We start from the raw sequence: 288,358 nt of genomic DNA, 5'->3' as shown, positions 1-288,358 counted from the left end.
AAGCACAATTAGGTTAAATAGAACTTGGAGCACCAAAAAACAATAAAGCCCAGCAAAAAAGCAAACAAATGATGCAGTGGGACAGATCTGGATGTGTTTCTTTGCACTGAATCCAAAATTCATACAACGAGATGCTGTTCAGTATCACTGAACATTAGTGCCTCAGACCCTGTTGATGCTTGAAGAAAAGACTTTTTCAGCCTAATTCAGGTGGGATTTTTTTGATCATTCTATTTTTCCATTGGCTACATCAAAGACTAAAATTTGCTTCTCAGTCTTTCCACTCTAAAAACAAATGAGAAGCCATCTTACAAAATAGAAAAGTTCCAATTTCACTAAAAAGATATCCTGTGGTAAATGTTAACTAAGAAAAAATACAGTTCTGTAGGGCTTTTGGGTTTTTTAACCTTGGATTAAAATTATTAATATTTTAAAATATCCAGTTATGCTTTAAACATAATTACAAAAGCTCATAGTATTTCTCTTTATTACCCTTTTCTGATACTTTGCCAGAAATATGGAAACCTGTCACTACCAGCCAATGAATGTTTCTGTGTGTTTATAATGGTCTTGGTTAATGTGCTGGTACACTATAAGCCCTGGGAGATTCTAGACTTAATCATAAATAGCTTATTTTGAAATCCTGATTTTTATTTTTATTTTAAAGAACACAAGCTTTTTTGAAGTCTACATTACTTCCTGTAAGGGATGCAGTATAATCCTACACTTACAGGCTTCTAATATACTACAAGATATTTCAGAAGTCATTTGGTATTTTGAGTCCACTTTAGAAAGAATTCACATCTAAGTATCTGAGTTTCTTCTGGCCTAAACACAAAAGAATCTCTAGAGGCACAAATCTCAGAAAGCGCATAATGAATAAATGGAAAGCACTTTGCATACTAATACAATCCTATTCTTACATTTTGTCTTATGAAAAGTCAACTATTTATTGCAACCAGTTTTGGCACATGTTGGTAACTGCAGCGAATAGATGCATTGTCAGCGCTGCACAAAAGAAAGCTTATCAAGTCCTGTTTTGTTCTGAATTACTTACGTAATGCAAAACCTGAAAAGCCTTCAGAAAAGTGCCAAAGAACCACAATTTACCTAAGTGGAAATTCATCTTCCTTTTTTCCCCTGTTGCTTCTGTTCTATAATTACTTCTTAACACTGTGATACCCATTTAAGAGAACAGAAAAGAAATGATAGGACAATCTATTACATGTGAAAAACACTGCCTGGGGAAAATAAGCAATAAGCAACCGGGAAAGTGATACTCTGAACATACAAGTGTCTTTAATAATAATGTGTATGTATTTCAGTTGCTGCCTTATTCTTTAACTGCTCTCCCTATGAAGCTCTCGGTGTCAGCAGGAAGTTCCTCAGTAAATACAATACGAACTAAATAAAGGGAAAATCTCTCCATATTCTTTGCACATCACTGAGGTAAAGAGACTAAAAGATCAGCTGAAACTCTCCATTAAAATAACATTTCTAGGAAACATTTTTCACTAAGCAGGAACAGCACTGAAAATTTACAATCTCAAAATTTCCATATAAATGAAACCAAAACATCAACTGACCTGCTCTCAAGAATCTGTTGCTAGTCATAAATATATGTTTTGAGAAAATGCTTAATAAAGTAAAAGCACAATGAACATTCCTAAAACTTCTTTAAAAAACAACTGTACAAGAGATTAAAATGACACTGAAAATTCAAAGCAAGAATAGAAAAGCACTGAACATGGGGTGAAAGGGATTTGTTTAACCTGGCATCTCCAGTGGTGGAAAGTCCAGAGGTTTGGGGTTTTTTACTGCTAACTCTGCTCAGCATCACAAAGCTCTTTTAAAGCCAAACTTAAATCTCACTTGTTGGAGATTAATCCTGTTATTTCTTATACTATTCTAAATGGACATAGAAAGTAATTTATTACCGTCTCTTTGCAATAATTCTAGAATGGCTCTAATTATACCACATATGCTTTTTGATGGTTATAATTTCAACTAAGTCAGGTAATTGGAAGGTTAACTACTGACTGAAAATTATCACATCTTAAATAAAATATAGATAATGAGTTCCACTCCTGAAAATTATACTTATAAAATATGAAGCTACGTTAAGGAATTCTTTAGTTTAATTAATTATCAAGAAGGATAATCACAGTGAATTTACTTTGCAATTGCAGTATCATTCCCATGTATTTACAGTTGGGTGATTCAAAATTAGTGGGATACAAGGCAACAAATTATTAAAAATAAAATAAACATGGTTACGAAAAAAAAGGCTGTAATAACAATTCTTGAACTTATAACTACTCCATGAAAATGGAAGTAATGCTTAGTTTGCATATGTAGATGACTATTATGATTTTTAGTAAGAAAGCTACTTAAGCACATTGATTAAAATGAGGCTGGTGCCTAATTACTTCCCCGGGCTGTGCATATCTGTAAAAATTACTTTCCCTCATTTCTGAGCAGAAAGCAGTAATAGATTCATAAAGTCAGAATATTGAGAGTCTTTGGGGACCAGAAGGTAATGAAATACCTGCCTCTAACTCATGGCCTGGCCTCAGGCTGGCTTCCCAGCCTCACCAGTTGCAGCTCAGCCTCCAGATTAGCAGTGGTGGCTCAAACCTCCTTCTGCAGCTATGGGGCCAGGACCACACTCCAGCAACCATGGCTTCACCCTCCCTGATGCATCCAGGACTGGCATCAACTCCAGGATGCGGGAAGGTAGATGTGCTTCTCCCAAACTGCTCAGCTAGAAAAACCCCAGGCAACCACTCACCCACTATCCTGACATCTCTGTGTGTCCAGCCACTGGCTCAGGTGGGTTTCAGTAGACTGGGGGGTAAAGAAAAGCTCCGTTTATTCCTAAATCAGCAGCACCACCATGGTTTGGGAAGTTTCTTCCAAGTGAGGTTGTGCTACAGGAGGTTGGTGGTGAGGTGCAGGTTCTCATCCGTTAGGTTGTTGCTCATCCATTGGGTTGTTGTGTGTATGGCCATGACATCAAAATCGGGTTATTTATTCAGAAGGCTACAGGTAGCTGTAGCCACATTTAGCTTCCCTGCCTAGCCACCAGGTACCTTTTTATTTCTCACTGTCCCCAGCAGAGGAGGAATTATTCCTCCCTGAAGCCTACCTCTGGTTGCGCACTGCACTCACAGCATCTGCGTAGGAGACACTGGTGTGCACCACAGCTGCTGCAGGACTGAAACCCTGAAAAAGGATCAAATCTTGCCTCTTCTTCTTCAGACTCTCTAGTTCTCACAGATCCCTTGGGGAAAAAAAAAAAAAAAAAAAAAAAGCTGTGTTTGGAGATCCAGGGAGAGCAACTGTTTAAATCTGCTCTGGAAAATGCTATGCATTATACCTATCTAAATCAGGTTATGAAATCCAAACTTTCAAGATATATTTTGTCTTATTAAAAAGCCATTCATTTATTATTGTCCCATTAGTGCACTGGGAAAACAAATTTAATTGTCTTTTGCAATGACCTTAGATCTTTTAAGTAGGATGAACCAAAATGCATGATGTCAAAGCATGATTTTCTATCTGAGCAACAAAAATGGAAATGGAAACAAAATTTTCTCAAATTCCTCACTACCTGTAAACAAGAAGTGGCATGGCTTTTTGGGTTGATAAAGGAGAAATCTGTAATGAGAACTTAAAGAATCTGGGCCAGACTCCAGTAAAGAGCTCTGACTGCCACAGACGTACAATATATATTTTGTGCAGTTTTATCAAAATCAAGAACACATCAAAGAAAAATTGTTCAGGTTGCTATTTGCATGATAAAGGTCTGCAATTGACCTTTAGCAGTACTGTCTATAAATGCATTATCCTTATATTTCTATTGTTATAGCACATTAGGCAAATACCCAGAGTATATTTTCAGTATGAGAGACTATCTTAGAGGATTAAGAGGCTTTTGTACAAATATAAATATATAATATATATGCACATGTATGTATGCATACATACCTATAGCTCAATAAAGATTGTTTCAAGACAAATTAAGGTAACATTGTTTTCCAAGCAGAGACTGGAAGGGACTATAAGAAGGATCCAAGAATGTGAGAAGAAATGTATCCTATAAATTCAGCTGCTTAAAAGTATATGTATTGCTGAGGAGGGGGGGAAAAAAAAAAAAAAGGTGGGGGAACAGTTTCCATCTAAACAGTTAATCTTTCTTTCCTTGATATTAAAATGCATTGATTTCAGCAGTCCAGGATAATAGGCATTAAAAAAATCAACAACATTCAGATGTGATGACCGTATTTGGAGAAATAGTTAATTTCCGTACATCTCCAAACTGCAAGGCAAAGAGTTACACAAGCAAAATGCCTGGCTTCATCCGACGCCCTGAAGAACTGAAGCTCACCATTGATATTCTGCCCAGGCTGCATTCCTTCTTGGCATGATGACCCATCTTCTACATATATCACCATATGCTTTATGTAAGAAGTCAATATTTAGCTTAAGGGTTTGCACCGACCAACTCAAAGAGACATAATAAGGCTGACAGATTCCAATGTACAAAGTACTTTCTGTAGAAACACCAGGTGACAGATTTGATTTTCTCTCTTACATACAAGAAAAATATTTATTCTGCTTAAGGCTTGTGCAACATCTTTGATGCCAACTTCATTTGTGTTATGCCTGCCTGAATCTGACCTTAGTGGAAGACCAAATTGTCTCCTAGTCCCAAGACACAATAGGAACATTTCTTTTGAGCTCCCTGGCCATAGATCAGGCTCAGAGCTTGCTTTGCTGCAGTACAATAAAAGGTGACTCTCTCTAGGTTTTCTTTGTGATTAAGGTTTGATGGTATTGGGCTGGCTGGCACCAGTTTTTCCATATTTAGTGTTGCCATACAGCTATATTGGGCAGAGGAAAAATTACTGATTGCCTCATGGGCATGGTAAAAAGCCAAAACCCTGAAGCTTTTAGGCACCTATTGAGGGTAATTACGCTTTATACATTCTAAAAATAAGAGGAAAGTGAGGGCTGAAGCTGGAAATTTCTACATTCCCTTCCACTTGTCTCCCTCTCTTGAGTCACCTCCCTCTCTTTAGTCACAGTTACTGTGGTTTTCTCGCCACCTTTCCACAGGCAGAACGAGGACTACATTCGTCACGGATATTTGGAAGTAGTACTCCCTCTTTAATTTCAAGATCTGTGCTCCGATGCCTATTACTGATACATAGTGATAAATCTTTAACACATGGATGGTTTGGGTTTGTTTTTTTTTTTTTCTTTGCACAGCCTCAGATAGATTCAGTTTTGTTTTGCATTTGCTTTCACTGGAAGAAATCCTGGTACAGAGCCTTCACAGCAGAAACTCTACCATGAGCCTAGGCTGGGCTGGCAGAATTAAGGGTCCGCTTCTGCCAAGGGAGTAATGGGGGCCAGAGCAACTCATGGATAAATATATCTAAGGAATTTAAGGCCTGATAGGACTATAAAAATTACCAAAGATCACCTTCTCTGTGAGACTAACCAATACATACCAGCACAATATCTTGCTTTTGGTCAAAGTATAATCTGTTCTTGGATAATGTACATCTTCCTGGGAGTTATCCAGTTGTCATCTGAAGAGACAGAGGGCTCTGGTACCCACCATTTCCTGTAATAACTTGTTCTGATGGTTAATTCCCTCCACACACATAAAATTATTTGCCTCTTCTCTCCCTCCATCTCTGCAAATGCCCCGCAAAAAACACCCTTATGTCTAATTAAGGTTTTCATCTTTGCCTAATGTTCAATTTATGTTTCTCCTACAAACAGAGGCTCTTTTTCTGCCTTGCACTATCAAGTTAAGGGTAGTCAGTACAACAGATTGGGTTCCTTTTGTCTCTTGCTGCTAGACACTACAAATAATGTCTTTGTGGCTCTTTTGTGCCACCTCTCCATTTTTCAGCAGTGTTTAAACAAATGTGTGCTGTATGCAGAAGTATGTGCAGTTTATACTAAAAATTGAACCACTTTAGACAGAGAAAGGCTATGACCAGGCCAGCTGTCAGATGCTGCAATTCATTGCAGTTTCTCGTCTGCCTTTAAAAATGTAAATACTCATCTTCCCCCATGTAAAGCCAGCAGGGCTCTGCAGGAGCAGGAGGATGGCTTGGAGACACACTCTTAGATGTCATGGTATTGCACAGACATAAACCAGTATTACTTATATTTCCCTACAGTTCTGGAAATCAAGACAAAAAAAACCCTAGAAATGCTACCTTTTTTTTAAGAAAAAAAAAAAAAAAGAAATAAAGGTACACTTTAGCTCATGGCTGAGATGTCCAAGACCCAAAAATCTGGAATTTCTCTTCCTATTTTCCCTTAAGTAGTTGATCTGTCAGACCTTCCCTCTGCATGTCCAGCATGAATGACCCTGACATAAAGCACAGCTCTGATCGCAGCATTCAGGAAAGCGATTACTTCAGGAGAAGATCAATGTTTTAAGCACTCATCCAGGACATGGGAGGCTGCATTTCATCATTCATAAGACACATAAGGCCAGGAGAAAGGCAAGAAGGACCTTCTCTCATCCTGCATGTTTCGTTATGGCTAGCTCACCCTAATGGCTCTGGATCCCATGCTGAAGAGTGGATCCTCTCATCCACTATCCAGAGTGTAGAGCTAATTAGAACTTGTTTCTATGTTGAATAAATATCTAGAAAATAGATGCTGCAACTGTCACTGCATCAGGAAATAAATCTGTTGGGAACATAGACTAAACAGACTTAAAATCCTGATACGTATTAAATTTTTCTGCATGTAAAATCAATCATTTTGATCAATTTATATTGATTGGCTCACCAAATGGTGAAAGAGCACAGGAAAGCAATCATCTTCTGAAACGATGAAGTGTCCCAGGACAAGTACAGTCTCTTTTCTAGATCATTTCTGAGATACAGTAAGCTTATAACTGTCCCTAACACAGTCTGTGAAGTACTTGTTTTCATTCAATGCATCAAAACACGTATTTAAAGGCAGACGTGAGTCTCTGTACGCCACACTGAAGGAAAGACTTAACTCTGCCATTGAATATCTGACTGCAAAAGTGACACAAGCGGTTGTTGTTTAGTTGTCGGATTTGATTTCATCAGGATGGTTTTTGCCCAGAAGTGCATTGTTCAGACTCTCCACTACCTGCACATTGCCAATCTCATACAGAGCTCAGGACCCAACCTAAATCAGTCATCATTAGAGCACTCACCTAATACCAGCCTTTCTGCATTTTGAAAGGATTGTGCTGCCAATTCCCCTCAGATTCCTTCATCTACCTGAACTTCATTTTTAGTGCATCAAAAGTTCTTTCAATTACAGATTTAGAAGATGATGTGCTGCATTTTAATGATAATCTTCTGGAGTTTGAGGGCTAGGAACAAGAGGCTTTCTCGACTTCAGTTATACCTTAAGGGAATGAAGTGCCGTCAGCTAAAAAGGAAAAAAATATTATTTCAGTTTTATTAAAATTGTTCCTAAAGAGGCATAGTCTACTCTCAGAATAACTGAATTGATCTACAAAGAGGTTCTCTGCATTTATGGTGGTAATACCGAAAGAAGGACTTAGCCTATGGGCTGTACTATGAGATATTTGAATTTTGGAAATACCATAAGGAACAAGGGAGCCAATAGTTCTGCTTTGATGATATTTTGTCCTCAGACACACTTGATTTTTTTCTGGTTTAAAATTGCTTCTGTGTTTGCATGCCTGAACAGGTGAAAATTTCTCCACTTCCCATATCTCCAATTGTTCCCAGAAAGAAGGTGGCAGGAAGTAACATAAAAGATACCTCAAGATCACAGTCTAAGATAGGTATAACAGTAAGGAGAGAGCAGCTGGATATTTTCTCAAGAAATCCCTTCTTTTACCACAAAAATAGACAACCCTTGAAAAACTGGATTTTTTTCCTTCTTGCATCTTTCTTAAATGTAGGCTACAATATCATATTCTTAGCAATGTCTCAAGTCTCTCATCGTTCAGATGAATCAGTCTGTTTAAATTTAGAATTAAGCACTGAGAAGCGCTATGGGAAGAACTTAAGTTACCATTTGCTCTCTTGACTAACAATTCAATTGCTTTTCTCCATTATATCAGTCCAGTGAAGGCTTTTGCCACAGAAACAGTTAATTTTATGATCCAGCTTTTGAACACTTTTATCCTGGGACATCATTTTGAATTCTGGAAGTCGGGCTGATGTAGAAGCTGTGGCAGCACTTTTATTCATAATGAATTGCACCTCCCTTCACAAGCAGTGCCCTGGGGACCACAAGGCTCCTTCTGATTCACAGGGGAAGCAAACGTAACTGCATCTTTCTCTTACTGAACACCTACCACCTCCTGTCGTGGTTCACAAATCCACGATGACTTATTTGGGATTACAACCGGGGGGTTTTATGGACAAAATGTCTTTCCCTCTCTTAATTTGGTGCTCCATGCTATTAGGCAACTTATCACATGCCTTGTCAAACAGACATGTTTCCCAAATGCTTATATCAAACTGTCCAGGTAACATGGATATAAATTTAGATATGTACATATGGCTTCCTATAGTCATCAAATTCAGTTACTCTCCAAAAGTCTCTTAGGATATGAATAAGAAAATAATGCAAACTAGAAAGATTCTAAGTTATCATCCCCCAAGCTTTAAAATAACAAAATTTATTTTTTTTTTTAAGGCAATTTCTCTAACTTTTGCCACAGAACAGAATTTCTGTCTATTTTCCCATGCCTACCATGCCCTTTTCAACCTCTGCCAAGTCTTTTTCCTGTTAACATATTAAAAAAAGATGAAAAAAAAAGAAAGATTACACATAATAAAGTTTTCTCTGCAGAGGCAAAAGCACCAAATGTCTGTAAAAAAAATGCAAGTAAATAAAGATAAACGGTGGCTTGGGACATCTCCAACTGGATGATTCATCATATAGCTACTTCTCTGAGATATATTTGATGCTAACAACATTTATGCAATATACCCAGGCTCGGGCATGACACGGTCTGCCGCGAAAGGATAAGAAAAATCCTGCTGTACTTGAAAGCTCTATCTAAGCTGCATTATTAGCTGCTATTACTACATTAAATTGGCACAAAATTAGTCCTTTCTAATAAGATTATACATCAGCACCAATAATTTATTTTTGCCTATGTAAAATTTTAGCACTTCCTAATCTTTTAACTGTACCTGTCTGAGGATTTTTCTGTTATTATTCTTCCAATGCCTCACATAAAAAAAAAGATGTCAGGTCCTTAGGGAAGGGACCATGAGAAAAAATGAGGACAGTATCAAGCACTGGGAAAACAATCTGAATTAACATTTCCTCAGTTACGACAGTGATGAGTCAAGTGTAAACTGAAGCTGAAAAAAAAAATAAATAAATCTAAAAAGTACACTAAAAGGGTTTGATCCAGCATATTCCACCGGCTACAAACACAGGTTTTAGTCTTTCTTGAATGACTGCTGTGGTTTGGGCTGGGTTAGGCAATGACAAGATGACAGATGCTCTCCCCCACCTCTTGCTCCAATGTGAGGAAGAAAAGAGATAAAGAGAATTATGAGCTTAGGAAAAACTAAACTACTTTAATGAAATATTAATAATAAAATAAAAAGGAAATAATGAAATAGATACTCTCTCTATATATATAAATACATATATACAAAACCATATTAAGCTCCCAGGGAGATGCCACTGGCAGACACTAGGAAAAGTTCCAGACTGGAGGCAGCAACAGATAGGAGCTGGATTCTGGATTCAGCTTCAGGAACACACAGGGCAGGACCAAAGGTAGATTAACTGACAGGGTCGTGGTGGTGGTGGTGGTGGTGGTGGTCGTGGTGGTCGTCGTCGTCGTCGTCGTCGTCGTCGTCGTCGTCGTCCTTAGTCACCAGAGAATGAGACCCATTGACGTCAAGAGCCAACCCAACCCTTTTGGTCCCTCAGCTTTTATAGCGAGCATGGCAGATGGGGACGGAACACCCTATTGGTCAGTTTGGGTCACCTGACCTGCCCGCCCCTCCCCACAGGGGCGACCCCTCCATGGGGTAAACAACCAAGTCATCTGACCCTGGTTGCCACGGCAACAGGTATACGCAAGAGCCTCTCGCACTGAAGGGAAAGCTGGCTCTGCTCCACCCAAAACCAGGACAATGACGTAAGATTATGTGCAAGGATGATTCAAAAAATTCATATCATCTTGATGAGGCTAGATAGCTACAGTGGGATTTTCATGCATGCAAGTTCAGGATTGGGCATCTGCATCCCTTTTCGTGTCAATGATACATAAGAATGATCCTCCTGGGCCAGACCAGAAAGCCATATAGTTCAGTATCCTGTTGCTGAAAGCTGCTGTTTCATACATATCCTTCCAGTACACGCAAAAAATTAAAATTAAGTTTATCACCTATCTAAGGCTGCTTGACATTCACTTTGTGCTTAAGTACGGTTATGAAAAATGCCAAACGTAACTATTATTGCTGTGTAACTGCAGTAATGAGGAAATTTAGAGACAGAAAAGGAGTTTAAACACTAAAGGAGAAGATATTGTAGTCCACCATAATGTTAATGAAGGTCTATAGATGCAGAGGTGGTATTGTATGGAGGAGGACGCACAGATTGGGAAGCATACAAACACAGCATAATGGCTATATAGCATGGACTGAACACATGGTGCTGCTAATGACTGGAGCCATATGGAAAAAGAAATTACGCAGCCAAAAACAAAAAACCTGATAAAAGATGATAACCAGTAGGAACATATATGAAACAATATATAGGACACCAGTTAAATCTACATGAAGATAAATTTTAGCTTGAACTCTACACTCCGCCACAGTCAGGCACACTGTCAGTTAAATATTTGCCATATTTTGAATAAGTAAGTATTATACACATATATGTATCATATTGGCTATTTTTTATAGAGCTCTGAATAAAAAACCCTCCAGATTTGCTTGGGTAAAAGTTTAAATCTGGTTCCTGGATGAAAAAACTGACCTTGGAGCAGCAGACAGAGCCTGAAGGGGCAGGCGAATGTGGGTCAGGACCCCTCACCGACTGCAGCCTGCAATAGCCCCAGGATGAGCAGGAGCTGCAGACTTTGTGCAGCGTGAAGGTGTCTGAGCAAGAACCGCTCCTACATACTGACCAACTGTTAACCTGAAAATTGGCTGATAACTCGGTCAGTAGCAGGACAGGCGATGACCTCAGGAAAATTTTCTGCAAGGTGAATAGCAAACGCAAGCCAAAAAATAATAAGCTTTAGTATGAAGATCCCAGCTGCTGAACTATTTCCCCACCCAGCAGGAGAGAGAGCAGCCAGAGCAGCACTGCCGTCCAGTTTTCCTGTTAACTTTAACCAATGTGCAAAGAGCAGCACAACGGATCAAAGTTTTCCAACATATTTAGTAAAGAAGAAGAAAATTTGCTAAATTATTTCACCTGATCAGCTGTTAATGCTGCGTAGTTCCCAGTGCTTTGCTTCCAAAGCTTGATGAAATGCTGCTATCACAAAATGGACTTTCCCACTTTGATCTCTAATTCCATCTTCAAATTCTGACAGATCTGTCAGAATCTCTTCCCTGCCCATGTGAGGTCTAGCCCAGGAACTGGATCAGACAGTCATCCTTGGGCCCCAAGCCTGGTCTTCAATTATCACATAAATGCACACCCTATAATCCCCTTTCATACACTGATCAAAGTCTGTTTTTAAACTAGTTCAAATTCTCCTTGCTCATATCAGCTGTCCCAGAGCCTCACTTTTAATGGGTAGCAAGTTTCTTCTCATTTTGACTTTGTACAGATGGAAACTGCTTTTTTTTTAGATAAAAGCATCTCTGATTTTTGCACAATGAGTTTGAATTTGAACCTTGCCCTTCATATTTTAAGAAAATAAATTGCATATTTGACAGCTTTATTGTCATACTGGCTATATCTCTGTAGCACATGGCAATAAATATTGGGGGTTTTCTGCCCAATCACTGAAACCAGCAGTATACAAGCTATTTCAAACCAATAATCACATTTTCTCTTTCCTCAGGTGACACATCTGTTCTCACTATCAGCCCCACAGATACTACAGCAATGCCCCACAGGAGCCTCTGTGGTGCTTTAAACTAGATCACAGACAACCTCTGAACACAACACAATAAAATACAACAACATTTCCTGGAGAGTGGGAAAAGGTGTCTTATTTGATGGGAAGATGAATGAGCTTGTAAAGTAAACATTGAACATATTGTAACTAAAAAGTCACTGCCTGGTAGAAGCACAGCTCTTGTCTCTTCAGTTCATTAAAATGCTGTTTGCAGGCGGTGGCAATACGCTGACCTGCCTGGGGTGCTGTGGGACCTGGCCCCGTACCTTCTCCCTGCCACCCTCCTCCTCAGACCAGGTACCACAAGCAACAGAAACCGGGGTGGCACAACCGGGAGATCACTTGGGATGTACCCTCATGGTTTCCCAGACTGTGGAGGGCTGAGAGACTTGCCAAGGAAGTCCCTTCTCTCCCACAGCACAGATAAGCCAAAGCTATCACAGGAAATAAAATAATCCAGATCATTATGGTTTTGAGGCAAACAGGAGAGATCCTTTTAGGATAAGAATTCTGTTTCAGTCATCTTTTTATCCCAGCTTGACTGTTCCTCACGGTGCTCCCAGCCCAACCAGCAGCTCAAATTGAAGTCTGAGAAAGCATCAGAATTTGTGTAACAACACCCTGTTTTTATGGCACTTCAAGGAATAGTTTGTCGCTGCTCCAAGACTTTGTACAACAAAACTTTTCAACACTGTAGTGTTTTGGAACTTTTGCATGATAAACCTGCCAAGGAACGCAATTTTTACTGGTTTAGAAACAGGAGACTCAATCTTCAGCAGGAGTGGATAGGATCAGGTCTATCAATTGATATCACAATCTTCAAAATTTACCCAAGGGAGGATATAATTTTCCTTCCACATATAGACAGAATATATAATTTCATTACAAATTATAGCATTGCCTAAAATATTTTACTTTTAACAATTTGACAAAGCCCACAAGGTAGGATCTAAAGCATTGCTAGTCGAACATGATCAGATCTTATGGTATTACCGTAGCATCCCTCCGTCCAGCTTTCTTATAATCTGTTCATACTTTTTCATAGCAAGATGATTTATTTTTCTTTAAACTTGTTTGTTCCAAACAAATCTTTTTGGGCTTCTAAAGAATCTTTCCTCTGAATTTGAAAAAAAATCTTGTTTGAGTCACACTTCCTAATGTTCCTAAAGCTGCTTTTTAGCCATTTTCCTTTCAGTTACCACCTCTGTCTTCATTTGGTTTGACTGGGTTTCCTGTTAAGGCCATCAGTTCTAATGAGCATCCTTTCATCTCATTTTGTTGTGTATCAGAACATTCAAATTGAGCTCTTCGTGAACTGCCGTGTGTTAACTCCTGTCTGTTTCAGTTGGCATCAAAGCCTGATCATTTTCTACCCTCCACTAGCTCTGTTACTCAGCATTTTCTATGATTTTGTCTGAAAGACACATAGATTTGTGACTGTCCCCAAACATGAAAATTTTCAGGATCAATCTCTAATTTAGAAAGGGACAGGAAGGAAAGAAAGAGAAGATAAAAGTAGCTGCAAGCAAATAAGTCAGAGTCATAGAATCACAGAATGGTTTGGGTTGGAAGGGACCTAAAAGATCATCTTGTTCCAACCCCCCTGCCATGGGCAGGGACACCTCCCACTAGACCAGGTTCCTCAAAGCCCCATCCAACCTGAGCTTGAACACCTCCAGGGATAGGGCATCCACAAATTTTCTGGGCAACCTGTTCCAGTGCCTTACCGTAAAGAATTTCTTCCTCATATCTAATCTAAATCTCCCCTCTTTCTGTTTAAAGCCATTACCCCTCATCCTATCACTACATGCCCTTGTAAAAAGACCCTCTCCAGCTTTCCTGTAGGCCCCCTTTAGGTACTAGAAGGTTGATAGAAGGTCTCCCTGGAGCTTTTTTTTCTCCAGCTGAAAAGTCCCAACTCTCTAAGCCTGTCTTCATAGCAGAGCTGCTCCAGCCCTCTGATCATCTTTGTGGCCCTCATCCGGACCTGCTTCACTAGGTCCATGTCCTTCTTATGTTGGGGGCTACAGAACTGGATGCAGTGCACCGGGTGGGGTCTCATGAGAGCAGATTAGAGGGGCAGAATCGCCTCCCTCGACCTGCTGGCCACACTTCTTTTGATGCAGCCCAGGATGCGGTTGGCTTTCTGGGCTGCAAGCGCACATTGCTGGCTCACGTTGAGCTTCTTATCCAACAGCACCCCCCAGTCCTTCTCCTCAGGGCTGCTCTCAATCCATTCTCCACCTAGCCTGTATTTGTGCTTGGGATTGCCCCAATCCATGTGCAGGACCTTGCATTTGGCCTTGTTAAACCTCATGAGGTTTGCACAGGCCCACTTCTCAAGCCTGTCCAGGTCCCTCTGGATGGCTCCTGTCCCTCCAGCATATTGGGCACTCCACACAGCTTGGTGTCATCAGAAAAGTTGCTGAGAGTGCACTCAATCCCACTGTCCATGTCACTAACAAAGACATTAAACAACATTGGTCCCAGTACCGACCGCTGAGGAGCACCACTCATCCCTGATAACCACTTGGACATTGAGACATTGACCGCAATTCTTTGAGTGCGACCATCCAGGCAATTCCTTATCCACTGAGTGGTCCATCTGTCAAATCCATCTCTCTCCAATTTAGAGACAAGGGTGTAATGCGGGACAGCGTCAAATGCTTTGCACAAGCCCAGGTAGATGATCTTCCACAGCCTCAGCTCATTTCCTTTACTAGTCTACGAGGCACCATTCAAATGTTGTGAGAAGATGTAAGAAATGTTTTGCAGCTGTCACACCTTTGTAAGTAAAAGCCCAAGGCAGAGGTGCTGGAGTTACAGCTCCTACTTGGCTGCAGGAAACTCCTCAAACAGTTCTACTCACACGTACCAACAGATGGTTTCTCTCCCACATCTACTGCTTCCTCCTCTGAAATGAAAGTATTTTGTCCAGTGGAGCTTGAAGAGCAGTGTTTCATTACAACAGAAACATCTCTGTTTCCAAATTAATAATTCAATATTCCCCATTAATTCTCTGAAGGACCTAAGACTTCCAACAAGAGTTGGCTGTAAAATGCAGCTAAGGCACTCTGCTTGTGAGTCATTACAGCATGAGCCACAAGTCACTGAATTTGATGAGTGTTGACACCGGTCCCAGGTCTTTTCCTATTTTATCATTAAAACTATCACAAGTTTCTTATCCTAAAACAAGTAATTAGGGAAAGCAACCATTTCTGATTTATTTTCCTTAACCTTGGCAATGAGAACAACATTTCTGTTTTTTCTTGAACAATTAACTTTGTGTCTGCAAGACCATTACTATATTCTGTGTAAAATCTATGACTCTTCCTAGATGCCCCTTAATGTATTCTAAACCCAGTGTATACATGCATTAGACACTTGGGATTCATAACCGGTGTTAATCTACAGCCATTAAAAATGCAAGGTCATTTTGAAAATGGAAAAAAATCAGGCAAGCATCTTTCAAATCTGTACCTAGTTCTTTCCACTCTTCATTAAATTTCAACTGGTGAAATCTATTGGTCGTCCTTAATCTTTTATCAGGGGGGACTATACCATACACAGACCATCTGGTGGTGAGTAATGGGTTAGCCACAGTGGGCTTTTAGGGGTTCATAAGAAACTAGCCTAATATTGCCCAACAGCTGTCAGTTCTGTTTATGAAAGGCAAGCTTATGCTCGTATGATCCCATTCCTTGGACTGACCCTTTCAAACAAGTTGTATAATAATACAAAAGTGTTGGGAGGATTTTCTAGAAGAATCAATTATAAGCAGGTGCCCTGTGAGAGGAAATGAACTTGGTTGTTCATACGGTAAATCATAATACCTTTTCCCTGGCAAGCTCTGTTTTTCAGTACGTGAGCATCTATCGCTTACTTCAGAAACTCTGGGGTGATAAAGCTGTCCGGGGGAGATTCACCTCATCATCACAAAGCACAAAACAAGTAGTTCAACCGAAGATGCTAGGTGACGTTATGGAGCCCAGCTCTAAAGAAGAACATCTTTAATGTTAATGAGCCGACCTTTGAAAAATATCATTCATCACATCAATCAACAAAAACACTAAAACATTTCAGGTATTCCTGATAATTAAAATTATTACATTTGATTGATTAAATTAGCAATCAAAAAAGTGTTAAATTCAATGTCACAGATCTAGCATACGGGATGCATATATTTCACAGCATTATTTTAAGTGGTCCTCCATTTTCCATTTATAAGATATTATGTGAATAACCCTTGGTTTTGTTACCGTATTTTATGGTTTGGAGAGATAAAAGCTTCACTACTACTTTACTTACTGTCTCCTAAGGACATACATCTTTATATGCAGTTTGTGAGGCAGAAAGACCCGAATAATCAGAGGTGGAGTTATGTTAGCTTTAAAAATATTTATAGCATCCTTTCTTCTTCTAAATTACACCTGTCAGTCAGAAACAGCACTCACTGAAGATGCCTTAATCCAAAACCTGTGCAGTTTGAACTAATTTCTGTAGTTCTGGAAAAGAACATAGATTGATTGTTTTGCCTGCAGAGCAACTGATGACCTCATATTGATCACATACATTTTCTTTATTTGACTACTACTTTTTTGCTTGTCTTCCGGACATCAGCACACTTTACAGATGGGCATAGGATATTATCCATCCCATTCCACACTAGAAAATCTAAGCTCCAGGTGGCAGAAGTGACCCAAGTCACCACCAATGCCAATGGAGCCATGTAGCAAGACCACTGGCAGAGCCCAGGAGAGACTAGAACCATCACACCAGCCACTCCCCAGGATGTGTGTCAAAGCTTCCTGCCTCCCTCTTTGCAATATCTCAGCCATTCCTCCCACAGAAAAGTTTTCCACCAAGTATTGTGTGAGAAAGATGGTTCTTTCAAGCCATCATATGATACATAATGCAGTAAACTGGTTCTGGCATGCAAAAGCTTTCAGTTTGTGATCTTATCAGAATGCTAAGTTATGCTATCTCAGCCTATTTTAATATTTATACTTTTCCTACAGTGCCTATCAGTGTTATCAACCCTCAACTAATCATCCTTGCAAACAGTAAAAGCCACAGTGTGCTCTTTAACATACCGGAGAGTGACTGAGGTTTTAGATTTTACAGTCGGACACTATAAAAGAAATAACCCACTTCTAAAATCTGAGCTGATAGACAAATACTAATGATCCTTTCACCCTAACATACCCAAGGCCTAAACTGATTCTTCCAGTATCCCCAAGGTGCAGTGGCCACGTGCTTTATTGTCTCACCTGTATTGACTGCCTGTTTGGTGCCTTTTCCTTTCTCTACAGAAGGTATGCGTGGCCAGCACATATGTGCACCTATTTCAGTCACTAAAACAACTTTGTACATGGCCCAGGTACAGCACTTAAATAATTTTCCGATGGCAGCTTTTTGCCTACCCTTGGAGAACAGCTTTGCAAGATGACTATAAAAAACTGCTTTTGCTGCCCTTTGGTTGCTAAAACAGTGTTCTCCAAGTGACAAATATGTTAATATTTTTCTTCATTTCTCCTCACAGTGAAACTAGAAATAAGAAATGCTGCCTTATCATCAGTTGGCTGGAAGTAGCTCATTAAATCACAGTGGGACTGCCACAGAATTTATCTTGCCTTGGTCTTGTTGTCTGTTGGCTCTAGAAATTCACAGACCTGTCTAAGGGGATGTAAAAGACAAAAAAAAATTTCATAGCTTGTTCACCTTACACCTCTTAGATCTGATGGAAGCATAGAATAACTTTGCCTGGAAGTGACAACTGGAAGGTGTCCTGCCCAAAGCAGGAGCAGCAGAGCAGCTTTCTCAGGGCCTTCTCCAGTCCAGGGACGGAGACTCCACCAGCTCTTCGGAAAACTGTTCCTGTGTCCAACCAACCCTTGTGTGCTGGGTTGACCCTGGCTGGATGCCAAGTGCCCACCAAAGCCACTCTATCATTGCCCTCCTCAGTTGGACAGAGGAGAGAAAATATAACGAAAGGCTCATGGATCGAGATAAGGACAGGGAGGTCACTCTGCAGTTACCGTCACAGGCAAAACAGACTTGACTCAGGAAAATTAATTTAATTTGTTAACAATATGATCATAGTACAGTAATCAGAAATAAAAACTAAATCTTAAAACACCTTTCCCCTCATCCCCCCTCTTCTTCCTGGGCTCAACTTCACTCATGATTTTCTCTACCTTCTCCCCCGAGTCATGCAGGATGATAGGGAATGGGGGTTGCAGTCAGTACATCACAAGTTGTCTCTGCTGCTCCTTCCTCTTCAGGGGGAGAACTCCTCACACTCTTCCCCTGCTCCAGCATGGGGGGCCTCCCAGGGGAGACAGTTCTCCATGAACTTTTCTAACCTGAGTCCTTCCATGGGGTGCAGTCCTTCAGGAACAGACTGCTCCAGTGTGGGTCCCCCGCAGGGTCATAAGTCCTGCCAGCAAACCTGCTCCACTGTGGGCTCCTCTCTCTCCACAGATTCATAGGTCCCACCAGGAGCCTGCTCAACCACAGGGTCACAGCCTTCTTCGGGCATCCACCTGCTCAGGTGTAGGGTCCTCCACAGGCTGCAGGTGGATATCTGTTTCACCGTTAACCTTCATGGGCTGCAGGGGGACAGTCTGCTTCACCACGATCTTCACCATGAGCTGCAGGGGAATCTCTGCTCCTGTGCCTGGAGCACCTCCTCCACTTCCTTCTTCACTGACCTTGGTGTCTGCAGAGTTGTTGCTTTCACATATTCTCACTTCTCTCTCCAGCTGCAGTTGTGAAGTTTTTTCCCCGTCTTAAATATGTTATCCCATCTACCACCATCATTGATGGGCTTGGCCTTGGCCAGCAGTGGCTCCGTCTTGGAGCTGGCTGGCATTGGCTCTATCTAGATGTGGGGGAAGCCTCTAGAAGCTTCTCACAGAAGCCACCCTTGTAGCTGCCAAAACCTTGCCACACAAACCCAATACACCTTGGGATGAAAAATACTTCCTCCATGTTTTCCAGTTAGATTATTTTGCCCATTAGTAAAACAACTGAAACAGAATAACAACTTTCAAAAGTTATATCGAGGTTACCTGTTGGCTTACTGTTAGCAAGTGTATTTCAAAGGCCATATGAGCGTTCAAAATGTCTTGAGTGTCATCTACAGCACTGGGGATTTAAGGAGGTTGGTTAAGAAAGTTTTCAGCCACTCAGCTCTAAATTTCTGTTTTTAAAAAAGATGTTAGGTGGGAAGGACCAAAAAATGGAATGGCATCTTTATAAGTATAATCGTTGACAGGCTCATCAGAAACACCATTTATGCTTACAGGTGTGGCTTCTGCATTTAGCCTAGTTAAGCTAGATTCCGAGTGTGGCTGTTTCTTTAAACCTGTATGAGAAAGTCAAGGGAAGTGAACCAAAGAAAAACATCATGAAATTTTTTTTTGTTCAGAAAAAGGAAAAGAAAAGAGAGAAAATAGCTGTAGGGCTAATACTGTTTCTCTTTTTCTAATAAATTTCTTGGGTCAGTTTTATAGTAGAAAGTGATTTTCTGGGATCCTGTGCCATTGTCATAAATGACACAGTAGCAGAAGGTGATTCATTTTGAACCAGCAAAAATCAGAGGCTAAAAAAAAAATAATTGCCAAAGTTCAACTCCTGAAATGACTTTCGATTTGAGAAGGGCTCACAGCAAACCGAGCAACAGTAGTGCTCACACTCCTCCACTCCCAAGCACAGTGTAAACCAGACAGCAGCAGAGGATAAAAGTCGGTTGTTAACTTGGACATACTTTCACCATTGCATAAATTATTTGCCTTTGGAGGAACGGAAATGACAATGGCTTTGTTATTATATTTTTAAGAAAAAAAGAGGGAGAGAATTTTAGTCTGAAAACAGAAAACACAGGTGGAATTATGAAAAGAGAGAGGAAGAGCTGTATACCAGTAAAGTCTGAATTCCTATATATCCATCTCACATCACAGAAACCTCAGCCTATTCTCAGCTCAACTGGAGCACTTTGCTCAGCACAGGGCCCTGTGCTCTTGCTCTCATGTGATGGATGGTGCTTTGAATTCTCTAATCACTCCCCAGATTCAGCAACAACTTCACACAGACTTAGGAGGAAGGCTGCATCTGTCCAGCACATTCTTGCCTTTCCTATCACATTTCTATCGTGCAGCATTGTGAAATATCCGTTTGACTCCTGAGCCTGGGTTTCTCCTATTTTCCACTGGTGTGACTGGCTGCTTGTGACTGGAGACTGCCACGCTGACCTCACCACATCTTCCAGCCTTCTCTTTGCACACAACCACCTTTGAATTAGTCCTTTTTTTCCCGGAGATGAGGATGACTACCGCAGAAAAGGGAGGGGGGCTGAGGAAGGGAAAAAATTGAAAAGAGCATTTTTCCATTTTTCTTACTCAATGTGGTTAAATTTTTCCCAAAAATGAGCAGGGTTCATCATTATCCCAAGGGAAGAACGCAATGGGGTGTCATGTGGCCCCATCATCAAGCATTGCTTTTGTAACAGGAGAGCAGATGAGTTGTACAGACCCAGGGAGGCTGATTACGTTCAGGCAACCAGGATGTTGAGGGATATTTCAGGAAGAAAAGCACAAGTGGCCTTAGTCACAGAGAGAGGGCTACTCTAGACCCCCAAGGAATACATTGGGATTTTATTGCCAACACATCTGGGTGGTAATAGTGACAGCACTTATTTTTGTCTTTGTAATTTATTGTAAGCAATATTGAAGATCACGATAAAGTCCCTGGCCCTTCCCTGGCAGTATGACAGCTCTCAGACAAGCTAGGCTATATCAGGAGATCATTCCTCAAGCTTGGACCCCCATCAGTAGGGGTGTCACAAGCCATGAGTGTTTGAGTCACTGAGTGCAAGGACAGGCTCAGATGTAGAGGTGAGCTCAGATAGTGAATTCTTGCTCTGTTGAAAGAAATGGGGAAAGAATTGCATTTACTTCATGTTGCTGTGTTGGAGGAGATAACAGGTCTGCATAGAGCACCTTCTGTTACTTGTCAGGAGGGTCAGTGAGATGTTCAGGGAATTTCTGGGGTGAGAACCTGAGTTTTTCTGTCAAAGGAGGACCTCTAACTTGCACACTCCCTGCCCCTGCCTCTGCCCTTCCCCTTCCAGCCAGGTTTTGCTGTGTGCCTTCTGACAAAGTAACATTTAAATTTCTCTTAAATTAAATTTATATCTTTTAGAGATTTGAACCATGCCCAGGCAATGGATGTGCCCACATTTTTAGCATAAGTGAATTTCAATAAGGGTAAGGCAGGAAGTTTTATTTCTGTAACGTATGCACAAACACTATATTTGGTTTTCAGGCAAGAGCCCGATGTTGTGTACAAACACCACTAATGAGCCCCCATAGGCTTGCCACGCAGCTCAGCAAGGCAAGAGCACAAGGCACTTTGTGTACCACACCAAGTGTGAGCAGCACAGGGCTGTAAGTGGGACCTCCACCATGACCAGGTGAATTCCTTCCACCCCAAACATCCTCTCGTATCCTCACAGACACCAGAAGTTACATGCATGATGGAATCGTGTTGGTCAGTGAGCACTGGTGGTTTGCTTTCAGGGTGCTGCAGGTGTACTTCACTGGTCAGATCCTCCACCTGAACCACCTTGGCTTGAAGCATGGTATGGTGACTTCACTACGCTGGAGCAGATTTGCCAACGGAAACAGCCCAGGCTGCAGAAACACCTACAGCCACCTATGCCAATACTACACCTGACACTGGTCCCCATAACTAGGTTGTGCTTGTCCCCTGGGACTTATGGATGAATCGGTGAAAGCATCACTTTTAGATATGGTCGGCAGAGGAGGTGTGGGTCCATGCTGTCAGCAAGACCAGCAGAGATGTGCAGCCCTGTCCCTCCAGCTCCTGGTGTTCACAAACACAATATTAGTATCCTTGCAAGTCTTCACCACTGTTGTCCTAAACCTGGATTTGCCTACCCTGAAGCATTTCCAGCATCTCTGCTACAGCCTGCGGTCCCCCACAGGCCACCAGGGTGCCTCTTAACAAACAAGATCTTCCACTTCTGTGCTTGGTCAAGCCCCTTCACCTGGTATGTTTGCACATTCCTCTGGTCCATGATCAAGAACTTATTTCAGTGCTCACAGCTGAGCACTATACCTGCATTTTCTTTTATTTCCATTAACCACCCAGGGAGGGAAGAGAGAACCTGTTAGAAAACTGTGACCTACACTTGGATCTTCCTAAGAAACAGGGATTTATGACTGAAACTGGATTACTTATTCCTATGTCTTATTCACTCACACAGTCTCCAACAGCTGGCAGTCACCAGCAGCTAAATTATAGATGATGTTACAAAATATGAATAGCTATAAAACTTGCAGCAAACACCAAGAAGAAATGAGAGATTTTATGATTTTTTTTTTCTTGCTTGTGTGAGAATCCTCTCCTCTTTCCTCTGCTCTTTGAGCTAATATGATTTAGGAATATTTTAAAAATAAATATCCCACTGCATATCAGGCTTTAAACAGCTCTGTAAGATGTGTTAGGATAAATTAAAGATTAAGAAGTTTTCTGAAATTTGTGACCACTTAAAAAAAAAAGAAAAAAAAAAAGGCATGTGCTAGTGTTGTGCAAACCAAGCTACACCCCATCCAAATTGTATTGATAAATTGTAAATCTGCCAGATGCATTAAAATCTACCAATTCCTGAATTTTATTGTTAGGTAAACCTCAGTGCGAATAAAACAGCAGATTTGCCTGAATACTGAAATAGGAAATTTTTCAGCACCTCTGTGTGTACAAGAAGCTGAAATCTACCCAGTGAAACCTAATGCTGAACCAAACCTGCCAGCACCCCAGGCCTCGGTCTTGCCCCCTGAGCCCTATCAGCCAATTTAGAAGTCCTTTGGGCAGCCAGAGATGTTCCTCTGCACTCCCTGGCTCCCTACTGGTGCCCTTCATGACGAGCTGCAGGGACCATCTGTATGAACAAATTCCAGCTATTGCCATAAAGTTACACCAACAGACAAAAAGTAATTTAAGAGTTGGGGGAAAGAAAGGTGAATAAGGAGCAAGAGGCCATAGAACCTGGTGAGTAGAGATCCCTCAGAAAGACAGAAATCAGAGGGTTTTTTCCCATTTCTCATGCTGTTTTCATTAAATTATTGAGTGGTTGCTTTAGATATTTAGTAAATTAAAATTAAATTTCACACACACACACAAAAAAAAAAAATTCATAAGCATTCCTGTACTTCTAGGATTAATCAATCAAAGCAAGTCATGGAACATGGAGGGAACAAAGAGATCAGGTCTATTGAATGAAATCTAGGCCAACTATTAAATTTGTCCAAGTAAGAACTGGCACATACCTCCATCAGAAGCAACCTAGAAAAAGAACTGTGGTTCATATGATTTGTCTTCAATGCCTGCATAAAATGCTTACGAGAACTATAAAACACATAATGGGAAGAATGATGCTGGAGGCCAAAACCTGAAAAGGACACCTTTTTCTTTCCGTGACAGAGCCCCAGCCCTGCTGACCCAGTCCCACCTTCCAGCAGGCTGTGCAGCACACTACCTGCATGCATTTGTCCCAGTGCATCTGATTTATCAGTTATGATAAAAGAAAAGGACTAACGTGATTTGTGAATAAAGCAAATAATGGACAAAGAGAACTGCTGGACTGATCACAGACTTTTGAGATCCAAGCCATCCATCAAACTTACTCCTCTCCCTATTCTTGTTATCCATCACCTTTTCCTTTAGGTAGGCTGTCAATAAATTTTGTGTCAGCGGGTCAGAAGCAATGACACAGTTCCCAGCTTCAAAGGACAAGTAAAGCAAAAAAAAAATGAAGGCAAAGGACATCAGGAAAACTATAAAACGCTTTCTTTGCTACATCCTCAACTACAATTGTCCACATTGAACACAGATAACACTAACTAGATCGAGTAACTAGAAGACATATATATATATATATATATACACACACTATATATATTTATATATAGGAGATATATAAAGATAGATAGACATAGAGATATAAAAAAAACCCTAGGATAATAACACAACTAGGTCAAACATACCACATATTTAATGAAGTCATTTTGGTTTTTCTTTCTGAGAATGTTTCACACATCACAATTCTCAGAGACCCTTCAAACATCCAGAACTAGAAATATTGTATACCTTGGTAATGACTGACTGATCAAACTTAAGGGAAATGCGAAAGGTATATTTACAGAGGATCCTGGGTATGAATATAGTCATAAGAGTCCAATCTGATGCCAAATAAAAGTAGAAGAGCCCAGCATGATGGGCCAGATACTGACCCACAGGACTTACACATGTAAGAATCATTCAGAGAGGTAAAGCATTCACAAGCTCGATGAAATCAGAAAATAGCTTCACTGCAGTCTGACTCTATGAATTACAGGAAAAAAACAGAGTAATTCCACAGATAGATGTATACAAATATATAATCCCAAGCAAAGTCAAATCGGAATATGTTCCTTGACCTTTCCCTTTGACAATACCATCTTCCACTCAAACTGATGGTGTGTGCTGCACGAGGCACCTTTAATAAAGAAAAAAAATGTACTCTATGTGGTTTCCAAGATTAAGACATTCTATCAAAATGCAAAATGAACTAATTCAGCCATTGCAAATGAATAGATTCACAAAACAAAAGATAAACTTTCCACATCTCATTTAATTTATGCTATTATGTTTCCATTCTTCACTGCACTGAGAAAACAGCTTTGCCCATTCTCTAAAGTATTCAAACGTTATAACTTTAATAATCAAAACAAAAACAAATAAACATTATTAGCTGCTTGAGAGAATATTTTAAATGAGCATGAGAATAAAGAAAATATTCCTAATTCACAAGTGTTTGCAGTTTTTGCACTAGAAATCTCCCTAAGGGTGCATATGAAAAAAAGTGCAAGAACTGGATGCAGTGGGGACAGAGACATACTGCTGAGGACAGAATTTGATTTTCCTCACAAAATTTATTCTTACAAAGATTGCTAAGGGTATCTAAAACCTTTAAAAAAATGAAATCTTATTTACTGGGGTATGTTTTTCTTACTTGTGTTAGATGTGGGTTGAGATACAGATCTCTGAGGATGGTTCTATGCAGAAAACCAGAGGTTTGAACAATTTATTGTATCCACATCATCTTTTTGAGTTTCAGTTGCCTCTAATGCTCTCACTTTCTAGTTTTGTTAGGCAATTTCACATTTACTCCTTGCCTGCATTCCTGAGTTACACTTAAGAAATGCAATGTTTAATTTAGCTGAAGGTTCCTTAGTTGAGCACAGAGCAGGCTGACGGAGCTTCTTTAGCTGCCTTTCAAGGAAGGAGGGGACTTTGAAGCACAAATATTTCACTACAGATTGCAATACGACACTATAAGAATCATCCTAAAATTTTAAATAGTCAAGGACTTCTATTCCATGTCTGGAAAAAAAAAAAAAAAAGGCAATTTTCAATTATTTGTACAGATCTTGAGCTGGGGTGATATCTTCAGACAGCCTAATCTCAGCCATCAAACCATCATTAGATAGAAAAACCAACAACAAAACATGATGATTTTCACTGCTTTTACAGCCAGGCCTTTCCCTGAAGAGGACAAATGTCAGAGTTTTGTAATCATTCCTTGAATTTCTGTAAGAAGCCTTAGAATTCTCTCATGGCACAGATGAAGAAACTAGAACTGTTCTCCCATTTTTACATAAGATGATGTAAATGATTTTTTTTAAAATGTCTTAATCCAAGTTGTATTTTTCATTTTTGATCCATTAAAGAAAATCCTTGATTTACTATCATGTATCCAGTAGTAACAACACTACCTGGCATGTTTCTGGTTATACAGGCTACAAAATACCAAATGTTATTTTCCTTCAAGTATGTCTCATGAAATGCATTTTTATCTTTTCTGACATGTATAAATATGTATCTAAAGGTAGTAATTTCATTGCATCTTTTCCCTTTTGTGCAAGCACTTTAAGTTACCCACTCACCTAAAGGACTGTTTCTATACTCTAATGCAGGTTTCAGTCCTTTGTCCTTGAGTAAAAATCAGAAGCACACATATCCAAGATGCATTTTCTGTAAGGCCTTAGTTTGTCATCTTCTAATTAAGCAATCATGGGAGTTCTTTCAGCAAAAAGGAGGCTGGTTCTTTGTTGTGAAGATCAGGGAAAAGCCAACAGGCTACGTATATTGTAACTCTATGAGCATTTCCTGTGTCTCAAAGTCATAGAATGGTTTGGGTTGAAAGGGACCTTTAAAGATCATTGAGTTCCAACCCCCCTGCCATGGGCAGGGACACCTCCCACTAGAGCAGGTTGCTCAAAGCCCCATCCAGCCTGGCCTTGAGCACTTCCAGGGATGGACTGTCTACAGCTTCTCGGGGCAACATGTTCCAGTGTCTCACCACCCTCACAGTAAAGAATTTCTTCCCAATATCTAATCTAAATCTACTCTCTTTCAGTTTCAACAGCTAGTTGTTTTTAAATGTATATAAATATATACGTATAATATATAAAATTTTATCTTTCATCTTCAGTAATTTTCCAACTTCCTTTCTTAGGATTTATGTAAATGGCAAACTGTTCACCTCTCCATTTTGGCAGCAATATGAAATAAATTATGTGCTTTTTACCCAAAATATTTTAAAGTTATATACATTTTCAACTGGATAGACATGTCCACTCACCTAACCAAGTGTTTTCTTAATGAGAAATGGAATTCTCACTCATGTTGCACTTTCAAGTCAACCCCATCTCTCCATGACTCTGCAAGTCATGTCTCAGAGAGATACCACTAGACAAAACAGGCAATCAAATTCCTGCACACTAGAGAAGCAGCAACTGAACTGGAATGATGGAAATACCTGTGGTGTCTAGAAAACTTCAGGTACCTCATTACTTTAAGAGGTAAATAAGTCCTTAAATACATTTAAGATACTCTGATCCTAAACTGTGGAATGGAAATAACTGCTTTGTCATGAGGATTTGCTGAGCTGCTGAGGTTATAAGGGCTGTACCTGAGCTACCTGGCTGTAAGGCCACCTGGTTTGAGACATTTCCACCCAGGGTGTTAAGCAGCCTAGTCTCCCTTAGAGGATGCTGACTGGTAAGTCTTTCTTACTTCTCTGTCAGCAGAGCTTCAGTTCAGGAGTCCTAGGAGATTAATGACAATCCACATTTCTAGGTATTTTATCCAAACGCCACATACCATTTTACTTTTACTTGTTACTTGTAATATAAACTGACCTTTTATTGTTCATTTGAAAAGTCTTTGCTTCTATATCTCATTTTCCTCATTTCATTTATTGCTCCATAACAGATAGGTGCTATTCAGTAAAGTACTTGAAAAATTACCACTTTACACTAATAATGTATTAACACTGTGTAACAGCTTGATGAAAGAGGCAGTTTAGAACATGCTTTAGCATTTCTCCATTCTACTTTTATGGAATGGAAAACATTTCCAATTATTTAATCTTCTATTAACTTCCAATTTGCCTCATCTAGCTGTGATTTATCATAAGATTCCATGCCAGAACTGGGGATTCCTTAGAAATTATACCACACAAATCAATAAAAAAAAATAATAATAATCAAACAAATCACAGTATAAAACAGTGTTTCATAACCTAGATTTTTATTAGCTTATATAAACTTTAATTAAAGTTAACTAATTAATTTTAGTTAGTTAATCTGCCATTTTATAGCAAAATGACTATTCTGCTGCTTGTTTTCTATTTCTGTGTTATTTTGATATTAGTCAGACTTTTGCACAGTAGAGTGCTGAAAGGTCTGGAAATTACATGAATATAAATTAAATGAATATAAAGCACTGGGAACATCCTTGGATGTCAGTGAAGTAGTTTGACATTTACTGTGATGTTGCACAAGGGATTAGACCCTCTAACAGTGACACTCCAGGGAGCAGTATCGTTGAATCACTTGGCATGTGCCTGACATAGCAGGAGTTCAAAGACAGCATTTGTGGAAATAAACAGCAAGGAAAACAGTGCTAGGCCATTAGAAAGTAATGCAAAAATGCCACAATCTGTAGGGTACAACATCTCTCAAGCCAAGTATTTCCTTTCATCCTTAACAAATTGTTAACTCTTCATATAATGCCAGCTACGCCAGTTCTCTCCATTTATCTGTCACATATCAACTCTCTCACAGCAGACTATTCATGCCTGTTTGGTATAAAATTTTGGATAAAAATGCACAAACTGATAAATGCATTTTGGCTAAAAATGCACAAACTCTAACTGGAACAATAATCAACCTCCTTAGACCAAATTTCTCCAAATTTCCACTTGGTTTAGTAACAGTCATAACAATTTACTATTATTTACTCACAGCGTTGGCCAATTCTGATACATCTACTTTCTGGGAAATATTTCTAACAAATCTTTATTGACTAAGGTTTCAAGATTTCTATGTTGAGAACACACATATTTACTTTCTTCGTGCATCATCTTTATAAAGTAAATATTCAAAATTTCTGGCTACCAGTGTTTCTAGTTCTATCACATCTTTGAGGCAGAAATTGAGGCAGGATAACAATACACGTCATTCAAGATCTCTGGCTTTCTGAAAACCTGATTTCTACAACTGCGTAATAATGTTTTCCTCCTTATGCTTTATGCCTCCTTTATAAACCCCAGTGCTTTACTTGCCCTTCTTGCTGTTGAACTCCACGCAGTATCCAGAGAACAATCCAGAATGGCTTCATGGTTTCTCCCTTGCATAGTAATAGTGCAGTTAGAGCCTACCATGCACAAAAATAGAACAATTTCCCCCCTTTATGCATTAATTTACATTATTGCCACTGAATTTCATCTGCAATTTTATTGCCCAGTCATCCAGGATTGCAGGATCCTTCTGTATGTGTTGACAGTCAGCTTTGGATTTGTCAGAACAAAGCAATTTTGTATCATCAGCTGAGTTGTTTTCTTGGCTTCATTTTTTGTCTCTTTTTCTGATCATTTATTAATATCTTGAGCAGAACAGATCCCAACAGAGTTTTTTGTGGGATAACTAAAACCTGATAATTCATCATCACCTTTGTTTCCCACCTTTTAACTAGTTTTGTTGCTCTTCTATGACATAAAACTTCAGGTCAGTAAGAAAATTTGATGAAGGGCCTTGCTAAAAATCCATGCACGTGATGCTAGGACTGATGGAACAGTCCTGTGCACGCACCTTGACTCTTACTGCAGTAGGGTTTTCCACAAAATTCATGGCACTTCCGCACTGTATCACCCATATCCATGAGTCTTTCCATCCCTTTCTTTCCATAGCTCATGTTTCCATGTTGGATGCAGAAACTGGGTCTCCTGCAATGCAGCCACCACTCCTTACAGGCTTTTAAAGATCGGCGTTGTTTGCCGCTTTCCCCTCTGCCACTAAGATGTATTTAAACATTACATACTGCTAGTAATAGTTCATCAGTTTTACACTTAAGTTCCTCAGAGAGCTTTAGGGCAAAAGCATCTGGGCCTGGCAATTTGTAACTGTAAATTTTATTGATTTTCTTTAGAAACATTTCTACTGAGGTCTCAGCCCAGCGTGGGTCCCACCTCTGCCATGAAGCCTCATGCAGAGATCCATTGTACAGGCCCTTAACACTCCTTTGCAGCCCTTCCACCACCTCCACCCCAGCCCCACAGGCGTCCTGCGGGCTCTGTCTCACCAGGGTTTGTGAAGGTTTCCATCATCAGCTTTTAGGCCTTCAGGAAGACATGCCTTGAAATATTTTCCGATCCATCTGCTGTGGTTATGCATTTCAGCTACCAGAACTTAGGGGTTTTTTCTACTGTTCCTATTTTAATGTTTTAAAGGGTGTCTTTATTACTCCTAATGGCATCTTTTACGCTGCGGTTTTCCCCGAACAGCTTTTTTTCCCCTCCTAAACAAAGTTCTTTTTTTAACAAGGTATTTACATTTACTCCAGGCTTCTAGTCGAGCATCTTTAAAGAAACTCCATGCCCCTGCAAGCTTCTCCTTTAATTGCTTTTCTTCATTCTATGTTGTTCCCTCTACAAAAGGCAAAAGTTACTATATTGGGGTTTTACTGTGTGCATTTTTCATCTCTGAGGATGTTGAGTAGAAAAGTAGTATGTTCACTGATACTGATAGCCTCTTCTACCATTAAATCATATTTGAGGTTCAATGAAGTACTCACACCTAAATCACCAGCTGATTTTTCTCCTTCAGTTTCCCTGATTATTTGATCCAAGAAAGAAGCATTAACATCTCTAAAAACATTTTCTCTTCACCAAATCCTATCTGGTATTCCCTCTTTGCTTAGGGAAAAGTGGAACAGAAAGTGTCTCCCGATTCCTGCAAATCAAGACTGGTTTCCTTCCAGGAGCATAATCTCTATACAATCTTATCTTTAAAATAACCCCAAGTTATGTGGATTAGAGTCCACTTATTCAATAAGTGGATGTAAGATAAAGAATTGGGAATAAAAAGAAGGTCTGATTAACAGTTCCTCCTACATTAAACTTTGAGAATCTACGTTACTTGCTGGAGTGTCATAGCTGCTGCTGTGCTCTTGAAGGCTTATTCACCAAAGCAAAACCTCAGGGTACAATCAACCATGTTGCTCCTGGCTGCTGGAATGAAATGGGCATGCATGTTCAAAGTGAGATCTTCTTTCCATTATTTCTGCTGCTTTCCCAAATGGGGATTTGCATTTGCAAATCAGGGAACAAGGGAACTAAATGGGATAATTATACTAGGCAAACCAGTAACAGAATCGGTGTTGCACGTATGCATTAGCAGTGAGTAGTCTAAATTCACAAATCCACCCCAAAGCAGCAATTATCTCATGACACTGGAAAGAATTCTGCTTTTTGGGAACATCAGATTTCCTATATATTCTCTCTGAAAGCTCATTTAGATTCCTGTAAATGATAACACAACACCACTAAGCGTTGTAGACATTTTGGGTGAAGCCATTTCCTCTTTCAGGATTTTGCATCCTGAAATACCTACAGCAGATGGTGGAAAGCAGAGAATTCAATTCAGAGCCATCACAACCGTTCTATTGACTGCAAGTAACAAGATTTGTGTCACTTCATCAATCAGCGTAACTGTGCATAATGCATGGTTAGCCTTCTTACTTACCCAGTAATAACAGCCGACCTTCTCAAGACTCATACCATAAAGAGACCTTCAGGTAGTAGTTGAGCAATCGCACCGTCTAAACCAGCCCAGGAGGGACTGTTTCAGAGGGGAGGACAGCATGTGTAGAATAAGCTAGGCTGTGCATGTGACTGCCTCCTTTTGCTGGTTATAGTGCTAATTTACATCCACGCAAAACACTGAACGAGACTTTGAAAGAGGGAATCCCTAGAGCTGGTTACTAGTTTTCATAGGAGCAAATCTGTTATCCCCCTTTCTGTCAAGCCCTCAGCAGTGAGACAGAAAAACATGCATATAAAATTGTACTGTGCACGGTAGATATAGAATGAATGAGATATCAAAATCTGATAAATGGATTATTCAAAAAAGAGTGGGTGAATTTTCCCCCAAGGGCCTCTGTCGCTTTTGTTATTAAAAAAAAATAAATATTGACTTGCCATTTTATATTCTTTTTACTGCATCTTTTACCAAGTTGCATTTACACATCCCTGTTGTACAAAAGATCTCACTCACTTAAGAACCTGTGGTCCTGTGAGTAAAAGCCTAAGCAATTAAAACAGTAGGACAATTCTAGATTAACATGCAAACTACGGTGTCTTCAAGGATCTCTACTCAAAACCATTGCAGACAGAACAAAGTCTGTTACTGCCTTCCCTCCGCTGGCTCTCTGAGGACATCACTCCAAAGCAGCAGGACACAGAGCCCTGCAGGTGTTCCCAGCACAGCTGAAAATTAATGCAGCCCCACAAGTATTCTGGTTATTTTGCTTTCCTTGATCGACCTGTGTCATGAGTAGAGAGAGGGCTTACCTTGAGCCCCTGTGGCTCTGGCAAATCAACGCAGTTCATCCACCAAAGTTAAGCAGGCTTTAGGACAAGATTATAGTAGCAGCACAGTACAAAGTGACCATAATTCCCCGGGAATTTGGCTCATGGTATTGATTGCTGGGGGGGACTGTAAACGAATACAGCAGGATGCTGCAAGTTTTGAATGCCCATCAAATACAAATGAGGGAGCATTAGCATGTCTCATTAGTTTTCATCGGGATAAAGAGCTCAAAATATTTTACAAGTATGTTTCCTGAAAATAAATTTTTGGCAGGAAACAGAGCTGTCAACAGCAGGCAAAAAAAAGTGTTCATCAAGAGATGTTTCCTAAAGAGACAGCAGGGATGTCACTGAAATGTAAGGATGAACAGATCTCGAAAACCATACTTCATTTTTTATACCACTGATTACTGGTGTCAGAGAGCTTCGATCTTCTGAAGGGACAGAGTTTCAATCTCTCATATGGCTAGAATTGTCCATATAAATACCAAGGAAGGGTTTTCTTGAGTCTGGAGATGAAACACCGGTTTATCACAATTGAATCCAGAGAACTTTTATCCTACTCATTCTGAAGAAGTGTCCTTAGAAACACCAGCTAAAGCCTCCGTCCACACGGACAATAAAAAAGACTCCACATAACCAAGACTAAACAGATCAACTCTCTGATAAGTTCTCTGCCAGATCAGCAACAATCTTTCTTTTTCTAGACCAAATCAAGACCAGACTCAATGTCGATTTTGAAAGTTGGGAGCTTGATGCACAAAGACATCCAGGCTTCCAGTACCCTGAAGAGAAGGAGACATATCACGCAGGGATGCCTCACCTCTGGATCCTGCATGCCCTTCCACACCAGGTGGGTACCAGCAGCCATAACACTGCCAAGGGGTTATTTTGGTTCCATGGAGACTGTTTAAAATTAGTCACTGATTAGAAATAGCTGAAGGGAGCCAAAATCCCCGTTTACATTGCAGTGGTGCCTGCAAAATGGATTCATTTAAACAGCATATGTGATTGAGCATCAGAGATACCAACTAGAAGTCATTTTCTATCCATGGGTAATGACAGGAGTGCAGGAGCAGCTTTTCCCACAGCATTTAAGCATTTGCACTCCTGATTATTCTTCTTGGTCACCTCCCACCCAGGAGAGCTGTCAAGTACAGTCTCTTACCAAAAAAGGGGGGTTGTAGAGGACAGAGATGGAAAATCAAACAAGTTAAGAGAGAAGCTAGCGCTGTGAGTTAGCCATGTGCTACCTACCCCATCAGGATGGCAAAGGGAAATACAAAGGACATGACTCCCCAGTAGCAAGCAGGAGCAGGGAAATGTGGACAACAGCAGGAGGGGGAAAAGTTAAGGAGTTGTTTTTCAGATCCAGTGAGCCTATAGTAAAATTTCAAAACCAGGTATTAAAACTAAGAGGAACGAAACAGGCAGCAACCACAACAGACACTGAATGAAATGCTGCAGCCAGTGAAGGAAAAGGATATTTTTGTCTGAAAAGAGTTTTCTCTGGGCCACTAAATTACCATGATATCTGTTTTTCTTTTTCTTCTCATCTCTGCTGAACATTTACTATTCCACACAGTACTCAATCTTGTCAGATTGTCATCAATCTGACAGGATGGTCATCAAGTCAGGATGGCCATCAATCAGGAGAAACCCACATCAGCATGTCTAGCCTCCATCCCATAGCTCAGTCTCACCAAGCACCCACAAGGAGATGCTCAGCTGGGAGTAGTTAGGTAGTGATGAGTTTCTCCTGCTTTTTATTCCCCACCTTTTGATAAAACTAACTGCAATCAACAGTGGTAATGCACTGCATTTCTGCTGAACATAAATGCTCTAAGAATCAATACAAATAGTTATTTAACCATACATGTAATGCAGGCAATTTATTTTGCTTAATCCTTTTTTCCTTGCCCCCACAAAAACTCTGTAGGTACAGCATAAATAGGTAATATGCCAATACATTAGAGTTAAGTATTTTAGGTAAATAAATCTCTCATTTTTTTGTGCTTTTTCACAGTACTGTGTGCCTATTCCTCTGCTTCATGTATAGTCAATGAGAAGTCCTGGTAGTTAGGTCCTCCTCTTACTGTGTTATAATATAAAACATCAATAGTAAATCTGTGATACATTTGGAAATTTATGATTTATACGCTCTTTTTCCAAGCTAAGTTATCTTGGCAATTTCACTGGATACAGCAACTTGTTTTTTTCAGGCTGGAAAAGCCTTGCTTCACTATGGCCAGAGATGGATTAGGGAGACTGTTAACACAAGTCAGACAAACCTCCTAAATATTGGCTCGAACCCTAGTAACCCTTATCATTCCTCTTTAGAGACGTTATTTACAAATGGGTAAGCAAGACCTGGATTCCCACACTTTATATTTTCATTCTGTCAGAAAGAGCGTGGGCATAGTGTACAGCAAAAGAGATCTATCCACTTCCAGGAAAGAATAAGCCACATAAGAAGTTACTGTCTCACATGAAGTATCTGCAGTGAGAGGACAATATTGTGTCCAGTAATGCCCCAAATCCCCATCAGAGTTTGCACTGGCTTCACTCACGTGCAGCTCACTAAAATCCTGAACCTCCGGTCTCCTCCAGCACATTCAGATGATGGGAAAAGTACCTTAGTAAATATAATAGGCGATTTTCTTCTCTCAAAGGAAATAAAGAACTCTCTAGTATTTGCTCAGTATTTTGTAATAAGACCAGTGTGGTTCCTCCTGTGTTGCCAGGTACAATCCGCATCAGACCAGGGCGGAGACATTAGGATGAGAGAGCAGGACGGGCCTGAACCAAACGCACTGAAGGCAACTGAAAGGTACCTGCTGACTTCATGGGGCTTTGAATGCAGCCTTTTGAGAATCACTGACACTGTTACAAGACTTCTTATAAAGCCACATACCTCAGGCATAGCAGGATTTATGCTTGCTAAAACACCACCACAGAGCTCTCGGCTGCAGAGCTGATGGTGGGGTGCAGCAAGGGTGATCATCCCAGCAGAAAGCACAATCATGGCGCTAAATTGGGTTAACAGAGAGGGAACGAGAGGACAATTTCCACAATTTCTACTCCCATTAGCTGCTCTAAATTTAAGTGTCATGCTGAATGAGAGACTTGGAAAGGAAACCCAGCTATTATTAACGTACAGAAATCCAACTGCAAAGATGTCAAGACAATCAGTTAAGCAGGATAATCTTTCGCTTGAATGTGTTTTCACTGCAATTATATTGAGAAAAATTTAGCCTTAATGTTTTTGCACTTTTTTAACTATTTACTATAGAAAAAAATTAGGCTGTGAGATTATCTCTTTCCTGAATTATAACAGAATAATAAAATACAGAAAGAAAACTGAGAAAGGGGAGTGTCAGGGAGGTGAGTGGGATAAACAACTCCTGAATATTCTTCCAGCTATTTAGCAAGAGGTAATCTTGTTCCAGAGCTGCAAAACAAAACTGCACGTGATGAAAAGGGAGAAGACGAGACAGGAGCATCATGCACATTTTCACTGAGAAATCCAAGGAGCGGAGGAACCAGCATGGTTTGGATAAACAGGGCATTTGTGAAGAGTGCAGAAAACTGTGGGATCTTGGGTCCTGACCACAAGCTGCTTCCCATGGGCTGAGGTAGCATCTTCGTCTTGGTACAGAGAAGACTATCACAGGACCTGCCCAGGTCCAATCAGTGAATTTAAGGGGGCCAAGGGCAGGATGTATGCTCTGAATGAGCCCCGTGGTGTCAACATTACTATAGAAATAAACCTCTGAGCTGCAAGTTTTAAGCGACGTAGGAACCAAGTCCCTCTGGTTCCTTGGGGAAACTTTGTGCGGGGGGGCACGTAAATAATAAAAAATAATTAAGGGAAGGTTATTTGGCTTGTAGACTTGCTCCCCACCTACTTACCTGAGGGTTTTGTTGCCTTCAGGTTGCCTGACTTAGGTCCCGACTTTAAATCAAGAGATTGAGATGTTTGGAGCACCCACGCTGCATTTTTGAATCCCTGCAGCATTAAACACTGACTTTGACTTCAGATGACTTGCTGCTATTCAACAGCTTGTCATTTGAAAGCTGGGCGATAGAAGGTGAAAACAGCTGGTATAGCTGGCTTATTTGTATATTCAGTCTGGCCACTTGGCTTTTTCATCCAGGTATGAACACAGGATTTCGAATCCTTCTTTCTGATATTCAAGGCATTGTTGCCCACTCATGCACCGCTTACCTTCACTCCTCTAATCCATTTTCAGTACCAGCATTTTAGCTCTACTCGGTGCAACTGTAGAATTTCTCCTTTTCAGGCAGAAATATCATGGTTGGAAACCTAAAAGAAACCTCTTCTACAACTGTGTATTTTGGGGCTTGGTCCCTTGGAAGCAAGTACAGGGCAGGTCTTATCACTTCTCCTTCCTTTGCAAACAGCGATTAGCAGCACGCAGAACTGAACACAAATGTGTCTCATGCTCTGAAACAATGAAAAGTGCTGATGTCTTCAGAGTCACCCTCCAGAAGCTTCACTTTCCAGATTTCTGCCCTTTTCCACAAGAGATCTTTCCAGTTTCACTGCCGTTGTCTTACCCTCCTGCCCCTGATACCTGAGAGTGTTAATGTCCTTTACTTATACATCACAGGGATATATTATGCCCAGAATTTCCCAACTGGAAAATCAAGATACAGCAGATACTGTGACATGGGAGCTTCTCTGTGTTTTTATCTAAAGACATCATGATACAGTAGCAGAACTAGATCTCCATATCTCTTGCTTCTTATTAATCAACTTTGCTACAAGATCATCCAACCTTTTGGACTGCGAACTGATACTTCTTACAAATATACTATTACATCAATATAATCTTACTCTCTATACATAAACCCCTTAGGCTTGGGTTTAGATACTGCAGTAATCTGGGTTCAGCACAGATCTCCTACAGAGCAGCAACCATATAAAACCTCATTCCCTTTTTTCTTTTCTCATCCGTGTTAATCTATTCTGCATCTGGGGCACCTGCATCACCCAGTGCAGTTTATAATTCTTTGCATCTCTTAAAACGGTCATACGTGCCAGTTCATATATTATATTACAGCTAGAGATACCTAAATGAGGCATTGATAATCTGAATAATCAATTTACTTGGACAATCCAAGATCCCCCCTTCTCAAGTTGGATGTGTTCTTTTACTTTCATGACATTATTGTAATTGCTTAAACCACTTTTGTTGGGATATTTTTTCCACCGTAATTACCTTGTCATTTACTTCTAGGGATGTTAATATGGTCATTAAATGTCACAAATAGCTTTCAGTTTTACCTCTGTCTCATTCACATTCCTGCAATTCAGAAATGTCCTGCCATATGCATATTTTTATACTTTGACATGTCTTAAACTATGCTCAATACCAAGTTCATTACAGCATTAAATTGATGACCTTGCTCTAATAATCAATGTATAAATAATCAATTTAATGCTATAATAAAGAAAACATAAAACAGCCCACTCTCTGTTTTGCGTACTGAGCTGCAGTGACATTTGGTGGTCATGCACGGCAACATTTGTACAAGCTTCATTTAGAGAAGGTGGCAGGTTAATTGGGACAAAACACCAATGCAGCACAGCATCCATAATAAGCCGCCTGGACCAGTGATATAAATAAGGGAAAAAGAATTGAAAACCTGTTTCCACTCCTTCTGGACATCCCCTCACAAATATTCAGAATAAGCAGATATCTTGAATTAGTACCAAGATGTGTTTATACATTTGTGTGGAAATATAACAATATATCTCAGCAGGCATCAAGTTGTTTTTCTTTCTCTACAAACAAAATGTTGCTCCAGACTGCTATTGCAGTAGCTGGATGAAGTGCAGGTTAATGATATAGCTTGCTTGGGTTCAACAGTTAGCTCAAGAAAAATTTCAACTAATGGAAGCTGGAACCAGTACGGGAGGGGTGACACATCGTAAGTGTGTGTTACACAGTGTTCCGTGGCTCTCAGTTAACATAAACTCATGTATTTCCCCCACCACCCCCCGCCCCCAGTCTGCCACTGAGCAAAACCCAAAACAGAAGTTGATGAAGAACTGAAGGCTTCTATGGCGACAACACCAATATTTATCTGTAGAAATTACAGGCTTCAGCTAGGACTCTAGAAAAGTGCTCTTAAATCTTTCAAATTGATTGCTAGCCATATTTTATAATGCAGTTTGCATATCAATATTTCTGACATGCTCCCTTACCTTCCCAGGGTGCTATGACAGTTACAGAGTAACCAACACTGATATGCTGAAAAATGCTAATTGACAGTCAAAGTTAGCTTTGCAGATGGATTAAAGTATAAAAGATATCATTTTGTCAAAAAGTAGATGCTTATCACTCTATTTATTTTTACATTATTTTTACATTTATTTTTGCCTTCTTTTTTTTCCCCATCAAAACCATAATTGTAAATTGAGTTACCAGAAGAGGTTGGATTTGCTTTTTATTTTCCATCTTTCATGGACCGAAGGAGCTAGATATGGCAGATACTCTTAATCCATCACCTCGGGAGAGGCAAAGCACGTGAGGAGTGATTCGTCCTCTCCAGTATTGAGCAGCTGACAGACCAGCAGGATCTGAGGACTCTTTACCCTGTACCACTTCGGCTGGAAAGACCTCCTCATGCAGGACATAAGCAACAACGCTGCTTGCAGGGCAACTGCCTAGTTTATGGGGGATTTGCAATTTTACAATCCTTCAATAATAAATTTACAATTTGCATTCTCTGAAGGCACTAAAAATAAATACATGGGTAAGAGCTGTGGAATTTATATCATGTCCAACAGTGGACAACTAGAACACGCACAGTAGTATTTGCCACCCTTTGCACAACCAAGCTGGACATTGCTACCCCATAGGGCTACTGCAGACTTACATTAGCTATTAATATGCACATAAGCAGCACGCTCGGCCCAATGCAAAGTGAGATGCAGCAACACTTGGTGTTTGTGTGCAAACCACCCCGAAGGTTTACAAATTCAATTAAGGAAAAATGCGATGGGCTGTGGCAGGGAAGATAAGTGTTATATAGGCAGGAAGGCATTACTTATAGTGACTAATCCACAGGCACAGCTCAAGTGTCTGCGCTGACAGAAGTAGAGAGCGCAACAGATTCATCCCATGCGTAGTGAAGGCATCTCACGTGGCATAAACTCTGGGTGTTACACACCCTGGGGCTTTGCTGAGCCTTTGAAAGTGCCAGCAGAGGCTCTGCCCCGGGAGCGGACCCAGCATCACCGCACAAGAGGCAGGCACTGCACACCAGTCTCCAGAGAGCAAAAAAGCATGTTTGGAGCGGGTGGGAAATGGGTAGAGGCACTTAATTTGTGGCAGCCAGGATGCTGGAGGGGAAGCTGCAGCAGCCCAAGGAAGAGAAGGGGCAGAAGCAAGAGAAGCAAGAGTCCGCCCTCCCCTCGGCTCCCCACTCCTGGCACCACCAGCCCAGGCCCAGACCCCTCCACAGTCGCACCCCTCTTCCCCCGGATGATGTCCCTGTGGACAAGATTTGCTCTAGCTCTGGTTGTACCCAGGTGAGGATACCACAGTCCCCAGTGCTGAATAAGTGTTGTGATCCAGAGGAGGTGCATATCGCTACGATACGCTAACAATAAGTTCTTGTCTTTGTATACGAGATGCTTCCTCCTTGAGACTTTGCGCACAGCAGCAGTAAGGTTTCTTTGGGAAGATGGAGAGTCCAGCTGTAACGGTATGTACACAGACTTTCAACGTGATAGGAAACCAATCCTTAACAGAAAAGTTAACATTTATAAACCTGAAATATTTCTGAAATACACCATATTTATGGGAGGTATCTACAGCAATGTTTCTAGTCAAAGCACCGCATGCCATTTAAGCATGGAAGCTGTTTTTCCAAAACGCGTTTAGCTCTGACAGTTCTGCTGCCTTAAGGATCACGTGCAAAAGATGCACCGCACGTTTCTCTGCTTTGCCATCACTATATTTCAAAACCTACATATATAAATTATTGAACTGCCTATTGCAGAACATCCTTGTGAGCCTGGTAGCAGCTTTTCTCGAGGAGAAAGGAGGGGCTTCAGCCAGCAGTTAAGTGATCTACTCACCTGAACAGAAGACCACAGCACAGACCTTCCCTGCCATACCCCATCCCACCAGCAGACCCAGAATTCTTTTAAATAATGTTTTTTCAGAGGAAAAATCTAAGAATCTTCAGCTTGGTCTCCAGCACTGCATGTGTTATCAGTTATGGGTACAACCAGTAACACGCCGGGGGGGCAGCCAAGGCTGCAATACATCCACATTAGACAGCAAAAGCGAAAATATCTGCCCTGTCTGCCCGTTACCCACTTTTGGTGGGCATAATAATATTAACAGTTAACTGTAGAATAGGAACAGCCTGGAAATATCTTCCATAAGCAATCCTGACTCACAATTTAAGTCCTTATCTTTGAACAGAGATTTAGTTGTCAAACACCCCAATCAAAGCTTTGTTTTGTTTTTAAGAGGGAGGAGGGGGAAGCCCTCTGTTCAGGGATGGCTCAGCTCAGCTGTGGTTCTCTTTTGCCAGCCTCCAGGTAGGGTTTTTCAGGTTTTGAACTTTTCAGATACCCCATATGAAGGTCCCTTACGGAGAATTCACTATTGCTTAGTCTATCCAAAACAGCTTGCATTTAAGGACTGTGCTCCTCTCCTCACCAAAGCATTTCTTTGATACTTTGCCAAAGAACAGCAGGTTGGATTTGTCACAGACCAGCTTGACAGCAGATTGCTGGTCTCTTCCTGTTTTAAAACAAGTGCTGGGGAGGTGGGGGTGGAAACAACTCATAACCGCCCCTTTTTCCTTCAGGAGCATTTTCATTTTAACTCCATTTTTTGGTATTTAAAATCTTATTTAAATCAGACTTCAAGGTTTCCTGCGTTGTTTGTTTATTCTATCTTTCAGTATTGCCCTGTTTGGAATACAAGGAAAATTCAAAATTTTCTTTGTTGGAAATTTCTAAGTCTCCTCCTTCCAATCAGCCCTATTTGTTCCTAAAACTGGGTAGCAGACATCCTATTCTTCTGCTTCACACAGATTCCTGTGTGGTGCATTTACTGGGTTTCACAACCCCACCTATTGCATCTTAAATTGCTGCTACTTGTTTTCACACACACTGACCCAGTTAAAATGTAAACCTAGTTTGATATATGTAAAGTTGTGATGTTTCTTAAGACTCAGAGAAAAACCATAATTATTGAAAAAAATGAAAAGAATGAGGAAAAAACTGGAACTGATCAATGGTTAGATAAGCAGTAGCTCCCTCACAACTCTGACTCTGGCTGGTTCACAACACTGGTTCTCCGTAGTTTCCACCAAGGTTTCTTTCCCTTGCACACAGTGAGTGAAGGACTGGAGGGGTTGCCCTCTCCCACCATCAAGCACCACCACTTGCTTCCCAGACACTTCAGGGTGATGAGCGCATCCCCAGGCCCACTTCAGGAAACTCCACTCTCTTCTTTCTCCCTTTGAAGAGCAGACTTCATCACCCACCCTCCTGGGGGCACAGGAGGAGATCTGAGAACCAACTTCCTCCAACCTCAGACATTACCCCCAACCCTTCCTTTGAAATATTCCTTGTTCCCCAAGGAGGGCAAGCAGAGGAGGAAGCTCCTTTGAACCAGGCAGCTCCCTTTCTCTCCCCCCTTTCCCAAGGAGCCCTGCTCCCCCTGCCATGGGTGTTTTTTAACTCTTTCTTCTCTAATGGCCTGGGAAAGCAAGCCAACTATTAAGAGAAGACACTGACATAGTCTTCTTGTCAGATGTTGCGTTGTGCATCTACATAGCACCAGATGTGTTTGGCGCTCAGCCTCACAAATTTGGTCTCTGCTATAATTAATGAATATTCATTAACGTACGAAAGGAATTAAACCTTCTCATCCTATTCTTATTACCTCATATTAAGACAGAAAAGAGTCTTGTCCTAATGCTGTTTGTGAACCACATTTCAATTTCCTCACTCAGGGTAAAAAGCACCTTGCTCCATTTTCCCACTGTGGTCAGGCCTCTTCACGAAGCGCTGTGCTGCTCGTTGCAATTAGCTGAATCTCCCGCTCTTCGATTTGTTATTGCTAAGCTCCTATCTTACACTCTGGGCTTTGATGTTTTTAGTAAAGAAAACGTACCGATAATCACTCGGTACATTTGTTGGAAAAACCTGACCACAGCCTTGCTTCCAGCCCCGTCTCAGAAACAAGTTCTTGAACCCAAAAATATAGGATAAAGCAAAGCTACAAAATTTGATACACTCTCTCACAGTGCTCCTTTTAGGCCTGAAAATTCTGCCTAAGCCAGTTTTCCACACTGCCTTTTCTTTTGTATTGCTTAATTTTTGTTACACTGCCAAATGGTTCCAGTTATTCCTTTATTTGTGGTCCTCAGCTTCCTGGAGTAACGCATATTTTTCATATTATGTTCTCTAAAACCTCCACCCCTCCATCAAATATTTCACTGGTAATCAGATTCGCTATATTTCCATAAGAAATTCTTACAAAAACAGATAAGTCCCTCTGTCCAAGTTCAGTACCATTTCCATTCCAATTAAAAAAAAAGTCAACGCATCAGCCCAACAAATGTAGCATCTACTGCAACCCAAAAGGAAGAACAGTTAACTTGACAATGTAAATAGCTTTAAATGTACAATTTGCACTGTTTTGCAAAACAAAACATTTCACTATAACTGCTTATTTCTATTGTGGAATTATATTTAACAATTCCTGTCTTATAATGACCATGTGAAATATATGAATTAAACTTCAACACAGGACTAAAAATCCATAAGAAACCACATAATTCATCATTGTTTTTTGGTGAAAATAACTGAATGTTCTGGCTCTCTTGCTTTAGTTGAAAATTTATTGAATCAAGCATTGGCTACATCTGTCTCTAAGGTTACGGGGTTTCATGGTGCATGCTACACCACTGTATTTTAGAGAAAAGCTCTGAATAAAGCAAGATATTACAATAAAATATCTCTATGCTTGTCTCCTCACAACACTCTTCTTTTTTACCTCTCTCCTAATGGTGGTGAAAGCCATCTCAAGAATGGATCCTACATATTATTTTATTTGTCAGGAAAAGGTTGACAGGTGCTGCTGCTGGAACAAACCAATGCATTTCTCCAGGCTTGTTCTGCTCCTTGTCAAGACTTCGGAAGGATCTGCCCATTTTATTAAAGCAACTCTTCTGCAATATTGAAACAAAATAATCTGTCCATGCATATATTCCTTTTCTTCAAGGTGCTGTTGGAGCACTTGGAAACACTGCCAGAGCTGTAATTTCTGCCAGCTGGTCTTTCAGCTGGAGTGTTTTTGAGTCAATCACAGAGTGCCCTGCTCAAGCTCCCCACCTTCACCTTTGACTAACTGGAGAATAGCAAGACGACCCCACTGCTTAGTCATTTTTAAAAGGTTTTTTTTTTTCTTACTCCTGATGTAACAATTTCTTATCTTTGCCTATCAATTGCATTCCTGTTTCAGTGTTCCTTCACCATCAGAAAAGCTCAAGACTAGTGCTCAATCCAAAGACGACTGCGGTGGCCTAAAGTCACAGATTATGATTCTCCTTCACAGAGAGCTGCAAAGGCTCTGCCCTGGGTGGAGAACAGGACCATCTGCCTGTCCAGGTACCTGCTTCCCACCTGAGCCCTCTGGACATCAGCTGTACGTCAGTATCTAAATTATCTTAAAAGCACCCTGACAACCGTACTCTGAGCTCACTTATGACACAAAATGCATTTTAACAGAAAATATTTTTCTAATCACTTTCCTTAGAGAATATTTCCCGAGTATCTTCCTACCAATCAAATTCCCCCTTCTGGTCTTATCAATCAGGAGCTTTTCTTTTTTCTTTGGTCATGAAATCTAAAAATGGTCTCTCAGTGCTTTATGGGATATTTTAATTAAAAATAATTGTAGATATCATTTGTGTCCACATAGGGTAAAGACATTATTAAATCAATTTTGTTGTTGTTGAGTTGGACTTATGTAAAGGTAGGATATTGGATTTCTAAACTAATTACACAGGCAAGAAGTCTAGTCCCAAGTTTAATGGAAACTTTGGAGTGTGTGCAATCAGGTGGTTTAATTTCCTTAATTCTATCCAAATAACTGACCAGCTTCATCTAACAGCACTGTAATTTTCAGACATGAAAAAGTAATCATTTATTTTATTTACGGCTGTAAAATTTTGGTACTAGGTTTGTGGGAAGTATCTTGTGTTACCCCCTGGTGAATAAATCACCAACACTTGTCATCCACCTACCTCCTTGAAGCCAGGCTCCTTCTCAACTGTCATGTATGAAATGCAACAGCTAGAGGTTTAACTAAATCTTTTCAAAGCTCCAGGCACCTTGGAAGTTGTGACTCTCCTTAGCCACATCCCATGAGCTCCCCATCTCTGAAGCACTCTTGAAATCCTTCAAAGGAAAAAGAGGAGTGATCTTAACAGTACTGAAAGATATTTTGAAGAAGATGCACCAGTAATCAATACCGGTGAGATTCTTCCTTCCCCAGAGGCAACCGAGCTGACAGCAGGAGTTACTTGAAGTAAATATAAAATGCTAGGACCGCTGCACCTCACCTATGTGTTTTTAGGCTGTGCAAAAGAAACTTGTATTCAGTCTCTTTGGGCCAATCTTTCTTGCACTTCAGTTCCTTCAGTAACATCTAATAAACCTGCAAGGAGGGATACTAGGTCACACCTTGTATCCTCTGTGTTTTATTAAAGGAGTCAACACTCAACACTGCCAAGCTTCCGTGGAGGACCTTTGGCTTCAGACCAAATACAAGCTCTTCTGTCTTAAAAGGCACAGTTTCTCATCTAAATGTACCTAACTGACTCCATCTCCTAACAAATGCCGGAGCTCATGCAACAGAGGCAACCACCTTCATTTTCTGACACACGTAGATCCACGTATGCCAAAACCACAGGAACAATGAGCAGCTGGTTATAGCAAATCATAGCAGAGGCCGATCAAACCAGATCATAAATAATTCGGTCCTTTCTGCAAAAAGATTAAAATAAATAATTTAAAAACAATCAGCCTTTCTTTGTACTCATCAATCTGGAAAAATATTCCAATTGACACACAGTTACTCTCGATTTTGTAATATAATTGAGATTTCATGATGACCTACAGGTTTCATAGATTTTTCAAGTCCTAACAGCAGAATAAGGAGAGAGGAAACCAAGAAGGCAGAGATAAGCTATAGCAAGCAGTAAATGGATATGCTGATTCCCTAGCTTTCCGTATATTAATTGGTCTAGTCTAGTAAGTGTCATATTTTAAGGAGAGCTGATTCAAACAGTAATTTTTCAGGCCTAAAATGTTATCATAGTGCGTAACAATGGATAAGCTATAAAAAAATCTACACTTTTCACGCCATCTCTGTGCAATGTGTACTAATTCGTGATCAATACTATAGATCACATAGACTAATTAATGCGTGACTGCCATTAGTTACGTATGTAAATTCTGACAGATAACAATATTCTGTTGGGCTGGAAGTGGAAGAAATAGCTGAATTGGTCAGCAAGAGTAGAGAGAGCTCTGGGTGTCCCTATGCACCAAATTCTTTAGTCTAACTAGAATCAGAGGCTGCATCTGCAAATACTTTTGCAATGTCCGAATTTAACTCATACATAAAAATCTCAGTAAAACCAATTAATCTGGGTCTGATGCTTATCCTCATATGCATGTTTATAGAAAAATACCTGTATTTGTAGGACAGCATGAGAAACATTAAAAATATTAAAAGCATACCGCATTTCCACACACATAACTCGCATTTCAGATGACACACGTTTTAAACATACCATTCCTGGTAAAAGCATTCTTACAGAAGCCATGTCCTCATGCCACCTTCATATTCAGGTAAATTGATCAAAATTGGAGGTGAGATGCTGGGGTAGACAGAGTAGGGAATGGGTGCATGAAACGGAGATCTATGGGGAAACGAGGAGTCAGGGTGTGGGTTCCACAGATCTGAGAGAACATATTTCCTGAGCACATGCATAATCCTATTGCTGAGACATGAGCCTGGTTTGTTTTCTTTTGCAAGTAACTAAAGGCTATGTATGTGAAACATATTAAATATAAATGCATAGTTGCTGTCTCGCAGAGAAACAGCCAGTGCCTATTGAGAAGAATTAACCTTTTCATGTAGCCTCCGCATGCCGAGTCCATGCGGGATGCTCCACTTGCGCACGCAGCTTGTGGTTTCTTCATGTGCATTTGGCTCAAATCGGGAAAAATATCTCACTGAGTTAAACTGGCCTAGGACCTCATTTACCATGTTTGTTTAGGAAAAGCATTGGTATTGTCAGGTGAGCTTTTATTAAGTAATGGGTGCAATTTATAAAATCACAATCTAGAATTCCCAGCCAATATAAGACTTTAAATTGTTGCTCCTCTCTAGAAAACAGGATTTGCAAAACCTTGTTTGAATTCTTCTTTTTTTTTTTTTTGTATGGTCTTATCGTAGTGCACATAGTAGCCTCCATACATATATACTGTACCTATACTATACATATGTACTCCATACTTTGTGGTGACACTGGGACCCAGACAAGATATCATTGCACATTAAAATTGTATTAAACTAATTGAAAAATAGTTAAACATTGCTAATAAAACAAGATAAATACTAAACATTAAAAGACAGAGACTTTCCAGTGTTCCATAAAACCACACCTTTCAGACAAATTAATTATTTGCATCATAAAAAAATGCTAACCATGAAAAAAAATATTCCAGAAGAAAGTAATGAGTAAAAAGCTTCAGGTGATTTCTGATTACATTAAAAACAATTCCCATTCTCCATAAAATATGCAGAACTCTGCATTTTAAATAGTATAAGTTACCCTCAAAAAATTACTTTCTTTTTAATCTTGCAAGAAATGAAACCTTAATTGGGTAGGAAAGTATTTGGAATAGATCCAGAAAGAAAAAAACTACAGCTATTCTCATGTAAGTGGCACAGCATCTGTCAAGAGTTTTCACATACCTTCAGGAAGATACCGTAAATTAAGTCAACATTGTACTTGATTTCAGCGATCAGAGTCAATGTTCTGCAAACTCAAACAGGCTGCCTTGTTTATTTCATACTTTCAATTTCTATTGCTGTAGTTCACCTTGGCAAATAAATGGATGTATGAGGGGCTCGCCCTCTGTATAAATAATAAAATTTAACTTGTCAGGAGCTTCCTTTGCAGTGAATGAAAAACATTTCATTTCTTTGTGATGCTGTTGAATCTAAATCCTGTTGCAAGACACTTAATGAGCATCCCTGGAATAAAAACTAATGGAGTGTTCCAGCTACATGGCCACCTTGATGAACATTAGAATTACATCCGAGATCAGATGGAAGAAAAGGAAGATGCACTAAACAAAATATGTCTTCGTTTGAGGAGTAAAGTATTACTCAGTTGCATTATACATTGTTAATAAATTTTCTTTATCTGAAACTATAATTTAATATTTATGTACCTAATTTACATGTGACAAAGTAGCATGTTCTAAAATTAGAGTGTAACCAGCAAACTATTAACTACTATAAACAATACCAAAACACAACCCAAACATATTTTAAGGAAACAATAGATACGTTTTGGACTGGGGAAAGATTTCAATTGCAGATATTGTTTTAAATACAGCTGTTAATTACGTCTTGAAAAAAAAAATCTTCAAGCTCAGAAAGATTTGCTGCTTAGGGAGTCCTGGGTATACACATAAAGACCAAGAGTACACTACCAAAAAGTCCCTTATTGGTTACTAGTAGGTACGGTAATAATAGTAAATGCTGAAATTGGGAAAAAAATCATTTTCGATATCAATGTTATATGATCCACTCGACAATATATCCCCTTTGAGCAGAAACTAGAGAAAATATCGTGCCCTTTATTATCTCTGTGGTTTCTTATGTGTAATAGACAGCGAAAGAATTGCACTTATTGTAACATTACAGTAAAGTGTTAGGTTGCAGCTCACCTTTTAAAATATTAGTGGCCATAATACTTATGATAGGTTGTGCATTATGCGAAGATGAATAAAGATGTACATTTAAATTAAAAAACGAGCAACCACTTACAGAACCAACAGTGAGGCTTAACATAACAAACATGCACTAACCCTACACTTATGCAAAACTAAGTTCTTCCAGGAAACTGTAACCGACCGTTGACCTTCCACAAAGGTAAAGGTTTTGTCCCTTGGTAATATGTTTGGACTTTGTAGTAGAATTCCAGTTTATTAGCTCATTGTCTGTAAATGTGCTGTTCCACTGTGATATCCTTTAGCTGCCCTTGAGCTTCTGCAGAATCTGCAATCTTACAGTCACTTTTATTTAAGGTTTTATTGAGCCGCAAAGTAAGTCCCCTTCAGTACTGCACAAATAGGCTTCCTTATTCATCCTCTTCGGGTTCCTGTGGTAAAATTGGTGTCTCCTCCTTTAAACAAGCACTAAAAAACCCAAGGATTGTGCTGTAAAGGTGATATTTGCTTTTCTCAGAAGCAATGTTATGACCTTCATCCGGGTAGATCTAGCAGAGGAGAAAGGAAAAAAAAGTAAACAGTTTTTTAGAGGCTTTTCAAATATTTAGGGCTCTAATTTTCTTTCTCTGATCTTCAAAATGTTTTAGATGACAACAGGATGATAACATTAGTTTTATGACATCAAGGAAAGCTAATAAAACTCAAAGTAAAACTCATTCTCTTGGAATTTGAACTTACATAAAACAACCACTGCAGTGGGATCTACAGAAGTGAAAAAATTTATATTCTTACTCATTGTGCTTACAACAGTTTACTTAGCTGGCATTTTCAATAGTGTCTAGGCATCCAAATCCCATTAACATCAATGAGGATTAATTACTGCATGCTTTTAGGGACCTCTCAATATCCCAGCTTCTAAGTGTTCAGTGAAAAAACTTTTTATTCATATTTTTAACTATCTTCCTATCTTATCTAAAGCCCATCATCTCTCTCTCCTGGGGTGGATGTGGGCAATTTTCTCTCTTAATTCAAATTCCACTGGAAATTTCTCCCAAGTGAGGCTGAACAAAAATTTACAGGCTGAATGAAGAAATTCAGGCCACAGAACTTAGGACAAGAGACTTACGGTGACCTGAGGCAAAAAGCTTCAGCTGCTTCCTCAAACTCACAAGGTTGCATGAGATCAGTTCAACAGGGCTCTTCTGAGAGACCTCTGTCATTCCCTGCTTCTTCCTCTTGTCATAGGCCTTCACGTCACCTCAGCTGAAATCACAGGGACAGCAGGAACCGATCCTGCCCCACTCAGACTTCACACATGAAGTCCTTTTACATTCATAAGTGATGCAAACTCCCTTGTTACCACCTCCTCCCTGCCGTGAGCTCATGTTTCAGTGCGGGTCAACCTAAGGTGAACAGCGCTCTTGCCTTTTAGCTGCCTTTTAATAAATTTAAATGTTGAAAACAAGGGGAAATTAGTTTCATGTGACCCAATACGTTTTTAGGTAAAAAGGGACTAAACTAGTGATATCTCCATATTACAAAGAGTGCTCTAAAGCACTTTGTAGGATGAACAGCAGGAAAAAAGGAAGATGAGAAAGAGGAAAATGCCCAGAAGTACAACAAGAAGATAAGGTTCTTGAAGACCATAGTAACACTAAGGAAAATGTTATTAAACGTAGTTCCAGCTGCCAGTTGAGGTAATACCGGTGCATTGTGGTAGGGAGGGTCCTTCTCAGAGAAGACATAGCAATATGAGGTTAAATGTTGAACTATGTTTATAGGAAATGTCACAGCTGCACATACCTGCATAGTGTAATTAACTCCAGCTTTAATTAGATGTTTAATTAATTCCGCTGAATGCTGGAAGTGGACTTTAGCTGCAAGACAACACATTTGGATATTATTAGAAAAAGCTAAGCTGATATGAAATGCTTGTCTGTTGAACAGCTTGGACTGAAAAGGTTTCAAATCTCTGCAGTTATGGGATCTGAAGATGACTATCTTTGTGGCCAGAAGCACACAGCCCCACCAGTAACGGGGATGCAGGGTGTAACTGGGGAGGTTTTGGGGAAGGAGCTGGAAGCCCCAAGGGAAGCCATGCTTTCCAGGCACTCTGTGAGGACTCCTCTCTCTAGCCTTGATTTACACACACTGCGATAGTTCAGATGTGTGTAAAACCATTCTGTTTGAACATCGTGACAGTTTATAATTGTGTTAAAGGAAAGCACGTTGCCTTTTCTACTGCTTGCTCAGGGTTATTAACAGCCCATACTTCCTTAGTTAATGGACTTTCTGCAACATGCCAGTGACTTAATCTCTGTGTGGTAAAAACAGGCAACTTTATTACCATGTCCTAACCTAACCCTGCAGAGCTTACACTGCAAAGTGGGCTGGGTGGTGTCAGTAAATGTGATATTAAGCGAGGGCAGCAGGCAATCAGAGTCCTAGTCTTGAACACACTTATTGCTCAGACATCTCTCAGAATCCCAATTCCCTCTAGCGCCGAGTTCAGAGGGGTAGAAATTGCTGCTGCCTTTTGCAATCAGCAAAGCCTGAGACCCTTATGCCTGCTCAGTCACCAAGTACATCTTCTGTCCTTCTCCCCCTGCACTGAGAAGAAACGCTGGACAGTGTTTGCACCTCTCTGATTGCACTTGGGATCCATAACACGGGTTTGACAAGGGGTGACAGGCTGGCGAGTGCCATGCCAACTGTGCCAACTGTGCCTGTGGGCACCCTCACCTCAGCCTATGTCAGGGCGAGGTACGTATCCCTCCAGAATGAGGAGTAAGAAACCTTGTAGCATCCCACCTTGAGCAGGAAAATGCCAGGGAAAGAAGTATGCGTGTGAATCTGTACAGAGGAGCTTGTTGCAGCACTGTAATTTGTACCTGCATCATAGCTCGTTCTGCAGACCTACATCAGTTAAGAAAGTTCAGAAAAGTATACCACAGTTAAATTTAAATCTGTAATTACAAATGATCTCTTGATTGACACATCTTATTATTCTGTTTAAAGTACTAGAACTTACTCTGTTTTACTCATTCTCTGCTTTAAAGTACTGCTAAAAGTATTGGTGCTATTAAAAGGTTCCCTATAGTTTCAGCTTTGGCACTACCTTGTAATTAATTAGCTGAAAAGTTTAACTTCCTGTTTGGTGCTGTACTTCACCAACTGTACTGATAATTCTTTCTTCAATTGCAGAATCTCCATGAATTTAAAATACCATTAAAAATGTATGTTTTTCTATTAATAATTCATATAATACCTTTCAATAGCAAGACAATAGTCCACAGGACTTAAGCAAATTAGAACATACAGCACCTAAAAGGTACAAATATTCAGCAAAGAAAAGCGTTATCATTTTAGAGTTAGAAGTGACAATTGACATAAAATAAAAAATCCTGTTGGAGGGATAATGAAACTAAACATGTACTTGCTAGGTGTGTGCCTGATCTGTCTCTGAATGCCTGCCTGTTGAAAACTCTGACTCCAAATGTAATTGGATCTGTAAATACTTACTATCAGCTGTCCCATGAACTATTAGCAAATTCACTTCTTTTAAACCATGAAGATTGTGTAATACGCTGGATGCCTAGCAAACAAACACACACAAAGGTGTAACTGAATTGCATTTTAAGAGTAAAATTGTTATTTTGAGTTACTTGTTTGTTCGAGGTTACCTGGTAGGTATTTTCCTCTTTTGATGGAGTACCAAGGTATCTTTCTGAAAAAGCTGATGCTGTGAAAGTAAAAACAAAAACTTGTGAATTCATCAAAATTACTTCTATTTTAAAATTCATCAGTTCTGACCTAGAGTCAGGAGAAGAATTTAACCCATGAAGTCAACAAAGAGATGTTCCTGTAAAAAATGTTCCTTTAAAACCAGAATTTACCATTTTAAATGGCTGAAAAAAAACCCCACAACCCCCTCCTCCAGATCATTAAAGTAACCTGGTCTGATTTCCTGAGCATCACAGGCCACAGTCCATAGCCTGTGCCCAGTACTTCACATACAGAACCAAATATCCTGTGATTGAACGACGACACAATTGATACTGTAAGGAATTCACCACTAACCTTAAAAAATTCATTCCTATTAGAAGTCTTGATTCAGGCTGATACACCTAAAGGATTCTTAGAAAACGGGGTACCTGACTGAATTTCAGTGGGAAGTGGGAAATACAACTCCTTTGCAAAAAATAATAATGTATCTGTTGCGTGTTTTGGTAAACTGTCCCAGAGTTAGCTGCCCTTTCATTTAAAGGAGAGAATGAGATTAGACAGTGAGGTGAATTCTATTTGATATTGGTACATTATCTGCCCTTAGTTAAAATGAATAGTAGCTCCATGAATAAAAGATGTTTTGAATAGGCTACCACATGGGTGTAGGGCAGGGAATACTCACCATACAACTTCATATCTGTAATTGGTGCCACCACTGCTCCGCACTTGAAGAGCCGTTCACTGGATTTCAGGATCATTGATGTAATGTAGCCACCATATCCCTAACAATGGAAATGATACTGAGATTTTTGTTTATTCATTTCTTTTTAGGAACATTAAAGGTAAAGGCCACTGTGCTAATCTGATGGTGTCATTTTACAGTATGTATTTATATCTGCAAGAATTGCTTTTAAAGGAAACGCAAACCTACAGTTAAGAGTGAGTAATGATCTCACATCTCCTGGTCGTGATCTTTAACCATGCAATTAATAATAATAAGTATATTTCAGTTTAAGCTCCATAATTCCATCATGGCAGACTGGCCTATAGTTAGTAAAAGATTTTAAAATTACAGAGGGAAAAAAAACCCCAAACCCAAAGGTACGCCTTTTGGAATACAGCCTAGATGGGAAGATTTGTACTCAGTTTTTATTGTAGATATTTGCTAATTACCAGGATACACTGAGCATTTTTCTGACAGGACAGAGAGTATGAGAATGGGGGAAACCTGTGGACTCATTGCAGTATGTCCTCCCCCTGACACCTCAACCTTCACAGATTGAATCCTATTGCTATTAAAGATGTTTCTGCTACAGCGTAGTCAAACATCTCACAGAGAGGTACAGATTCTGCACTGCTTTGCAGAAATAAAAGCTGTATGTAGCCACACTGCTCAATATTATGCTAGTCTCTGGATGCACTTTCTGGCCACAAGAGCACCCATCAGGTGGCTGTGTTAAAAAGGGAGCACAGATGGCATGAAGAGATACGGGGCAGTAGGAGGGAAGCTCTCTCCTCGCCTCACCACATTTATCTGTCCTTATGGCACATTTCTTCATCATCTCCTCTGCAAAATCTAAAATACACCTTCTCAGGAAGAGTTGTGACAAAAAAGAGAGTCATTAAAGCTTTGCTTTGCATGAAAACATGAAAGCTTTAACTTGAGACTGCAGATTTCTTCGGAATGACACTGGCAATCCATATCTGTACACCTATAATCATTCTAGACCCACAGAAAATGAAATTCTGAATTGTGGAGTCCGGGATCAATGATTTTCTCATATATTATAGGCTCTTCAAATTTCTCTATTTGCCATCTTTGCTTTCCCTTCATCAGCGCTGGAAAATTGATTTTTAGCAGGTATTTTGTTGATGTTTTGTGTTTGGCACAACGCACTGCAGGAAGAAAAAATTGCCCCATGACAGGGCAAAGAAAAATGTAAAACATCAGCCAAGCAAAAAAAAAAAGAATATTGTGCATCAAATGCTCACACAGTTTTCGCATGGACGTTTTTGAATCCTGCCTGCTCCCATTCCTCATGCCTAAATATTTAATTAATAGATGATTTCTGTGGAGGAACAGGAATATTTGAAAATTTAAAATTACTTAAGAAATATAAGCAAAGAGGAGTAGTCTTTGGAATCAACCCACAGAAAATGCAAACGGACACACTAAAGGAAATACAGAATAAGAGCTGGATTTTCAAGGCAGCGTGAGGAACTCAGTTATCCCTTTCTCATAGAAATTCCAGCCCAGGAGGCCAAGAGCTGTCGAGAATTGTCCATGTGCAAGAGTAGATTTCGCCTAAGAAAGAATTTCTGAGTGGGCACCGACAAGTTGTATAATCCAAAGAGTTTAAGAGAATAGCAACTTTCCTCTGCCTCTGGGTTCTCTACTTTTGCTTTTGTTTAATATTCTGTTTGTGTCTTTCCCACTAGCTACACAGCACAATTTTAATCCTAGGATAGCTATTGCCAGGTTATTTATTATTTATGCCTCGTATTCATTAAAAGCTTGGTTTAGTTCTCCTGGGAATTTCTTTCCTTTGTGCTTGTGCCCTTGCTTCCAGCCAGGCTTTCCAGGACAAAAACATTACACAGCGAGATCACATTTTTAGAGGCACTTCACAATGACAATGCAGAAAATAGTTCACATGTTCTGATGCAAGGATGTATGGTGCCTCAGCCAATGGTTGGGTTTCTGTGGTTACAACCTAATTGCTGTATTCTCAAGAAGCTGGTTGGCTGGGAAGTTGCAACATATTTTCAAGCTCTCTTTCTACTTCCATGACAAAAATGCAAACTACATGGAAACACAATTCGCTGTGTAGCAGTTCAGAAAGGCCCTTAGATCATGCATCACTTGGGCTTGTACCCCTCACAAGCCCTCACATAAGCAAGGTGGCATTGGCAGATGGCCTGGCAGTCAGAAGTAGGTATTTTCCACACTCTGCCCTTCTGGACAGTCTTGTTACTCTTGTGCTTAGTTTATATTACTGATTGTGACAAGAATTTTATTTCTGTGTAGTTCTAAAACCTCTTAAACAGCTCCACGACAGTGGGCACAAGTCCAGCTTTATGGGATCAGCATTAAGCAATCCCAAAGCCATCATATTTTCAAGCATAATGTACATTCTATTTCCATCCAGTAAGCCCAATTTAATGCATAGAAATTTAAAAAAAAAAATAATTTCTATCACATTGTACATAGTAGAAAGGAAATGAGAGTTTTAAAGATTTTTAATTGACTCTAAAATAAGCAGAGTGGATGGAAATACAATTAATCCTAGGAAGCTGTTAATTAGAGGTTTTTTTTCCTAATTCTAAAACTGACTTTTAAATTTTATTATTTTTTGTTTGACAGTAGAAAACACCTCTGAGAGGTTAACTTGGAAGGCTAAATTTCCCCAAATTTAAAGCAGCATTGCAGCTTATCGAATTTCCCAGTTTTTGCTATTTGCTTTCACACATTTCCACTTTTCATTCCTCAATCTTTCCTTCAGAAAATAAACACAGGAACACCATCATTGATACTATTTTGTGAAAGAAAAAAAATGTAGCCTTTGGCAGATATGCAAAACCACATTTATACATATGGTCTATGGTAACTGTCTCATAATGTCACTGTTACAAAACAAGATGCTGCTGAATCTCCTACAGAAAACAAGTGGAAATTTTCAAGTAGCAATGAAAAGAATTTCTGGAGTCAGAAACATGTGAGCAATTCAGGGTGCTTAGTGGTTTCATTTCAGAGATAACATATTCAGTCATTTGTAGGAAGAGGATATAAAGAAGTGTAGATGCTAATATGCATCTATACTTTCATATACATTGGTAATGGGCACTAAAACCTGAATAGAAATGTGTGAGATGATCATCTGGTGGTTGGAATTAGCCTTACTTATATATCCTCGCTGAAAAATCTCTGCCTGCTGCCCTATGAACCAAATACTGGTTTTGATGCTACTGATATTCTTGCCACGACAGTTTCTTTAGCCTGAGGAATGTGACAGGATCTCAGATCTTTGATGATGACTTTCATGTGGAAAGCTAATAATAGTACTTCATTTTCGCTACACTTGACAAACATCAATTAGTCCTCAAAATGCTACCATACAGGAAGTAAATATCCATATTCTCATCTCAAATTCAGACAGAGACACGCAGGTTAAATGCCTTGGCCAGGCCATGCAGCAAGTCAGTAGCGGAGAGGGGATGGGACCTACGGGGTTTCATAGTGGAACACATGCTGCTATTACAGCTGATGACTGTGGGGCTTGTCTGGGTACTCAGTCGTGGTTTGTTGTTGCTTTGAGGTCAAAGGCACAAAACACCTCCATTTTTAAGAAACACTTTTTTTTAAAAAAAAGGTTGCACATGCTAGTTCATAGAAGAAGCAGCAATTATGTGGTATTTTTAATTGCTGGTTTTTAATAGACATGAGTAAAATGCTATTCAGTTTGTTACTAAAGGTTAAGCCTTTGCCTTGCTCTATCTCATGCTAGAGGCAACGATATGCCAAACAGTGAAGCAAGCTGACAAAATAGCAATGGTGAGATTTATAGCAGATGGCGCAAAAAAGAATTTGTTGACGGTACCATAGGGCTGTAACTCAGCTAACTTCAAGGGTCAGTAAAACATTCAGATATAAAAGTTGCGTTAGAAAGATGCTGTCAATTTAACTGCAGCACGAATGTAAAAGTGTAAGAAACAAACTTTCTCAAAATCTATGCCCATATTAAAATTTCTAATGAAAGCAGATGAATAGTTTCTTCTACAGATTCTGAAACACAAATACTGCAGTACCATAAAACTGATCTGATTCATCTCAAATACCCATTCGGAATATACAGAACATACAGTACGTTGTGGCAGGTTTTTTCCTCTTCTTTTAATAATTGAAATTTTCTTAGGAAAATAGATAAATATATTTATTTATGAACTGACAGCATGTTCTTAAAGAATCATGATGATACATCCTGCTATTTTGCACATTACCTTTCCAAATATACTCAGTCTCTTAGGATCAATGAAGGGCTGTTTCAACAGTGATCTGCAAGAAAAAAAAAAAAGTGCTTTTTTTTACTTTAATGAAGTAAAATAGTGATTTTTACTTTTTGAATCTAGTATGTAAAAAAATTATCTGCACAGTAAGAAATTGTTATACATGTGGGTGAGGTAGAAGATAAAAATTTTACCAATAAAAGTATTACCACACTGGGAAACGTGATTTGCTTTCTAATTCCTTCTCTATATGGCAAATGGTGTTGGACTCATCTCACCTAACTTCAGGTATCTGAACTTGAACATCTTCTCTAAATTGCCCATTTAGATCTGCTCGAGGAGAGGAGAGGAGAGGAGAGGAGAGGAGAGGAGAGGAGAGGAGAGGAGGACACCCTCAAAGAGCCATTCTTCCCACCCATATTGGAGACCTCTATCAGTCTGGGGAGAATCACCCCCCAGAAATGCCAGGATTTTCCACTGACCAGAGCTTAAATGACTGCCTTTCACCAGGTGCCTATTTTTTTGACAACTAAAGGAAGGTAATATGAATGCACCTTCTTGAATCTAGACAATTATCCAAATAATTAATCCTCTCAACAAGGCCATTAATCAACAACGGTGAATTTTATACAGGAAAGATAAAACAACCTGAGGGCAAAATCCAACTGCTTTTGAGGAGACAAAACCAGCTGCAGTACCTCCTCTCCCAGTCAAGGGCACACTGCCTTTTTTCCATTCAGTGCATCCAAAAAGAGGCCAGATGTAATTTAGCCTAAAACACCTTAGCATTTGAGCAGAGAGCTCAGTTCTCACAGCACAGCGTATGGCCTGCTTCTGATGTCACCTTGAATTGCTCTGCTCAGCGCAGCCCACTCCTGACCAACATGAACTCTAGGAACACTATTGCCCTGGTATGACATGTCAGGGACAGTTGCCTACTCATATCCTTTCAAAAGAAGAAAAATAATTATAAAATATCTGGCTTAAAATCTGTCTTTCCTTGAGAATCCCGAGAAAAAGTCTACCCAGACCTTAATTAATTCGCTATTTTGACATGTGCACCCTGAGTAGAGTGTTGTCAAACATGTGCGATTACTCCACAGATGGAAATTACTTTTTTCTGCAGCTGGTGGATTTATATCAGTCCGAGAATGTTAATGCAAATGAGAAATAACAGGCATTTGCCCAAATTTTGCTCTTATTTACAGCATTATAACTCCATTTGTTTTGTCTGATTACTCCAGAACATCGTGGTGGAAATGAGAGCAGTACCCTATGATATAGGCCTAAAATATTGTAACACAAATGCAGATAAACATTAACATGTGCATTACATGAAATTTTCCTAAGGAATACAGACAAATACGAATTAGCTCAGAAGCCATATTTAGATTGCACACGGAAGAACAGCTTTACCAAAGAGAAGCACCAACACAAAAAGCAAACACCTCTTCGATCTTTTACTTACTGTTTGAAATGAAAAGATTATTATTTCAAAATTTGCAACTGCATTAAAAATAAACATTAACGGTATTCACTATGCAAAGAAAACACTCTGGGCGGTTTCAGTTAAAAATGCTTATCATCAAGGTGGAAGCAGGGTAAAAGAGAAGAAAAGTTTGCACATACGTACTCTACGGCTGCTATTTGGTCCTTCACTTCCACTGATCCCAAGCATCGGTGGACCTCCTGTAGAATCTTAAGGCCTTGAAATCCACTCCCTCTGCCATCAAATCGAGCTACGATGACATTATCAGAGTTGACAAGCACTGAGTCCCAGTCAATGTGAAACTTATCTGTAACCAACTGGCTGCCTGGAGCTTCATCACTGCAAATACCAACACACCAGACACAAACGAAGACTATTGACAATGTGATGCACTTTTGCCGTTCTCCGATATTTTATTTAACCGAGCTGGAGAGTTCAGTCGGTTATGCAATACTGTTGAATTATTGTCACTTCCACCGATACCATCACATTAGCTAGTGCTGGTATCCCTGCAGCAATAGTAAGCAAAATAATCTCTTTAACTTTATAACCACTACGTTGCAGCGTTGCCAATACCTGAGTATACTTCATAGAAAGAAAAAGAAAAGTAAAACACGTAGTGCTGCTTATAGGTTAATAAAGTGAACCCAAAAAAATAACATATTCACTAACGGCAAGCTCAGTTCTGAGAAGGCTCATGTAGAATTTGTTAAGTCACACAGACAAAAAGGAAAATTCATTCAGTACCCTGATTATGATTTTGTAGGATATATATTTCTATTAAGAAAGACATCATAGAAAACAAAACCAATTGCATTATTGTATCCTTGAATGGAGTTTTTGAAATAGGGTACAAAGAAGACTTAAGTACACAGTGGAGAAAATAATTTTTTCTCCATTCAAATTCATAGCAAGAAATGGATGCAGGCAGGAGTGATAAATTTATCTTATGACTAAAAAAAAAAAAAGATGTTTTACAGCAGAAAAGGTGGAATAAAATGGGACACTGCAGTTTCTAAAGGAACAATAAGCATTTTCTACTGAAGCCTAATATACTATTTTCCTTCCAAAGAAAATAAAATGTCAGTTTTAAAAGCAAAGCTTGTCATTATTTTTCCCCCAAGATAAACAGAGTAAGAGAGCAGGCTACCATGAAGTTGTAGTAAATGCAAAATATTTCTATGCAGGCTGCATCTGCCAGTTGAATGCAAATTAAAATGTAAAAGTGTCTGTGCTGGGTGTATGGAAATTAGATTGGACAGTGTCTGTGGGAATATCCTGTCTAAGGTGAAAGAAAGATGAAGGCAGAAATTATTATGTTGCCAAAGAGACTTATATAAACCTGGGGGGAGGAAAGAGAGATAAAAATCTCCTATAATAACCACTGCCTTATACGTACAATAAGGTGCTGATTCGATATCTGGTTTTAGCTGTGAATAACGCAGACCATCTTCAAGGTAATTGCCCTATTAATTAGCCAGCATATGATGAATACATATGTTCTCAAATTTAGTCAGATGTACCAATGTAGTTGCTGTATCATGCACTGAAATCAGGGTTACTTGGTTATAGACTCAGTCACAACATGTTACGCTTGATTCACTGTTATCTTGTGCATCAAGTTTATACTTGGCTTTATAAAAAGAAAGGAAGGGCATTTTTTTTGTTTGCTTAACCAATTCAATTGTGATTACACTAACTGCTAACAATGCAGAGCAATGAATTTGGAAATACTAATTGTCAAGTGAGCTCTGCAGAACACACAATTCAGAAGTATATTATCATTATTATTTACAATAAGAGCAGGAACATAACAATTATTTCAATTTATGCCTATTGTACACACCAAGTTTTTCAGAAGCACTCTACATTGACATAGATAATTTTTTTTTAAAGTTCTTCCAGCTTTCCACAATAGTATGTCAGAAATATCCTTGCCTGTCTGGGTATCTTTCTAACAGTTTAATGTATCCCACACAAGTGAAAATACCATGAGTCACCCTGCTTCCCTCCCACTTAACATAAGAACAAAACAAATACAGTGTTTGCAATATATCTAGGTTATATATACATGTGTATATATACATATATACCTGGGCACTTGGGAATAGGGGAAGAACCATTACATTTGTAAGCCCTTCTCTATATCAGAAAGTACTTAAAAATCAAAAAGGGTTTTAAATGAAAGATGATACCTTAAGATAATTTATTCTATTAAGAAAGGAACAACAGACCAAACCTCAGCAAGATTCTCAGTGCATGAGAACTGAGAGTGATGTTTTCCCAAGCTCCTTCTGTGGAGGGCATAGCTGGGATACTTTTAGGCTCAGACTTTAAACACTACACATCTTCCACTCCTGCATGGTAGGCTGTTTGACGTATTGCTTTCAGAAGCAATTTTCCAGTGGCTAATTTATTTCAAGAATGTCCATATAAGTAGTCTGTGATGGGCATGCAAAGCCATTTCCATTGAGGTATATGTCAAAATTCCTATTAGCATCAAAAGGTCTCTTTACTCTTCAGCTGCTACTATAAAATGATACTGATTATCTGAGGTGTGCTTCTGTCCTCCACAGAGAGACAGCATATATTCTATGCACCATTTAGGCCTCACTTTTAACCTTTCAAATGGGGCTTCTGCAAGGTATTAATCCTTTATGCAAGTGTGAACATCACCCCGAGGGCTCTGTAACAAAGCAAGTTTGTTACTACATTGCAATACTAGATGCACAACCTAATTTGAGAAGTTTGTTCTGGGATTACAGCTATCTCAAAGGTCAGGTTTTGTTTTATGCTCATCATTACTTACAGCCTCATTATAATTAACTACTGTTCAGTGGTACTCTCTTCACAGAATTATTTCTTAACTCCACTAGTAAATCTGGAAGAAAGTCTGTGCCATTTATGCTTGGGTATAAAACAAACACAGAAGTCTTCTTCCCAGCTGGCTATGGATGGCCATAAGGGAACCATGGACTGGCCAAAGCACTACAGCAAAATCGAAGCCAGCACCAAAAGGGCTATGCAGAGCTACAGGATCTTAAGGTTCCTTAAGGAGCATCATCTCCAGTCAAGCCACAAGAGCAGAATGAGTCAAATGAAGACTATGCCTAATTTTTCCTGGTTAATTTTTTTTTTCCTTGTAAGTGACAGCACTTGCACTGTCCCTTTTTTTTTTTTTTTGTTCCTGACTTTCAAGATTCAGAGCTGCCATGTGTGTGTCTTCGACAGCAACTACACCTGGATTATGATTCCACTGTGACAGTGCAACTTCTGACGACTCAAGCACACTGCAGAAGTTCACCATTGAGGTACCATTTAAATAGACAGAAGCCATCAATAATACACCGATATCATTGACCTTGGTGAGTAATTTCTATGCTTCTTGCAAGGCAGTCGCATATGTCTCCGACTGCCTGGAAAAAGGGGCAGCTCATTGTAAGTTCATATATTGCTGAAAAGAGAAGAATCTGTTCTTTCAGATTTTATATCCAAAAGCTTAAACTAAAGTCTCTGTTCATGACTTGAGTTACAGCCTATGGGGAATAATATAGTGTTACCAGAGAGGCTGCGGCCGCTGTACTCTGAGCTATACTCTGCACTCTGCTATCATGACTGCAGCAAAATTTGTTCCAGGTTTTGCACCATTTAAAAACTAAGTGGCAAGATTATAAATAGGAATTTTAGAAGTTATAGGGATGATCAAGCAGCAGGGGAAATGATTTTAAGAGATACATGGCAAATAACTGCTATCATCACTGCCTAATTTCCAATACATCTCTTTCCATTTCTGCAAAACAGTGGATTCGATGCAGCATATGGAAAAGGTACCTTCATAGCAAATATGTGAGAAGACTACAACTCAGGATAAAATCTATGCAAAGAAATATCACTGATAAAGGTCATCTTTTGCTTATGGTGAAACTGAGGGGGGAAACAAGACCATTTTGCAAAAATAGTGTAATAGAAAAATCCACTTCATTTTCAAATTTCATGAGCATCTCTTTCACAAGCACTAGCTTTCAAGCACACCCATCCTTACTGGCCACAAATCAGGGAACCTGAATAGCCTCAAACATTGAGGACAGAAAATCCCAAATGTTTTCTCTCTGTTCAAATGCCCTTTTTAGCTATAGCAGACTGTAACTAAAGCCAGAGAGTTTGTTTACAACTCCTCCCTGCAGATATGGCAAAAAAAATTAAAACACATCACCAGAAATTATTTCATTACTAGGGTAGAATCATGTGATAGACAGGACTGAAGTAGACAGCATAGTACAAAAAATAAAATTGTTATTCTCAAAATCTCTTTCTGAAACCCTTGAGGCTGAAGACTTTAAAAATGCAATTTTGAGAACAAGAGATGAAACACTGTTCTGTGTCATCAGAAAAGGAGGTGGAGTTTTGAATCTCCTCTTGTCTTTTTCTAAGGAAAACTAAATGAGCATCACATAGTAAGATGTGTACTGCTGTGGGGGAAGCAGAGGTAGGGGAGGCTGAAAGAGGATGGATCTTAGCTCAACTATTTTCCAAGACTTTTTTGGGCTGAAGACAAAGGGAGTGAGCAGGTCTGTTGCTGCCCATAGCATCAGGACTGCTAGTGCAAATGAAACATCTGGAGTAACCCTCCAGTCTATTCCTCTTTTAGCCTAAGCTAAGTGAATTTTACCTCTGGGCCTTGAAAATGTAATACAAAGTTCAAAGAATGGGGAAGAAAATCTGAAAGAGTGGAAAGAAAAGACTGTCCATACTTTGATATAACAGAAACACAAATAGAGCAGTAAAATACTGCCACAGAGGCAGGATGAATACAGGCATTACATGGATGGCTTGCAAGCAATTAGTGAATCCTTCACATGACTTAGGGATCCCCAGAAAAGTAAATTTTGCAGATGTTTTGTTGCAGAGGAAGAACTGGCCAAACAGAAAGGCCTTCAGGGATGTCCTCCTGCAAAGTAGTGGAATCCACCACATATTTTTACACTTCACCATGTTGCCAAGCATTGTTCCTTCACCTGCAACAGCTGCCAGTTAGAGCAAGTAAAATCTTTTACAACAAATGAAAGGTACGCAAGACACCTATTAATACGCAAAGTATTACCAAACATCAGATCTTGAGTATTTCCCAATACTTGCATTATGCCTCTCTACATTTCTTCTAGTCTTTTAATGAGTTATTCCTGAAGCTGTAAAAAAAAATCTTCACTTCCAACCCTACTGTCTTATCTTGCTATCAGTCCCGAGAGTGTATTAACTGGAGGCATAAACAGGTTTGATTGCCTGTGCAAAGCCTAAAACTGTCATCATTTCAATAACAGGTGAGGTGATTCTTTTTTATTACCAAAATATAAGAAAACAAGTAAACAAAGAAACAAACAGAAACCTCTCGGGGACAGTTCACTGTTACTTTGGAGAATACCTGTTGGTTTTTTCCCTCTCAAAGATCAGAACAATCTCTCCATTGATTCAGTTTCACAATATCCACTTACATTTTGGACAATTTTAAATGGTGTTAAATAATAAATGCTGACATTTAAGATACATTATCTACAGATTTTGAAGGAATGAGGTTAATTATGTTCAAGAACAAATAAAGAATGATTATCACCTCTCATTTTATTATCCAGATTAAATGCTATAGTCTTTTACTTAATCATTTCCTGCGTGTTACCAAGGAGTGTATCTTCCAACTTTTTTAATGAGTAAGGTGAACCATAATGAGAAAATCAAGGATCTGAAATTTAAACTTTGATCTTAATGATATAGAAAAAAGATGATAATCACTCTTTCAGGCAATTACTGTACACCTCTCTAATCTATAGTTACACTGTGTGTATTATATCAGAATGAAACTGAGTGTGAAATGTATTAGTCGTTTTGGAGAACAAATGGAAGAAAGGAGAGTGTTATAATCTATTTAGCATTTTATGGCCTATGCAACACAATTCTGGAAAGAAAAAATACTGCTAGCTGACATAAGTGGTTTCTGCATGAGGCCTATCTGTTAGACAGTCCAGACATACAGATGAACATAAATTTTAACATAGCAATACAATGGTTATTTAAGCTTGCATCATGCTTTGCAACTGCTAATGGATGAATCTTCACAAAATCCTTATGATAAAGGTTACAGGATATTCAGGGCCTTGTCCTTAAGTTGAGCTTGTGTCTACAAGGAGCTGTACTGAGTTCACACCCAGGTTTCACACCAGGACCAGAATCCACTGGAACAGGTTCCTTTGCAGGATTCAGCCTTAACACTCAGACACCTGGGTGCCGTGTGCTGGGAGTTCAAATTTATCTGTAGGGATCCTTGCATGAATACAGGAGCCTTATTACAGTCATGCACCTTTGATATGGCTACTAGCTTTCAGTGATTTGAAAAAAATTTACCAAATAATACCAAACTGTCTCCTCTTTATCCATTTCCAACTGCTGTTATTGCAATTGTAACCTTATTGATCCAGAGAGCACATTAACACCACACAGAAGCTGCTGCTGAAAATTTACAGTAAAATTATGAACCTCAGCCATGAAAAACCCACTTTATTCTGAGCCAGTAAAGCTAGTCACCAGTGCAAAAATCCCATAGACAGAGCCGAGACCGCAGAGGCAAACCAGATCCTGGCAAAATGTATGACATGGGGAAGATCAATCTTCATCAGAGCCTTGGAGTGACTCTGAAGCAATCACCGCAGCCAAACAGACAGTCAGAGGCTGTTAGATCTTATACGCCTTATTTGCCCTCCAGCTTAGGGGACTTAGAAGCTTACATGCACTTAACTAGGCATTTAATTTGCACTGCAGAGACTGCATATTAGGTGAATTTCAGGTTTAAACTCACATTCTTTTTCCCTCATATACCTCTCTTCCTTCCTTCCCTCCCTCTCTTCTTCTTAAGTCCTTGTCAAATTGCACTGTTACTGAGATGGAAGGCAAAATCCACTTCGTATCTCCTAATACTTCACTTTTCCAGATATACATCTTCTCTTTACATACATCTAAGTGTATGTTGCCTGGATCAAGCTGTAATATAGAATCTCCTTTCCAAAAAACGGATGTAGGATTAAATCAACATTCTTACCAAGGACATTGGTAAGCATTCTTTTTCAAACTTTCAGTATCGGGAATATAATGATAATTGTGTCATGGCCGAGAACGTAAGCAAGAAAGAAGGTGCAGCTGAACAATATGAAAGGCAGCGCTTGTTATCAGCCGCTAATACAATTCTTGTCTAACACTTTGAGCAGTAGGAACAGGGTGTTTCTCAATCAGTCCCAACAGCAGCACTCTGGGACTCAGGAAAGCCAAATATCTGGCAAATGATACCACATATACAACTAATCAGTGTTTCCTCTAAGAGCTACATGTTCTTCTTGGACCGGAATACTTTTTTTTGAAAGTAACACTTATGATAACAGAATAAACTTTAAGATGTCAATTTGGAGTTGTGTAGGTCAACAAATTACCCTCTCCACACACACAGATTTCCAATTGTTCTTTCTCAAGAGCTAGGCAGAATTTATTAGGCTCAAATAATCACCCCACAAGGGAACCTCCCACAGCTTCAGTGACAGTTTTCAGTTTTATATCTCATCTGGGGACATCTTTAATGCAAAAAAAGATTGCTGGCAACCTCAGTTTAAAGTCTGTAAAAAGCTGCTGAAGAAATATAACTTCTTTTTTTTTCTTTTCTAGGGAAGAGGGGGACACAACACATGCAACATTACATGAGCCAGGATAGATTTCAAATTTTCAGTTTCATACTTTCATTAGTGTATAGGGTTTTCTAAAAATAACTCCTGTTAAAGCCAACATTGAGAATTCAGTATTGCAAAGGTAAGGATTGGACTGAAAAGAAGCAAAGCCTCCATATTATAAGTGTAGATACCACTATCTGTATTCGTAAGCAGATGAATTTCCTTTTTATACCACGTGGACATCATAGAAATATAAAACAATTATAAAACACATCCATACCTTATGACTTGGCCACATTACTCGCTCACTGGTTACTGACAACTTTGGTAAGTTTAAATTCAGACACTGCCTCAATACTGTTCTCAGTTATTTCAAGTCTTGATATCTAAAAACATTTCATAATAGTATTTCCTTAGATTTTTTTCCTTTTCCTGTCATTTTTGGCCTTGGCATTCTCCACATTTCTGATCCATCCTTCCTGCCTTCTTTAGGTTCTACATGAGCGTATAACCCCATATTCTACCATAACTTTATATAACAGATTATGTATTTACTAGAAAACTTAAAAAGGAAAGCGTTACACTGCTAACACCTTAAATGCTTCCCTACTCTCAGAAAAAGAAATAGGCGCAAGTGTTTGCAACTCTCTGGAACGCTGCTGGTGCCAATTCACAGTCGGTTTGCTTTTGGCACACTTTAAAAAGCTGCTTAAAATACAATCATGCTTCAAGATCATGCTAGCAAATATTGCAAGGATAAAATAACCCATGTGTCCTGTTTCTCCACAAGAAAAGACAAACATGTTCATGAGCCGCTTAAAAAGCAGAGAGTCTCCACAGCCGCAGATAAATGAAACTGAAAAACCTGAGTTTTAAACACACACTGGACCTAGAAATAAGCAGGTTTATGCCTCTCTGTCCTATTATCTAAGATCTGATCTGAGTTGAGGAATTTGGGACCCCTTAGCAGCTCAAGCTTGTAAATTCGACCTCACATGGAACAATAAGAATGCCTGCTGTCACTAAGGGAAGATCTACTCCAGGTGATACAGCTCCGCTAATGTGGCATTTTCATGAATTTAGCAGTGCACTTCTACATCTGCGTTAGCGAAATTCCTAGCGAATTCAATTCCTTCCAAATGGGACTGGAAGAAGATGTGTAGGTACAGGAAAGCCCTCTATACCCATGGAAGACCCGTGCTGAGCTCAGGTGGAGAGCAACGAATGATGCCCTGAGCTGGCCATCACCGGTTTTCCTAGGTAGGATGCAGGTATGGTGATGACTGCTCTCTTCCTCTGCTATGCGTTCTGTAGACATGCAACTTAAAAGCTGACTGTCTCTGAAAGAAATGCACATGCTATTTCTTTTTAAAAGAACAGTGCAGGTGGCTAGGGAGTACCTCCTTCCTCCCACAGAGGTTTTCTACAAACATCACCAGACTTTGGATCATGCCTCTAATGCCTTCAGCCATTGAAGCTCAAAAATAATTTTTTATTCTTTCCAGTGCTCCAACAATCAGTTTTGCTTTATGCATCTTAACTGAGCCTCTCTTGCAAGCTCTACCCATTTCTATCAGGGATAAAATGGAAAAAAAAAAAAAAAGAAAAAGGAGCATATGCTCTGAATGAGATCCTCTGTGGATAGGGATCAGTATGGGTCCAGGAAAGACTGCAGAACTCCGCACAGCTACACCATCAGAAGGGCCAGTGCCTCATGTACACAAAAGTACTACAAAGCAGAGCTAGGTGTGACAAGCTCAAAAAAAGCCCCAGGCATCTCTACCAGATAGCACCTATAACAAAATCTTCCCCAAAACAATCCTTTTGATTTATCAAAGCAAATCCATATGGTAGTTTTCCTACAAAAGGTAAAAAACCATTTTCCTAATACAGTTAAATGTTTTCTATGAAGTACTTTTTTTATTATTGTGAGTGATTCTACACAGATACTTACATTATTAATAGTAGGGCGTACTGGTTTCGATCCGTGAAATCTTTTGGCAGTGACAACTGTAAAGGGAGTTCTTTTAAGAAAAGAGCAAAACATTAAAGGCTGGTAGTTACACAGATGAAAAACAGTAACATTGTAAGAAAGTTTTTGGTTTGTTAAAATAACATTTTGCCAAATTTACCGTAATCCTCAATGTGAAGCATTTTAATTTCAGTCCTGGAATTTTTTTTCTTAAAAACAGCTTCTTTTAACACAGCATTATTTTCCAAAATATAAAACTCTGTGGAAAACAGGAAGAAAAGGCAAGTTGAAAGGTACAGAGAATCATCGTATCAGAGATAAATCAAGATTCCAAAAAATTAAAGAAAAAGAGATAAATGTGCAATGATAAATCTTGTCAATTAATTCCTTCTGCAAATACTTTTTATAATGCAACTGCTTTGCAATTCAGGAACTAAGCAATCAGCTTAATTCAAAACATCTACATCTATTCATCTAATTTTCTGGCTTCAGTAGTCTTTGTTTTCTCTAAGCACTAACAACAGAATTGCTGATGAACAACACAAACACTAGTATCCATGACAAATACTAATAGCAGCTGTTTAAGGAAAAGGCTAGTCTGCTGGGTGATATCCTAAGCCTCAAGCAGGCATCCTTGTCAAGCTCCATATTCCAAGTCAATACTTAGCCAGCACAGCTCTACTTGATCATTGCATGTCTTTCTCTGTCTTCTACACTTCAAACAAGACAAGACTTCAGTTTGGTTTAAAGCTGCAGACAGATTTGAAGTAATCCCTTTGCACATGAAAGAATGATTAATTAGTTTTTTTTTCTTTTTTTCCTCAAATTACCGATCTTGCTTCCAAAATGTAATTTTTTTTTATTAAACAATAAACCCTCCATGTAGGGCCAAAATGGGTAATCTAAAAAGAATGTTTGTTCTGGGCAGTCAACCAAAATGGTATAATTATAGTCTGAGGATAGAATAATTGAAGTAAACCTTAATCATTCTTTTATGAATTGAAGAGGATAATCTAATCTTGCACTGAAACATTAACGAAAAATTATCTCTTTTATTATTTGGTTTCTTGTTGTTACAACAAACAATGTCCCTCTATCCTGAATGGCTTTGTTTTGCTCCAAGATGCTGTATGTAAATCTCTTTTATAATAATTCACTATCAAATGTATTTTAGATGCAAGTAATAAAGAGTGAAAGTCTACCTTCAAAGAAATGAGTATCTCCACAGAAGTAAATTAATTTACTTTGGGTAGTAATAGCTACCCCTTATCGAGTTGGCTAAAACTCCCTCCCCTTGGTGTGCTACAGCACTCAGCTTTGCAAATACTATCAACAGCAACATTAAAAAGAACCAAAAAACACCAAACAGGACATGGAGGTGCAGGTATTAATTAACACTCGATAGCATGACACTGTTGATCAGTATGCTACTTCAACATGCAATGTTAGGTCCACTGTTATGGCTGATTAGTGGCTGGCCCACGACAACAGGGATGCAGACAAGTACAGTTCAGGACTTTTGGATTCTGGGAAAAATTCTGTGGATAATCTGTTGGATGAAATTAGAATAGGTAAGAATTGGTTTAGTCGTTTTACATGAAAAGATGTCCCCTTTCCTCTAATCCAAACCTTCACGCTACATGGAGCCACAGTGGAGTCGGAGGTAGCAAAGTTGTCACCTCTACTGAACCAGAGAAATATCTACGTCAGAAAAATTCTGCTGCTGAAGGACAGTTTTCCATTGAGAAGCACCTCAGGCAGCCAGGAAACGGCAACAGATTTGGTGGCAATATACAGAAAGCAGTGAGTAAAACTTGAAAATTAGAGGTATTAAATACCCTCCTAAAAAGCCTTTACTCTTGGATTTACCATCATTGAAAATGGCAGTGGAGTTGCTCTGATTTGAGAAATGTAAAAGAAAGACTAAGTTCATCATAGGTAGGTCAGATTTGATGATCAACTGTCCAAAGATAATTGGATTGTAACTTTAAAAACTTCTTTAAAAATACAGGTGTATCGTAATGGCTGCATAATTTACATAGAAAGTGAAATAGATGAAGACCAACCTGTCATCTAATTAACTCGAGTGCAAATAGAAGATCAATGATAAGCACTTAGCATAAAACATATCCAAAAAGCCTGGGAAAGTTTTAGTCATTTGATTAACTTCTTTCCTTATCATTTGCAGATGTGGATGTTGCTAAAAGGTAATTAATAGAACTCTATATGAACAAGCCATCTATTAGTTTTCATTTACTTCTAACTCCACCCTCGCGCTCGCCAAAACAATCAAGGACAAGAATAAAATATACCCATTCCATAAGGAACACTCACTTGCAGGATTACTTGTGCTGTGCACGCTAACAACTGGAACACCTGGACCTGTTTAGAGGAGAGAAGAAAAACAGAGGAAGCGTACAGTAAATACTTGGTATTTCAGTCAATAACAAAGAATGAGAACACCAGTTACCACATAAGGCCAGACCCTGGAAGCCCTGAAGATGTCCTTCCCTTCAAACACAGCAGTAACTCCACTAGTGTCTCTTTGGAAGGACACAGGTTAAACTAAGGCACCAAAAAAGCATGAAACGGAGACTGCCTTCTGCCTGTTCAGCAAGCAGCCTAGACCCCTGCACTTAGAAGGAGCATTTTTTTTTTTTTTAATAATCTCCATGTTTTAGCCATAAGTGAAGAATAAAAAATTATGGAGGCATTTAAAGGCACTGTCTGAAATATAGCAGTTTGACATTCAGAAACAGTAACTTCAGGTTTACTGGGAAGTGAATGAATGATAATATTCGTTTATAGTTTCTATGGAAAAGCTACCGAGGTGTTGAAAAATTATCACATATTTCACTTAATTATTTGTTCAAGAAGCTTCTTTGGCATGTCAGCTCTGCAAGACCAACAGCATCACGGTTAAATCTAGGTGTAATGCAATCTAATCTTATTTCCTGGTAATGTCAGATGCTATACTTTTACTGTACCACTAAAAAACTAAAAGCACCAGGAATAATTCTCCATGTCAGTAAGTACCATGCAAATACACAAGATGGCACGTGAAACCAGGGTGACCAAACATTCAGCATACTCAGAAGTAGAGCTGAGGTTGCTGTTCCTGCTCTGAGGACCCCCCTCATGCAAACTTGCAAAAGAAAATGTTGCGTCCCCACCCCCAGCACGGAATTTAGGCACGGGAAACTTAGTTTTGTCTCAGTTTTAATTATATGCAGGCAGTCACTATTGGGCTAGGAAGGATGATGCAGAAAAGCTGAAGTCCCTGAGGACTCCATGGCAGATGAAGGCAGGGAACCTCTGAAATTAGGAGTTAAGACTCCTCTTTTTTGGAGAAAAAAAGATTCCCTTTGAGAGCAGTTCAGAGACAGAGCTTAATTTATGTGTTTTGAGTCATCCTGAGGAGGTTGTCTCTCTCAATTAATTATGGCACGAGCTTAGGGAAACTTAAATACCTGAAATAAATAGCATGATGCCATTCACTGCCTCTGACAGCCTCCACTAAAGATTTTTATCAATTTCATTCTCTGCCTCAAGGGACACTATTGACAAAAATCTTACAGGTAGATTGCTGACAAATCACAGCTTTCTGCCGTAGCTCTTCAAAAGATAATTTCCTCAGCTGTCTCCTTTTCTTTGATTTTTGTTTTGTTGGTTTTTTTTTTTTTTTCCCCCCAGCTCTTTTTACTACTTCTGAATGTGTCATTTTGCTTTGAATTCTGATTTAAGAAAGACCATGACTGGGGCGGGGGGGAAGCACTGGCATTTTTCAGGCCAGCTCTATTTGTTGTACTAAAAGATGGAAGGATGATGGCAGATTTTAAAAAAGAGAGATTACAGTAGATTAAAAAGCTAATCAGAAAAGAGAAAGACAGGCTTGTGCTACAAGCATTGCTCATCAGAATCAAGCACAGCACCTGGATTTCCCATTGACCTCCTATAACTAACACTAAATCCACAACTTACTTCCTGCTGTATAAATTGGGAAAAAAACTTACTCCCTTTGTGAAGTATCTTATTTGAGTGGAGAGATTAACACCTGTTAGACTTTATGAAGTGCTAAAGGAAAAATTCACAAGCAGTGTGGAAAGTAAGTGTAAAGGATGTGCTCGCCAAAGCTGAGAGGTTGTAGAGCTGGTCTTCTGTCCACCGGGCTAGAAATAACTCCTCACTCACGAGGGTCTCTGGAGACAGATACAGCTTGGATATCGAGATAGATCTGGCTGAGGGTAACTAAGAAGGAAAAACTATCCTAATAAAGGTGCTCATGGGTAAACAGGAGGTGGAAGAATTGAAACTTCTATAGATCAAACCAGCCCAGAGACCCCCAAGGATTTTTTCTGGGCAAATTGCTTTTGTAACAATTCAGTCAGGTGTTTTTGTATTGGAAAATGAGTGTGTATGCACATAGGTGTGGTGTCATCTGTCTCCTTAAAGCAGTTTACCTTGTACTCGTACAACAACTCCCCACAGAAGAGTTTTAATACCTGCTCTATGGTGATGTCATAATCAACTTTGATACCGTCAAATATCTGCCCCATTTTGCAGAGCTGTGGCAGTACATGGGGGCCACGCTGCTGCCATAATTGTCAAGCTCTAACGACACACAAGAGAAGACCTCTGAATAACCCCAAGTTGACAACTGTACATTAATGTTAGAGGCAGGAAAAACTTAATGACGGTGTTTTATCATCCCTGCCCAACACCTGCAGTTTAGGGCAGTCTACTGGTTGCAACTCAGTGGAGTGTAGGTTTAATCCTGGGAGGATGATCTACAGTCTTACCAGCTCAAAGAGAGAACTGCCATCCCCAAAGTCAGTGAAAGTCATGAGCTTGTGTGAGCAATTTCATGTGCAACTTTCTGCTGGCGTCCACATTTTTATATCAAGGGAAAACGTTAAAAATTACAGGCTGAATACACTTTGCTAAAATAATAACAAGAAGCTATGGTTTTGGGCCCTAGGACATTGCTGAGTCAGGGCAAAAAATTCTTCCCAATTTACCAGCCCTCCCTCTTGCAGGAATCTGAGACTTTCCCCACAGGACTAAGCCAAGCACAAGGGAAAACTCTGCTTAAACCACGAGGAGCTCATTACTAGTGCAGTCTTTACTAAGATAAGGATTAGCTCCATAACTTCTGCCGCAGCTTTAACCATATATAAACCATACAGTTGGCATATATTTTTTTCTAATCAGCTATGTATTATAGGTGCACTTCCACAAAAAAAAAAAAACAAAACAACCGCAACCTTATTTTAGCCAATATATATTCATAGTTTGTTTGTTTGAATTGATTCAATTCTCAAGCAGGCAGATATTTTATTTTTGTGGAAAAAAAAAAAAAAAGTACAGTTGAAAAAGAAATAAAAAAAATACATGCAAATAGAATGGGCTATTCACATGTATTTCAGATGAATTGTGTTCTACTGTTTTCAATCTGATGGTAGCTGAGCAAAAATATTGGGAGCACATTGTCTGTAAAATACTGGAAGTTTCAAGGTCTACAGGTCTAGCTATACACTTTATTATTGATTGTCTCATGCCTTTCTGAACTTGTTTTTATAATCTTACTTATTTATCAGTGTTTATTTCCCAGGTGTACGTTATAAATTTCTCAGTGTGGGGTTGTTCAAAGTTTTCTGTTTATACATACCAGCTCTGAACCCAGTTGGTGCCATTTGGTGCTACTGGAATGCAGCTAACAATAAAAAAAAAGTTATTTATTGCAATTCTATTGATAAAGGGGATCTATCTATGTGGATTAAACCATACCTGTCTTTTGGTAGATAAATACACATGTATATACACATATGTGGGTATGTATAGATATACTGTACATGCACATTTATACATACACAGAGACACAGTGTTATAGAAAGCAGGCCCTCATTTTTTAAGTTGATGTAGTTGCACAAGATCAGTCCCAACACATACCATAATGAAGCGGTTATGAACCACCACACCATCAATATAAATACCACATTTTTTGGTGAAGGATTTTTATTCAGGGTAAATTTAAAAGTCAATGTCCTTTACTAGGACTGAAGGGCTAGGATTGGAGCAGCTTTCTGATATCACTTGTTATTTAGCTTTTACACAGAACGTCTTTACTTGCAGTCTTGCAATAAGCTCTGTACAGAACTTTGAGTAATCCACTACTGAGCTAAATGTTAGAATCCAGCCTAATGCACTTCTCAAGGGAATACATTAATTCAGAAGCAAACACAGAACTATTAGACACTGTGCATTTGACTCACCTTTACAGTGTAGTAAAAAATGCCTATTCATGGGGCTAAACTTAGCACTGAAGTACGTGCACTGGTCTTTCAAGAAGTTGCATGAGAGACACTGACGATTCAATGATCCCACTGTTGATACACTGGGGAAAAAATTGACCAGAAACATTTTCCATTGGAATAAAATACAATAAACCAATAATTAGCTCATCACAGTGATAAAATTTGTTTCAGTCCCTAAACTTGCCAAAATTTCACTGTCTTATTTCGTGCCTGATGCAAACTGTTTTCAGATGACTCAGTGGACTACTGTTCTGTAAACTGGGCAACGTTGACAGGATCCAAAGCCTGCCCAAAGCAGGACAGGAGTTCCAATAACTAGAGTGCTGCGGGGTAACAATGTTAGTAGGAAACCATGAAAAGCCTCATTAACTTCAGATTTAAGCACTGAGGTTTGAATAAGAAGGACGTGCTTTGCCCACACACTTTAAAATGCAAGATTAGACCCCATAAATATTATTTTTATTTAGAAGATTTTAATTACTTTTAAAAATATAGTCATATTACATGCTTGCATTTAGGTTTAGCTTTTTAGATGCTTGTAAAGGACTAGTGAAGACATAAGTGGTAAAAACATTTTGCATTAAAATCTCTTCTGTTTTTCAAGAAATGTAAAATATCATCAGCATTTTTAGTTTTGAAAAACCGATTCTTTCCTTCTTACAGCTCAAGTGTAGTAATTTTTACCTAATATAAATGATTACCCAAGCCACAAACCAGCAATTAATCTCACATTTTGTGAGTCATTACAGCACTTAGGGCTTGGGATGAAGAAGCTGTTAACACAGCCCCAGGTATTTCTTACCTATGTAGCTGTCTTCCTCTTGGGGATTCTTCAGTGCTTAAGAAATAACTGTGCTCAAAAGACGAACAAAGTTAAACTCAGTTTGGTAAACTGCCTGATTTGGATGGTGTTTAGAGAAGTGAGAGTCATCATCAATAACATTTTTTAAAATTAAAAATTCCCAAATATACATGAAGATCAAATACATAAATCTAAGCTCCACAACTAAATTTATAGCCAGTATACAGCGTAGTTATTTCAGATGCTATATGATTTCATATTAAAGCAGTGATGAACACAGTAGCTCATAGTTTCTGTTTAATTCCTGAAATACCCTGGAGCTCCAGTAGCAACTAGGACCCCTTTCTGCATATTATAAATACAGAAGACAAAGTTCCTCCTTCACTCCCAGAATTTACGATATAAATCCAAGGAGTAGAAAAAGGTCACAATGAAATCATATCAAAAATTACAACAGGCCTTATGATACTCAAAAGCCTTTTTGAGCTGTAGAACGACTTTTCTTCTATCTAGAGACAGAAGCTCGCACCTCAGGCAACAGTTTACGGACAAGGTTGCGTGGGTGGGAGAAGGCTTAGTAGAGCTGCTGCAAGAATATCCAGACAAGTCCTTGATGTGTCCCAGATGAGATCCCCACAAAATTTCTGCTTGAGAGGCAGAAGGAGGGTAAGGAAGTCCTCTCAAATGGCTGAGACAACCCACATGCAGTCTGCCACCTCTCTGCAGGCTGAGTGCATCCAGACCTCATTTTTTCACCTGAATCTTGAAGAAGTGTCAAGAAATTCTCCACAGATTTATTTTCAAAACCCATGGAAGGACTGGTCAGAAAGGGGGTTTCTCCAGTACCAGCGGAGATGATAGGCAGCTTTTGCAGCTTGAAAAACGTCCTTGCTGAAATATCATTTATTTTAAAGAAAATCAGAACTAGACACATCTGTTTATTTTTTGCCATGCGAAGACTAACCAAGATCCAATGAAGTTATGTGGAGCCTTCAGATGTTTTGCGTCAGTTCTTTACTGCTCCCAAAAAACACCAAGTGTGTGCTGCATTTTCTTCCCACTATAGTGCTAAGGAGGGCTTTGGAAAGATTTCTGTCTGAGCGATCTCTGTGAAAATCGGGGGTTTGTATAATCACTCAATATAATTTGTATTTATGAGGTTGAATCAGATCCCCAACAAAGTCCAGGGTTCTCATGCAGAAACTAAGCAAGCATGAAAACTGAAGAGGTAGGGATTTTATCGAGTGAAAATTTACTATGATTTCTTTTCTGGAATCCAGGAAAGGGCCACCAAAATGTTATTACTGCTGCATTGTGTGTTTTCTTTACTTAAAAAATACAGTGAGTCAACTGATGTCATGGTATGCTCATTTTCCCTCTGCATAAAAATACACCCAGGAATACATTGGCAGATAAATTGTCTGACAAACGCATTTTATGTACTTGGCAGTGCAAAATTTATAGTAATGCTCAAAAATGAAAGAAATATTGTTACTTAATTTTAGCTTCAGTTAAATGGATTCTGTTTTAATAACTCTGATATTTTCCTAAGTAGAAAAGAGAATAATGCTTACATCTTTTGAGTATTTTCATCATACGCCAGGATTTTGATAACTTCCCAGTTTCCTGATGTCAGGTGTCTCACACTGATTTGTTCGCTTTTAGCCTGGAGAGAGATGGAAAATAATAACTTTAACCTTACTTGTTACATTTTTCTTTGCCTAGCAGGATTTGTCTGCATGTCATTACTGATTACATCTGTTTAAACTTTAATGTGCAACATAACATCTTTAAATCACAAACCTCACCTTTTGACAGGCCTGAAGTATGCTTTCCTTCTCACATATAAGCTTTTCAAAATCATTAAAATAATCTCATTTTCCATCACCATTTTTCTTTCAGTTGCCCACGTGCCAGCAGACAATACAAGCCCTATACTTCAAGTTTTGTTTCTCTTAGTGTTTCTTTTCCTTTACAGGGCGTAGCAGGGGAATCTAACTCAGACTCCTTTAAGCAAAACCCTGCACCAGAGTGTGCTCACCAAGCTTTCATATTTATCACATAGAATCATAGAATTGTCTAGGTTGGAAGGGACCTTTAAGATCATCGAGTCCAATCATTGATCTAACACTCCCAAAACCACCACTAAACCATGTACTGAGTCAAGATAACCACAAAGATGCTGTGCCAAGACAGGACACCACCATCACCACCCTCATGTGAGGAGCCAGGCAAACCTCTACACGCAATGCAGCACACAAACTCAGACACAGAAGTTCACAGGATCTAACCCTAGTTAAAGCCCCTGCTCCACCATACACGCAGGAGAAGCCTCTCTTTATCCAGGGTCTATAAGGAGAGTCTAAGAGTAGCCTCCAAATTTTGGCAACTGAAACAAATGCTTACAAGTTGGGGAGCACCCCATGCTCCTGTGCATAAATTGTTTCTATCCCAGTGTGACTATAGGAAAATAACTGCTTCAAGGGGAAATTCAAAATCTCTCTCAAAGAAAGCAATGGCAGTTTCCTCAGCCAATGCACTGGGGACTGAATGAGGAAACATCAGGATGCAATGCATATCTACCTTGAGGCAAAACCAAACTCTTTGGCTGGAAGCTGCAGCAGACTCCTCATCAGACACACGTTAAAAACAATGAAACCTGAAGACTGAGAAGCTCATTTGAGAGTGCTTCCTAGCACAAAAGATAAAATTCTTGCTTAGACTTCTATAGATTAAAAACTTCAGCCATGAACATACTCAAAGAGGTTTTTTGAGTGTTTTTTCTGTACTAGGGCTATGATGCTCAGCCTGGATAAAAATTACTAGTTTTAAAATCCAAGACAAATGTTATAAAGAAAAGAACTGATACTTCAGCTTATATTTCAGCTTTAGTGGGTGAAACTGAGAAGCTGGAGCTACAAAGGAGGTCAGAGGGAATATTTAATGGTTCTTTCCGGCCTTGAACCATGTGAATCCAGAGCACCAGTCCATACCTAATCACAGTGGCCTCAGTGGTTCTGTGGCCTACAAAACCTCATAAAGGCAAAGAGGGTTTTTTTGAATCCCTGTATTTCTGAACTGTACCTTGTAAACTCTGAGCTCTACATCAACAGCAGCAATAACTAGAAAGCACAAAAGGACACCTATGAGGCATGTCTGGAAATGGCAAGGCAGAAACAAGTGCCTTAGAACTGATCTGTTTTGTAATAGATCCACACACACAAAAAAGAAAAGAATAATGTAGTAACTCCATGTCAAGTCTTGCAAGTACCAACTGAAATCAGGACGTTGTGCTAAGTGCTGTATATATGTTTATGACAACAGTTCCCTTGTTCAGGAAGGTTCTCAAATTCAGTGCTGTCTGCACGAATGATTAAAATACAAATTAGTGATTTATTATAAGTGACTTTTTCTTCTCTAGAGAAAGAGAAGCCGTAACTATTGAAAGAGATATTTAAATATTGAGATCACAGAATCTAACAAGAAACAGCAATAAAAAGCCCAGCCAAGCATTAATAAACATGGTTATTTTTCAAGGTTACAGCCATAATACATAATTTATGAAGCTTGCAGGAATTTCTTGCCTTGATCCATTAAAGTTATTTTCTAATTCTTATTTTGTGGTTGGAAAAAAGAGACTTTCTAGAATTGTAAAACCCCAAGTAAGAAATTTCTAGATATATCACACTATTCAATCCTATTTTGAGATTAGTTTCTTTTAAATATTTCATAATTTACTAAAAGCATTTAAAAACTTAATCCAGCCCTCTACATTCAGACAGTAAATAATATATGATAGACAGTAACCTTTTAAACAGTAACCTTCCCTTGCAAAAAGATTTAATTAGATGCTTCTGCTAACCTGCTTTGATTATAACATTGACACATGCTTTCCTAAAGTACAGTCAAAGAAATGTAGCCCAGAAAGACCATCGTTTGTCAGCACTTGTTGTAAGATTGACAAATAAACCTCAGTGATTAAGTTAATCTAAAGTGAGCCATTGAAACTTACTTCTTTGTCACGGTATTTTCACACTCATGTTGTGTTTTAACTTTTCTGGACTTGGAGGCCGATTTCTGTAATGAGCTGATTTCTGTACCGAGTAGTACCGAGAAGCAACAAGAATCTGAATGCCAAATTCCAATGTTATCTGAGCTCCATCACAAAAACCCTGTGATCATCTGGGTACCGGCAACCTGCTGACTGCTTTAAATTCTGCAGGGTACCTGTTATGCCGCTGTCGTTCTCACAAGGTGTGACAAACATCTGATGTGACAAAAGGCTTTATGTGCAACGGTTAATATAATTTTTATGCCTCCATGTTTGCTTTAGAAATAATGGACAATCAGATTAATGCAGTGTGTAAAACACATCATATAAACACATTTCCTATCCTTTATTGCTCTATATCAGCCCCATTACCACACAGAATGTTGCTTACTGATGAAAAATGGCTGATACATGGGATATCACATTTCCTCTTCTCAGGAGCAGGTATATACTTAAAGCCAAATTTGTCATTGGTGATACCATTCAGACTTGTTTATATTCATGGTGACGGTGGTCAAAATAGAAGTATTTTTGATTTTTGGAGCTGTACAGTACTCAGGACAGTACTGTAATTCTGCCTAAAAGGGACAGAATACTAAACTCTTAATTATAAGCTCGACTTTAAACGTTACTCTGGTGGGAGTAAAACATGTATTTAACAGTAGGTATATATTTAATTATCTTATTGAATAGGAGTGGGCTTAATCTTTTGCTTAAATATTGTCCTGAATTAGGATCAAACTTCCTAGGCTCTTTAGTAGTGAAAAATGTCAGATCCTACAGGTTTAAGGCAAATTTGATTGTATCTGTAACATCCTTGGGAATGTTCTGAGTTAATTTTTAGATCTACACCATTGTTATTTCATGTATTTTAAAGATGCTTATTCATATTGGGAAGGAAACCAAAATAAGACTTGATTGACTAAATGGGTTTGTTCTGGTGTGAATTTTTGTCTGGTTACTATTTTAATACATCTTTACCAGATCATCGTCTGAGTTACTGTTTTCTTTAGAAGGCAGAATTTTACATGTCTTTGATCCCTTTCTTCTTGTCTGATTCTTTCCTGTTATATTTACCCTAGTGAATGAGTATCTTGTTCTTGCTTCTTCAGGTTAAATTTTCATTAAAGATCTTTTGCTCTTTTTCCATCTACAGTCACTGCGAACATATTTCAGACTTAATAATGTTCATACCAGAGCACTGTCATAAAGGGAGATAATAGACTTGCCTCGTGCCAAGTCTGCTATTTTGATGTTTTGGGTACCTTTATAATCCCTCCTATATCATATGGCTCGCTAAAGTATCTGGATTAATGCTCTGCTGATTTAAATAGATGCCTTGGAGTGCTCCGTTCCAGGGCATAATTTCCTTTATTAGTTCATCACATCTTCATATTGGTGACCTTCAAAGTCATAGTGCAAATTTATCTTCTTTCAGATTCTGCTTTGGAAAAAGCAATGACCCTGGGAAATGAAAGCCACTGGAAAATATTGCAAAGGGTAATACAAGAGTCCTAATTTTCACAAAATTTTAAGTATTGAGTATTGCCTCACTTTACTGTTTTGTGTAAGACCACAATTATGAATATTCTGAATCAACATTTAAAATTACACTTATGCATATATAGTGTATATAAAGAGGGTAAAATGTGCATTTTTGCTGTCTCTTGAATTTCTGTGCCTATAAAACATTATTATTGACAGAAGGGTTTAACAAGAAAACATCTCTTCTTGTCTACAGAGGTACAAAGAAAACATGAAATCTTCCAGAGAGAATACTTTGGAAGTACCTTTCATTTACAGACCATACGTGCCACGACAGCAGAAGTCTAAGAAAAAAGAGAGCGCTCCACTTACTCAGCAGGAAGTTATAAATACGTCCCTCTGCACCACATGACAACCTGGACAGGACAAATGACCACGATACGAGTGTTCAGACACTACTGAAATGCAAGCCTTTGCTTGGGTCATGTGTTCTCAGTAAAAGTCCTAGATGACCACTAGGATATTAAAAACAGCCTGAACCAAAACCTTACCTGAACCATAAACATGGCTATGTGGTGAAATTCACCCCGGCCTCCCTGCTTCACTGGGACAGTCATGAAGAACTTACTGCCGTCCTTGGAGAAAACGGGTTCTTCATTCTACAAAGGTAAGATTGTGTCAGTTTGTGACACTTTCCATTAAACTTCTTAACAAAACATCAGCTTCGGTGTTTTTGTCTCCTTGGTTTTGGTAGTTGCTATGGTCATAAAACAACTGGAAAAAAATCCTTAGATTTTAAACATATTCTGCTAAGATTAACAAAAATGTCGTGGCTAAAGGTAACTGTAGTTCATACTAGTAGTTACCATTGTGCAATCTTGTCCTAAAGCATGGGTTACAGCCCTTGCAAAACTCTCCCTCCCAATGGTATTCTGGTAGCCTGATCCCTAATGCAGCAGGACTTTACAGGATACATTCCGTTACAGACATCCAATTAACGACAGAGATAAGTCCTACTAGTGATGAGGAGATCAAAGGTTTCCACGGTCTGGACTTAGCAAAATATTACAAAGTACATGCTTAACACTCATTGATTTTGATAAAGTCATATGGAAAAAATAAGCACATTGAAGTGATATTCTGAATCATGATCTTACCATAAATTGTAGCCTGATGTGATACCATCTCTCTATGTCTAATTTTACACAGAAATATTAAAGGAAAATGGCTTGCTATAAAAGCATAGATTTTTAAAAACGATTTCTCATTTGCACATTGCAAAATGAAGCTTGAAATATATTTTAAATAGAATGTGTTTCATTCATTTATTGGATAGCTCTTCTGAAGCTATGAAAATGGAATCATTTGCTGACATATTAGTTCAACACATTGTTCTGGGTATGAATTTAGAAATATTCTTATGCATTCCTATTATAGCCCATATGACCTCTAATCTTTGAACTCCTTTGTGTTTAATTTGGTAAGGTTATTTTTTAATCAGAAAAAAATCAGCAGAGTATATAGGACATGGTTGAAATGGGATTCATCTGATCCATCTTTAACCATCCAAGAGTTAGGTAGTTAATTGGCTGGTCATCTAAGTGCTTACTTAACTGAATGCAGAGATATCGGAAACTGAAGGGAATATTGCCTCTGGAACCTAGACAGATGTCTCAGTTTGAAGGGCTGAGAAGCGCGTATCTCTCCACCACGGACACGGTCAGCTAGATAGTGAAATATCTTCTGTGTGATGCTAAGTGACAGGATTCCCGCTAACAGAGCAACAAGCTGCCATCTGAATGTTTACATAGACTCTGCTATAATCTTCAGCTGTTAAATTAATTTAGGACCCTGAAAAGTATTTAACTTTAAAAGGCATGGATTTTAATAGCTTATAAAATAACATATAATTAAATGAAAATTACAATGAAGCAATTTCACATTATACACCCAGAAATAGCATTTATACTATACCTGTTTAGGAAGCCACAGGTCTGACTGCATTTCATATTTCTAAAAAACAAAAAAATTGCTTTATGGAATAGCTATAGATCAAAAATATATTCCACATTCAGCAAAAGGTCTCTTGCTATTTCATGGTTTTTTTCTACTTTGTTACAAACTTCACATCTCTTCCTTGGCACTTCTATTGAAACAAACAAACGATAATTTAATTACAAAGTCAGCTGCTTTAGTCAGAGTTTTTCGTAGAACACCACAGGGGACCTAAGAATGCTTTTTTCAGTCCTTTCTGATTAGCTATCAAGAAGCTTTACACAGGCAGTTCTATTTGTTTTTTAGCTCTAGGCATCATCTGAAAACTGGATATTTTAGGTCCTTCATCAACACTGGGCAAACAGCCAGCATCAAGCTCAAATTGTGAGACCTTTTCAAATCACAATCCCTTGCTTTAATGAATTGCAGTGTGGCATTAGTGAAGAGAAAAAAAAATAAATGCAAATGATTGTTTTTTATTGGTCACACTCGTATTTCATATCATGCCATCTAAAAAACGCCTCAAATACCACCCACACATTGTTGGAGAAAATATAGAATATATGTCAACTGTTGTAAATTGTCACAGTCACACTGAAGTAATGAAAATTTATTAGCTTTAGAAGCATCTGTACATATACGGCCTGAAAAATGAAAAATCTGTAGCTACTATAGCAGCTGCTTTTTTTACAGTACTTTTTGGAATTGAGAACACATGCAAAACGCTAAAAAAAAAATAAAAAAGGTTTACAGTTGCGATGGTGGGCCACAATGTTCAATTGTCACAATACAGCCTTTTCGCATCCATTTACGAGTTCAAAAGCATCACCTTATCCAGCAGATGCAGCGGGGGAACTTTCTGGGGCTACAAGCGTCAGCCCGGTCTGAGCTGTGCTCAGCATGGTGACGCTGCATCGCTATCCTTCACCCACCTACAAAGTCCTTCATTGCACTTTATTTCTTCTGGAGTGGGACTTCTCAATCTCTCTCTTATATTATGTCCTGGATTACAGCTCCCTGGATACCCACTTCAGAGAAGTCCAATTGACCTTGGAGCACACAAGGGTTTCCTTTCAGAAACGACTGCTCACAGTGGTTCCTGACCGACTTTCTTTATAAAGGGGCACAAGGCTTGCTGGAACCAGGTAAAAAGCAACAAATCTCCATGTTCACAATCTTAATCCATAGTTTGGGGATTTACTCCAGGTTCTGAGTCCAGAAAAGTAACCTGCACTAAGTAGCAAAAAAAGCAGAAAAGCTCGGAAATAATCCCTAACACTTCAACATGACTGACTTCCATAGTAGACACTGATTGGAGCCTTTTCACTCAGAGGCCAAACTTAGACCTACATTAATCACTCATAACCATTTACACTGCCAAATTATACCCTGTACTTCAGAGCATCTGTTGGTACTGATATTAGCATGTTTAGAAAATATTTATACTTTTAGCTAGTTCTGGGAAGAGACTGTGACTCAAAATGGGAAAGTGGCCAACTGCATTCAAGATGCAAGACTCTGAAAACGGAGAGATGTAATGCAGCAGTGTCAGAAGACAAAGTCCGGGTCAAGGGATAGGACGCAGCTGGATTCAAATAGAAAAATGTATTTCAGCTTGGCTTACGTTCAATATGAAATATCCCTATTGCCTTTCAATTTTATTTTTTCCTGAAGTTATTTAATTCTGCTATCAAATTTGCAGGAATTATCAGAATTTTACACCTTTTCCTTAAACATATGTAAGCTGTGAGGGATAGAAAGATCTGAAATGAAACTCTGGAGGGGGAGAGAAGAGAAACCAGGCAGCTGAAATTATCTGATGGAAGACAAGCTTGTCACTGCACTAGCTATATCCAAAGTACACGATGTTCAGCAACTGCAGTTTCCACTGAAGTTAATGAATGAACAAAGCTTAGTAATTCTGAAAATGTCACTCAAAGTTGCTAATTGCATGAAATCATTTCACTAGATTTGGAATTTTCTCACATCCATTTCCTCCCTGTTGACTAATTACATTCAGCTTGCAGCTACTGCATCTGCAAACTGATTTCTGAAAATCTTTTTCTGACTATGAAAGCAAAATGCAGGAAGAAACCTTGAAAAGAGAGCTTAGGAAAAAATCCAACTTACCCTGCTGCAAGCCCCAGTTGTAGTTTCACAAACTGTAAGGATGGAGATATTCTGAGGTCTGCTTAACCATCTCACCACAGCCTTGGTGTTGCTTACCCATTTCACCATGGTGATGTAATATTCCCTAAATAAACATTTGAAAACACAATGTTCATATCATTCCTATTTCAGATTAGACTCTTCTAAAAAAACATAGATACAGTTCATCAAATGCTGGATTTGTACTGCATCACAGTATCAGTACTGAGGGACGGAGGGATGGAAAAAACAACCCCAAACACCCAGCATCTGTGTTCCTACAAGTGGGAAGGCTCAGTCCTAATGCGCTGTTCCCCTGGGAAATTTGTACTCCTGTAGCACCTCCTTCTCAGCCATTTGTAATATATACACTTTACCATCTGCAAAACGCATACTTGTGAAACATGTTTGTGAATATACATGAACCATGTACTTGTTGGCCAGCTTAAAAATGAACACTAGATTTCAACAGACACTACTATTTTCCCATACCAAATACCATCAGGAGACACACATCATTGCAGAAGAATCCAGCCCTACTGCCAAACAAAAAACCAAAAAGGTCTCTGATGTTAGAGGGCAGACAAGACCCCTTTAAAATGTCACTTGTTATTTTATAACAAGTATTTTATAATGGGACTTCTGCATAAAGGGAAGTCACACTCAGTATCAGTGTGTCAGCTTCCATTTTAACAAATATCAGACAAATTGTCTGTCCCTCAATGACTTCAGCTGAGCATGGGAAGCTTCCCAGGCACAGACTCATGGTATGGAGTATGTGCCTCCCTCTTCCCTAATTCCTGTTAGGCTGTCAGATTGGGGATGTTACGGAGGAAGACCTGTTGCAGCTTGTCATCCCAGCCAGGCTATTTGCTTCACATCTCCACTCATGGCAGCTGGCAGCTTTCACAGTCCAGCTGAGTTACGTGCAACAGTGAAGCAAACTTGTCTAGAAACTCAGCCCCTCTTTAAAACAAGGGTCTTAGCTTGCATATAATTAGGCTTTTAATCTAATGCTGATGGAGATCTCATTAGTCTTTTGACAACACATTTAATTATACATTCAAAAGACTTCTTTCTAGATCAAAGATGCTAAGTAGCGCCAGCAGCAAAGTTGTGTACAACTCTAATGCTGCACGCAGGAGATGCAGGAGGCAACAATTCACCGCAGCTTCACCCAGCCTTGCTCTGGTGCTACATTTGAAGAACACAGCTGAACAACCCAATACGCACAACTTCCTTTTGGCTTTTATGTTTGACTTTTAGTAAGAGATATTTTCACATGTGGATACCAAAATGATGACTAGAAATGATGATATATTCTGAGCCTAATACTTAGTGGGTTTTTTTTGTTTGTTTAAAAAGCTTTTTAACTTACTGAGGAGCAAAAATGTATGCCAAAAGTCACACAAGATTTAACACAAGATCAGATGATGCAGCCAACAAAGCAATGATCCAACAAACAAACTGAAGAGTGCAACACCATATCTCAGTTAACTGGTTCCTCACAGCAGAACTCAAGAAACAAGAGTTCAAAACTTCTCCCTCTGCAGTCGTGCCTTCATAAGGCCGTCCAAAACCATTGCAACTGTGCATACAGAAGCCCAAAGATAGCCAAAAGGAAATGTTAAAACAGGTATATAAGGATTACCTCCCTCTAGTGGTACTTGGACATCAAGATAAGACAGCATCTGCTGACAGGAAAGCCCAAATTATCCCAGAACCAAATTCTACAAAATAGACCCTTAGCTGTTCCATTTGAAAAAGCTTCATTGAATGATGGAAATAGGAGATTCAATCCTTTGGAATCCAGCTGAAATACTAATTAATAGTCCAAATCAAACCATAACATCATCTTCCATTACTAACATAAACTCCTTGATCATGGAAGTGAAAATAAAAGATCATTTAAAAATTCCATTTTTTCCCTCTTCCATCAACTATGCATAAAAAATATGTTCAAATTTCACTACATTATGACTTGTTTATCAGGAGCGTAGTGCAGTGTGTATATAAATATATGTAGAATCACATACCCTTCTGAAATTAAATACTGTCTCCAGGTAATGTTCTTTTGTAATTCAAAGTTTTGCAGTTAGTCTATTGTTTCATATATACAGTGCACATACACACATACAGAGTAGTGTTGTTGCAGGTTCAAGTTTGTAGAAGAAAATCATATGTTTTTATTAGATTGGCTGATACAGTGGAATGAAACCAGAGAAGGCTGCAGGGCAAAAACTTTTTTAATTCTGAGGAAGCTGCTATCAGTTTGTGTCCCCAAACTTATCAGGCGTTTTTTGCAACTAACCTATTGTTCTAGTAATGAAAATGAGCACTCTCTCTTTTCCTCTAGATCCAAATAGACAAATGTACTGGAATTACTAGACCCTCTGCATCTGTACATACATTAAGTTTCCTCACAACATCACTTCAAAGAGGAAAGACTATGATCACTTTCTGGACAAAGGACTGAAGCAAGATATTACATAAAAACTTACATTCATTTTAGATCCTCAATCTGATACCCATTTAATTAGGTGCTCTACAACACTTTGTATGGTCAGGGCACAACTTTCATCCTTGTTTGGGAGCATTTCTTAAATCAGACTGTCAATTAATTTACTGCATGTCCAAAGAGTAACAAACACAATTACCAATCGCCTGTGCAATGTTAATTTAAACTCAGCGTATCACACAGGGGCTGTGTGGCAGAGACGGAATCCAGTTTTAGCATTCAATTGGCCCAATAAGAGCAGACTTTTCTCTCTTGCTGTGACTTGTTTTATTCAAGCTGTGTCTCCTCACCCCACTCCTAACTTTCTTTTTCCTACACTTTGTGTAGCCAGCTCCAGGTTTTTCCTTATCGATGCCTTTTCTCACAGCAGGGCCACTATAAGATGATCACAGGAACCATAAAAACCATTTGTTGATACCCATCTCCTGTATCCCCACCATCTCACAGATCTCAGTGTTCCCACTGGAATCCGTGATTGTCAAGAAAACTTCATTCAAACCCTGCCTCATAGACCTGCATTTTTGTTTTTTAGCACGTCCCTGTTTCATGGCCTAATCAAGTTTGTTTGGGTTTTTTTTTGAGTCTCTTGCCTCTCATCTGCCCTAGGAGTTTTTCCTTTCTGAATTCCAAAGAGATAGCTTTCCTCTTTACTCTGTATAAAAGCAGACAGAAAACAAAGAAAAAGCAGTCTCCTTCCACAGCATCCCCTGATCAGTCAATTTTGAAGGAGCTTGTACATCACTCACTTTATTCTATGATGGATTGAACCAGGCAACACATAAAAACAAGAGTTTCAAACTCCTTGGCCAGACAGAGAGCTATTTCTGATTCCACATTCGGTGTTTAAATCTGTTGCTTGGCTTCGACTTGGCCTAAGGCAATTATATAAGGTAATCAGTATGAAGAAGATACAGCTTTCCCTTAGGCCCATGAACCAGGAACATGACACGTGTACAGTCAGCTCAACGGTAGGAGCTGGAATATCTCACGTGTGCTGAGGAGGTGCTGCACACCAACAAAGGTCAGGACTTGGGTACTGAGGGGGGTGGAGGACATTCAGTGAGAAAAAAAAAATCCAACTGTAGGTGCTGAGAAAGCAAATGTCTTTCCAGAGCATATGGCAATTAACTTTTTTCCAAAGACTTGTAACTTGATCAAATCTGGATTCATTTTTCACTGCTGATAAAACACGGTAAATATCAAAGGTGTTTATCATCCTTTGCCAAGCTTGAAGACTTTTTTTTTTTAATCTTTCTCTCTTATAGAATGTTTTCCTTTATTTTGATTATCTTGATACACAGGTCTATGGAGGCAGTTCAACAGTTTGCTAATACATTTATCATCAGCCAAGAATGTCCAGCACGTTTTGTTTCACTTGTAAGTTTTGGGATGCTTGTGACTGGAGAGATATATGTGTGTATCTTGCTGGCTGTTATTGTAAGTGCTTAGCAAAGTCAACAGAGACAATAAGCTGAACAAAGGAAAGGGATTTGCACTGTGTTACAATGAAAGCATAGTTACAATCATCATTAAATTTGAACATTAGATGTTAGACTAACATCACGGGAAGATAACTCACTGTATTAAACTTAAAAATAACAAACTGTTCAAGAAAAAAAGTCGAACTTTGCAACTTCATACCATTCATTACAATGAAGAAATCTACTCTGATTTTAAGCCAATGAGCTGATTATGAAAGAAATCTGCTCATAAGAATTGCTGGAAGACATTTAACATTTATGGCAATGGAAAAAAGAGCCTTACTTTTGTTGACGGTTTTAATAGATTTGGATTTCAATAATAAATACAACAGGGTTCACCTAAAGAAAGCCAACCTATTATGCTCTACTAGCTTGCTGGCAGGTTGTTATTGAAGAAGGTAAACAACAGAAATTTGCACCATGCACAGTGCTCTAGAATATTTACTATATTCTTAAATTATTTATTTTGTTGTGTATTGAAAAGCATATGAGAATTTACAGATACTAATAGAAAATGTCATTCTCAGGAAAACATATGGAAAACAACACAAATTGAGACATGACCTGCAAGGCAGTTAAGATAACTACAGTTTGCTAGTATTTTGGTATACTATACATGACTTTATCTATGCATACACCAATTGATGTACTGCAGTTTTCTTCTGACACTAAGCCACAGGTATTTGGTTGGAAAGAGATTTTCTAGCTCCCCTTTCCATGGGTGCTGGTGGTCACCATCCTATCCAGGCTAACAAGCTCTGCTCCTCATTTCCTCGCAGCCATGCGAGGACCATCTTGGTAGCTCAGCTTGACAGGCTCTTATCATCCCCTTTGAATCCCCAAACTGGTATGGGTGATGCTCTGCCTTTACTGGAGATGGACAGAGCAACCTCCCTCAGTTTGCTGGCCATGCTTCTCCTAGAGTGGTCCAGCCTTGGTGACAATAAGCATGCCCTGTTATCTCCTATTCAGTCCCAAGCACAAATCCCTTGCAGGACGGCTGGGCAGGCAGCTGGGTCCCAGCATCTGCTGACCCAGGGGCTGGTCCTGGCCCATGTGCAGAACTCCCATTTCTTCCCATAGAACCGAGAAAGGAATAATCGATAAATACCTTGGCATTGCGTGCAAAAGCTTCAATAAAATGAAGTCTGTGAACATATTTTTATGCTGTCGGCTTTGGCTGAATAAATTACAGCCATTTGCTATAAGGTATGAATTAATCCTTTACATGAACCTTGTGAGATAGGCGTTGTTATTGACAAGTTACAGAAGAGGGGAGGGGCAGAAGTGTGAAAGAAGTGATTAGACATAGCATATCTAAGAAAAGCTGAAAGTAAACCCCAGTTTTCTTAATACCAAATTGCACACTCCCCCAGTCTTTCCAATTTCCAGTCATATCAAACAATCAAATAAGCTTTCTGTTCCAAAGCAAGGCTGACATAAACTGGCTGCCAGAAGTATAAAAGCAACCTTTCTAGATTCAAAAGGTGATTTCAAACTAGAAGTACAGAAATATCCAAATTATTTTGTTGATTTGGAAATGCAGGGATAATAAAAACATTGATGAGGCATTATTTGAATTTATGCAAACTGAATTTCTTAAGTGTTTTGGGTTCCATTACAAAAGATTAATTAAAATCAATAAAAATTACTTAAATTTGCCATACAAAGAAGAGTCTGACTGTACATTTCAGTCTCTTTAAAAGCAGGTATATATTAAATGAGAATGTGGACATCTAGCATTTTTTTCAGGCATTTAAATACTATTGGAAAAAGTAAGAAAAAAGCCTGACTGAATTTCTTACAGTGCATTTTAAAACTACCTGGTCAGCAGTGGCTGGTAACTGTGCAGAGCCAACACAGCTTGCTCACTATGGCTGAGAATGGGGAAAGCAGTAGATGACTTCCACTCAGAAACTTTCAAGAGCCAATACACAGTTCTAGCAGAAAAATCTTTTCATCATGTAAGGAAGCACAGCTCTACCCTAATAAGTGAACTGTAACTTCTTTCATGTATTATTTCACTTTTTCTCTTAATGATTTCCGCTTTGGAAAATCATTTTTTCTGCCTGACAAGCCAAAATTCAAGCATGGGTTTTGAAAAATCAGCTTGCATAATTTCTTAATATCGTATTAGTATCTTATATCTAAATATCACTAGTTACAAGGATTCTTTAGGTGTCCTAAGTCAGAGTGGTTTGAACCGACTGCTTGCACACCGTATCGCTTTTTCAGGATTTGCAGCAGGAGGAGAGTATTAGCTTTTCAGCTGGAATGTCAGGAGCTAGCGGTGTTTGAATGCGCACATATTTTATCTTACATGTATATTGGCTTTCTAGGACTAATGAGAAAAAAAGCCCTGCAGTAAAAAATCATGTTTGCCACTGAAGAAAACCTAATGTAATTGTACACATAGAATGGAAACACCAAGGGGGAAACAGTAATTGTACAGAATACAATCACATGTTTAAAGGAAGACTATCAGTCTTTTCATGGCATTAGCTGTGCACAGTAGATGGTAAATTTTTCCACAGAATAAAACTTTCAGAAGTAAATTTACAATTGATATCGCTACCTTTGTATCAGAATAACCTGAACAAAACTTAGGAAATATTACCAAGCATCTTTATAGAATCACTGCAAGAAGTAAATGAAGACAGAACATTGAATTTTCCCAATCTTACATCAAATTCCCAGATGCCCTAAAAATCTGAGAAACAATTTTCTGTCTTCAGAGGTCCTGCACTGCACGCAATCTGGGGAAAGCTGAGAATCTGAATGTTACTTTTTATGGTTATAAATAACAGAAAACCCACTCCCTACCCATTTGTGTGGTTTCTCTACGTAGGAGTGAATCTCTCCCATAGTAGCAGTTGGTTATGACTTGTACAATATGCATTTCCAAAATGTTCCTGCCTTGACAGATCCATAAACCTATATATGATAGTGTCCCATTCCATTTAATTCTGAAAGACTCCCATGACCTATTTACTAATGACTCCATAAGGAACCAATTAGATAGGCACTGAAAAAAATTGAGTGCTAAAAGTAGCTACTACTTTTACTAAAAAAGCTAATACTTTAAAAAAAAAGTTCCCAACCACTACAAACTCCAAAGATTTCCACTCTAAAAAGGCCTGTTCAAAGGTAATTCTTCATACCTGTATATATATATTGATATATGGAAAGAGGTATATATGAATTGATAACCAGTGTGATGACTGACTGCTACTCAAATCCAGAGCCAGAATGTAAGATTTACAATATAGTTGACTCACAAATATACAGTTTTCCTAAATTTTACAGCACCACATTATACCTTAATAGCTAAAATTAAGATGAAACTAACTTTTTTTCCAGATTTAAATAGTTTTACTCAGTCTTCTGATAGAGCAACAAAATGGAATTTTAAACATGACTATTATTTCAATTAAACAGCAACAATATCTTTATCAAGGACTCAAAAATCTGGCAAAGATGTGCCTTAAGTCTCACAAAAGAAATTGCACAAATTGAGCTATTGTTAGCCTTCGGCTTCAAGATGCAAAAAAGGTTTTAAGATACCACTATTCATTCGATTCACTTTTATTTTCAGTCTGCTGAATGAATCTGAAAAATATAGAGGGAAACCATAACATCTGAACAACATTTTCAATATTTTTTTTTCTTGAGGATATACACATTGCTTTCTCGTTTCACTTCTTCCCAAATTCTGACATTTAAAGGACGATTTTAATGCTGTTTAGGAGAGTTAAGATGCTAATCTTGATGGCAAGGAATGTCTTTCAGATCTTACACTATCACTTAAATTAATGAAGGGTTAGTAAGCAGCAGGAAACTTTATTAGGTTTTTCAGTGGTGGCCCATCAACAGAAAGAAAACACTTCAAAAAGCACAAATAATTCCAAATCACTCCTTTTACTAACACAATCAGTAAGCATTCCAGCTGACATAAATAATTGCAAGGCATAATTCACTATTAAATTATTCCTGCAATGAATTAGGGTACCTCAATTTGTGTAGAAGTGAGCTATGCCAACTTAAAATTGGTTGCAATGGTTGTGAAACAGTGCCCATGTTAACATCTTGATTATTTTGGGAACAATTACCCAAAAATCTTTCGGGTTTTGTAGCAACTGCAAAAATAACAACTATATTCAAAGGGCTTTTTTTAGCTAGAGGTAGCTTTATGGTTGCCAATCCTTTCCATGTCCGTCCCCATCTGGAAACGCCCTGAGTAAAGAGATGAAGTTGCCAGATCTGAGTTGTGTTGACTCTTTTTTGTTATTATTACCTATATTATATAATAATTTAGGGTTATAAGATCATTAGCATGTGCACTGAAATCACAATGGGAATCTCATCAATACAACCGCAATTCTACAAACTGGAATATTCATATGGGACGGGATGAAAATTTTCTTGCCCTTCAACAAAATTTTCAAGGCACCTCAAGTGGGGACAGGTAATCGGGACCTCAGTTTAAGGAAGTAACTTTAGCAGGAGGGTCACCAGTTGCAGCCAGGCCTCAGTTCTTCAGCCCCACAGTCAAAGGGACTGTTAAATTAGCTCAGCGGTTTTGAAGCAGTTTCTCCCAGAACATACAGCACAGCCCTTAGCCTATGTGATCTGGTGGCATCACATCTCACCTTCTGTCACCTCACTGCCTCTGCCAGCCACGAAGAGAAATGAAACTTTCTGTAACCTACTGCATTTTAAAAGTTCAGAATATTTCTCTCTAAATGCGGGAACACCCTGATTACATGTGCTGTGCATTTGTAATACACTTCAATATTCTGCAACCTCATTTCAGAAACTGAAAGCAACAAGTTGGCACACAGCAAGGAAAGGCTGGGAGTGAATGCAGTAGCAACTTCAGAACCAGGGCAATGTTCAGCCCCTTTAGGGGTTTAGGATTTAGTTTAGGATTCTTAATTTCATATATTTCAAGTAAATTGGAGCTTCTCAGGACATCAGACATGAGAAAATCCCAGATCCTTGTGATTTTTAAGAGAAGCAACAATCCAATACAGTTGTACTTTATTTTGTCTTCATTATGTTCAACCACAGGGACAAGAGATGAGGTGGATTCCAGTCAAAGACAAGTGATTTGCTGATGTAAAAAGGCAACCATCAGCCTGAGAGACAGTCAGGTTAAATTAAACATGAGTTTCACAATAATGAAATTACATACCTTGATTTAAAGTTGTCAGGTGGCATCAGTTCCAGTGTATGTGCTGGTCCATACAGATTAACTACAAACAGCTTTATTGTTGGATTAGTTTGACCTGCCTTTGAAAAAAAGAAAATAGGAGCTTCAGAGGTACTGAATCAGTGACAGCTAAACAGAATCACTCATTAACACAAATCAGTATCTTTATAATGAGAAATTATTACAATTTTAAAATCTTAAATTAAAAAAAAAATAATTTCACAGCCATATGAGTTACCCAGTTAAAAAAGTAAGCATTAATCGAGTAATTCTCTTACTGCCCTTTACTGAAGGCAGACCTGCCTGTGCAGAGCAACACTAGAAGTGGTTTGGCCCACTTCAGTCAAGTCAGCTGCAAAAATACAGCCAGTTCCTAAACCAGCAGTTAAACCCAGCCTCCAGAAAAGTCTTTTCCAGACACTATTGTTCCTTCTTCCAAAAAGCTGTCCTGTATCTGGGATAACATTCCTCCTCTTTCTTCAGTGTTTTCCCCTAGTCTTCTTTCCCTGGCTTGCCGAGATGGAAAACCTGGTTTTAGCCGTGCTCAGGACCCAGCTGCTTCGGCAGGCCAGCTCTGAGAAAAACAAAATTCTTCTTGTTGCTAAAGGGGAATAAAATGGCAGTTTGATATAGATCCACTGGGAAGAGTCTGATAAATCCTAAGGATCTACAGGAAGCCGGGCTTTGTTCTTCTCCCGGTAACATGGCTCGTTACTAAGAAAGGTTCCTGAGATGAAGAGAAAGGACTGGAGAGAGCTGGCAAGGCTCTGTAGGGTTGGCTACTAGTCCCACACCCCTGTCCTAGCCATACTGTATTCAAGCTTCTTTTTCATGTAAGTCACAGGAGTCACACAACACTACACAGCGCCCTTGGGATATGGGGGATGTCTCTTAGCGGGGCTGACTTCTGTTTAATATTGGAAGGGTAAAGTAAAATCACTGATTCTACAGATTTAATCATAATAAAGTAGAAAGCTGTATATCTGGTTTTTCACAGGAGTATTCAGAAATGCAAAATAGCTTGGCTGAAATACACCCACAAATTCCCTTTAGAAATTGGACTTATCTCAAAATATAGTCTGAATCCTGCAGCCACTCATTTCTGAGTGGTGTGGGGGACAAGAAAGTGGCATTTGTTTTTTTTACTAGTACTAAAAAAAAGTTTTGAAAATTACTTTGATTAGACTCCTGGAATTATGAATATTTTTTCATAAAAACTTTTCCATTTGCCTTAAAAGCAATGTGGTGTTTCAAAAGCATCCTCTGCATGAACACAGCTTACACAAACACAAAATTGGAAGAAAACCACTGGAAGATCAAGTCCTTAGGACACAGATGCAGCCTCCTTCTGTCCTTTGAACCTTACATTGACTGCATAGTGGTATCCAAGCATTCTCCAGGGGAGGGCAGCCATGAGTAATGACTATCCAGCACGAGCAGGAGACGTAGAGAGACACTCCGAAGCATGCCTTCAGAGCTGGCATGGCCAGATCCGTGCGGGCCGCTGAACGTGAAACCAAGAAGCTCAGCACTACCCCAGCTCCGGAATCACCAGCCCCGCTCTGGCCACGGCAGAGTCCATCACAGGCTGCCAGCCTGAGCTGCTCTGCCTTCAGGGATGTACTGCCCCAACCTACTGTCTCTGATATGAGTGTCCATGGCATGTCCTACTCTGTTGTGTGGATACATCAGAGCTAGAGCTCTACAGCGGTGGCTTCTAGTGCGATACCCTACCTCCCCTATGGCTGGGGAGGTGCCATGGTCAGTGGGGCAAACACCGAGTGCTCCAGGAGCCTCCAGTGGACTCAGGCAGCTGACGGTGGTTTTTCTACCTGAGAAGAAAACTCTCTCCCTCAATAGTGAACAGCCTCAACTCCTCCACCACTCAGGGTCCTCATGACAAGCTGAATAGCATAAATTTGTGTGTATCGAATGTAGCAAACATTCGTACAGTAGTGCAAGAGCCCTTTACATTGAAATCTTACTTTATTCTCAATGTATTTAACTAAATTTTAACTTCCATTTTTTTTTAAGAATACAGTCTCTGTTCATGACATCTACACAGATGCGCATGTTCCAGTATTCACAAATATTCACAAACACATGGGTTTCATCTTATTTATTAATCATAGATGTAATTTTCTCCAATGGTTTCATTCTATAATAAAGACCAAACTTTTTTTTATTTCATCTCTGTTCCTATATCACAAGCTTCATTACCAATTAATGATGTTTAACGGGTAGCTAAATTGGCATTAAAAGGAGACATTAAATAAAGATAATGTTTTTTCATTAATGAGATTACTGAAGGAGTATTGTGTATCACTTTACGCTGAATTGCTAATGAAATGGAATTTTTCCTTTCTTGTTTACAAAGCTGACTCTTAAAAATATTCTTATTTTTTTCTTTGCTCTGTTACTCAAGGTCTTTTGCCAAGGCAAGCATGTAAACTAGCTCTAAAAATGCTGTCAATTCATTATTTCAGAGCATGATTTCATAGCACAAATAAATTAGATATATATATCATGCATATTATTCTTTCTTAGTACCTGGTACGATCTAACTGTCCATCCCCATTAAGAACAACGGGTCATCTCCAAAAAACAGTAGCAAGAATACGGTAATAGTAACAGTTTCTAAAGTCTTCAATGAACTTCCTTTGAAATGTGAAAGGAGTACCACGTACATGGACCTACATATCCTGTCAGAAAGGAACTCAGGCTTTTTGAAACCGTACACAAGGGACGAATAAACTGGTAACTTGGAAGATAATACCAGTGCTGGAGCTCAGCACAAAAATGACAGCTAGGGAAGCACCTAATCAGGAAATCCCCAGAAAATGAGGAGTGATTTCAGACATTATCCCTGCCTGGGCTGCTCTGTCACTTTCCAACAGGAATCTAAAAACCCTTCTCTAAATCTTCTGAAACTCAGTGATAGCTCTGTTATTTTATTATTTTTTTTCTTGTTTTGATGGCCAGGAAAAGATTTTACTGTGGCTTATCTTATCCAAGGCCAGTCTTTCACATTTATTAATAACACCATAATTTACTGAGATCTATACAACTCCCTGCACTCTGCACACAGCGTGTATGACTCCAGTGCAGTTGTGACAGTATCTTTTTTTCCATGCAGTCCTTCAAACATATTACCCTTCTCTCAGAAGTGGCGGATTGATTTTACCAAGCCATATCTCAGTGATGAAATTACCACAAAACAGTCTGTCTGCTGTTCCCTCACCTGATAGTTTCTTTCCAGCACAAGGTGTTACAGTCTGCTGAAAAAAAATGTAATTAATACTTCCTGAAAAACAACATGAAAAAAATCAGCTTCTGTTACTGTCTAGAAACACTCCTTCCATATGGTCAGCTACTATCACTGAACAAGGAAGAGGAGGTGGGGGCTACACTCACACTCATCTTACCTTAGGATATGGATACTGCTTTCCCTTTGGATATAGACCTCCAGTAAACCGGGGTATAATCATGTTCGGTACCAGAGAGTCATTTATGGTCAGGAACGCCAGTCTTTCACCATCTGGAGACCACCAGTGGGCAACGTGAGAATGAAGAAGTTCCTCTGCAAAACCAGATCTCCTTAGGGTCCATAAAAACAACTATCACATAGCTTCCAGTTCATTTAGCTGGCACTGATTTGTTCTTTCCATGTCTACTAAAAATGCATTTGTTGTAATTCCAATAATTTCATATCATTTGGGGTTGAATGTTTGGATAACAAGGCATAGCAAAAGATCAAACTTTAACCATTTTCCTCACATGAACACTTTCATTGACGTCAATAAATCATTTAAACGTGAAAGATGATTGTTACTGCCATATGTTTCCTTCTATTGCATTCCATCAGATGTGCTTAACTAATTTTTAAACGATTTGGACAATTTTAATAGGTTTTTTAGGATTGTCAATTATGTTTTTTTCTTTTAATATAAAGCTTTAGTATACAAAATTTCTCTGGGCTGTGGCACCTGGTAACAAGCAGATCGTCACACAGTGATATTTATGTAATCATTTTTGGAGTGCAATATTTTGTCTTTCTTGTCTCAGTCTAATAATGGTCAACTTTAATTCTTAGAAAGTTCAGTTATTTTGCAATGTAACCTCTTGAAAATGCAAACTTTTTTTTTTATTCAAAATTTATTACATTTCCAAATGAAAGAAATTCTGCAAAATGTCACGCAATGTTTTCTTACATTTATTGTCGGAACGGACAATATTGAATTTCATATTGGAAAGAAACAAGATGGAAACAATGAGAGAAGCAGCAGCCAAACTCCTAGAATCCCAGCAAAGCAGCTCCTGACCAGCTCCAAATTCACCATGCACAGGTCTTCTGCCTTCCACTTGTGCAAAGACTTAGATTTTTTGCATTACATATTTGATATGTTGACGTGTTTGGAGAGAAATTTGTATTTAAATTTGAAGAATTTTGCCATAAACCTAATTGAGAATAGTACACTAATGGGAACAAAGGCATGATTTCATACCTAATTTAAGAGCCTACCTACAAAACTACTTAAATTTTCAATGGAGGCTCTCCAAGATGCTAATCAGATTCTGAAAGTTGTGAAATGGCTTAATGGGTTGAATTATCTAAGGTTAAGTGCAATGAAGCTGGGACCTATATTCAAAGTCATATATTCTGTGTCATGCTTCTCTCCCTGGCTGGATAACTAAAACCTTTTACACAAGAGAACAGCAGAGAATGAACAGTGAATATCAGATAGGCAAAGTCCCAATTATGTTTGTTTTAAAATATTACTGTTTGCATTCAAACAAGGTTATTCACACATAGAAAAGCTATTCCCAAATGCTAGTGTAAGGTAAAATGCTAATAAACTTATGCAAATGATAACAGAAAACAAATGAGATCAAAGGAGGAACAGTTCTCAATTCAACTGAAAATCTCTTAACTTCAGCTTGACAATATTCAGCCTGCTCAGCTTCTGATGCTGACCAAACATTACTAAAAGTAGAGGACTGCTCTAACTTAAACAAAGGTTTATAGGAAAGAAGTAGTATATTCATCCATGCCAACAGACACTGACTGTTATCCTCCAATGCATACAGAAAGAATTCCCTTTTACCTTGACTTTAATTATGTATATTGTGGAGAAGAGCTCGCCTCCTGCCTGCATCCCTGGGAGCCCAAAGGGTTCTCTGTAAGTCAGGAAATGCAACAGCTATTTGGGCCAGGGATTAAAAAACTTGGAAATATAAGATATTTAGACGAATAAGCCTGGCTTCCTTTTCAAAAAACAAGAAACAGGCACATGGCCCTTTTGAAAATCAGCCCTGTATGAGACCTATGTATTCATATGTTCACAGGCAAAAATCACCCACAGCACACACGAAGAGATGTGTGTTTTGTTGTCAGCTAATGAAGTTCTATGAAGCTTTAAAGCCTTTCAGTCCCCAAATATTAACTAATAAAGTGTGTCTGTAGGAATGATGGAAGCACACAGAGAATGAGGAGCCTCAGACAAGCATCATTTCCGTTATTGTGCTGGCTGCTCCTGTTCTTTCCAATTTACCCCATTTTCTTTTTCTGTTCCTCATGAAATATTTGAAGCTTAAAGGAAGATTCATTTGTTTTATCAACAGTGTTGTTGATCTTTAAAACAAATGAAGTTACAAAAAAATCCACATCAACCTCAGATACTGTTTCTGAGATATATAGGTAAGCTGAAACAGAAAAAAAAATTAGCATATTGACATGTTTCAAATAAGAGATCAGTTTTGATTCTCTTTAGTTCCTAAATGTAGATCTCATGAATGCAGAGGTCCAAATCATATAAACCCCACAGCATTTCTACCATTAAAATATGTCTTAAACTGTATAATTCTTAGATAGGGTCTACTCCATCCTTTCCAGACAGATCAAATAAAACACCTGGCAAATACCAGAACCAGTCAGATGCATTAGGTAACTTTCTATGGTCCCTTCTGGCATGAATTATCCTATGATATCCTTTTGATCCTTTGCAGACTAGGAAGAAGTGTTTTTTAAAGAATCTCATATTACATTTTTTTCTGTAGAGTACACCTTTATAATGATCCTCCATTATGTTGTTCGCTGCAGGTCCATGCTGCACCCAGCTGCACCCCAAAGGGAAGAGAAACACAGACTGCCCTCTTCTGAATGGGCATCCTCAAAATGGTTGCAGAATTGGAGCCAGAATTGACTTGTTTGCATCCATGATTGTGATTCCTACTAACATCACTTTGTTTTAGCAAAAACTTGATATACTATATCAACTATAATGAGCTATATGTGCTTAATTCTTCAATTTGCATGCAGTCGTGTTAGATTTGAAGACCATGAAGTGCATATAAAAATATATTCTATTCCAAAGAAGTCCTTTGTCCTTAAGTTTTGAAATATGCCACCACATTAAAACATTTCAAAACATTAATTGAAACCTTGGAAGTGGGTAATTACCAGACACAGACGTTTATATGGCTAAGGGATGCAAACTACCATTCTAATTTCAGGGTTTACTTTGGCAGAGATATGAAAAAAATCCCCATGTGAGTTATCTGCTCATAACTTCTGAAACGCCATGAGGTATGGATAGACCATTTCTAAGGGCCCCACTGAGGTTCCTTGCTCTATGGCACACCATTATTCCTAAAAAGCACTCTGTCCTGCAAAACTCTACATAAGAGAAGTTATATACTTCAGGTAACCAAGTATTTAACACTGAGCTATTTATCTATAAAATTCACAAGTCCCATAGAAAGAATAACTGAAATGTGTATTGATTTTAAGCTCTTGTACCAAGCTGAATACTCTGTTCCTTTTTAATTTTTTTTTTTATTTTATTTTATTTATTATTATGTTAAAAGCATTTTGGGTGCAGAGCAAAACATTCTGCGGTATTACAGAGAAGACGGCTTCAGAACCAGAGGACACCATGGACTACGGACTGAGCTGCCTCCAGTTCATTTTGGCACCGCTTGCCAGCAACAGCAAATTTTCCAGGGGTTGAGCCCAGGTTGATTTAAGCCAAAAGTAGGAGCCACTGTTGAGGTAACAGTATGACACTTTTAGATCTTTTCAAAACACTGAAATTGGATTCCAGCACGTTCTTAAAGTCAAGCACAATGTTACTGTGGGGCTTGAGGAGCTGGAGCCTCTCGTGAGTCATGCTAACGTACAGCACACCAACCACCACCAAGGCTGAAGGAGAGATATCGATAAAAAAAGAAGTGAGGCACCAGCTGGTGTCATCTTTGATCACCTTTTGTTATGTATCCAGCACAAAAAAGAAAATGTAGACAATTCTGTTTCTACACTACGATTCTTCTGTGCTGCTTTCTATTAGGATGTTTTAACTGTAAACAAATTGGCACAATCTGTTCACGCAAGCAACAAACTGAGTCCTTTCCCTCCTCATTTATGTTGCAAACCCAGAATAGCTCTGAAGGGATGAATGGAGTTATTCTAGATAAGCAAATCATACAGGGTGTTTAGTTTTATTTGAAATGCCAGCCCCACTGAAGTTGGCACTAAAATTCCATATCAAGATTACATACTACCTATTGTTCCTGATGCATTTGATACATTCTGGTTGAAAATAAATTCCTCTTTCTCAGAAAATATTGTTATATGTAAAAGAGCAGTCAATACAAAGTATGAATAGATACAAAGGCAATCTTGCAAGAAAATGAGAAGGCAAAGAAGCAAAACCAACCTTAGATAACATTTTCTGAAATGAATAGATTTGTGTTGTTTGGTCTGTACAAGAACCTCTCATCTGTTCTAATAAACAGATATATTTTTCCGGCTTACCTTCATACAACCAGTCTGCAATTCCATTAAAAATAACTCCTTCTTTTCCCGAAGATGTCAGGCGCAATGAGCTACTCTTTACATCAGGCTGATAGTAGATGTTATTTTCAAAAATATAAATCTGGATGAGGTAAGAAGGATGGAGAGAAAAAAGAACATTTTGGCAGATATAAATGAATGTTCAGCAATGAATACGTAATTTCCTCAGGCTCAGAACAGTCTCCAGAATAACTCAGCATGAGTTTTCACCAACACTGGTTTCATATTTCCTTTCATTATCAATTTGGATAAACTAAGCAAACTTTTAATACTTATGCCAAGCCAAATTCTTCCTTTGAAATTTTCTTCCCAGTTGGAATGTTTCTATTCACTTTAAGATATATTATTACATTCCTCAGAATCATACAGGAGACAATTTTTGCAACAGTTGAATGGATACAGAAATATACCATTAATTCCATTCTATCTAATAAAATCATCTGTTTTTCTAGCTGTAAAATTAGACACACTTCTGCAAGTACATACAGCAAAGTACACACATCATAAATGTAAGTTACAGCTTTATATCATGGTGTGAGAACTTACTGGAAAAGCAGAAATAAATAGCAGACTGCCGTTAGCTTTTCCCAGCTTGCTGACACTATTTCTGACTCTGATACACAAACACTTTACCTCGTGTGCTATATAAATGCCCTTTATTTTCAAGTCTAGGCTCCTCCTCTTTCTCCTGCGAGTAACGGACTGAATAGACTGTCCCTTCCTCCTTCGCTGTCAGTTCTCAGCCTTCTCTGTTTTTCTTTCCCTGCTCATTTTGTTGCAAAAGATTTCAAGTTAACTCATTTTGTGAGACTGGACTCCAGGCTCCATGACAAAGTGCAATGAAAGAAAGATAAAAGGGTAAAAAAAAACCAACAAACCAACTTTGGAGGAGCAGGGGGATGGCAAAAAGGGCAGGAGACAAATACAATGATGCCGAGGAAGTTTTATGACATAGAAATTCTTACATACTCAGAAGTATGCCACAATGGGCTATATGTCTGCCTTTCTCCTATCAGCTAGGAGACCTGTGAGCATTTCACTTCAACACGATTTAGGTACATGTTTTCCCAAACTTCTTCATTGGCCCTATTGTTCCCAGTCCATTTTAATAAGAAACAAACTTCAGAGATACTAACAAGTCAAATCTACAGATAGGTATGAAAAGCAGAACCACAGCTACTAGCATTTCCAGTAATAATGCTCTTAATCATTTCTGTCTGTACACCTGCATACCTCATTTTCCTGTGTTGTCAATGCCTGTGACTAGACTCTTATTTTAGCTATAAAAAGCTCAGAGTTCTAACCTTTTTCTTTCCTTTATTGCTAAATTACAATGGCCACATACATGCTTGCACAGCTTAACAAAGGAATCAAACTAATATCACTGTTATGCACCAAACTTGACTCACACTAAGAAAATGCAGCCACTAGCACTAGAGGAGCAACACAGAACAGAAATTACTGTTACATGATTTCATCAATGTACACTGATATACGGAGTGTCAGGGACTGCTAACGAAGTAAATATATTTCTACCAAAGACTATTTTAAAAGGCTAGTAATTTATCATTCTCTCATATTTCTACGATAAACGACATATGGGAAAATACTAACCAGAAAGTAAAGTATTATTATCATTATTACTGCTGTTCTCTGCTTCTAAATCACCATCTGAAATAGACTTCCCTGTAAGTCCCCAAACTAATGGCATTTCTTGACTTTTAACAGGAGCCACTTCATGATTTCTGCTGCATAAAGCAATAAAGCTGAGTTTTTTTCATACCATGAGCAATGTAATGATTTTGACCATTACTGGGAATCAAACATGACTTGGAACAGAGTTCTTTATGGTCAGAAATTCAAAACTGAGCAGTGAGTTCAAAACTGAAGTAAAAATAGTTGATCCAGTTTGAATACTCCAAAATGTACTGACCAGTAATTACATTTATAGTTTTATAAATAATATTTGTTACAGTTGAGAATTTGCAGGAAAATGATGTATGACCCAGCATTAACACCAAGAGAAAACATAGATTAGAGAAAGCTGGACACATCAAGCTTTTGAAATAATATCGATAAAAATTCCTTGCCAATGTATATTTCCACAGTAAAAATGTCCTTTTTTTTTTCCTAAGGTAAAAGAAACAAACACAAGTAATAACAAGGCATAATTAATTGCTTAACCAAGAAAACCAAAATAATTTAGCCAAGTACTTGCTACTAAAGTGAACTAAAAATATTGCTATCAGACTAAATTACAGATAGCGTAAGTAGGGGGAACCATTCTATTGACTATTGCTTAGTAAGGAGCAATTTCTTACAGCTGACAATCTCTTCTTATATAAACAACTGCTTTCAGGAGATTACGAAAACAGTCTACTTGATCAAATGATTCTATTTTATTTAAGCTTCTTTAATTAAATGAGCTCAATCTAATTCAGTTTTGAAGATCAGAAGTATCATTTTTGCTTCTCTCCCCCTTCTCAGGCCATTTGTATTTTTACTGGTGAAGATACCCATAGTGTTTAGTCTCTGCAATGAAAAACTTTCATTTAAAGCCATCATTGCCAGTCAAAGTACAGGATTAAGAACTAATTGTTTTATGACTGAATCATGAAAAGGTCTTTAATCCTGTTATTACTAGTTAGCAGGCATTGTTAATTCCATTTGACACATTTCAGATGAGTAAATATCTCAGAAGGAATACTCACTGTTGTGCCACTGACTGCTGGCTTCCTCGGCTTTATCCCCCATTCATTTCCTAAAGTGGTTTGTTCTCCCTCCTCAGCCACCCTCTGAACATCCTCACAATCCTCTTAGTCTACTCTGTCATCCAAAGTTTCCCTTCTCTCCTCATCACTTGTAACACGTGTTCTTTCAACTTTGAAAGCTACCCCAAGAACAAGTTTTTCTTGAAGATACGAGTTGGAAAATTTTTAAGTTCTTGAAAAACTTCAAAGCCACCCAGCGGCTCTCGCCCTAGAAAGCCTCAAGCTCATTGCTTTCTTGAATTTAACATTAAAATGATGAATTTATGTTCCTTTGCAAAACATTTATGAAATACAACCGTTCATGTTCCTCCATATAACTAAACAGCATGTAAATGCACATCGATGATTTAGGGTTGGCGCACCAGCAAGTATCGCTCTGCACTGCCTGCAGCGTTTCAAAAGATCAATATCCTCGTGCTTCAGGCTGTAAAAACATGTTAGAAAGATTCATCATCATGGTTAGTCATTTAATCTCATCTATAATTTTGAATATCTGTTATATTTCAGGAGGTGCTGTTTCCCACGTAAAGCCCACAAACTGCTGTTTGTACCCACAGGAATGGCTTCGGGCACATTTCCTACAATGATGCTGCCTAACCCCTGCAGTCGGGACTGCATTCCCCTCCATTCCCGACCAGGCCAAAGTGCTCATCTGTAATTAACTCCTTCATCTCTTGGAAATAAGGATTTGGGGTTAAAATGTTGATTTCTGCAGCAAAACAGCAGAGTAATTATAGGAGTGACAACATTATCATGAAGGCTACTAGCCGTGGCCCAAGAGGCTCTTTGCTTTGCTCTCCGTAAATCCAAGCTGTGGATTCAATTAAGCACAAGTACTTTGTTGTAGCTACAAAAACCAACCTCCAGTCTTACATTACTGCCAGAGCAATGCAGACAAGACAGACATTTCTAAAAGGCATGGTCATTGCGAATTCTTCTTCCCAGTATAATATTTATATTGTATAAATGTACCTCATACGTAACTCATATATAACCTCAAATGTACCACTTATGTAACATATGTAACACTGGAATTGTAATAGGTCACCACTGGAAATTACTTTTGTTCACAAGACTGTGAATAGACCTTGGCACTTTCGTCTAGTGATTGCACATACAAGACCAACAAGAAGTCAAGCAACTTGGCTTTGCGTCCCTCTGAAATAGCTGCAAATAGAGCAAGCGTGTGCACAACAACTCTGGTTTTACCAGAGAGCAGTGAAGTTGGCTTCTTGTCCCTGCAAAGCACCTAAGTTCCTTTCCTTTGGCTCATAAATTTTTTGCCTTCTTGCTCAATTTAAAAGTTGCCACCAACGCTTTCTGGTGAAAACAATATCTGTAGAAAACTCCTTGCAGTTCTACTTTATGCTACACTAAAATATATTTCCAAGCTTTTATTTGAAAAACACAAAGACTAGATGGAAATTTTTATTTTTTAGGTGGCAGCTGCTGCTGCTGATTAGTTGCAGTACAGCAATACATAGAAGCTGAATTTATGAACCACAATTTGGTCTTTAAAATTGAGTGAAAGTGAGAGCAAGGGGCTAAGAGAGAGCTCAGACTACTACTTCTCCTACAACAGAGACTTAAACTCTCAAATACTGCAAGGCAGAAAGAAAATAATAACCCTGGGACAAGAATCATTAATTAAATATATGCATATATATTTTCTTGGAGCAGAATCTTGCAAATAAATGTGACTAAAATCTTGACTCCAGTAAATAAAAATAAATAAACTAAACATGTGCTCAAAGGTTTCCAGGGTGGGGACTTCACATACTTCATCACTTTGTACATTGTGTTTTGGGCAATGTCACATAAACCAAAAATTTCCCTTGCTAGTCTATCTCCACTCGGGCATTCAGGAGCAAGTTAAAGTAAAAGGGCTTTTCTTAATATACACTTGGGTCTAATTACTACATCATGAGTACTGAAATGTTGACTGTAACTACTGAATCTTCCAAAGCTGCTAAAAGAGGAGTTGCTAACTGTGTGTCAGACAGGTATTCTCATGAATACATCAGTGGCTTTGTGCACAAAATGCTTTCACAGCTTTCAGGCATGACGATAAGAAAATAAATTGAAAAAGGCACAAGTGGAACCAGGCTATGCTATCTTATATAAAAATTATTATTAAGCTTTTTTTTAACCTCTTCTCTTCACCACATATTTCCCAAGTATTTTTAGAGTATATAAATTTATTTTTTAGCTAAGACCCGTAGGTAATAATGCTGTAAATGGGGATAAATATAAAAATCTACAACCTTCAAAATGATTTGACTTTTTGTTTTCTTACAGATTTTTGCACAGCTAATGGCATCAAGACTTAAACCAAATGAAGAAAAAACCACAGCATTTCTTTAATTATTTTAATAAGTTTTTTCCAATTAATGAAAAACATCTGCAAGAATGCTTTGGATTAGTGAGAAATTAATTCTTGATAATGATCACATTTATTTCAACTGACTGTGAAGAATTTGAGGCTCTGCTTGCTCTAATGTTCTACCTACAGCACTAATCCTTCTCCTTCTTCCACATCTGTCAGCCTCTGAACTATTTTTTCAAAAACCTTCTTCTAAATTAATTTCTTCCCAAACACTTATTTATTGTTTGCAACATGTTTCACAATTACATGATACTATTTCAGGCTGAGGTCTTAAGCAGAGCACCCAGTCCAAGCAGTTAGTTCCAGATGGCAGACAGCTGTGAAAACACAGAGACATCTAATCCCACAGCTGAACGGCAAACCCAGTGCCAATAGCTGGAGAGGCCCCCTGTGTGTCTTTAATCATTTCAAACACTACAGGCAGAGAAAAGTGGCTAAATTACAGAAAAATACTCCACTTTTTCCCTTTAGGTGCTCCACGGAAGCCTTCTGCATGGGCATATCCACACTCAATCACTCCTTTGATTGCAGGGTAGTTCATCGGCAACAGTTTAAGCTTTTTACTCACCAGTTGGGCAGCATCAGCGGTTTGTCTGGAGCTGGTGGAGGTTACCATGCGGTGGCTTCCCCTGCACAGAAGCAGTGAGTGTGTGTGGAGCAGGGCTTTGAGCTTTCCACCAAAGCAGGGGCACCTTCTCTACCAGAGGCTGCCACCAGCCAGTTAGCCCTGGCAGTTGAGACAGAGTTGCTACCAGGTATTTATTTCCACACGTCCTAGAAATTCGTCCAGTCACCATAGTTCAGACTTGTATGTACGTTCAAAGCCTGGTTTTCTTCAGGTGGAAGAGAAACAGAGCTGCAGCCCTTGCTGACAAAACCTATCTCCTTTCCTGGAATCAGTTATCAGTCTCACTTGCAGAGAAAAGCTACCAGAGAGGCAAATTTCTCTCAAACCTGAATTACAGAGGTAGACTTAGCAATCTAGCATGGGTCCTTTCTCTAACTTACGCATGGATAAACGAGTTTGCTTACCATGCAAGAAGTTCTTAAAATAGATGACACAAACACTAACCATACAGGTATAACGTATTGCCACTGCTATTCTCCAATACGAGAAGGAACCATCTCAGGTCTAGAAGCAACATTACTCACTCACGTCACGTTTGCCCAAGCTGAAGGTATGTCTCCCCACTCTGTACCACAATCAGGTACTTTTTGGCTTGTGTCACACTTTTTAGAGTAGTGTGGCCACCGTTTAAAAGCCATGAGAAGGTACAGTTGTCCTACAAGGCACAAGTTTGCAGATCCCCAGTCTAATATTTCCACATTGCCAAATATGAAACGATAGCAGAGATAACTAACAACTAACAAATAAAACAGAAGAAAATCAGTTAGCACAGCCTTTTAAATTGTCTTGATATTTATCATAGGGAAAACTTGGACATCTATCCCATAATGGTTAATATATCAGGGACTTATTTTCCTAACTTAATGAGTGAATCTTTCTAATTAATCCTCCAGAGTTTGAGCATGGCAGATCTGTTTGACTTCCTGATTGATACCATCAGCACAAATGCATTTTGCCATCAATAGTAATATGTAATGCAAACTGCAAGTGTCAGTGGAGTTTGCAGCCACGATTTACCCTTAGATAAGTTTTAAGAGCTCCTGAAATTAATTTTTCAAGATAAAAATAAAATACCCAGAATCCAGCACCTTGTCTTGAAGGAAAGAAATGGTGGAGTGTGACTAATGGCCTGGCTTGTCATTACATAGCTTCATCAGGACAAACACCTAGTTTAAGGAAGGTGCCGACCAAACTCTAAAGCTACTGAGCAGATACAGCTGGAAAGGAAACAAAGAAGGCATCTGTATCAATGCACCTTTGGTTAAAAAGAATATCTGAACAAGAAGCACCGGTCTCTTCCTGTGCAGGTGAATGTCGTACCTGTGAACCAAGGAAGTCATCAGATTCATCCACAGACTTCCTGACAAACAAATATATAAATAACTATTCCAACTTGGAACAATTTCAGCACTCCCACTTAATACCCCAGAGAACATAACAGTCTTTATTAGCTTTCACATAGGGAGTGTGAGCTATGACAAGACTGAGATATTTTTGATTATGCCCAGAAGGTGACCTTCAGGCATTCAAGAAATGCTGCTGCTGCAGAAATCCAGCAGTTGCTAATGACAGTGCTAAAGATGTCTACCTAAAGCATCTTCAGGCAGCCCATCTCTGGCTATATTTCCATGTGACCTTGGCAAGGACACACAGTTCACCACTCTTTAGACTGGCACAGGTGTCTTCAGAGCCCAACATTCTATGTAACAGACCACTCAACTGCGTTTTTTGCTCTATGCAGAGGGGTAAGTATTTTTACTGACGCAGAAACAAGTGTCATCCTGTGCACCCACACAGACAGTCTGGCTAACTGACTGACTCCACCATCACCACGGCCAATAGCTACATCTCAGCACAGGATCTATCAGACTTCTTCATTTCCTAAGCATACGGCAAAATTCCATCCCTTCTTCTTGTGAGACTGCCAGCTAATTAGTTGGATAATTAATTCTTCAAAAGCTTCAAGATGTTTTTTCCATCTGGGCTTGCCTCTTACCATTTGTTCTGTCTCCTGTCTTACCATGCATTAACCAGGGCCAAATCCAACTGCCCCCAGTTACACCAGTCAATAAAATTTCCAGATGAAATACGTTCTCCTGCTAACAACTGTCAATACAAATAATATCAGCTATTCATTAGACAGAATAAAGTCAAATAAAGAAGACTTTCTTAGTCGCTCAGCAAATTTCGTACTTTGCTCTTCAGAGATCAAACCAGCTTCAGGTTTGATCTACTGAGTTGGCACATACTAAGTTGGCACAGCACTATTTTGCAGTTGAACCTCATACTGGGAAGAGAAAGATCATCCCATGACACACGCAGCAGCTGTCTTTCTACTAGTCCTGAGTTCATGTTGGAGCATGAGGCGGAACACAACACACAGCAATGGGGGAATCATAGAATAGAATCACAGAATCACTTCAGTCGGAAACGACCCTTAAAATCATTGAGTCCATTAACCATTAACCCAACACTGCCAAGTCCACCACTAAACCACCTCCCTAAGAATGAGAGTAACTTGTTATGCTACCTAGATGACAGCTAAAGGAGCACCATATGTAAGTACAGTTTAAATAGCTTTAATAAAGCCAGTTTAACCGGCAGTTAACTAGCAGTTAAATCCCAGAGTGAAAGATACTGGCACAGAGCCCTCACACATAAACATTATGAGGAAAAATTAGTTCGAAGCTAAACAGATTGATCGAAAACTTGCTTGGTGGTGTTTATGCTTCATGATAAAATGTATGCATACATACATATTATATATATGCAAAGAGTTGACGTTCTTCATTTCTTGAACATTGTGCTGCTCCATATGCAAAGTTCAGCACAAACACATGATCTTAAATAAACAAATAAATAAGTGGTATCTTAAATGACATAATTCATTTTAAAATTATTTTTGAGTGATTTTTAGAAAAAAAAAAAAGTGGTTCCAATTCCTACTGCTGTTTCCAACACATTATAGAAAATGCAAATATCTGTGCACTTCTGTTGATTTGTAAATAATATTGGAACTATGTTTGGATTGTAGGAAGAAATTAAAATCAAATCCCTGCATCCACATGGAAACCATTTGGTTGTGGTTTTTCAACACTTGCTGTCAAGATTACAAGTTTAGTTTTCATTTAAGTACTTAACATATTTGTTACCACTTTCTGTCTCACAGATCTGAAAAATTTTACAAATAGCTCCACTTCAGCAACTTACAATTCATTTTCAGCAATTTAAAAAAAATATTGCAAATCAGCCACAGTATCTGTCTATGAATTACTGTTGCCAAGAAAGACCTGGGTCGGCATCTTCTCTACCGCCATTCAACATCGTCTAAAGCCCCGATAGACACATTTTTTCCAGTGGAGCCGCTGATTATATTACTCGTAATCACAGTGTAATGGTCTTTCTCCAGGTCCAAACTGAACAAAGATTTCCTTGTTATCTATGATTTCCCTTACGATATCCCTCACTTACAGACTTAAATTGCAATTATCAGACCATTATACCCACTGCTACAGAAGATGAGTACCCCTTTCTGCCCTTTTCCCTTGCCGAAATCTCATTACTTGAAGCAGCTTTCCACTGAGGAACAAGGTGCACTGCTGATGCAATGCTGATTTTTGGAAGAAAACTCTTTCTAACATCATCCATAAAAAATGGACATACAGCATTATATAGGTACAGTTGTTTATTATACCCAGTTAGAAGTTCTGTGACGGCAATCCAAACCTCCTGGTCTGTATCAAAGCTCCTCTATCCAAGAGCTGCAGTGAGCCATGGAAACCGTCCACGTCTCCATTTCATTGCAGGAAAGAGGTGGCTTTTCCTGTGTTCTATGATGAACTGGTGTTGTGATGCCATTTGGCTTTATTCTACCTAAAGCTTCAGACTCAACATTCATATTCAACACAACTCTACTTAATAAAGTGCTGGGCAGAGGGATCACTCAAACTGCTCATTGGCTGCACACACCAATCTTCCTGTGACAATGCTCTATACATGGGCGTTTCCGAGTTAGGTGCTGATTTACTATTCCGTACATGTGAATGTGAGATCTATTGTATATGAAATCACACAGACAAATCAGATTTCTAGGGGGTACTTTGCACATGTTGGAAAAGTAGCAAGATAAAGGGTCAGTATCTTCCATTCTTGCCCATGGTAATAAGCTGTGGAAGAAGCTCCATGGTAATGAATTGGGACACTCACACGTTGAGAGTCAAGTAAAATGCAAGGTGGCAAACTATTACCCGAACCAGTTAGAATGCATTTCACTGGTGCGACAGATTATTCTGCTGGTATCTTTCTTACAGGTCCTGGAGCGATCTCCAGAACCAAAGAGAATTACTTTGGATAATATAAAACACAAGAAAGTGGCTTATAAAGTTTTTATAAGTGTAATTTTTGGATGGTTAGAGTATTTATTTGTGACTTTGTCAGTTAAAATTATGCAGACTTTTTCCAATATCCTTCTTTTTTTTTTTTCCACATCTTACAAATTTTCTATCCAGATCACATATGTCACAGAATGACAAATTCAAGGAAAGTTTTATGGAATTGTATTGCAAAGCAGCTCTATGTCATATCCCTTTCCCCTGCACTATATCCGTAGCCTGTTTAGATTGTGAGCTCCCATGGACAGGGACTGCAGGTGAAAATGTCTGATAGAATTTGCAGCACAAATTTTTTGCAGGTCTCCAATAGTGCAGAATGGCTCTGATCTCCTCTTTATGATTTTTTTTCTTTTGCAGGTCAATCTCAACTGGTATAAAATTTTCAGAGGTGTTCAGCTCTGACTTGCTCCAGCTCTTACTCCATAGTTCCACGTGCACCACAGACCACTAAATTATGCAGACACTGGTCACAGCAGGTACCATCAGCTACCTAAGAAAAGCATGGCAGTAGATAAAAATCTACCCTTATATGATCTATGTTTCAAAATCATAGACACATTGCAAATGAGGCAGAAAAAAATAATAGATAATAACAAAATTATTATAATTGTAAGCAATAATAACTATATTCACTCTTAAAGGTACCAATTTTCTAAGATTGTGATTGACCTAGACAAGAATTTTCCCAGGGGAAGCTTTCAAACCTTTTGATTATGTTGTAATTATGGCAGAGAGGAAATAGCTGTTGATCAGTATGAAATATGGACACCTCAAAACACATCCCAATGTCACATACCGCCTTTTTTATTTTTTGTCAGTTCCAATATGTTAATTTTATTTTTGCAGTCATCAGGCTGCCAGACATAGCACGAACAACAGAACAGAACACCACTTTTCTGCGGTCTAGATTAATGCCACTGCATCACAGTAATGTGTTAGCACAATCGTTTCTGAACAACTGCAAACAATCTACAAGGCTATTATATTTAATTGCTATTTAGATAGTTTATAAATCTACTGTAAACAATAGCGAGGATGCACTCATAATGCAGCTACAAGATTAGTTAGTAATGTCATGGAATAAACCAGGTCATGAACTCACAGAGTATCAGCAACCCCACAGTAACTCTGATGGTTTTGTCCTTGATTTCCAATAAAAGTGAAGTAGCGTCGCCCTCTCGCTTAGAGACACACTAATTGTGTTGCCTTTCCAATGATATTGGATCATGACATTCACTAAATTCACACCCTGCCTAATCCCAAAATAACTTATTCCTGAGTCCAAACATTGAGCTACATGTTGTATAAACAAAATCACATAGCTGAACTATGACCTATGCAAAAAGCAACTTCTTTATAAATCTTTGTGATTGCACAGAAGATTACGGTAAGACTGTCTTGCCCCTGAGCTGATAGTCTGGATCTACTGCTTCCTCCCCACGGAGCTGCCTGAAGAACCATGCTGGCTGCAGCACTCTGCCAATGTCTTTGAGGGATTGGACTGCTGAGCCCTTTAGTCTTCGTCTGTGTAAGTGATGTGTATAACAGACTTATCTATAAACAGCGTACACTCAGGAACTCACACTTCTTGTTCCTCGCATTTACTCATAGCTTCTGACTAATGAACCAGCATGGAAGAGCATGGACAGAAATGTCACTCTTACATGCCTGGGTTGCTCCTACAGACTTACAATAAAATCATAATCTGCCCTTACCATAAAATCTTTTAAAATGACGTCTGATATTTTGAAGGCTCATCTCACACTGATATCAAGCCTTCAATTATGTCCAGATTGATCAATCTATAACATAAAAATTTTTTAGCCTAGTTACACTGGAAGAAAAAAGGCAATGTTGGGAGATGGGATAATATCTAAGATTACTGTCTAGACTTGGCACCAAAGGAAGAATTTTCTGTTTCCTTTGACAAAATGTAAGAAAGTAGCAACCTAACAGCAAGGACCAAAGCTGAAAAAGACAAAATTGAAAATGCTGTGCTATTAAGTCATATTTATGTTTTCTATTATTCCTACAGTGGTAGATGATCCCTGAGAACTTTGTACATTATTCAAACGCAGAAGAATACCAGGATGCCTCTAAGCATCTTCTATATGAGAAACCCAGGCAGGATTTAACACAAAGCTTTGTCCTTTAGGCTGCTATTGATGACCCAGCCCATCTTGTCGTACGGTACGTGTGCCTTGGTCTCCCCACTGTGCACACTGTTCAAGTTGCCCGTTGTCTTTATGGTGGGCCAACATTTTAGTGGATGACATCGATCTGTACAGACTCCACAGCCATTTACCACTTCACACAGGAAGGGCATTCAATGTGAGAAAGCCAGTTTGTCTTAAAATATCTCATTAGGAATGAGACAAATAGGAAGGAGAAAATTCTGACTAACTCTTAAAATAGCATGTCTGTTTGGGACAGTTCAGGGTCTGAGAAGTAACACTTGAAAAGAACTGCTTGCTTTCCTTCCACACAAAACTTCCCTCTTCTATTTCTGTAAATGCACTGGCATCTGCCATAGACGGTGAAATAAAAATGTGTAGTGTTCTGCAATACTATCTGGTATGATCAAGTAATACCTATTAGTCACTACGGATCAAACCCTGCTAATATATATAAAACGTTTATATAAACACATGAGTATTATTAGTGCATGAGTTCACCACACCCTGACCCTCAGATGAAGCAATAAATACTTTGGTCTGCACAGATTTCCATTTTCTTCATTAATGCTGCTTCCACCAGCTTAAAACAGACCTTTCAAACACCAGTTTGTGTCCACAAAAGTAAGAGTTTTAAGTGTTGGCTGATTGTCAGGTCCTTCAGCCTTCTTTCATCCCTGCCAATCAATGCTTCTCTTAGAAATCAACAGTACACCTGAAAGGAGGTTGTAGAGAGGTGGGTGTTGGCCTCTTCTCCCAAGTGAATAATGACACGACCAGAGGAAATGGTATGAAGTTGTGGCAGAGGAGGTTTAGATTAGATATTAGGAAGAATTACTTTACTAAGAGGGTGGTCAGGCACTGGAACGGCCTGCCCAGGGAGGTGGTGGAGTCACCATCCCTGGAGGTATTTAAGAAACGTGTAGACGTGGCACTTCAGGGCATGCTCTAGTGCCCGAGATTGTTGGGGGGTTTTTTTGTGTGTGTATGGTTGGACTCGATGATCTCAAAGGTCCCTTCCAACCATGAAGATTCTGTGAAACTTCTGTGAAACCTGACTTTTTAATCCTCATTCTCCAGAGCCATCCTGGCCTTGAAGCTGTCTGTGAATATACACTGCCCACAATTGCACATCTGCAAGCAGTTCACTGCGTTCCACGATCCGGCTCAGGCTGAGTCAGCATGAGAGCCCAAGTCACTTCAACTCAGTGCGGCAAGAGTTTAATCTGCTCTGATACTTCAGTGGGGAAGTCATAACCCCTTTGGAGGGAAAAAAAACCAAACAACCCATGATGGAATTTAATGTCTCCTTTTCAAGAAGGACTTAGCCAAAATAGAGCGAAAGAACCTACAAGAGTGTTGAACATGACCAAAGCTGTGTGGTCAAAACCTGTTTTTTTTTTTCTTCTCATCACAGCTGTCTTGCTGATAGAGATTAAATGGGGAGTCATGACATCATCATCTATGAAGTATATACAGCTTTTACCTTTTTTTTTTATTTATTTTTTTTAATCAATAACAAGGACCATTTTTACCATTCCATTTTTACCCATATGCAATGGGTAAAATCCTGGCTTACTGACATAAAAAGCTCATTGATCTAAACTGGGCCAGGATGTCACCTCTTGACCACTGGAACAACTGAACTAACTTTCAAGGACACATATCATAGGGGCAAAGGAGGTTCAACCTCACTGAAGAGGGGTCACTGTCACTTCCACTGACAGAAACCTGTCTATATTTTTGCTGGACACTATGTGTCAAATAGAAAACAAAAGTTATCATACAGTAAACTAAAGCTATCAAATAGAAGAGCCAGAGGAACCCTGCCACACAGCAACAGCTCAGGGAATTTTGCTGCCAAGTTGATTTTATCCCCCTAGCTTGTTCCTAGCCCAAACTTGTAGGCACTGGTACCATCACAGAAACTCAGAACTCTTCTGCAAGTCTTCTGCAAAAATTTTACAAAAGATAAATAAAATTTGTATTCACCATTGGCTAAAACAACCTCTGGCTTAAAACCTGAACGACAAAGGCACTAGAAATGTCAGTTCCTCAAACTCACCTCTTTTGACATTTTAGTGCCTTACTATAGTGAATCTTCCCCTTCCGTTTGCCTAGGTGGTTAGGAGGTAATACAGAATAGAATATATCTGATTTTCTTATCTCACAGATAAAACTGACATTTATACCATGTTACTTTACCAAAAGATGATTAAGTAATTATATGATCCATGGACATAGGTAAGGCTGCAATGTTTTTGGGCAAGATTTGGGGGTTATATGAAAATACAGGCCATACTAAAACTTGTTACCTAATCTTTCCCAACTCTGATTTAGCAAAAGGTTCAATCAGATTTTGACCTCTCTTCTCATTGACTGTGTATTTAGTTTTTATGAGTGGCTATTTCTAAAGAACTCTTGACTTCTGAAGTTTAATTTTCTTCTTTCTGCATTACATAAAGCTATGCAATTTTCACACAAGAAGCACAGCAGTCCTATTTTATGAGCCATTGGACTTGCAGTTAATATTAGCTAACAGACAGAAGTGTGAATATTCAGATATGCCTTGTTACACATACACATGTTGAACAACATGATAGTCTAGATGAGAGGGGCGTATTTCTATTTTCATTGCTCCCTGCAGGCTGCTGCACAGAAAAATCCTGATGACTGGTCCTATCAAACGTGTGTCTGTGCTTGTTTGCACGTGTCTTTGTGGGACTGTGTAAATATATATATACACACAAAATATGTACGTGAAAAAATAATTCACCTTCTAGCACAAAGATATGTCAAATTTCCAATACAAAAGTTATTGATATGAGACTGGATAGAAAAGTGCATTACCTGTGTGCACAGTTTACATACTGCTTCAAATATTAGCTGCATGCTAGAGCACTGATAACAGAATAAGAATCAGGGAAAGGGGAAAGGAAACATCTTTTATCTCCCTTCTCAATTTATTCACTATAAAGCTGCTGGGCCTTTTATTGTTCCACATGAAAAACAGTAGTAGAGGAATAATGCTCCTATAAAACATATGATTTTCTTATTATTTCTTCACCTCTTTCAGATACAGCCAAGTAGCTATTTTCACAAAGGTCTAGCAATATCTAATCCCTAATAGTTAATATTTTTAAGTTACCTTTGATAGCAGGACATGTTCATTGCATTTCACTAAGCAAAATGAAAAAGGAACTTCTGTGCTCAACTTAGCCTTGCTTCCTTTTATAAATGTTCCTGCGCTCTAGAGCTCACAAAACTTTTACTGAATATACCAAATCTTGATATGTAAAGATGTATTTTTCTCTGTTTTCCAAAACTGCCTGTGTTTTCTGGCTGCAATCTCCATTTTCCTTTTCCAAGATGGAGAAAACTCCTTTTGTATTGATTATCACTTTTGAAACTAGTGACCATGCATTTAATGTTTATCTCCTCCTCCAACCCCATCTATATTTAAGTGGAGTGGGCACTTAGAAATTAATAATTGAAAATGGAGATTAGTTCAGTAGAATACCTTAAGAGAAACTAATAATTTAATTTTTTCTTTGAAGAATAGTTCTAATCGAATTATTTAGATAGAAAGGCAAAAAACATTTACATTTTACAATGCTAATTTGAGAAATCCAAGAGGAAATGCAATGTATAGCAGCAGCTTAGGAGGGATACTCTAATTCTTATGTAAAGAAAAATATATTTTCCATACTCATCATGACCTTGATAAAAAGCAGGTTTTGTACCAAAAATAAAGCAGCAGAAAGCTTTTGCAAGTATGCCAGTAAGTGGCTTTTATATCATTTCATAACAAGATCTGACCATTTAGCACATTTCATCTAACACAAAATACCAGAATGCCCAGTCTTGCAAAATAATACATAATCAAACTTTAGCTGCTGGCCAAAAGTTGTTATTAAAACATTTTTTTGTGTGCCTTTTTTTCTTTAAATATTTTCACTTTTTGATTCAAATCCTCAGCTTCTGACACAGTAAGTTTCCCAGTTGGAATCTAGAAATGTAATAAAAACATTTGGAAGAGAAAGTAAAAAGGCTTTAGTAGCCTCTTTAATTTCTCATTGCCTTCAGAAAGACATGACTTCAGCATTTGCTAGAATTATGGTCAAATCCCTTAAAGACTTAACTCAGTGGGAAACACTCAACCATTCCAGTTCCCTTTCTTCACAGAAACATCCTCCACAAGACAAAGGATCTCCAACTATGCTTTGAAGTACAGAAGTTCTATAAGGAACCCCTCACGTGTTTTAAATAAGAAAATTCACCTGAGGTTAATGTCACATTAAAATGTTCTTGTTTATTTCTGCTTTTCAGAATAAATTCAAGCAGACATTTTCCTCTCAGTCTTACTGCCATTTGCCTCATTAGCATAATGATTAAAAGGAAAGACGAAATAAAGCCTTGACATTTCCATATGTGATTTTAAGTTACTCATATAAAAATACAGCAAGTCAAAAGAGCAAAAGACTTTGAAAATATAAGCAGCAGATTAAATATATTTATTTAGGACTTAGTTCATTAGCATTAATTAAGCTTCTACTTGGCTCATGAACCCCGAGAGATCTGTTCTTCTTCATTTGCAAATGGAAGTGTTTTTGCCAGGAGGGGGTGCCAAGTACCCACAGCATTAATTATGCAAAAATAAAACACATGACAAATATTTTACAGAAAGTTAAGTTACCATTTTTTATAGTAGTTGGACTTTGAACCTTCATAGAGCAAATAGTAAATGAAGCATTCAGCAACTAATGGCTGTTAAAGCATCTGTTGAGCAAGGTATGTGTCTAACATAGTCTTGATAATTTCTCATTTACTAAAAATAGTCCAGTGCTTTATCTAGGTACCTGGCAAATAATGTAACATCAAAGAACTTTTCTGCTGCAATATTTCTATTATCTAAAATGGCATTTGAAAGCCATAGAAAAAAGCTAAAATTTTGAAGAGAAGGCAATTGTAAGGAAATGTCATGTTAATACAGCAATTCAAGAGTCTGATAGATATTAGCATTTTTGTGGGCCAATAGGTGCTGATGCGAGGGGATGGACAGATGAACCTCCAAATGAGACAACGAGGATAAAGGTGACTGATCACAAAGCAGAGGGGCAGAGACTTCTTGAACGAGTACATTTATTAATAACAAAGCAGACTTTTCTCTGGGTTTTTTTTCTGGGTTTCTGTTTGTTGCTTTTAGGTAGTTTTAATATAAGGTGATGTCCTTTCTCACTGGATTTTTTTTTTCATTCTTTTTGTAAAAGCTTCAGCTTCTAAGCCCTATTATTTGTGAGTACCTTGTTCCATTTTTTGGAACAAGAGGATAATGTTCTTGTTTTTTAATATTTAAAATATTTTCTAAAAATTGATGAGAGCATCCTGAGTCCACAATTCAGCTACAGTCAACAAATTGTTCTTTGTGTATACAGGATAATAGGTAATTCTACACAATTATGACCTAAATTACATTAAAGCACAGTAAAAGCTCATCTTCAGTCCTACCATTTTATAATGCTATGTTTTGGTTGATGGCATAAAATTTTGACAAAGAAAGCCATCAAGCCTCTACAAAATGATCTTTTTAGTATTCTGAATAGCTTCACTATTTTCTTCGTTTCTGCTTTGTTAAAATATGCATTTATTTATGCATAGACATTCATACATAAATCCATCGATCATTATTTATGCTGATCCATCCAAACATATAACTCAAGCTCCCTTCGAAAACACTTAATGTATTGAAAGAAAAAATGAGCTCAATGCAATAAATAACATAAAATACTTATTATGAATACAAAGTCAAAGAGACTTATGTGGATATTTGTTCATAGAAGAAAGTGAAAATACAGTATTTCATACCAAATAAAACAACATGCTACTACCCAGGCAGAAGAAACTTTATGTAAAACTTTTAAGAAAAAGCTATGTCAAACTGAACAACTTCTGACCACACTTCACTGGAGCTACTTGAAGTGATCCATCCGATGACTAATCGGGAGAACTATCTGCATCGCAAGAAGCACTGCTGAGAAACACTACATCTTTCATAACAAACTCCACATACGCTGGAGACCAGAGGTCAGTCTTTATATTCAGGCTTCTACCGCGATACATCTCCAAAGACAGATCCAGACAGAAAAAGCTGTCTCTCCCTTGTCAGATACAAGCCAGGTCCAGTACAGAAACATGAAAACCTTTGCTACAAACTATTGGAGAAGATAAGGCCAAAGAAGAGAGAAAATTGCATAAAAACTGAGTATTTCTAAACCAGAGGCCCTTTAAAATCCCCCCAAGCATTCTCCTCCTCAGTAAAGCCCTCCTGCCGGGTATGGGGTATCTCTTTCTCAGACACATGCAACGAAGCCTCTAATCAATTAAACAAAAGGAAGAAAAATGCTGATTAAATCAATTAGGTGTCTCATTGTGCTGGTTTATTTTCCCTAGAAATACTTAATGCTGCAGTAGGGGATTCTATAGAAGAGAAATAATGAGATAATCAACTGAGCTCTTCCAAAATTTTTATCAAATATGAGGAAATATGAGAAATATTTAACAAATATATAAACAGCTCCCTAACACACGAAGACATACAGAAAAGGTATTTTAGATCTGGCATAGTTCTAACACATTTAAAAGATAGCAATTTAAAGAATGTGACCTTGAAAGCAGTTCTCAAAAATAACATCTCTGTGACCTTAAAATACATTAATTCATTAGATAAAAGTTTGTTCTCCCCAGTAGCAAACATTTTCAATTTCACCACCAAAATGTCATGACTCAAACAGCAGATGTTTCTCTGAGCTTTTCTCTTAATCTTTAAAAAATCCTCTACTCTAGGTAAATAGCAAGAAACTGAAATAACTTGCAACCACCGTGGTAGCTTCAAAACAACGGGATTGTGGCCCAGTCACTTGGTAGCTGATATAAACCTAACTCTGTTCTTCACTAGCCACATGTGGCCTGCTGTCCCATTAGACGGCCCTAGAAATTATTCATAACAGTAGATAACGGACTGATGCATGATTTTCACAAGGATGTAAAGCATCACTGTGTACTTGATTTCACTGCAGCCATATTCCCTCCTCTGTGCAATAAGCACTTCCTGGTTTCATACAAATTTTCCTGCTCATTTAACTTCTTTTTTTGCCTCTTCATCTTATATTATCTATTTGAAACATTTGACAATTTCCTCTCATTAAATAACTCAAATTAAAATTCCTTTGTAGGCTACATCGTTCCTTAGGTCTTCTGCAGAACTAAGAATTGGAAACATTTTATTTTACACTACAGCCAATTTACTGAAAATAGCGGATCCAAGTCCATGTGTTTTCTCACATCATTTGGATTTAGTCCAGGACCTTCCAGATAGTTATATCATAAAGTTAGGATCTTTGGCTCAGTAAGGCATACCTATCCCTTGTGTTTCAAATCTTGTGCTAATTTTGCTGACCCGTCATGGGTATAGTACTGCTATTCCTTTCTGTGCAGCACCTGGAAGGGTGCTATTCCTCTTCATTTTTGGAGGGCTACATATAATTTGTTTATGTGATGGCCGCAGGGTATGCACCACGGGTCTTTCTAAATGAATTTTTTTTTTACGAAGTTAATTTGTTCTCTTCTTGTTCTTCAGCAGTAATGAATGGCTTTTGGAGATTGCTCAAGTTGATACACTGATTATTTTACACAGAGTATGTATTACACTGCTTGCTTTATTTATTATGAATTATTACTATTTCCTTATTATATGGAAAAGACACATAGGTATTGTTTAGGAAGGGACTCTGGTAAACCAATGGTAGTGTTTGGCAACATGGATCTGTAAGACCGCATCTTTGTTCAAACCCAGATATGCGCCATCAATAGCTACTGCTGATGGGTTACCATGCTTTAGGTCTTTACCTTTATGGCTTCCTCTTTACCCAGTTTCACTACCAATTGCTTCCTGTACTATCTTTATTCAAAACTCACTGATAAAGTACTTTTTCCTAATGACAAATTTTATAACCGAGAACCATTATGGCAATGTGTCCTCAGTCACACATCTTTTCTCTGCTTAACCTATTCTGCTGGAATGATCTCTACCATCCTGTTTCTGCTAGAGACAGCTGTTCCTTTGGACAGTTGCATCAACCATTATTCACAACAGTCTTTATTAATTCACACTTCTTCTACGCTATGTTTTTGACTTGCTGCTGAAGTGGGAGGGTAATGTAGCAAGGCACTTCTGTCACTTTAGAAGCCTCCTGTTACCACATAAACATAAACAGCTTCAAGACGACATCCTTCTCGTTGGCAGTTCTTATGGAAGTGACCTACAATGTGCTGTCATTGCAGGTTTACATCTATATGACAACACTTGGTGTCATTCAGAAGATTTTGTGTTTTAATCAAAATTATTATTTCCTAATTCTGCAGACCATATGGCACCATAAAGCCCACAGTAGAGCAGATATTTTTAAAGCATGACATTAACTTTAGTAGGGACATTAACAAAGATGAGTAGTGTTATACTCACTGAAGTATAAATCATGCTAACATTTTCAAATTTGGATAATTAAGGTTATATCTAAAACGATCACTTATTTTTTTGCAGACCCGAGACTTAACAGGAGTCCACCTATGCCCGTATCTGAAAATACTCATACATGTTTCCAAAATGGCAATCTGGTCAAAACTGATGAAGATAGCTTTATTCTGATTTATTATTTTTCTGAAGTTTACGACTACTAAGTCTGCCCTGGTCTTAAGATACATCTCAGCAAAACAAAAAATTCATTTCTCAGTAATCACTGCATGTAATTTTAGTTTTACTTTGTATTACTAATCAGAGGTACAGCACTGCAAAATCGTCTTAAGAACTGCAATTTAATTTAAAATATTTTTTTACTTCCGCTCAGTTTTCCAAAGGCATCACCTTTCTGCTACAACCTACATAGGTTGCCACGTTCCATAATACTGTCTGGTAAATAACCTATGTATTTCTTACCATCAGCCTTTTCACCATGCTCTCGTTATTAATAAATTAATATGGTTAATTATTAAAACATACCAAGCATGTTCCAATTACTTTTTCCTTCTGCCTCCACTTGCTTAATGCAATACATTCTAACCAGAAACATTTTTAACATTCCCACCGTCTTGATGAATGATATAAGCAACAGGGTATATTCTCTAGACATTCAACCTATAGCCTCTCTGCATGAACAAGTCACGTGCAAAGAGGCTCTGGGATTGTACCTGAGGGCATTAACGAGCTTATTAGAAGATTGTAACAAGGATTATCTGAATTTCTTATTCAGAGAGTTGAAGCTTTTGTAAGTATTTCTCTTGCCTTCAACTACCAACACAGTTCAGTTTAAAATGACTGCTGTTCTAAGACCACAATTTTTTTCTTTTCATATTGAGATTGGTCATGATGATCATGGATTATTTATATTCATAAAAAATGGTAAAACCTTTGGTAGAAAACAATATATGAGACATAGCGTTTACGGTTTTACTATTATGAATTCAATGCAGCAAAACTGACCTTGGCAGTAATTTTCATACCAAAATGAAAACATCACTTTTCACTGAATCCATCACATCCACTTTTGGATGTTAAGCTTTTGCCCACAGTTTTCACTGATCTTGCACTTGAAAACTTCTCTTCAACTTTCCTTCTCTCATAGTAGTAGCGATAAAGATGGTTATTCTGAAAATTACTTGAGCGCATATTTAGATGAAGATGTGATTCTTTCAACAATTGTACAATTTGCTTATTTGGATTAAAATAATAAATAAATCCCCTTAAAGCTATAACAGGACCATACTAGCATCAGGCAGAAATATATAAGAAAACTTATCTTAAGACCTTAAATTGATTTTATTTACTTCAGTCTGTCTGCGGTAAATACATTATTAAACTACTTCCACCATAGCATTTTTGATGACTGTGCTTACCAGTTGCTGTCCTTGGATGCCCCAGGCTGCATACTGTAAAACTGAATCCTCTACTTCTGGAGGGTTTAACTCCCAAACTTCCCTTGAAAAAATGTAAACATTTTCACTTGAACACACTGGCATCACCTTATGCATAGAACCGTTGATGATAACATATGGAAAAAACAATATGACTTACCTTGTGTTTATGTTATAAATCACATACGAAGCTGTATAAGAATAATGAAAAACCTGTGACAAAAAAAAAAACAAAACAAAACACCAAGCATAAGAATTACAAAACCAAATACTGGATTAAGTACAGACTACCATTATGATAATCACAGTCTTTCAATCGCTGTAAACACCGATATCTTTATTGCTGAAAGAAAGTTTTTATTGTATTAAACAACAGACTTGAACCAGGGCTTGAACACTGTATGACAGGCACACGTACTCATATATTAATTTAACCAGACACTTAATCTGTCCAATAACTGAAAAAAAGGTCTCAATCAGAAAAATCTGCATTCCTATTTAACTGAAGGATTAAAAAAACAAACCAAACTAAACCCAAAAAAACTCAAGAACATACATAAAGAAAATAAATACTTTTTTTCCTGTATTTCTTCATGGTAAAAATCATTGTATGGGCATCACAGTTATTTTATTTGAAATGCAGACAGATACGGGGTCATATGATATTTTTCTGACCACCTGCTACGTACAACCTTCTGGGCTGTTGTTCACAGAACAGAATAGAAAAACTGAGTGCTTACTGGGACTGTGTTTAGTGTGTCTTTCCTTAAATTTGTTTCAGTCTGATTTTGACTGACTTTCATTGAAATTCAGGGAAAGTTTGTTTTATATGAGATTTTTCATATGCAACATTTTGGGTAAAACAAAGAGCTGATTGTTAGTAAACTTTCTTAATTGACCAAAAAGTTTTCAGTGACTTCTGGTCTGAGGAATCCCAGGTTTCTCTGGATGGGAGAGAAAAGCAAATCTAATGTAGAGTCTTATGCTGCTGTCTTTATTTGTTTAAAATTTTGTTGAAGCCAACTGAAATCAACAGGATTGTCATTTAAGTGCAAAATATCAAGGCCTGATGTATATGGACCCAGAAGATCCATGGTGGAGAACAGCATGGTATAGCGTATAATGTGAGATACCACCACACTGAAGGACTAAAATCAAAATAAACTATTACACATTTCCTCTGAAGTCAAACATTAGTCTATGTTCATATGCATATAGTGAGTAACAGACATTTTGCTGTCTTCCAGGCTCAGGTGACTGGTTTTAACCCAACTCATTTCTTTACCACTATATCTTGCATCATGAAAACAGCATAATCCCATTGTATTTTATTATGAATTGAAATTATTTCATGGTCTTGGAATACAAAATACATTTGGGACTAATTATTGCCGTACTAAGAGAGACTCTTCTTTTTAATGTAAACTACTGTCAGAAAGAAACAGAGTGACATTCACTAGACTTACTGTAGCTTCATGTCTACAGTTACAGTATCTCTGCTTGGCACACGAAGGACTTATTTCTGGACAGTGTCAGGCCAGTTCCAGTTAGATGGAAACAGATACAGCTGAAAAGCCAAAACCTTGATATAGATATGTGTGCTGGGAACTCTTTAGTTTATATTGTATGCACCAGGAATCTGTCAGTATCTCCTTGAAAGAGAAGAAACAAAGGAGGATCACACATGAACAGAGCCATCGGAATTTGCCGCTATAGCACACGAGAGGGGTTTCAGAGGCTGTTATTTTGGCTGGAGGTCATTCGGTAACAGAACCATCTGAAACATCCTTCCACTGACTCCGTTTCCATTATTAGTTCCCTGTGAACACACACCAAGAATTTAGAATCTTTGCTGGCTGATGCTTCAAGAAGACCACAAAGGTCTGTAAGAGTAGTAACTGTACTTTGTGCAACAGTTGAATTTCCCTTCTATAAAATTTCCCTTTTAGACAGGAATCACTTCCATTTTCCAAGTCTTTCATGATTAACATTGAAAGTGTTGCTTCAGTCAGAAGAATCACACATATATTAATAAGTATGCCCCAAACTGTTTGGCTGTTTTTTTTACAGCTTATGATACAGCTTGTTTGGTCATGCAAGGTACCAGCCTCTTCTGAGAAGTGCTAAGTGGGACAGAAATAGAGACAAATAATAATAATAGTATGATTGCTGTAGGAGGTCCAAGACACCAAGAAAAATATTCTAAATAATTTTATTGATTTTCTCTAAATAGCTATCATAAACATATCTGCTACCATGTCTCTATGCTACATATACATATACATGTAGTTATATATATAGTAGAAGTATACTACTTGCTTAAGTACCATGATGTTTAAATTTCAGTGGGGTTTCTGGAAAGAAATAACTTGGTAATAACATGATTGAGGACCTATCAAGATAGAGTTATTCAAGTTCTGCTGGTAAGACATGAGACAAACTGTTGGCTTCAAAGCTCCTGCTTTCCTTTATAAATCTTATATTGCTAGAGGTAAAAGATAGCAGATCAAAGGGACACAAATGGTTAAATCGTGGTGGCTTCTGCACAGGGCTTTCATTGTCAGAGTCTACCCAGAGGGGCACTTGCCAGCTGCTGCTAAAGGGGACAGCCTCATACAGCCAGTTACAGGGAAGAGGAATGGGTCTCTTGCCCTTCCAGGAAAAGGGAAAAGTGTGTCACAGAGAATGCATAGAGGGCTGATAGGTATTTAGAATAGAAATATTCAAAAAGTAAACTATTAGACAGAATATATTTCAACAAGAAATGCTAAAATTATGAGAGCTTTAACAGAAAATAAGTTATAAAAGCAAGAACAACACTTCATATTTTATGTGAAAACTCTCCTCTTGCCTTGTGGTAAAATTTCTATCTAAATGGTCATGTAGAAGTATTAATATCTTTGTATTTTCAGCATTAATACCTTTGAAAGAGCTCCATAACCAGAGGAGACCAACATTACAATGAAGTCACTTTCAGACAGGATGCCAACATTTTTCTCAAATTATTCATCTTATTTTTATTTAATAGGAACACCTTGAATAAATTACAAATAGGAAGTTTCCTAATTCATCCTGCTCGCAAAGGCCACATACTAAAACACCATCATTATTGAAATTAAAATAAACAAAAAAAAGAGGATGTAGAAAAAACTTTCTTTTTCAAGTCTGGCTTACATACTGTCATATTCCTTGGAAGCTCTCACAGTTTTGTATAAGGGCTTGTCTGTGGACATCCTTTTTAGGATCTCCATTACTATGGTAAAGCTTTAGCTTGCACAGAGCCATGTCCATGGCTGGGACCACACGTCTCCTGATCCCTGATATACCAGCGTCACAGAGGAGAAGCCCAGCTGAGGGCACCAAGCCTGATGCTAACTGCAAGGAGTATCAGGGACTCTCAAAATACCAGGGTCAAACCTTCAACGCTGCCACCAGCAATGTCCCTTCTGGGAGAGGCACACCTAGGCTTAGGGGATTCCACCCTGCAACTCTTGTTTTATAGGATGTGCACTAGTCAGAAAAAAAAAAATCTGGTAATTAATGACGGAGTTTGCAAAGATACAGACTGAGAGCTCACACTGGTAAAGCTGAGGTTGCACTGGCCCCTCTTACAGTGTATTTACAGTGGAAGCTGGTCATCATCTTCATCATTCAAATCCAAAGTGCTATCATTTCTATCCCAAAATGGGTTCAAACATTTCTTGTACTCCATGCCTTCTAACTTGGGTGGAACCAAAAGACTAAACTAAGGCTAATATTTGAACATGGACTGTAAATTACTCCAGCTGACAAAAAAAAAAAAATTACACACTTTAGTGTGAAACTGAGGAAAAGGGAGAAAGGTTGTAGTGAAAAAAGACTCATCATCTAGGTACAAAGAGGAGAATCAATGAATATAGACACAGGGAACATTTTAAAGAAGTGAAGCAATGTAGGAGAGCAAAGCTTCTTACAATATTAAATGCATTACTGTAACTTCTGCATTGTCATAATGGAGGAGGAAAACGTATAAGGCCTTGTATAATTTAATAATATAACTATACATGCTAAGGGGGGACACTGTGAGGAGCCTTACCTCCATGAGTGGCACGTATGCTGTGCCAGAGTTCAGGCCTTTCTGACAAGTAAATAACTTGCCTGTTTCTGTTGTGATAAGCTGGGGAAAATATTCCCTACAATGTTCATTTAAGAACTGTGAAAAGAGCATTTTAGAGCAGAAAGACAGCATACCACCTCCACAATATAATTTTTTGCCGCAGAATGCAGTAGGTAACTACTGTTGCATAATATATTTCTTCTGAATTCAGTCATTAATTAGTTTATAAACTGAAGACAGGCTTTTATGTGATGATGCTCAACATTGAAAAAGTTAGCTGCATTTGTGTACGAAAAAAAATAAAATTACAGAACTATAATCCAAAGGACCTAAAAGAAAAAGGTGAAAAAAATATTTCAAGACAAATTGTTCCAGTCAAAATATACTGAAATAACAATCTATTATTCACCCAACAGCCAACAATAAAAAAAACACACTTATCAATCACGATCCGAACTTTTAGATGACATATTGTTCTGGGTTTTATATGCCCTTTATTTTCTACCTTTCAAGGAATGTCTTTGTCTTTCAAAGGTTTCTAAAAATGAAATACTGTCATGGAACTCAATGCATTTCCCAGCAAGATGCAGGAAAACAATGTGCAAGACACACTTAGCCAAATCGCCTCCACTAATTCTGTAATACACTCCAGGAAATATTCAGTGCACTGTCCTTGGGTAATTTGGAAAACATCCCTCAGCAGAATAGTGTTTGTGCTAAAAAGCTGCCAAGAAAACCTCTCTAGCAGTATTTCTACAGGATGATGAGGGCCCTGAGCTCCAGGGAAATGGGGGAGAGCTGATGACATTAGAACCTCCCAGCACTATAATCACAAAATGTTCGGCTGTGCCAAACACCTTGATGCATCCTTTATCCATTTCCTATATTATAAACCCATTATATTCTTTCACATGTTATTTATTTAGAGCAATAACGTGCCTCCTTGCTAGCATAGCTTTTTGCAAAGTAGTGAACAGACTGTCCTATGTTTTCGTTTTCACCTATGCAGACACCCATACTCTGAACTTGTCTCTGCGGTTCTCAGCGCCGCTAGACTCTGTAAATCCTCCTTTCAGATTCAAATAAGACTTCTCACAAGGCATAACAGTACTCAGGCTGAGCAGGAACAATAAAAAGTGACAGTATATGAAATACACAGAAAATTTTAACATCTGCAGTAATATCTTCAGTTATCCCAAAGTTTACCAGCCAAATGGGGTATATATCTCACACACAATATTCCTATGGTAGATATCTATTTATTTGTATCGTACCTAGCAAATAACAAAGAGGCTGATTAAAAGTCATGCCCTTCACATTAAATAAAAAAAATGCAGTGGAGTATCATTAAATAACTGAAATTGCAGACTATGCCATCATGCCCATCCCACTTATCTTGAAACACATACGTTGACTTGGAAAGAGAGGCAGTTTTTCAGATAAGGTTCAAAACTGTACAGATCTTTATGATTCACCAGTGAGGTATCAGACCTTTTATGGGTTAATTTACACTTCTGATCACACAGAAAACAAAATTTAGTATTTTAAGAGACTACTAGTCTGCACAAAAAAGTATTATATTATTATTCTAAGAATTAGAATTAAAACCAGAACAATAAACTGTAGCTGTGGGAAGTATTAACTGCTACAATATACGGATGCCTCCCAAACAGTATCATTCATAAAACCAGAAAGATTAAGAAACTCCTTTTATTGCTTCACAGGCACAAGTCAGTTATTTGGCAGTTCCAAGCTTAGAGAACCTGACCTGGAAAAGGTTTTGCATGCGTGAAAGCTTTTCTACTTTTTCCAGCTACACCAGTTGGTCTAATAAAAGATATTACCTCTTCCCACAAATCTTATCTCATTTATCTCTTCAGGTCATCACATCTATAACAGCAATGTTATTGAGAAACAAACATTCCTGACCCCAGCAGAAAAAAAGGACTACCTAACACTAAAAATGATCCTTCCTAATTAAAAACCTGTGTTACAATATATTTCACAAAATGCACGTGAACCCAGAGATCAAGGGAGAGGACACAGTGAAGCAGGGAAATAAACAGGAATACATCTTGTCAAGGATGCTCACTTGTTCATTCATCGATAGTCCTTCTCACTCTTTAAGATCTTTCATAATACATTGGTTTAATGGCTCGGCATGTTTTCAAACTGCCTTGGTGGGTGCCAGACACAGGAACTACTGGCTGCTGTACACAGCTTGAAGAACAGCAATGTGAGTAGGATTTTGCCTTCATCCTCTTTTCTACAATTGAATTAAGTGTTTGAAGAATTACTGAAAAATCTACTTATGCTCAAAACTGAACCAAAACACTTTGCCATGGTAAAGCAATTACAAGGCCAAGATAAAAGGTAACCAATCATTCATCCGTAATTCATGCAAGGAAGTACTCCCACGCGACAACACACGGAACCTCATTCACAGCTCCAAGATCAAACCCTCAATAAACCTTCAATAAAGACTCAAAAATTCAATTTAGACAAGAAAATGCAAACATATATTGCTTCGTTCTTTGCCTTCAGGATGAAAGTGTCTTGGAAGAAAAATGGAGCCTGCAGAACATGCCATGAACTACAAATAATAAGCAAGAACAAGATGCCAATTGGAGAGAATATGAGGGGAATGTAATGAAATATAGATGCTCAGGGTGGTTGCTAAGACCTTTTGAAGGGACTACTGAAATTAGTGCACTATACCTGCCACAGTCGCATCAAAAGCAAGTGACAATACGAGACTGTGTTGATGACTTTGGGAAATCTATCCCAAAGATGCACACAACCCATCTAATTCCACATGATTTAACCCCAGTTAAGTGGGAGTGCAATGACATGCAACACTGAGCTAGCTGTGCATGAGCTTGAGAAACAGGGCTTTGGCACAGCTTCTCAAGCATGACACTGCATTGATACAGCCACAGCATTTTCAGACCGCAACTACTATCTACACACAGTGTAACAACATACAAATTAAGACTAAAAGGAGGTTGGATGGCTCTACAACTTATTCTGTGTATGGTAGAGATCTGACTTTTGTTACTTAATTTTCAGCAAGCATGAAGTGAGCCAGCCAAAACAAATAGCTGTATTATGTATTTTCAGAGTCAAGATGCTATATATTCAAATTCACTCTCTATAGAAAATCACAGCCTATACAAGTTATACAAAATTATAAGAAGTCTATACTTATTAGCTATATATTATGTAAATTATTATCTAAATTATTTTTCCTCTAGCTAGTGATATTTTACTCTCAGTTTTGCTTGGTGTACATCGGTGTAATTCAGATTTCCAGCAATGAGAATGAGAAAAGACTTTGAGCAGGTCATTAATGTCAGATACAAACTGTTTATTCTGCTACACATTTGGAGAACATCAAATTATTTGTGGCCAGACTTCATCCTTTGCGGTAGTCTGTTGAAAGCAAATGAGTTACAGTGGAAGGGTGTTAGTCTTTGTCTTATGCCATCAGGATTCCAAGCAGCAACTTCTTGCTCTCCAAAAAAAAAAATGAATCATCATGCACATAACAAACTTTTCTTCCTCATTTCCTTTTTATGACCCCTAAGACATGAGACTTTTCTAGGACTGCAGTGCAACAGTATCTAATGTGCTGAGCCAGAACTTTAACAAAACAATAAAAGTGATATATTCTTTTCTTCCCTTCGTATTATGAGATGTGTGACACCCCTGTTAGTAAAACCTGTGATGGAGTTAATAAGAAATTAGTAGCCGCATGACTACTGCCAAAGGCAAAGTACCGCTGCTAGCTGAATCCTCCATCCATTTTGCAATTTATGCGCTAAATAAATTAATAATGCTAATGTTATCAATAACACAATCAGATGAAATCCACCTTCCTTTAAAATTCCATTATCATTCACTTCAAATGTTCCCCATTTGTCTGTCCAATCTGACTCCATGTGTTCTCCAGCATAGGAACTGCTTCTAAAGGGGATTAAACAACTAGATATGGCATGTTTGGGTTTCATGTAACTGGCTGCCCGAGTATGTAAAAAGTGAAGAGAGAGCTCTGCAGCATTAACTTTTGAGACACAGACACAGGAAACCACTATATAACATTTATAAATGTTGAGTTTGAATAAATGAAGGGTTTGAATAAAATAAGTGAAGAGTTTGAATAAAACACGCACTGTATCAATAAGGGGCCTGCTCTGCGTGTTTATAAAAATGGTATTGGTTCAAGATTGGAATTCTGTTGATTTCATGCCATGGCAACAAATGCAGCGAAACCTCAGACCTTTAATACCAAATCTCAAACCACTTAGGGGTATACACCAGAAATGGCTCACACCATGCTTCAGTAAAGTGGTACCTTTTCTTCTCGGGAGGCGTAGTGTTTGGCTGGTATTTTCCCAGTCATAAATTCAGCAAGAATTTAATCACATGAGGTAATGACTGATTTCATATGGATTATATCTGAGATAGAGAGAGGCACAGAATTTAATTCCTTCATCAGTTGTGGATTTTCACCATTTCCAGTAAATTTTTTCAGTTTACCTTAATTTTAAACTGCAATTAATGATACATTACTTCATACAGCTAGAAAGGACTGCTCTGATCATCGTGCCTGACCTCCTACATCCGAAACAAAGTTTATGGGACTTCTCAGTTTATATAATGCAACACAAACAGAGATTCCCAATGTGTTCTTCAGTGGGTTTCAGAGTAAACCTTGAGAAACAACCAATCAAGGAGTCTACAATAATGAGATGATGAATTTCCACTTATGTTTGAATCCTCTTGTTTCTACCCAATTCTGGAAACAAAAAAATAATGGTAAATTTTGCCATTACTAATGGCTAAATCTGTATATATTTTTGCATAATTTTTGGCCTTTATAGGTGGAATACCTTGTTTCTTAAATCTGTGTATCTAATTGCAAAGAGTTAATCTAAGATAGCCTGATGCATTTGCAGCACTGAAGTTAAATGACAAGGTTATAACTTTGCAAAGCATTGTATTTATTTGTTTCAATCAACATCAATTACTTGTTGTGACTGATAAAAAACACTGCATATCATTGGTAATAATTTATGGTTAGCATTAATACTTTGGGGTATGAAATATTGCCAGCCATAACAACTATATGCTGCCATACCAAAATAAATATAAAGGCGAGACATTTCTAGACAAGTAATTTATCTATAAGAAAAAAGGCTGTCAAGGAATTCCAAACAAAAAAGCACCTCTAAAAAATCTGCTAAAGCTTCAACTGTTCCACATACAATTTTTCAGTAAGATTAATTATCTCAAGAAAAAGACATCCACTGCAGAATGTTAATTAATTCACAATCAATTAAACTCAGTTCATCTAACCAACAGTAATGTGATACAAACCAGAGTTCAGAATAGCTGCAGAAACTTCTATTTCTTCTCCTATATCAAGAGCTGAGATAGACCACCCTATATTTGGATATGCGACTCAATGATTTTTGAATATGTAATAACTTCAGATGAGTGAATTATTCAAAAAAGACGTTCTGCGTTGCTACTTCTGAAAGCCTCATATATCACTGTCATTTGAAATTCTATTAGTTACACTATCACGTAAAATATGTTTCTTGAGTCTTGTATGAGATGACTTACAACAAAAATTTATATGAATTTTTTCTGTCTTACTCACCTTCAGCATTAAAAACCAGGTATGATTTCACTGAAATCATTGTTACATGATGGCAAAGCTGGTAAATCTCAAGCCTAATGTGCACATTTTTTTATATTGATACATGTGTACATACACATAATTCTCAAGTGTATGCTCACATTCGTATTCAGTATGATTAAAATTGTGACTTTATGAATATTTTGGGATTGATAGAAACTTGTTTTTTCCTGAACTGATTTGCAGGCAGCTACACAATGTGCATGTGTATCTTGATCTGGACTAGTGCAAGAGGAAACAAAAGATATCAATTCTGACAACACAACCAGAACTTTATCTCCATAGAAATATGAGGCTGGTGAAGGTGGTTGCTTCTGGTCATTGCAGCTGAGGATACTAAATCTGTCTTAGAAAAATACGTATTTAAGTACTTTAATACTGCCTGATATTTTAAACAGTCTGATCTCTTTACAGGGTCCTTCCAGTATAACCTGAATCCTGTATTAGAGGCATCCTTTATGAGAAATTCCTTAGTATCTCCACACATGTTGAAAGCTCCGAGAGTATACTCCACACATATTGAAAATTGTTAATTGAAACCAAAATATGTTTTAAATCACTGATTCTTGAAGGCAGAGCTGCATCAAGTCTCTTAGAGTGTTTTGTGATGGTTTAATTTAGTTTGATCTTTGGGATACTGTTGATGAAAGAATCGAGCCAAGACTTGGTTTTCCTCTCAGGTTTTCCAAGGTAATATGTTCCTTGCATATTATATTTATTCAAACAGACTGCTAAAGAGAAAATTGGCAAATGTATAAAAAAATGCCACCTTGTTTTGAAGAGACACACTTCTACATGTGGTGATATTGTCTAAAATCATATTCCATATGAAATAAAATGTCCAGGCTCTGAGCGTAAAACTGAAGATGCCCTGAAATGATGAGGATACCAAATAAAATCAAGGCATACAATGGGACAATTTTGAAGTAAAGACTGCAGTCTCAGTATCTCTTTTTCCTCAGACAATGTGACTCACTCCAGCAGCAGTAAGAAAGCAGATACCGGATGGTCCTCTGCTGCTTACTTAAAACGACATGAGGAGATGAAAAGACCCTGTGGAGCTGGAAAAAGGACAAGCAATGAGATAAATGGCCTGTGGGCCTGAAGAAATGCAAAGGGAAAATGGAATAGAAAACTGGGCTGGGGGAAGCAGATGGGTAAAATAGCAAGCATGCAAGATAGAAGAAGGAAGACAAAGAGATAGGGCTAAAAATATCAGGATAGCAAAAAAGAGAAATAATAAAAAGACAGAACAAGTTCAGAATAAGACAGAACTGAGCCCCTTAAAGGGATGAAACTGAAGAGAAGCAGATCAAAGGAGAACAGGCAGCAGGGAAGGAAAGCAGAAAGCAGATGTGCAGTGTGTGGGCACGGTGGCTGGAAAACACAGGCTCTTGGGACTGATGAAGGAAATTTATGCAGAGCTGACTGGCATTTAAAGCCTTCTTCTTTTGGAGGATAGAAGATGCGAGTGAAAAAGGCAAACAGTTTTCTCAGCAATCTAACAGTTCAGTACTTCAATACATGGCCTTCCTGCCTCTCGCTACCTTGCTTAGCAACATCACTAATTACTTAGCATGGACATGTCACATGGAAAAGCAGGAATACAGTGGGTGTTTCACATATGATGTCATATTCTCTTCTCTGGAAGTCTCCCAGAGTGATACGAAGATACCTTTAATGGTATCTCTGTTTGCTAGACTCTCCAGGAAGTTTTTTATATGCTACTGAGTTGGTTTTCAATAGTATTCAATTCCTTATTCTGTCTTTTACAGTGTGCTTGTGAGAAAATGACTGTTTGTCTATCTAGACTTTGAGTATTTATCTGCCTGTAGGTTGAGCTGTGAACAGGTTTCCTAACTACTTTTGAAATCCATGTGATTAAAAGCTCTTGTACTGCTATCAAACCTTTATGACTCAGGCAGCCAACATGGCCAGGATGATATCCCTCCAAACCATTCTTTAGAAAACCTGTTTAAACTCTTCAAATGATTTAAACACTGCAATTTAGATTTCTCTCCTTCTTACACCAGTTATGCATTGGATTGTGAACTCCAGTATCTTCAATAAATTATACCTATGTTAAGACAGCATGAAAAGAAAATCTTGTCCGTAAGAGTAAGTTCCACAAGGATCACTATGGCTAAATTTCATCTTTAGTTTTAAACTTCCCTTTTCGTCATGCCCTATTCATCTTCCTTATCTCTATGATTTCTTTGGTGCTGCTGGTCCTGCTAGCTGGCTTATATTGCTCCCCTTCTGTTCCACTACCTTGATATAAAACTGAGCAAAATATCACCTCTATATGCAGTTTCCAACAATTGAGCCCACAGCTAGTTATCCACTCCAGTACTTCCAATTAGCAAGCCATGATGCTGCTTGTAGTCAACTAGGCCTACCTTCACTAATTTTCTTTTATTGTACCATATTTCTGTGTAAGTCTCTGTTGTGGCCGTTTTATGATATTATAGTTCCTTTGACAGGGGTAACATGAAGTAGACTCTTTTAGCAAATAAAAGACCTCTTCATGATGAAGCGATTAAAAGGTCATGATAAGAGAGCTATTCATTTGGTACAAGGGACTACTTCACGGTGATCTCAAAGCAGCTATAACAAAGTGTGAATACCTCACACCAAACTCGCCTCTCCAGGAAACATCTAATCTGGTGCTATGTTTGCAGACAATAAATAGAATTAAAAAGGTTAAATTTGTGCAGGTGGTTGACTGCCTTCACTGAAACGTTAATTTATTGGCTAAGACCCCAGGCTAACAACCTTTCATGCTCAAATACCCAAAAAGACTTATCTTTACTTAAAAAGAACACAAAAATCGGATAATAAAGGGGTACACCTTAATATTCCTCTAAAAAGTGGACCCAACCATTTGATCTCTTAGGTCTGTCACACTATCGGTGCTCCTCAGAGCATGAGACCGAAGCTTGGTTTAAAGCTTGATGTGCAACAAAGACAAATTTGCAAAGATGTGCTTAAAACATTTCTCTGGGACAGTTACATAAAGGTCTAGTCTTTGCCATCTACTTCAAGGTATTTCAACTCTGTCTGTGTATGTATTTTAAAAGATCTTTCATTCTATCTGTACCAAAGTAACTGCTAACTCCCATTTTGCAGGAATTCACTTATTCAACACTCCTCCTTTCAACCCTGTTGAGAGATGCAAACACCAGCAGATTTATCTGCTACCCTGACTGACCTGTTGGTCTAGTCAGAGAAGAGACAGTCAGCCAATTTTTCTTTGATCAAGGAGTCAGGAATGCAGCCAATGCCTTTTCTGAGAAAGATGGGATGGGTTCCTCACACATAATGTAGATGGGAGATACCCCTGACATACAATGAGCTACAAGAAGAGAATTGTAAGACAGGACGGTTAAAATGTTTGAAAAACACACAGACCTTTTTGTCTTTGGGCATTTGCTCTGGAAGAGAATTTTCCATTACAGGATTATGTATTATTTCTTAACAGCCAAAGTAGTGCCAACCATCCCCATTTACATCCACTTGCACAGTGGATGCAATTATGCTGTTGCAATGGTGTTTCTAGTGAAAGTTCTGCCTTAGCATTTTTTAAGCAATGACCTGGGTCAGGCTGACCCTTTTCCTTCAGGCTAAGTAATTCTATATTACTAGAAAGTCACAGGGTTTCCATGAAGATTACTTGTCCCTGCTTCAGTGAAGAAGTAGCAAATTCCAGATTCCAATGATAAAGGAGCTAGCTTGATACTTCACTGCCTTATTTCTCTAGTCTTCTTGTTCTTTGTGGAAGCAACTGGTAGACTGGTGGTGGGTTTTTCTGTTTGTGGGGTTTTTTTAATCTAGTTTCATCCTTTTCCTTTGTAGACTGTTCTTACCATATGTTTTGTTCTATTTTTAAAATAATTAACAACTACTTTTGTTCTTGATATAAAATATTTTGCAGAGAACTATTTTGTGTTCTGATTGTACAGTGGCAGAACATATCAGACCACTCTTTAAATTGCATCAGATATTAGCTCTTGCTAAGGAATGGCAAACCAGCTTTTTTTGTTGTTTTTTTAGTACTCTCACATGAGCTCATCATTAATGGTGTACATAGCAATGGCTACTGAGGAGCCTGTTTCTCCCAGAATATCTGAAGCAAAATTTCGTTACTGCCACACATTTTCCTTCCATTACCTCCATGTTACAGGCTTTGGTTTGTCTTATGTTAACATATCTGATAAAATGCAGTACAGTTTGCTTCCTGTTTGACACTGTGCTTTTGGTAAGATGTTTAAAAGGGCACTGGTAACTATACCATCCATCATCTTCACTTACTGCCTTGTCAAAGCAGAGAAAGGCATCTTCAACTTCAAGAATGAATTCAGCAGTATAGAAAAACTGTCTGTGTTTTATTCATCTGTGTTGGTTGGTACAGAACATACCAAAAGTATGGGTCACAGGCGTTTCTGCGTAACTGGTAGTACAGATGGTATTGCTTGTATTAATATGGCTCCCCTGAGAATTACTTTTGTTGTGACGGTAGACCTCTCCTCCCTGTCTTTCAACATTTCATAATTTTGTTGATCGTATTTAAAGATTTCCCCATCTGTCAACTCACTAGTTTCCCTATTTCCATCCAGAGACATCAGTTCCAAGTATTCCATTAAAGCCCTGTTCTGATAATCTGTGTAAACAAGATTTACAAGGTAGTGCATCATGCTTACGAACTGAGTGCATTTCATGGTGGTTGCTAGGCACACGAACAGAACTGTTTTCAAGCTGTTGTAGGACATCTTTTACTATGAGATGCAATCTCAGGTTGCTATCTCAAGAACAAAGCTGTATCAGTGACTGCAGCTTAAAAGGATTTTTCTAGTAATCACTGAGTAAAAAGCTGCAGTAAGTGCACTTAAAATCTTTCACACCGGTCATCAGCTAGGCAAGTATCAATAACACTATATATTTTCTCGTACATAGATTAAACATTTGCATCATCCAGCTTCACTGCACCAAGTTAAGGACTCAGCTGGAGTTGTTCTTTTAACACTGCTGCACGGGCTACAAGTCAATTTTCAAACCCTTCTGACAGGTCACTTGCACATTTTCTGAGCTTCTATTCTGATCCCAAAATGTTTGTGAGAAAGTGAGTGATTTCAGCAAAATAAAATAAAAAAAAAGTTTGACAAGCCAAATCTTTCTATGATTTATTTTGTAAAGTTTTTCTGGTAAGCATGCTTAATTTCAAATGTATTTATCATTATATATACTGAGGTGAAGGTGATTATGAATGTGATCTGCAGATGGACTTTTTTCCTCTTATGAGCCTCTGCACTACTGACTAAAACTATTTTATTAAAAAAAACCTATGCCTATGAACTTCATGTAGGAACTGTGACTTTTGGATGAGACCTATATAAACAGAAGTGTTAAATTATACTTAAACCCTCTGCCAATCCTGTAATGATTAGAAAAGGAATATAGTTCAAGGAAAAAGAAAGGTTTCTGGTGGGGTTTGCTACAGCAAAGACCAACAAGCTTAACAAGCCACGCTGTGAGGACTGAAATCAAATATGTTCATGAAATCGAACATAAATGTTTCAGATTATATTTTGAAGCAAATAATCTAGATTCAGATTTTGGCAGACCACCTGACAAAGAAAAGTTGAAAAGAAAAGATTCTTGACAAAAGAAATCCTCTGTTAGGGAAGCCTATCCTCAAGTTTCGGCCTTTCAAATCTAGGTCTGGATAAAAAGAGTTTACTGCCTGATCCTGTTAAAAATTCCCACCTCTGATGTGAATCTATCTGAAAAGAGATGGCTGAGGAAATTTATATCTCAGATTATAATCTTTTTATCGGTCTCTGCAAACTTCACTTAGTTCATTAATGTGTGATTTATATTTAGAAACAAATAAGTAGTAAATTTAAATATGCACTACTATTAAGTTGACATATATGCTCAGAGGATATGTAAAAGTATATATAAAAGAAATGACAACTGGAGATTTTCAGTTATTGCAGAAACAAAGTTATTTGTTCATGGAGATGAACTAAGTAGTCACCAACCCATGGGGATAGGGTGTAACTTCAAGAAATTATTCTATGCTGGACCTCTCTTGCAGGGACAACAATAGTACCAGGGTAGTCTTGTGGCCACATTTGACACCATTTCCAATGCTTCTTCTGCATAAAACAGATGTGGGGAGTAGAATTCTGAACTTTTTAAAGATGGATGCATTTAGGTATCAGATGAAGTCAATGAGTTGTCAAGAAGTCAATGAGATGCATACCTTTAGCATGATTCTTAAAGATCATCTTTGGTACTTATCTGCACCTCTAGGCATTCAAATACTTCTATAAATCTGACGCATAAGCCCTTGGAAATTATTACCCTTTGCACATGCGCCAAAGCCATCATAATCAAAAAATAAAGAAAACCAAGTGATTTTACATCAAATACCTGATATAAAGTGCTTATGTTATTCTCACATACTCAAACGGAGCAAATTCCATGATATAACCACTTACTTGACATTTAATTCATCTTCCTTGTAATTCAGCGGGCAGAATTAAACGTTTAAACCTGAAGGGATTATGTACATAATGAGTAAAACCAGATCAATCCTTTTTTTAATTTCAGTAGTGGGGGTTATAAAAATGTTTAAGCACCTTTAATATGAGGAACTACCTGGTAAAATGCACATTTGTGTCCTTTTAAAAATAATAATGGGTCTTTAATCAAATTAAGCTTCTTAGATTTCCAAGTAAGCAGTGGCTATTTTATTATAATCCACTTCTCATTTGCTGTACTGTTTTCTAAATCTGGACTTTATCAAGCTATGTCCATTTTTAACTTCTATATCCTTTTTTAAAATATTTGATTTTGTCTTCTGTTTTTTAAAATGCAGTTTATTTTTCATAAGAGATGCACAATAGGTCACATACTCAAGAGGGAGAACAGCCATTTCTGTTTGGTCTATCTCTTGACCTCAAGTTTCTCTTCCCTCACAGAAATTTATTGTCAATTTAGCGGTTATTACAGAATCTCTGTTACTAATACTGTTGCAGCAGTTTGAATGACTCTTACTCAACTCCCTTTAATTATATTTTACTTACAAGATCTATACATTCAATATGGAAGCTGAGATTTAAAAAAAAATAATACAGAAACATATATAATGATCCAGGCGTCTTTCAAAGATAACAACCATGTGTCAGATTAAAACAAGCAGTACAGCTTTATATATGACAAGGAGGAGGGATAGGATTCATGGTAAATCCACGCTCTCATAGGGTGGAGATTTATTTTCCATCTGATTCTGTGGCCTGAGACTGAGTGGTGTAACCAGTTCAGCACTCTCTCAAAGTCTAGGTCTTCTCTGAATTCAATAACAAAATTTCGTGGTCCTCAGGGGTACAGAGCACAGTTATCCTCACAAACACAAAGAGCTATTTCAGGCATCTATTTCACATCTAGACCTCAGCTTGTCATTAAACAAATAAATGTTTCATAAGAGTCTGCGGAGTGACCTTTCTACACACCATTCCTATTCCAGCTAATATTAAATGAACACAGACATATATGGATTACACATGAATGCTTTGGGAATGAGATTAAATGTGACCCTAAAAATTAGTACTTGTTAAAAATATGATCATTCCTTCTCTGTTTCAATACTAAGAATGCTAATCAGCAAGAGTGGTGTGCCCTACAAGCACAGCGCTACTGATGTAATACAGGGCACATACAGATTTCTGTGGCCTACTGCTGAGTATATATGAGTGCAAGGTATATGATTAATTGCATATTCATTTAGTGGGTTAGGAATTTATAATGGTATATTACGAACTTTATTCTTTGATAGATATGTATTTTTTTTTCTCAAATTTTTTATATATATATATTTTTTTTTCAGATTAGGTCAGTGGTACCTGACAACTAAGATATATTTAACTAAATGCTACTGAGTTCTTTCTGTTAGCAGACACTTCTCTATCAGTACTTAGGAAGCAGGTAAAGTTCGGCAGCTAATGAGGTGCTTTCATAGAAGAAATTTTAACTCTTTCATCATCTATTCCAGTTATTAACTGATGGGCTTTCCTACAGAAGACTGCTTTCTTTACATATGTATTATTCTGGTCGAGCTGATCTAACAAGACTCACACCCAGGAGCCTATTACTATTTTTATCTAGGAGAACCTGCATTTTCCAGTATTCCCAAGAAGACCCTTTTAAATTTCCATTTGCATTTCTGGCATAGCTCCTACCTGAATGAATCTCTATTAGACCACCATTAGCTGTAAAATGTAACACTAAAATGCTCTGGCTTTCCCATTGCGGCCACTGCAGCTAATCTGACCACAGAGCTTCTCCAGAAATTACCCTTCTGATGCTTGTAACTCTGAACTACAAAGATGAGATAAAGACATTGCAATGCTTTGCACGGCCAGACTATAGCTAGCAAGGCTATCCATTTTATTCCATATTAATAACAACACATTTACTTCTTTAACACCTTCTCAAAGATTTTTGTCACAAAATGTTGCAATTAAATTCCACAGACACACTTTAGGAAAAAGTGTAGACTGCTCTGTTCGCAGTGCTTTAGCAGTAAGTTACAAGTTATCATCAACTTTCTGACACTGACAGATGATTCCTTGTCTGATTAAATTAGCATGCAATTACTTCTGTGTACTAATTTGCTGTGTGCAAACTGAAAAAAAACACTTTTTTTTGAAAAATATGATTTAAAAAATGCCTGGAACTTGATATTCTTTAGCAAACTTTTCATGTGCAACTTTATTTTACTTTAACTAAATATTTGCTAGTACTAAAAAATAAAAGCCAACTAAAGCCAACTTACGGTTATTCACAAATAGAAATATTCTATCAATATAGCAAATTATATTACTTTTCAGTAGGACAGACACCAAGAAATTTAAGAACTGTCATTACAAAATATTAGTTTTAAATTCAGTTTTCCATTTTTTCAGAAGGCAAAGAGCACTTATTTCATGATCTTCTAAATTACTACTTTTGGCAATTTTTTAATTCCTCCCACTTACCTAATTTTCCCAATTATAATATGGTTTTTCTCTATGCTGCATCAGATTTGGCTTAATATGCATTTCTCTGACATGATATTGTAAGAAGAAAGCTCGGTGTAGTAAGGAAACTGGAATCTTATAACCCTGTCTGCTAATGCAGAAGAGCTAATCGACATTCTGGTCATACTTAATGCAACTTAAACAGGTTTTGCAGTCAATAAGAAAAAGGGAATTTGTTAAGTCTCAAAGATGTGCGTAAATAGACTTTCTCTGTTACTGAATTATCCTCTGCATTGAAACAGAGTGAGCAGCGGACTGTAATACTAAACAGTATGAGATTAAGTATCCAAATACCAATACAAAAATCTGACTGAGAACCATAGTTTCACCTCAACGCAGAGGTGAGAGCTAACGCAATTAGCTGCCCCTAAAGCACACAGAAGACACTCGTTTAACCAGGTTACAAAGAGCTTCCAAGGGTGGAAACTCTACAAGCTTTCTAAGAAATTTATTTTAGTTTTTAACTATCTTTAGAGTTAGAAAGGTTTCTCTTCATTCAAACCTGTACCTCCTTGGCTACAAGTTAATCCTATTACTTCTCCTATCACAAGAGCATATAAAAGATAAGGGTTTATCATCTTGCTATTCTAAGGAACCTTCTACATATTTTAAGACTTACCTTCCCAGATTTCTCCTGTTGAAGCTAAGGAAACCCAACTCTTTGTTAACTTAACGCTATCAAGACTTCACATGTCCTACAGAAAACACATGCTTAAACACTGAAGTGTGATACTTCCTTTATTTTCCTAAACTGTAGGACATTTTTTTTTGTGTGTTCAGTTTGTGACATCCTGTAATCCCCATATCTTTTCCTACATTACTGTTTATAATACGCTGCCAATTGTGTATTTGTTTACTAGATTTATTCCCAACTAAGTGCAAGAGTTTGCCTTTGTAGCTATTGAATAGCTACATAGCTTTGTAGCTATTGAATACCTGCATATTCAAATCACTTCTCCAATTTGTTCATACAGCTTACAATTCTAACCTTGTCCCTGAGGCTGCTGGTAACCCAGTCTGGTATAATCTGCAAGTTTAAATAAATTCAGTCCCGGTCCTATTATCCAAATCATTAATGAAAATGTTGAATATCACTGGTCTCTGGCCAGAGCCCTATGAAACATAAATCCATCTTTTTTGACAGTGAACCATTTATTTGCCAGCATTCACTGTAGAGCACAGAACTGCAACCTGCTTTTACTTACGGTGGTCCCAGTCAGACCATGTTTCCTCAGCGCCCTAGTGGCAATGCCATGGAAAACAGCAGGTAAGATTCTACTGGAAGATGTACCACATCTGCCACTCCTTATCTACTCACCAGGCTTTTTTTTTTTTTTTTACAATTACAGAGAGAAATTAGACTGATTAGGTACAATTTGAACTTCACAAATGGATGTTGGCATCCTGCTGCCTTGTTATCTTCTAGGCACTTTCAAGCAGTTCAACTTTAAACACCCCCCATCTCCCAGCTCCATCATCTCCCTCCCTTCTCCACTAAAATTCCCCAGAATCTTCTGTTTGGTCTCTTCTGGGGGAAGACCACTGTTTGTTCTTTCCAGTTTTATGAATCCTGTCTATCTTTCATATGTCTTCACAGATAACAAATAATCACAATTACATTATCTCAACTACTTCCCTACAGCAAATTTTATCAGGGCCAGGAGAGCAATTCTAACCTTTTGTTTCATTATCTTAAGCTAAGTTCTTACCCGTTTGTTGCTGATGTTAAATGCATGAACCATCAGATCACAGGTAACCTTGCTAGTGAACACTGTGACAAAACAGATAATCAACATTAGACTTCACTGTCATTAGCTCTTCCTTCTCTCTCGGAGATACAAATTGACTTTTTCCTCATTTTTCCTTCCATTATTGTTGAAATACTTTCTTCATCGTCACTCAGTCACCCCAGGGGAATTTCCCAGTTGCTAGGTCCTGTATGTCCTGGCCATGCCATAACTACATGCTGACAAAAAACCTGAGGGAATGACAATTCCTATGTTCCTCCTCCTCCTCCTCCTCTCTTGTACTTTCACATGCACAGCAGGAGACCCAGTCAAGGTGCCATGTAGGGAGGTGTGGTGCTCTCCTAAGCATTCACAGAAAGAGTGGTCAGGCATTGGAATAGGCTGCCCAGGGAGATGGTTGAGTCACCATCCCTGGATGTGTTTAAGAGACGTTTAGATGTGGTGTTGGGGGATATGATATAGGGAAGAACTTTGTAGTGTAGGGTAGATGGTTGGACTCGATGATCCCAAGGGTCTCTTCCAACCTGGATGATTCTATAATTCTATGATTCTCTACCCTGCTCAGAGGACCACCATCTGCAGTGCAATTCACTCACAGGTTTCACATCCCCGGCTATGGTACTTGACTGATTTTCTCTACTTGCTCCCATTATTCTATTTCTGTACAAAGTTAAGCATAAGGCATTTGTTTCTTTCTTTGGGTCATATAATTTCTCCAGACTTCCAGCAAGGCCCATGCAAGAGACAGTCTGATTCCTAGGTACTGCTCCAATAAACTGCAAAGAAAAGAACAAGGGGAGAAAAAGAATCGGCTATTGCTCTGCAACTATAGGCCAGTCAGGCAGCTTACAGCAACTGCGCTGCACGTTCTGTTTCTCAGCTAAGCATCTGCACATCAAGATTCAGATGGAAGTTAAATATTTAACTGCATCATGTGGTCTAGTTCTTTACTAATTTCAGCTGGAATCCTATGTGAATACAGGATGCATTTTTCAGTATCATTTAAAAGCCAGATGTAAAATAGAACTCAGGCTTGTAAAGTGGATCAGAGGCAAAATTTAGGCTGCAATCCAATATTGCAGCCCTGGGGGAAAAGGAATCACTGGAAGAAACTCGGTTATTGACTATTCCTAGAGGTGTCCTTTTTACATTAAAATTCTTCACACACAGGAAAAAAATAAAAATTCAGTTTTGAAACAGGTGCTAAATTGCTCTGCTACCACACACAAAATACAGTTGATATCACCTGCAGTTGAAGTTTTTGCTCTTCTCTGTTGAACATCTTTAGACCGCTATTCACTGCGCCTTCACTTGCCATGCCCCAGCAATCACTGCCGCCCTTTCAAACAGTGCTCAAAAAGGTGGCAACCATAATGCCATACCCACTGGCTTCCACAAGCACTGGGATGTCCAGGAAGGGGTGTTTTCTCCCTGCCTCCAGCAGACACTCTCTCCCTGCCCACTGAGATCTGAAGATGCGCTGCACCAGAGACCTGCCCACCCCAGAGACCACTGCTCACACACCCAACAGGACAAAGACTTCAAGGGCTCCTGCTGTGGTTCACTACCAGCTGCAGCAAGAGACAGCGTACACCAGCATCCTTAGTTGGAGACTACAGGCGGAGACAGCTCATGCAATGATCAGTCTGGGCACCAGGGAGATGGTTCAGATATGCCTTCTCCAGCCCGTTTTGAGTTTAGCTCTCCTTGCTTTCAAAGCCAGCCTCAGGAGAGCTTCCTGACTCACTTCGGGGACATTCCAAAGATCCATATAATTCTAAACTGGACTCATAGGGACATCTTTCTGTGCAAATTTACTTTCAAACCAGGCAAGTTATGATACTTAATGGGAAGACTTTATATTAATAAATAACTAAATCTCGTTTTGTCAGTCCTTATCAGAGAAGAAATTGGTTTGTTCTTGAAGACATATTTTTTTGCATAATGAATAACACAGTATTGTATCTCACTGTTAAGTAAACACATACAACATCAATATGAGCTTTGTGCAGCTCTGGCCCTCATGGCTCTCCTTTTGAGGCTCTTTTCTACTGATTTTAAAGTATGGCAACTAATGGGAGACAAAAAAATCACAAGCCTTTTTAGATACAGATATTCTGTCTTGTATAAAATGTAATGAAGTCAGATTTAAATACATCTAACCTTGGGGTTATACAGTCTGAGTTCTTCTAAATGTGCTGTGCTCTGATAATTCCTGACATTTAGAGAAACATCTCCCATAGTTATACAATGAAGTTGATAACTTTCCAGAATTAAATCCACTCAACATGTGAAGTTTTGTACAAAGAGCTGAAAGGGGAGAAAATAAGAAAAGGATAAGGTCCATGGGTTTGCCCATATTTTGTTGGTTTTGGGTTTTTTTTATTTTACACCAAGACAAGAAACGATCTGCATCTGATTTCAAACTAAATGACTCTTCAAACTTAAAAAATTAAAGTAAAGCAGGTATGTTGATTACTTATTCTTCATTATGGGGAAAAACCTCATTTCAAACATACTTAAATATTTCACAAAGGCGTAAAAGAAGTTGCTTTATATAATATTTGCCTGCAATTACAGTTTGCTGGTACCTCTTGAAACATTGCTTGACATGCTTAGGACTGGCAGAGCTTGAACATTAACATTTCTATTCTTTTTTTTTTTTTTTTTTTTTTTTTTTTTTTTCAGTACAAGGGCATTCTACCAAAATGCACTGGATTTGCTTTTCCGTATTATTGAAGGCTTCAAGAAAAACAGTTCTGCCATTTCTGAGAACAAATCTCAGAATCTCTTGCTGAACAGGTGGGAGGACAGCTGACAGCCTGTGACACAGCAGAAAAAGACTTCTCAAAGCACCAGCAGCAGCACTGGCTCCTGGGGGTTAGCTAAACCTGTGCTAAAAGCCTGCACATGTCTGCGAGCCTGTGGCTGTGAGCCTAACAAAATGAGATTCCAGAGTTGCCTGGGCTGGAGTAAGAGACTCACCTTTTTTCCAGAGAGGAAAGAAGAAATAGAATTTATGAATCCTCTGCTCAAGGAAAGCACAATGTGGAGAGAGGAGGGGTCCCTACATACATATATGCATACACTCACATCATCATGTATTCTGCAGTCCTCCACTGGACACAGTCTGCTCAAACTGGTTAGACTACTTTTACTAAAATTATTTAATTTCTTTTTATAAGCTTCCATTGTATTTTGGGCACACCTGGATATAGTGATCTAAACAGTTAAAAAAAAAAATAAAGAAAAATGGGAAAAAAATGAATATAGATATATATATTTAATGTTCCATCTCATAAGAGTGAAACAGTAGTAGTTGCACAGAAATTGAAAATGAAGCTCCACCTTTGATGACACCATACTCATTAAACCAACCATTATATATAACAGTCTCTGCATATTCTTATGATCTTCGGAAATCAAAGAGAAAGATGTGGAATTGCCAAAGGTTACTCACAGTAATATAGGATATACCCCATTTTGCAAAAGATGAAAGGAATATGCAAAAAACTCAAATGCCATTCTGTGTTTCAAGGTATTACTGTGATAACCATGTCTAAGATGCTTGCTTGCCTTTCTTGTGAACTGAAATATCTTAAATGCAATAATGAATTCCTGGAAGGAGAGAATTTCACAATTTGACTAAGAGTCTAGGCTCAGGTGTGGCCTGACTCTCCACTGCAGCAGGAATGGGGGAAACCAGCAGCATATACCTGACACATCCCATGTTTTACCAGATATAGCCCTTTACACATACCCCCAGGAGCACATAGCCTCCTGTGCAAGTCTTTTCAATGGCACACCTGGGATTAAAATGGGACCTGGGTTAAGGTTGTTTTGGGACACATATGCCTTCTGTGTCATCTGTCAGTTGCCCAAACATCCTAGGCTTTTGTTCAGATGTTTACCAATAGTCTAATTTCCAATACCAATATAATTGCCAACAAGTTCATGGCAATGATTTTAGTGATCTGAGGTAATTTTAAAATCAGGAAAATGTTGGGAAACATTACTTTAAAATACTAGTGGTTTTTTCTTATCTTAGGAGTACTACAAAGCAAATTGTGCTCACATGCATGACAGAACCCCTGGATTATTCACTTTCATTCTTATGTTCTGCCAGAGAATGTAAAAAAACAAAAAAAATTTAAAAGCACCCATTTAGTATAAACTTTTTTTCCAATATTTAAAAAATTTTTTAAAAAGGATTGTTGTGTTTTTTTAAATAAATGTGAAGGTGATTGTAGAAATTAAAGCTATATTCATAATATATTCTGATTACATTGTAAATTAGGGCTGGATTACTATAAGACCTTTTCTTCATATAAAATAAGTATAAAATGCTACTATTCAGATGGGGTATCAGTCTTTATTTGATCTATGACAAAAGAGAGCACAAGCTATTGACCACCAAAATATTAGCCCTAGAAGTTTTAACGTTCCACTTCCAACCAACACTTTCTGTCTTCCATTTATTCCGTTACAAATTCAGGTCATGGTTGCCTTATTCATATGTAACATATAAAAATCGGTCTCAGGGCCATGATCTCATTGCAGTTGCAGAGCCACAGTGGGATAGCTCGCATGACTGGAATGCTGTCACGGATGGCTACATACTCTTAAGGAAAGACAGGACAACAGGGCGAGGTGGTGGAGTTGCTCTTTGTGAGAGAGCAACTGGAATGTTCGAGCTCTGCTTAGGGGTGGATGAAGAACAAGTCGAGAGCTTATGGGTAAGAATTGAGGTGACACTGTTGTGATTGTTTAGTACAAGGCCACTGGATCAGAAAGAGGAAGTCGATGAGGCCTCCTACAGACAGCTGAAAGTAGCCTCACAATCACAGGGCCGGGTTCTCATGAGGGACTTCCACCACCCTGATATTTGCTGAAAAGGCAACACAGCCAGGCACACGCAGTCCAGGAGTTTTCTGCAGAGCACTGATGAGAACTTTGTCACACAAGTGGTAGAAGAGCCAATAAGGACAGGTGCACCGCTGGACCTTGTATAAAACAAAGAAGGACTAGTTGGGGATGTGGAGGCTGGGGGCAGACTTGGCTGCAGGGGCCATGAGATGGTGGAGTTCAGGATCCTATGTGGACGAAGCCACGCAATAAGTAGGATTACAGCCCTGGACTTCAGGAGAGCTAACTCTGGCCTCTTAAAAAACCTACTTGGACGAATCCCGTTGGCCAATTCTGCCCAAACCATGTCAGGGCTCTAGAAGGTAGAGGGAGTCCAAGAGAGCTAGTTAATATTCAAGCACCGCTTCCTCCAATCTCAAGATTAGGAAATCCCTACAAGTAAGAAATCAAGCAAAGGAGGCAGGAGACCTGTATGGATGAACAAGGAGCTTCTAGAAAAACTCAAATGGAAGAAAAAATTTTACAGAATGTGGAAAAAGGGACTGGCCACTGGGGAGGAATATAGTAATGTTGTCAGAATATGCAGCAATGCAACAAGGAAGGTTAAGGCCCGCTTGGAATTAAATCTGGCGAGGGATGTCAAGGACAATAAGAAGGGCTTCTTCAAGTACATCAGTAGCAAAAGGAAGACTAGGGAAAATGTGGGCCTGCTGCTGAATGAGATGGGTGCCCTGGTAATGGAGGATACAGATAAGGTGGAATTACTGAGTGCCTTCTCTGCTTCAGTCTTTACTGCTAAGGCTGGCCCTCAGGTACCCCAGACCCTGGAGGTAAGAGAAAAAGTCTGGAGAAAGGAATATTTTGCCTTGGTTGAGGAGGATCAGGTTAGAGATAATTTAGGCAAACTCAACACCCACAAATCCACAGGCCCCGATGGGATGCACCCATGAGTGCTGAAGGAGCTGGCAAATGTTATTGCAAAGCCGCTCTCCATCATCTTTGAAAGGTTATGGAGAATGGGAGAGATGCCTGAGGACTGGAGGAAAGGCACTGTCACTCCAGTCTTCAAAGAGGGCAAGAAGGACGACCCAGGTAACTACAGGCCATTCAGCCTCACCTCCATCTCTGGGAAGGTGATGGAACAGCTCATTCTAGATGTCATCTCTAAGCATGTGGAAGAAAAGAAGGTTACTGGGAGTGGCCAACATGGATTTGCCATGGGGAAATCTTGCTTGGCCAACCTGATAGCCTTCTGTGATGGCATGACTGGATGGGTAGAAGAGAGGAGAGCAGTGGACATTGTCTACCTCAACTTCAGCAAGGCTTTTGACATTGTGTTCCATTATGTCCTCAGAGGTAAGCTTAGGAAGTGTGGGTTAGGTGGGTGGACAGTGAGGTGGATTGAGAGCTAGCTGAATGGCAGAGCTCAGAGGGTTGTGGTCAGCAGCACAGATTCCAGGTGGAGGCCTGTGACTACCAATTCCCCAGGGGTAAGTACTAGGTCCAGTCTTGTTCAATATATTCATCAATGACCTGGATGAGGAGACAGAGGGTACCCTCAGCAAATTTGCTGATGATACAAAACTGGGAGGAGTCTCCTCCTCTGGAGACATTCAAAACCTGCCTGGATGTGATCCTGTGCAACCTGCTCTAGGTGAAACTGCTTTGGTAGGGAGGCTGGACTAGATGATCTGCAAAGCCCTACCATTCTTGACTCTGTAATAGTATCTTAAATAACTACTAATTTTGCCTATTTAGTTGGTGTTACCAGAGAACAAATATGTTCCTCAAGGTATGGGGGAGTAGCAATGGGGAAGTAGCATTGACCATTTACAGTATATGTTTTCTCTCACAAGTGCTTTCTTTTTAAATTGCAATGCCATTTTACAGAGCTGTGCCCTCCTGTACTCATGAAAGCCACTTTCAATGATTTTAGTCAGTGTGAGTGAAATTTAAGGATTAGAAGTAAAGATAAGCTGTACAAACTGATTATTTGTGATCTCAAGATGTACTACTAAGAGGTTAGAAAACACACTTCTTCACAGGCAACAAGTAGAATTGGAAAAGGAATCCAGTTTCTGGTGTTTTAGAGGACTAAATAGAGCTCAGAAATTAGAGTCTAGTATTAGAGACATATAGAGTAGTGCCAGGTGTGAATACAGAGAACAGTATTATACTTTCATATTTTTAAGGCCAAAAGTGACCATTATAATCACATATTCTGTGCTCCTGCCATCCTCATGCTAATGGCAGACATTACTCTGCAGTTGACAGATCACGCCCATAATTTCTGTGTAATTCTGAACATCCCTTTAAGGAAACCATCAAGTCACCATCATAATCTAGAGTCAGCCCATCTTCTTTCTATAGCCAGAGTTGCAGCATCAATGAATCCTGTCATGTTTAGGGAATCACTGAAATAAAACAAATATGTTCACAACTCCGTTTTGAAAAATCCTCCCTAGGATTTCCATTCCTCTTAGTTAAAATCCTTTCCTCATGATCTGATTAAGCTTTACTAACATCTAAACACATGCTGCAAATTTTGAAGAGCAAGTAGGACTTCTAAAAGCTAAATTATGCCCATTTTTAATCACTCATTAAACTCTTTTTGATAACACTCAAATGCCATTATCAGTTGAGGAGGAAAATTGTACTTGTGAATGCCTTTATAACTTCACATTTAGCTCTCCAGAAAGAAAGAACTGCTTTACTGGGATGTCTGACGCGTAATGATCTCTGATGGAGGAGTGGAAGAACTTTAATTCCTCTTTCTTTGCTCCCTGAACCAAAGCTCACACAGCAGGAGAAGTGGCACTTCTTGTCCTACCCATCTGAGCCCCAGGACAGGATGGAGTATGGTCACTCTCAAAGCAACTCTGCATCTTCCTTTGTCTCCCTGCCACCTTGCCATACGCTAACATGTAACATGGAGCCTTTCAATTTTATTACTACTAATAATAAAAAAAAAAGAATTAAAAATAAACAAACAAAAATCATACTATCTGAATTTTCTTTTCTTGTGAGACTCCTACAGACACTGCAGTGATGTCATTCTGCATCTCCCCATCAACTGCTCATGCCAGGCTTTGACATGGGCTTTGTGGGTGAAGCCTCCTAGGCAGGACCTACAGCCCATCTGCATCCTTGAAGCACCACACAGCATGCAGCCAGACATAGAGGGACCGAGCAGGACACACACCTTACCTGAAACGCCTATCTCATTGGGGATTAGACTCATCAAACAGTAACATAGTTACGGTCATTCTGTTTTCTTGAAATCACAAAGTCTTTAGGAAACCATAAAACAAGATATTGAAGACAGTCTATCACCTTACCCACTCACATTAGTATTATGGTTAGAACAGAAAACAAACCAATTCTAACCAAACTTTTTTTTTTTTTTTAATTCAATGTGTCATGATGGTAACTCCAAGGTGCTGCAGTCTGATTGCTTTATTATAAGTTCTACTAAATAAATTACATGACTTGGAAATTAAGGTCATTGATTACATTTTTCAGAATGTCTGAATTTTTTCTACACTGTATCTTTTTTACTTCTATGCTCTACCCTTTCATCATTTCATTTTTTGTACTTCTCTTGTTTTCTCATGTTTAGGTCCCTTTATTCTTTCTTTTCTTTCAGTTTTGTCTCCCTCTTTTCTCTTAGTCACTGCCCACACTGTCCTCAGAAAGATGATGCTTGCTGCATTTTTTCTCTTTTATTTTTCCTTCTCTTTTTTTTTTTTTTCCTTTCTCCTAACTCCTTCCTTCCCTTTAAGCTTTAGTAGTTTCTAGAAAAGGTAGGCTGCAGCTGTACTGAAACACAGGCCTGCTGAGGGTGAAAAACAATTACTAGAAACTTCTGAGCTTACTCAGCCTCCCTTCTGAACAAGCCTGTGGGTAACACGTTTCAGACTCAGGTACTCTGCTTTGCTCCCAATAACCAGGGCACAGTTTCACAGGAAACCGAAATGTCCTGATATCCTTAATATGGCATTTTGTCACCAAGCTGATCCCATATAGTTTTTGGTTAATGTAGAAATTGTGAGAAAATTAACCAGGATACAGCAGAGTGGGCGAGGACAAAAAAATTCCATTCTGTATTAGAATTACCCAGACCTGTGCTCCAAACAGGATTTCCTGGCAGGACACAGACATGAATCTCCCCACTTCTAAGACCACACAAATGAAAACTCTATATTAAAAGATGAAGGATAACTGTATACAATTTTCCCATGTAGTTTAGGCCATTCACTGAGACCAAATCCCAGCAACGGGAGTGAGTTAACAAGTATAAAATGAAGCAAAATAGCTTTTGGATTAGCTGATTATTCAGAATTCCCCAATTGGTTTTCTCTTAGTTTACAAATCCTACAATCAATAAAATTTCTATTCTGTACCTATTTTTATCCTGACAAACATTCTTGGCTCCCTAAAATTTGCTAGCCTGGTTGCAGGTTAAAGAAGTGAGGATCAGTGTTTTTCATAAACTTCTAATTATTGTTTTCCTACTTTTAATTTTGTTCACAAGAACACCTTGAGATATCAGGGCACTCAGACTAATTATAAGTTTGTCAATACTTCCAGTAATCTTACTTTGAGGAGGTCTGGTTTTCCACCTCATTTATTTAACCCGATTTTTACTCCAGTTCTCATTCTATTAGTTTCAGAAGAGTTTCATCGGAACCGCAAGGCCATTACAGACTACAAAGTCAAAATCAACAACAGAAGATGAGACAAAAATTAAAGTCATAATTTTAAAGCAGAAAGTCAGTGTGGTCAAATAGCATTTGCTTAACATATTTAAATTTTCTCACAAACTTATATACATTTCTTGGGCTAATAACTAGCTTTGAAATTTGAATTAAATTTTTATAATTTATTGTATATAATAGTATTAACTATTATCCTTTTAATATATATGCATTATTGTTGAGGAAAACACACTTAGACCAAATTATATGTTTTCTGTTCCAGTGGATACAGCAACAGTCTATAGTTTTTTAAGCTAAAGCAGCAGTAAGTAGCTAATTACAAATATGCCATCCTTAGTTTATTGTAAGGAAATAAAATGGTTTTCATAATAAACTCTTTCTACTTCTTCCTCATTCATTATTTACATTACACAGCCAGTATTTTCTAGTTCCCTTTTTCTGTATTGTTCCACACAGATGCTGATGCCACTCTCACCTTTTGGGTTCTTTGACATGGAAACATTTGAGAATGAGCCCTAAAACATGCAGAATTTAAGCTCAGGCTATGAGGTGCTTTCTGTTAGAAGATGCTGGCAAAGCAGGTACAAGACAGTGGTCTGTTATCTTGCAAAATGTGAAGAAGAGAATAAGTTCCTAACAGAAGACTGGGTGCTTCATAGAAATAGAAACAGAAACACCTATTAGAGTCTGAGGGGAAGCAGCGACCCACTGTAGTGAGCAGACCTGATTTAGGGTCATTCTCACAGGAACAACTTGCAGAGGCCCCCCAAAGTCACTGGTGGTTGGCTGAAGGTCATGAAGGGAGGTCAGGTCTCCCTCTGCTCTGCCACCGTCAGCGACTGATACCGTCAGCAAGAAAAGATCTCTTTTAAAGTCATCCTAGGTATGATGGTTCCCCACTTAAGATAATAAAAAGGCTACTTAAAATGAAAAGTCAGCATCTCTGGGAGTCTTCAACAACTCAGGTGTGACCTATCACAGGAGAAAAGTCAAAGTTGCCTACTGAGAGCACTAAGTGCAGGACGGACCTCAGGCACAGATGTTGCCTGCCAAGCTGCAGGCTGTGCTACATCTTATTATGAAAGAGGTTTTTCCAAACCCCCTCAGAAAAATAAAGTTTTCATAGAAATGCTGAAAAAGCCATAATTACAGTAGAAATAGTAGGTGATTCTATAATAAACTATATTTCTTCCCCATGAAGATATTAATTTACTTTTTTGAAATCTTCATTGCTAAGCTTAAGATTGGGTTTTTGAATTGTGTTCAGAGGCAATTTATGCATGAGTAAAAATATACTCTACCCTAAATGTACAGAACACTAATTTAAAATGATCTATTTGCCATAATATACACTCAATCCCCTACTGAAAAGTTCAGAAGCTTCTCCTCCTTCACATGCAGCACCATCAGGCTATTCTTATGCACCGGGAGTCCTGGCATACATTTCAGATTAAATATGAGGCTTCTATTTCAATTTTTACAGCAAAAAGGTACGGGTTAGATACATGGGTTAGGTATCGTGCAGATAGGCTGGCAACTACAAGTTTCCTAAGGTGTAGATTCAAAAGCAACATCACGAGGGCAGTTTCATTTATCAAAATATCAAGCAGTGCTAATGCCCTACTAAATATGGTTATTTCCAGAAATACTTAAACTTTGTAGGAAAACTAGTATCCATTTACAAGCACCAGCCTGTGAAGTTGAATAACATTTTCAAAATCAAAACCAATTTTCTTCTGTGCCTCACATCTTTTTAGTGTTAGAAATTGGACTCCACTCATTTTTTGTACCTAATGAGTCAAACACTTAAAAAAAAAAAATATCACTTAGGACTGTGTTGGCTATGATCACATCACATCTCCATCTGTAGCTATGTGAGATGCTAGCCCCAAGTACCAAAGTTAGATAACTTGTTGCGTAGAAAACTAAAGCTCTGAAAAGTGGTTTTGGTTACTCAGGAGGATTTTATCTTAATTATTGAAACAATATCCCATAACAATGTTGTAAACCACACCACCTTTTAGAGATCCACATCTTCTACAAAACAAAGCCGGACACTGATTACTTCCAGTTACAACTTAGACAGTAGTTTTGTTGAAAGGAGGAGGTTTATTTGAAGTTCCTTATTCAGTGAAGTGACTACTAGGCAGATTTTTCAATTAATGCCCATTTGAATTTTCAGTAGTATTTTGTGTTTTAATTCCTGTACACCAAAATATTAGGTAAAGTATCTTTGTCGGTAAAAAAAATCCTGTATATACATTAAAAGCGTGTGTTCAGAAACAACTGTTCACTGAGTGATACCACAATCATCTGGCAACTACATGCCATACATGGTCTGCCCAGAGAAAAGTACGTGCCATCTGGCTGTGAATCAAGCTTCCTCTGAAGAGTTGATAGCTTATTGGTTAGAAAGCCCAGCAAGGAGTCATTGGAGATGTCACTGGAGCTGAAATAACATGGACAGTTTTTAGTAATCTGTAATGACCAACGAGAAGAAAACATGCTTTAAGTGTCTCCAATTTTAAATAAATTAAGCAAGCTGAAAATCAGACATATTAAAAAAAAAAAAAAAAAATCACAATTTTGTTCATCAGTTTTGTTCTCTTTGGTGCTTCCCCATGGGGTGACTTTACTGAGCTCTCTATGGTTATTTTGTATTCTCATTATATTACATAAGATGTGAATTGGGCCCGCTGATTTTGAAACTGCTGGGTCTTTTATTCCTTGGGTAGTTTGAGGAAAGGACTACACTCAGCTTTTTCACCATTTCGGTGTGTTTTCACTTAGTTAAATAAAGCTCTTGTATTGCGCCTTTAGGCAATAGTGCTATGTTCACTAAACTGAAGAAAGTATATATCGACAACCAGCTGGGAGAGTTTGCAGTAAAAGCCTTATGACCTATATCTTGTCTGCCTTGGACTATGATCTTAATACCACATACAGCAGAAATCAAAGCAGCAAGGTCACAGTCCATGCTCAGTCACGAACGGTGAAAGAACGCACATCTTAGCATTGTCCCACGTTTAATTCACTGACAGCAGTATTTCAACATCCTTTACATGGCTTCTCTAAAATCAAATGTGATGTTCCTGCTTCTTCGTTATTAATCAAACAGAAATATTCAATTACGTTTCCCCTTATAATTAAACTTTCACTTTACGTAATATGCCATTTGTGCAGAATCTGCAGTTGCAATCACTGCTAGAGAAAAGAAATGTCAACTTCAAAGTTAATATCTCGTACAAATTAGAAATTCTGTCTTTGTACATGATGGTTATAGGTTGTAGACTCTTAAAATAATTTAAATTTGGCTGAACTCTATTTCAAATTCAATCAAGCACAAATTCTTTTCCCTTAACAGGTGATGATGAAACAGATTACTTGAAACATTTAAATGAGAAGACATTAAAAATACATAAACATATAGAAACACTGAAAAAAAAAATCAGGTAGAAATGCCTAAGTACATATAGCTCATAAAGAATAATGAGAACAGAACTTCTACAAAATTTCTATTAAAATTCACACAGAGTTTTATCTTTAATTCGCTTTGAGTATCTCTGGAAGTCAATTCATCCAGGTGCATTCTGACCTGCATTCAAGAAAACCAAGGTACATGGTTTTATTATACCAAATTTTACCTGTAACTACAATATAATTAGTACTGTAGTGGAACAGGTTTTTTTTATGATATGTCCTCAGTGCCTCTAAAATTTTAACCCAAAGGTCCTTCCTCTTGGGACTTAGTAGGTACTTCGTAAAGTATTGTGTATCCAAATAGAACCTTAACGATTAATACAACTTTATCATTAATTTGTGGATGCATTTATTGTTAATAACATGAACTATTCACATCAATCAAATAGGTCACAGTCTCTACTCCGTGACATAATTTCTAACTCACATCAAAGCCAACACTGACTGCTTAATATACACAAGAACAGTCAGAGAATACTACATGTAACAGTAGAGAATACTAAAGATGATGAACCTGCAGGGCTAGTTCAATGAACTATAAAGTGCATGCATAAAAAACTCACAGGCTTTTAGGAAACCGCAAACAGACAGTTACAACCTCACAGAACCTAGATAAAACAAATAAATGCCCTGGCTTAAAAGGATTCAATCAAGCTTGTTAGGTCAAATAAATTACTTTCCTTAACAGTGATCCAATCAGGGAGATTTTGTCTTTTTTACATTGTGGACTGCAAAGGCAAGACAAGCCTGCAGGTTTCTAAGACTGATTCATGTTAATCCAGACAAAGTTTAGTTAACTAAAGAAGCAATGAAAAAATTAACCCCTTCTGCCCACTGTAGGATAACATGATTTTCTGTAACTTGTCGATGCTGCAATTTATACCAGAGATGTAATGTTAAATAGACTGGTTAAATAAACCTCCACTGTACTATGCTGAATCAATTCTGCCTCACTAAGTAACACGTGCCTTCAGCGCAAACGGGTTCCTAAGAAATACACAAGTACAATTCTAATATGTTGATCAAGATGGCAGGCGAACAAAACACAGGTAAGATGCTGAAGTAAAAGAAAGAATAGATATTGCATACAAAGAAACACAAAGATTGATTTGGCAACAGATAAAGTTGAGAACAATCGATAATAAAGATCTTGAAAAGAGACCCTGTTTGAAAGAGGCAAGAACACAAAAGGTTGAATTGGCAAGTGGATTGAATGTATAACCTGTATCTAATGGCCTCTCATCGTGTCTGATGACAATATATTCGTGAACCCATTACTAAGTAAGCTTATTAATGCCATACAAAAACTGAAGTGCATCCTGAAAACAATGGGAGAAGGCGAGAGGTTGGAGAGGATGTCAAAACACAGACAATGGGAATGACCTGAAGCACACAGCAGATCCTGCAAACTCTTGAGGATTAGAACTGCAAAGAAAGTCAAATACAGAAAAGGGGTCAGTTTGGGATCCCCCAGAAGTAGAAGAGACTAACCACTTTCAAATTTTGATTTCTCCTACAGTTTTTTTTTTTCCTAATTTCTTTATAGAAAGATTTTCCATCACATTTATTTGGATTTCTTGTTCAAAAATGAGAAGACAAGTAGAGGAAAATTCACGGAATGTTTGTAACCTTAACAATTCTACTCCTCTTAATTTTATTTTACAGAGGTTGGATAAGAAGTGCTGATGTTTCAAGTGAGAAATGGGAGAGGAGGAGGAAGAAGAACTGATAGTCAACACTCAGAAACATGATTACTGTAAGAAAACAGCCCAAAAAACCTGAAATGTTGACCACTGATAAACTTTTGAAAGTTGGCAGGAAAAATAAAAAAAGGTGAAATGACTATAAAACATTTCTTGAAAATTGCAATTGTTTTTAGTAGCACTACATTAGAAAAAAAGGAGGGAAGGAAGGAAAGAAACAATCATAGAAATATAGATATATATAAAAAAAGAGACAGCAGGGATGAAAGAAGACTGCCATATGATTACAAGCTATTACGAAGAAAATAGGACCTATAAATATTTCTCACTCGTACACTTTCAAGTTTTGATGGAGTTGTAGAGAATTACTAAGTCATCACATTAGAATGATAACCAACCTCCCGCGGGGAATTTACAGAATATCCCAGGTAACCAGATTCATATTCAGCTTTTATTACTACAAAGAGGCATTTTTCAGCTAAAATTTTGCAAACTATCTCATGCAAGACAAGATATGCATCCAGGTGAAATTTTTAAGAAACTAGACATTTCCTGTTCTATAAAGACATTCAAGCTTTTGAAATGTGCTTGAATTTTTAAGCAGAATGAAACCTGAAAATGTTCTATAGTCCTTTAGGAGTTATATCATGCTGTTTAATATGACATTAAAGCAAACAAAAGCCCAAAATACACAAGTATTTCCCAAGGAAAAAAAAACCAAACCTGACATTTGCATTCTGCTAATTTGACAAAAACCACTTAATAATCAACATTCTTAATTTTCTCTAGTCAAGTTTGACATAATTGGAATGATCTCTTTAAGCATTTATAATTACAAAATCTTTTTAAAAGGATACTGGAAGTATCACAAAGTCTAACTTTACCAACCTACCATTCTAAGTTAAGCTTCTGCCCTGAATCACCCCTGGAGAAGTTCTTTTCCTCCATGAAAAATAGTGAGACACCAGAGAGGCATATGTCCTGACTTACACATCTAAAATTGTTGATTAGGATCCTTTCCACATCTCTGCTGAAATGTTTTATGTCTTGCTCTTGTCCTGCTCATTTCCACTGCTGAGTGTGATTTGTTCCCTTTCACATTGTTAGAGACAAAAAGGGACAGCTTTTTGTTTTGTGTTGAAGTCCAGCCTTACAATCTACATAACACTTTTCCTTTGTGAAAACCCTCAAATCCCATAGAACTGACAGTCTAGAGAATTTCAGTAAAAGAAGAGTAGTCTGAGCTTTTAGATTTCTCAGAAGGGAGAAAGATGGAAGACAGCATTTGAACCTCTACCTTTTTCTTCAGAGCAGCCTTGTTGCAAGTACCTCACCTGTCCAGATTACAAAGTAGGATTCAGTATATTTAGAAGCAGTGAGCCTTCACTGAGGCACATTTATCTGAACCGCTTATATGTATTTAACAAAACCAAGGGTGAAGTTGGGTCTGGTAAGATTTATAATCATTTACACATTACCCACCTTACATATTTTAATTTTCAGTTACAAACTATATCATTTTAAAGTAAAACATCATAGAAAATATATGCCAAAGACCACTGTTAATCAAAATGAAGAGTAACACCTAGACACCTTGATTAATTTTATTTATTTATTCCACTTTGTCAACACCTGCCTTGGGAGTCAGGATAGATCCCTCAAGGAATCTGATGAATCACACTAACACAAGCTTTTCAATATAAAACCATGTTGTGTTTTAAGGTTCTTACATATTGAGCACTATATGCTGTTTCTGTTGCATAGTCAACTTAAAAGAACTGTACGTAGTACCATTTTCTAGTTTCCAGTTCTGGTAAAATATCTAAAATTTTAACTCTGACGACCTGTGCTTATTATTGGTTGATAAGCTGAAGGTTTTCAAATTAAGATTTCATTAAGGATTCTCTATTCTGTAATAAGATTCCAGTAGCCTGGAAATGAAATCAACAACTGCCCTGTGAACAAACCTCTGATGAAAAGCATTTAATACAATTTTTCCCCTATGACACCCCATGTAATTCTAGTACACAAGCTCTTCTATATTCAGCTCTTACAGTAATTCATTGTTGTACGACACAAGTCTACAAGGTACAGGAAACGTGGATTCCCAAATACTCTAGATGGCAACACTTGCAGCTCCCGCTCGCAACACGACTTATCATGGAATGATTAGAGTTGGAAAGGACCTTAAAGATCATCAAGTTCCAATCCCCCTGCCATGGGCAGGGACACCTCCCACTAGACCAGGTTTCTCAAAGCCCCATCCAGCCTGGCCTTGAACACCTCCAGGGATGGGGCATCCACAACTTCTCTGGGCAACCTGTTCCAGTGCCTCACCACAGAGTAAAGAATTTCTTCCTAATATCTAATCTAAATCTCCCCTCTTTCACTTTAAAACTGTTATCCCTCAACTTATCACTACACTCCCTGATAAAGAGTCCCTCCCCATCTCTCCTGTAAGCCCCCTTTAAGTACTGGAAGGCTGCCCCAGAGCCTTCTCTTCTCCAGGCTAAACAACCCTAACTCTCTCAGCCTGTCCTCATAGGAGAGGTGCTCTAGCCCTTGGATCCTCTTCATGGCCCTCCTCTGGATTTGCTAGAACAGATCCAGGTCCTTCTTATGTTGGGGACCCCAGAGGTGGACGCATTACTGCAGGTGGGTTCTCACGAGAGCAGAGGGGCAAAATCACCTCCCTTAACTTGCTGGCCATGATTCTTTTGATGCAGCCGCATCAAAACTTCCACACAAGAGAAGACCATGGATGGTGTCAGTTGGCTGGAATCTAGTAGGAATCCAACAGCTCTCCAAAATTTGCTATCAGATTGGGAGAAGATGGATTATAAGCAGTGCCACTGCCATTTAAAATAATTTATTTTCACCTCATACAGTAATTTATAACCTGCAGGCTGGCTCCAAAATGTTTTCATAGCAGACTGGAATATTACAGACATATTCAAACCTGCTATATTAGCAGGTTTATTAACTCTTCCTATTTGACATTCTTCAAATTCTTACTTGTCTATCAAGCTTCCCCTCATGAAAATTTAGTCCCCATTAGTAGTAGAAATAATAGTAGAAATAATGGTTTTCAACTCTTTATTTCACTCTTGTAGGTTGTACATGAAAAGATTGTTCCATCACCACAGAGTCAAGTCAATGAAAAGAATGGAATCAGGAGCCAGCTCTTAATCACATTATTTCTTAAAAGCTCAGAAGCTAAGAAGTCAAGCACTGAAACAATCCCAGATTTCAAGGACACCATCACAGTGTGGAACTGCATGAGGTACTAAGAATACTCTCAGCTCAAGTCAAGGATATTTATATATTTTAGCATGAAAAGCAGAGTCCACTACCCACAGCAGATTATGCAGGCATTCATTTTAAAAAAGAAGTATCAGATGAATAGCAATTTTTGATGCCAAAACAGAAAACTCAACTAGAGGACCTTTAGAAGGAATACAGTCAACTGACAACTATCTCACTGAAATGAAGAACAGATTCTGTGTGTCACCTTCAAGCTCATTTCCGAGTACACACTGGGAGTTTTGAAACAACTTAGAAACTTCAAAAGATTAGTACATCAATTATGTTGTAAACCATATAACGTTGTGCATGAATTTTCCTCAGTCCTGCAGTCTACACTCATCCTACCCTCTTCAAAGGTATTCCATAAGCAAGAGTTGAGGCACATGGAATAGTGTTTCATGCTATAATGCACACACCACACCTGCAGATATTATGCATAAGAACAGATAGTATGTATGAACAGGCCGTAAGTGTCCACGAGTTAGAGTTAATTCAGCAGATAAATGTAAAAAGCTTTCCTGCATTGCTGCATTGGGGTTGATGATGGCAATTGGGAATAATGGTAAAAGACATAAAAGCTCTGCCACCTTGAAATCTTTACCAAGTACAAGCTGTATTCACACATAATTAGTTGAAACACACTGCACCCATCCTTTTATACAGACATCTTTCCTCTTTTAGCCTCCATTTATTTGTGCACATATGTGCATTCAAAGCCTTCAACTTCACAGCTAATAGCTCATCTGATAAAACCTCCTGTATGACATTTGAAATTCTGCCAGTTACGTTAAGTACTAAACAAATCTGCAATGCTACTGCGAAACAAAAACAAAACAAGAAGATCTGAGAATAACAATCCCCCGAGTGAACGCAATAATGCTGTTGGTTTAAATGTAACGAGGAGGAGAAAGCCCCACATGCGGTCTCTGTCATTCTGTTGTATCTGTTGTACAATTCGGAGTAAACACATGCTGTTGCAGTCATATCCCTGTTGCACGTTCAGATTAAACGCAGGTCATATGCCATCAGTCCATTTGCCTTATATATATATATATATTTACCATGGCAAAGACAGACATACATGGGCTGGATGAAAAAAATATCTAAAAAAAAAAAGTGTAAAAATTATTTTCCGGTAGCAAAAACATGTTGAGGTTTCAGCAAGAAACACTTGAGGTTTCAAAAACACATCAAAAACACTTGAGGTTTCAGCAAGAATTACATTGTAAAATCACATTTCCCAATGAGTCCTTTTCCCAGGAGATCTGCCTCGCTTGCATACAACTGTGTTTTAGAAATTATTCTGAAGTTTTAGCTCAAAACAGGAAAAAGGAGAAAAGTTACATTTCAATTGCAAGTTCATCAGAAGCAATTCCAGTTCAACATTTTAAATATTTAAACTTGAAAGTCATTCCAATATTTTCTAGTGTGGCTGAAGGCAGCGGTTGGCCTGGATGGAGGGAGACAGTATTTATCTTTGAAGTTCAGCCACCGTGTTCAGAGTTTAGAGGCAGAGGGAGTGCTTTGATGGGAGAAAGATTCTTATAATTAAAGTCTGCTCCTGTTTTTTTAATTAATTTTTAAAAATAAAAGCTAGGAATAATGTGTTTCACTAAAAATGCACCAAACCCAGAGCTATCAATTAAAAAAAAAAAAAAAAAAAAAAAAAAACCAGTAAAACACATACTATCACACTACCACTAAGCAACATTAAATCTATGCAGTTTTTTTGTTCTTATTCCCTGTTCTGAAGATTTCAGGTGTTGTTTACAAAAGCTTCAGTCTCCCAAATTAAAATGATAATGATAAAGTAGATTGAACAACTAATGGGTCAGAGAAATATCACATTTAATTCAAAATTTTACTGCCAAAATATTGTATATATTTCCTAACAGAACTTGGAAAGGAGGGAGAGGAGATAAAGGAAGATGAAGGGCAACAGCCTTCAAACTGCAGCAGCCACAGAGATTTGACCTGCAAGCCAGCAATGCCTGCAGTTCCCCTGGGCAGCACTGCTGAGATGAGTAATAGGAAAGTTCCTCCGTACTAATTTCATCTCTGCAAATCCCAGAAGCCGCGGGTGATCCGCTACTGACTATTTGTGCTTCCATTGGATTTGCAAGTGGGATACGACTACCTAGATGACACCGTCTGACCAGCAACAAAATCACAGCAGGTAGGGGGGAAAAAAGTCCAAACATCTCAAATGTCTAAAACCAAAACCCACTATAGGCAAAGCTACTATTATTAGCATATAAATTTTAAAAATCAATTCTGGTAAAAACACAAAGGTCTCTTCAATGCCCTACCTAATTCCATCAATCCCTTGAATCGTCCTTGATTTGATGCTGAAGGAATCTTTTTGTTACTCTTATTGAATTCTGAATCAGAACCCTTAAAAATAAGCCACCATAAAGGCTCTTCTGCTGTCCTGAGCAGCAACCAAATCCCTCTCAAATGCAAACATGTCACGTCAAGGCTGACAACAGAAACAGCCTGCACTTGCGTGTGACCATGAAAGTTGGGTAACAATCTCAGCTGAAATTGAATCCAGCCTCATCTCCTTGGTAAAACGAATCAGAGAGGGCCTGATGCCCAGAGCGCTTTGGTTTTTTTCCCCACAAATACTAGGCACGCATTATATTCATTGCCTTCATATTCAAAGGTTTAATACTGAAATGATCACCTTCCTCAAATCTATGGCATTTTGCTCGAATAGGATCAAGACTCCGGCAGGTAGAGGCCAAAGGCTAGCGAAGCCTAGCTAAAGCAAAGCTCTCACCTTTTCTGTTTTCTCTTTGACTTGCAGACAATACTGACATTAACAGAGATTGTAAGCCTGAGAGTGTGCTAGTTCTCACCATATGTGAATTCTATGAGGTTTCTTTTCCCAATCAAACTATCTGCATTTCTTTTTTAGAGCACAATGCAAAACGTGCTTTTCTAAATTCAGCTTCCTGAGCAGTTGAATTAAGGGAGGATGCAGGAAAACAGAGATCATTTACATCTTTCTTGGGCAATGCAATTTTGTTTGCTTCTCATATATACTGTATAAATTCATTTAACTTTCTTTTTTTAACCAACACCAATTAAGTCTCCTTCTAAGCAAACTTTCTTATTCCAAGGTATTTTCCCTCTTGAAAACACCTCTTAAAGCAATCCTTATAATATGCCTTAACTTAAAGATATCAGAAACCTGAGTTCATATTCTTGGCCATATGACCCTATCACACGCACACAGAACAGACATTGTTTGTGTCAAAGCTGGCACATCTGTTCCTGATCTGGGTTTGTGCCCACCTCAATCACTATTCCTCTCCATGTAGCGAGGTTACAACATCAATTGGAGTTGCAGAAGTCAAACACAGTTTTCTACTTCTATGGTTTTTTTCTGTCTACCTGCCTTTCTGGCTGCCTCTTCTTTAGTCTTCCTGCAGTTCAAGAGCAGTATCTGTCTTTGCACGTAACCCTCATTTTTCATAGCAGCTATTCCTGACTATGAGCACCATCCCTTTCAGCTTCAGGCTGTGCTCCCACGTCTCGCGGGAACCCCGGCAAAGGTGGTATTTCACAGAGATGCAAAATCCAGGCAACAGCTGCTCTCTGCAGAGATCTGGCAGTCTGGAGAAAGGACTGCAATCTTCAGGAGAAGAGAGAGGCAGGTGTCCAAGTTACGCCCAAGACAGACATATCAACACCTCCTTTTGCAGTTGATCCACTTCTTGGCAGGATCTTTCCTCTGTGTGAGACAAAGCTTGCACCTCTCAAAGAATTCAGAATCAAGTTGTGAATTTATGGGCACAGTCATGGAGACTGAAGTGTGAAAAATGGTGCTCTAACCAAGCAAGTGCTGACATAGTTGTTAGTATTTTAAAGGGAGCGAAAGTACTGAAGTGTTTTCTGGATAGTCATCAAATTAAGGAGGATTTTGGATATGATCCATGAAGGGCAGAATCCACATAAAGGACTATGCTGCAGCTTCCTACTTCTTCTTTCTTAAAATGCCATCATGCTCATACATCTTAAAATGATTGTGATGCAGAAGAAACAAAGAATTGTATGCAAATGCGTAAATTTGAAAACGGCAAATAGTTAACTCTGCTGTCATTGTCCTATATCCACCAGAAGTTGTTACAAATACTCAAAGTGTGTTTTTCTCTCAATGTGTTGGCACAGGTTATAAAAGCATGTTGATCACAGATCCACAGATGAAAGTTTAAGAGAGCACTCAAAAATGGAGTTGTAACATTTTTTTTTTGAAAAAGAAGGTCCTTTTTATGGACACCATTTGTCAGGTATGTCCTTGCAAACTGTTGACCTGAATAGCAGGGGAAAAAAATCCATACCTCTAGTATTCACAGGTTCTGAGAAAATACCAGGTGAAGTGCAAAGTATTGGTTTTCATCCTTTCCCACTGCAGTAGCTCTCTGAGGAGAGATTTCAGTAATGGCTACAGGTGAATACCACTTGTAGATCTTATCAGGGTTTCTCCACTCCTGGAGGGGAACACAGGCAATACATCAACCTGAACTCCCACCCTACCATGTAAACAGCTGAGCCAGGCAATAGGAGCTTCTCCAGAGAAACTACACTTTCATCCCTGAACCGTAAATTCACAAAACTGCTCTTTTTCTGTAGCTGTGTATGATGGCAGGCTAGAAAATCCTTTTCATTGGGGCCATAAGGAACAGTGAATTATCCCACAGGGCTCTTAAAGGGATCTTCGACACATGGGGAAGGAGAGCTTTGCCCTCAGCACCCAGGCAGGCAAGTGCAATGCAGAGTGAGCAAGCGGTGCCTAGAGCCTGGCAAAACAGCGTGGGTGGAGGACGGTGTTCTGTCTGCTTTGTGCTTGCAGACAAGAGCGCAGATACCTAGAAATGCAGAGATCACCTCTGACAGCAGCAATGCTACTGCCAGCTGAGAATATGAATCCTGTATACCAGGAGACTATTAGCTATTTTAGAACAGCTGTGTGTGGGTTGGAGACACTAGCCACAACAGAAAAAAACATTTCAAGGCTCTTTTTTTATTTTTTTGAAGTTTACTTAATATTTGACAAACAAAATGATTGCCATAGCAACATGTGTATTCTGTTGAACAAATATCTGTGTAAATACCACAGACATTAAGGGTGTAATTAGCCTATGCTGGTTTACGTTGCTTCAAAAACAAATCAATACATTTTATCGTGTACTCTTTTTCTTCTAATTTTGGTGTTTATCAAACACATTTTAGCACTACTTCTTTATTAGGAATTCCGTTCTCTGCAGTACGTGCTTCTCCGGAGTTTGCAGGGGGGCAAAGGACTTAACCATTTGCTGTTCTCATATGAACTGCCAGCATCCTTACATGGTACAGGCACATAATGGAGCAGGGCCCTCTCTAACCAGTCACTCTCAATTTAAAAGTCAAAGGAAACATGAAAGCCACTAAATGCCCATTTTGAATATTCCTTGAACCCACATTTTCATTCAGTGTCTACCAGTACAACACAACCAGGCTGGAGGGCTGCAGCAGTTTCTCATTTCAGTGGCATACTCCCAGCGCTGACTGCGCTCGGGGATCTCAGCTTCCCACATTAGCCCCCTCGATACGGCCTCTCCGCACCTTGAACACCCACTCATGTCTATTACCACAATAACGAAACTAAAAAAAGCTCGAGTGCATGCCTTTATAGATGTATTACCTGGTTGGAGCTACCTTACAACTGGAACGCTTTGGAGTTTGAGTGTCTTAGCAAGAAATCAATGTTTTCACTTTTTTCAATTTTCAATTAAGGAAAAAGAAATCTGAAAACTGCAGGTCTCAAAACTACAAAACTCACAGCTCTAATGGCCCCTCTTTCCACTTTCCTGCAGCTTAATTCTTCCAATTTTCACCACCTCTAATTCTCCTCCTCGTCAGCATTACAGCTCATTTTGTGGCAAGCCCAAGAGGATTACAGAATTATTTCTAAATGTATGATTTGGATGAATAAAAAAAAGACACGGAAAGAAAGCACCACCTCCTCACTCTTGAAAATGGATAAGTATTTTGTGACACCTGAAAATCCTTATTACTTTGCAAGTAATGGTAAAATGGGGAAAACGGTGAAAAATATATGTAAAAAAAAAAGAAAAACCAACCAAAAAACCTCAGTCATCTGAATGCTCCTACCTATTCCACAGATGAAAGACAGCTCAAATGTACTTTGGAACTAAACTCTGAATCTTCCTGAGGTTTACTTCTAATTAATAATAATAATAATAATAATTTTCTTGCATAGCTATGTGGAAGTGCACTCTGAAAATGAACATGCAACCATGGAGAACAGCCACGTTCAAAAGCAAAGTGCTCTCTGTGTGAAAGTCTGATAAAGCTCTGAATTTAGAGAGAGGAGGGAAATGGAGTTACGTTCTTGGCACATTTATAAATTGGACAATGAGAGTGACAGTTCCTGAAAGCTCTGCAGCCAGCAGAGATAGCATGATTTCAGTTGTAATTAAAGCAAACAAAAGTCTTTCTGGCATGGTAGGTAACCTATAAATAACAAAATAAAACAAAAAATAGAAAAAAGGAGTGGATTAGAAATATAGTTTCTTGATTGGGTAAGAACTTGAGAATTTCAGCACCTTTTTCCTCAAAAGGCTGTCCAGATTTTGAACACAACTTATGCAGATATTTGCATAGTTTTTCTTTATTAAAATTTTATGTAAATGCATACAAAAATACATATCTTTACCACAATTGCTGTCCAGAATTCAGTTGTTTCTACAGATTCTCTAATTTACTTTTGGGAAAACAATTAACCCAAACAATTAACAATTTGCTGAAATGTTTATCTGTCCTCACTGCTGCTTTCTGTTCAAACTAGCACCACAAATTTTTTTCAAATGTCACTAAGATGGTAATTTATATCAATCCACTAGAGGTAGTTTTTACCCATCCACTTCTTAGTTAAAGAACAACAAAATAAAAAAAATATTGGTGCTTCACTGTAATTACTTGACTTAGGTTACATAAGCATGATTAGCTGATTTTTAATTGTTCAGTCAGACCCAGCTAGTTTACACAACACAACTGAGAAGAGTTTTTAAAGACTCCTTTCTATGAGAATTGCACTCTTCAAGCGGTTGAGAAGAAATGGGTACAATTCTCATAATATCTTTTTTTGACTGAGAGGTAAGATATTAAGAACCTAAAAAATATATTAAGTCAAAACTGAAAGAAGAAAACTGTAATAGGATTCAAAGGATAACATCATATGTAGGAGGCTCTGTAAGAAGTGAAAAATATTATGCAAACATGGGTTTATTACAAATGCTTCCATATATTCATGTTCAGGAATAATTAGAAGATTTAAGTTTCAAGTACATTTGAGAATCCTATGCTTTATTTCATAACCTCAACCTTCAAAAAATAACTTAAGGACTAATATGTTTATAATTTCCAAATAAAGAGGAAGATGTTTTCTATCCACACGTTCAGCTTGACTACCTCAATCTGCAGATCACAAATGAATTTTCAGAGGGTACTGTCATTGACTGATATTCCAGATCACACTTAGATTTAAGGGTTTAGGTTCTTTGCTTATATATTTAGAGAAAGAGGAAAAATAAAATACACTATACCAAATCAAAATTACATTTTATTTACAGGTTCCTTTTAAAAATGCTCTTGTCCTCATTAAATATATGTTTAAACTGTTAGGACAAGATTTTAAGTGAAAGATTGTAACAAAAGAGAACTTCATACTCTTTTGCCTTGTTTTTTAATTCACAACTGGCATTTCTTTTTACATTTTGCATTATTTTCTGACTGAATAAGGCTGAATAACTGTGCTATCCAACAGCTTTATACATTCAAAACAGTCATGGTTAAGATCTCTGTGGATCTAATTATTGTGTTTGACATGTAGAGTATGCAATGCAGAGCCTAATATTGGAAAAAGTATAATGCTGAATCATGTCATTGTTCTTTATGTCTTTATCCCCTATTCATCTGTTTCCGCACCCCTGTCCCTGACCTTTCGATCTACATAATAAAACACTTTGCAAAACTGGACATCTGGATCCAGTGATGGAAGCTGAAATATTCCCACTCTTCAGACATCTTTTCCCCCTTTTTTCCTTCCTGTCAAAATGGCTGGATTCCCAAAGGGGAGATTATTATGTACAGGGACACGACAAATTATTCCTCAATCAGGAATAAAAGAAGAGCCTACATAAATCATTTTCTTTAAGTATGCATCAGTCTAAGAACTTACATAAAGAAGGAAAGGGAAAAAATGCATTCCTGATGGAACTGATAAGCACATTTCAAATATCAGGGTCCATATATGTTTGTTAGAGGTAAAAGAAAGATAAATCAAGTTGCCAGCTACAGAGAGGGTCTCGGTAGCTTCTCCTGCATTGTAGTAAAACAACGGCAATAAGCCCAGAATATATGCTTATAGGTTTCTCATTTATTCACTCCATGATTCTCTCTGTACTGATCCTTTGGAGTAGCACAGAAAGCCATTCAAAAGCAGCTAAAGTCTTCCACCCTCAAACCTCATTCAAAACCCAGTTTTGATGTTTGAAAGGGTTTTATTTTAGCTCTGTGCACGATAAGTGAAAACCTGAAAGAAATCAGGTCAATGATAAACTGGTGCTACCTACATGAACTTCTTTGGTTGTAACTATATAATAGTATTTTTCTTTTGGTATAAAGTAGTTCTCAGGAAGCCCGATTCCAAAATCATAAAGATCTCAAGCTGCAGACTTCAGTATACCACGTAATCTTCAATCAAAAGCAAATTCCTGATTTCTGTAATGTATTAACTGACAACTTTTTTAAAGAATGGTAAATAAGAGACATGTAATTTTAATCTTATAGAAAAAAATTAGGGAGCACGTTCCACAGATATACTAAGGAGATCCTAACTCTTCATATTTTGTTCTCCGTAAATCTTTCCAACCTTTACATATTCTTATTGATGCGCCACACTTTCAGAGACAGAACATTCAAAAGTAACAAGATATTTGCGCTTCATCTGTAATATGGATCTGAGAAATGTCATTTCCTCTTCATGTCAGGAGTTATAATAAACATGTAATGAGTAATAATCCAAGTGTGAAGTGGAAAAAAAAAATGTAAAAATGGACAAAAATTCTGCAGGTGGCTTTTTGATTTCTAGTCTACGACATTGGCCAAAAGAGCCCCAAAATAGCTTCATAATGAGTCAACTGTTCCAGCTACAGTCTTTACCTAATGCTGCTTTCACTTATGCTAGTCTAGATCTTACTCACCTTAATTTTTGCCAGAGTACTATGCAAAGTAGCTGTTTTAATTTATTTAATAGTGGTTTCACTCAAACCAAATACCACAGAGCAGCTCTAGTAAAACCCACTGCCAATTAGTTCAGTACAATAGTTTTTACTGCTTCCACTGAATCAGTAAGAGCTGGGAAGTATAATGAGTAAAAGACTAACCTGAAGACAGGCAGAAGAGAAATGAGAGCATATTTTAGGACTTCCCTGAAAGATTCTGCGTTTCTGACACTTCTCTAAACAACATAGATCATTTTTATTTGCTATGCCCAGGAGAATAGGAGTCAAGTCACAAATAAAACAGACCTTCAGTACTAAGAAAGTACTTTATAACATAAGCTTGTCATTCATAATGATGTAGTCAACACTGTTTGATTACTTAAACACATTACTTCATTTTAAGGTTTTATTATGTCTTCCAACAATTTCCATCAAGATTGTAATAGAATTCCCTCTTGTGTTAAGTTATTTTTATTTATTGATTTTGTTAGCAAAATCAATACAAAATATTGTCCTCTAGAATATTATATTTGCTACTCCAAAGCAAACGAACAAAAGGCAAAACAGATACTGTGCATCAGTGCATTAAGAAGTTCTTATATTGTTAAAATTACTCTGCCATTACAAGTTTTAGTTGCCATTTATTGAACTAGAGATACCACATTTAAGCAATAAGCAGGAAAAGATAAACAAAAAAATTATCCTGACCTACAAAGACCAAAGACCTACAGCACTTCACAATAACACCTAACAGAGCCTGCAATAATACCTAATAATATATGAGAGAGGAGCAGGGGAATTAGGCAGGAGCACAATGCAGTGCAGCCGCTTGCGGAGACAGCCTTCAAGAGAGCCCACCTGTGCAAGATGCACACTGACCCGAGCAGTTAATCCCTGCCTCTTCACAGCATAAAACAGTTTGGCCATGACATTGAACCTCCCTTCTGCTGCCAGTGCTTAGTCAAGGGTCTCTGCCCAGCATGACTTTGCACAGCAAGTCATGGCCCATGTTGCACAAGTACAATTCACACGCCTCAACAGAAGGCCTGCTGGAGAAGCAGAAACTTTACAGGTCACCCTTAACTTGACCAAAGGGAGCTAAAACCTAGTAGTAATGCAAAGGGGTCATAACAACATTCACTGCCCGTCAAGTAAGTTTTCACTGGTCACATCCACACTAAATGTAAGGTCCATGACATGCACTATCCTGCACTTATGACTATCCTTCCCCAGACACTGATTATTTTTTTTCTCCTCTTTGTTCCAAAGCAGAGGCTGGGTACAAACTAGCATGAGAAGGTAGGATCTCAGAGAGAAATAGAACAGTTCTCAGAGAGAACAAAACCAGTCTGCCAAAATCATGACATAAACTTCTGTATATTCTTAAAATAATTTGAAATTCATGATTGGAAAATACTATAGCAATGCAATCTTTATAAATGATTAAATATTTTGAATGAGAGAAGACTCTTCCTAATTGTACTCATATCTGTAGATGAATGCTTCTTCTTACCCAAGATAAGATCTAGACATCAGTTTTTAGTGTATTACGGATATGGCATTTCACTGTCTACATTAAAGTTTGTTACTGAGTAAGCTTTGATTTCAGACTTATTTAATCTGCTTAGGTATCTTCAAGTGTTTTGAACCTATTGACTGGATTCAACTCACCATTATATAGTCTCTTTTATCCACTGCCAAAACCTGAGATGGAGGAAAAAAACCTTGGTACAGACTTCAAGCCACTATTTGTTACTTTTGTCTCATTTAAGCTACTGAAAACTTTCCTTTGACTAACATGGTCAAGTTGAATAGAATTGAGGGAAGTTTTTTGTCTGAAATTCCCTGGAAACAAGAGGTTCTCTTTTGTGTCAGTGACTACAGTGGGACAGGGCAAGAATTCGCTAGATCAGAGCTCCAGAATACTTCTTCCACCATCAGAAAAGTTTGCTAATAAACATTTCTTTGTTAACTCACTTTGATGGTGAACAGTCCTGGGTGATAAATATTTTACAGAAGATGCTTTAAGAAAAAAAATAAAAAAGGAAAGGTAATAGATTATAGATGAACAGTGCAGAGGTTGGCAAGAGTGTTTTGTGTAGGACTAGAAATAAATGAAAGCAAGTCAGTTGAAAGCAGGAACTCATCAGGGAGAAATATATTAGAGTTTGAAGATCAAAGGGATCAAATGCAATTAGACATGGAAATCATCTCATACATCACCCGGTCCACCTACTTCATAGTGTAGAATTGTTCCACTTTCATTACAGTTTCTTCCTTTGAAATATATTATCTTTGGTTCTGATCAGGTTCTCCTATTTTTTAAAATTCTTCAAGTTAATTTGTAATTCTTTTTTTTACTGTTGGAACCTCTTGTTGTAAACTGTATTATAGCTACTAAGTAAGAAGATTTAAAAAGACCTCTCCTCTTTCAAATGTATCCCACACTGCTGTCATACGCAACACTCTCCCAGAATCTCATGCAAAAGCTGATCAAACTTTCCCCTCAACCTAGGTAGGTTGTTGCACGCGGTCTACTACAGGAAGATTGGCACAAGAGCCCCTCCTCTGGAGGTTAGCACTTTTTAGTTATTCTGGTACTTTGTAGTTTACATTCATTTATTCATTCTCATGGCAACATTGTCTTTAGTATATAGAGGACTTTCTTACCCCATCCTTTTAATAAAACAAACCAAAGCATTTTTAGCTCTTCCTATGAGATAGCACATCAATCTCCCTGGATTTTTTTCAGGGTCTTCCTTTACACATCTTGAGCAAAGGTGAGCAAAATTGCACAGAGCATTTAAAAAAATGTCATGAAAAGTACAGAATATCAAATGGTGAGTAACTGTCACGAGAAAGACACATTGACACAACTATACCCTTCTTTCAGTATCTTGACGACTACTGCTGCACCCTGCTGTGCAAGGCCACATCAAATGACTTGCAGATCTCCTTCCCATATTGATTGATACAGTGCAGATGTGTGTAGAGGGTTTAGGGTAATCCCTCTTTTTCCACTTTTCTTAAGATACTTTCATGTAATTTTCTAGTAAGCATGGATAAAGAGTGATTTGTCCTTTTTCCATGATTGTTATTAGAGTGAAAACCCTCTAAAAGAGTGTTGTAATTTAATATGCTGCTCAAGAACGATGCAAGGGAACCGTTATTCAAGACAACTGTGTTGTTCTTATGTATGCGGAAAGCTAGCTGGCAAAGCATTTTCTTCCAAAAATGTAAACTATTAAGTTCAGGATATAATTTTCTAACACATGATGACACTTCCAAAATAAAAGCTTCTCGGTGAATTATGTTTTTCCTTTGGCATATTTGAATTTACACCTTGAAGGGATAACACAGCAAAAAATATTGTGTAAATAAATGAGAAACATGGCAGGAACACAAATCTCTGAGAATCTATTCCTCTATAGAGTGTTCTATGTATTTTCCTTACCTAACTGCACCAAAAAAAAAAAAAAAAAAAAAAAAAAATCATTATTTCCAAACTATTTTAAAAACATACGAAGGATTAGTGTGTCATTTCCAAGAGGTTTCCTCTATTTTAGCCTCATTTTGGTCTTAATATCTAATATCAAATAGCCAAGCTTAATGATTTCTCTTCATATGGTATGAATAGGCTTTCTGTGTCTAGTATGTGCTCTCCATGATCCTCCACAATTAAAGACATGACATCTAAACATCTAGTTTCACTAAAATCATTCATAGAGAGCTCTTTTGGAGATACTAGAATAATCCGTTTAAAAACCCCTCTGAATAAACAATTTTTTCCACAGTTTGACTGAATAATCCTGTAAAGTGCTATATATATGTACGTCCAGCCATACTTTCACAATATATTTTCAGTATAGAGTAATAAAATAGGAAGTACAACAGAGATAAAACTTGATAAGCCATTTGTGTAGTAAACTACATCTTCAATTTACTCAATAGCTCTTTAATCAATGTCCTGAACCAATTACCACTCATTATTCTTGATGTATTGTAAGGGAGCACATGTCCATATATCACTCTCAATGATCATAACATTTTATGCTAATTTAATATACTACCATACCTATCATCTCAAGGTTAAAAAAAAAAGGAAAAAAAAAAAAAGAGGGTCTCAAACATTTCTGAAAGAGATATAGTTCAGGAATTGACTTTCATTTCCATTATTTAAGATAACTAAATGTATAGATTGACAGATATGCTAGCCACTATTGGTAATAATTATCCATTTGGAGCACTTTATCAGATATAAAAGAGTGGAAATGAAGACCAAATTTAGCTGCCAGTATTCGTCACCTACTTTATCAATTTTTTACTCTGCGTATTATTTAAACTAATTTCTATATATGGGAACTTTTTGTAGTCTCAGACTTTTTTTGATAGGTCATCACAATGGCAAACACTGTATAGGAATTTGAATGAAATGGGATACCCTTCTAATTCCTGCTATCCAGCTGCACTTGGCACGAACAAGACCGTCTGCCCAGTTCATCAGAAGATTTTTCCAATCTCAGTCACATAACACCTCTAAGACTGAAATACAGCCAGCAAAATGAGCAAAGGAGTTCTGGAATCAGGTATCTTCTCATGTTTAATCACTTCCTAAGCACACTTGTCTCACAGTGTAGCCAAATCACAGGAAATTGCAGACAGTGTGCTCTGAATTCCCATTTTTTGCTGGAACATGCTTACCTCACACTTCCTAAGATTGTTATGACTGATTTATCTATAAACCTATCAAATATAACACAAGTAATAAGGAAAGTAGATATTACTAATTGCAAGAGGTAAAATAATAAAGTAGACAGAATATGGATTAAGTGCAGATTTGTTGAGATCAAGAAATATATTTGAAAAGGGAATTCTCTGTCGTAGGGCACAGAAAGAAAAGGAATACAAAAGGAGTGAGAGAGTGCATAATTATATCTGGGAGGTGATGAGATTAAGAAGTAGAAAGTTAACATCTCATGAACACTAGACAAGGTTGAAGAAAGAGAGGCAAGAAGAGAAAAGCCAGAGAATTGAAAAAGGAAAGAAAAAGAGGGAGGGGTGAGGTTTCTCAGACAGCTTGGTATTAAAAGGTTCCAATTATGGAAGCATACACAAAAAAACACAAGAAGAATTCGGGAATGCTCCCTGGCAGAACATAACAACACATTACTAGGATAAATACAAATACCCAGAAACTTAAGACTATTAAGATATATAGCAAGAAAAAGAGTTAAGAATGACATAGGGAAGAGAGTGGGAGAGAAGAGTAATCTGTTCCTCACTGACTCTGGCTGCTTCTGTGTTTCTCCCCGTTCATTTGCTTTTAGCATTTACAAGTTCTAAAATCCTATTTCGCTGTAAGGTTGCAAAACTACTGGAACACTAATATAAGCAAAAACACAGAAATAGATGGCCTTTCTCTGAATATTCAAAACAGTTATTGTTTTTCTTCTATTTTTGGAATACTGTAGAAATGGAACATAAATTGCAATGAGCTACAATAACTTTAATACCAAGCTCATATTTAGATGTTTTAGTTTCCTAGCAGTGCTCACTGTATGATGATTTTAATTTCATCTGAGATACTGAAAAAAGAAATTATGGCACTGCCAAAGCAGATGGCTGGTGTAATGAATACCACAGCTGAGAGTCACAGTGAAATTCCGCTGATGGAAAATACTATTAATATAAAAGTTTCCTTTCTCAACCATCAAAACTCAATAGTCTGCCCTTTTGGGGAGGACTGTTTTTTATGTGTCTCAAGGTGTCGCAAACCAAACTTTGAATTTAATCACTATATTTTTATTTTATGTGTATATATATGCTTAATTTTTTTTTAAGCTTACTATGTGGAAATCCTACCAACCGTCCACTCCAAACACTCCTAATTTTTTAACAAACTGAATAATTAGGGCAAACGATACATCACAGAATAGCCCAGAAGTTTTTAATGAACGCAACTGATTTTTTTTAATATTGAAAATTTTTAATATAATATGGATATATTGCTAATAGAGAATAACTTTCCTGTATCATTTAAGATATAAAACATTTAAGTATATAAACACATAATAAATTCAAATTTAAAAACATCTTCGTAAGACTTTTGAGAGCTATGATTCATGAACACTTCCATGTCACTTGGGGATCTCTGGATGAAAGCTACCATAGAGTATTTCTATGATCAGCCTAACATCTTTTTTTCACATTGTTGAGACTCCAGAACCTCAGGTACAGCATTCTGGGATCATGCATGGGCTGAGACTGAGGCACATGGAAAAAAGAACCACAACCTCAAAAACAAAACTAATCTAAGTTCTCTAACAATTCATACAAAAGCTTTATTTAACTTGAAAGATAGGAGATCAGGATACAGGAAAATTAACAAAGAAATGGCCATATGTTCTCTACTAAAATGGTAAGTACCACTTCAATTTGCTAATTTAAGTCTAACTAAAGTGTATTTATACTATTTCAAGTAAGTTCTTCAACGATTATGGTAACCTGAGCCTTCCTGTTACAATGCCATGCTAAGATAGCACAACAGTTTTCAAGAAAAGACTTCAGCTTTGACCAACATTTACAGACATCATTACATGACAAATATAAAACTCACAACAAAGGCTAAAGACCTATACAGTACATCAAACTATTTACTTGATTCACCATCTGAAAAAAGACTCCAAAAAAAGGTTACATTAGTACCAATGTTCTGCCCTCAACCTCAAAGACATCTTGATGAGCTAAAAGCACATTTAACACCATGACCTTTAAAATCTTCATTATACCGCTGCACCAAATTTTCCATTACTGTTAGTGTTGCTGACTCAAGACGACATCTGAGACAAAAATAAAGTACCACTGGCATCATAGGCCAGAAAGAGAGACAAAGTTATTTCTGCCGGCTTGATCTTCTATATCTTACCCAGGACAGAAAATCAAAGGCTTGAAGGAAACTGAAAAAGCCAGATGCATCTTTAGAATGCCCAAGGACCACATGATGTCAGTAAGGACTAGAGCTAGTAGGTCAAATGCAGCTGAAAATTATCTAAATGTATAAACAAATAACAATCAAGGTGTACAAATGCGTATGTTACTAAGGGCTATAGCATGAAAACAAAAACAGTTTTTCCACATGCCAACCTTTTCTCAGCTGATCTAATCATTCAGCTGATCTTCCTTCTAACCCTCCTCCAAGCTAAGTTTAGAAAAAAGTGAATTTTTGCAGGAATGAACTATATAGAGTCAGAAATTGTCCATCAGAACTGGAATGGGAGTTCAAGCTGTTGAGCAGAATTCGTTAGATCACAGTTTCAGACACAGCCAACCCCAGGGGACAGTACAGAGACAAGGAATTACCACAGGAAAAGCTGAGATCCAGATGCGCTTAGCACAGAGTATCAATTACTTATTTTCTCTGCTCTGTGAGTTTGGCCAGCACAGCCAGCAAAACCCAGGGAGAGGCGCAATGGCCCTTTTCATCTTCTAATTGCTCCTTAATCACAAATCTCCAAAAGTGAACAGCTGATGCAAGTACGGGTGGTACCAATCCAACCCCAGCTCCCCATGAAGGAGGAGAAGAATGAACTTGCTCTCACTGCCCCCTTTGCAGCCTCTTAGCCTTCAACAGGTGAAACACAGCATGTTCACATACACCTCAGCACCAAGAATGAAGGAAGGGTCTTAAAAGAAACTACAGACAGATGAAGGTGACAGTGACAAGAACTTGAATCAATTCTTGTCTCAGCATCCAGAAGAAGCAGCTGAAGGTCACATTCAGGAAGCTTTCCACTGGAGGAAAATGCAGTTTTAAAATATCTTCATGATAATGACAGCACAGACAGCAATTAGAACCACTAAAAGCTGACAGTGCACCAGGGCCACGTGAATTGTACCCAAAATGCTACAGAAAATAACAATGATGATAGTGAGCTGTCAAAAGTTAGGGACCTAAGAAGAGGGAACACCACAGGAAGCAAGATGACTAATGCTCACAAAAGTGCAAACAACCTACAGACCTAAAGGCTGACTTACAGCAGAGATGAGCCTCTGAAAACATTGATAAATCTATTCTCTACAAGATCCTGCTGAAAATCCTAGTGGCAGGCTGTGCCTTATTCAGTGTCCACCTGGCTGGTGCTGTCACACTAAGGAGATGACTTTATTACATTTGTGTGATAGGTAGACAAGAGCTGATCCAAAAGTCCATTTTAAAGTCAATGGAAAAAGTTCCACTGACTTTAATGGCATTTTCATCAAGTTCAGAAGCGATAAGCACTTTAGGTGCCTGCTAGATAAAGGTTGCTACTTAAATATAAAGTTAATGATATTGCCTGCACAGCAAAAGCGAAAGATTGTGGAAGAAAATTAAATTCTGATGTGTTTGCACTGGTTCTCTGAAATGCGACAAGCAGCTTTGGAGCTCCCACAGCACAGAACACCCTCCAGCTTCAAGACCATTTTTGTACAGGCATTTGGGAAGAGCAAATATTCTCTATGGAATAGCTCTTAAACATGTTTGCTCATGTTCTGGACCACTTGCCATTGCTACAGGTTGTCCTTACCACAGGTACCGACACTTGTCTTTGGAGAGACTAATTTTCTTCTAAAAAGGCACCAGGATTTTAAGATTTTGACATACTTGGGTTTTTTCTGCTTATAAAAACAAGCAAACAAAAGAAGCCAACGCCTTCCCCCTTAAGCAATTGGAGTGAATGCGCAATACAAAAAGCCTCTCCTTCAAGACTAAAAACATTTATTCATTAAGAATGTTACAGTTAAACTTTTAGTCTGTGCATTAGATTCTTCTGACCAGGAACCTGCAATTTGGAATTAAAAAGCAGTTGCAAGTCTTACCCACTGCTGCGACTTTTTTTTTTCAAGTAACTAACTTTTTTCCAACTTTTCTATTTTAAGCAAAATTTAATTATTATTCAATGTGTGCTGCTGATAAGAGAAAGAATTATGCAGAATAAGTGAAAAAGCAGATTTATTTTTTTCCCCTCTCACATTTTAGAATAATTGGTTTCCAGATCTGGCCAGCCTGTTTAACTACTTAATCATAAGAAGTAGTAACTGTGAACCTTCAGTCAGAGTTTAGGTTTTTACTTCATCTGATTTTCCTCATTTTGCAGAGCACAAACATTTCGGAACTTCTTCCAACCAAATCTGATAGCTGCAGTGAGAATTTTATCTGTTCATGCATCTGGAGAGGCAGAGGATAAGATTTCTCATATACACAAAGGTATAGAAACATTTGGAGATTAAGAATTTATGTGAGCATAATAGAAAATGATGAGAACGGTTTAAGGAATATTTGGCACTTTATGAAATTGGACATTTGGGTAGACATTTGACATTTGTTTTCTTTTTGGGAATCATTTAAAAAAAAAAAAAAGGATTTTATTTTATTTTTTTTAATCTTAGGAGTCTTTATCTTCAGAGGAAATACTAATGACATGGCAATACTGACTTAGAGACTCGGCCAGGTTGAAAGGACCTGAGGAAGTCGTTAGTCCAATGTCCTGCACAAAGCAGTATCCACACTGAATGTAGACCAGTTAGCTCAGGGCTTGGTCCAGCTGGGTTCTGAAAGTGCACAGCCTCTCCGGGCAAAGCTTATATTATACTTGATTGCATTTAACAAATGAAATAACATATAAATGTAATGTTTGGGGGGGTTGATTTCAAGATAGTGTGAGTGACAGATTTCTGTCAAAACATTTATGACAACACTGACAAAACTAGAAAAGTATAAACTTTTTTGTCTTGCATATGCTTCTACTTTGTCCATAGAGGTATTTAAATTCTAGGTTATTTTAAAATAAATATTTCAAACTACATTTATTTAAATATATGCACATACTCTTCTGTATGTATATTTAAATACATCCTTATATACATTCAAAATGTGAAAACTAGCAAGGCTCCTCTACACATAGATTTGATTTAGCTTTTTTAAAGATATTTTAAAAAAACCCACCAATTATCTCTGGTATTAATGTGACTTCAACCACATGCTAGCACATCAGTCAATATTGTGGAGTAACTGCCTCTTAATTTGCATTTTAAAAATTATTTTTAACAGTCAAAGACAAAATATTTTAAAAGATGAAAACTTTGGGCTTCTAGACTGTTCATTCTATTTCACATATCAGAGGTATCTGAAAAGATTTTAGCAAATGTTGTTGCATTTGGAAAAAACCACAAACTCACTAAGTCATTCCTAGTTTGTAAATCTAATTCATTACACTGCAGCAAAAGAAAGATGTTAATTCCTCTTGGTCTAAAATTCATGATCACTTACAACATATACTAGTTTGGCTGCAAGACTAAAATTTTGAATGTGTGATCAATGACTATTTTAAGATTAAGTGACCATTTGGGTTCACATTCATCAATACTAATGGTATCTTATTTAAAAGTTTAATGAAAAAGCTATAATGCATATCATATTTCTCAGTAAGATACATTATTATTGAATTTCAGAGACGATATTATGAAAAATGAAATAAAAGCAAAAAAAAAACCCACCCGTTGTTTAAAATGGATTTTCTAAGTGTATTGAACACATGAACTGGACTGTAGGCATTTGTTAAGAGGGCTGTTCTTTAAGTAATTCAATCTTGTTTACGTTCAGAACGTATAGAAAGAGTATGTCTTCAAGTTAGATCTGGAATGAGTCATTTTGGAACATGCTGGTATCCACATCATGAAAAAAAATACATGGCATTTTCAGCAAAATGTTTTAACATAATGGGTCAATCAGATCCATGAAGTGATTTTGCTCCTCAGAAGTAATTTATTCACTGTATTTGAAGATGTGAGCCAGCTCTTGTATTTGAGAAATCAATAAGTGTAGCAGTTGAACTAACAATGATTCATGCTTAGGGTAAAAACCTGTCAAAAGTGAGAGATGTGTAAAATATTCTTTTAGTCCATATTCTTTTGTAGTAAGGAAGGGAACTATTATTTCTTGGGAGCATGGAATAAAGAATTTTGAAAAACTGATGCATGTATCAGTTGATTCTAGTCGCTTGTGGTGAACTCTGGCAGATCTTAAACCAAATTAAAGCTCAGGTCAGCTTTTCCAGCCTCAAGCAGCTACTAATACACTCTCCAATTAGGACTCCTAACAGTCCATGCACTGGACTGGCTATCCTTGTTCATGCTTTGTTTCTTTGTTTGTTTGGGGTTTTGATTTATTTATTTTTAAAAAACCCAACAACAACAAACTAAATTTATTTTCCCATTCAGCATTGCTGAGGAAGACTTATTGTCACATTGGTAAGAATGTCACTAGTACCTCATCTTCCAAAAAAAATACATACCTTACAATACAATTGTAAAACTGGCTTTCAATTTTACTCTATTTCTGGTATCATAGGTACGTACAACAGATTGTAGCAAGAGATAAAAGGTGGGGGTTTTTAAATTCCACTTATACGCAACGTTTTTGTGTCTATGGGCTGTGATGGACAAACCCTTCACTTCAATGGACATTTCTGGGACATTTCTGCATATTATCAATGCTCAGAAGAGAACAGGGAGGATGTGATAGGGTTGGCAGTTTCACAGCAGAAGCTAGAACTCATGCTGTATAAAATAAATTGTTTATAGATTAAGGGAGCTGTTGACTTAAATAGTGTAATATTGCCTATTTATATAGCATTAGCACACAGGGATTCCAGTCCCTGTGGATTATTATGTGATGTAGGAATATGACCACCTGAAAATCACAGTAATGTTAAGACTGAGTTTCTAAACTACTGGATCTTGGAAACTCAGCTGGATGCTACCAAAGTCCTCCTTAAATAACAGTATTCATACTTGATAAGAATGACAAAATAATCGAAAAGAAATACTACTTCTGTCAATAAACATTTTCGTTGAAAAGCTAAATGCCCTAGAATCCACTTTTACTGAACAATAGCAAAGCACCATGTTATTCTTTCAATACTGTCCTTGAACAAAAAGTTGAAAACACGAATAGTGATTTTTCAACTCTGGTGATGCTGAATGAGAAAAAAAAAAAAAAGCGTCATCTTGTACCTAGAATAGAATTATTTATTTATTTTGTTTACTTATAAAATTTCAGATGGAACAGAAGTCCTGGAACAGAGACCCAGTAAGCTATGTGAAAAGCAGTAACATTTTGTCTTGTGGTTTCCAATGAAAAGTGGAGGGGGATCTATTTTCTTAACAGTTACACAAGACTCAATTTGCATATATGAATCAACATGTCAGCTGAAGAAATCAAGCACTTTCTAGAAGAAATTAAATAAAACCCTTCTGAAAAATAGGCAAGTAGATGGATATGCAGATGTATGTGACATGACAGCTTTCATATTAGAGTAAAAAAAACACCAAACAGTGGAAGCATCCAAATAGTACCCCAGTTTCCCTACCTTTTTATTTCAGAATTTTTTAAAAGGAAGAAATTATGACAGTTCACCCCCTGTTCTGCAGCTGGTCATAGTAATGCCCTGAGAGAGAGCAGCCCCATCATCTCATCATAAATACACCAATAATGCAAACATAATAATTCATATATAAGGACATATAATGCAAAAGATATGAAGATGCTCCAGGCATAACTCTGCTACTTCTATTAAGTAGTAGGCTGCCTAATGAATTGAATGCAAGTACTCACTGGACTGCAATTCAACATGGATGAAATGAGAAAAGGCTGTTTATCAGACAAATATAAACAATCATCAATGCCCATGATTCTCAGTATAAAATGGACTCTTTAGATTTTCCCCATCTTCTGTGTATAGGGACTGGTGGTTATTAAGTTTTCCCACATAATTTAGACATAAACCTGGATAAAAGTGGGACACTGTGTACTCGTATGAATGCTCACTCCTATGGGATAATTCATGACAGCATATAGTGTCACAAAATGCACTTTTCCAGATTTTACTACAAAGCACATCATCTCCTTAGGCAAACGCCTTATTTTTTTATATCTTTAAAAAGCCTTGCATGTCTGTGGAGCTATATAAAGTCAAATATATGTATTAGATGAGTAGTATGCCAAGATCACCTACAGCCTAGCTATTACGTTAGAACATTCTAATGAATCCAGCTAAAATTTCAACTCAAAATAAAACAACAGCCTTTAAAAGGGGAAAATTTGACATCTAATCTTGTCATACCTAAGAGAGGAAGAAAATATATCACAAAAATATCTGCAAGAAATAACTTCAAATTTTGGGGGGTGGCTCTCACTTAAAATTCCCTTATTTTTTTCTCCCCTCCCTAAATCTGATGAAAATTGGTCTTTCATGTTCTTGGTGAGAGATACAGATGAATGGGAAAGTCATGTCTGGATTACACTTTTATTTATGATCTCGTAAACTGAGGAGTATGCACATGCATGGTTTGTTCCTGGACTCATCTCAAAAAGATGAAATGAAAGATGAAAGATCACTCTGAGGACCTCAGGAAATACACATGAAAAACAGGTTTATCTAAAGCAGCACACATTTCTGGAGGAAAAAGTTGATAGTACAACTTTTATATCAGATCTTTTCTTCATAGCATTACATAAAGCATTGTTGTCCAGATCACTGCTGCCTTAAGAAGCCTTTTGTAAATCTTTTGTATGGAATAATCTTTTTGAGAAATATTGTTTCCATGTGTTAAAAGACAGATTTCATTTCATCTTTGTTGCGTGTTTCCAACCATTAGCTGGTACTCCAGATAATGCTCTTCAAAGTCAGATTTTCATAAGCACCGTATAAACTATCTTGAAAACACCTGCACATGTTAACACCAAACAGTGTCTTGATAAGACATAATAAGATAAAAATAAGACATAATGCAAGGTAACTTATTTATCCTTTTAATTTTTTCAGAAAAAGAAAAAAAAAAAAAACACCAAAAAAATCCCCAAATTAATTCCACTGACCAAAAAGATTACTGATGATTGAACATTTAGTTTCCACCTAATTGGTAGAAAGATAATCTCCTAATGCAGAACAGATAATAATAATTTAAAACTTCATTGAATTTTTCCCCTCATGGATTCTTCTAATCTGCAAAGAAACTACGAAACTACTGAAGATCTGTTCAGTGCGCTCAGGTAAGACAGTATCAGAGGCAATCTCTAAAAGCTTGATGAGTGTGTCACTTGCTGTTCACCCTCCATTTGCTGTAGACTGTGGTCAGTACACCCTATCATTAACCTCTAAAAATAGATATAGCAGCAAAGTGATGACAGGCATCAGCACGCTGCAGATAAGTAACTTCTTTCTCTTAGGGTTTCTTTGTTTCAGACACTATGTTGGACTCTCATCTTTACTTCAATAAATTAAACTACAAATATTCAGAATCACTTTTGCAATATTTTTCATTCCTACTGAATGTATAACATTTAGATCTAAAACTATTTTTCTCCTACCTTTCTGAAGAGGACTGGATTATTCTTCATTGTGATCGTACCAAAAGAACTATTAAAAGCTATTTTCATGGTGCTTTAAGCTAAATATATTGTTTTATTAAAATTCTCTAGCTAAAACAGATTGCAGTTTGAAGCCTTAATTCAGGAAAGCATTTCCTTTTTTAAAGAGTGCATAAATGCTTATGATTCTAAACCAGAGCGGAACTTTAATCTGTTTTTTAAGCACTTTTCTGAACCAAGAGCTAAAAAACCCTGCACATAGTTCATCTTGCATTGAAAGCAGAAAAGGATGCATTAGTAATAGAAAAGGGAATAAAGTAGGAAGAAATCCTGAAAGTTGGTATTCAAAAGGGATTTGAAAGCAGGGATAAGGAAAGGACAGGGTGTAGGAAAGAAACCCAAAATCACAAGGAAGGGATTATTAAATCACATGAGGAAAACAAAGAGGAGTTAGAAAGAAAAGGAATTGATCTCATTTACTTCTTCACTTACTCTCCTGTGGCATATTATATTCTAGCAAGAGCATGGGGAGAACAGGTCTATGATGTCTGAGGAAAAAAACCACTAATATCCAGAATAAAGCTTATTTTCATTTCAAGTGGACTCCAGGGACAACTTGCAAGGTATAACCTTCTGCTGAGGGACACCGAAGTTCATTGCACTGCAAATTTACTGCCCCGTCTTTTACCGTTGATGCAAGAACAGCGTCCAATTCCCATTTTCTAATCAAAATCATAAATCAGTTTTTGGCAATTGTGAATAACACCACCAGCAGAGTGAGAAAAAATTTAAATGTCATTTTAATACAGTCCTTATTAAAAGCAATAGTGAAATAACCTTCCTCTAGAAATCTCAACTGCCTTAGATGCTCTGCCTCTCAGAGCATCGCATTCTTCGCTCATTCCTTCACAATCTTCAAAGGAAAATCAAAATCAAAACGAAATAGCACTGCAAAACCGTCTCCTCTCTGCGTACAATGCATACAATGGTTTCCCTGCTGTTGTGTTCACACTGTCCCAGAAGAATCAGGATGGCAGGACATTCACCAAGAACGTATGTGTTCATTTCTCAAATTAGCTCCTACTTACTGATCTATTGCCTTGCAAAATGAGACTTTTTCAGTGATGCCGACCAAATTACAGTGAGTGACAGAAAGGAAGCCTTACAGTGAGTGACAGAAAGGAAGCCGATCCATGCAAGTTTCGGCAAAGTCAAAAACCTTGAGAATCAATGAAAGCATTTCAGAAGCGTGGAGAGCTATGGAGCACTGCAGCAAAGGACATACGGAAAGTACCTCTAAAATCGCCACAGCCTTCTGTTAAAAACGAAAAAGCCAGACAGCCACAGTGCTTATGCCAGTAATACTGGCTTACCTTCCGTGACCTGCTATGATATAGACGGCGGGAATTTGATGTCCAGAAATCAATTTACAACACTTTGAATTCCTCAGCAAAGGAATTTTCTTCCATATGAAGTTTATAGAGCTACACCAAAACAGCTGCTATGCCACATGAAATGGCTTTGTTTCTTCTATTAGGCATGATTTAAACGATTCATTCAATTATTACTTTTGTATTCAAAGATAGCTTATTTTCATGCAGATTTATGTCCCGTTATGCATAGAGGACATTCTTAATTGTGCTGAAACAACTGCAAATTTAATTAAAGTTTGCCATTCCAAGCATGAAATAGATTAAAGAAAATGCTGACAACAATAAAATAAATATTCAACTATTTAATTTAACTCAACATTTATTTTTAATCCAAACATCAAAATAACCTTGTTTCTAATTACAATTTCATGACAAAATGTCTTGAAGAAACATTTGTCTCTATTTTTCTCCAATCTGTTCAGCTGAAACACACTAGCTTATTTATAAAACTGTTGATTAATAAATCTGTTCCAGCTGTATTACTGTATGTTACAAAGAACACAGATTAATGTATGTAAACAACCATTATAATTTTAAAAACCCAAAGCTCTGACAGTCCACAAAAGCAGAAATCCCATCAAACACATTACAGTGCAATTATACACCTAAATCTTAACAAAGGACAAAATCTTAACAAAGAAGGGAAACATAGGTACTAGAGTCAAGGGGTCTGTGGCAATTTACAGCAGATGGAGAGAGCATCTAAACACTTACAACAAGTCATTTGCAGTTCCTCGTACTGGGTATTATTAAAAGCTCAACCACGTGTTGTAATTCATGACAATAAGTAAATCCTCAGTTTTGTAAAAAATTACATTCAACTGAGATATGAAGAAATAATCTGGCCTGATTCTACTGAAACTAAGTCGAAAAACTCGAATTATGTCATTTAATATTAATTTTATAGGCAAGAAATTTTATAATTCATAGTTAACAGCTGAGGAAAGAGTAAGACAGGTTGATTTCCTCTCACCCAGACCCAATAATTCTGGCTCTGACTGAGAAGAAAAAAAGAAAAACAAAAACATAACCCAAGAAGAACAAACACTAACTTAACCCATGTTAACTTCATGTTATTGGAAAGCATTAGTTATGCAGAAATAAAGAGGCTTCCCAAGGCATCACATACCTTTCCCCCAACAGGTCTTGACAAAACAGAAGTGTCTCATCAGCCTAACAAATATCTCAAGAATCGGAAAATTTCAAGAAAAAAAAGGCTTTTTACCACATATTTACAATAATATATTTTGTAACTTCTGCAAGAATTGGCTTACAGTCTTTTTGGTGATTTTCCCTTCCATCCTAAGGAACAGTTTCCTCTCAGGAGGTAACAGACTTCAATGGCATTATTATTATTATTTATATCAATTGAGAATCTGGCTGACAACATCTATTAACCAACTTTAGCACCGCCACCACCACTTCTAGAGGATACAACAGTCACAGGGGTTTGAAAGCCATGAGCCCAGCTGGAGGCCTCAAGAATAAGTATCACAAGCCTCATCCAAAGCCAAGGGCTACCATCACAAACTGCTTGCCAACCCCAAATTTCTCATTTTAATTACTACTTCTCACTATACTTGAGCAAAGGAAATGGCTAAATGCAAAATGTAAACGCTGAAAACTTCATCCCTCTAAGTAACTACCAGCAACTGGACTGTAAAAGGAAGGAAAAGTTTCTCTGCAACAAAACCAAGAATGAAATACGGAATGGAAGTCCTCCTGCAAACTGATATATTCAGTATGTATTGAGAGCAATTTGCACGTCAATGCGCCATCTTTACTGTGGGGCATGGATTCATGTTACTACTTTTTGATGTAATAAAGTGTGATGGATATTTTCGTGCTTGCCTATATTTCTATATCAGCTATATATGCAACTAGTAAGAAAATCCCAAACCCATCCAAAACAAAAATTTCAATACATCAAATGAGGAAATTAAGTCAGTATAAGGGATTATTAAACTTTTTCACACAAAAAGAAGCAATCAAGAATGGAAACAGCAAAGAGCAAGTATTTTTCAGAAAGGAATAAAACTGGAACCCTCCACAACAAAAATCAGTGAACTGAACAACAGCAGCTCTTTCTTGGTTTATTTGTCAACAGGTATCATAAAAACAGCTTGATCCAGAATCCACTAGAATTAGTCCAAGGAAACCTACTTGAATCTAGTCCTGAGTAGATGAATCATTTTACATCAACACCTTTAGAATACTTCAGATCAGCTTTCAGCACATTTTCAGATTTACAGATATAATTTTTAAAGCTGCAGATATACCGGTCAATGCAGTGATGTTACCAGGAGGCCAAAAGGATTTGCATACTCACCTGGAAATAAGTATTTTATGGTTCTAAGCATTTCAATCCAAAACACACAGCTATTGTATTATCAGTTACCAACAGAAAACAATAAGTAAACTACTATACTGTGTTATAATGTGATAAACAATAATAATCTTTTATCATTTCTGAACACTAACTTCTGAGTGTCACCTTAAGGTCTCAGGTATTTTTTACTCTACCAAAACAAACAAAAAAAAACCCAAAGCAAACCAAATTCCTTGAATAACCACTGAGTCTACCAATCTAGAGCTATTCTGTAATGAATAACAGATCATATTTTAATAGCACTTTTTATACAAACACCAATATGCACAGAGGGAATTCATAAAACCATTTTCATTTTTGTGTTCAAAGATTTATTTTAGAAAACTATGTAGTATTATTGATTGAAACTATTTTTGACAATATAACAGCCTGCAAAATCTCTAAATACTATGAAAAACAAAGAATATACTTCAGACTACTGAAGCCAATAATAAAATTTCCATGACATGAATCAGCCTAGATTTTTTTTTTTCAGTATAGTTCATAAATGACATGTACAGCTGTTTAAAACAGGGAGGAATATCAAAAGACAGGCTTTCAAATAATAAGCCAGTAACAGAACAGTTTAAGGGTTACGAAACCTCTACTACAAAATCCCACATGACATTTCAGAGGAGCCACAGCAATTTGCCTCAACTGAAGAACCTTGCAGTATTTCCTTATGCGCTGAAATACACACTTCATCATCATTTCATCAGAAGGTTTAGCGAAATTAAGTACATGAATCACATTATATTATGTGGCATTGCAGATGAAATAAAACAACAAGGGTTTCAGAGTTTTAATTTAGAGGATCTTTGATTACGAATAGTTGGCTTACCTGTTTAACATCATATGCAAGAAGAACAAATCTTAAGTCTGGTGAAACTGAGTATCTTGATGCTTTGAATGTTACCTAAAATGAAGTAATAATAAAAGTGAGTTTGCAATAAGAAAGATAATTTTTTCCAAATTTTGTTACCTTCTAAGGTAATTTAAGAACTTCCCATTCATAAGACAGATCTGGTTTAGAACACCTACATCATTTTCACAAAAGGAGGACTCAAATAATTCTTAATCTAATTTCCTGGTATCAGTTCAATGGCAACAGATGAATCTGGCTTCAACAGTAAATACCAGTTACAAAGCGGATGAGTTTTTTTATCATGAACGCAAGCACTAAGCTCAAAGACACCAACTATAACCAATTCATTTATAGAGGATGAAGGAAGACACTTTGGTTGGTGTGTACTTCAGGAACGATTACAAGGGAGGTGCATCACTAGGTTAGGCTTAAAGATAACATACAAGAAAAAGAATAGGTGTGCGCTATGTCTCTGCTGCTTTTCTTTAAATGCCACATACATAAGCATTTTGCAAGACAACTTGCACTAAAGAGAAACTCTTATAAGAAAGAAAATGCTTAGTGGAGAGTAAAGTGAAACATAAGGTAGCATTATAGAACTAATATTGCTTTATATCTATCCAAGACTACATGACACCCAATTGAATTCAGGGCTGTAATTTAATCAAGGGGTAACACTGATGTCAGAAATAATTTAATGCATCTAATGTATGAGGAAGATAAGAGTGTGATTTAAAGGGCACTGAAGGAAATAATTTTAAATTAATCTCAAGACATCTATTTGCAAAATGAAAGGGAAAGGGTGAAGAAGTGAAAAACGCAGATAAGAACAGAAAAAAAATAACAGAACTGCAAAGGTACAAGATGAAAGAAAAAACAAACAAATAGCTATGCAAAACAAGATCTATCCACTATTCAAAGGAAGGCTTTCCCTTATTTTGCTTCTTAAGAATCCTGTTCTGTTTAGCATAATCCCACTGCTGAGCTAACGAATTCAGCAGAGGTTTAGGGTACACAAACTATTACATTCAGAAGAGCTAAGGACCGATTCCCAAAAAAAAAAAAAAAAAAAAAAAAAGGCAAAAACTAGTCTTCCAATAGACTGAGAAGAGGGTACATTTTCATATATAGATTAAACTCAGCTTCCTAGGTAATACAATTAGAATCAAGCTATCTGAAGAAATCAAAGGGAAAAAATTAGTTTTGAAGATAAACCATGTATTACTTTGATGCAAGAGCATAACAGTGTCAAAAGTTAGAAGATAAATCTGCAGTCTTGAGGAAACAAAATAAAAACTAAATGTATCCTTTTTTATCTACAAAGCATTCAGAATAGATTTTTACTGTGCTCAAACTAGCTTTTATGAGTTCACCAACTTTAAGCAGAGACTACATTAATATTAATCTATAAATGACATTCCCTTTTCTTGGCACATGACTGAAAACATTTTTAGATATGAAATTTCTCTGCTTTCTAGTAGTTTATTAATTATTACCCCACCACCTCAATCTTCAGCAATATATAACCTAGGTAGCTTTCCAAATTCATTCTCAGGGAGCGTGGTGCTTACCATTTCATGCATTTAGCAAGGAACTTCAGTCGCTGATTATGTGACCTCAAAAGTAATGATGCACTTAATACAAACACCTGAGTAGCTCAGCTGCAAGGTATTGGCAGTTCAAGGCAGCCCCAGCAAGAGCTACTCACATATTCTATATCCACGTATAGAGTCTTGTGGGTTTGGGATTTAAAATCATTTGAATCCTACTGAGGATGACCTTGTTCATTCAGCTTGCACTCACCTGCAAAATTCTGTTTGCCTCCAGAAATACCTCAGACACGTGGTGTACATACAATGCCAATAAGCTATAATCTCTTGATTGCAGGTAATGGTTTTGGCAAAATGGTTTTCTTTTTGTTGGTATAATGGCATTATTCTTGTTAAAAGGAGAATAAAGCTGTTTCATGCTTTTTAATGTTTTACTTAAGAAACACGAAAATAAAAATTAGACCAGCAGAAATCATGTGTTCATTGCCAAAGCTGATAGCAATGCTTATTTCTTTAAATTATCATAAAAACATAAGTAGTCCATTTTTTTAAGTTGGATTTGCAATCAAACCTTTTAGGAAATTTAACTCTAATAGGACTTCAGAGAGATTTAAGTGACTTAAAGTCACTTTAAGGGATTTAAATTTCCTTAGAGTTCTGTTTTCGGTGTTTTTTGGTAAAGACAAGCACAATTTTGGCACTAAATTCAGAAACTGTCTACTTGTATGTATGGAAGAAGCCCTTTTAGATTAACAACAGGAAAAAACATAATCACCTGACTCATTCCTCCTGCCTAATATAGCAAGTAAGCTCACAATCACTGAGTTCACTAAAAAAAAGACAGATTTTGTTTTTTCCCCATAAACACGTCTAAGGTATTTTATCCACCAACAGATGCCTGGGTCTATGACAGAGGAGATAAGATCAGCTGGGGATGGGCTTAAAAGAAAGTTTCAGTCCCTGCTGTAGGAGGTGAGACTTGTGCCACTCAGGCCCTTGGGAGACTGTTTATTGGGACATTCACTACAGGGATTAGAAATATTTATTCATTAAAAAGAAGTTTGTGAAGACTGACCCCAGGGGTTTGTTCTCTTCTCAGAAGAACGTATTTTTGAGTTTTAAAGAAAGTGTTGAAAAATATTAGATTGGAAACATTAGAAATTTAAAAACCTTGCATGTCTCGTTATCAAAAATCTGGAGGACACTTGTTCCACTAGCACGTCTGAATATCTGACTCTTTTCAAGCTCCTTCCTTTGTCAGGAGCTGTTGAGCCTTCATTCAGGAAGACAGACTAAATTCTGCCTCTTATGACTATGCCTCTGTGGTTTATCTCTGCTTGATCCCTAAGAAAGGTAGCTCTGGACAAATAAGCTCTGAAACAGGGAGAAATAGAGATGGCTAATTAGGTGCAATCCCTGGATGCAGAAGAGGGCTAGTTTCCCTCTGCATCACTGCACAGCATCAGCTAGTTAGGAGACTGGGGGTAATTCAACACAGTGCTGCACCGGGCACTCCATATATACCCTTATCCCCTTTCCAAACCACAACAGAGGAAAGGCAGAAGAGAAGGGTAAAGGGAAGGTAATTTTCTTATGTTTCTTCTACCTAGCCACATCAAGACTTAAAATCCCTACGAAAACCACCAGCTGTATGGAACTAGAAAACATCGACTAGATAAATTGTTGGAATCCCTAAATTATCTACATTGCACACTGTTGCATTATTCCAAGCCAAAAAAAAAAAAAAACCACATTTTTAAAGACCTGTAGACTGTCTGCCCTTTTTAATTCATGAATCTGTCATCTGTTTTTCCTATATTGTTAAATTTGACATCATTTCACTACTTCAGACATGAAAGAATGATCCTATATCTAATCTTGCATTCCTTACTCAACAAAAATCTCCACTGACTGTATAATTAGATCTAACCGTATTAAACATTGCATTTCTAGGTTTCTTTGAAATACCTCACTTGATAAGAGTTTTAATTCTCCTCCTGGACAGTGATGCATGATGTGACAATCCCATGGCCAAGCAATGACTGCTAGTCTCACTGTCACCATAGACCATAAAGGTAAAAGCAAAATGGAGGCAAAAGGACACAGTGCATTTAAACTGTCTTTTGCCCTTCAGCTTTCCACCTTCCTTCTCTCCTCCACATTCCAATTATGTCTTGCTAAATACAGTTTTGCATGGAAAGAAAAGAAGATGAGAACAGCTTGAGAGAGTAAGAGTGAAAGCAAAAGAAAAACCAATTATGCAACAAATAAATATAAGGGACCACCCTCCCACACATAACTGGCTTTTCTTCCCCCTTTCCATTTTAATCAGTAAAATGGAAAACAAAATTCTGATGAACAATATTTTCTCAAATTTGATTTCCAATGTCAATATTGTGCATTGATTGTTATTTTTTTTTCATTTTGCATTTTATGTGTGGTTTGCTGTTAATAGAAATGCCTGTTATGATTGTGTTTAAGAGAAGTTTTTGGCTGGGTTTAGGTTCTGCATCCTCAGCAAAGGCCCCTCAGTATCAGTTCCCTTTTATTTCTTCTGTTTTCTTAAAGCCTGGTTCTGAGTATTACAGAATCACAGAATATTTTTGGTTGGATGGGACCTTTGAGATTATCGAGTCCAACCAACAACAAAAAAAACCAAACAAAAAAACCCCCACCAAAAACAACAACAACAAAAAAAAAACCACCACAAAATCCCAGAACACCAAACACCAAAACCAAAGCAAAACAAACACCCACAACCACACACCACCCCACCCACAAACAGACACAAGACCAGTATTGATGTACTGGCTATTGCCTTCATTTTTGCTCTGTTCTTGCACACACTATAAAATGTTGTGTTTACTATTCTTGTGGATTTTTTAACTACTATAACATTTAAATCAGTGCCTTATTCATAGTCTTTCAAAAACACACCATAGAGCAGACAGATGGGAGTTACCTATAATATAGTATAGCCCAGAGCTACAAGAATGTATTCTTAACATATGGCAAACATTTTATAGTACTCTTTTTTCATAGTTTCAGTTGGATAGTTTTAAGTCAAATAATACATGACAGTTAAAATCGATTAGAGGAAATTTTCAGTTTTATGTTTGATTTGTTATTGTTTGTTTTTTTTTATTATTTATTTAGTTTTACCCCTCCTCCTCTTCCAGTTTCTCATACTTCTACTTTTCCAGAAACTTACATCTTCTACACTCCTGTTATTATTTTTCTCCAATTACTGTTTAGTGCTCACTTTACACATATTTAGGCTTTAAAAATTTTTGTTATTCATCCAGGATAAAATATTTAAATACTAGTGGCAATACTACTAGTTATGAAATTATACGTCTCTCTGTATTACATACCTACATCCGTACCAGAATTTTAACTTAGTGGTATAACTGAACACCAATGTATGGGAGCTCATTAGCATTCATAAGTATTCAGCTCAACTTATCAGACAGGCATTGACCAAATGGCAATGCATAAGATTAATCAGATGGGTCAGAATTACACTAGCTGCAAAATGAAAAGGCATTTGGCATGTAGCATTTTCCTTGGGTGGTACCAGCAATCAAGGGAACAATGGGATTTTCCTTCCATTACCACTACTGCGACTGAAAGGAGAAGATGGACCGCGGGGAGAATAGATGGGAGAGCAGCTGAGAGTGGAACCCAGCAGAAGAGGAAGCCTCATAGCAGTAAAAAAAGGGGACCTCTGAGAAGAGAATCAGGTTGTAATTAGGAAAATGCATGATAATTAGAATGTTGAAAAACGGGTTTCCAAGGTTATATTTCTTGTGTCACCTGAGCATTTAATCTAGATCCAAAAATGTTGCAATGTTATGTGTTGTAACTGTTAACAGTCAGGTTTCCTATCCAGTGTAAAAGATGAATGTGGCTTTAAAACATGGTCTAAGCTGAACTCTACCTTATGGGTGGGGGCCATCCTGGTGGTTCTCAAAAACACAAACCAAATTCCCCCAAACCACCTGAAACTCCTCATGTAGTCCCAAAATACTTTCACACACATGAGGAGGTGACTGTAGGACATAAAAAAGACATGAACAGATCTGTGCAGCTCACAGGAGCCTTGCACCATTGCCGCCCTAGTAGAAAATAACCTTTAGCCAGTAAATCACAGAATTTTATCCCTCCAATTCCCCTTCTTTGATATAGTTAACCCTTAACTATGTTCTATATCAAGGAATGATCTGATCAGGTCTATTATTTAGAGAGATACCTCACAGAGCTACCCTACCCTTACAGTTTGGAGAACTGTCCCCTGCGTTTCGTATGTGGAAACCTTCATTTGGACAAAACCCAATGGCTACCACCAAACCACAGTGTCTGCAAACCCTTCCATCTGTCAGGCTTTCCCATCTCTATGCACAGTGGTGCACTGCAACAATAAACCCTAACTCATAAAACCCCCTATACTCAAAAGGTTTTGCTGAGGGGGTTATTTAACATTTAAGAGGAGCATGGAAGAGCAGAGATAATGTTACAATGTTCATACCTACCTATTTACAACATGTCTGGGTCATTAAAACGTCCAGTGTTGCAACAATTACTAATATTTATGTGGTTATATAATGGTGTTTAATGTATTTACCATTATTCACCCTTTCATTAATCTCTTACGCAAGGCTCTTAAAATATAACCATGTAAACTGCTCTTGCAATTAAATCTATATTAATCAACAAAGGAAATATAATCGCATTAAGATGCTCCACTGAGTTCCCCATCAAAAGAGGAAGGAGATGTTGTGGTGGGGAACACAAAACCAAAACCAAAACATCAAAAAGAAGAGAACTATCAACAAGAAGGGCTGTTTATGAACAACGCTCTGTAAAACACCACAACACAATCCCTGCCAAAAGCTCTGCTCAGACCAACACTCTCATTCTCTGCTGTTGGCTGCAAGGCCTCCACAGGGTTTTCACAACTGGGCTGCCACAGCCTAATCATGACTCATGAGCCAAGACTACTCCTGCTCTGCTCACCCTTCTGATGCCATCCCCTCATTAGCAGGCAGCCAGAAGTAATCCTCTCTCCTTCCTTGTGTAAAAGGTGGTCCACAGAAATACAACAGTACAACATACTGTAGGGCATATTCCTGGCAAGCCTCTGGAAACAGTTTTGCAACTTAGTAAGATTTGTTTGCTGTGCACCAGGATGCAGTTTCCTCTCAAGCTTGAAAAGAGTTGTGGAAAGGCACCAAAATCAAGGCGGAGACCAAGTCAGGAATTGCTGGGTTTAAGAAAAGTCCAAAGCATACAGCTGGATGGAAGCTGTTGCAAGTTAAAGACTCTATTCTAGAGCTTCCAAACTGAAAACAATTATACTTGTATCATTGGGCACTGCAAACAAATCAAAAGCCTCTTATTTGATGATTCAAAATATATCCCATCATCTTCAGTTAAAAGGCTACAAGAGTCACGCTAGATTCATTTCTGACCCAGGATCCTGGACTGTGTGTTTGTCAGGGTGTGTGCATGGCATCCGAATAATTTTGCATATATCCACCACAAAAGCAGTGGAACTAAGAGCTAACAAATAACAGTCTTACTCCTTTCATAATTATTGCAGCTTTTTTTAAGAGGGAGAAATGAAGGCAAAATTTCTAAAGGCTTCTTTCAGAGGATTAAACACATTTGCAAAGTACCATAACATAGTCCCTACACACGTTTACTCTCATCTCTGTGTTTGCTTTTTTCATTTTGTTTTGGATTTGAGGATTGTAAAACAGACTAGAGAGGCTGAGGTAGAAGCATGATAAGGGACCAGATGGACAATGTCTCCTGAGCAAAAGAAACCATGTGGTCTTCCATGCTCTCGTCTCCAACTTAGCCAGATCCTGCGTGTGAACCGGTAACCTTCTCTTAGTTACTTTATGTAATAGTTGATGGCAAAAGGTAAAAACAAAATGCTTGTTATACATTGAAATTACTTAGATAAATATGGCATAATGTTACTTATTTTGGAACTATAATGTGTAATAAAGTATTGCTGAATGCTGAAAAATGGGTAGGCATGTCACTTACGATCATGGTGATAGGCACCTCAGATAGGTGATAGAGAACATATTGTAATCACATATCGAGGCAGCATTGCAAACATCAGGATGCCACACAGTGATTAATGTCTAGGGCTTTTTTTGGCGCCATTTAATAGAAGACTTGCACAGCCTCCAGCTGTTAACATTTGTATGCCACCGGCTCAGAATATTAACTGTTTATTAGACAGCTTCAACAGGATGCACTACACGAATACACTCAGAGGACAAATATGTTTTAGAAAATGTCTTTAAACTATGATCTCCAGAGATGCCAAAAGATATTCTTTGTGCTTTACAAGCTACTCTTTTCACTTCTGTCACTGTATTTGTTATCCACAATATTGTTTTCCTGATAGTTTAATTTTATAAAGGCCAGATTGTCTTACTAAGAGATTGATTACAGAAAAGGATTCTATTTGAAAAGGACAAATGAAGTGCAGTAATTTCTTCGACTGCTGAATAAAACCTAATGAAACTGGAAAAACCCAACACTAATTCAGAAACTTTGGATAGATACTTCCCTATGGAAGAGAAATGGGAAGCTTAGAATAACAAAACACTGGCTTTTCTTCTTTCCAGGTGCATGACTATTTTTAAAGGTATTTTTAAAATCTTATATATATATAACATATATGTTTTTAAAAAAAACTTGCAGTCTGCTTTTTGCTGATACACATGCATAGTGAGCCTAGCAGCTCTTCAGTAGGGCTATCTGACTTTTAGACAATAAGCAACACAAAGAAGGTTAAAAGAAATGTACTTTGCACAAAAATGGCGGTCGCTAAGATGCAAAAGAAGTGATCTGTACACAGTGGAAGACTGCTTCAGGGGATTAGTAATGAGGAAAAAAGAAAATCTCTTCTGAGCTGCTGGTTCAAATACAGCCCAATCAGTAGTGACAAAGAGTCATTACTAGCCCCTTGCCTCTGTGCAATGAGTTTACCATGGCAGTTCAATTTTCAATGGACAATTATCAACATTACTAAGAAAAACCCAGCACTTCTGCGGGCTGCTTGAGCAGAGAGGCAAACAGGAGAGGCAACGCAGACTGAAAGCAGACTAATAACTCCCATTGAAAGGTGACTGTTCCATGACTAAAACCCTTTGGTAGGGAAGAATGAGGGGACTTGCATTGTCACCGCCTATGTTGGATCTGTGCTGTATTTTTTATTAATACAGGACAGCTCTGCAGAGTCATTAAACCAGCACCATTCTAATTATGCATCAGTGATTAAGCAGATGTGACATTGAGCGAGGAAAATGTTTGATTAATGATCCAGGTGTCTAACTTTGGAAGAGTACATTTAGCAGTGTGAATTTGGGGACAATGGAGCTTGGAAGAACAGGACAATTTTTGATTTCAGTCATACAGTCTGCCCCTCTAATGCTATCATCTCCTGTTAGGATTGCTGGCCACCTTGTCAACAGACAACTCAGCACAGCACCATTTCTCATTGCTCTCTGCCAAACATACAACAGCAAACTTACTAAGTCTTCTACTCTGCTTTCAGCTTTTTATTCTACTTCCATATTAATAAACATTGCTGGAATTCACTTTATTTATCTCTAACACTCTAAGCTTTTGACTGTGTGCAGAGAGGAGCTCTGCAGGAAAAAACCATACTTATGTGTTTATCTGTCTCTGTTCCATACATAATTGTTAAACGGTTGCTTGACTATTATCCATTTTGGATCAGTTTCCCCCATCTAATTAAGAGTAGATATCTACTGTCTAGAGCTCTATCAGTCTCGTGACTTAAAGATAAATCAGTTCCACAAAAAGCCCAGAGAAGAGCAACTTTCCAAAAAGAGGTGACACTCACAGTGTGAAGCAGCCTGTCCATACTGATCCATCATTACTTGGCAAGACTAGTTTAGCATAATGGCCTGACGAGCCTGTCATGCTGGCACTACACTTGACATCGCATGAGCCAAATACTTGCAGCCAAAAGCATATGAATTCATCTGTGAGGAAACTCAAGTCTTGTCATTAAAATCAAGTTTTATGGCCAGGGATGACCAAGCAGCTGCTTGGATTCAAGTTATACACTAAAGACAACATGTAGGCCTGACACAGTTAATCCTCTACTTAGCCAGGCAAGAGCTCACACATACACAGATAAGAAGGAAAATGCTTCTGCAATACTTTGTGGTTTGTACTTTAGAGAAATTCACCTTTTCACCCATTTTCAATTGTGCTACCAGTCTTTTTTGGGCTAGGAGGTACTCTGAGGCACATCCCAGCGTATGGAAGGGTGCAGCTTACAGAAAGGGAGCCTCACGTGCACTCCATTAAAATATAATTCTCTCCTCCCTTCTCCTTCATCTGTACATTGACCTAGGAAGTCAGCGTCAAGTTATTTCTCCTAAACTTCTGCTCTCCTCTTTCTAGTTCAAGGAGTTAGAAGAAAAGGTCACCCAGGACTTTATGCTTTGAAATGAGGACTCTGTATCAGCAAAGGCCAGGAACAGACCAGGAATAAAATCAGCCTTTGTCAAAGACCACTGATAAAAATGAGTCAGCCTTTTGGGTCTGCAGGTGCAAAACATTTTACTAAATTAAAAATACAGGGATTAACAATAACAGCCAGTGGTCTGTACAGGGTATTTATGAGGAAAGATTGAAAAGTCACGCGTTTATTCTGCAAAGCCCTGATAAACGAGAATTACAGGGTGGGATACAAGTGGTACCGCTGAGAATAACAGCACCAACCAAAGGAAAAGAAAATGTAGACCAAGACATTAAAACATTTCTTAGCACTTACTGCTAGTCAGAAACATATGCAAACCACTGGTGTATACTATTTACTGGTCAAGAGGAATAATCCCCAACCACCTAGTTTGCCAGTAAAGCACAAAGGAACAAGTAAACCAGAAATTAACAGGACCAGGAAATACATTTTTCTTCGCATATTTAATTGCTTAAAGGAAAGTCTTCATATGACTTTTGAAGGCTCCTCTCCTTTTGTAATAGGGAAAAGCTCTCTACATTTCGAGTAGCATTACCCCATTCTATGAAATTTCTTATTATAGACATCAGGTAGATTCACCAGGACTATGCCAGGCGTGAACCTTCAAATAACCTGAACAAAGCATGGGCTACAGCCAACAACATATTCTCCAACATCTTGGTTATTTACACATAGGTTGAATAAAACATCAAATAATTTCAGCCAGAAGTTGTGCACTGACAGAGGAACAGATTATATTTTCCATTTATATATAATCTACTCCAGGTTATATACATATTTTCTGTAACCTTTCAATATTATACTCTTTCACTCCCACTGCAGGAAAAAATGCTAGCAGATTTCCACTAAGAAAAGAGTAAATAATATATATTACTTACAAAAGTTGTATTTTCCAATAATAATGTAGTTGTATTTGTTTCTACATTCAGTTCAACAACATGTCCATTCCTATTTTTATACACCACTGCTGTATCTGCAACAACAAAGGCATTAACAGTTAGCAAACACATTATTTAATACATCTGTAGAGAAAACCAGCATATTACAGTCATTAGAATATCTTCATTACAATACATAAACAAGATTGAGAGAAGAATTGCACTCATAATATCTAGTTTGTTGATTTGCCTCATGATCTTCAAAAATACCAGTTTATGCCATATAGTATGTTCACCTCACTCAAAAGTATGATTTCACTTAAATGGAAACATTTTCTGTGGTAAAAATGGGTTTGTTGTGAATGAAGTGACTTCTTGAACATAAAACTGCTCTCACCGAGATATCACTGTGACTGACACCTTAAGGTACAACCGTATTCACTATGAAAAGGGCCATATACCAAAGTAAAGTTTTGCAAAGAAAAAAGCTTTTGCTGGACACTATATTCACATATGTCCTTAGAAAAATTCTAAAAAAAAAAACCCTCCTGTACTATTCTGTGTCTCTGGTAACTGGATTGACAAAGATACGTACTATATCTTAAGATAGTACATGTACTATATGACTAGTGCTGGGCCACAGAACATGAGATCATCACATAAGCTGATGTGTGACATAACACCTAAGTGTTAGGAAAGGATGGTTAAAGCTAAATAGGTCCATTTGTAGAACATTTAAAACACTGGGATGAACTGTCATGTTTTTTTCCTTCTACCCCTTACTTGATTTATAAGTTTCCATAAGAAAAATAATCAAATACATCTGAACTAAAGCAAAGGAAAAAAAAAAAAACACTACAAAATTAATAGTGGCTCCTATGAAAAAGCTTTTGTATCTGTTTGTACCAATATCTGCAAAATTACAAAGAAACACATAATAACTACATAAGCCTTGATTTTACAAAAAAATCCCACTATTTCTAACAAGAGATTGAATAGTTTGACTATTGATTCTTTCACGTTATTTAAAACCCATGTAAGAAATTTATATTTAATCAAATAAAACTATAAAAATGTTATAAAAATGTAGAAAGCATACAGAAAGTTCTAAATTAAATCTAAAGGAAACACTAAAGAATGTTACTAATCCTCAGTAACGTCTGAGAAGTTCATTACAGATCCCTGAATTTTATGAAGTGGGAAGTAAACATGACTGGAGGAAAAGGTTGTGCTATCATAAAAAATATGCTTCACTTACTCAGAAAAATGTAGCTGTATTTTAATTGACTCCACAGAAACTCTAGATATACAGCACTACTGAATGTCCTCTGGTAAGTTCTGTAAAATTAATGAAGGCTCACTGTAAGAGCTTACTTAACTATTTTAGGATCATGGCTGGGAAGTGGGGTTGGATTGATGGAGTTTAGGACAGGATTATCGGAGCTGTTGTTGAGGAAGAAAAATTAGATTGTGAAGTGCGGAATGAATAGCACCTTCTTATAAAGAAAAAAGATTACAAATACTCATTTTGAATAAAAAGAGGTAACACTTTGCAGAATGTTACTGTGGTTTCAGGTTACTGGCTACTACAGAACATTAAAGTTTTTGCAACTTCTTATAGGGTTTTTTGCGTGTGTTCATTTAAGTACCCTAGCACTGAAAATCCCCAATGATGTTGTACCACAGTGCTAAGCAATATTATAGAAAAAATAAAGTTGTCTGGACAAAGAGCTGTACCCAGTGACGAGTAAACCATAATGTGAGAAACGACACGTATAACCCTGAGACATGAAACAGCTGCCAACAACTGCCACGGTCAGCCCCCCTGCCTGAACGGTGCTCCAAACAATGCATTTTAGGTCAATAGGTGAGACTAATACGTTACCCAAATCCAAATAGTATCAGAATGTAACTACTTCTCAGTTATCTACTTTTCTACATGCCATGTACATTTGGCCAACAGGACTTACAGCATCAAATTCAGGCTGGGCAGAGAACAGATTAAAAGCAGCCCTGAGAAGAAAGTTCAAAGACACCTAGGTCAGACATATATATAGCTAGGGAAAAGCTGATGACAGGTATGAACGTTGGGATGTGTGGAAGAGCTCAGCAAAGGAGATGACAGAATCAGCAGCTGTGGAATGTTTTTTTCTTAAAGATACGCTTTAGATCTTTATGTCAAGAATTAGTTTAGTCTGAATGTGGGTAAATATATACAAGGTTCAGTTTGGATGGCTGTTGAGATCTCTTCTGGCGTGGAATCTGTGGATTTACCTCCCTCTACTGACTTTCTCATCCCCTTCTGCAATGAATCTTTGGGAATACAGGTTTGCACAATGTAACTCATGTTTGTAACTCTGTGCTCAGACAATTTTAATAAAAAATCTCAAACCTAGAGTATTTTAGTTGACTGCCTGTGGGATCAAGGGATATTTATTTTTCCTTCTGATGCATAACTTGTCTCCTGTTTGTGCCTTCTACTTCACTTTCCTACAAACTATCAAATATTGACCTCAGCTGCAGATGGGATACTGGGGTTGGTTAGTGCTGCAGCCTCATTCAGAGAATCCACGTGGGTGCACACCTGGTACAATGCTCAAAGGCACAGCAAGCAAATTCCACAAATCTCAGAACAGACATTTTTCCCAGGCAGACAAAGCGGACCACTGTTCTTTCTCCCCTCCTCACCCTGCAGCTGGTGGTTTAGTTTACCTGCTGAGATGGTTCGGGTACAGCTTACCAAATCGATTCAGTCGATTGCAGGGGTTTCAACAAAGACCACCATAAATATCTTGCCTGTTCTCTGTATTACATATTTAAGGTTTTTCATCAGAACTGCAGTGTCTAGTTTAATTAAACTAATTGGGTTCGTTGGAAGACAAACTTAGTGACTGTGAGAATGAGGAAACAAACTTGGTGATTCAGCAGTCACTCTGATGACCGACAGACAGAAGAAGGTAGGGTAGGCTCAGCTATTATTATAGATAACTATATTTGCGAAGAATTTATTCCATCTTGATTCTGAGCTTATTTCAAAGCTAACTCTGAGGGAGGCTGCCTAGTAGACATGCAGCTCTGTAGACCAAACCTGCTGCTGAACAGGTTCTCTACAACTTATTTGGCTATCACATAGAATGCAATATTAAGTAAAATATTACATGAAAACAAATTTTAAAACCAAAATTCATCCATGATTATTGCAGTGTAATAATTTCACCTGTCAGTAACATAAATATTACACTGATATTAGTTGTAGAACCAACAATAAATTCTTTTACCATTGTGAGGCTAAAAGTCTAAATTCTTATGCTATTGTATGTTTTTAAAAGTAAATCTTTTTATCATGTGCACTGAAATGATTAATCCCCACAATTTAAATGATACTTTGGATGTATATATCAATATCATAATTATAGCCTTCAGTGATACAACTATTATGCAAATATGGCATCATCATTGTCTCAGGTGTTTTTTTTAAAATGAAAGCAGCATTTCATACAAATAGTTTCACTAAGGTTGTTGTTCCTGTTTTAGGTTCAACAGTGGTAAAGGTTCTGCTCGGGGTCAGAATATGTGGTGTTTGCAGGAGATGCAGCTCTATACTGTGCTTGGCCTAAAAAATACATTGTTCCAGGGAATGCCAAAGTACAGGCAAAATATCATAAAATGCAAAGAAATCAATGCAAAACTTTTTGTATTTGACAAGCAGCTTGACCCCCATCAATTCTACAACAACTTCTTTACTCTCATTTACTGAATTGACAACACTCTGCCACGTCCAAAATGCTACAGTACTCATTTGCAGTGCTCGCTGTTCCACTTGGCTTCATATGGCACCATATACATTCACATTATCAAAAAAAAAAATCAGGCCCTTTTAAATTCTAATGAAAAATTATGTATTATTTGGGGAACAAATGGACTAACTCCCATCCTGAATTACATCACCATCATTGAAAATCAAGCCTTGAATTGTACTAGTGTAAGAATTTGGCCAGGGTCTATATGGCCTTTAATGATTTGCTTTCTGAAAGCAGGACACTGAATTGTGGTAGTTTAATGAGTATAAACTCCTATTTCACATGTCACTGAACTTCAGCAACTCATCCTGCAATTTAAATTACACAGACTGGGTTGAAAGAGCAAGTTACCACATACTTTAAAGCAAAACTGAACTGTGACTAAACCTCCGTATTCCAGGCACTTACTATTCTTTAGAGCCAGCCTCTTAATATCTTTACGCAAAATTGCTGTATCTGTAAGCAATGCTATAAGAAGTGGCATCTAGACTGCAATTGATTTGTCAAATAAATCATCTAAGTATTTCAAACAACAGTTGTGTGACATTAGTCCACTGAGGTGTTTCTTTATTCTCTTTCACCAGTATTCCCCAAATGAACATTAACTGTTTTTTTCACCAATTTGAAAAACAAGACTTACTTAAAGAGAGCCATTATGCCATACTTCACAATGATACAATTAATATTAATTAAGTAGGGCGACTGATGAGCCCTGGGGTTCCCGTTTGAAGGCAGGGCCCAAGGAGTTTGCTGGGGATAGATAGAGCAGCGTCAGTAGTTAGGCAGTTTTGTGCACAGAAACCATTGGATATTAAGGCCATCTATCAAATACTCTCGAGACCGTAAGTAGCATCTAAAAAGTGAAGGAAAGTGGACAGACATCCAAGCAATGCTGAAAATCTGCTCCACGATATCTAGAATAAGGAGGCCTCAGGGCAGTCTTCTGAAATTACTTATAGTGGTATCCTGAAGATCATAAATGCCTGTTTTCCCATTGAAAATATTTACTAAGTTTTGGTTTGTTTAAATAAAATTCTGCTTTGCAGCACAAACAGAAGCATTAGCAAATCAGAGTCCCCCTTTTCCTTATATTTTACATTTTTTAAACTACAAACATAAGAGAAGGTTGATACCTGGCTGCCAACACATATGTCAGTCTTTGCTGTACACAGTATTATTAGAACTGCAGATGGCATTTCATTAAATTGATTATAGAAAATGTCATGCTAATTAAAATAGAGAATGCTTTCCGATTTAATGAACAGGAGGTGCTAGACAAATCTTTGTCTAATTAAGTGTTTTCTAATTAAATAAAATAGTCATTTACAAAGACATTACAGATACAGACCAAATTTCAATATGCCGAATAAGTCACATGTCAGCTGAGCAAGATTTTCACTGCTTTTCTAAAAGTTTAGGCCCTTGTCAGTAGTCCTTTCAGGAGAACATTTATTCTACGCTAGTTTTATGATGTAAACTGTGACACTTCTAGACAATCTTTCATTATATAGAAGATTTCCTATTCAAAATAGCTTGCAAAGTTGTAGGCATGGGTAATTCCTGTACTTTTTGACTTCTACAGGTCTTTTACTTCCCCTCTAATGCCCAACATAAACTAACCAAAAACCAGGTGGAGATCTTATGGCACAGTAGCTACAGAAGTGGAAGCAGCACAGTCACAGTAGCACCCCGCCAGAGACCAGCAAATTAGCTCTGCTGAGAAGGTGGACTTTTCCTTTATTACACAGAGCTGTATTAGCATGAAGATAAGAGTCCGAGAGAACAGATCTCAACTGTTATGCTGATATTAATGGAATATGCTGATATTAATGGAAAAATCAGCCTAATCAAAAACAATCTTGATTTTTTTTTTTAATTATGCTTTATGGCATGTTGTCTATTTGTGCAGAGAGGGGTAACTAGCACAAACTGGGAGAACAGGCGTTTACACAAAAGCTATACTCCTACTTTCTTCAACTCCAGAATAAAAGTGACTCCAGATTGGCCCAGATAATTCAAGTCTCCTTTCTTTATCAATGTATTCTCCACTTTTCCTGATCTTGTTGTCAGATATCATATCGAGGCACACTCAACTCTTGCCAATTATCAGTGGTCCCGATTGCTTTTGTATATCAATATATGAAAATCTTCAACTCTCTCAACAGTCACTATTAATTTACAAAATCACAGATTTGTTCCCTATCATGCAATTGCAAAGGATCCTGTCTCGTTATTACAACTGCTGATATCCCCATGCCAGCACTTCAGACTGGGCAGAGGAAGTAGACAACTCTTGAATATTAACAAATCCACTGGGGGATTGGTTTACAAGAACAAAGTACAATACTGAAATATACAGTGCAGTTAAACTTGCGTTCTTGAGTTTGAACTGAAGCAGGTGAGGAAATACTCACTGCAGAGCTGTGGGAGGTGTACAGTCTCTACACAGACCTGCTCAGTCAGACTTCCCATATCCAGGCTGCCCCAGAAGGGTCTGTCTCCTTTTCTCAATTTCAAGAGCATGCTCAGAATAGCACAGCTATAGCTGAGCTCCAGCTTTCTGAAATGGTCAATACACCACATGACAGCAAGATGTTAACTTGCATCATTTAAGAAGCTAACAGTTACAAAAAGTTGAAAGAAAAGAGCAGTTGTGCCATAATTAACCTCCTATTAGAAGTAATAAAAGTCTCCTTCCCATTAGAAGACAACTGGACAAAGCACTACAAAGCAAATGAATAAAAATAAATGAAAATGCAAAGATCTAAATGTGCACTAGCATAAATGGGAAGCCGTTATCTAACCCAAAGAGCAATCAGTTGATGGACTAAAGCATGAGATTTGACTATTTTTCCATTCCTTCTCAACACTGTCCCCATTCCACTTTTTTTAGTGCAGAAATCTCCATTTGTATTTTTGTCATTACTGGGAGGAAAATGTTAGGGATATTCATTTCCCCCCTAGAGCAAAGCACTAAACATGATTTCATGGTGTTAAAAGCTAGGATAATAGACTTGAGTCTATTAGTTCATTCCAATTTGTTCGAAATGCAATTAACAGTAAATCAGCACCAAGAGGAGGGGAAGGGGCAGTATTCACAGCAGACAGAGCGCCTTCCTAATAGGCTACATCATTGCTCGTATGCCCGCAATTCCAGTGAGGTCCACCAAGTTATTATTCCCAGATATCTTCTGGCACCTACACTGTTATTTAGCATTTCTCTCTGTAAAAAAAAAAAATAAAAATTAAAAAAAAAAAAAAGGACTTCAAATCAGAAAATGTACTGTACTTAAGGTGTTAAAAAATGTAAAGAGTAAGACTAGGGAAAGTTATACCAGCACTTTGGTTTCCTCACCCCACATTGTGCAATGATGGTGAAACATCAGACATCGGCACAGATGTAATTTTGCCAGCAGAGAACATTCCACCTTTTCCTAAATTTCCCATAAAACTGCTCAGCTTTCCAAACTATATGAAAACATTTTTGGTCAGGAATAAAAAAATAATCTCTGGTTGCTCTCTTGCACTGCACCGAGAACCATTTCTAAGCCAGCTTGGCAATGGACTCACCCAGCTGTTCCCCAATTAATGTACATGTCCCTGGACTATCGAGACAATTAGGGAACAAATTGTCAGTCTCAGTCACACATCCTATCCCAGCCTCTTCCCCAGAGAGATAATAAGGTATCTCAATACAGCAGCACTTCTCTGACAGCCTCGGGAGTTGACCTTTCTGCTAAGACTGCCAAGAAGACAAGCCAGACGGACACAGACAGCTCTGCTTTGGAGTGGGCAGTGTGGCCCAAGCTGGATTTCACACAGATTACTGAATTGGCAAGGCTGCACTTCGGATAAGATATAATGATTTCAAGGAAGAAAAATTTATGTGCTTTTCTACTCCTATATAATTAAAATTCACAAATAAAACTGCAAATTTCCACCTACAATAGAAACGTGAACTTCCTGTGCTTCTCAAACACTCCCGAGAGCTCACGAATGTTCCTACTCCTGTGTTGCTTTAGAAGTGACTGGTGTTTCACAGACAAGCCCAACAAGCGAGAAAAATAAAACTCAATGGCTATGTACATATCACAGTAAAAGACCGGTCTCTGGAGTAGCCGTAGGGCTGCAGTTTGCTTGCCCCCTTTTGTCCACACGAAGGTGTCTCAGTGAGCTGATCCAACCAGAACTGATGGCTCAATGCTTCCATCACGCTCAGGCTGTGGGCTTGCAGTGAAAAGATTGCAAGAATAATACTGGAGTGGCCTGAGGACTGTCCTTCACAAGCTGCAGAATGTAGCCCTTGAGAATGTGGCAACCCCAGCAGAGGACATCGAAGGCAAACGAGGTCATAGTGTGGGATTTCCAGGTTTACACTGACAATGCTGGTGTTTATTATTTACCACTCTCCAGCTAATTTCTGTAGTACGTGGAAATTGTGCTAAGTCCAGTACAGGCTGTAGTAAACTTCATTTTGAAGAAATTGTAACCAAAATAGAGGATACAGAGATCTAACCTCAAAGCAAGCAAGGGTAGTCTAGAGTCATGTTATTTGCTACTGAAGAAACTTGCAGATGTTTCTTTGGAAAATAAGTATGCACAGGCACTTGAAAGGCAAAACAAATATATGTATCAAGTTAGCTTCACTCAGATCTTATACTATGTTTCATTCAAGATGGAACCAGCTTCCACCAATGTATCATAACTTTCCAACTTCCGTCAATGAAATCAGAAGGCAATATATTATGTCCCAAAAGCAAAAATTCCTATTAATCCCATTAAATACCAATTTGCAGAGTATGATGGTGGCAAATAACACTGCCATTCAGTGCTCCATTTTCCTTAATTTTTAATGACAATTCTCTTCTTCAGAATAAGCATTCTACTGTAATGAAAACAGCAATCACTAAATCTACCACACCTGGCATTGCTATTATAAGACTGCATCACACACACACACACACAAATTACCTCATTAGCCATTACACAAGCAAACTCTCCTCTGTAATGAATGGGTTGACTGTCTTGAACCTTGGCCCATAGTCAATACAGGGAGAGAATAATCTAAGGCTGAAAATGATGCTGATTATCTGTTGGAGTGTGTCATAATATTCAACATCCAGGAGAACATTTAATTCTATCCAGACTAATTTGAATGGCTCTCTACTGCCTTTTCCATGACTAGTAGACTTACAGAGTGCATCGCCATTTCACAGATGCTACTGAATCTTCAGTCCTCATCAAACCAAAGAAAATATTCAACAGACAAAAATGCTTTGGATTTATTTACTAATATGAAAAAAATATTAATAACAGAAACAGAGGTGGTTCATTTATATATACACAGTCTCTTTCTCGAGGCTCTGCAGATGTGGATGCAAGCCCCCTCCAGTGCCGCAAACACACTGGCACTTGGTGTAACTGCTTGTCACCACAGCTGCTATTTTGGCTAAGTGTGAACAAGATATCTCCACAGCTCAAAGTCTGAGCCTCTACCTCTAGAAACAGCTGTATCATCATCAACAACTGGATGGTGGTAATGTACACCATTGGAGATGGGGAACATGCGGTAGAAGGGATTGCTAATTATCTGTGAAAACCAATCCTCTCTATTTTTTATTACTTTGTGAGAGTGTTTGCTAAGTATTGAGTAGCAAAAGGTAAAAGTTTGTGATCTTAGATATGTAATTTAAATCTACTCTGAGATTCTGACATAGATAACAATAAGACATGTTTCATAGCTATCGTTTTGCTGCCACTGAAAATTAAAGTAAATTTAAAAATGTGATGCTGAATAGTAACTTAGAATATCTATGTGCAACAGAAATACTTCTTATTTTAATAAATATTCACCATCATGGCAATAGATACAAAAAGTTCAGTGAGCCACTAATGCATTTACTCTCAGCCCTTTTCAGTGAGATAGTTACCATGTGCTTCATTTTCATTGCACTGAATCCAACAGCTTTTCTAGAATTTAGAGATCTTTGTTAAATCCTGACTGTACTAGAGTTAATGGGAGTTTTGCTTCACAGTGCAGTGGACCCACAATTTAGCAGGTGCAGCTAAATGTCACAGAACTACACAATTAACAGAACTTGGGGTTTTTATTTTATACTACCAAAGGATAAACAAAACATTCTAAATTATTATAAAAATAAACAAAGATAGGCAATTTTCTGTTCACACATATTTAACCTGCTCTTTCCAAAATAGCAGGTGTCTCATTCTGATTTACGAGAAAAACATGTTGATTAAATGAAGATCATTAGCTCTTCAGAATTATCATGCAACCAGTAACATACAAATCACATTAAGGCACTGTTTTGTGATTTTATTTGCATCTTTTTATGAACCTAAAATACCAGTCTGTGTTAAATTATTTCTACCGATCAGACATCTGGACTTTGTATAGAAATTAGACATTCAAAAGTCACATATGCCATTAAAATTTTTGCCCAGAAGTATTAAATCCCGTGTATCAAAATTTAACTTATGAAATGAAAGCACTTTAGAGGTCTTGTTTTCATATGTATTCAATACCGACCATACTACCGGCGTTCTTGTGAAACATCCATGCTAGCTAATTTGAAAATTAAGTGGTGAGTGTGTAAGTCTCTAATCAACATAGATTTGGAAACACAAATTTGGCACCAACATTTGAAAACACTGGCATTCATTTGTTTTGGATATCATTGTCTAGTCTGTACATGTAATTCCACTGGTCTGCTGAAGCATGGGGAATTAGACAGGCAGTGCCAGTGACTGTGTAGGATCACCAGGACACTGCTTATCTTGATCCAGAGGGTCCTGTCCCACATGGCACACTCAGTGCAAGCTTTTTGCTTCCGTACAAGAAAGAAGCGGGTCTGAAGAATGAAATGACCTAGGAAACAGTCTTGTCCTCAGGATGCAAATAGAAAACTCAGACCTAAAGCTCAGACACATACAAACAACCCTTCTGATTAAAACAGATCGACTAAAGCCCCTCATACTGGCCTGGAAAGGTTTCTGATTCTATTTTGGAGCACTCACCAACAGATTTTATTTGGCTCAAAGATGAAGTCTTAGTTCCAAAGGGAAAGAGACACAAGCTATTAAGTTTCTATCTTAACATTATCTTCCTGAGCTTTACTTTACTTCAAAATTACAAAGGTGACATGTTAGTTAGGGACACTTTGTGCAGCTCATCTGTGCAATTAATTTAAAATAAGATGTAGCTGAATGGCAATATTACAAGAAGAGAATCATGGAAAGGTTGAACAGTGGCACTCTTGGCAAGCCAACAACTGTTCTTTAACAGCATGAACATCTGGTGGTAATTTGACTGCGTGTTACCCACAAAAGGAAGAGCACAGTCTGCTCCAGGTGTGATATGCAAATGAAACAATAGAACTTTTCTCCATACTTTAGTCATACATTAATTTCAAAGAATAAATATTTAAATTACAGTTCCAAATTTATCCTACTGATTATTCCAGGGAATTATGCTACTTACCTGCTTCTGATCAGATAATTCAAGAAATTCACCTTTTATTTATGCTCCCCTTTCAGATTAACATTGTTATTGATTTTATTAGTTTCTGATTTTCCCTAAGTAAATGTGTCAATCAAAATCCTAGCTTCATTAGTTGATCTGTACTTGCCCAATAACTTCTTTAGTCACCTAGAAGTTATTCTATTAAAAGTTTAACACACCTGTTTGGAGATTTTTTTATTTTTGCACCCAAAAAACCCCAGGAAAATAGCTGGAAGGACTGAATAAGATAGATGATGAAAGGTGAAAAATATATATCCAGGGCTCATAATCTATAACTATTAAACTAAATGGATCCAGAATAAGTATCATAATGTAATGAAGAAACCCTGAACAGAAACACCTTTGCTTTTTCTCCTCTACTCCACTACTGAGGATGTATCACAGGGCATGGAAGAAGAAGATCCACAAACATTTACAGGAATGAAATCTCTTTTGGTGTAACTGTGCCTTTGGCAGAACATCCATATTTTCAAACCTAAATATTTTGCTTTGGAAGAATATTAAATACGTTTCTAAATGAGAGATCTTAAATTTGTTTACATTTATTCACTTCTATCACCTTTATTAAACATTTTTCTGATGCTGAATTTGTCAAACAGATTTTGTTCTATTATTTTCATTTTCCGTGCAATTAAAAAAAACCCTAATGCACCAAATCAGAACATTGTGCCAATATTTTCCAAATGCAGATCACTTTTAGTAGTTCTAAACACAAACTTTATTCTAGTTTACAGGTACAAATTTAAGTCACTGCAGGGAAGCTATTTAGCAGTTCCACGTATTCATCTGCAATGCATGAAATGGATTTTGTCTTCCAAATTATACATTCCAACTATATAAAGGCTGGACAGTCAGAACTGATGTAAATAGAATAAACTACATTCATTATACACCGCAGATTTCAAGGCCAAAAGGGCCCATTATGGCCTTCTGCCTTTAATTCTTTCAGAGCACAGATTACAGGATTTTTACCTGCAATTTCAGCACCAGGACTATCATTTCCTGTTGGGCTGTCTTTTATAAAAAGTATGCAGACTTACTTTAAACACTTTCATGCAGAATCCACTACTTCTACTGCCTGAATCCAGTTTGTGTCACTGAAACAACTCACCATTAGGGTAAAAATACAAAACTCTACCTAAACTTATCCAGCATACTACAAACATACCTGTGGGGACTGGCCCTACACTGTTGCTTCAGCACCTTGCCACTCAAGGTCTTAGCATAACCATTTCAATCCCTTCATCTCTTGGTTTTCAGGACTAAACCTATTCTAAATACTTATCTAAAGACCAATTACTCAATTTCTATTACTTAATTTAATTAAGATGTCCATATAAATTTCTATGCCCCATACAAACTCACACATATTCCATCTGCACAGAGTGCAAACATTCCTTTTTCTGCAGCGGCATTTTCCCTGAATCTGAGAACCAATAAAAAGTGACAACATTACTGTTACTGTAACACTTATTTTCACCTTAGACAAAAAAGACATTGGATCAGCTTTAAAGGCACAGCCCTGCCTTGACAACAGAGGTATTACACTTTTTTTCCTCCAAGAAATGAACCCACAAATGGAGTTTCCAATGAAGAAACTACTTCCTAGGAAGAAAACAGATACTGTTTTTGAGGACGGATGTCTTGTTCCAAGTTTGGGCCAAGAATTCTTGGCCTGATATCAATGACTCTAAGAAAGAATTTTTACTTTTCTTACTCAGCAGAAGGGCAGAGGAAGAAAGCTTCCAAGCTCCCCTTGGCATACCTGGTTTGGGAGAGATGACAGGAGAGAAGAGAAGTGCTTTAATTCTCACTTAAAAAAAGGCAGCTAGCTCTTGGCAAGAGCAGGTTACTTATTCCCTACAGCAAAGAAAGCAGCTGGGAGAAAACTGTAACTTTCAAAATATTTGAAACTCATCACTGCCGAAGTTTGGCACAGCTTGGCTCTGGCTCTCACTGCAGGACTTAATCACTGTTCTTCCTACCTCTAGGAAAAATATTGGGAATACACACCAAATCATGCAAAGAAAAATATATTCGGTATTTTCAGTAAGCAACCATTACAGGACTACCTATGGAACATAATTTTATTTCTAGCTATGAAAAAAAAAGGCAAAAAAGCTATCACCCATGCTTCTGCAGTCTTACAGCCAATTAAACACCCTTCTTCTGAATATCACAAGACAGTGGAGAAAAATGGTAATGTAACAAATAACCCGCATTTCATCTTTTTAACATGCTATCTTTTTAAGACAAAAAGCCTTTGAAATCCTTCAGCACAGAGGTATTTCCAAGTCCTGGGTTTCTTGTTACTACTTCTAATTAGTACCTGAGATTCTATTCCATTTATTTTTCCCTTGTAAAATACAGCTGGTTATACATATACCTGAGGTTGGGATAAACAGTACGATGCTAGCACATCCTAACATAGTTACATGTTAAAGGGATGTGGCATCTAACACTGTACAGTTTTTTTTTTTTTTACAATATTGCATTGGATCAGATAAATAACTTACACCATTATAAAGTCAATAAAAGGGTCCTACAAATAATTATGGAATGGTAAATACTAGCTACATTGTCTAGACCACATCAGGATTTCCTGTACCCTTGTAGGAGAGGTAAGATAATACTCATCCTCTTTAAGATGATACTCACCCTGTTGTGAAGTTCTTTCATTGTCTGCCTGATAAGATAGTACCCATACACTTAACTATTCAATAAGTCCAATTAACATCAATCACATCATATAATAATGTGAATATACATCACATACCAAGAAAATAATATCAATTCCACAACTTCATATACAGGTCATTTAAAAAAATATAGTTCATATAACACAAACATGAAGTCAATTATTCTTTTCTAAGTAGGAATTTAAAAATATAATTCCTACTAAAAATCATGATTTTCATGCAAAAGAAACCAGGGCAGCATTAAGCCTTATGAGACTAAGCAGCCTCTGAGATGGCTGGTGGAGCAGAGGCAGGAGCACGGGCTCACAGGGAAGAAGGACGGCAGTCACAGTGGCCCAGGCACGTGTCCTTGAAGGGCTCATCTCTCAGACCAGATTCTGAACCTGCACTCCCCTGGCACAGCACCGGTCACTTAATCCAGACCATGAATTGAGATGGATTTATTTGTGCACTAGAGATGCTGGCCAAACTAATATGTAATTAATCAATATAATTAACAACATGTTTCAAAAAGTGGAAAAGAGTGATATTTTTTTTCCTTTAAATAGGTTTTTCTTTCCTAATTATACTTTAATGATTGTTTTTGTAAATGTTTGTCCCAGTTTGAAGTAAAACGGAACCGATTTTCTGTTCTGTAACTTTACATCCTAGCTAGGCCTCCTCTAACTCTCTGAAATTAACGGCATATTGTGGAGAAAACTGCTCATTCTCAGAATGATAAGACCAATGTTTCTGCTCCATGCCAAGGAATGGTATGCAGGGAGGCCCTTGCTTATACTTATTGCCATAACAACCAAGGTCAGCCAATTCCGTTATTTGCCCCCTTAGGGGGTCGGAAACGGAAAAAACATAGAGAGGTCACATCGGTGGGGAGGAGTGGACAGGAGAGGTGACCCAAACCTGACCAGCTGGGGTATTCCATCCCATCTGCCCCATGCTCAGTATAAAGGCTGAGGGATCAAAGGGTCAACCCCCTTCCTGCGATGGCCGACGTCCAGAGAGGACTCTGTCTGTCCACCTGCCTTTGATCCTGATCCGTGTGTTCCTGACTCCAGAGCTGGAATTCCGTTCCCATTCATCACTGAGTCCAGTCTGGGACTTCCCCAGTGCCTGCTGGTGACGTGACTGTCATCCTGGGAGCTTGATATGGTTTTGTATATATTGTATCTATTTCATTATTTTCTTCTTTATTTTTATTTTAATATTAATATTAATTCTTCATTAAAGTAGTTTAGTTCATTCTAAACTTCTGAATCTCTTTATCTCTTTCTCCTCCTCTCTCCTCTTTTTGGGGGGGGGGAGAAGGGGGGGGAAGGGCCATCTGTCGGTCCGGTTTTGGTAAATTTGGCTGAAACCACAACAATGTTAAATGAATAATTTCACTAATATGTGGGTTTAGAGAAAACATTAAAATACTTAAAAGCTTAATACATTGGGGCAATTTCTGACTGATAAGCCATAGAAGCAAAACACTGAGAGCAAACCCCAACACAACAATGGCAGTACGTTCTACATCACTTACACTGTACTCATATCCAGAGTATTTTGCCTGTCAGCCAGAGTGAATTCAGCTATAAAAGCACCCTGCCCAGCTTTGAATCCTTTGAGTTAGAAAAAAAAATCCCTCAACAGCTTGGGCACAGAAACAGAGCTCTCTACATAGTACTTCATTTTATGATTGCTCATGGTGTCATCAGCAGTGATGGAAGGGCAGTCAGATGTCTTCATTAGAGGGTAGTAAAAATTCTGGTGGCCAGGAGAATTAAAACAAGTCATATTTCTCATTTGGACAGCAAATAAGATGGCCAATATTTCTAATTCAGTTATTATGATAGGTTTATTTATGCCTCTGCATCCTTAGCTTGGTAATATACTGTAATAAGGATTGAACTGATATATGCAAAATACTTGAGCTCGGATAGCCAAGGGAGGAACCCAGTCATTCCTTCCCAGGAAAGGGGCACTAGAAAAGGAATTCTGCATTGCATTTGATGTGATAAATTGTTGTCAAGTCTAGAAGAAAGCATAAGAAAACATTTTTCTAGTTTTTCTTCTGCAGACATTTTTTCTGTATGAAATGCAGAAATAGCTTTCCGATAGCCCTGGGTTTCACCAAGCAGAAAATTAAAGCATTTACTATTAGTTTAACTCCTGGAACAATTATTTTTGTCATTCTTTTGTTATTTTCTCACCAGGTTTCATTCCATTTACTTGCAACTTTTTCCAGCTAAACTGAAAACTGGAAAAGCAACACTTATATATATGAGTCAGTTACCTGAAGACAATTCCAGAGCAAGTCATACAGTCAGAGACCAGAGACACTGAGGCCAAAGGGACTGCCAGTCACCTAGCCTGACCCCTTACACATCATGACATTAATAAAACAATAGTATCAAAAAGCCAGAAATTCTTCTAAAAAAGCATGAATAAGTAAGAACACATATATGCAAAGCAGAGAGTACCTTAGAGGAACGTGTTTAACGGTAATAAAAGGTGTGCATGTTTCTATACCCCAGTACCTCAGTAACATTATGAAGGTATTAATAGATTCAATTTTGTTGAGAGAAGATCATATGAACTTATTAATGATAAGAAAAAATTTTAATCAGATAAAACTAGATAACTAGATAACTAAAAATCAGATAAACTAGATATAGTAATAGTGTAAGTTTTTCTCTGTAAAGTTAATGGCTAGAAGGAAACAAATTACAATCATGTGCAAAACACAAAAAGAACACCCAGTTGTCAGAAATTCCATATCACACACAGAGAATCAGTTCTTGTCTCATGTTAAACAACCATAAAATAGAATAAGAAAATAATTAGATGCCCCTACACTGAAGGAGATTCATTGCACGAAATGCATTTCCAAATGTACTTCATCTTGGTGGGCAGTATCTTCTACAGAAGCAATAGATGAACTCTCTAACTTATATGCAGACTGGAAAAGATTTGGAGACTATGCTGCAGAAGATAACTAGTATTGCCTGAGATAAAACCAGAATGGATATTTACAATCCAGATCAAAAAATAAAAAGTTTTGTGTTTACTCACTCAATACACAACACGGCAAAATTCTTGCATATATTTGGTTATTAAGTTCACCAGTGAACTCCTTAAATAAACCTCTTCCCCTCACAGGAAACAACTAACATGAGAAAGAATTTTCCTCTCATTACAGAAGGCATAAGAGTCTGTTTCAGTTCACCAACTGGTGATTCCCATAACACAGAGAGACATACAAATTCAGACACTTAAACAGTTCAATTTTGCATCCAGCCAACACTAAGAGTTATTGCTGGTCATGGACAATGCATGCAGGTAATGTTTGAGCGTTACAGGAAATTCACAGACAGGAAATAGAAGGCACTAAAGTAAAAAGTCAGTTAGCTCAATTTCAAAGGAATTACATACTTACAGGCAAACATTTCACAGTCTCTTCAAATCTAAAGGAGACAAAATGAGCTGACAAACCTCTCCTTTCTCACACCGGTATTTTTCAGTAAATGCAAAAGATAATCTGAGTGGCTCCCCTAGACATTCATCAGGAGTGATCCTGGAACAGATCCCAGCAAACCTTCAGCAAAGATGAAGGTGTTGGAGTCTGCATGCAAAATCAAGGACTTAGTCATAAACACATTATAGTGGGTGGCTGCACAAGGACAGCATTTGTACGTGGAGTATAAATAAATGGTAGAGGAGCAATGCTCTCTCTTGAATCATGTAACAGTTTCTTTGATAGAATTATGGTGGCAAATGACCGGAAGTATGGTGACTTCCGTGCTGCTATGGCTAGGAAATGAAAATGTGCATTTCCTGCAGAACCAATAACACATCAACTGTGTGACTTTCATCACTGGCTTTTTGTAATCTTGCAATGACTTGAATCTCATTATTTTCTATGTGCAACTCTTTATATAGTGCTACATGTAATAGCTCCATTGTATTTTTGTCTTTTAAAGATACATACTAATCAACTTCAAATGGTGGATGACATCACCAGGCAAAATTCCCATTAAATAATGCCATTTGGAGAGGTTTAATACATGTCTTTATGACTTGGTGTTTAGTTCTTAACCGCACATAGTATTTCTTAGAACAGATTACCCCAGTATTGATGTAAAGTAGCAGCTCAGGCTACAATTATTTAAGTAAAAGACACAGGGCATTGAGATTAAACTTGCTTTGAAACAAAATACTACATCCAGCTTAACTAAGTACCTGTGTCAACAACCCCTGCAGGTAACAGTGGTAGTCCAAGAGAGCCAAAATAAGTGCTTACAGCTTGTAATTCAGCTTTGGCATTTTGAAATGCTGAGGACATTATCTGAAACCTTCCGGTGATAAACAGAATTGAGTTTTACTCTCTGCAGATTGTATACTGTAATTTCCATATCATTCACATGCTAGCCTGTAATATTTCTTTTAATGGGAAGGAATATCTTTTATGACATATATAGCAGATATATCGTTATCATTTCTGCCCCAGGTCTGAAAAACAGCGATCTTAGCACTGAGTATAACAGAAACAGTGCCATTATAATGTACTTTAAATTCCTGGTTTTCTTTTAATGATGCCCTATTTTTATTGATATTTTTATAGAGATAGAGGAGATACCTGACTTTTCCCTAGACAAGTAGTGATGACTGAAGATTCCTGCACCTTGAATTTCTATCAGTATTGACTGAGAGGCTGAAGACAGAAGTATATAAAAGCTGTGCAAGTAGTACAATGGTAACCGGCAACAAGGTGGAAAGAAAAAAAAAAAAAAAGAGAAAAAAAAATAATGTGTTGTATCATAAATTTACAGAGATAGAAGACTTCATAAATTTTCCCAAAGGATTACTTTGTAGTTCAAAAGAGAATAAAAGTTATCTCAATGGCAGAAGCCATAGAGGTACCTTGGAACTGGGTGAACTGTATTGAGAGTTTGATCATTAGGAGAATAAGTATTTTGCAGACAGGAAAGAGGAAAAAAAATTCACTTAAAGTAGCTTTTTGAAAATAAAGGGTTCAAGCTGTTTGCTTCAACTGGAAATGTTTTAATACTATGCCTTGTGACATAACAGGTAGAACAGTCACCCAATAAGCATGAAATTCAGGTTCAAATAACCTCACTGTCAACTGCAGTGGCTTTATTGTAGGAAGTAGTATACAACTAACCTTACAGATAATCTGTCCCTCTCTTAATCTTTGAGTGGGTTGGTCCTAACTTTTCAGACTTACTGATCTGGAAAGATTTAAAAGATGTTTACTGTATCTCTAACAAATATCCCAAACTCTACAAGATATAAAGGAACTGTCTCCTTTCCTGCTGCATGAATTGTTCCTAAAACCCTTTGTGAATCAGACCTTTACATTTGTTCAAAATAACAAAAAGCCCAGTTACCTCAACTAAAGTTTCCCATTTGAGGAAGATCATTAAGCATCTTGATCTTTGAACTGATCCACAATCAGCATTTTACATACACACACGCACACACATCCCTCCGTCTGTCCTTTGTTCAGTTGCTATAGTAAAACATTCATTCACTGCAGTCAGTTTTTCAGCTGAAAATGAGCAACCCTCACAGTAACACCAGAAAGGACAAAACACAGTCACTTCAGCACCAACAGTCAAATTGTGCTTTAATATCAATGTGTGCTTTGCATCCATCTCTTCAAAAAGAACTGAGAACTGCTAGTATGCCTTGAATTAATCATCCTGTGAAAGTAGAGGCAGAAAGGACTTCCAGAGAGGCTCAGCCATACAGGTTCTGGAGCCATCATACCCAAATTTTCCCAATTTTATTCAAGAAGAAAATAAATTCATAGAGATGGCAACAACCTACATACAGTGTATGCAAAAATTCAACGTATATGCTTTTCTGAAGATGCACTAAACAAAAAGCTATGATGAAATCTAATATTAGCTTTCAGATAAAACCCAGTATATTTCTATAGGCACCATAAATGCGAATGGTATTATATATATATACACTTAGTACCTGCAAATTTCTATTAGAGAGGGTTATATAGGTTAATATATTCCTGTGTTAATTTGGATGATTTAAAACCTGGTGCTTTAGTGACATTTCCCTAAACAAGCCCAAGGAAGAACAATCATGTAAGCAGAAGAAAATGAAGAGCAACTCTTTTCTCAATACTGTCCAGGGTCCTCACGGGAGAAGAAAAAATTAAAAGAAAAAAAAAAAAGAAAAAATTAAGGCTACCTGGGCAGAAATTAATAACTGGTTAGATTTTTTCCATTCTCTTCCTGGGATGCAGGCACTGCAGATCACTTCTTCTACTCCCTTCTTCCTCATAAAGATAAACCAAATTGATTGGCTTGTCCTTACATATGGTGGAAAAATCTTGGCCACAAAGCAGAGGAAACCCACCTGGTAGAAAAATCTAACTTATTCATTAACTAAAATTTTCCTTACAAATGTGTAACTTGCAGCACCAAGAAGTCAGATTAATTACAAATACTATCAGACCTGTGCTACAAAGAGGTAAATCATCTGATGACCACCGAGAGATGTTGATTATTGCATGCTTTTTATTAAATCTATACTTGAAAAGAGCAATCTTCCTGAGAAATCTATCTTACCACCAGAGCTTTTGTAAGAAAATGCAATGTAAAGAAACACCGTGTAATCTTATCTGCTGGACTGTGTATCTTTCGCAGGATGAGCTGTTCTGAAATTAGACTGCTTTTAAATAGATTCAAGAGGTTTTTTGGTGTGTTTTGTCTTCATATATACCATAGGCCCACAAGCAAGACTCAGGATGTCATTGTGATCTATACTACCTCTGCCTCTCATGGTAAACAGCAGTCATAATGCTTCTTTAATCAGGGAGAAGAGGAGGAATTTTACTGAAAATTGAGAAGTTTTGATATTTCTAGCATTTATTTTCTTTTTCCTCAAATCCAGCCATGATTCCTTCTTTTTTTCCTTATATTACCATATTTCCTTCAGAGGAGCATGACAAAAGGGCCATTCAGGTAAATGAAACAGCATCTTATTTTGATTCACAATGGCAGTCAAACATATATTATGAGACAGCACGTTATCCCAGATAGTAGACCTCATAGGCTCACATATATAAAACCAGGCATTGATGTTATCTCTGGAAGTCATGGGGCCAAAGCACAGCCTTCAGAAGTACTTCCAGAGACCTCAATGGGCTTTAATTCAGTCCCACGAGCCCTCACTTGCATCTCCTTAGTATGGAAAGCCAAAGTCTTAATACCTGCTGGCACATATCTGAACAAATAGCATTCCTGAAGGGAGCACTGATTTATGAGGAAAAGCCCCGCTGCCCCCAGTGACACCACATCAAGCACCAAATGTTTGCATTGGGGTTCCAAAGCAACTCATTATTTTTCCTTTTATTCTTACATCAATATACCTTTCAGACTTTGAAATTATAAAATATTTAAAAGTCCCAAGTAGGTTATTAGAAGCTCACATTTGAACTTTACGAAATCAGCAGTAGTTGATTCATCTCCAAATGTTAACAGTATAAATATTCACACATATGAAAACAAATTTCTGGTCACATTAAGCAGCATTTTTAATAAAATCTCCTGATAAATAAGTAAACAGTAGAGAACTTCAAGGTTGTTTGGTCTGCATTTTTTTTGTAATAATGATGGAGGACTGGCCTGAAACATTTTTCATGTCAGTGGTTCTAGTGTCTACATACAAATAACAGTTGTGGTGTGAACATGGCTCTAAAAGTTTAACCTGGATTGTGCATAAACTAATGGAAGGATTCTTTTTGTTCTCATTTAGAGACATGGATCAAGCCTCATCACTAAAATAAGATATTCTAAGAAAGTATTTATGCAACCCAGGACATGTTATTTACAAGAAAAGAGAGGATCACTACCGTTAACTTTATGGTCCGAAGTGTGCAGCAGTCCTCACCCCTGTTTGGGACAGCCTCCAGAATGGCCTGATAAAGGAAAGGCTGATGACACAAATAGCTTTTCACTGCCACTGAAGGAGATGAGAGAGATTTTAATGGGCTGCTTAATAAAGTCCTTATATATAAATAGTAACATTATTTTAGAATTGTGATAAGGAAGCAGAGAAGACAACGACCTACTTGTGGGAGCTGTTGAGTAAATCTCAGAAGTAGCTAAAGACCATACTAACCATGGGTTAAGTTACCGGGGTGCCACAGCGTTGTCCCAAAAAATGGGACAAAATATATGATCAAACAGAAACTATCACACACCTCCTCTTCCTTCACCACACCACTTTGCCTCCTTCCATACCTCCTTACTTGTGGAAAAAGCAAACAGGTACTCAGGAGTCAACATAAATTACAATTTTACTGATCAGTACTTTCTTAGAAGGCCTTGAAAAAACCCCACTTATTTACGAGTAGAATGAAACAAACAGAAACATCCTAAAAGTTATAAAATACTATTCACTGGTCTGTGAAGACAAAAAGAAGTCTGTGTTAAATAAAGCTTCATGAATGATTCACAAGGCCCATATTTCCCTCTATTTCCAGCAGTGTTCTCAAGTCAGTTTAATATTTCTAGGTAAATAATTAATGCATTTTGTTTCTAGCAATAATGCTTTCTCAGAAATGCAGGCTGCACAGTACACTGGGCTCTTTCCCCGGACTTTCCAGCTGTGCTGTCTGAAAGTATATCACTTAATTCCACTACCAGAAGTGATTATTACCTGTTTTTGAGCATGAACAAGGAAGAATGAATAATGATCAAGCTTTTCAGATATAGCCTGAGCTATAATATATGAAAATGGCCATGAACACAGAAAAATAAAGTTGGTATCTGTACATTAGATAGACAGTCACCACAAATGATGGAATATTTCTTTGCGTAGACAGATCGTGAGAACCAAACACTCAGTATTTCCAAGGACAGCCCCACAATGATGAGGAAGAGCACAGAAAGATTTGAAATGACGTTTGTGTTAAGAATGGTCTCCTTTCTATACACTTACTTCTTATCCTTTGCAAGGATAAAGTTTGCAAGCACTGACGCTCTCCTCAAAAAAAAAATGTCTGTATATATGCCACTTTCTGACTTGCTATGGGGAAGGCAATTATTTTACAAAGATTACTATTTAGCAGGTTTTTACTTTCACCCCGAAAAAGATTCTCCTACATAAGATAATACAGTAGTGTTGTATCCTACAGCATGCTAGCTGTGATAGAGCTGTAAAAAATCAGTTACAAGCTTATAGCTATTAAAACAGACAATTTTATAACATTAAAAAGGTAACATAGTTTTACGCATGGATTCTAAAGTATAATTATCACACGCAGGTTCAGCTACCAGAACAAGCAGGGAAGAATATCTTTTCTGAGTTACCTGCAGAATTATTTTTATCTTCCAAAAACTGGTGGGAGACTTGCAATCTCAGGGTCTTATAATGGGAGTAGGTTTGGGCCATCATGCATACCAGCGATTATCCCAATCACTGCAGTGATTTATACCGGTGCTGTAACATGGAAGAGTAAGGAACCGTGGTGTTTCTTGCTGTTTGTTTCCAGAAGAGCACAGCAGTTGCTCATAATGACTACTCTTGTTATGTTTCTCCCTACTAGTTTTATGTCACAAACTAAGATGCAAAACCATTATGATCCATCCATGAGAATGGCTGCAGAACTACAGTGTGCTTGCATAATGCAGCCATTGTGTCACTCAGATGTGCATGATATCCCAAATTGGGAGGGGATACAACTACTCTGAACACAATTGAAATCCTGTTCACTCTGATCAATAGCAATAAGTGGGCTGAGATCAATTACACAAAGCTCAGTATCAAGCACAGTATTAGTATTGCAGTGACCAAGCACACACACAGAAACAGGAAAACTTGATGCAGGAGCTAAAGCTGAGGGCTGTTTTATTATTTGAGATGCAACCAAAGCAGAGATAAGAAAATGTTATTTTCAATAATATTTAATACGTATGTGCAGATGGGAACAAAACCTAGGTATTGCCTATTTATTCATATTGGTAATCTTCTTAAAGAACAGTCTATTAACCACATATTTTATTGATGTCAGCTTTGTTTGCAGAATTATCATGAATAATGAAAAAACTACTGTACAAGCTCCAGAGGCTCAAAAAAACTACAGCAAATTCCGTTCTTCCCAATATGTGTATCTCCTACAATTTTATGCCTCATTCTGTTTTAGTTCCCCCCAAATGATGTATTCCAAGCTCAAAAAGGGAAAAGGCATGGATTATCAGAGCATGCTTTGCTACTAAATATTAATCACTTAGTCTCTCACCGGCAGTGAAATCTACTTTATCATCACTAGTGGGGATATTCTTCGATTCTGACAGAAGCCATTGAGACAGACTTATAACAGCAACTGACAGAAGAAGAAAACAGACTTTTCAGCATTTGGAATTGGTTTCAGTATTATGGCAATTACAGTTAATCAACAAAGACTGGTTCAAGTTGAAGCTAAATATAGTTATTGATTTGACTTTGGATTTTTCAAAAAGTGTAAACATTTTTGCCTCCAAAAATTTCTGTAACTGGAATGTTCAGAGCTCTAGAACTTATCATATCATATCACGTCTCTGGTAGTCTAAGATGATGGTCTGATGCTATTAGTTCCACTGACATTTAAAAACTTTTCCAATCGTAGTTAAAAAAAAAACCCTCCCTCTGCCAACTTAAAAATAAAGGTACAAATACAAAAATAAATTACACACAATTAGATCAGTGATATAATTCACTATAATGTTATCAGTAACTTAATTGACACTATGCAAATTTACATTAGCTCTGGATATGCCTTTTCTTTATAGGCTTTTATTTTAAAGATACAAACAGTAACCATTCCAGAATAACTCTTGCCATTTAAGTGGATTTAATCAATCAATAAAAACTATGAGATGCACTCATAGTGCCTGGTGAAAAATTACCAGTACTTTCGTTTGAAATACAGGGGTTGTTTACCTATGTGCTGGGTGCTGGCAGAAACGCTAAGCAGAATTTATATGCATCTTTTAAGTATAGTTTAAGCAGCACTTTTGTTTGCTGCCTAATTCACCAAAAAATGAATTTCACTCTTTAGAGCCAAACATCTTCTAAACAGTGGCATTAAATTCTCATATTTATGTTTCAGCTTAGTCATAGGTAATTCTTGTCTTTGACAATTGTTATGTTATTTCCTTCCAAGATGCAACGCTATGCAGTCTGTCTCTTCAGCGTGCAACAGCACAGAGGAAGAAGTTTGCAACCAGGAAGTTTCCAATAATCAGATTTCAACCTGGTCTCTATACATTGAGACTGATAGTAGAACTGAATTCCAATTTTAAATAACTAATTATACTAAGTGTGCGAATTCCTGACCTCTGCTAGTATGTCCACTCTCATCTTTAAAGTCAAGCACTAAGGTCAGTCTAAAGAAAGATTTTCACATGCCAGCACAATACCAGAATCTACTGCAGATGGAAGAGTCTGGGTTTTTTCTTTAGAAACCTGGTAGTCTTCAAGAGAGTATAACTAATCCATGTTGGGTTTCCAGACCTCAAACAGTACAGTAGATCTCAAGGTTAATTGTCAAAAACAAAAGACCCATGAGGAAAAACTTTTATAAACCTGCAAGATGAAAAGGTGCCCTCCCCAGCAGCATTAGGAGCGATGACATGATCTTTCAGCCAAGCAGCCATAAGGGTTCCGGTGTGTTCATTGACAAGTGACCACTTTTTTATGTGGTTTGACTGGTATCCAGAGCCACCTTTAGACTGGCCGCTTACTATCACCGCAATACTTTAGCACACAAATATACAGAGATTGGGCCTACATACACTCTAGATGGCTGTTATGATTTAAGAAAAAAAGAAAAGAAAAAAAGTCATTCTGGAAACATGAAAGAGAGCGAAACATTTGAAAGCGAAGTTTTAGTTTTTCCCCCCTAAATGTCAAACTGCACCTTCAACTCCCTGAGAACATGTAATAGGATAAAAGCAAGTCTGAAAGCTATTCGACAACCCAGGTCTTTCAGCAACAACAAAAAAAACAACCTTGCAATTTTCCATGAGCACTGCTAGGAGTGGACAAGTTTCAGAAGTAGTAAAACAATTCATTTGTTCCTTGTCTTAAAAAAGAAGTTCACAGATGTAAAGAACCTGAATATAAACTCAGGTTACAAGTTTCTCCTCCTTGTTTTCCTTCATCCATTCAGCCGGACTCTTCAGAGAAGATACATTTACTGCGTGAGCCTTCCGCAACTGTGGCACAGTAAACATGTAAAATGAACGGGACGTGCTCTGACAACCGCAAAATGCACTTTGGCACTTACACATCCTGCATTATCCTGTGATTTCTTTACTGAATTTGAAGAAACAATCAGTATGTAAATTACAAAGCTTTTTTTATTTTTTTTCAAGAATACGAAGTCCAGGGTGGATCACATAGGTTAGGCTATCCTGCTTTACAGCTAGTCAAGCTGTTCAGCACATACAAGGCCCTGGCGTTTCACCACATTGAGCTATTGGCCACATTCCCTGAATGAACTTTCCACTTTCCGTAGTCTGTGGAAAAGTCACCTATCATTTTAATGTGCTCCGCAATTAGTAGAGAGGTGCCAATCATTCCAAGACACTTTCTTTCCTAATTCTCTGGGAGAATATTGTTCAGAATTATTTAGTTGTCAAAATGTGACACAATAAAGCAATAAAAAAGGCTTCACTTGGTAGCGGATATAGATGAATAATAAGGAGAGTATAATCAACTTCTTTTGGGCCTTGATGAATGAAACACTGACCCTTCAGTTTCCAAATAAATCAATAAATTACATTAGTAGATCAATAAATTAGCTGTCCCACAGCTGAAGTCTGTGGGTCTTAATTCAGGCAGTTGAAAACAGACAGAAACTGGGCTGGGATCCTTCCAAATTGAGTATCAGGAGCTTCTGTTCATAGTCAGTTTGATAGAAACACTTTTTATCTAGTAACAGGAATATTCAGCCAGGATATGGAAAACACTTTCTTAATCCATCTTCTCCTAAAAGGTATTGTGTTCCATCACCTGTCTCCCCTCAAAATGCTCCCAATATAGCAGGGCTTTGTTCTTCCTAAACAAAAATAATCTTTCTTCCTTCTTTTTTGAAATTATATAAAATAAATGATGATTCTTTAGGTAAGTGAGTAGGACTAATAGGAGTACAGTTCTGTAGCTAAGTAGTTCAGACTTTCATCTGGGAATGTGAGATTCCTTGGAGGAGAGACTGAAGCAAACGTTTATTCATGTTTTTTTAACCAAAACTTGTCCAATGCAAACACAGCTTCCTCTACATCTGTAACCACCCAAAGGCGGTGGTTGAAAAAACCAAGTTTTTCAAATCTATATGTGGCCTCTCCTTTCATCACCTAAAATTTTGCAGTAAGCTTTCAAACTGGGGATCTCTCAACTGGAAAGAGTACTCCTGTACTGATCCTGCCAACTCCACATCCTGAGCTAAAAGTCGTCTCTCTGCTTCTACTCCCGCTTTAAACAGTAGCAGAAGCTTCCCCCAGACTGTTTCTGCCAGACCATCACACAGAGAACACACGTGTTCTTGCTTATCATGACAGCTAAACCTCTCTCAGGATCACCACTTTCCAAAATACAATTGTATCAAAATAGTGGTATGACTGTATCACAATCATTTCATTGCCAGTAGTACAGGTATTGGGTTTTGGTTGTTGGGGTTCTTTTATTATTTATTTTGCTGCCTTAAAAGAAATATGAAATCATCTTGAGTGCACAAAGGACCATATTGTTGCTATACATGACATAGACAGATGTACAGATTATTTTTACTCACATGAGGAGTATCATTTACAGCAAATTTGAGCAGCAGTGATTTACTTGAGTTCACTAATGAACACACCAGGTAGCGTGGGACCCACAGCTCACCCATGAGGAATCTCATTCGAACCATCCTCATGACATTATGACTTCTCACTGACAACTACATTTTAAGATCTGTCTATCAGCCAGTTCTTAATACATTTAAAATGCACTCTACTGCTATTCTCTACTGTCATTCTCTACTGCCATTCTGTGTAATGTGGTAGGTGAAATAACTTGCACAATTCTAAACAATATTATTATTGAAAAGTAGTCACAGCCTCAAGTCTCCCATTTGCATCTACCTTTTCTACTAGAGAACAGATTAGCATCCAGAAACTAGGCAGAATTAAAGTTTTTAAAAATGTTTCTTAGGAGACCACAAGCCTTTAAAGCTAATGACAGTTTGTCTCTTACTCTCTTAGAAGTGAAGTCTAAGAACTATAGCCAAAATCCTTCATCTCAAGCACAGGTTACAGAAATGTGTGAAACAGAGCAAGACAGGATGGTTGGAAAAGCTCTTTGAAATGAAAAATATCAGCATGTGGCCGAATGGCTGCCCAGAATCAGACATCCTTGACAGAGAGGCTGGGAAGAAACTGTGCTCCTAGAGGCTTCAACAGCCCTGAACATGAAATACTGGCCACTCAAAAACTCTATCAGGCAGACTGATTTCCTCATGGCCTCAAAGGAGCTCCCTGTGCACCATCTCACCAAATGATTTTACATGGGGATCGGAAAGGCAACACTTGGAATTTCTGTATGCTTAGAAACAAATTAACCATAAAATATGCCTCCAAATACATAAAAAGATAATTGGCCTCCATGATCTCAATTAAATATACATTATAGCAAACCTTCTGACTGCATTAAGATTTGATTTCAATTCTTTCACAACACAAAACAAATACTCACATAACCACAGGCAACTGCAACTGCATTTCTGTATGAAATTCTGCAAGACGCTCCTGATGGAAAGAGCTGATTTCATTCCTGAGAATTCATAACTAATTTAAATTTCAATGAAGCAAGTGCACACCTGTCTGCACATTTTGTCTAGAGTCTTCAGTGCCAAACTAGTGAGTCTTCCAAAGAAAAAAAAAAAAATTTAATCCATTACGTATTTTAGGAGTTATGGATTATATTTTAATTTAACAGTTGCCGCTGAATGCAGTATTAGCATCTGGTTTATATACTCTATTCTATAATAGCCTTATTGGCATAATGCACATACTACAATAAAATCTGTAAGAACCAACATCATATAATAAGCATTTTTACAATTGCAATGGCATATTATTCACTGTGTTCTGTTCTGCTGTAGATATGGCACTGACAAACATATATCCATAGAAGAACAAAAAAAGGCTCTGCTTTTCAAAATCTTTAATACGTTTTTCATCAAACAGGGATCAAAATATTGTTTTTCCAAGATAAATGGATCCATTTGGGCTGATAATGGTCTTCCACCAAATAAAAAATGTAATTTGCATTTGTGCGGCTTTTTGAGGTGATGAAGCAAAGGACTTTGTTTGCTGTATTGTTTTTAATCCAACACTACTTGCAAATATTAGATGACAATGATAAACACAGAGCAGTCAGTTGTTTCAATTAATTCCCTGGACAATCTTTGCTATGCATGTCCCTCTCCAGAATATATATTATAATCAGATGCAGCACAGTGGCTTATATGAAAGTTTTACTTTAAATGTAAATTTTCAATGTTGGATATGGGCAGATCTCTTCAAAAGACATAAGCTGAGTCAACTGCACTGTTAATAAAAGAACTGGTAAGCTGCAGAAGCCACGTTCATGTGGCAAGAAAACACCAAATGGGCCATCATCACATGGCCCAGGGTCTTCACAATTTCTACAAAGGCAGAGAATGAGTAAAATGTTCTCATGTTCACAAAACAAACAAAAAAGAGAGCAAGGAAGAAAAATAAAGGGAGGCCTCTCAGTTAAATCCCTAGAACCCAGGAGTTGCCAAAAAGATACTTAAAAAAAAATCTTATATTTCTAGAAGTCTCTACTTCTTATTTTGTTTGCTTGCGTTATAAACAAGACACTGCTGTTAATCCTGACAAGAGCCTTGAGCCAAAGCCAGCTGAAGTCAATAGCACTACATTCAAAGCAACACTCTGGGGAGTTTGGATCAGGTCACTCCCTAAGAATCCCAAGAATCTCAAACTGAGAACACAAAATAATCAAAAAATAAGATTTTGATTGTAAGAATCACTCCTCATGCAAGTAATACCACAGAATTCAATGTTTCTTTGTAAGGACCGTTCATGTAATCATTACTCAAAATTAAGGTGTAATCCTTTGCACATTGCTAAGGTCCTGAGTTATAACACAAAACCAGCTCAGGAAATTCAGTCTAAAAGATAATTCCACTGGTGTAAGAGCTTTCAAGCTAAGCCTCAACCTCTCATCAAGTCTCCCACCATGCTCCTCTCAAGTAAAAAAAATGCAAATCTCCCATTCTTACTAGCTTATTACCCTCCTGCAGAAAACAAATGAAAGCTATACGTATATTAGGAAGTGCTGCAGCCCAGCCAGTTGATCTGTAGGCAGAAAGAGCGCTGAAGATCTGACTGTACCTCTGGGCTTTTACTTCAGACCTGCTCTGGAGTGGCCCCATGGATTGAACTTCCCTCAGGGACTGAAGCACATGTGGGGTACCCCTGGATTCCACAGACTTTCAGGCAAGCTTCCTCTGAAAGGAATTCATTTCATGCGCTTTACAACCAAACCAAACTGATTGCAAACTGAAGTATAGTAAGTGGGGGCAACGGGGTAACTCACTTTGAAAGTGCAAACTTAATCCAAGCAAAAAGCTGGATGTAAAGACACCCAAAAGATATCACCATCCTTAAAAAACTCACACAGATACATGTAACTGGGAAGTCCAAGACTGTCCCTATACCTGCACAGAGTGAGACTAACTTAGATCATAGTGCCCCACCTCCCCCAAGAATATTCGAGAAGTGATTCTCATTGGGGAAATATCTGGAGACTTCTGGCATAACAAGAAGGTCCTTTCCAACAGCACTTGTATTATGATCTTGAGTGCTGCGACAGCGCTGTAATGTTTCATCTAAATTGGCTCAAAAAATATCAATATGGTGATTCACATGAAAAGTTATGCTCCTAGTTAAGAGCTTGCAAGCCTGAGCCTTTAAGCCAGATGTTTGCAAAGTGCTGGATTAGAATGGCCACAAATTTGTTCACAGGTGCTTTGCAGTATATAATATGCACTATTCTTCATCAAGAGTAACTCCACTAAAATCAAAGACAGACAGGGCTGGAGCTGGTAGCAATGAATACAAATCAAGCTGTAGAAGCTTCTCTGTGTCTTTTTTCTTGTCCCTAGTGGTAGACAGAAATATTAATTATACACAAACAAAAGATTTTACTATGACCTTTGAATCATAATTAATATCAAATGAATTTCTGATACCTAGCAAAAATGTTTTAACTAATATTTTATTATACAGTCCTGTTCACAAAGAGGTTATTAATAAGCTTTGTTACATGGTTCAACCACTTGATTCCCAAATAATGACCTTTCAGTTAACAGGAAGGAAAGTAAAGGAAAGTAAAATACTGGAGTTTTGAGACTGCCCTTTAACCTTTTCACCTAAAGGGAAAAAAAGGCTGTCATTAAATTAAAAGGCTTCCACATTTCAAACTTGTCTTACAACATGGTTTACACAACTCACTACTCTTGTAAAGGTGAATGCAGACTTGATTGAGAGATGATGAAGAAAGAAAACTGACAGTGCGGTGACCTCTGTGCTCAGAGCCAACTCTAATAGTTCTGGGAACTGATCTTTGATTACCTTTTTCCTCCCTCGCCCTTTTTTTTTATTTTTTTAGGCCCTTTGAAATCTATAACAACAGTTCTCTGTATTAACTTTTGTACCACTAGTACTATGTATACGTAACGCTTTTCCAGAAGCAGCTTTGCAAATAATTGCAGTCCTCATAAAGAACGAAGTAGTATTTCTCAAGTCTCAGGTCTCTACAGCCTTATCATTGCTGCAATATGTCACTGAGACAAGATCAGAAAGAGAAACAGTAAAGCCATGCTGTTTGTGCATGCAAACCAGATCGTTTTCCTGGTTGGACATTTTTTTCCTATAGGGACATGTACAGAAGAGCACAGTCTACCTGGCATTTCTTGTGTATTTGTTCCTTAGCAGGGTGGGAGGGAGAACAGGGTGTATTAAGGCATGTAGCACATTTTTGCTGCTTAGGAAAGGGAGTTAATTCAAGGGGTGCATTACCCCTGGGTTAAGATACGAGTCTGGGATGTAAAAAAACATGGCTCAGTTTCTTATACTAACGCAGAGGTCTTGCCCAATGGCAGATATATCACTGATATTCTGACTCATTTCCTCAGTTATTAAAAGGGAAAAAAAGCATTTTCATTCCTCCATAGGTAAACATACTCATAGTTGTAAGGCAATCCAGTAATGTGACAATGGAGTTTAGACGAAAACATAAAGCTAATTACATGGTAAAACTGGTCTCCAGCCTGCACCTTGATTGCACAGACATGACAAAGGACCTGCTGTATGATGGGACTGGGCCACAAAGGCCATGAGGACCCCAAATAGGCAGGAACAATATTTTTATAATTTAACCTGGTTTTAAGAGTTTAAAAGTCATCAGTGTCACTGCAACTTGTCCTCTATGGTCTCTCAGTTGGTAAGAAAATTATTTTTATCAACTAAGTTTAAATGAGTGGAAAATGTGAAAATTTTTGCATGCTACTGCAAATTCACAGCATCCATTTTTTTATAAGGATTTTTCAGTAAGAAGCTTACCATGCATGCAATGATTTCATGCAGCTTACACAAAATAATGTTATTTTAAAATTAAAACAGACAGGCAGACAGATTGCAGTCATTCCAAATTGCTTCCTAAAGGAGATTACTCCAATAACCTAATAACAAATGCCCCCCCCCAGTGTACAGCTAGGACCACTGTACTGGAGCTGTCATTTTCCAGGATTAAAATGAGCACCATTCAGCCTGGTAGCTGTTCCACCACTGCTTTCAGAAAACTGAATTATGATAAAGAGCAATTCCCATTAAAAATAGAGTATCCCCATTTTATGATTCTTCTTAATTTACTTTGGTTTAATTTGGTTTTGCATAGTTATGGATTCTCCATCCTGGTCTACTTTTACTGATAGAAAAAGATAAATATATATATACACCTATAAACGTAGGGCATTGTTTGAGCTAGTGGATTTTTCTAGAGCTGATTATGCCCCTGGCTCCAGTAACAGAACTCACACAGCCTACTCATGTACCTGGGCCGAACAGAACCACCCGGCCAGTGAGAAGCATGAAACAAAGCGGAGCCAGCCCAAAGATGCCACTGGTGCCACTGTCAGCAGTTGCAAGCACGTGACTTCTGTGATGTGTACACTCCTCCCCCAAATATTGTGGTATTTTCCAAGCCCTGGTAGTATGGGAGATAGGAGAAGGAGAGACAAGGAATCGTACTCTGTCTCTGGTAGTATCTAACCACTCGTGTACCTGAAGACAAAGGTTCAGGTAGCCTATAGCTATCATACTATACCATATATAGTATGATAATTTACTACCCTGACTATTTGCTGCATTGTCTAAGCAGACGCAGAATTCGTGCAACAGGAAAATCCATCCTCATTCTTCATCTACTCAGAAAAAGACCCCACAATTGTAATTACATTTGCATTTGATTCCAGTATTTTCCTTACCTTCTGTTTGAGGCTAGAATTTCTAGAAGATTCAGTCTGTTAACTCTCTAAGTACATCCCAAGAAGCTGATGTGTGTATTTTTACTGAACCAGGCAGGGCTCCCCTGATATGAAATCGTCAGGAGCTGACTGGCACATTCATTCATCAATTTCAAAAATGGCACTTCGTTACTGTTGCCCCCCGCCCCCAACCTTCCAACCTTTAATGCCCTGCTTTCAATATGGCATTAACTCTGATGTGACACAGCATTAACAGTCTGATGATGCACCTAAAAGCATTAAAGAACCTCAGATAAAGTATTTTAATAACCACAGCTCCTCAGAATTAATTGAGAAAAATAAAGGAAGCGTTTTATTCATGCAATCATTTCAACAAACCTACTTAATTCATCAAATTTTAAATGGCTAGGAGGAGAAATGCAAGTGTGCCAACTTGTAAGCATTTCACATTCTGACCAGCATTCTAGAAGGACTTTAGGCCTTTGTGTATACAAATCCCTTTGCCCTTTCCTGTCTTTTATCTCCCACCATCCTTTCCTTTGTACATAACGAGCTTCACAATTTCAAGCCATTTAGTCATATCTAAGCTTTACAGCATTTTTTTTCTGATGGATGGATTCTTACAAAATGAAAATTGTTCTGTAATAGTAGAGATTTTTCAATAAAATAAAGTAGTACTCGGTATGCAATAAGTAAATGCTAATCACACGAATAGTTTTTCATTGCATTTATGTAGCATAATATGTAATAATGTGAGTTTATCACAGCATTTCACTAAATGATGTAAAATTCACGAATGTAATACGGAACTCATTCACCCAATTGTTCAAAATCTGTTCTCTCCTCATTGGTCTTGCATTCTAACTTTTAAACTACAGGAACAGAAAATGTCCTAAAATATAAACTAGGGGGCTGTTTTGTATGGGTTTTGGTTTGGGTTTTTATTTATTTATCCTGGAGTTGGTATTGTTTTTTGAGGGATTCTTTAATTTGTTTAAATCTCTTGTAGTCTGGAAGAAGACTGGGCAAGGAAAAAAAAAAAAAATCCATTCCTGGTGTTGTGCTTCCCTGAATCAACAAACAGAAATGAAGGAAAATCTGTGCAACTGGCATCCTCTCACAGAAAGGGAACCAAAAGCAACACTTCCCAAGGTGACCCTCCCATCCTCTGAACTAACCCTTACCACTACCGTTCCAGATAGGCACAATTCAACAGAGCAGCAGAGAGGACCCACCTTCTTTCCAGGCAAGGTGAACACACGACTCCTGACAAAATTTCTGCTACGGTTCTACCTGTGCAAGCTGAGCTCTGGCCAGAACAGCAAACATGGCCCTTCGCCCCTGGATGAAAACCCCTGCTATATCGATGATATTCAATGCAATTACTGCCTAGAGATGGCTCTTACAAACTTTTTAGTTCCCTCTAAGTCACTCGCACCTCTAAAAGTACTAAATAAACTCAATCACAGTGAATGTTATTTGCTAAACTGACTGGGTATGCAATCAAGAAGGTTCTGGTAGCAAACACGCAGGTGAACTCCTCCTTCAACTGACTCTAATACTGAAAAATATCATATTCTCCACTTCCAAACTTAACGTTTCTTTCTATCTAAAGTAAACTGCCCAGGGGAATTCACAGACATCTGATCCTATTTTATTTCCATTTCTTCCCTAAAAAGATATGAAAAGAATATTGAGGGAAAAATACATTCCCAATTGGTTAAAGCACCAAATTATGAGAAAGTATCTTGTATGACTATAGTAAGTAATAAGGTAAGAAAAGATTATCATCTTCAATTAGAAAGCAATTTGAATCAATTATTTTACTTAGCCACTGGTTAGCAATTGCAAAGAATATTTGTTCTGCTAAAAAAGATAATAAAACCAATTATAAAACTCAACCACCCACAGAAGTACTACTTTACAACAGGTAAATACAATTATTCTTCTTTATAAAACTATTTTTCTAAACTCTTCTTCAACTATCACAGACAATGTGTACAGTCCTACCATTTTAAAGTAGTTGCCATATTATTCAAATTTTAATAGTACTTACTGTACTCTTTGATACATAGTGCATATGCTACTATATCTTGGAGAGACACAACTGATATAAGGAAGCATTTTCTAAATGGTAGAAAGTGAATGTCTTTATTTTTTTCTTATGTGTTTAAAAAAAAAAAATCACATTCTTGTGAAAGGTCATGGCAATTGCAGAAGGTTCCTGAAAACTAGAAAAAGAAAACGTCATTCCCATCTTCAAGAAGAAAGACACAGGTAACCATGGGCTTGTCAGCCTCAATCCCTGAGAAGGTGACGGAACTAATCCTGGTAACCCTTTCCAAAACTACAAAGGAGATGATGATGATTGAGAGCAGCTGACAAAGATTTACAAAGGGTATCAAGAATCATAGAATATATTGAGTTGGGAGGGACCCATGCAGATCACCAACTTTTTACTGTGACAATGGTCAAACACTTGAATGGGTTGCCCAGACAGGCTGTAGAGCCTCCATCCTCAGACATATTCAAAACCTGACTGGCAACAGCCCTGAGCAACCTGCTGTAGATGAAACTGCGCTGAGAACAGCGGTTGGACTAGATAACCTCCAGAGGTGCCTTCCAACCTCAGCAATGCTCTGATTCTGAATTCCAAAGTCTTATAGAGCAACAGCACTTGTCTTTCTTCATGGTTTCATAGTGTAGTTTTGGCTTACAACTACTAGTACCTACTTTCTCTGAAAAACAGCAGTTAATGTTTTAGACATTAAGTGCTGAATATAAGAAAGAATCTTAGCTGACATAAATCAATGTACTACCATTGACAACAATGGAACTAATTCAAAAACTGCAGCTGAAGGACCTCTTTCCATCATTTGAGATGCATCTTTTCAAGTTTTTGCATTAAACATTTACTAGCATTTCATTGACTAGTATCTTAAAGTATTCTAACCATGCAAAAGAAAGTCCACTATGCTTTCTTCAAGAATTTAATTTTTATGTCAAAGTCAGTGTTCTATAGCTGTAGACATAATAGTGAAAGAGTATAAAAGAAACAATTTCTGTACCAAGAAAGAGTATCTTTCATTAGACTTTTGTTATGGCTGGGAAAAAAAAAAAAAGAAGACAAGCTCTAAGGGAACAAAATGTTCATTACCCTTCAGATGTTTCTGCTTTAATTCAACAAAAGTTCAATTTTCAGCTGCCTTGCCTTCAATGAAGCCATATAATAAAATATAGTAGTATAAAATGCTACTGAATCATAAGTGCTTGTTTCACTTGGAAAATAATTACTACTAGGCTGGAGAAGAATCTGAGAACAAAACATTTCATCAAAGCCTTCTGAAATTCTCTCAATCCATATGCCCTCACAGTCTGCTTTCTCACTGCTGTTAGGACATGTGACATTCAAACTAATAGTCATGAAGCTCTCAACGCATCAAAAAAATCCGCCTCCCCAGCCTAGTGTTGAGTTGGCAATATTTATTGAGCATCCTGTATTTATAAATCACTGTCATCAGCAGTAGCAATGAAATATTGTCTCTCAAACAGGAAACATTAATGAGATGTTAGCATTGTACACTCAAATATTCAACTATAAAATGTTCTTTCTTCAGTGAAGTGGTTATTTATTCTGGACCATTCTGGCCAGGGCAGTGCATAACTTCTAAGAGCCACTCCACAAGCAACAGAAAGGAAGTCACATTGACATAAAGCCACTTTGCTAGGATCACACGCCTCTAAACCTTCCTCTGCAGAGCAGAGGGAAGAAAGTTTGTATTACTGAAAACTCAATGCAGAAGACTGTTCAGCAAATGATTTCTTTTGCCAGATTCTTCTGGATTTATGAACAGAGTTGGTTGTAAAATCTCCCCTCTGAACTTGAATGTTCTCCATCCATTTTCAATGTTATAGTGAACACTAAAAGACTCAGAGAAGCTAACAGCAAGATATAAGAAATAGGACTCTTGGCTATTAGATTCCTTTCCCCCTTTACGAGCAGGACTGCATCACAATCACATTTCTTGAGTGAAATCTTGCCTTCATGGAATGAACATGGACACGTTGCAGCAACAGCATCCCAAAGAAGACTAAAAACTATAAGACTATTTGGAATTCAGATATCCAAGCACTTCCCAAGCACTTTTGGGTTAACAGACCCAAATTTGTTTGCATTTATTGCCTCTTTCAGTTGCACAACCTTTGATTCCAAAGATAAGTAGACAAACTTTGAAATATTGTTTGTAAACAAATTCCTATTTATTAAGTCAGGTAAGTCATGTTCAATAGGAAGAGGAAGAAAAATAAAAGTATGTTTTCCTCTTAGGTTGAATACATCACCTAAACCGGAGACGCAGACATATTCAAGACTGATGTTGATCAGTAGCTGGGGAGTAAATTTTCCCTCTCCCTCAAATCTGCAGTTCCCATCCCAGTTTCCCTCAACCATCAACTGAAATATTTCAGCGATCCCAGTTATTTCCATTTGGAGGTTTTGAGAACTTGAACATTTCTACTGTAGTTTTTGCCTTTCTCCATCTCCTGCTAGTTCTTATCTATGTAGTTAAGAAAAGAAAATCCCCAAAAAGCTTTTCACAGTAGCGGTGCTCAACTTTTTGTAATTTCACCACCTCCTCTAATCAAAATCTCTTACCCACTGAGGCTGATGTAACCTTCCTGCTTAGTATATTCCTTAATACACTAGGTTTAGTATGGGGAAGAACAAAGCCCCCTAGGAGTTACTTTGCAGAAACTAGCAGATACACATGACCTCTATACAGCTTTACCTTGTTTTATCCCTCTCCTAGTTCTTACAGCAACTCGTTTAAGTGACTGAGTAAACCACTGGAAAAAGCAAAAGTTTCACTCATCAACGAAAAGCTATTTTTACTTCCCAGTACACATGAACAAGCTGTAAGATTATTAGCAAGGAGAGCATAAAGCAAGCATTACCCTAATTTCTGCAGCAATTCATGAGTCCCAAGGCCATTCTGTGGCTCAGATCCCTTGGAGACAGGTAAATTCCCTCTCAGCAACTCCTGCTTGGTCAAAATGCCAATGATGTAATGTTACACTGCCTGAGACTTCCTGTGGGATGAGGAAATTATCTGGATCCAATTAGGATATACAAAGATATCCTGATATAGAACTCTTCAGTATTTGTTAAATAAACAAATTTCTAGTCATTGTCAGAATCAGGGGGAAAAAAATTACTTATGTAATTTTTATGTAATTTTATGTATATACTTATACAATGTACTTATGTACATTGTATACTTGTATACTTATGTACATACATGTATACTTATGTAATTTTTATGTATTAATTTTATTTTTATGTACCAAAGCTGTGACAATGTATATTGAGGTCAAATTTGGGCTAGAAAAATACTTGGAGGGTGTGAAATTTGAAATAGTTTTTGTTTTTTTAATCTAGACATGAATAAAATTCCAGTGAATAAAATTTAAAATGTCACAGGAAGAATTTTTCCTTTACATCTTTGTTCTGACAGATAACCTAGATTTAGAAAAAAAAAAAAAAGCCACTATTTCCATGCAAATGTACTATTTTTACTCAAGGCAAACAAAAGGTTGTCAGTAAAAGTGCAATATATGCTTAAAATTTCAAAGTGTGGGTTTTTTCAGTCACTTCTACTTTGTGATGTGGAAAAATTAAAAAAAAAAAACATACAAAAAGTCAGAAAGGACAGATGCTCATGAAGGATAATTTCTCTGAATTGTAATTGGTGAAGATCCCATAGATCTAAAAGGAAGCAACCAGGGCACTCCACAACTATTTTTTTCAGAAGGGCAAATGGAACTTTTTTTTTTTTAACTTTAAAAATGAGTTCATATACAGTACTACAAATAGGGCTACCGCTTGATATGTTCTCACTAGATAAATGTAAGATGTAAATTCTTTGAAAGTTTTTCTTCATCTTTGACATTAAATTTCTGTATACTTCTATACTACATATAGTGATTATCATATATAAATACATGAGTATTATCCATTTTCTCCCTGACAGTAATTTTCTATTGAAGAAAAAAGAAAATGGAAAAAAAAATCCAAGTAGGTATGAGTAAATAGGGACCTAAATAGAAATGGATTGACTTATGAGTGGATGAAGCTCCCATTCCAAGGAAGTCAATGGCAGAATTCTTGACGGCGGCAGGCTCTATGAACACTAAGTGATGTAAATTCTTCACTACTTATAAGCTGTGACATACTTGGTACTCAGTGGATTTGTGTCCAAAATTGCTACTGAATTTGTTCCAGGCTTTTGGTACTAAGTATGAGAAAACATATGTCTGATAAAACAAAATCGGTTCAGGGTTTTAACAAGGCCACCAGAAACTCTAGTTTTCTTGAGAGAAATATAAACTAATATTATAAATATCAGTTTTAAAAAATCAGTAGAAGTAGAAAAAATAAAACAAAGACACAACCCCAAGAACTACTATCAATAACTGTAAATTAAATCAGGAATGAAGTAGCATAGCAATCAAATCAAGGTCAAACCAGCAAGCTGACTTTAACATTGGATTTGAATCAAATAATCAAATTACTTAAATTGTTAGATTAATACAAAGATAATAAATCCTTTTAAACTCTAAGAAAGATCTAAGGAGGCTTCTGTCAGTTGAATTTTAAGCCACAACTGAAGGCTTACATCACAGCATAATCAAGTCCTTAATTTAGACCCAAACAAATACTTTAATACCAAAACTCCTATGTAAACTCTAAACTGATGCCTTAGGACCATCGCTTTTTTCCTAATAGATCTCACATTTTACAGTCATTTCTTCTTCCAGTAATTAAAAAACCACTGTGCAGCCTTAAAGAAAAATTCTGATGAACCTAAGTCATAAAATTTCTGTACACCAAAATCTACAAATGCTAGTTAATATTTCACTATGTTAGATTCTTCAGGACTCAAATACAAAAAGTACAGCAAACACTGAGAAGCATATTCCCTAAGTCAAGTTCTAGAGGTGTTTCAAACTGTAGAGTATTTCCTCCACTAATATTTTTATGGATTTTACTGCTGCTTATATGGGCTTACACACAACTATTGAAAGAATCTTGCTGATGAACGATTAAAATAAAAATATCAGAATAGATAAAAAAAAAGTTTACAGATTCTAGGATCTTGCAAATAAGTAGACACCCCATGAAAAATAGTCTGGGACTAGGATGACTGGGGCGCACAGCTTTTTTTGCCATAAGAAACTCTGCAGCTGTGGAGAAGTGCCAAGGGCTATCAGACATTATTCTTTGGTGTTACAACTTCCTCTCACAGTTCAGTCTTGGGATTCTGGTACATTAATGTTGTTGTAAGTGGTGTGTTGAACAGCAGAAAGTAGATTTTTGTCTTTACCTTACTTCTCACAGGTTCCCTCAGCTCTGGTCATATTCCATACAAATCAGGCATAAAGCATCCCTCTGCAGCACACTAACTCAGATTTGCAATGTCTCCTTTTCCTAGCATCAAATTGGAAAACCTAAAGGTTTAAATTTGTTATTATGAACACAGACACACCAAAGGATTTAGGAGGGTATCTAAAATGATGTTTTTAGTATCTCAGGGTTTCCATCCCGAGACGCCATCTGAAGCGAAATCCAGAGAAATGAGCCCCTTCAGCAGCCAGTTTGAAGCGCCCAAGATCACAAGTTGGAAGAACCCTTTCTTTCATTTGAGTAGAAAGCACAAAGCTAAAGCAATTAATCTCAATACCTTCAACATTAGCCTCTAAAACGATCCTTTTCTTCCCCCTTCTACAACTCCCTGACGTGCCATACTGTGATACTTTAACACTGAAAGTAAAAAAAAAAACAAAACCCACATGACTATTTTGGAGGCATCTGGCACAACCTTGCCTAGGTGAAGAAACCTTGTGATGACACACTTGTCATCAATTTGCAGAACACTCATCCCCACAAATTTGTAGAAATAGCTGACTGAAAGGAACTAACAACTGCAGCTACTCAGCACTCATCTATCAGCAACATTAAAAACAAATTTTAAGTCCTTATGACTACACATCACCATTCATCTTGCAAACAACTAAATTTAGTAGGAACTAGGCTGTAAGTCAAACAGCTCACCTTAGAAACTTTTAGTCTGAAAACAGAACAGGTATTTAAGAGCTTTACAAAACAGAAACCATTTTAGAACAGAATTTAAATTGTATGAAAGGACTGTGTTATCATGTACAAGGGTATTTCACATACCTGTAATTACAGCGTGATAATACTGTACAATAGTGCTGTAATCAAAAATTACAGCAAAAAGAAACCTGGGAAGCTTTTTCTACTTCAGCCCTATATCGTTGTCTTTTTTATTAAATTACATAAGAGCTTCTTACTAACCACTTTCCATTCCAGCATGCAGGCACTCAGCTAACTAGAATTTAGGGAAACTAGAAGAGAACAGAGTGCTTTTTCAGAGCCATAACCATGAAGACTTTTTTTCTTTCAATACTTTTTTTTTTTCTTATGAATTGTTTTTCCTCTTGTTCCTCTTTCAGCTCAACAGCATTTTGTTATGTCACTTGTCTGAAATGTGGAAACAAACAGGCTCTCGGGCTCACCTTCACTATCACTCTCAATCTACTTAAAAAACTCTCAAAGATCCCTTCTTATCCATGCTTACTAAATTCTTACTTCAGATGATCAAATAACTGGTATTGGAATCTCTGCTGAAATTGTAGTAGGTTGCAGAAAATATATTACAGACTTTTGACATCCATTTTGGGAGTCAAATACCTTACACTTAGTCAAGTACTTTGCCTATTATAAACTGTGCAGTACTCAGCATCAATGAATATTTAATCATTCTATCCAAAGTGAACCCAATGCAGCACAAAGTACTGAAAAATCCCTGCTCCAGAACGTACCAGAGGGTGGTACTTTTGTCATTTATCTGAGAAACAAAGTCAGTTTGAAATCCCAACAGAAAGAAAAGATCCTTGGCTATCTGATGTCAGCATCCTTCATGCTACCACAGTCACATCAGAGTCTTGGGGAAAAAAAAGCACCAACCAATTCTGCATAAAATTGTAGAGGATGAAATGAAACGTTCATTGCATATTCCATGCCAAGCAAGTGTTCTACCTCTGGACAGCACAGCACTAGATGCAACTTTGAACCAAATTGATTTTTCAGTTTCCAAGGAAGGGCAAGATATTGGGCCTATACAAAGGTGATGACGGTGAGTGATCATAGCAACTATCAATAAAACAAAAGAGGAGTCATCTGAATGTTAATCAAAAGCTCCTGCTATTTCCTCCTGACAAATGGCTGGAGTAAGGGCTGAAAAACCTTGGAAGAAATTCAGAAGCTTAATGTTAATGACAATGAATGGAAATTATTTGCATCATCATGGACAGAGGATGCTCAAAGAGTCAGGACTGTCTGATCTTTTCTTGAATTCTGCAACATAATAATTATTTATCCAAAGTATATAATAAGAGTTATAGATCTGACATTGCCAATATAAAATAATGAAGCAGATACAGTAGCAGATAAAAAGATATAAAAGTTAATGTAATTAAAAAGATGAGACTAACCTTCACAACCACAGTGAAGTGACCTTCCTACATTTGTTAATTCAGATCTTTTAGGATTACAACCTTTAGCAAACCATATTTATGCAGACTTAACCACTGACAAAATTTCATTTTTAAAAGTCAAACTCCAAGGACAAATGATGGATGAATCCAACGTGATAGTCCATCACCACCAATATTACAGCACTTAGTCTTTGGTAACAGTGATTATTTTAGTACTTAAATAAATAAAATCAACATTAAAATCAAGAACAGAGCCTAGATTTCATGAATTTCATTTTTTAAGCTGGAGATATAACTTCTGACTTGTTTTTTTCTAAATACTTAATTCAGCTCTTTATGAGTTTTGTGTCTCTGCTCATCACTGCAACATTCAATATCAATATGAATTAGTTTGACATACAGAAAACCCTAGCAGGCTTTCAGAATTCCCTTGTCTTTGTTCACCTGGGAGTTAGACATTTATCAGTTCCCACAGGGCAGACTGGATTCTACCTGGATTTTTTAAGAATAAAGTAAGAGACTTACGCTGTAAAAGATTTTCCTTCTTAGTGCCAGAACATAAAAGTGTTATGCACAGGGGAGGTGACTGCCTACAGATGATCACATCAAGACTTGCCTCACTTTCCTGTTTACTATCCTTATCTCAACCTCCATTTCTCAACTACTTCTTCTGCCTTACTCTATACACAGAAAAGAGTAAGTTGCCCAAATCCACTCCCAAAGCTCCATCATAAGTGTGATTGCTTCTCACACAATCCAAAGCATATGCTTCGGTGATGATAAGCCTCTATGATGCTTCCACTAAAGTTTACATATATCAATTAGAAAAGTGCTTTACCAGATGCATCAGTGGCAGCAGAGTCAAAGAGGCAGTGTAAGTTTGCTTATCCCCACAAAAGCAGCAAGAGGCCCACCAGGGAAACACCATGAAAATCAGAAGAGCATTTAACATGAAAATCATTCATCCTTTCATTGACTACACTAGAGTAAGCCTCTTCAACTGAGGTGACTGGAGGAACAGTTTAATAGTTCAGAAAACAAAATGAAAAAAGTAGAGACAAATGAAGAGATATTGGTGTCTCTGAAAGATTTTTAGAACTAGTCTGTCACTGAAGGAAATGTATGCCAAAAGAAGTAGGTACAGGACAATAAGGAAAGAGACCATTTCAGTTCACAGCTGCTGCTTCTCATAATTCATATAGCAGCTTTGGAAAAAAAAAATCACAGCCTCTTTCTATTTTAAATGGGGACCATTCCAGAAGCTTTGTATTAGTGTCTGGTAGCTCACCCAGCCTACATCTGCATATGGAATTGGGCTTGGGGCTGATCTTCAGGCAAAACCGCAAATCTGAGCCCACGTTTGCGCTGGGAAGACCAGCCTTATATCCCACCACCTGACATTTCTGTCCAGAAATAGATTATATTACAACATTCACAGAGCATTTCAATGTTCCCACTTCTATTTTCCAGTAAAGTACAATAGCCTACAAAAACAGGAATAAAATGCTACCCTCATAGACAAGCACAAGCAAGTGTATGTTGGAAAGAATGTTTTAAAGAAACTGTTTACAAAAGTGAGTTGTGAATTAACTGTAATCTCTTAGGAAAAGAAAACAGAAGAAAACCAGATATATTGTGTTTTGAATGCAGTACAGAATCTGACTGTGACAATCAAACTGCATAAGGACAGAGGTGTGTTGAGAAAGACATGTTAAAAACATAGCCATTTCATAGAGGTACATCTTCAATTCATTTTCTATACCAACACCACAAAAGAATCTATGGAAAGCAAAACAATAGTTAGAAACACAAATTTCCACATATAACAGACAATATACTCAATTCAGGAAAAAAAAAACCATAGAATAATGCCTCAAGTACAGTAACAAACAACATTTATATTGTTTTCTTTCTCTGTAAGACAAGTGTTTCCTTGATTACATTAAGAACAGAATAAAGATTTTCTCAGAACATATGATGAACCTTTTGATCTTGCTGTCATAGGAGATCTTGAGGCAAGTGGTAATTAGACCGAGCAGAGCTTTGACAGCGCAAAGTTAGATTTATGGTGAAAGCATAACCTCAAGTAAAATGGCAGAAGTCCTACTGATTTTAATACAGCTACTGTATAAATAAGAACATTCTCAGGATCAGAATGAAACAGAATTTCCCAGAAACAGGGGAGCTTAACTAGTTTTGGAATTCAGGTAGATCAGACTACTATGTGCCTACCTTCATGCCCTCTCTAAAAATTTTTTTTTTTGGCTGGCATGCACTTTGCACACACTTTTTAAATATTTATCCTATGGAAAGGCCGTAATTCCAAAGATGATACTATCCATGACTGGAAGAGCTCATCCTTCTATCACATCTATGCTTTGAAGTGAGGCAGGACACCTGCTAGCTTCACTGGGAATAAAACCAGTAAGTCTACATCTAGAGGGAAAAGAAGAGAGCCCACTGCTTTCCCTTCTTATAATTGTTAGTCACTTGTATTGGAACACCAGTAACATTTTATATTACATATCACATATGCATATCTCATAATGCCATGTAATATGTAATTATATTTTTTAATCAAATAAAATAATGGAAAATAACATAATAACATATATAACATAATAACATATTATATTGTATATATACATTATAACATTATATATTGTTATATAATAAACATAACATGTTTATTATATAACAATTATTATAACATAATAACATATAATAACATAACAGAAAAATACCTGGCCAGAAGTCCTTCAGCAATCTGTTCATGGAAAGCTGAAATACTAATTAAAAACCAGGACACAAAGTGACACTCTATGAGACACGTGTTGCACCTCATGTCACAGAAGACCTGTTCTTAACAAGGGAAGCTGCACTTCTTCAGAAAACTGAATAGTACATTCAGAAGATCAAGCTGTACAACCTGTCACGTTTCTAAATACGCTCAGACTGATGTAATTCACAAATGTAGAATTATTTACTGGCATTTTTTTTTTTCACAGCCTGGTATTCTCCCTCCTAATCCCAACTGCGTGAGTAACCATATGTCTTACTCACTACTGCTCCTGAGATCAATCACTTCTGACCTTCCTCTAAATTTAGGCTGCAAGGCTTTTATGAAAGGTCTGGTTTTGCAGGTGTCTCTACAAGATGCTGCCCATTACAGGTGCTGCAAAAGTAAGTGTGTTAGTTAAGAACTGAATTTTCTTCTACTCTCCATGCTCCTTAGGTGTTATACATTTTCCCTTAAATTATCCTGCAGGAAGAAAACAAAAAAGAGTTCGTCTTTTTTTGGAAACCGACAACTGTGCAGGTGTCTACTGGTTTGGATGCAATCATGTAACTGGTGTTAATAGCACTATATGTGCATTCAGTCCACCTGGTTTCCAGTTGAATACGGAGGGGATCCTTCTTTGTTCTCAGATCATTAGGAAATAAAGATTACGTCTGCCTCCCCCCACTTTGCATGATGGGGAAAAGTAAGAAAATCAACAAAAATAAATTTTTGTAATCTGATTTACAGTCATTTCTTCACCAGATACGACCAACATTCTACAGCACCACCACATAAATGAGATGGCTGATCTGAGCCTACAGAATCCAAAATCTCTACAGTGCATGGCCACCCACAGCATACATGAATTTCTGAATTAAAAATTTACCACTGTGCTAACAGTTTTACTTTAGCCCTTTAATCAACTTGTTTGCTCTGTCAGAAAATACTGTTATCTCCCCTGCAAAATAATACTTAAAGATTTCCATTGTAAAGAGTAAGCCTAAAAAACAAATAACCTCTGGGAGAATCACCTACCATGAAACACATCACTAATCCTGCATCTGAACAGGATACTCACCTAAGGGTTTTCCGTACTTATCCCTGCCACATTAAATATGATGGAATGAGGCTGTCAGTGCAGCAGTTCTCAATAGGCAAGTGTGTAGCATGTCTTATTACGCTTTGAGGAACAGATTCAAGCTTCTCGCAATAAGTCATAAGAGCTATAATGGCTGAACTCTCTCATCTCTTTCACCTGCTTGCACTCACCCTGCAGCCCTACACAACTAACGAGGATTTCCACCTGCTGCATTTGGGGTACATATGCCTGAGAAAACTGGAAAAGAGACTTTTCCATAGAGAAAACCCAACAAAAGCCAAGCTAAGGAAGGAGGTTTATATTCACGTTTGAGTTAGATGTAACATAAGTTTCCAGGAAGGAAAGAAACGAGACTCAGTTTGTTTGCAGAAACATAAGACTTTGGTCATTTCCATAAACACAGGCTTTTTGAAGAAATCAGCATTCATGAAATTGTGCTTTTCTTCCCAATTCATAAGGTGACACCACAGTTTCCAACTGAAGAACCTAAACTATTAACTCTTGAGCTGTTGGAGCAAGGTAATTCCTGCATACCTATGATTTCAATTGCATGATGGAATACAGGACTCTCTTGAATTTTTCACTTCTTCACACAGCTTGACAATCAAAAAATACCAGTCTGACCTGGTTAGGCTCACTATCGTATCAACAGCAGGCAAGAACAAGCTCATAGATGAAGAATATTTCAGTCTAAGTTTACTGCTTCCACAAACAATAAAGTAACACTTCAAATCCCTGGAGGTGTGCTACTATGAAACCACTGTGAGGCAAAATTTACATATTCCCCCAAATCTATTAACAGAGTTGTAAAATAAAAGAAACCCCAGTTTCAAATATTTTATCATTGGGTTTTAAATTTAAGCTTATTTCTGTGTGGGGACACTGTCATCTAAAATCAGACTACTCTAAATTTGTGATCCCTCACTAGCTACCAAGTAAGGAGTTTGCCTCATATTACCTCCCTGTGGGCAAGCGGCATTTTCTGCAGAGCAATTCTCTTGGAATTATTTCACAGAATCTTTTAAAAATTTAACGCATTTCTTAGAAATACTGCTTACCTTGGCAGGTACGACAGGAAGCAGGGCACAGGCAATAAGCATTCTGATATTATTCTACTTATTCCTTGGTTTGCTCTCCCTCACTTGCTGCTGATCTGCATGGAAATGTCTTGCTTTTCAGGAAGAAACATCTTTTCTTGAATAACACACACAGATTCTGAACTCCTGTGGCTTTTACTAGTTTCTCCAGCTTTGGCACATTTCTTTAGGTTTGATCCAAACTTCACCATTTCACTTATAAGGCAGCACATTGGGGCAGGGGAACATATGGAGGCTCATTAAAGCTACTGAAATCCATTTGTGACAGCAACTCCCTTCAAAGAGCTTGATTCAAATTCTTTCACTATTTTTGCCATTTGTTAGAGCACAATCACATTTTTTGGCATTAAATGTTAAATATTGGCATTCAGACACTGAAAGACAGGTGTATGTGAAAAAAAAAAAAAAAAGGTCATTGGTCATTGAAAAGATATTTTGATACCAAAAAAGAATTACAGGTCTAGATCATGTTGTAAGCTATTATTATTCAAAGATGCCATGATTATAATTTTTTTTGTACTGACTTGACATTTTTTGCTTTTAGCTTTTTGGGGAACTGCTTATTTTAAAATGCCACACAACAAAGAAATTACGATATATTGAGGCAAGGGTAAGAGGTGGCTGCCTTCTGGTAGCATGTATTTAATCTTTATAGAGCTTCATTCAACAAAAACATGACTGTGAGAGTACATTCTTTGTAAAAGCATCATAATAATCAGCACTTTTCAAGAAATGCAGGTTAAAAATATCTGTCAATTACTATGTACTTTAAAAAATAACTTTCTACTTAAAAAATCAGCTTAAAGTAACCTTATTGAATAAAAATCAGTTTCATGCAGTGTTGAGCGCATAAAAAAAAAGTACATACAATGTTCAGTACTTAAAAAAACAAAACCTAACGAGATACAAGTACTATTAGGCCATTGACTACCCCTCTCCTTTGCATCCAATCCTGAAAAAAACAGCATGGAGAAAAACATGCTTTGTGACATGTACTGTGTCCTGGTTTCAGCTGGGACAGAGTTAATTTTCTTTCTAGTTGTGTTTCAGATTTGGTATGAAAGGAAGGTCAATAATACATATTGTTTTAATTGTTGCCAGGCGATGTATATGGTTTTCAAGGACTTTTTTGAGCTTCCCATAGAAGCTGAAAAGAAGCCTAAACAGAAGGGCCAAGGGAATATTCCGTACCAAGAGATCATGTTTGGTATATAAGTGGGGGTTTGCTGCAGGTGGGGACTTGCAATCACTGCTTGGGAAGGTACCAATTCACCAGACGATGGGAGTGACTTGTGTCATTATGTTTATTGTTATTGCTCTTGTTATTTTCCTTTTCTGATATTGTTCTATTAAGCTGTCTTTATCTCAACCCACGAGTTTGGGGTTTTTTCCTTTCCGCTTCTTTTCTTCCTCTTCTCCCTACCCTTCTTGGGGGTGGAAGGCGGGGTGAGCGAGCAGCTGCATGGTCCTAGCTGCTGGCTGGAGTTAAACCACGACATACTGTAATTCAGAATATTTGGGCTTTATCAGAGAAGGTCACGCAGCACAGATTTTTCATTCCACTTCATGAAAATCATCCACCCTGAGTGACTATGTGATTAACTGCATGGCTTCAGCTTAAACACCTTGGCACCTCTGAGCCGTCATGAGATAAAGTGGGAAAAGACCATTCAGCACAAGTTCTCCTTTTAATTCAAATTAATTAAATAGCCATTACACTGAGTTAAGCACACAACTGTAAATGTTACTCTAGACACACCACAAACATTTGTGGATTACTCTTGGTAATCAATTTAGTCCAATTAAAACAGACCAGCAGTATAAGCATATCCTTTAGGATTTAATATACATATTATGTAAATTACATCAGCAGATTTTTTTAATTAAACTTTACCCTTAATTGCTACTATTCTATTGTTTTGCAGAAGAGTTTTTCAACGCTGGAATGTGTTTCTGTCAGGGTTTGGGATTTGAAGGTAGTCATCACCATGATATGGCAAGAGGTGTAGAGACAAATCACCAAAACAAGTCTCACGATGGATTTCATAGGTTAATCAATATTCCTGATGGGGAGGAATGTCCTGCAATAATGAAAACACACGGAAGGGAGTGAAGAAAGCTGAGTTCACTTCCCAGCAACACACCTTTCCCCTGTGATGCTAGGAAAAGCCTCTGAACTTTAAAATCAGAAAAGATAGACTAGAGAAGACACCAAGAAAGAATTTATTTCCCTCCCTCAAATTCCTTCTTCCTCTGATCTCCTTCTCCTGCAACTTCCCCTGCCCTGCTTAGACACAGCTATACCTAAACCATTCCTGGCAGATACTTGTCTCATCATCTGATTTCTCCCCCTTTAACCATGCTCTGTTCCACATCACAGAGCAATCTTGGAGCACACAAACCAGAGTCCTGCACAGTGAAATGTAACCAGGAGGGCACCTGATGAATTTCAGCAGCAGTTATCCTTCCATCTATGGGACCAGTCTGCAGGTGGTCTGAAATAAAACATCCTTGCTAGCATATGGGGTGGAAGCTGGTCTCAGCATCAGCTGATTCACTCCAAAAATCCTCTCCTACAGGCCCGCTCTACTCGCTAACACAGACACAGCCTAAATCAATCATCTCTTACCATCTCAACTCTGGAAATAGAGAGTTTATAATTTTCTTCTCTTCAACTGCTGTTTTCATTTCTTCAGTACTATGCCTTCATTTCCTCACATCAGACCAGGGATAGTGATTGCCCTTCTCATTGATAAAGCACCTGAGTATCTTTGGAGGCAAATGTGCCATCTAGATGATGCATATCTTCACTGAGGTCATTATTTCCATTAGTTCCAGAAATAAGAGACTCCTGCTCAAAGGAAACAGCTCTTTTTGCACTGATGCAAAGGGAGGAACTGCAGCCTACTACTAGGTAATGACTTATGAGTTCACATAAACTTTGTTTTATGGAATTTTTTGTTAATGAATTTTGTTAATGAAATGCATCCTAACACCCAAGTTGTATAGTAGCATATGGCACTCAATGAAGAACCCAACAGAGATTTATCTAATGTTTCATTCTTCATTTAAGAGAAAGTTTTACCTTACATGCACAGAAAAAAAGGCTGGCTTATCTCCAAACTCAGGTATGACAGTCAATTTTTGAAGAAGAGAAAAGTTATTTCTGTTTATGTTACAGTTCTAATATACCCATAACTACAGGTAGCAATCAATAATGATTTAAGCTAAATCAAACATTGTATCTGTAGGCAAAGACAGGTATATATTACAATAATTAATATATTATATGTACATTAATAAATCGTTCTCAATGCAGGTTAGAAAATAAGCTTTGCCAGCTTGTTCCCATTTAAAATAAAAGCATTTTAATCCATTCTCCAGTTGTGTTGAAGCACAATAAAAGCAAGAAAATCACAGCCCAAACTATATCATGTTAATGCAATTGATAGATCATAACCAAATACCAAGCCAGAAATTTGTAGTTAGGGCTGACAGCTCATCTGTTTCAGCAGAACTCGTGCCACTGAGATGGTCTTTTTCCATTTCACAGCTGCTTTAAAATAAGACAAAACGTCATTCTTAACTCTCAGTTTCTTCCCTTTGTCATTTCATATCACAGCTCTAATTTTATTTAAACCTCCTTCTGTTGTGATTACATCTCTCAATTTGTTGTAATACAAATTAGAAAGATACGTGCCAGCTTTTACCGTTATCAGCATAGTTTTCTCACTGTGTCTTGATTAATTTCCCATTATAATAGATGAAACAACAGAACTTAGATTTTGAGAGTGTCTTTTGTTTGCATTATGGAAGGAAATTTAAGTCCCCATAGAGACTTGCTCTTTTGCCATTATCATAATTACATGTTTTTGAACTAAACTATCATATCAGCACATTCACATTGCCATGGTGAAGGATGTCAGGATTTTCATCATCAACTCTCTAGTCAAGTAATAGCGTGACTTGATCCAGTAAGAGAAAACAATTCTCTCGTGGAACTCTGTATGCAACTAAAAAAATAAAAGACATCTCTCTAAATGTAGAAAATACGTGTACTGAATAATAAGAAACTGGAGACAAAAAGAAACAGTATCCATAAATGGAGTTCAATGTGTCAGGGAAAGACAAAACATTTAATATTCAAATGTAGTTCTCATTTAATGTTTGAATAAACAAATGGAATTAATTTAGTAATGAAGCATCCTAATTTCTGCCTAAACTCTCTTTAGAAAACTCTTGTATTATTTCAGAATTTAGCATTAAATGTAAAACAAGAATAAGTAACAGTGATAGTAGGACACGTAAAATATTGTGGTTCTAGGTATATAACGTAATGAAGAAAAACTTCAGTCCTGCTAACTGTTTTTGGCCAGAGGTTTGGTCAGTCATGAAGATTACTCTGGTGGCTCCTTGCATTTCAAGAGATTGAGGATTTTGCCCTTGCAGCAAAAACTGATTTTGCAGTCTGGCAGTTTCATAATCCTCAATCCCAAGTCTTTGGTAACTTCTCATTCACCTGACTGTGGCTGCCATATTCAAAAAGGTCATGAAAAGCAGGGAGATTCTATGCAGGAGAGTCACTCTCTCCTGTGTGACTGGCAACTTTCTTGCTCCACATACTTCACTTTAGGAAAGCATGTCCTGAAGTGTGTGTGTCCCATGTCCTATGTGTCCCATCTAACCTTAGCTGTGCACTGTTTCACCGAGGCTGCTATTAGAGGCTCCTGGAGCGCATAACAGTCTTTTCTTCTGCTCCTTTCACATCAGTGGAGGCAGTGACTGCCTTCTCTTCTAGCTATCAAATAAGCTGATGTCTGACAACTTCTGGGTAGTCTGGACCCATAAATTCTCTTCTTCTGCTAAATGGAAGCTGCATCCAAACAAATATGAAAACTAGAAGGTAAAGAGTAAAGTGTATTCTCCATCAAACGAAAGCCTGAGAATTATTTTTTTTTGCCCCTCCACTCTTTTGCACAGTTTACTGGGTTTGGTGTGGTTTGATTTGAAGTTGCTATGGCTTATCCATATCCAAAGCATTTCTCTCTTTCTCTCACTCTAGCAGAAGCCTCCTTTCTTGTCTGCACCTCTTTGTACATTCTCTATTTCTATATTCTGGACTCAACAGTTAGTCTTCTGCTTTGCAGGTACCATAAATCTGCTCCCTCTTTCAGGCAGATGCTTTAAGTGATGCATCTGCCACCAACACAGTCCCTCAGGCTAAGAGCGAAAAATACTTCTGAGGATTCAACTCTAGCTTGTGGCAAAGGTGAGACACAAATTTTACATTGTGGGAGAATAATAATAAATACAAAAAGTGTTGTTACATCCTTATCAATCCTGAGATCCATTAATCAGAGTTTGAATGCAATTTTTATTCCTCCACCCCAAAATAACCTCTGTGGTTCACAGGGAGATTTCAGTTTTACAGTGGATTTGTCAGGTGCCTGGGCAGCTCTAAAAGTCAACAGAGACTAACATTAATAAGCTGCTTTAGGGAAAAATAAATAATTAGGTCTCTTTAGTCAAACTGATTCATTTTCTTTCACTTTATGCTGATCTTCTGCATTTACCTTTCTGTTTAAAGAGTAAATTTCTTAATTGCTTTTAGTTTCCAGATGAACCTATTGCACATGCATCACCTTCACTATGAGTGACTACTGGCAAGAATGCATCCTTGTTTTCCTCAAAGCCATTTAGCCTTTTCTCAAGTGCTGTTTCCTGTTGGCAATCAGATTTGAAGCACAAGATACAGGGACAATTTATCTGTTTTATGATGCTCATTGGTTTCTGCTCACAACAGGAAAATTAAGGAAAGGCACAAGAAACACAGCTAACCTGCCTATTTCAACTTCAGTCAGATAAAACTTGATCTGAGGTTAACCTTGGAATTGATAACTTAATGGAACAGTTATTCAGCTGTCAGCTAAAGGTAAACAGGGAAAAAAAGACCGACAGGAGGTAGGCTAGGTATCTAAGAACTAGATGTGAGATGACTTTAACTATCGATATGTCACAATGTAATTTCAACTAAACATGATGCTAGTATTTACAAGACTTCACCAAAATATGTCAGTCAACACCAAAGCATTCACAGAAGGAGAGGAAACAGGCTAGAAATTCAGAAAAAACATTTCAACACCAAAGAATCTCTACCTTCAATAACATCTCACATTTTCTTTAAAGTGTTATAATTAATTGGAGTGTAGACTCTTCAAAGCATTAATGCATAACTCCCATTAGCACTAATGGAAGTTAGACACACTCATCAAAGGGAGAATATACTTCTATCTTTACAAAAGTAATCAGTGTGTCACAAAGCTGTATTTTTAAGTTATCACTCGCATGCTATGCAAGCTGAGTACAAAGGTTTGCATTCATTTAAATTCAAATTATGCACTTAGAAAAGATTTTTCCTTCACTGGAAGGACTGAGTGTAGGAAATCAGTTTGCTATTATGTTAAAAAAATACATCGCAAAATGCAATAAAAATAATTACCCTTATAATTAAAGGTTGTCAAAAAAATCCCATTATTTAAAGAACTTTTCACTGCTGTTCTGGTAAAGATGTGATCAGGTTATTTCTGTCTATGGTCCTTTATTTAATACTCTCCCAAGGAATCGTTACGATTTCATCCACCAGCAAACTATTTTGGTATATCTAGATTATCTACTTGGGGACAGACTTTTTAGCAGAGCCTGTTGCGATAGGAAAAGTGGTAATGGCTTTAAACTAAAAGAGGGAAGAAATTTTTTTACAATGAGGGTGGTGAAACACTGGCACAGGTTGCCCAGAGAGGTGGCAGATGCCCCATCCCTGGAAACACTCAAGGTCAGGTTGGACAGGGCTCTGAGCAACCTGACCTAGTTGAAGATGTCCTTGCTTATCGCAGGGGGATTGGACTAGATGATCTTTAAAGGTCCCTTCCAACCCAAACTATTCTATGATTTTATGAACATGCAGTTACTCATGTCTTAATAAAGATGGTGAACTGATGGCACTTCTAAAATAAAAAACAAGTTTGTATTTACTTTTTTCATTTACTCAGTAAATGCTCTGACAAAGCAGTAAGCTTTATCCCTTCTTGAGGAGCGGGGAAGAGGAAGGCCACAATAAACTCTCAAGGAAAGCACAAGAAGTCTTATAGATAGATGCCTGTCTCTTTTCTGAAACTATTTGTTCATTAAGACTAACCAGCCCAAAATGGATTAAAGCCCAGTTCTTGTTCCAGCGCAAGCTTCAACGCTGTTTAAAAAAAAAAAAAAAAAAAAAAAGAACACAACAAAATACAAAATATAACAAAAAACATGCATGCAACAACCCATCTTTGCCTGCCATATCACACCAGAGTTCCCCTGTGCTCAGCACTGTGCACTTGGTAGCACTGTCAAAGTTAGTGGCTGTTTATAGTTTCTCAGTATCAGGTCCCTTACTTGCTAGAAGACCAAATGCTTTTTCTGAGCCCTGAGCTCTTCACACTTGTCTAAACATCAACTAACACATAGTTTGGCAACTCCCAAACAAGGAACTCCCTAAACTCTTTTACACCTAAGAAAGAGCAAATGTTGTTTTGCTAAGTCTTATGTCTAAATGAGTAGATATGAGAGCATTACTGTGAGTTGTGGGTGCTCAGTACTCCCAAAAAATCAAGTTTCATGTTATATGCAAAAATTTCTTTTTTTTCTATTCCACAAATAAAACATTATTAATTTTTATTCAGCAAAGGCATTACATTTACTAGAAATACCAAAAACTCCTGATAGTTCTTGAAAATTCTTTGCGTTCTTGAAATTCTAATTAAAAATTAATATCCACCTATTCCGACTTCATTTAAACTGAAATATCCTTTTTTTAATCTCTATAATAATTTAAAAATATATTTCATTATGATAATGTAATGAAGCTGAGTAGTAGGTACTAAAACAACAGGTATTCACTGAGTATCTACAGATATATCAACGTACCCAGTTCAAGATATTGAATAAAATTGTTTGAGTTTTTCTCTGAAGCTTTCTATGTTTATTAAATAAGAGTAAAAGAGTAAAAGAGTAAAAGAGTAAAAGAGTAAAAGAGTAAAAGAGTAAAAGAGTAAAAGAGTAAAAGAGTAAAAGAGTAAAAGAGTAAAAAGATGGACGCTAAATCAATCTCTACAAATACCCTCACTAAGAATTAAAATAATTTTCTTCCAACACATTAACAGTGTTGGGAATTAGGACATTTCATGGTGTTCAGCAAACCTACTGTCTTCAACATGGAGTTCGGAAACTCCCTCAAACCAGCAAGGAGTCAGGCTATTCATAAAACTGTTTTCTTGCTGTCATCTTTGGAAATCTTACTCTCAGATAAAAACAAGCTATATTTCAGACCTCATTTTATTTCCTCTGAGTTTATCCTTATCTAATCCAAAAAAAACCAACCAAGCAGTCACATAAACATGCAATTTACTGAACACTCAGTCTTGTTCGTTTTCACAATGAGGAACAGAATAAAAGATACTGTTAATTCAGAGTATATTCTAAGCTCGTGGTGAGGCAATCAGTGGCTGTGAGTGGTAGTAGCCAGGTGTCGTGGTTTCGGCCAAATTTACCAAAACCGGACCGACAGATGGCCCTTCCCCCCCTTCTTCCCCCCCAAAAAAGAGGAGAGAGGAGGAGAAAGAGATAAAGCGATTCAGAAGTTTAGAATGAACTAAACTACTTCAATGAAGAATTAATATTAAAATAAAAATAAAGAAAAAAATCATGAAATAGATACAATATATACAAAACCGTATCAAGCTCCCAGGATGACAGTCACGTCACCAGCAGGCACTGGGAAGTCCCAGACTGGACTCAGTGATGAATGGGAACTGGATTCCAGCTCTGGAGTCAGGAACACACGGATCGGGATCAAAGGCAGATGAACAGACAGAGAGTCCTCTCTGGACGTCGGCCATCGCAGGAAGGGGGTTGACCCTTTGATCCCTCAGCCTTTATACTGAGCATGGGGCAGATGGGATGGAATACCCCAGTTGGTCAGGTTTGGGTCACCTCTCCTGTCCACTCCTCCTCACCGATGTGATCCCTCTACGTTTTTTCCGTTTCCGATCCTCTAAGGGGGCAAATAATGGAATTGGCTGACCTTGGTTGTTATGGCAATAAGTATAAGCAAGGGCCTCCCTGCATCCCATTCCTTGGCATGGAGCAGAAACATTGGTCTTATCATTCTGAGAACGAGCAGTTTTCTCCACAATATGCCGTTAATTTCAGAGAGTTAGAGGAGGCCTAGCTAGGATGTAAAGTTACAGAACAGAAAATTGGTTCGGTTTTACTTCAAACCGGGACAACAGGATAGATACAACCCAGACTAAAGAAATGTTTGGTTAAAATTAGTAAAAGATCACTCTCAAGATGGTAATGAGACAGAAAGCATTTAGTCCAGAAAGACATATTTTCTGTCTCTACCTCCATATACTATAAACCAAATGGGGGGGGGGGGGGGAGGAGGTGGGGGCAAGGGGGAGGGACACATGACACAGTACCTGAAGTAAAAAAATTGTGCATCTTCACTTTCCACTCTTTTTCAATACTCTTTGCCCTCAGACATTAGCTAAGTAGTTAAAATATAATTTCACTTTATAACTTCTACTGAAATAATAAAGTCAAACTATTGTTATTTACATTATAGTAACATGCATGGGCTAATCAAGGTCTTCAAAAGTAGAGTTTTGAGGCCAAATTGTTTTCAAATAACAATTTACCACAATAGGAACTCAAGAAATAGCTGTAAAAGAGAACAGAGTATTAAAACACAGAGGAACATTTATGTAACACTTTATATGATTGTTCCAAATTGCTAAAAAAAGGACTAACTTGCTAGAACAGTGAGTCCTTGCCTCTAGGAGGACAAGGTACAATGCTGGATATGAAAATGGAAAAAAGATAAAAATTCATAATTTACATAAATTTCATTACAGGTGCAGTTACACAGAAAGCAAAGAACTAGCATCCACTTTTGGAAACATCTCATAACAGGACCCCATTTCCATCTCTCTGTACATCTGGAATCCATCAGAAATCAATGGAAATGCTGCAGGTTATAGTATTAACTCTGCAATTGATTTCCTTGAATGGAACACAACATCATAGTTTGGGTAATCAATAGCGTGGTTTGGAGCTGTCATTGATAATATGGTTTAGAGCCTCCTTTTCCAAATTGCCCGTAGAGATGACCAGAAAACAAACTATTGGAGAGTGCAAGCATTTTTAGTCCAAATTAGAATAAATTGAAAATCTCATACTACTTTTTTTTTTAAGAAAAGATTCCTCAGAATTTCAAATAGAATATATTGAAATACTTGTTTTTTAATGCTGAACTGTTCACTGTGCTAATACCAAAACAAAGTATTTTTACACTAATAGTGTGCACAAGTAATATAAAATAAATTAACAGAGAAATGCCAAAATGAAATGGTTATACTAAAGAGAAGATTTCAACATTTAAACAAACAAACAAAAAATCACATTATCCAAAATGTGAGAAAGCCAAAGTGAACTATTTGAACCTTGTTCATAAAGCTTCCACACAAGCACCCCTTCATACGAAACTTGTAAGTGAAGATTAACAAAAGAAGAAGAATTGTCAGTAAAGTTTTGTCACAAAAATATCTTCAGTTAACCATAACTGAGACTCTGAATCTAACTCAGATCAGTAGTACCTGAAAAGTTATCATCATCTGAACGCTGCTTAATGACCTTTACAGATGAGCTCAGTCAAGATCTCGATAACAAATAGATAAATATCTGAATCATCATTACGGAATTAACAGATCCATTTTTGCAGACAGGAGGTAACTGCAGGCCTAAGAAGAAAAAGAAAAGAAGCTGCTGCCTTATCCTAGAGACGATGCTCTAAGATGGGGTCAATAACTATTACTTTTGAAGCTATTACAACTAATTCTCATATAGTGCTTGTCCTGCAATAAAATAGATTAACTTACCTGCTTGATGTTTATTTTGCTATTACTTACTGAGGACTCTAAACTCCTGGGCTTTCATGGCTACGTTTTTAGTTTCAAGTACTTTCAATTTTTACTTTCAAATTGCAATTCACAGAACTGCGGCAAAATTTAGGCTTCCAAGTAGCTTTGGCTGAACTTAAAAATCAATATTCCACATGCAGAAATTTTGTCAGCCACATGCCTAAAGTAGGATGAAAGTACAGAAAGCACACTCTACATTTCCCTTTGAAGCACTTTTAAAATAAGGTCTTCATTCATCAAGTTCTCAGCTACAGATAAAAAACCCTCTCGAAACTAAAGATTTGCTTTTTCCCCTGAGGAGAACAATATGATGGAAAACCTCAACAAAAACTGGGTTCAAGTTGTATCGCCCTCAGCATGGGATGCCAATATCTAAATTCTGTCAAAAAACTGATTGTTTCTCCTGGTCACATGTTTCAGTAATTTTATTTTAACAAAGTGCTCAGAATTTAATTATCTCACTAGAGAGGCTATGGTTTTGTACAGCCCTATTAATGGATGAAAATCAGTTTATGCTTATGGATTTGGCAAAGCGATACATGGTTGCTATGATGATTACTAGTTGGCAAATATCTCACATAAATTGCCTAGAAACTTTGTCAGAGCAGATAAACAATCAAATACCAAGTTCCCCCTGGTTCATCTCAGCTCTAGTCTTGTACAGACAGTATGGGGGCCACCCCTGACTTCTGCAAAAGTAAATTAAAAATGTAATTAAATCAGACTTTAAAAAAAGTAATAATTTAAAGTTTATAGCACTTTTGTTCTCCCTGCACTTCACACATCCCCAAATACAGACATAGCTAATTGTAAAGCACAACTTTTGGCCAGACAAAACGTCAAGCAGGTTGCCCAACCAGATGCTCCTCGGGCACTGTGTTAACAGGGTTAGGCCAATAGAACGGCTTTGGTCTAGTTTTGGGGCAGGCCACGAGTGACACATCACATGAATGCCTTTAGCACCAGCTTCATGTCTCCTACTCATCACTAGGTCTGGCTCTTGTCTCTCAAATGTCAGAAGGACTATGATTAAGTGGAAATTCTCACTGCCTATATGTGTCCTGCCAGAAGCTGCCTGGAGTTACAGAGCAAAGAGATGTCCTTAATAGGAAACACATACGTCCTGTGGCAGTGATGAAGCGCTAACACAGGCCTTTGTGCTCTCCACTGGACCGTCCCTTCATTTCTCTCTTCTGTTCCTGCCTCTGCTTTCTCTTTACCTTGTTGTTTTCCTTTTTCCTGACTGTGTATTTGTTATTATTTGTTTTATGCTTTTACTCTGTAGATTTCTCCCTCCAGTGCCGTTCCCCTCTAATCCTAAAACGAACAGGTCCAAAGGATGCAGTTTGGATCAAAACCATGTAACACTCGTGCTATCTCCTCCTGCTCAATACAAACACTTCTTGGGAGAATTTAACAAAACTAATGCACTGAACAAACACTTGAAAGAATCCTAAATAGATGCCCTAAATATATACATATAGATATATTCACTTTCCCAAACACACTAAAACCAAAAGACGTTTTGCATCATGCTGAAAGAGATAACAAGTAAAATTATTAATAGAATCACAGAATGGTTGGGGTTGGAAGGGACCTTAAAGATCATCTAGTTCCAACCCCCCTGCCATGGGCAGGGACACCTCCCACTAGAGCAGGTTGCTCAAAGCCCCATCAAGTACCAACCACATTTTCATATGAAGAATAACCTTGGCCTCCTGTGCATTTCTGTGTGTCTGAACTTCCTTGCCACGGTGGAGGTAGAGGATCAGTTCATGCATTTAAGAAAAAGAATGCATGGTACAGAAAGCAAAACAGACGAGGGAAATATGAGTCAGTGTCTCTGAAATCTGCCATTTCAACAGAGTCAGAGAATACACAATCAACTACAGACAGGAAAGAAAAAAACACTAAGGGTGTAATAAACATATATATGTACATAGTTATATATATGCTTTAAAAATGCAATTTCTGTGGATCCATTACATAAGTATTTGAGCAATACAGAATATTATACAAAGCACTTTTTACTGCCTCTTAGTTCAAGGAAGAAACAAACAGACAATAAAACATAAGGATTAGAAATGTAAAGCTTTAGGGTTTAAAGATAACTACTTTAAACACTGTACAGCTTACTAATCTGCCACAAAACATAACTAAGCACTTGTTAAAGGACTATTTTGACAAATAACTAAGAAAACCAAAGAAAATTAAAGGGATTTGTTTTAGGTAAATGGGAACAAGTCAGAATCGGCCAACAGTGCTGCTGCGTGCAGCTACGACTGAAGGTATATCCTCCTCCCATGCAGCGCTCCTTTGAAGAGAACCAAATTGCTGAAAAGCAAATTAGAGCTGACTTAAATAAGCATGTAAGAAGGACCATAAAACCAGCTGTACGTATGAACAGCAGCTTCCAAAGGAAAAGTTAACAGAAAACTACAAATCCAACCCAGGAGGAAAGGACTACAGCTCCAACTGGGCAACAGGTACTCTTCTGCTCAGGAGCAGTGATGATAAGTGGGGAAAACAGAACCAGGAGGCACAGGATGAAAAGAATACACTTCACATGTATATAAACCTGCTGATGCATGAACACATACATCTCTGAAATCCTTATGTGTAACAGAAAAAAGCGTGGCATTCTGGAGGAAACTCGCAAATCTGTTGTATAGCACCCACCGTCTGTTATCATTCCAAAACTCTCAACCCGCTCTTCAGGTTTGGTCATGTAGTAAAAACATTTTTCCTAGAGGGTATCATCGAAAAAGTAACGATGTAGCACAGCCAGTTTGTACTCGCTCATATTAAGGACTGCTTTCTTAGTCAAAAATGTATTACTGAGAAAAGGTCTCCCTCTTTCACGGACATTGCTATGGCAACTGGAATAGTAACCTTAATATGTGCACTACACTCAGGAGACTTTTGCTTCAACAAACAGGGAGAACTAAGATTTATTAAGTGTCTGGTCCACTTTCCTAGGGCTTCACAGACAGAATTACTGTACTTAACCCTTTAACACTAGGTTGCTATCTAAAAATATTGCTTGGAGAATGTAAACCATTCCACTAATCTCTTTCAAAATACAATACATTATACAACAGATACTTACAAAATATTTACAAAGGCAGAGTGTAAGGATATTGATCTCTTTGTTAAATTCTTAATGCTTCGGGTTGTGACATAAATCACAAATCAATAGACATAAATTTTAAGAAGGATTGTAGTGATTAGCTGTATTTTTGGCTGAAAGTGGCAAAAGGTAGTTTGATCTTCCACTAGTTGGAATGCTTGATTTCATTTTTCCTCACTTCTATCCCAACCTGTGGATTTTGTCCCACTTCATAGATTTCAATGAGCATGGAATCAGTCTACATCTTAATGAATACAACTAGAAGTAAGTTGTTACAAAAAGTGAAAACTCTTCAGGAAAATAAATTTCAGGTACTCTGTGGAGGAAGTATAACACATCTAGTGGAAAAAAAAAATAACCAAAACCTAACAGTCAGCAAACAAATGCCCAGGAAACTACTTTTGCAATCGATAATGGTAATGCTCAAGTGAAGAAGAGAGTTACAAGACAGCATAGAGGTCACGACTGATACAATTTTGTATTAGCATCCAAAGAATATTGGTGAAGGGAGATTTCTAAAGAGGTGTGCTAAGAAGTCATTTACAAAATACAATGGTGACACAAGTTAATGGCCCTGAATACATAGCACTATTTAATGCTTGTTAACAATCATTAACCCTGGCACCATTATCGATGTAGCAATGGGGCTTAACATAGTTGATCTGAGCAGAAACTACCCAAGATCTACCTCTAAACAAGCAAGTCATGTGGCACCTTAGAGACATCAATAATAGGAGAGCAGAAAGAAGTATGCTGGATGCAGCAGATCCCAATAGTGTGATCAGGCAGAGAAGATCCATTAAAATAGCCACAAAGTAAAATTATTTAAGGACTAGACTGAACACAGTCTAGAGGGAAAAATAATTGTGGAAAAAAGCTCTATTGTGTTATGACTGGTGAAACAAAGAATTTTAATGAGTAGGACAAAACACCTGTCTGAGCGATAGGCTATACAACCGCTCATCCTCAGGGCAGAGAAGCAGAGGATGAAAGGAACGGTAATCCTCTGGCCTCCTGCCCACGGGGGAGAGCTCTGCTGCCACCCTGGTGAGTGTCCCACAGCTGCAGAGCCACAACATCAAAACAGGCAAGACCCACTCACACGTCTCTGAATGTGAAGCACAAAAGCATCACTGCTTCACAGAAGAAAATTAATATTTGCTTTAAGATAATGATTATTGATTAAAAACACCATCTATTTTCTGATAAATCCCTACAGAAATGAGATTAAATCTCCACTTTCATGCAGACAAAAGTATAGGACTTTGCCTCATCATTTTTAAGCCTGATTGTTACACTCATGCACAGTTGCAACCCAAATTATTTCATGCTTTCTTATTTGCAATCCTACCCACAATACTGCATAAAATAATTTGTTTCGGTTTCTATTACCTGTTCACATTAACACTTACATTGCTTTATGCACCTCACATTATTTATCTTCTGCTTCACATGCATTCTTCAAATACATATTTAAGAACAAATTCATTTTGTAAGACCAGAAACTCAGAGAAAATCAACCAAAACTACTAAACTTAAATAAAAAACAAACAAACCAACCACAAAACCCCCAAAACAAATCAGAAAATCAAAATTCCTCCTAAATCAAGATTGGCCACCGTTTGAGAAGCCACAATTCCTGCATCAAGGGACACAACAAGGAATGTTATTACCCTCACAACCCTAGGCTGAATGACCAATTACCCAGCTACAGTTGACTTGTAGGGAAGTTTTCAACATCAGCACAAATACAGCACCAAACTCCTCCATTCAGTTCCCTAATGAAAGAATTGAATCATTCAATCCATTTTACAACAAGACTGTTTAAACCCTTTTATTTAACAAAGTATTTTAATAAATCAGTGGAATACTATTGATCAAAACTTTTATTTCCCTTTTTAGCAGTTTCTGAGAGAAACTTTAGCCAGCTTGGAGACACTCTATGTATCTTTTCAAATTTTCTGGTGATTTTGCAATACTAAGTCTTCAGACTTGGCAAAAATTGCGTGTGTAATTCACACCACCACTAGACTTTTGTGAAAGATTTTTAGCTAAAAGCCTCCATAGATTGGAGCCCTATCTAGGATTTTTTTTTAATCTTTTATGTTACGTGCTGCTTTTCCCTGCATGGGGAATCAAAGTCCAACCACCCTCTGTTGCCTTTCAGAAATAAACCCTTCACACTGAACCACAGGCAATGAAACAGTTCCCTGGCCTGGCTTCCAGCTTCAGGCTCTGCACAGATAGATTCAGATAAATAATTAAAGCTATATACAGAGCTGGCAAGAGCACCACTACATACCTCTTCACTTCTGCCCAAGTCCCTGACAGAGAATCATGTCACAGCCTAAATATCTGAATGCAAAACACAGCTCCTGCTACACCAAAAATGCTCTGTGCACAATGGCTGCATTCCAGCCTGGCCACTTCAGACCCTCATCTCATTTAAGGGAGGGAAAAAAAATAATACAGGACTTCACTCTTAATAATATCCACCATAAATTACAAGAGTAATACCAGCATATATAGATAGGTAATTCTAATAGAAATATTTGTCTGTTTATTGATTCCAACTCAGCAACAATTTGCAGGAGCAGAATGTGTCTTCTTTTATTGGTCAGTGACAGACTGATTTCTTGCACTTGACCCATATCCATTGGCAAACATCACAACATGCTCAGATCTGATAAATAAAGTTCATATTTGCCTCCTGTGCACATGAAAAGCATCCTTTTAAAAGTGCCAAATGTTTTAAACCATAGTTTCCTGCACAAAATCGGCACAGGTGGTACTGTGGAATCTGTGTGCTGTGCTTCCCAAAGCACTTCCATTTATATCATCCACAAGTTTTAAAGCAATTTCAACCATCTTCATTGCCAGCTTTCTCAGACTCACTTTTCATTTAATTTTTCAGGACAGACAAGAGCCAACAGAGACTCAAGAAAAGCACCAGCTCAAGCAAAGGTGACTGTCTACACATTTCACTCCCCAGGTGATAAAAGCAGCGTAGAGCAAGAGAAAGGTGCTAGGCACAACCAAAAATAAATCTATTGGAAGCCACGGTCTCATTTGCTCTTTAAGGAGACCAAACATGATGCAAAGCAATAATACTTCTTCAGCCAGGTAATACCTTTCTATGCTAACTTTAATACACAGTCTACAAAATATTGCAGGGAAGTGACTGTTCAACTGTAAAGCAAAAATGGTTTAGTATTTCCTTTTTATTTTCTTTTTTCTTTTTTTTTTTTTTTAAGAGAGACTCTACTAAACACAATAAATTTTTTCAAAATAAAATGTGAAGGGGGGGATGGACGGACTTCCTCCATTAACCACTCCCTTCGTATCACTGAGGTTTCAAAAAGGTAGGGCATCACCCATTCTTTTTTTCTCCATAATGATAAAACTGATGTGTGAAGCTTAATAAAAATGCCCACCTCTGAACTAGTAAATATTAGTCAGAAAATGAAAGTCATGCCCCAGCTGGAGGTAATACAGGAAATCTGGAAACAGTACAAAAACAAAAATAAAACAAGAGCTTGAGTTAAAAATAAAAAACAAAACAACAAAACAGATATCTATTGCCTCCATACTGTTTTCAAGGCAGAGTGAAAATATTTCTGACGTACCCAGGTGTTTTGCTGAGCTTCAGCACAAGACATGATTCCACGGCACAGCCTGCTGCAGGCCATCGTTCAGACTTCAGGTCCTTCTCCAACACTTTTCGTTCAGATATATGAAAAAGGTCATGACTCTGCTGACTACATACCTATCTGATGGAATACCAGCAAGGACTCAATGCTTTCTACCTCATACAGGAAATGTTGGCAAAGATTATCTAAACAGCAAAAATGCAAAATCCCACATTCACAGAAGGAATAAAGGGAAAGATACTGAATTTCACTGTCATTAACAGCCAGAGTCCATGATAATAAGAAATGCAAGTACAACAAGATCTAGTGATTAGACTGCAAACATTTTAAGCCCTCAGTATTTCTCACAGGCCAGCATACATATTTCTAAGTTAACAGAAATGAAGAAAAGATCCTAAAGTAATGCTTCAGTACGGTTCAGAGATCCAGCTGCAGACTGCTGATATTGGCAGATAAGCAATGATTCATACATTGGTTTGTGAGCAACTAATAGAGCAATGATACAGTTGTTGTTGTCACTGATAAAGCTATTTTAGAACTATGCCCTAGTACACCATGTATCATGACTTCCCCTTAAATGTATTGCACTAGCACCCAGGAGACATGCTCCTAAAGCAAACTGTGGTCATGAAATGAGATGCTATGCCCGCCTTGAAACAGAGACTGGTCCCTGTTGCAAAATGGTTAGAATCCAAGACAGAAGCAATATGATAGATACATTAAGTCTCTTAACAAGTTTTTTGGCATAGGGAAAGTTTAACAGTAGCGCTTTCTTAAATTTAATTACTCTGGATATTTTAAACTACATTGCAGTTTTTTACTTAGACTAAAGTAAACCAAGCTGTTTTGCCATCTAATGCAAAGCCCTTATCAGTACCAATGTGCTGTCAGATTTAAGTACCTTTATTATTCACTGGCAGCATTTTAAATTCTCACTTCCTATTAGAAAACCTGAAGATCAATAATGCTAAGGGAAGATGTACTCTCATTTAACATCTTCGAAAGTATGCCAAGCAACTGGAAGGCTTTCTGAAATCAAAATGCTCCTTCAGATAATACAGATTTAACTGATTGATGGTTGTGTATGCTCTCCACCATGTCCTTTTAAATACAGTTGAAGTGATCAGATATGTAATTGAAAAATTTTAGTAAACTACTAAGTTATTATTTTTAAAAAAATACTAGCCATTATCCTTTCTTTTTTCTCTTTCCTTTGTAAATTCTTACCCAAAAAAAGGACAAAAAATCCAAGTCAGGCTTAAAAAAATTTTCCTTTGAAGTAAAACAAAAAAAAGAAGAAAAAAGAAAGGAAGGAATAAATCTGAAAGATACCTGCACAGGTATCTCTTGAAATGACATTAAGTGAGAACATATTTTGTCACTTTTAAAACTAGCTCGAAATTTTACTTTTATTCTCTTTGGCAACAGCTGATTATCTCAGATAAAGAACAACAGTTCCTCTGCAGCTTTAAACATTTGCATAATTATTAACTTTGGTGGCAAGCACATAAAATTGTGGACTCAGTTTCAAGCAGAAAAAGAAATGGACTGTAAAAACTTCTGTACGTAAGAGCTTGTCTTATTAAAGAGTAGACTAGAAACAACTACATGGGGATGATTTTTGTAGTGGAGGAACTGGCAAACAAGGAAGAAATAACATTGAGTTTCAGAAGACAATGCTAGAGACATTCAAACATCAGTATGGAAAGTTTCATTAAATTTCAGTAGTTAAATACTAGACCTTACCTAAGAACACAGTGATTCATCTAGTACTCTATTGTGGTACAACCCCCCCTCCTCTTCAGGTCACTTGGTACTTGGTGTGATCTCCCCCCCAACCTGGGCCACAGAACAATGCAATGGACCAGAACGTAAAATAATAGTCTAACATGAAAGAAAGAAAAGGTAAAGAGCAACAGAACGTATAGTGTGCCTAGTCCCCATGGCTTCTACCTTTTGATGACAATAACTATAATTGATCACTCCTGTCACCATATGGATCATGGCCACAGAGAAGGGGATACCAGAACCCCAAGATCTAGCAAGCTCTGGGGTTGCGTAACTATCATCCAAGTTGGGCGAGAGCAGAAAAATACCTGATGAAAGTCAATTGTCTTGGATCCTATAAGTAGCTATTCTAGTAAGGACCCTTTGAGCTCTTCGGGATTGCAGCAGGCTGTGGCCTGTAACTCCCCTGACTTGAGATACCTCTCAGGCTGACACCTCAAGACCAGGGCAGAAGAAGACCCTCCTCAAGCCTCAACTATCGCTCCTTGAGGAACGCTGTTGCATAATGAGTATTTACCCTAAATCTGAGAAAGGGAAATTTTAACTATAGGCTAGCCTCTCTCTCCCTCCCATCCACCTCTCCACCTGTATGTTGTGAGATATACATCAGCTTCATGGATGTGGATGACCTTCTTTCCATCCGTTAACATGTAGGACCTAAAAGCAGCAACTTTTGGCTTGTTAGCAGTCTGCTATTAAGAAATTCCCAATCAGAGACCTCTGTGTGCGTGTGCTAAAATTCAACCTCTCAATCTGCCTTGTATCATTAATAAATTTTGACTAGCTGTTAAATCATAACCGTGTCAGATATTTTTATCCACGACACACTCAAAATCCTTAAATCAGATATTTTTCTACAAAATATGCTCTAGACCGTGCAGAAACTGCTTACAGCAGGAATCACCTCTCTATTCCCATCCCTTCCAGGAGGTCAAGATGATAAAACTTTCAGATGGATACAAATTATTCTATCCCAAGAGAAGCAAAAAGTAGTAGTAAGTAGCTACTTATTTTTCACTAAAAACTTCCTGTGCAGGGTCCAGAAGCACTTATACGGCCAATATCCGAAGAAAGTGCCAAATGCTCCCCTCCAGCTCCACAGAAATGAATGCAGAATATTAAGTTATATATTTCATTCTCTATGCATATAATGCCACCATTGCAATGTTACTATGCCAGGAAAGAAAATATAATCTTGTTCTAAGTCATAAAAATAAAAATAGAAGCAGGAAGCAAAATGCTGCTTTGCAAAATGAGTCCTCATTTTGTTCTTTATCTAAGATATTGATTTCATTGACCATACTGGGAATTTTAAAAGAAAATGGAAAAAAAAATAGTCTATACATAATTTTTCTCTATCAGAAATACTAAACAATTAGTAAAAAACTTAATTATGCCAGCTTTTTCCTCAATTCCCATACACACACATACTCTAATAAGAAAAAAGCCCATTCTTTTCCCTTTTTTGGGCTTCATTGTTTCTTTGGCAAATAAACACAGGAAAACATCTAACTGCAAGCTTAGGAGTCCTAATACTGGCTGAGAGAAACATTACTGCAGGAAGACTGGATACTAGTACAACAGTACTGCTAATAAAACACTAGGTCTTTATTAAATAGTACTTCTAATATTATTTTCAATAGATGGAAAAATTCATAACTGTACAATCTCATAGCTTTTAGACCACATTGCTTACCACCTCTGTTTTTCATGATACTAGTAAAATTATCTTCTGTTGTATAAGTTTCTTAAGACAGACTTTGAACAGCACAAAAGAAACCTGAATCCAAGCAAGTGTTTAGCACCAAATTCTACATTTCTTTTACCACATCTGCAAAACTCTTAAAAGAAGTTTTTATCTTGTCATAGGCTGTAGTAAGTAGTTAAGGAATACAATAAACTACATGTTTTATAGTAGCAACAAAATTTAATATAACTCAATCCATAACCCTTTAGTTTTATTGTCCTGGGTTTTTGACATTAATAATATTTTCATGCATAGAATATTATGCATGTTATTAATGACTACTAGTATTCTTAGATGAATAAACTCACGGAGTTTTTGAGTAGCAAGAACATCCTACAGAACTAGCATAAGGATCTTCTTCCATGGACCTCCCTGCTTTTAGCAACCACTTTAATTCACAATACTGGGGTCTGTAATAACTTTATTTGACAATAAGGAGAAGTATTTTTCAATTAAGATGGAGCCAAAGGCAGCTGCTTTGTGCCTTTAACAAATAAAAACAAATCCATCAAAAACTATTTTAGGATTTAATTAGCCAAACAGTCTTAACTGGAAGAAACTGTTCCTCTTGGCAGTAGCATGGTTCTGGCTTTACCCAGTACCAGAGGTTTTGGCACTGACTTCAGCCAGAAACCAGTCCAAAGAAGGAACTAAGGGCTTCTCAGCAACTGTATGGTCACCGGAGTAGCTGGGGGAAAAGGTGTGGCAGGAAAATAAATGGAGCCTCCACTCTCTTACAACTAAACTACTGTACAACAAATAACACTAGAGCTGGTCCTGGAAAAAAGACTAACCTTACTTTTCTCCTTTTTTTTTTTTTTTTCTGGAAATGCACTTACCTTTGTTATGCCCATTTCATTCTTTAGAGTATACCATAAAGCAACAATTCAATTCAATCATATAGCTTCCTACAAATGAAAACTAGTTCTATTTATTACTGAACACCAACATTGATCAATATAATTGAATCATTATTTCCCGTACAAAGTTATTCTGAATTTACATACAGATTCACCAGACTTTCAAACTCTTACCTTCCACAGAGCATTCCTTAATAATACTCTATTTTGCACAAAGCCTATTGTTATTCCTTTGATTATAACACCTGGAGTAATACAAAGATCCAACTACAATAACATGAAACAGGTGGTTGCTATTGTGTTACTTGTACATTTCTTGCAAACAAAAAGAATGTGAACAACCCAAGTGATCAAGAGAAAAGGAGTTCAATCAGGTTAAAAAAAGAATTTGAATTTGTTTTCTTTTACACATTAAAACTGCATAATTCTTTGGGAATTTGCATACTATTTGTAAATCTTCTAATAAAGTAGAACATTAAATACAATTTGTAGACATCAGAAAATGACTAAGAGCTGTACAAGTATATTGAAATATTGAAGAATCTATTCCAGATGTGAAAAGTCAGAATCAGTTCTCAAATCCCAAAGTTCAGACATTAATAGAATGATCTAATGTTCTGAATTGGTATTTTTGTGAATCCACAAACAAGATGCAGTTCTTAGAAAAAAATTCTACATCACTGCTTCAAGCTGATTCAGTAGCATAAACAGAAAATTTTAGTGGGTTTGTACTAGACAGAGCTTTAAAATTAGAAGGCCACTTCAAAAATTAATGAAACAGACGTGACGCAAAACTGGGATGCTGGCCAATTTCAAGAGGTTTTGAAATTTTAACTGATTCTTTCTCGATGCCTAGATAGTGATATCATTCAATATTCAAAATTATTACCTATTTTCAAATTATGTGAGATTATACACTTACCATTAATCCATTTGGCTTCTGGATTATGAACTATGAACTCTTTTCTGAAGAGATCTTCCAAGGACAATCTGGTTTCTGATGAATTCGCAAGTTCATCTAAAATAAATATAACAGGATCATTTTAGATAGTCATTAAAAACAATATATTCAATGTTGTTTGCAAAATATTGGAATTACAGAAACAGAATACATAGTTCAAAGGTCCTGTCAGAATGAACAACAGTACCTTGCTCTTATTTTTTTTTCACTACAAGAAAACGTTTCATTTTTCTTCAGTAAAGCTTCAGAAAACAAAGCATTGTTATCTTATGGACAGGGCAACAGAACAATGTAGTGCTTGGCTATTTATTATACTGGGACTGCAGTGGGAAAGCTCCTTCTTTCCACAGCCCCACACCAAAAGAAAAGTCTGATTACACACCAATATAAAAATTTCCTGACAGCCAAAGGATGTAGGCCATATGATCACCTTATAAAGACAGAATCTAAGAAAATACTCTTATAAGTACATTTAGAACAAATTTCACTTATTCTACAAATTAAAATGTAAATAAAAAAATATAATTCTATATGCACATTTTATAGTCTGTGCTTGCTCTTCAGTGATAAGCACAACATAACATTTGGCTAACAGCCTTGTGTTTTTCCCAAACATGATAGAACCCAGGAATATTGTGCTTGTGAACATTATCCAACATTGATTTTCAAAACAAAAAAAAACAAAAAAAAAAAGTTACCAGCTCCTAAAATCATCTCCATGCTTCAGAAAAGAAAAAAGAAGCTCTTCTAAATTCTATTTTTCTTAGGCTGTAGGTTAAATAAATAATAAGTAGCGAAGATTCAATAGTGAACTGTCACACTAACGTGAAATAAAAGGTACAATTAAAGCAAAAGTTTTGCTGTCAAAACACAAAGTTTCCAATGAATATTCACTGGTAGCAGCTATGCACTTCACCTAACTGCTTCAGGCTATTTAGGAGAACAGCAGCTGCCAAAAGCTGCGTTATACATTGACTGTGCACTAGTAAAAATATGCACCTACACACTTCCTACACAATCAAGCAGACAGATGCCCAGTCAGGTCTTTTAATCATTTTACCATTATTGGGTAGGTTTGCCATAGATTAGTGCAGTATTTCTCTGCTCTATGAGCTTTTCCTTCCAATGTGTCAGGCATCCACCTTCTCTACAAGCGAATCTTTTTGTTAGTTAGATTTTGTCCTTACAGATTGCTCATGTTAAACCGCGCCGCTGATGACAGACCCATAGAAAAAGAGTATCTAGAATCACAGCAGACAAGGAGCAATCTTGTTATCTTTACGTTATCCCAATATGTTACCAGCACATTTTTTCACACAGGAATGTGCATTGTAGAGGTCATATCCTGTAATACATTTCAGATGAAAATGTGGCCCCTTCACAGTGAGTAAAGTCAATCATAGTTTTATTATTGGTCTTTATTTAGCCAGAGTTCTCAATTAGAGGCCTAAGCTGAAAGCTGACTGGAATCAACAACAACATGATCTTTTTTGCCTTTAAATGTCAGCACTGCCTGCTGCAGTCACTTCCATTAGTATTAACGAGGTGCATTCTTGCTGTATTGAAGAGAAACTCCTTTTTATTGCACATCATAAATTTACAATAGACACAAGGCCACCACAGCTGCTCACTCCGCGGCACTGCAGCATTTTGCACGCGCCTTCCTCCCAGGTCTCAGCAGGGCCCTGGTAAGCACTGACTCACCACAATCAACTCTTCTTGCACTTGATGTCTTGTAAGGCTAAGCATGCAGAGTTCTTCAAATCCTCTCTCATAAGACAAACATTCTAATCCTTAAATAAGCTTTTTGCCCTCTTCCTACCTTCCAGGGACCAAAATAGCTTGTTTGGGTTTTTTTTAAGTCTCCAACTCCAGAATGGGACACAATATTCAACTCGCAGTCTTACCAGAGCTTAACAGCAGAGTAACATTATCTCTCTTGATTTATACCTAATCCCTCAGTTCACACATCATGGGACCTTGTTAGCTCCTGCTCCTGCCACACACTGAGTTTTTATCGTCGAAGTAAGCAGATGTTGTTATATATGCTCTACTCAGCTCCACAAATACATTCCCTGTCTTCAAAACACTACTTCTAACTTAACAGCATCAAATACTGGGCTCTTCATATGCCCATCTTCCCCTTTCCTCACAACCTTGCTGACTACCTACCCTCAACAAGCTGTTTTCCATCACCAATTTTGATTCAACGCACCCTTGTCCTGATGCTGGTTTTGATCCCGAAAGGATTCCCCTTCTAACCTTTCTTGAATCTGTTTCCATTTATTGTGACCCCTTATATCCTGCCCCTTTGCCAACTATCAATCAAGCTCACACAACCTGCTACGTTGCCAAAAATTGGCTTACCCGAGACAGTTTAGTTTTCACAGATTATTTTTTTATTAACTGCTTTAATAAAAAACACTAAAACAATATATCAACTGTGTACAGAAAGGCAATCAGAGAAGAAAGGTACACTGGCTCTGCTCTCTGTCTACTATCAAATTCACATGCCTGCCAAGTAATGTCTATATAAATTGGATTTTAAAGTAACTCTTTAAGTTGCTGTTAGCATTTCCAAGCTGAAAAAGCTGGCAACTTTACTAGATGTTTGAAAAGTAAGTAATGATAAGTCATTACCATACTAGAGGCTTGTTTGTAATCTTTGACACTAGCTTTCTACTCTGTCAATATCTCATACTGTATAATTTTTAAGAAAAATGTTTATTTGACATCAAAAGACTCTAAAATAGTAATTTAAGTTTCCAAAATGCTTAGCTTATATATAGCAAGAGGAATGACACATCATATGAACTTTCAAAACATTATTCTGGGTTAATCTTTCTTGAGCACAAGCACAAATTTGTATGTACTTCCCAAAATACTTGTTTTATTTTAAAAACTGCCTTTTTCCTCTTTATTACCGCATTACTGAGTAGCCTACTTTTTTTCACTACTCCTCTTTTTCATTTGTGTTTTAAATTATTGAATTATTCCTTGAAGGAATCATATTTCAAACCTCCTCACACTGTTTCCCATGGATTTCTATATTTTGGTCTGAAATTACATATATTAGGTATAGAAACTGAACACAGATTACAGACAACACAAACAAAATTAAATGTTAAAAACTAAATGGCTGCTTTTTAATGATATATCAAACTAACAGCAGTTCAATAACCGGTATGTATTTATTCAAAAGTACAAACCTGTTTGTGTTTACTAAACTAGAAGACTGCAGAAGTAGAAATTAATAGCCTCATTACTTTTCATGAGTTTATAGGATATTCTTTCTGCATGTTAATAATTAAAAGTAATCTAAACACCTCATAAAATTTACCTTCTAACTTAGAAAATAAAACTAATAATGATGTAGTATAGTATCCCATTAACGCAAACTCCTTACTGAATTTTCTGTGGAAAAAAAAAAAAATTAACACTAGAAATGAGAAAAAGGAATTTTTTTGCAAAATTGTATTTTTTTTTTCCTCCGTATCAAGAGATAGCAAAGCAAACTCTGAGTTTTCTTTGAGCCTATGAGTAGAGTTACATGCCACCTGGTTAACAGTAATTACCATATGTTATCATGCAGCATCATGCTATCATCAGTACCTCAGTAAAGGATTCCCACATAAAGTATTCGAGTCTGCCACAACTTCAGAAACTGTAAGCTAACATGAAGGTAGAACTACTGTCATTCCCCAAATTAAAAACAGGTTGAAGTGTTGTGGCAAAACACCTGCACAAGGATGGCAATGCCTGTACAACTCTTAGGCTGTTCTTAGGTGATTTTTCATATAAAAGCTTTCAGTTGCGAGTACTTCCAATTGAGCATTTTTCAGTTTTGAAATACAGATCAACAGTGGTCGATCAGATAGGTCTTCAGATAATTCCTACAATGTGGAACGCACTGCCATGATGCAAAGCACAAAACCATGCTAGTTTAAAGGAAGGAGTGAGGCCCTGATCCCAGAAAATCCATCTATGAATATTTCAGTGTGTGCAGGTATGTGATGGAACTTCAAAAACATGAACTAGAATAAAACCAGAAAAAGGTACCTGTGTTATGTTTATACTGACATACAATCCAAACGATGGCATCTCATAAACAGCTATTTCTGTCTCTGCAGTGGCCACAAATTCACTTAAAGTTCTATTTATAAGATTGTTCCCAAGATACTTTCTTCTGTTATTCTGTCTTAAATACTTCTCCAGTAATCATCTCCAAATATTACACATAGAAATCACTGGATTCATAATTAAATTGCCCCAGAGGCTCCCAGTCTGAAACTCACAAGGTTTTCCACACTCCAGTCCCTTACTTTAACAAGGGTAACCTCATTCTTTAGTATCTCCATGCACTTTCTTTATCGTTGCACTTATCTGTGAAGAAAACTAGCAGGGATGCTTGCCTGCAAGACTTTTACTCCCAGCTACAGAGCAGTGTAGCAATTTGTACTTGGTGGGCGTGATGGGTTTTTTTTACCATACTCCTTAGACCACAGAAGTCCACAGGGAGCTGTTGAGCCCCCACAAGAGGTTACCAGACTGGGAGTCCATTCAGACTCTACCACGAAACTCTTACATTACTGAATGGTCTGGTCTTCCATTTTTCCATCTCTTTGTTGAGAACACTCATACATTTATAAAATTTCTGAGTATTAGCACAGATGAAAAGCACTATAAAGGGGATCAAAATATTACCAGTACTGTTGGTAGAATTTACTGAAACCACAACCATAATTGCAAAACAGATATTTCATATTTTAACAGAAGCTAAGATATTAGTAGGTGAAACTAGATCTCTTATTTCAGCACAGTTTCTGCTTAGTGTTGCATATTCAAGTTATATTTCATGTAATAAAAAACACTAAAAGAAAAAATAATAAAGAATTTCCATTTAGTTTTAACACCACTTCTATCTTTAGCAGAAACTAAGCCTCTTTGAATCCTTTTGCATATAATTTACGCAGAAGATTTTCTTTTAAAAGCTTGTTATCTCATATGGAAGCATTGATCCCTCTATTAAAAAAGGCACAAAAGCTGTTGCTCAAAGTTTGAGTGAAGTCAAATGACAGCTGATAGAGTGTATATGGACCTAAGAGTTTCTTATATTCTAGACAAATTTATAAATAACTGTAGGCAAAAGAGATCATTTCTGTTTGGTTTGGCATATCAGTAAATACAGTTTTGCCTCTACAAAACTTTCAACAAAATAATCAGGCTTCTGAGCAACCACCATCCAAAATTGTTACCATCTCCATAAAAACAAGTAGAATGATGAAGAGTGTTCAGGGGAGTTCACATGAAATCTAAAAAGCACCCATTGGTACAGGCAGAACAAAATAGGGAAAAAGGTCTCTGATGCTCAAAAAGTATTAGAAATGAAAAGCAATCCACTCTGAACTATCCCAAGGTAATACAGGACAAAATTCGCACTACTGCACTGAATATCTTAATTCAGATCTATTGTATTTTATGAGAAGAATTTGCAAAACCAAGTATTTACAGTAACAGATTGGTAGCACCTTAGAACTGAGCACCTCACAATAGCCAGACCTGTGAGAGAGTCTCCAAGTTTTTCCTCCCCTCAAATGCTAGATATCCCAAAGTGATTTTACATATATTCAAGACCAGATAACTGTGCTCAGTACCTGCCAGCAAAGCAGCAAAGTATCAGAATATTTTCTTCCAAAAACATATTAATTAATCATGACAGTGAAGGGGGAACAGCACTGATTAGGAACAAAATAGGGAAAGTAGCTCTCCTACAACTTACCTCCAAAGCTTTCTTTGGTAAGCATTTCCAACCTGCAAGAAACCTCAGTTTTTCAAACCTAGATCATTTTGGGAAAAAGGATTTTATTTATGTCAAGCTCTACAGTCTCTATGGGATATCTTAGAGCATCTGAGATGACAGAACTAGTTTTCACTCGCATGACTTGAACTGAAATGTAGGTCCCAGCTTACATCAACTTTTCAAGCAAGCTCTCTGGATTTTGAAACAGCCTCAGAGATGTAATTCACTGAGCTTTTTAAACATATTTTTTAAAAAATTACCATTTCCCTAGGTTGTTTATTCTTTTTTCCATGAGTGCCTTCAAAGACTTCAACTTAGGTTTTTACCTCATTAATAATTCTATATAGATATAAGAGCCAGAACTGATGCTTATTATTGTGAATTTCAGCATAACACTTTTGAGATTTTACAAGCCATAAAAAAAAAGTTACCTCTCCTTGGAAAGAAAAACAGTCTTCTGTCTTAAAGTGTACCAAGATACACCACCATTTGCCCTCAATGTCTGTTTTTCATTATTCCCTGAAGAAACTACTATACACTGAGACTACAGCAGCACAACTTTGCTTTTATTTTTCTCAAAATGTTCTATGTTAAATAAGCAAACAGTAATTTCTTTATCATTCCTTGGATAGCACCATGAATATGTAGTAGACATTTATACAAAACAGAAGAAGGAAAATAGTCCGTAGCATTCCTACATATTCTCCCCAGCTGTCTTGCTCCCTCTGACAAGCAAAGCTTTTTTGACCCTTTTCCATCCAGTCTCACCACCTTCCTTTTAAGCCGCAGCAGTCTGCTACTGTACTTGCTCATGCACAGACTCACCCAGCTTCCCTTGATGATATCATCCAGTGGCCAAATTGTCTGGAACCATTATTTAACTAAAAAGCACTTCATTAATCTTTTGGTTTACACCAACTGGGCCCTTGTATGGCGGAAGATTTGCAGATCAATATTTACTATCTAGGCATGCCATCCAATCAGGTATTTTACATTTACATCCAATACCAATGAGGTATTTGACATTACAACTTTAAATCTCACAAAAAGAATTCAAAGATATTTTTTCTTTAAAACTTGCACAGTTTCTTTCTCTTAGGTTCCTAGACATAGTTAAATGGTTGCTGTCCCAGCAGTAAAAAGAAAACCTTTAGCAAATAAACTCAGATCAAATTAGAACAACAAAAAAGCATAATTATTTTATATGTTCAATTGCTTTTTTTGTCTATTACTTGCCCTCCTCCCCCCTTCTTTTTATTTTTTTGTTACTGAACCATTAAGTAATTTCCCCTCTCTTTGTTTTTGAGAGAAAGAAAATGGAAGAAGTTTGTGCACATATATATGAAAGATGCATGCTTCTCGTTCAGTGAGAAGTTTCATTCTCAGTATTAGTCTTCCATGACATAGAGCTTTCTCTTAGCTCATCTGTGAATCTGAAATTACTCAAGTGACAAAACCTTAAAGTCAACTCACACCTGCTGAGGCTAATAAGAATTGCTTGTAACCATCTCAAGGCTGACACAATCCTAAGGACCTACTGCCAAAGCCAAATGCTTCTGCTCCACAAAGCCTCTGGTAACTCTTGAGTCCCTACAGGCACCCAATTTATTGTTGCCAGAAGTTAAAAATGCTTAAGGGCAAAAGATACTTTAACATTTATATGTTATTTTAATGACTGCATTATGAATCATACACCTTCAGAAAGATAAAATAAAGAAGTAGGTTACCTGGCGTTAAAAGAATGACAGACATAGTGATGAGTGAACAAACAACTAGAATCACCAGCAGCGCAATAGCAATTCCCTTCCAGTTCCTCTGCGGAGGGCTGTTACTTCCAAGTTCCTACAGAAATGGAAAAAAATAAAATAAAAGGAAAAGACCATGTTTCATAATCACATATTTCTAGAACTATTAGCAATAGGAAAATTGCTCTGTGCACACTCATAATCACAGCATGGGAGGTAATCATGATCCTTTCCCTCTCAATAGTACACACAATCATCCAAAGGTGTGTAACTCATGCTTTTTTAATAGGTATCTCTTTTTTTTAAATATATATTTGAAATTTTATACCCCTAAGAGACAATCAAATGAGCTTATACAGGCTGTCCAAAACACGACTGGTGTTAAAATGGGCTGAACATAAACTTCAGGACAATATCAACTAGCAGTTTATAAGATAATTACATAAATGAAATGTAGCAATTTACTGTAATTCCACCTAGTGTTGTATGGACCATAAAGGTTTAAATACACAACCTTTTTAATGTACGCTATTAAACTTATTTGTAATAGAAAACATTTACAAAACTGCCTGAGGCTCCAAGTATTCCATCCAAAACTACACAACTCTCTTTCTCTATACAGTAGTTCAACTGTAAACTGCTCCCCTATTACTCATAAAAAACCAACAGTAGCTTATAACAAACGTTAAACGAATGCTTCTGTAACTACTAGTACACTTAAACCTACATTCTCTGTGCTTACGTGTTTAACTCCTATTAACTCTAGCCGGATGCCATTCAGGTTTGTTAGTAGTAGCAATGCCTTGTCTGTGTTCGTGGTACAGTTTGAGACCAAACAACACATAAACATGTAACAACAGAACAACAATAATAGTCACTTGCTTCATACAATCCTAACTTTCTCTCACAGAAAACAATATTTTTTTTCTATCTCTAGCTGGCATGCATAAATGTTTCCCTGCCACAATTATGCATGCCTTTACTATCTCACAATTAAATTGCTGTGTTAAGACTCTGTGAACAGAAACCTGTGAGGGTCTTCTCAGAAGACCCTCCTTCAGCCTGCTTACTAAGTTATGTTATACAAGTGCTTCATGACCTACACAAGCTTCCACTAAGCTCCAACTAAATACCAGGTGGGATAAAAAAATGTGGAGTCTGGCTCACACTTTCCCTTGGTTGGAAAACAACACTATATAAAAGCCTCTCCCTGCCTCCCCAGGACCTGCTGCCAGCAGAGCCCTGCAAGGCTGCCGCTCCACTGAACACATAGGGAGTGACTGCTGCTACAATGAGAGGTTACTTGTAGTCTCTCCTATTTGATCTGCGATCTTGGGTTTGTTAATCTTGCAAGTACACAGCAAGGATGTTCTTTTATCTTTCTCCTTTCTGCTGGACAAAAGGGCAAAGGGATGGGGGCAACTCAGCCACCTTATTCTATGAGGAAAACTCAGGGACAGGAAGGTACCTCCTGCGATGTTTTATAAGCTTCCAAAGGCATATTAATACTTTTCCACCTACACATTATTTCATTTTTGTTTTCTGAATTATAAATGAGTGAGAAATTAGGATGTTTTAACAACAGAAACTGACAATGTTCTTACAGCATACACATACACCATACACCACCCACAACAGCATCTCTAACTATATCTTTAATTATTTTGGTTTTTTCATCTGTTCATTTCTACCCGTAAAAGAGAATTTTTTCTCCTGGTCCTCTTTTCAAGTAAACATAAGAGGATTTCCCCTGCACAGCCTCTAAGCAATCTCAGGGGGGAAGTCTCACAGGAGCCCTCAGCCTGTTGAGGAGCGCCCCCCCGCCGCCCCAACATGGCTGCCACCCATGGGGTCCCACCCTCCTGACTTGCCTGGGCCCGGCTGCACTTGCTCCTTTTAGAGATTGTTAGCCTCACCAGAGGGGAAAAGCAGCCATTCTGTCTCCTCAGTGTAAACCCTAGGCCACAGCTGGTCTTCACAGAATCAGCTCCCTCACCTGACAGGCATTAGCTTCCCCCACCCCACAGCTGAAGCCAGCTTGGGCCTAGTGGTGAATGGCTGCTGGGCAGCCCAGGCTGCTCTCAGCCCTTCCCGCCTGCTGGCTGTAAGAATAATTGTACCCTTTTATTACTACTACACAAATCTCCTCTTTGGTGTTGATACTGCTTGAATGGCAGATAATGGATGATGTTCAATTACGGCACGCAGAAGGAAATTATTGAGGACAGTTGCAGCACAGTGCTGGCAGGCGGACCCCCTCAGACTGAACTCTGTGCAGCCTTTCAGGGGGTCACCATGCAGGAGAAGCCCGATTACCATAACCAACAATGCATCTTTGATGCCTGTATGTTTTTTACTAACATTCAGTACTCCTGTCTTCCACAGGTGGGGGGTAAAAATGGTGTAAGCAGGAGCTCCTGACATCTACCTCCTTTCCATCTTCCATTGCCCATTTCCCAACCCCTTGCAAACCTGCCTGCTCATCTTGACTTCTCGACTTCTTCATGTCCTTCTGATTCATTCCCACCTCATTAAATACTAATTACCACAGCAACTTCCTGCCTAGCCTTAAAGGCTGTTGTCTCCTAGGTCTGCATGATGGCTTCACAAGCCCCTTTGGTGTTCCCTAGGATATGACAATTGCATGGTTGAGTCCTTTCTGGACAGTCCTGGCCATGCTGACATGGCAAGGATGGATCCCTGATTTTCACAGGAATACAAAGCTTTTATGTCCTGCATGTAAACTCAGATCCAAGCTATTATTTTCCCTTAAGTAAGAATTATTTTAATGTTAATGGGACAGTCTAGAAAATACGAACTTATTCGAAACATAACCATATAAGCCTTTTTCACGTGACACTTAGAGTCCAATCGTAACAGAAGAACTAGCAGCTCATACCAACGAGCAGCAGTGAGAAAACAGTAGTTACCCTCAGAGAATCACGAAACCCTGTTCCAAAGGATTGACTTGAAATGACTGAAGCTGGACAATTTGATGAATGTTTTCTGTACCAAGGCCCCTAAAAGAAATGTACCAAGTCCTCATTATTCAGAGGGTTCTTCTCTGCAGACAAAAATATTGTTCTGTTTCTAAAAATAGAGCTCCATTTTAAATACTTCTGCACATTTTTGCAAGGAGAATATCAAATGGATGAATCTAGTATTGAGCATACAAAGCTTACTAGTACCCACAGTGAGAAAGAAGGGGGCTTCCAGCTAGCTGAAGATCTTGGGAGACTGGCATAAAAAGGACTTATCTCTGACTAAGAAGAAAGAACTTAGTTTTAATAATTTGATAAAATTCATGAGTTGTTCCAAATCATTAGATTAGAAGTTATTAAAAGGTTATGAGGATGTTTTTAAATTGAGTGACAGCATTCTGGTAAGGCATTTGCAAAGTTTATGTACACTAACAAAAAAGATTTAATGATCTATTAGAAAAATTCTACAGTAAGGTGAATCATAGTACAACTAGCATCAGGGACATCTCCAATCAACTCTCTTGATGTTAACCAATGCAACTCTTGGAATGTAATCTACAAAGTTCTAAAATAGAGTAAGCTGCTGTTCTTCAACAATAAAATATTTTTAGCCTTCCACTGCCTTTCAAAATGGTCATAAGCAAAGGCAGTTAAACAGTTTTTTAGACCATGTATCATTGGCAAGAAACAAGCTGTCACTTTTGAGTATGACAAGAAGATAGAGGCATTCAAGAGGAAACATCATAGAGCGCCACACAATGAGAAGCTTTCAACATCACATAGTTTCCCCATAACTAACTGCTAACTGGCACATAACAACAATGAACAGGCAGATGGAGATTTAAGGATCTAATCTTCTAAATAGGCTCTTCTATGAAAGTAATTTGAAAAAATAGCAACTTTTGAAGATGGCATTTTATATATAATACTATCTAGAATATTATTATAGATTTTACAATCTAACTCTAATGAATCAGAAAATGTCTGCTCAAAGCATAATACAATTGAAAGTATTCTCATTATTTAAAGTACCTTTTTCACAAACCATTTAATTGCACTGTTGCCAAAAACAACCCTTAAGTAATATATATTTCTGAATGTAATTTGTGATTGAGTAACATCTTACTAAAACACAACTACAAAGAGAAAAAGCCATTATACTACATACACAAAAAACTGTACACCAGTGTTACAGAACCTAATGCTTCTGGCCTATTCCTGCCAAATGCTAAAGACCTCATTTTACCATGAGCTTTTAATTACTACCATCAGTGAACTCAACGTATGCAACTGAAGGGAGGTTTTAGACTAAAAGCCTAAACTTTCTGCTCTGTGATTGTCTCCATTTAATCTCTGTTGAAAAGGCCCCTAAAAAAAAAGGTGTAACTTGCAGTCAGACTGGTTTTACAAAAGCAGGTATTACAGATTTTGCAAATAGTGTAATTAAGTGATCACACCAAAATTTTGCAACAGCAACCAAAAAAAAGGCTAAATCAAAAATCTGCAGAGACTGGACGTGAGAGGGATGACAGGTTGAGGCTGTCAAAGGACAGCAGGAGTCATTTCAACCCTTCAGCATCTCTCTATGCTAAATCCCACTCGCCACTGCAAAACAAGATATTTCACAGTGAAATGCTGAAAAAATAATATCCAGCAAATACACAAAGCAAATATAAATCAAGTACACTGAAGCATTTTTCTCTCTCCTTTTCTAGGCTGATTTCTAAATATATACTCCCTCTCCAAGCAAAATTTACTGACTGATGATGAACTGATTCACTACAAGCATGAAAATCTTTTAAATACCAGCAGGACATAGCTTTAAATTTTGCAATCTATAGCATGTAACCTCACCCAGCAGTTCTGAGGAGTTGTGCTCATTTTTTGAACAGAATACAGAATCTGACATGGATGTTTCATCTTGAAAATAAAAAACTACAAAACTACCTCGATAATGGCTTACACCTGAATGTAACAAGAAGATATAACCCAAGTTCCTATTACAATAGAAATAACAATATGAAACTAATTTACATTCAATTTCATATAGAAATATTTTTGATCCCTTGACACAGAAACGCAAGTGCTTATAATTTAAAAGTGCTGTTTCCTTTTAAATAGTATTTGGGATATTGATTTGGGAAAAAGAATCACTTAAATTAATAGATATTGTACCTTAGGAAAAAAAACAACTTCAAATATTTCCATATTTTTACCTGAATAAACTTACAATCTTTCTTGTAAGCAGCATAACCTGAAAAAAAGTCCCAGCTTTCTTCCTAAAGCTTATCGAGTTGCACAGTTTTGTTAATCAATGAGGATAAAAAGCCGTTAAAACATAATTTTTCTAGCAAGCATGTACAACTAAGGAGACAACAAAAGGTCAGAAAATATTTCCATAACATGCTGCATTAATAAGTCAGGTTTTTGAGTTATCTTAATAGCATTTTCCTGATTTCTTGTAAAACTATTTATGTAAACCATAATACAATTTCTACAGTGGAAATAATGACAGAAGCAGTAGGAAACCACCAGGAGCAAGCAGGAAAACTGAAGGGCACTGGCTGAAGCCTGAGGACTAAAGAGTGCCCCTGCCAGGCTTTTCCAGAAGAGGCGGGTTAGTTAAAACGCAGCATCCCCTTTGGGAGAAGACGTGAAAAACAAACTTAGAGACACACTAAACCTGAGAGCTGGCGTTTCACTAAACTGCTTTTTCTCATAAAACTACCTGCCCATGCTATGATCGACCTACATGATAAATGGTGCATAAGCCAAATAATAGAAAATATGCATTTATCTACCAAAATCAAGAACAAGAATTCCACCAGTTTTAACTACTACTGCTGGGAACAGCTGGGGTACAGCTCAAAGCTAAAGTGATTCTTCCATCTTCCAAAGAGTCTGCCATTATTTCTGTAGTCTGGAGTGAGCTTTACCAGGTCGACATGCTCAGTGGCACAAGTGGCAGATGCACTTTGGTGTTTACCCCCAGGCTGTAGGTATTTGAAACAGAAAACCCAGCAGCGTCTGGTGGTTGCCTGGTTTTGTGTTGGGGCGCTAAGGGCAGGCAAAGGATCCTTCTTAGAGGAGCCATGGGACATAGCAGTTTTTGTCAGTGTAGCATCTTCTGAAGCCTTGAATGAATAGTCTTCTTCCTTTTGTCTTTTTTTTTTTAAAAAAAAAACCTCCCATACTGTCACCAGGACAAAGCCTAAAGAGGAAAGCTCTAAGAAGAATCACAGCCTTCCCTTATTTTGGCAAGAATTTCAGGGGCAAAGTGCATTAGAGTAGGAAAAGTAAATGTAATTGCTTTGCAGTAGGAATGAGTCTCACTCTGTAGTTCAAATGTAATCATGACAGTATCACTTAATGACTCCTCCAGCATCTACTTCATTAAACACTATGCATTTGCATTCCCCAAACATGAAGAAAAGGTGATAAACATAAAATGACAAACAGCTTCAGGTTGTATCTCAGGTGTTTTAAAAGACAGACCCAGGATACTTAAAATAAAAAGATTGTGGTCTTTCCAGAGTTCTTTATATAGCTTGTCCTGCAACTGGTATTAAATACTACCTGCCTTGATTTTGCAGTGTACTACTTGCTGGAAAACTACCACAGCAAGCATTTAGAATTTGTGATGAAATGATTGCATCCATTCCTTCCCAGCTGTTTTTGAGTAATCCCATGGCCTAGATATCAAGAGAGACTAAAAGACAGATCTGCAAAGTGGCACAGGACGGTTATAATCCATTTGCATAAGTACCTATCATTTCCATCCCTCATGCGCCCTTTACAATTCGCCATGTTATAAGATCCTATTGCTCCAGTTCTTATCTGAAGGATTATGGTCATACAATTGCTTTCCCCGGTCAATATCTTTATTCATCAAAATGTTGGCGCTTCTTTTTAGAGTCATTGTAAAATGCCACTTTCACAGGAATGCATGACTCTCCGTCAGCTCTGTGGATAATGGGCATTTGAAAAAGAGAGCAGCTTGTTCGCAATTACCCTGCTTAGAACAGGTGCGGGACTTGGATATGGGAACAACCTGTCTTCGTATTTTTATTTCTCTTAGCTGTGCTGGTAAGAGAAACCGCTCCTTTTTCAGAGCCAAACTGAAAAAAAAAACCAAAACCAAGCACCAGTCCAATCACCACCACCACCAAAACAAATAAAACAAAACCCACCCCTGTCTCACTAAAAATAAATGAAAAGAATAAACGTGCACTTATAAGTCATTCT

The 288,358-nt window shown here is 37.7% G+C and overlaps 1 protein-coding gene across 4 annotated transcripts; it reads right to left on the bottom strand.

Annotated features, from left to right (window-relative positions):
* Positions 1-47,614: 47,614 nt before the first annotated feature.
* On the bottom strand, positions 47,615-281,223 carry DPP10 (dipeptidyl peptidase like 10). Of its 4 annotated transcripts, XM_074145792.1 has the most exons (28): positions 281,115-281,223; positions 273,549-273,644; positions 202,250-202,344; positions 191,252-191,330; positions 153,390-153,425; positions 141,922-141,938; positions 139,292-139,309; positions 124,370-124,422; positions 124,192-124,273; positions 101,855-101,975; positions 97,467-97,621; positions 94,024-94,121; positions 84,813-84,936; positions 82,662-82,700; positions 81,239-81,346; positions 76,726-76,817; positions 75,152-75,199; positions 74,308-74,429; positions 70,370-70,417; positions 68,196-68,294; positions 68,018-68,087; positions 58,508-58,702; positions 56,869-56,923; positions 52,553-52,652; positions 51,828-51,886; positions 51,667-51,739; positions 49,948-50,021; positions 47,615-48,692 (listed from the first exon to the last, which is right to left on the bottom strand). In XM_074145792.1, the coding sequence occupies exons 1-28, from the start codon at positions 281,137-281,139 to the stop codon at positions 48,555-48,557; spliced, it is 2,319 nt and encodes a 772-aa protein (XP_074001893.1). In that variant the 5' UTR covers positions 281,140-281,223; the 3' UTR covers positions 47,615-48,554. The 4 variants fall into 4 exon arrangements, with proteins under 4 accessions (XP_074001893.1, XP_074001892.1, XP_074001894.1 ...); XM_074145791.1 differs by lacking the exons at positions 139,292-139,309; positions 141,922-141,938; positions 153,390-153,425 and having other exon boundaries at positions 191,256-191,330; positions 281,115-281,139; XM_074145793.1 differs by lacking the exons at positions 82,662-82,700; positions 139,292-139,309; positions 141,922-141,938; positions 153,390-153,425 and having other exon boundaries at positions 191,256-191,330.
* Positions 281,224-288,358: the final 7,135 nt, after the last annotated feature.

Source organism: Numenius arquata, chromosome 3 (assembly GCF_964106895.1).
Source record: "Numenius arquata chromosome 3, bNumArq3.hap1.1, whole genome shotgun sequence".
Taxonomy (NCBI): domain Eukaryota; kingdom Metazoa; phylum Chordata; class Aves; order Charadriiformes; family Scolopacidae; genus Numenius; species Numenius arquata.
Note: the sequence above shows the minus strand (reverse complement) of the source record. Positions and strands in the feature narration are given on the sequence as shown.

What these genes read in the sequence shown, in the direction of transcription:
- DPP10 (XM_074145792.1), bottom strand. Translation starts at nt 281,139, where the DNA reads ATGTCTGTCATTCTTTTAACGCCAG. An exon ending in AGAAGCCAAATGGATTAATG is followed by an intron (nt 202,345 to 273,548) that starts GTAAGTGTATAA and finishes TTGTTGTTGCAG; the next exon opens with ATACAGCAGTGGTGTATAAA. An exon ending in GCATCCAAGGACAGCAACTG is followed by an intron (nt 101,976 to 124,191) that starts GTAAGCACAGTC and finishes TACCTCATCCAG; the next exon opens with ATTTATATTTTTGAAAATAA.